Raw genomic sequence first — 288,358 nt, forward strand, 5'->3', positions numbered from 1 at the left:
TAAAGTACAAGACCAGCAAAGGAAGAGAACAAAAAAGGTGAAGTCAGAGAAGTAACCAAGAGTCAAACCATGTAGTGACTTGTCAGTCGTGGTTAGGACTGTAGCTTTCCCTCTGATTGATACAGGAGAGGGATTGCAAAGCTTTAATCAGAGGAGAGACATGATATGACATATTTTAACTAATCATTTTGGTTGCAATGTTGATAACAGGCAGTAGGTGAGAGAAAGACCAATTAGGAGGCAATTTTAATAAACAAGGCAAGGGATGGTACTCGCTTAGATCAGTGAAAAGAAGTGGTCATAGTCTGAATATGCAACTTTCTGATGTAATGGATGTGCAATATAAGAGAAAAAGAAGCCAAGAATGACTTCAGTGTTTTGGTGTAAGCAACTTGAAGATTAGAGTTGCTGTCAACTGAGATGGAAAAGACGGTGGCAACTGCAGAATGGGAGGTGGTCTCAGGGCTCCATGCTGGACGGGTTGAGTACAAGGTGCCTATTAAACATCTCCAGCAGAGAAGGTGAGTCTGGAGTTTGGGAGAGTGTTCTCCTGGAGGTACGTTGTGGGAGTTGTTTCACACATGCAGGTGCTATTTAAAGCTCTCAGACTGGAAACTTAACATGGCAGTGGGGGTAGACAGAGAAGAAATCAAGGTCTGAGCACAGGATACCCAACATGAAGAGGTGAAGAGGAGCAGGAAGAGGAACCAGGAGAGAAGATAGAGAAGTGTCAGGGAGGTAGCCAAGAAAAGTAAGAAATAGACCTTCTTAATTCTCTTACTTTCAGGTAAGTAAGAAGGTCATCTGCTGAAAATAGGGATGTTGAAGTTGAGGAGAGGGGAGAAGGTGGGAAACAGATACCTGGGGAAGTAGGAATGTGAATGAACTAGGGAAGCACAGCACAATTGCCAACAGCAGGGTTCCCATCATGGCCCAGCGGAAATGAATCTGACTGGTATCCATGAGGACGCAGGTTTGTTCCCTAGCCTCACTCAGTGTGTTAAGGATCTGGCATTGCCATGAGCTGTGGTGTAGTTCACAGACATGGTTCGGATCTGACGTTCCTGTGGCTGTGGTGTAGGCTGGCAACTGCAGCTCCGATTCAACCCCTAGCCTGGGAACCTCCATATGCCGCAGGTACAGCCCTAACAATTGCCAGCAGCTAAGGGCCTATCTGAGGTTCATGTTCATGGTTTTGATTTTTTTTAGTTTAAAATTTTTATTTTTACTTTTCTCTTTCTAGGGCCGCACCCACGGCATATGGAGGTTCCCAGGCTAGGTGACCAATGGGAGCTGTAGCCACTGGCCTATGCCATAGCCACAGCAATGCCAAATCCGAGGTGCATCTGTGACCTACACCACAGCTCACAGCAATGCCGGATCCTTAAGCTGCTGAGCAAGGCCAGGAATCAAACGCAGGTCTTCAAGGATGCTAGTCAGCTTCGTTTACCACTAAGCCTGGATGGTAACTCCACATTCATGGGCTTTTAAATGAAACCTTACAGCATGGTTTTGTGTTTTTCTCCAGGGATTTTCAGTTTTATGTACAGCCGATGTACATAAAATTGAGAGAATTGAATCTTTGCTCCTCTGGAAACTTTATATATTTTTTTATTACTCAATGAATTTATTACAATTATACTTGAACAATGATCATCACAATCCAATTTTATAGGCTTTCCATCCCACAACCCCAGCATATCCCCCCACCCCCCAAACTGTCTCCTTTGAAAACCACAAGTTTTTCAAAGTCTGTGAGTCAGTATTTGTTCTGCAAAGAAGTTCATTGTGTCCTTTTTTCAGATTCCACATGTCAGTGAAAGCATTTGATGTTGGTGTCTCATCGTCCAACTGACTTCACTCAGCATGATAACTTAAGTCCATCCTTGTTGCTAAAAATGCCGGTATTTCGTTTCTTTTAATGGCTGAGTAATATTCCATTGTGTATATGTACCACATCTTCTTTATCCTTTGGAAACTTTAAAAGTGCAACAGTTTATTATTTTCTCCTTTCATAATTTCTTTTCCCCACTTTCTCTATTTATTTTAAATTTATTTTTTATTAGGATATAGTTGATTTACAGTGTTGAGTCTGCTATACAGCATAGTGACCCAGTCATACACACACACACACATACACATTATTTTTCTCACATTATCTTCCACTATTGTCTATCCTTAGACTGGATATAGTTCCCTGTGCTATACAAAGTAGGACCTAATTGCTTATCCATTCTAAATGTAATAGTTAGCATCTACCAACCCCAAATTCCCCATACATCCCATTTCTTCCCTCCCCACCCCTTGGCCACCACAAGTCTGTTCTCTATGTCCATGAGTCTGTTTCTTTTTTTGTAGATAGGTTCATTTGTGAAATATTTTAGATTCCACATATAAGTGATATCATATGGTATTTGTCTTTCTCTTTCTGACTTCACTTAGTATTATAATTTCCAGTTGCATCCATGTTGCTGCAAATGGCATTATTTCATTCTTTTTTTTATGGTTGAGTAGTATTTCATTGCATATATGTACCACATCTTCTTTATCCATTCATCTGTTGATGGACATTTAGGTTGTTTCCATGTCTTGGATATTGTGAATAGTATTGCAATGAACGAAGGGGTGCATGTATCTTTTTGCATTATAGTTTTGTTTGGATAGATGCCTAGGAGTGAGATTGCTGGATCTTATGGTAGTCCTATACTTAGATTTCTGAGGAACCTCCATACTATTTTCCATAATGGTTGTACCATATTACATTTCCACCAACAGTGTAGGATGGTTCCTTTTTTTCCACACCCTCTTCAGCATTTGTTATTTGTAGACTTGTTAATAATGGCCATTCTGGCTGGTGTGAGGTAGTACCTCACTGTAGTTTTGATTTGCATTTCTTTAATAATTAGTGACATTGAGCTCTTTTTTTTAATATATATATTAATTAACATATTAATTAATATATATATATGCCAATTGGCCATTCATATGTCTTCTTTGGAGAAATGTCTACTTAGTTCTTCTGCCCTTTGTTTGATTGGGTTGTTTGTTTTTCTTGTTGAGTTGTATGAGTTGTTTTTATATTTTGGATATTAGGCCCTTGTAGGTTGCATCATTTGCAAAGATTTTCTCCCATTCTGTGGGTTGTCTTTTCATCTTGTTTATTGTTTCCTTGCTATGCAAAAGCTTTTTAGTTTAATCAGGTCCCATTGATTTATTTTTGCTTCTATTGTCATTATTCTAGGAGGTGAATCAAACAAGATGTTGATGTGATTAATGTCAAAGAGTGTTCTGCCTGTGTTTTCCTCTAGGGGTTTTATAGTATCTGGCCTTATATTTAGGTCTCTAATTCATTTTGAGTTTATTTTTGTATATGGTGTTAGAAAATGTTCTGACTTCATTCTTTTACATATAGCTGTCCAGCTTTCCCAGCACCACTATTGAAGAGACTATCTTTCCTTCACTGTGTATTCTTGCCTCCTTTGTCATAGATTAGTTGACTATAGGTACTTGGGCTTATTTCTGGGCTTTCTATCCTGTTCCATTGATCTGTATTTCTATTTGTTGGTTTGTTTGTTTTTTGGAAAGAAATCAAAGATGACACAAACAGCTGGAAAGATCGGTTTCTTTCTCTCCAAGAGCATGGTACTCTTGGATTAGAAGAATGAATATTGCCAAAATGACTGCACTGCCCAAAATAATCTATAGATTCAGTGCAGTCCCTTACCAATGACATTCTTTACAGTACTAGAACAAAGTATTTTAAAATTTGTGTAGAAACCCAAAAGATCCTGAATAGCCAAAGCAATATTGAAAAAGAAAAATGGAACTGGAGAAATCAGGCTCCCTGACTACAGACTATACTACAAAGCTACAGTCATCAAAAGTGCAACAGTTTAAATGCTTTGAGAATCAAAGAGCACTTCAAACATTTATGCCTATTCGCTTGCCTTCCACCTGCCTCATCTCCATCCTTCCTTCCCTTCCTTCCTTTTTCCTTCCTTTCTTCCAAAAGCGCTTGTGTCTCCTAAGTATATAATAATCATATCTGAAACTAATTCATAACAATCCGCATCTCTTTAATAAATTTTATTGTGGGTTTACTAAATGCCTGAAGCTCTGTTAAGTGATATGCAAAAAAGGAAAGAAGCAGTTCCTGTCGTGGCTCAGTGGCTAACAAATCTGACTAGGAACCATGAGGATTTGATCCCTGGGCTTGCTCAGTGGGTTAAGGATCCGGCATTGCCATGAGCTGTGGTGTATGTTGCAGATGTAGCTTGGATCTGGCATTGCCATGGCTGTGGTGTAGGCCAGTGGCTACAGTTCCAATTCGGCCCTAGCCTGGGAATCGCCATATGCTGCAGGTGTGGCCCTGAAAAGACAAAAAAGACAAAAAGAAAAAAAAAAAGAGAAGAAGACCCTAGATGCTCATATCAGAGAGGTTAAATGAAATATGTCTATAGTAGTTACAGTACAAGATGGAAATTGGTGAGCACCATTTTGAAAATAGAGCATGTGAGAATTTAGAAAAGGAACACTTATTTCTAGCTGGAAATGAAAGTTCCCTGAAAATGTTGTTGGTTGTATCTTCCAAGGGTGACCACACAGAATACCAATGCCATATGCTTCTCTGATGAGACATTGATACTCCTGCCATTCAGAGTTAGTGATGTTTTCTCTTGATTGAGCTGGTAACTCATTTGTATCCAGTACAGGACATAGCAGAAATGACTCCATATAAGTTTAGGTGAGGCCAAAACAGGAGATTTAGCTCCTACCATGTTTGCTGGGATATCATGTAGAAGTCCTGAGCCTCGGTGTCTCCACGTGAGAAGTCCAGTTCCCCTGAGGCCACCATGTGGTAAGGAAGTCCAGGCCACATGAGGAAGCTCCATGTAGGTGTTCAGGTTGACAGTGGCCAGCATCAGCAGCAGAATGTGAAGAAACATCCAACCAGCTCAGGCCTCAGACATCATGGGAGAGAGTCAAGCTATCCCTGCTACCCGCTCTTCAAATTCCTCACCCACAGAATCTGTGAGCATCATGCAATGGATGTTTTGTGCCATTGAGTCTGAGGGTGGTTTTTCAGGTAGCAATAGTTTTCACAACAGAAGATTTATTGAAAGAGGGAACATTTCACCCAAGTCAATGTTTAGATATGAAGAAAACATGATGCTAAATGAGGCTGGTGATTTTATTAATTGGAGAAAACTCCTTGACTTTACCTTTTCACATTTGATGTTCTGACTGTTGAACACTCTTTTGTAGAAATAGCTTTAGATATTTATCTGAATGCAGAATTTTTATGAAGACTTTGTAATGCAGTTGTTCCTTGTGATTTGATTTTGTGATGACATAATACCATCATATACATTTTAGCATAACCTAGGTCTTTATTTTTGTTTATTTTTTTTTTAGGGCCGTACCTGTGGCATATGGAAGTTCCCAGACTAAAGGTCATATTGGAGCCGGACCTGAGCCACGCGTGCAACCCACACCACAGCTTACGGCAATGTCAGATCTCCCTCTGATGTACTGAGCGAGGCTAGAGATTGAACCCACATCCCCATGGATACTTGTTGGATTCGTTTCCACAATGGGAACTCTTTATTTTTGCCACAATGGGAACTCTTTATTTTTGTTTCTTTAATTGCAATATAGTTGATTTATAATGTTGTGTTAATTTCTACCGTACAGCAAAAAGATTCAGTTATATATAACTGTGCTATACAGTAGGACCTTGTTTTTTTTTTACTTGCTCCATGTATAGTTGCTTTCATCTGCTAATCTCAACCTCCACTCCATCCTTTCCCAACCCCCTCCCCCTTGGCAACCATTAGTCTGTTCTCTGTGTCTGTGAATCTGTTTCTGTTTTGTAGATGTATTCAGTTGTGTCATATTTTAGATTCCACATATTAGTGATAACATATGGTATTTGTCTTTTTCTTTTTGACTTCACTTAGTACGAGAATCTCTAGGTCCATCCATGCTGCTGCAAATGGCATTATTATTATTTTTTTATGTCTGGTATATTCCATTCTTTATATGTACCACATCTTCTTAATTCATTCGTCTGTTGATGGGCAGGCATTTAGGTTGTTTCCATGTCTTGGCTATTGTGAATAATGCTGCTCTGAACATAAGGAATCGTGTATTTAAAAAAATATTTTTTAGGGTTGCACCTGTGGCATATGGCAGTTGCCAGGCTAAGGGTCGAATCAGAGCGGCAGCTGCCGGCCTATGCCACAGCCCCAGCAATGTGGCATCTGAGCCTCGTCTGTGACCTACACCACCGCTCACAGCAACATGGATCCCACTGAGTGGGGCCAGGGATACTAGTTGGGTTCATTACCGTTGAGCCAAAATGGGAACTCCTCATGTGACTTTATGAATTACAGTTTTACCTGGATATATGCCCAGAAATAGGTTTGTTGAATCATATATTAACTGTTAGTTTTCTGAGGAACCTCTGTACTATTTTCCATAGTGGCTGTACCAACTTACATTCCCATGAACAGTGTAGGAAGCATAACCTAAGTCTTGAAGAGAGTAATTTTCACACAGTTGACTCCTTCAATAACAGTTACTAGTATATTTCCTTTAAAACTAACACTACTAAACAGTGCTGTTCACATGGTCACATAGAAAATTTTGTAGAATATATATATATATATTTATATATGCATTATGTAATTTACTATTAAAATTAATTTTCACCACACCCATGGAAAATGGAAATTCCTGGTCCAGGGATCGAATCCAAGCTGCAACTGTGACCTGTGCTGCCTTTGAAGCAACACTGGATCCTTAACCATTTTGCCACAGTGGGAACTCCTAAAACTAATTTTTATTATAACACCATTGTTTTTATTTTTGTTTTGAACTTCTAAACTTTTATTGTCTTACCAAAAGAAGGAAAAAGGTAGATGCTTTAGATATGGTGGCTGTCTACTTGTCAGCTCATTTACCTGACTCGTATTCCCTGCCTTTTTTTAGTGCAGTGGATTAATAGGTGGTCAAATGGTTTGATTTTCTTGATTTCCTCTCCTCAGCCCCCCTTTCTCTGGCTGCACAGATCTATTAGTGTTGGCTTTTTTTACAGTTAAGGTGTTTTGTTTGCAAGCTGCTGGGACCAACACTAACCAAGTCAAGAAAAATAGTAAGAGGAAGGCATTGATGGAATTCAGTTCAGGGATGTGAAAGCATTTCCAGAATTAAAGAAAAGGCCGAGGAACCAGGCAGGGCAGCCTGAGGAGCAAGGAGCTCCAGGAATACAGGAGGTAAAAAGCCTTTTCCGAGGAGGCAAATGAGCTCTCGCTGTTCTTGGGTGGCATATTCTTCTGCTCGCATCTACAATTCTCCAGAAGTATGACTTGGCCCTATGGAGAGTAGGTCCCTTCATGCAGCTCCCTTCTTGTCTGTATCCAGTGGGAGGCATTTCCCTAAGTAAGTGTGTACCTTTTACCATCAGAGAGGCAGTGGAAGACAGGCATTACAGAGATCAGATGTCCCCTCATTGTTGATTCCTGGAGCCATCTAAGTGGCCAGTAGCAGATTGGATCTCATAGATTTTTGGTGTATTCATTCAGTCCAGGTGTTTCTCTTAACTAGCAGCATACCTTATTTTGAAATCATCTCTATTCCTTCATTTTGAAAAGACGTAATGTCTTTTAAATAGCTTCCTATTCATTAGCTCCTCCTTTACTTAAAAAGCTGATGAGGTAGAAAGAACTAGAATTAACATTCCCTCTGGAGAGAAGAACACTGGAGGTGCCGGACATTTATCTCCAGTCATCTTGATGTCTTAAAAGCATAGTCAAGGCTCCGACTGAGTTTGATTTTCATTCATCAGTTCTCTTTTTTTCAGAGACAGTTTCCTTAAGGACAGTTATTGTATCTCCTGCCCCCATCTACTGACATCCCCACATTCACTAGGAAAGAAATGTGCTTTGGAAGGGTAAGATTCAAGTCTTGACTTTATCACCTATAAGCTGATGGTCACAAGCATGGTGTCTCTTATAGGAACCCTACTGGCTGGTTCCCTCCACAGGCTAATGGATAGAACAGGGGGGTTATAAAGTGAAGTGTCATGCCATTGTGATGTGTTACCACTTTATTTATCCTTGCTCTTAATTCCCCTTCTATCTGTAGCCATGTAATATATCATCATTAACTATTGTGCCACGTACTACTTGAGTGTGTGAACAGTACTAATGCGAGGTGGGTTCCCTATTTTTTTCAGGGCAGGTGGAATCAGTGCATTCAGTCGTTTAAACTTGAATCCCACTTTCTGCAATTTGTTTTTCTTGCAACCTGTTAAGCATGCAGTAGTAAAGGTGTTCGATTTCCCAAGAATAATTAAGCCAAGGACACTGTGTCCCATCTTTGATGAAATGCAGCTTTCACTTTAAAATCAGATCCTTCATTTTTAAAGGGTGGATAGAATAGCATCTAAAAAAAGAATTCCCACTGGTTAAATTTAGGCTGCTGGAAAAAAAAAAAGAGTTTAATGTAAGATTATTCTTGGTACTGAAACATTTTCACTTGACTGTGAATTGGATACATTTAAAAATCATTTTAGGCTCTTGCCTAAAATTGTGCCTTTGAAATTGTGTGTGATAAGGGAGATTATCAAACAAATGTCAATAGGCATATTGGATTCAGTAATGCTGCCTTCCTCATTCTAATGAACCTTTTCACGTGTGAATGCCAGGTAAAGGTGGTCTTCTGCCTGCAGGAACACTCGTAGGAACTGATTGGTGGAGAAAGGGTGATGGTAATTTTACACGGGTTGTTCTATTCAGTCACTCTTGGCTGACCCAGTTCCTGGACAGGCAGGACCCTTGTTTTGTTTCTTTAATATGATTAGCCTTGGAGTTCTCTGTTGGTGCAGTGGGTTAAGCATATGGCATTTTCACTGCTGCGACCTGGGTTTGGTCCCTGGTCTGGGAACTTTTTGCCAAAGGTGTGGAATGGAATGGAATGGAATGGAATGGAATAGAGTAGAGTAGAGTAGAGTAGAGTAGAGTAGAGTAGAGTAGAATAGGATAGAATAGAATAGAATAGAATAGAATAGAATAGAATAGAATAGAATAGAATAGAATAGAATAGAATAGAAAATGACACAAAACTATTAGCCTTATCTATACAGGCCTGAGCACTTAAGGCAGATCTAGCCATTTCAAGAGACATATCAGTTTATACTCTCTGTTGCAGACCTTATGCTTGTAATTACAATAATAGATGACATTTAATGAACTTGTTCTTTGTCATAGGTGCTAGACTGATAACCCTATATATTGTTTTTAACCTCATACTGTGAACACAGAAATTACTGAGGAAGATAATATGACTCATCTGACCATGAAATAGTCCAGCCATTATAAATTTGACCATCACTGGCTGGGAGAGAAAAAAGAACACTGGGCATCTTTCTTGAAATTTAGAGATTTTTGTTTTTTGTTGCTTTACCAAAGAAAGAGCTGTAAGCAAGAAAGAGGGAAAATTCTGTCTCATTCTGTCCCCATTATATTATCATCTCCTAGATTGAATGAAGGGAGTCAAGACTCATGCTGGTCCACCTAAGGCCTCCAGCCTCGTGTACCCCCATAGACTCAAAAGGAGAAAGCGACCCAACAGGAGACCAGCTTACCCACTCCTGCCTGCCCAAGCTGAGCACACTGTCCTTTTCTCAGGACTCTGTGTGTCAGCCACTTGCAAAGCCTGGCCACACTGCCAGCCTTGGAGGACCTTTCTGAGAGGACCAGAAAGTGATGGGGCTGCTTTCCCTGCTGTGGGAAACAACAGTTTCAGTCATGACCTGTGACCTTTGACGGCAGAGTGGTAGAGTTACAATAACACCTGTCCTGCTACCTCGGGGGAATGTCATCAGCATGAGGTGGCCTCACGGATGCAGAAGTCCTTGGAAAAGTCTAAAAAGGTAGGTGAAAATATTAAAAGAACCAAGAGCATTGTGATTGCCATGACATCAGAGCATTGCAGTCCATGAGTGTCAGGGCTGTCAGTGACAAACCACGTTCTCTGCAGGCCCCAAGGTCTTCACTCGGGTTTCTAGCAAATTTATCTAAAAGTAGTCGCTCTCTTGGTCAGGGAAAAGGAAGAATGAGAAAGAGCAGTGAGCTCAGATTTGGGGCCACCCACTACCCCCAGATTTTTCTCTCACACCCATACAGGCATACATCTACACATACACAAGACATACAAGGAAGAAATACACAAATGCTGTGTAAGTGTTGAGAGAAGGAAAGAAGCACAATACAGATGTAGCTGGAACTTCTCTGCTCTTACAGATCTGGATCTGATTACCTTTGCCTCTAACTCCATATCAGGGGCAGCACCAGGCACCCTAAGTTTGCAAGATTTCTGCAGGATCCCCAGGTTTTCTTTTAGGTAACCAAGTTCTTATAGTTTCTCTATGCTTTTTTTTTTGTTTGTTTTGTTTTAAGGGCCGTACCTGTGGCATATGGAAGTTCCCAGGCTAGGGGTCCAGTCGGAGCTGTACCTGCTGGCCTATGCTACAATCACAGCAATACAGGATCCAAGCCGCATATGCGACTTATACCACAGCGCAGGGCAATGCCAGATCCTGAACCCACTGAGTGAGGCCAGGGATTGAACCCTCATCCTCATGGATCCTAGTTGGGTTGGTTAACCACTGGGACTTGAAGGGAGCTCCCGGGTTTCTCTATCTTATGGGCAGACTCTTTGCCTTTGAACCTGGCCAGCCCTGAGAAACTCAGCCCCTCGCTGATCTCGACATTCAACATCATGCATCTCAGACGTAGCGGAGGATGGTGCAGGCATGTGTGAGGGTGCAGAGGGTGTGCAGGTGGGGCTGAATTTACATGACCACACTGAGGGCAGCATGGATCCATTCAGTGGGTAAACAATAGTGACCACCCTGGGGAAACTCAGAGCCTGTTTCCAAAGGCCTGCGCTCTTCCTCCTTCTCACTTCTGTGTCTCCCGACAGCCCACTTCTCTAACCCCTGAGGGGAGCCTCCTAGCAGATTTTCTTTCCTTGCCTCCAGCAGGGTTCCCTCTAGCCCTGAAGGTGGGTGGGGCTTCCCCTCTCCCCCAAATCACTCTTTTGAACAATGAAGAATCTTCCTAAGTGAACCTAGAGAATGAATTGTCTTCATCTCCTTCCAGAAGTGTATTTACATGTTACCTAGGTCCTGGAGCTCATCAGGGGTGAACACTGATAGCAGACAGAGTCATGTCCAATATGTTTTGACTGTAACTCTAAATAGGTCACTTAGTGCAAGCTTTTGGCTGGACCCAATTTTCTTGAAGATCTAGCTGAGGTCTGACATCCTATGTTGCTCTGTTATTCTAGTGAGAGAAAGGGGAGGGAAAAAAAGCTTTATTTCTATCAGTTAAAAAAAAAATGATGCTCTGTCTAAAAATAATGAAAGGAGAGCAGCCACTATTCCTGTCCTTTCTCAGATGTCACATCCCATGCATCTAGTTGAGCCAGGAAGTCACTTAGTGCGTGCTTTAAAAAGTCGTGTTGTCCAGGGGATATAGGACACTTTCTTTCACTTCCAATCAGCCAACCCATTACTCCTTTTCTCCACCTGTAAGTTCGCAGTGTTACTTAAGTGGCATGAGTCATGTTCTGAAAATCAAAACGCACATGCAGAGCATATAAAATGAGCCACAAAGAGAGTAGGAACTGGAGAAACAATGTGGCCCTTTGTGAATAATGACCACATCCCTGCGGACCAAGGTTTGTGAGTGTTGTTGAACTAAGGAGGGTAATGATAGGGTTCAGGGTTTGCCAGAGAGTGTGTCATACCATGGAGATGTTAGGAAAGTGCAGGGTGCCTTTAATCAAGCCTAAGAGGAGCTTACTAATGGCATCCTGCTTTGTTTATGTGGTGGGTGGGTGGGCTGAAATCAGAATGGTACCATTTTTTATTATGAAAATTTATAGAGTGTTTATTCTTTTTTCTTCTCCAAGAAACATTTACAAAACATTAATTATAGGGATTCTAGGTTTACCTATCCTGAAAGACTCACTCTGGAATTTTACTTTTACTTGGGGGTCGCTTCTCCTAACTGGGAACTTGAATTTTAATGACTTGGCATGTCACCCTAAGGGGATCTCGTGTTTTCAAAGCAATCCCCTGGGATCCACCACTTGTTTAGGGGAAGGTATCATTTTGGCCTGTGGTTTCTGGCAACTGGACAACAGCTTGGGAGGATCCCAACCACACACAAATGGAGGAATTTTTACTTGTTAAGCCTTCCATTTTGCCAAGGTAGTTATTATTTTATTTCTGTGGTGATGGATGTTTGTTCACTCACACAGTGTTATGGTAGAGTCTTTGATCTCATGGCCTGAAGTTAATTGTAAAACTTTTGTGTGATCCCCCTGTATTCCTGGATTACAAAATGACACCATCCTGCAGCTCTTACTGTTGTGGAAAATTGCCTTGGAGAGGGGAAGCAGGATAGAGGGCTAGAATAAAGAACGAAAGTAAAACACCTATGCGGGAACATAATGCTTTAAAAAAAGGCATAATGATTCCAATCCCAGATTTACAGTCATTTAATGAAATAAGCAGCATGCATTGGCTCTAAACATATGTTGACAGAGGCAGATTGAATATCAGAGATTTCTGTGGTTAAGTAGTGATTTTTGTGTCCAAAATGTCATTCTCTTCAAAAGATATGTAGTCCTTTGAGGTCTGAAAATACTGAGAGTTTCCTTTTAATGCTTCTTGAGCTTCGCACGCATTGTTTTATCTTGGAAGATGCTTGCTATTTCCTTGTACAGGCGTTATAATAGGATTTACATTTCAGCAGTCAGCAGTCCCAAGATTGTTTGCTAGGAAGTCTCGGAGAGAATGAGAAGACTTCTTATTCTGGTTGTCATAGATGATGATTGGGTTTACAAAGGACTTCAGATATCATGACAGGGAGAATTCAGAACTCAGTGCTTTCAAGTCAGTTTCATGTCCTGCTTTTAATTAGAACCAACCCCCTTGTCTCTTTTTCATTTGCCAAGGTACATACTTTTCCTTAGTTTTGGGGGTGGGGGTGGGGAGGAAAAGTCTGCCAAAACAGGCCGAAAATATGTTGATTTGGAGTCACGTATAAAATAGAACTAAAGGAAAGGGTTGAACTGGCTGCTTTACCCTGAAAGAGCTGACCAGGGTTGTTTCCACTGAATGGACTGCTTTAGGCAGAGGAGGACAAAGCAAACACACAGATAAAGTGGCAACGTATGCAGTCCTGATGGTGAATATATGCCAAAGCTAGGATATAGGATTTCACATAACCCATCTAACATTTTATTCCACTGACATGACCTGAAATTTTGGAGCCCCTTTCCATAGAGACTGGGGATCCCTCTTTAGTTGATTTTAATATAATCATCATCTCATCACATATTGATCTATGGCTTCCTTCCTTGCAACTCCCATCTTTGGTCAGTAGCCTCCTCTTGTAGGGCCTTGGCTTTCATGCATTACAGGGTATTCAGTGTTTTATTTATTTGTTTGTTTGCTTGTCTTTTTAGGGCCTTACCCACAGCATATGGAGGTTCCCAGGCTAGGGGTCGAATTGGAGATGTAGCCGCCAGCCTTCACCACAGACACAGCAATACCAGATGTCTTCTGCATCTGCAGCCTATACCACAGCTCACGGCAATGCTGGATCCTTAACCCGCTGAGCGAGGTCAGGGATCGAACTTGCGTCCTCATGGATACTAGTCAGATTTGTTTCCACCGAGCCACAATGGGAAGTCCCCAGTGTTTTAAATTATAGGAGTACTTTGCATGTTTCTTTGAGTGCAGGCCTAGGATATTGTTACTGAATGAAGAGAGTCAATGGCTCTGTTTTAACATTTTCTTGTCCATAGGTCTTGAATGATTCTGCTTACTCCAGTCTTCATTTATCCCAGCACTAGGATACAAGATTTCAGAGGTCACTTTTCCCCTTGAAATTCTCCATGTTTTTTGACTTAAAGAAAAATGTTCATGTTTTAGTAAAATAACTCATCCAAATTTGAAGGCGATTAGACAGATCAGATGTCATTCCAAGCAGATGTTTTTCAAAAGCCAAATGGTCAAAAACGAAGGTAAAATAGAACTAAATAGAACATTAAATGCTTCCAATTTGAATAAACAAAATTCACTAGAGCATTTCCTTGGATATCAGCCATTTCAAGGTTTTCAGTGCCTAGTTATCAAAAAACGTTGCTCATTTGCTTTTCTTTTCTTTTTTCTTTTTTTTTAGGGCTGTACTCACGGCATATGGAGGTCCCAGGCTAGGGGTCTAATCTGAGCAGTAACTGCCGGCCTACACCACAGCAACTTGGGATCCAAGCCACGTCTTCGACTCACACCACAGCTCACAGCAGCGCTGGATCCTTAACCCACTGAGTGAGGCCAGGAATAGAACCTGCGTGCATCCTTATGGTACTAGTGAGATTCGGCCACCGCAGAGCCATGACGGGAGCCCCGCTCATTTTCTTTCATAGTAACATATATGGAGATTGCAGTATCTAATTGCTATTATTCACCCTAGACAAAGACCAAAAAAACGAGTTTTTCTTTTTTCAATTTCTTAGTTTGTGTGCAGAGTTGCCATCCCAGATGGAATCCATCATGCAATGTTATATTTCAAAGGAAAACATTTCTTAAAGCTGCTGAAAAAAATGTCTATTAAGGAAATAAGCGCTGCTGAAGGAGAGACACGTGTTATGTATTTCTTCAATTAGTGGTAAAATCCTGGTAGTATTGATAAAGAACTGAGGGGTTCTAATTGAAATATTTGAATTCTCTCTCCCCAACCCACCCAAAGCTATTGTAAAAAGGGAGAAAGAATCATAGGATTCAATTCTGGGGAAAGACCATTTCTGATTTTGTAGCTATGAGAACAGAATCGCAGTATTTTCTTAATGTGTCATTTATTAAAAGTTTTTCTCAGTAGGACAGCAAGCAATTATGTGAAGCAGCTGGGTTACAAGAAGGACTGATCACGTTATTACACGCAGAGGAATTATGGATTATGAAAAGATGAACAATGTAATTATGCTCACAGAGTGTCACTTATTAATTTTTAAGGTGAGATGTGTAATAATTTCATAATAGCTATAAAAATCAGAGCAAATGTCTGAATTTCTAAGGGTCTGCAAGGTTAAAATTGGTCCATGGCTTTAATTTTGTTAAAATGTGATCCAGTGGCTGACAGTGCTCATTGTTCAAGGGGAGTGAAATCCTGCAGATAATGAAGAGAGAATCTAAAACTTATGAAATTTCTTGTTTCATTCACTCTGATTTAGCACACCCTTGTTCCCTTGCTGGGTTACCGATGAGAGGGAGGGACTTGGACATAGGATAGCCTGCAACTGCCTTGCATTTCCTCCGAGTAATCATGCAAATGTGCAAAGAGGCTGTAATCCTGGAAGTCAATTAGCACCTTTCCTGGTTCCACCGTGGTAATTATTTGAGAAGCATCATCTTCTAGAAGCCAGACAATCACTCAAATATCAGGGCCATCTTTGCTTTTCTAGAGCCCCTCCCCTCAACTCTTTAAAACTGTTTCTCTTATTCCCATTGCCTCTTCCACCCTCTTCCTTCTCGTTTCTTGTTGGCATTATTACTAGTTATGTTGCTTTTTCAAACAGGATGAGGAGTCTGTTTTGCCAGGTAAGTGGGTGGCATTTGCAGTACATAATTAAAATGGATTTACTGGAATAAAAAAAAAAGACTAAGAAGTTCTCATGTCTTTGATGAGCAGGTTAATGATCTGGTGTCACTGCAGGAGCTTTGGTTACAGTTGTGGCACAGGTTTGATCCCTGGCCTGGAAATTTTTTTTTTTTTCTTCTCTTTTTAAGGGCCACGCCCATGGCATGTAGAAGTTCCCAGGCTAAGGGTCGAATTGGAGTTACACCTGCCAGCCTGCGCCGCAGTCACAGCAACATGGGATCCTAGCAGCGTCTTCAGCCTACACCACAGCCCACGGCAACGTCGGATCCTTAACCCACTGAGGGGGGCCAGGGATCAGCCCATATTCTTATGGATTCTAGTCAGATTCTTTTTTGCCAGATCCTTAACCCACCGAGGGAGACCAGGGATCAACCCATACCATCATGGATACTAGTCAGATTCATTCCTGTCCTGCCATAATGGGAACTCCTGGAAATTTCTGTGTGCCATGGGTGCAGCAGAAATAAACAAATAAAAACTAATGGTAACAGTAGCAAAACAATAGCAACAACAAATGAGGGCAAAAAAACTGAAGTGACCTAGAAATGAAATTGACATTAGTAAGCTATGAGGTGGACTGAAAATCCTGCCGGTGTAGATAAGAGAGTTGCCTGAGCAGTGCCTCTTTGGCCACCTAACATAAAATAAAAAATAAACACAGAAGCATCATTATCTCAAGTCTGTTTTATTTAAAAATTTCCCAGCTGCTCTATAGTTATAGAGCTTTAATTTTTATTCACGTTTCTTTTTTACCTTTAATTATTTTTTTTCAAATGGCAGTAACTTATTTTTTTAGCCTCTAAGTGCAATAGACCTGCTAAAATTCAAATTAAGTAAAAATTCTACAATATCCCCAGTGAAAAATTCTGCTAAAATTTAGTGTCTATTTTCCCAGCACTTTGTATATGACACATAAATAGATATCACAGGTACAAATATATGCAAATGCATTTTAATGAAAATTCATGTAGTTGGCATTATTTATTGAGCATCTATTTTGTTCTAGGCTATGGGATACCATAGTGAGTGAAAACAGACATAGTCCCTCCCCTTCTTCTGTTAGATTTTCCACACTTTTTCTTCTGGTCTATTCTTTGTCTTTTAATTTTATTTTACAGTATTTTAAAAACTTTTTTCTTTTTTTCTTTTTTCTTTTTTTTTTGCTTTTTAGGGCCGCACGTGTGGCATATGGAAGTTCCCAGGCTAGGGGTCTAATCTGACCTACAGCTGCCAGCCTATGCCACAGTAACAGCAACACAGGATCCAAGCTGCGTCTGTGACCTACACCACAGCTCACGGCAACACTGGATCCTTAACCCACTGAGCGAGGCCAGGAATCGAACCTGCAACCTCATGGTTCCTAGTCCAATTCATTTCTGCTGAGCCACGATGGGAACTCCCTCTCTTTTATATTTTGCATTTAGATTAGATAAGCAATGAGACCCTACTGTATAGCACAGGGAACTATGTACAGTCTCTTGGGATAGAACACGATGGAAGATAATATGCAAAAGAATGTATGTATGTGTTTGCCTGGGTCACTTTGCTGTGCAGCAGAAATTGGCACAACCTTGTAAATCAACTATTTTACAGTATTTTTCTGATAGTCAAGAGTTTGTTTTGAAGAGTTACATTTGTCAATCTATTTTTTTCTTCTCAATTTTGTGTCTTCTATGCTTTTATGATAATGTTCCATTGGTTTTTAAAATTCATTTGGAATATATTCCGGGGTATGTTATAAAGTAGGGATTGACCTTGCATTGTCTAGTTGGGTAAAAAGATTGCATTGATATCATTTATTCTTTCCCCACTAATTTAAAATAAAATCCCGTACACATAATCGATATGTCAGATATTCAGTAAATTATTCTGGTCTGTTGTTCTAGTTGACTTTTCCTGTGCTAATCATGCACTATTTTAATTAGCATAATTAATAATTTAATTATAATTTAAAAAGTTTGTATTCTTTTTGTACATTTTCTCTTTCACGGAAATCCAGAAAATCAGTCAGTTCCATGAAAGGAACTGCTGGGATTTCACTTGAGATCACACTGAACCCATAGATTAACTTAGAAATAATTGGCATTTTTTTATAGCATTGAGTCTTCCTACCTAGCAATGTGGTATATCTATTTATTCAGTGTGGTGTGTCTTCTTTTATGTCCTTGAGTACAATTTTATGTTTCTACTCATATAGATCTTAAGGTTAAAAATTATTTTGTTTGACTTGAATTATTGTTTCCTACTTTGTAACTTCAGTTAAGTGCGTATAAATCCATCTTCTCTGTGGAAAATATCTAGGCTGATAATTTTGAGAAGTTGGTATGATGAAGATGTGTCCTTTCTTGCTAAAAGGTTTGACATCTGTTCCAGGCAGGAGGATGTGGGGAAGGTACATTTTTCTTTGCCTGAAATAAATACCTTTATGGAGAATTTCAAATCAATCTCTCTGTGCAAGTGATGGCCTGCCTTCTCTAGGACAAGGTTTAATGCAAGCAGAGGATATATGTCTATGGCTGTATAACTACATCTTTAGAAACACATTCTATAATGACTTGGAAATAGTCCAGCATGATTCCTTTGCTGGTACATGTTCAAGGCCCAGGTGAAGAATCACTCATCCTTATGCTTGTTTGTTTATCTGTGCACTGATCTTTCTCTTGACTGCTACCCCTTAGAGTCATTGGAGAATCGAGGGAGTCTAGCCCTAAGCCCTCAAGGACTGACCCTAAAGTTCATCTGTGTTTTTGAAAGACTTTCTCTTCTTGCCCCTCCTGCTCCAGCAGAGAAGGGAGTTATCATTAGATGTTAGGGTTGATAACCCACACAGGGCAATGCACATACACAAAAAGATCAAAGACTTCAAACATAGCTATCCGTTGGATGGATCTAGCATTCCTTGTTCAGACAGCTTTGTTCAAAACTATTCTTTTGACGTCCAAGCTAAGCTGTGTGTAGTAACAGGCTTGATTGAAATGAGAGACGAGGTACATTCCTTGGGCGAGCCGGGGGGACAAAGCCCGGTTTCCTCACCCTCTTGGTCCCTCTTCTGTTTGCCCTCAGCATCTTTGGTTTTACTTGCTTGTGAAACTCTCTCAGTGATACTTGTGTCTTTGTTATGTAGGCATAGCCTGGGCTCTGCAAGGGTGACTGCTTCCAGCTTACTATGGATTTCATTTAGGGTTAATACTTTCCTATTATTCCTATTGTCCGACCCTCACTTTCCTGCCTGGTACTGTAATACACGGCTTTCAGTATTCTGATGGGATCGCATGGGTCTGCCATCACTAGCTTGATTTTTAACAGGAAACTAGGACAATCCAGGCCTTCAGAAAACAAATGTAAGAAATGCATGCTTCTGTCTAGGAACACTGGTGGACAATGAAAACAATACTGTCTTTTTTGCCTGCTTTTGCCACCCTATTTTCACAGTAAAGAATTAGAGCCCTTTCCTGAATCAGGGGCATGAACTAAGAAAATGGCTTCAGCTATGAGAGTCTGCATTTTGAGATATTAAAGATGTTTCCTTGTAAATATGTAATTATCACCTGTTATCTGTGTTCCTTCCTTCCTCTCAGTACCCTAAGCAAATTCCTTCTTGGTTTAAGGATTACATCTTAACGGTTTCTACTACTGCTTATAACAATTGCAATAAATGACATTTTATAAGAGAGATTCAGAAAACAGGTAACTATTAATAACTCCTTGTACATTAATTGAATCTTAGCAGATAACATAGTACAGCTTTTTTTTTGTATTGTTTTGTTTTTGTCTTTTTGTCTTTTCTAGGGCTGCTCCCACGGCATGTGGAGGTTCCCAGGCTAGGGGTCTAATCGGAGCTGTCGCCACCAGCCTACGCCAGAGCCATAGCAACGTGGGATCGGAGCTGTGTCTGCAACCTACACCACAGCTCACGGCAACGCAGGATCCTTAACCCACTGAGTGAGGCCAGGGATCGAACCTGCAACCTCATGGTTCCTAGTCAGATTCGTTAACCACTGAATCACGACGGGAACTCCACATAGTGCAGCTTTGTAGGGACCAGCTTCATGCAAAGCTGGACCTCGAGGAAGGGAGCTCTGTTTTTCTCCAGACTCAGTTAATGATGCTCTATTTAATAGTGATAAGTTAGTGAGACTCTAAACAGGATTTGGGGACTCCTAAGGAAGAACATTCAAGAAGGGATCATAAGTTTTCACTGTTTTAGAGGAAGAAAATATGCAAAGTCAGAATGGTGTCTATTTTAGCTTTTAGGCCATGTCAGATATCTGGTTTCTAGCTTTCTTTACAGGGGCCTTCTTAGCGTCCTTCGTTACAATTACCTGGTTGTTCTTGCTGACTCCTCTTTCATTCCTCTGGGTCTTTAGTGATACCATTCTCAGCCCTCATATGCCTTCTCCTCCCGTCTGGTACTGAAAGGGATAGACATTTAGTTGCTTCCAAAATTCTGTTTCTTCTTCTATAACTAGAGTTTTGGCTTGGCACATGGTTGCCTACTTAGAAACTACATTTCCTAGGCTCCCTTGCAGCTGAATCTACCTATAAAGTAGGTTCTGCTGATCAAAGTTCTCATGGGAGATTTAGAAGAAAACTGACAGGGGTTTCTTTTGGATTCTGACTGTCTTCATTGTCCAGCAAAACCGTGGGTCTCCTGCATTGGCTTTCTGTCTCTTCTAGCTTCCTGGGTGTCAAGAAACAGTGGTAGGTAATGGCCACCTCCTGATCTGGTCTCTATTCTCTGAGCACAGCCTCTCATGTCCATTTCCCTTCTTCCTCCTGAAGTTGGGGGCCTCAGACTAGACTGCGGGCCATGATCTAGTTGTGCACCTGATGTAGCAGCCCCTCTGCTAGGCCCGTTGTGGGTTGTTCTGAGAGTCACCCCATGAAGCTCATCTATCTTTCCTGTGATTTTGTAATCCCCTCCATCACTGTATTAAACTCATTTTGCTTAAAATACCTGGGGTGAGTTCTGGTTCCTGCACTGACCCTACCACAAATAACATTAATTATTTCCAGTCCCATAGAATCTGTGGGCAGGGATTGTCCCCATATAGTTGCCCTCACAGGGAATCAATGAATACCATGGGCCAGCCTCCTGGGGGGGGGGGAGGGGGCTTTAACATTCTCTTATTGACTTGTCCTGACCCCCTTGGGAGGCAGGCATCACTGCCATTTGATTGAGGTCCCCATATATAAAGAGGGTCTGGGAGGTTTATAACTTGCCTAAGGCCACAGGGCGAGAAGTGGAATCTCATTCTTCCTGTAAGTCTTCTTGGGGCTTCCTTAAGCCTCCTCTGTCACCCTAGCCATGAGCCGAAATGGTTAGGGTGTCAGAAATAAGTGCTGCCTACTACAATTTCAAGATAATGTTCTTCGTTTTCCAACGGGGGAACTGAGGCTGTGAGAGGGACTCGATCTCATCCCTTTGACTCTTCATTGTGAGCCGAGTGCCGTGCAGGGTGAATTAGGCTTGTTTGCTGAATCCCCTGTGGAATCTCAGGCCTCCCTGTGATTTGATGTGATGTGTTGCTCCTCACAGTCTCCCTCTCGCTACCCTACTTCTCCTCCAAAGAGGAGCAGGGGCTATAATCAGTCCCGTATAAGGGTGGCTCTGGCCAGTTGCTGAAGCTTTCATTATACTCTATTTTTTTAAAAAATAAATAAAAGCAGGAGTTCCTGCCGTGGGGCAGCAGGTTAAGGATCCGGTGTTGCCACAGCTGTGATGTAGGTCGCAGCTGCAGCTTGGATTTGATCCCTGGCCTGGGAACTTCCATATGCCACAGGTGCAGCCCAAAAAGAAAAAAGAGAAAGAAAGAAAAATAAATAAAAGCAGCAGTGCATGTATTGTGAACACTTCAAAGGATCCCATGAGGCAGGAGTGGAAATGAGAATGGAGGCCACTCCCTGCCACAGCCTCATTCTCTCCTCACTTTCCCTGCCTCCCCTTCCTTGGCTGCGGTTGCTTAAAGTCTGGGAGGATCCTGACTCCAGCTCTCTCACACGGCCCAGGTCGAGCGCCCCCTCTCTCTAACTGGCCTCTCTTACTAGGTCCTGTTCTCCAGAAGAGCTTTTCCTCAAACCAGAGTCAGGAGACCTACAACTCTGGGTTTGGGTTTTGGGTGACATAGAGCAAACCTATGCTGTTGGGATGTGGGGCATTTCAACGATCTTAACTTCGATAAAGGCATTTTTCTTGGGTCTCACTTAGCTTCTTGGACTTTGTATTAAGGGTTGGGGTGGGAGAGTGGGAAGCCAAAGAGAAAATACTGGCTGGCTAAAGCCAGCTTTTTCCCTTTGGGGGGCTCATAATTGCCCCCAGAGATCTTGCAGAAAAGGACTGGTGAGGCCAAAGCAGAAATTTTGGGACTACGACAGGAGCATTTTACTATCCCCCCTTATCAGCTCTCTACACAGCCACCTCTGCAAAGTCCTCTGTGCCATGCACCGCCCTCCCTGCCTGAGTGCAGCCTGTCTTCTGTGGAGGCTCGGCTCAGTGGTTACGCCTCTGTAAAAACTGGCAGACAGCATTAATCCCTTTGTCTTCAGCAGCCCACAAGCTTTGTTGACACAATAGAACTACTACTCTTGCACTAACCACAGTGCACAGTGCTGTTTGCTTATCTGTCTCCCACTACACATCAGCCTCCTTAAGGAGAGTGACTGCATCTTACTCATCCCTTAATCCTCTGCAGCTAAATAAATATTTGCTACATCAAACTGAATTCTCACCCCAATTCAATGGAATAGATCAGGTACAGAGGTATCATACAGCTTCCCTGAATTTTTGGGAGCCCTTGCTTTTAAGATGGACCTTTGATTTAATCAGTGTTTGGGAGTGGAGATGTTCAGTGGACACGTGTGCATGTTCCTTTCAATTTGTTTCTGCTGAACATGGATTCGGGAGCCCAGCTCCCTAGCAAGAACGCTGGCTCCACCACTGATGGACTCTGTGATCTTCGGAGGGCAAGTGCTTTAACTCTTCTTCACTTTCCTCACCTGTCAAGTGAGGCTAACAGCCTCTCTCTCATAGGGTGGTTGTGAAGAGTAAATGAATTAACATTTGAGGAGCATTTAGAATGTAACTTGGCACACGGAAAGTACTAAGTATTTGTTGTTATTATTGTCTTGATAACCAGGTACAGTTGAATGTAAAATAAAGAATGTACACCTTAAGCTCATTTTAAAAAGCTGGCCCGGGAGTTCCCATCATGGCTCAGTGGTTAACGAATCCGACTAGGAACCATGAGGTTCTGAGTTTGATCCCTGGCCTCGCTCAGTGGGTTAAGGATCAGGCATTACAGTGAGCTGTGGTGTAGTTGCAGACGCAGCTCAGATCCTGTGTTGCTGTGGCTCTGGTGTAGGCCAGCAGCTACAGCTCTGAATAGACACCTAGCCTAGGAAACTCCATATGCCACGGGAGCGGCCCTAGAAAGGCCAAGAGACAAAAAATGTTTATATGTAAATAAATAAATAAAATTAAAAAAAAATTAAAAAGCTGGCCCGAACAACTCTTAGTGTAGAGCAATTTCCAAAACACTTGCTGCCTCCAGAGTTGGCTCTTCCTTCTCTGGACACCGGAAGGGTTACTTTTGTCTCAGGGATTTGGGTACTTTTCTTTTTTTTTTTTTTTGGTCTGCACCTGCGGCATATGGAAATTCCCAGGCTAGGGGTGTAATTGGAACTGCAGCTGCGGGCCTACGCCACAGCCATAGCAATGTGGAATCCGAGCCATGTCTGTGACCTGCACCATAGCTCATGGCAACACCAGATCCTTAACCCACTGAGCGAGGCCAGGGATTGAACCCGCATCCTCATGAATCCTAGTTGGGTTCGTTACCGCTGAGCCATGATGGGAACTCCGGGTACTTCTTTTGCATTGCCATTTTTCTTCCTTTTCATCGGTCTTTTTTTCACCTGAAGGGCCAGCCTGATGTCTTGTATGCTTTAACCTCAGCTGGCAGGAAATCTAACAAATAGTAAGTACCTAATAGCAAATGAACCAATGAATCACCAAGAGAACCCACACTTAACACCTGGAATCAATGAATAGATTCTATAGATTCCATACTTGTTGGAGTCAGAATGAGCAAGTTCACAGACAAGCCCCTACTTTGCTCCTCCTCCTCTGGCAGGCACATAATTGTATTTTGAGGACAGATGTTAATGGCTACCAGGTTGCCTACACATATTACTCCTGTTTTCTCTGTTACTTTCCCCCTTCTCTTATCTGAGCTGAGATGTGGACAATTTTCTCAGTATTCATTATTAATCCAGTGGCACCGTTTGCTTTTCTACCTGCCATCTCACTGCCCTGAAGTCTGCTCTCCTGCTCGCGTGAGTCCTTGGCCTGTACGTGACAATGGTCTTATCATCTTCTACATACCCAGAAGTTTCAATCTACTGTTTAGACTTTTGATTCTTTCTGCCTGCCTGCCTGTCTTCCTCTCTCTCTTCCTCTATCTTTCTTTTTTACATTCTTCCTTCCTTCTTTCCTTTCTTCCTTTCTTCATTTCTTTCTTCAGGGCTGCACATGAGGCATATGGAAGTTCCCAGGCTAGGGGGTGAATTGGAGCTTCATGGATAATGGTTGGGTTTGTTTACCACTAAGCTGCCACGGGAAGTCCAGTGATGCTCTTTCTTAAGTGCAACTCTGAAGGCGTGAGTTTGCCTACATTACTAGCACTCCAGGACTCTTCCAGGTGCTACATTTGGAAACCATTTAATAAATGCTTTTGGATTAAACAGAGACACTGGCTTGGGTGACTTTTAATATGTGAGATAAATAATATAGGTGATAAGGCTGGTATGATCATTTATTCTTTTGTTTATTAAAAACCTATAGAGCCAGGTGTTGACAGTCTAACCAGAGAGACAACATTCGAAGACACTGAAATGCATCATTACTTGCAAAAGTGTTTGATACAGAATAGTAGTATTCAGTGAAGGGACCATCAACTTTGGAGGGGCAGTGGATTTTCGAGAAAAGAGTGAAACTAGAGTGACTTTGAAGGACTGCAAGATTCAAGCTGGCGATGGGAAGGTAGTCGATTATTCAAGAGGAGGGCTATGGCAGAGAGGCAGGAAGGAGCTTGCCGTGTGTGGGAGTGTGACCAGTTTGACTGGAATGGAGAACAGGAAGCTTTGGACACTAGTTCCAGATATGTGATGTAGACCGAAGCAGATTTCTGAGAGGAGAGGAATGGGAGGAAATCAATGGATCGAAGGGCAGGAAGCGTGGTCTTAGGGAGACCAGCTGGGATTCCCATTGAGAATAAGTCAAGAAGGCAGCATGGGGATGGAGAGAAAACCCAGACATGAGGACATTCAGAAAGAAAAGCAGAGTCTGGAGTTCCCGTCGTGGCTCAGTGGTTAACGAATCTGACTAGGAGCCATGAGATCGCAGGTTCGATCCCTGGCCTTGCTTAGTGGGTTAAGGATCTGGTGTTGCCATGAGCTGTGGTGTAGGTTGCAGACGAGGCTCAGATCCCATGTTGCTGTGGCTGTGGTGTAGGCCGGCAGCAACAGCTCCGATTAGACCCCTAGGCTGGGAAGCTCCATGTGCCGTGGGTGCTGCCCTACAAAAAGATAAAAAAGACAAAAAAATAAAGAAAAGCAGAGTCTGACCAGTCCTTCCCATTTCAGAGTCTTCCCATTATTTGATGAAACTTCTAGCACATTTTGTTGCCTTCGTGAATCCTATGGTTGCTTATACCTCATATTTCTCCAGTTATCCTGGGCCCTATCTCACCTTAGCCCTCCTTATAAACTCTTCACATAGATAATGGTGATGGTTAGTTTCATATGTTGATTTGCCGGGACCAGAGAGCATATTCGACCTTAGTTCTGGGTGTGTCTGTGGGGGTGTTTCTCGATGAGATTAGCATTTGAGTCACTGGACTCAGTAAAGAAGATTGTCCTCCTTAGAGTGGGTGGCTCTCAGCCAATCTGTCCAGGGCCCGAATAGAACAAAAGGCGGGGGAAGGAGGAATATGCCACTTTGTTCCTGTCTCCCTATTGAGCTGGGACGTCTCATCTCATCTTTGCCTGCCCTTGGACTGGGATTTACACCATTGGCTCCCATAGTTGCTTTGGACTCAGACGGAATTACCTCACTGGCTCACTGAAGTCTCAAGCTTGTACATGGCACATCATGAAACTTCTCAGCCTCAGTAATTGCTTAAGCTATGTCTTCAAAATGAATCAACCTCTCTTACTCCCTCTCTGAAAAAAAAATATTTTTGTTTCTTTGGAGAATTATGACTGATGCAGGTGGGGGAAAGTTCAGTCCTTTGAAACACAGGTTTCTGTGATTGGGTTGTGTGGTGGTGGTGATGGCGAGGCTGTTAATGAAATGACCAGGAAGACCCTGCACAGCTGGCCGGCTGGCCTGGGACTTCAGTGAATCGTCCTTCTTACAGCTTTGGTATCATGAATGACGGATGTCTGACACCCTTGCCCTCTCTGTCACACCCCTCCCTACTTCTAGCAAGAAAATAAGAACAGGGGTGCATGGAAGATAGGAACCAACCAATCATTGTTTGTCCCCCCCCTCCACCCCCCGGCTCAATTCTCTATGTGCAGGTTTGCACCAGAGCACTTTGTGACATTGCTAATTGTCTAGCAGACAGCTTAATGAAGGACTCAGTTTTCTCAGCCTCCTTTAGGAACTTGACAAATATCACTGATATTTTCTCCCATTACTCTGAACTTTAAAGGTATTTAAGCCTGACATACTGGTTAGCCCTCAATAGGAACTGCTGGTGTTCTTTGCTGTTGTTTTATGGTCAGTTTTCTTGAGGTTCAGCTTCTTTTGAGGGCCTGCCATGTTTGTCACTCTTCTTGATGTCTGGCAGAGGGGCTGGCTAAGCGATGGATGAAAGAATGAATGAATAATTTGAATCCCTTGGAGTGCTGGAACCAGTGAAGAGCTCATAAAGACAAACACAACTTTCTGATTGATGGTGATTTTTGAAGATCCAAAAAATAAGTGTATTCAGGAGTAGGCAGATAAAGTAATGGTAATATGAGGGTCCATGTAGCTTAAGCAGCAAGTATATTTATATAGACTTTCAATTATAATAAGTGGAGGAATGGCAAAACTGGTATAGTATCCTGGTCACAGGCCTTGTAGAATTTAGGGGTTGTCTTCTTTACTCAGGTCCTCCCACTTTTTTAACTGATGTTTGGCAGAAAGAAGTGACTTGTCCTTGACATGCATCTGTTGGTCATGCCTGAAATAGAAGCCAGAGTGGGCTCTCCCCAAATCTGCCCTTAGAAGGCTGCTTTTGGAGTCACACCCCTTAGGGACCCCTTCAGAAAGCCCCCAAATGCTGTTAGAGCTTTCACTGGAAGACGGAGAGGGCCAGGAAATATGGGGACACTGGTGATGGTGGTGGGGGAGTGTGCCTGAGAACCAGGGTGGTGGTGGCAGAGCTGTTAGGGACTGAGTATCTGTGGCCCCTAAATACCTATCTAAATGCCCTAACCCCCAATGTGATGGTGTCAGGAGATGGGACCTTTGGGAAGCAATTAGACTTACAGGAGGCAGTCATGAGAGTGGCCCCCCCAGGCTGGGATTTGTACCCTTAGAGAAACATGAAGAGACCAGAGCTCTCTCCCCTCCATCTGTGGACAAGATGAGAAGGTAGCTGGCCACAAGCTATCAAATCTAAGCTTAATCTTAGATTTTCCAGCCTCCTAAACCATGAGAAATAAAAATGTCTGTTGTTGGAGTTCCCATAGTGGTGCAGTGGAAATGAACCCAACCTAGTATCCATGAGGACGCGGGTTTGATCCCTGGCCTCTCTCAGTGTTAAGGACCCAGTGTTGTCGTCAGCTGTGGTGTAGGTTGCAGGTGCAGCTCGGATCTGGTGTTGCTGTGGCTGTGGTGTAGGCTGGCAGCTGCAGCTCTGATATGACCGCTAGCCTGGGAACTTCCATATGCCATGGGTGTGGGCCTAGGGAAAAAAAAAGAAAAGTCTGTTGTTTAAGGCACCCGGTCTCCAGGATTTTGTAATAGTAGCCTGAGCAGACTAAGACACATGTTGATGCTCTGAGCATTTGGCGAGCCCCTTTCTGCTACTGGAGCAGAAAATATATATAAGTTTCTAGTGAACCAGATATTCAAAAGAATATTTACACACCTGTTCATAGGTTGCTTTTTTCTTCACGAATGTGTTTGAACTGGGACATGGTATAAAGTGGGCCATTTTTTCCCCTGGGTTTGGAGAGGCAGAGATAATGACCCTCAGCGAGAGAAGAAAGAGGCAGCCTTACAGAGCAAAGCAGAGGCAAGAAGTAAACCCCCAGAGCCGGAGGGTAGCGTGCCTGTGCCTGCTAGCTTTCCCATCCGAGCCTCATTGCTCCAGTTCCTCCTACTTACATTAATTTAAATGAGTTTTTGTTTCTTGCAATCACATGGTCCCTGGTTAATATCTAGAGTGATGAATTGTGATTTTTCACTTCCCTACTCCTACCAACCTGAACACCTAATCCAAGAAAATAAAGAAAAACAAAATAACCAGCAGTTACGCAGCAGGGATTAAGCACTTAGGTGAAATTCGGATGTCATTTCTTGTTTGCAGACTGGTCTCAAGCCTGTCATTTATTTCTCTTTTATTGATTTATTTTTTATTTTTGGCCGTGCCCAAAGTGTGCAGAAGGTCCTGGGCTGGCGATCAAACCTATGCCACAGCAGTGACCCAAGCCACAGCCGTGACACCAGATCCTTTAACTGTGAGGCCACCAGGGAGCTCCAAGTCTGTCATTTATAATGATATTTCTGTATCACAGTACACTTTGAGTTCCCAGCACCCAAGTTAATAAAACTTGTTTTGGAGTTCATTTCTATGTGTATGTGTGAAATAACTCGGTCCCTTTGCAAGGTCATGGTATATTTAATGTAAAGAACACGGACAGTTTTGTTCCCTGGTGGCTGAATCTCTAGAAACTGTTGGACACTTGACAAGTCAGTTACATTCTTGATAGCGGTTTCTTCCATCATTCCTAAAATGGGAACAAAAATATTCTCACCATTGGAGTGTCGTGAGGGGTAAAGGACTTAGTCTGTATCAGTCACAATTCTTTGACCTATAATAGGTTCTAAATGAATTGTGATTCTCTACTTCTCTTTTTGGAAAACTGTGGCCAGATGAGTTCTACCTTTTGACATCAATGTTAGTCCTCTCTTTATGGAAGAACTTCAGACACAGCAATTATTTGGTTTATTTTTGCTAAGTTCCAGATAGATGAAAGTTGACTTTTGCATTACTAATAACCCTCTTTTGAAGTATATTGTCTCATGTTATTTCAAATGAATTAATTCACTAGTCCCTAACCAGACGATGAGAAGAGAGCTTTCTCCAAAAAGGCAGTTGGCTCTTTTGAGTAAATCCTGACTCAAGGGGTTGCCTGCAAATAATCTCTGTTTTCTAGAATGATGACTACAGCGCAAAAGAAGGAGTAAGATCTTTAGAAAAGCAACAGGGAGGGCACCTTCTTAGAGTCTTTCTATAGTCAGCTAGAGGGATCCTGACTTGATTTCGGTGTGATTTATTTTGTAACTGGATTAAACTTTGCACTCTATTAAAAACCAATCAACTGACTTGCCCTGCAGAAATTTTGCTTTTATGAAGAAGACTTCATTTCAGAGCACCGCCCCCCCCCCTTTTTCCTTCTAGAAGAGTTATTTAGCCTACAGCTTTCCTAGGTTTTCCTTTTTGGTGTCTCTATATCTTAATTGGAATACGGACTTGAGTAAATTATAGATTCCCTGCTGGCTATGGTTTTGTTCCTTAGAGTGGGGATGAATTTCTCAAATTCCTTTTCATCATATAGCCTGTGAATTCTATCACTGGAGAAGTTGAGAATTACTATGCAGAGTACAAGTCTGGGTTTAAGAAGAGATGGGAATATGTTTTAATAGCAGATGTAACATAATCATTATGCAGAATACTGGGACAACAGAGTACCCATGATTAATTCTGAGAGTGTAAAGCCCATATTTCTATTTCTTCTATATTTATCATAAGCCTATACACATGTGTGAGCTTTATCAATTTGCTTTCTGATAATGTTGCCTTTTAATGCATGGACAGTAGTCAAACTTTTACATGTGAATATGCCACTGGGCATTCATTTTAGGAAATCAGCTCTTACAGTTTTGCAGTTGTAATAATATTAACAATAGAAATAAGACTTTAAAATGAGGTCCCATTGTGGCTCAGTGATAATGAATCCTACCAGTATCCATGAGGATGCGGGTTTGATCCCTGGCCTTGCTCAGTGGGTTAAGGATCCAACCTTGCCATGATCTGTTGTGTAGGTCTCAGATATGGCTGGGATCCAGCATTGCTGTGGCTGTGATATAGGTCACAGATGCAGCTCTGGTTCAACCTCTACCTAGCCTGGGAACGTCCATACGCCACAGGTGTGGCCCTAAATTTTTTTTTTTTTAAAAGGCAAGAAATAAGACTGAAAAAACAATGACAAGAATAATGAGGATTAATACTTCCTGAGGACTTACTTTATGCACAGCATTGTGCCAAGCAAGTGACCTGCTCATGCCTTTTAATATTTAGAGCCACCTTTTGAAATAGGTTCTGTTGTTATCGCCTCTTTAGCATTGTTGAAATCAGATTAAGATGCTTGCCCAGCAGCACATTGCTAGTATGTGAGGTTCAAGCCTAGGCCGTCCATTCCGCTGGATAATTCCACCAATGCTTGGCATCTAATTCCTCCAAAGACTATTAGTTTAGCAAAATCAGTTTGAACTTATTAGTGATGTGGGAACAATTTAGCAGATAGGAAATGTAGACCAGTTGGAAATATCCCAGTTAGTGACAGATGTTGTTGAACACAAAAGTTCTTATAGACTCCTTGCTTCGTTGGTCAAATTCAGTTTTACAAAGGTGCTGATTCACTGACACAGTTGTTTTGCATTATGGCCAGCTGCTTATTCAATACTTGAGAATGTTTCCTTTCGAGTCAGTCTAATGGGAAATTAACAAGTGACTTTGGGGAGAAGCAAAATATATGAAAGGGCTGGGCTAGGGACCAGATAATAATCTTGTTCATAAAGGAGCTGCCAGCCCCCTACCCCCACCCTGCCCTCTGCTGAAGGCGTCCCAGTGATGGCCAGTTGCTTTGTCTTGGGTGACACAAAACTCTGTTGTTTGTCCAACCGTTGCCAAGTGACACTTTGACATTTGCATAGCCAGGAAGTGCTGTAAAATAGGGCTCTGACATTTCCCTGCATTATTTTTATAGTAATTAGGAGTAAAAAATTATTTTTAGATTCTTGGCAGGAATTATTTATTGCAGTTTCTATTTTAACTTTGTAAATAAAGTTCTATGTCCTGATTGCTTGGAATGAGAAGTGTATGACTTATACTGTCTCCTGGAGGATGAAGTGGATTTCTGTGAGGTTTTTATGAGACAACTTCCAGGATTGAGTAGCAATGAATACTTCATGGAAAAGCATTTTAAGTGAGAACATATATGGGAAGAATTATTCACTATCATTGACTATTGCATGCAAAAGTATAGCATTTTTCTTGTTTTAATTGTTTAAAATGTATGAAGATCAGCAATATCCCTGGAATCAGAAAAATCCCTACTTTGCTCTGATGGTTTAGTAGTATAAAGGAACATATGTTTCTTCGGCTTTAAATCTTACTTGGTTACATATCAGTTCTGTTTTTACTTCAGCATACTGAGTATATTTCATGTTGAAGTCAAGCAAGAATTCATGGGATGGTATTGGAATGTGCCTATATATTATTTCTCTTGCTTTCTTAAAATATTACTCTTTAAATTTTATTGTCTTTTGTTCTCTTTCATAGGATCTCATTAGGTTTTGCCTGGAAAGGAAGGGCTTGGTTTAGATCAAGCCATTGGACATGTCTAGTGTGTACTTGCAGTGTAGTGAGCAATGGGAGAGGGCTTCAGAAATGAACCAGACATAATCTCTTCCTCCAGAATCTAGTAGCAGAAACATCCCCAATGAGAGTCTTACATGGAAAGAAGAAGAAAGGAAAAGGAAAGGGCATCTTGAAATTTATGTTGTCATCACTTAGACATATACTCTGTTTCTCTTCAAAGTTTTGGGTTAGAAATACTGATTTCTTGTCCATAGAATCAGGAACAGAAATATTCGTGAATTAGCCGCTATTGACCCCTACCTTGGGAGCTTTCAGAATTGAATGTTTTATATTCTCTTCCCTTGGTAGATTAAAAAATGCATCTCTTACTTGACATATCACTTAAGTAAACAGTTTCTGAAAAGCACTAATTGACTTATCAGAAATAATGTCTAAGTGCACAGCAATGTGGAGTCATACTCAAGTAAATCTACTGTAAGAAATTCAGTGCCAAGTGATTTAAACATGTCTCTAAAATGTGGGGCTTGAGTTTATAGTTTTCCCCTAGATTAAGAAGACATGTGAGCTTGAAGCGGAAACAGATGGGAACCACTGTTGGTTTTGTTTGTGCTCTACCCCATTCTCATGGCCTCTAAGTGCACTTGTTTGGGTTTCAGTTGAGAAAGGGAGATGGTTATTCTTTAGCATGTGATTCTCTCAGTTTTAAGTTCATACCCAGGCTTTTCTCATCTCTGTGAGGTCATAGAGCCATGTCCTCTATCAGTAGTGACTTGGGGCATAGGATGTCCTAGTCAAGTCTCTAACAATGATGGTAGACAGTAGCATGCCTCAGTTCCTGGCTGGCTGTTGGTTGTGGGCTTCGGTTTCCCCACCACGTGCACCTCTCATAGCCCTGCTCACAATATGGCAGCTTGCTTCCTTCCAAGGAGATGAGGGGAAGGGAGAGAGGGAAGAGGAGAGAGGAAGATTGATTGAAAACCAAGCGGGTACCCAAGAAGTCACAGCTTTTTTATGACCTAATCTTAAAAGTAACATAACATCACTTCTGCCACCCCACACAGACCACACCTGATGCAATGTGGGCTGAGACTTCACAGGAGCATGAATCCCAGGAGGCCATGTGAAGACTGGCTACCATAGGATGCTGCTTATGAGTCGGCTAAAACTGCACTGTTTATATTGTGTCGGTAAAGGATAGAGTAAGAGGAAGATACTCAGTGGTGTCCCCATTTACTGTTGTCTCTATTTGGAACATTTGAAATAATGGGACTATGTTTATTATTATTCTGTATTATGCACTCAATCTGAGGCCTTTGAACATAGGATTAAATTTTCAAAAACTAAGAATTGACAACACATATCAGAGAATGTGGGTCTGTAACTGGTTGTTGACACACGCATAGCATTGACGGTGTAAAGCATCCGTATGATAATGTATACTTAAAAGTAGCTTCATATATCCAGAAATGTTTGATCAGTTTTAATATGTGGGATTTAAATGTCCCTTTTCTTCGCTGTTTTTGAGTTATTATATTTTTTTGTCTTGAATTGTATTCAGTTTGCTATAATTCTGTGTAAGAATATATATGCAAATAACCTACCTATACTGAAAACACCTTACTTTAACCCATTCGGTGGACTTAAACTCCTTGAGACCTCAGTGTCCCAGTTATCCCCTGTACAGCAGAAAGAAGTATGTGTGTTAATAGGTCTTGATGCCACAAGAGTATTCCATTAGATACTTTCTTTTATGAACTAACGTCCTTGGGAGTATGGTTTATAGATGAGCTATGGAAGAAGTATAGAGGTTGTGATAAAATAAAATCATGCTATTATAATGCTCATATAATCATACTATATCATGCTACAGTAAAGAAATCCTGGTGTTTGTGCAGAAGACTCCTTGAGGGCTTTATGGAATGGAAGAAAGAACACATTCTAGTGATTACGTAAATCATATTGAGCTTGTTTTTCATATCCTTATTTTATCCTGAAATGTATGAGGAGCTTGGCATCTGGAGGAGTACCAATAGGGATTTGAGGGGAGGGGTTCCTGGATTTGACATCTCATACTTGAGGTTCAGAGATTATAGGAATTTAACTAAGTGTATGTGATAGATGATCACAATTTCTTCAACAGCATACTCTGTCCAGCCCTTGGAGGATATCCTGGCCGCAGTGTGGGGAAGAATATGGCACATGACTTATGACCCTACCAGGAAATGGGTTCTCCTTCATGGGTACTTTGTTTTTCCTATGAAGAGGGCGTTTATGGGAAAAGATCTTGTTCAGAATTCAGTGAAGAACTGGTCAGGCAGAGTTAGGTAGAGCTACACCAGAATCTCTAGCAATGTTGACCTCGTTCAGCCTCTGGAATCTTAGGTCCCAGAAGTTTCACCACAATAACCCTTTGCCTCCCGTCTTTGATGCTATCTGGTGACATATCTTGGACATCACCTTGAATCATCAGCAGGGATGAATCCAGCCTTTTAGACCTCTGGAGGAAAAACACTACACAACTAAAAATAAGAATTTGATAAGAAAAGAAATATTTATGTAGAATGTGAAAAGAAAGCAACCAGTTACACCTTTTACAAGGCAATCAGATATCACAAACATCCAGAAATCCAGAGTAGATGCCAGGATGGCTTCTGGCTTCATGTATTGCAAAACTTCCTTCTCTTTTAGCCCCCACGAGCTTTGGTGCTGGGCACTGTGGGACAAAGTCCTATCACACTGTTACATGAGACCTTGCGCTTTTAGGTCCCAGCTGGGTGAATTGGCACTATGAAGGGTAAGTCTGTTACTGAAAGTCATTATTACTCTGTGGTGACTTGTGATAGTTATACACAGAAGTCCCTGAGAGTATATCATCCTAAACCCAAGCCAAGAGAAGTCCCCTTCCCATCATCAGATACTCAAATGCATGTGGCCACCCTGGGCCGCCCAATAAGAAGGAGATGTGATGGGGGGCAAGTCAGAGGGGAAAGAGACAGCAGCCTGTACCCATGGTCATTAATGTGTCTGTGTCTTATTTTTAAAGGTTTTAGAAAAACACATGGCCACAAAAACACATACTTAGGGCCCTTCTCAGAATCTGTGCAAAGTGAGGGAACCTGAAACTTGTGGCCTGAGCATCACTGGAAATCTATTTCTGATCTCAGACCTAAAACAATTATTCTGAAATGTGTTGACTGGCCCAGATAGTCTGATCACATTTGGCCTTGACCTTAGGTCTTAACCTTCATGACCTATGGCAATCTTCAGCTGTCCTCCTGTCCCTCGTCAGCTGATCCAGATTCAATATACTTTTCTTTATTGTATTCAGCATTTTGGTCCTGTGTGTTTTGGAAAATGAAATACTGGTATTTGTAGAGCATGGCCGGGATTGGCTGTAACATCATTTTATGCTTCCTTTCTTCCTCTTCTCCAGTGGCCATTGAGCCCCGAAAGGGGTGAGGAATGTTAATTTAGGGCTGGCTTGCTATCATTTTACACTCATGCAAATGACTTAAGGATATTTTAATTCTCTGGAGACAAGATTGAAACAACTTACATCTTTCCAGTGTAGATAGGAACTAACATGATCAGAAAGTGAAATCATGAACCCTGGACCTTGAGTAACAGGAGCATTAACCTTATGAATTTTAAAAAGCAGCCGTGACTCATCTCTGCCTCCCACCATAAACATTCTCTACCAACTCCGTGTTTATTAAGCGTGCATCTTGCACTGTAATGGATAGCCCAGGTTAGATTTTAGTTTAATCCATCAAACATGCCCATAAGCATATGGAATTCTGTTTTGCACTCACCCTGGGAAAAACTTTGCAAGATCAGGTAGTTATGATGGGACAAGTAGAGCTCTCAGGACTCTGGTTTTTCAGGCTATCACATACCTGTCTTGGTTTTCATTTTCCTGATTTCAAGTGATTATCATTCTCTCTAATCTAACACATAGCACAAAAGCTTAGCTGTTTCCCCAGACTTACAATTCAGATTTCCTCCTGGTTTTTATTTCAGTTCCCTCCTCATTAATCAATTCCTGGGTGAACAAAAGTCTCATCTTTTCTAGTCCAATCCTGCATTCTCACTCTTACATTGGCAAGATTTTCTTATCTATCCTGTTGGGAGGCTTGGGCAAAAGTCAGACCTCCTGCTGTATGGAACACCTGGCTGAACTTGGAAGGTAAACCATGTAACATGTGACTAATGTAACCAGTAGGCCAGGTGATGTTTTTGTTTTTCTTTCCTCTTCTCTTTTTTCAAGCTCTCATGTGCTAGATAACCCCAAATCAAATCATGTACAACTTATGTACATGTTTAATTCAAAACCATTCTGTGTAAAGATAAAACTGAAATTGCATCTTAGAGAGACCTCTTCATCCAGTGCCTTGGAGGCCAGCCAGGAATGAACTCCAAATGTGAGACTCGGCAGCAGCAACTGAAAGCACATGCTCCACGTGACCAAAACCTATATTTTCAAATGGCCAATAGAACAAGCTTCAAATGCTCTCAAGCTGTGACTCAGCTCATATGGAGAGATAAACAGAGGCCCCAAACTGTGCACTGAATATATAAGTCATCAAAGCAATTTTAAAGTCAATTCAGCATTTGACAAGGAGCCAATATGGGTCCCTTGTGATTAGAATGACATGCTTGGGCTACTGCTATGGGTAAAATTCTGATGGCAGTGTTTTGTACATGCTGGAACCTATGCAGGTCCTACCCCACTCCCTGGAAAACCATAACAAAGCATTACAATGGTAAATCTGTGAGATCACTGACACATGGGCACCACACAACTGTGAGGGCATTGATGAGGTGCTAGAGACTGGGCAGAGGAACCCAAGATCCCAGAGAGGATGGTATGGCCCTGGCCGCATTTATAACAGCCAAAAGGAACAATCATCTCTGAATCTACAGATAGTCGAAGACAGTCTGTTTCTAAGGATGGGCAGTTTTGTCTGTGCGAAGAAAATCAGGACAGAGGGAGAATGGCAGTGACTAAAACACCACTGCAGGTCCTCGTATATTTAATCTTTGTAAGAGAAAATGAAGCAGATCTTGCTCACCACAGGCCCATTTGCCATTGGTATTTTCCCTCTTTATATAAGTTCCATACTCTTTCTGTTATATAAAAAGTCCTACTTGCTCTTCAAGGTTTAGCAAAGAAGACCTGGTGTGAAAATGGGGTGGAAGAAAATGAGGGCATCATATATCCAGTTTGACTTTACCATTTAACTTCTTTCTTGGTTACTTCATTTTTTTCTCACTGGAACTTCAAATATGATTATTCATTTCTTCTTCGGGAAACTAGGAGAGACTGGTGATTGCCAGCTGAGCTGTGATTCTTTGAGCCTGACTGTAAGAGGCTCAAAGCCAAATTTTCTCCTTGGTCTTCATTTCCCCATCTTTGAACCCGACCCTCATCATCTACAACTGTTGCTTTTGCACCCTTGCTGCGAACTGGCATCTCTGGTGCTACAGCCTCCATCTCTCCTCTTGCATCTATACAGCACTCCAGTCACAATGGGCCTTGTTGCCTCTGTCCTGGTCCCCCACCATGTTCCTGGTCCCTGTGTTCCAGGGAGAGACAGGTGACAGAGGGAAGGGCTCCCTACCCAAGCAGGTACCCAACAGAGGCTTCGTTCTTTGTCAGGCTTAGCTTCCTTGGTTTGACCAAGTGTTGCCCATATTCCTGTTTCTGGATGAATAATACCTGAGATTGCTGAAGATGCTGGAGCAAAGCCCAGGTGAAATATTACTAAATGAAGGTCCCAGATGTGATTTGGCCTGCTTCCTGTGGAACCTTCCCAGGAAAGGCACAGTCATGGAAAACTGCTCTGCTTTCCTCCAAGAGTATGAGGAACAGGCTTGGGGAATCTCTAAGGGGAAAAACTCTTTGTAGTCAGATCATGCCAGTCTCCTGCTAGACATCCAAACTCTTTCATGACTGATGGGGCTCGACATGAGGTGCCCATCTTTTTTTTTTTTTTTTTGTCTTTTTGCCGTTTCTTAGGCCTATCCTGTGGCACATGGAGGTTCCCAGGCTAGGGGTCGAATCGGAGATGTCGCCACCGGCCTACACCAGAGCCACAGCAATGCGGGATCTGAGCTGCGTCTGCAACCTACACCACAGCTCACGGCAATGCCTGATTCTTAACCCACTGAGCAAGGGCAGGGACTGAACCCGCAACCTCATGGTTCCTAGTCGGATTCATTAACTACTGAGCCATGACGGGAACTCCAAGTTGCCCATCTTTCTGAACTCAACCCAGACTCCTTCCTCCCTTCTCATTTAAGTCCCAGTGATACAAGCTGTCCGAATTTGCTCTTTCCTCTGCCTAGAACAGTCTTCTCACATACATCTGCTGCCTATTATCACCTAGTTTTTAGCTTAAGTATTATCTCCTCGGTCAGTTGTTTTCACTTCTTATTCTATTTTTTTCCCATTGATAGTTATACTGATGTGCATTTATATGTTAATTTTACTTATTTACTTTTCTTTGTCTTCCCCTGGTAGAATAAGCTGTGCTTTCCTTGAGGTAGGAAGTTTGTTGTCCTGTTTGCTGCTGTATCCCCAACACCCCAAACAATGCCTGGCATGTGAGAGACACTCAGCTGTGAATGAAAGATGGATGGGTGAACATGGAATGACCCCAGAGTAGGATTTTCTTGAAGTGATTTCCTATAGAAGTATTCCTTTAAACAAATTGTGCCCTATTTGATATTATTGTAACTTGAATTTGCTTACCAAAATATAGGTGTTTGCGCTAATTTGGCAAAAGCTTATTTAGACTGTACTTAGGACCATAGATGGCAACATGAAGGGGTCTGTAGCTGATGGGAAGATTGCGCCTATTATCGGGGACTTTAAACTTTGCTGAGGGTAGTCCTACCTCTTTGGGAACAGTTTATATAAAAAAAAAATAAGGCAAATTAAAGTAAAAGCTAAATAAGGAGTTCCTATTGTGGCTCAGTGGAAGATGAATTTGACTAGTATCCATGAAGACACATGTTCAGTCCCTGGCTTTGATCAGTGGGTTAAAGATCCGGCATTCCTTTGAGCTGTGGTGTAGGTCGTAGATGTGGCTAGGATCCCACATTGCTGAGGCTGTGGTGTAGGCCAGTGGCTATGGCTTTGATTCGACCCCTAGCCTGGGAACCTCCATATGGCATGGGTGTGGCCCTAAAAAGACCAAAAAAAAAAAAAAAAAGTAAAAGCTACAGATCCCTAGCATTTATCCTTCCTCCTCTCTGTTTACATTCAAGTCCACTGTTGGAAGTTTCTACTTAGTGTTTTTTGAGTCTCTTCACCAATCTCTGGACTTACTGCCGTATCTGTAGTTTTCCTTTAGCCTCATAACATATCTCTCTGTCTCCACTTCAAGCTGGCTGTCATCTCTTCTCCAATCTGTTTGCCAAAATGGTATATTTCTAGGCTCAAAATCTCAGCAAATCTATTCCTTGTTTCAATGGTTCAATGACTCCCACACACTACTGCGTAACATGTAAGGTCCTATCTGAGCAAACCTCAGCTAGTTTCCTGGCTTTGTCCCCACCTCACCTCATCCTCATGTTACAAAGCAGCCACAAAGTTAAATATTCACTTCTCCAAATGGCTCCTGACCTCACTGGTCATGTGGCTTTCTCACAAATAACCCCCTCTGCCTGGAGCTCGCACTCTCGCGAGGACTCAGTTTTTATGTCCCCTTCTCTGTAAAGTGTTCCTTGATAGCAAATTCTTTCTGGTTAAATGCCTGCCTCTCACACCTCAGGTTCCCACACCATCTCCCTTTAGAGCACTCATGAGTCTATCTGCTCTTTGCTTTCTCCTTCTCTCATTAGATTGGAACCTTCATGAACACAAGGACAGTGGTTGAAAAGAGAAAAAAGACTTAGCGAAGAAGTAATACATAGATGACTCAATAAGGAGGTCCAATTACTACGCTGTAGGATTTCCAGGGAGGGGACCATTTGAGGGCATCATGGAGAAATGACGTTAACTCTGGGCTTTGAAGGATGATCTAAAACGTTTTACAACCAGGGAGGAAGTATGAAATATTTGAGGCTGAGGGAAAGGGAAAGGAATCTGGCATGGCTGGAAGGGTGTAGAGGAGGGTGAAACTGGCTTAAAGCTAAATCAGAGATCTGTGAAGGCTACACCATGAAGTTAAGACTTAGCCTGAAGGCAGGAAGGATCGCTTCTGTGTAAGAGTGTGTTGAGCACTGGTTTATGGATGAGAAAGGGTGAACAGGGTGAAAGATGGATTGCAGAGGTGAGAGGCTGAAGATAGGAAAGGCAGTGGAGACCCTTCAGCAGTCCAGGTGAGCTATAATGAGGCCCTGGGCTGAGGGAGGGGTGGGGAGGGGCAGGTGAGGTGAGGGAAGACATGAAAAACATCAAGGAAGGATAACTGACAGCGTTTACTGTGGAAGAAGAAGAGGGAGGTGGAACAGCCCACAGGGTGGTAAGTGGATGTGCAATGGGGCTGCTGAGCCGAGAGTCCTAAACACTAGTCCACGGTCCTGGATGCTGCTCAGCGCATGTTGGGAGGAGCATGCTCCATGCTACATGTCGCAATTTAAAAGGACATTAAAAATGCAGCAGATTCTGGGAAGGTCAGGAAGAGGCCTGGAGATCTTGACTAATGAGAAGTAGACTGAAGAAACCTGAGTTGTTCAGTGTGGCACCAAAATTTAAAAGGGGAGGGGGTGCCACGGGGGAGATGTGATGGCTGCTTGCATGGGTTTGAAGGCAGGCCTGTGGAGGAGAGATTCCATGTGTCCAAGGACAAACTGAGGCAGAGAGTGAGCTAGAACTTCAAGCAAAGGTGTCTTATGGCTCCATACAGGGCGGACCTTTCTAAACTGTGTAGTTGTAAGTGGCCTTGTCTTACTTGGACACACGGCCAAGCAGAGAGTAAAAGCTCCTCTTGGGACCCATACAAGGGAGCTTGGGGGATAAGATGGGAGAGGAAACTAAAGCCTTGCAACCTCAGAGACTTTTATGTTTCCCTCCTCTGATGTCCTAATGCACAGTATCTTTTTGTCATATCTTATGGAAAACAGAGACCACGACCCAGAAATCCAGACGGGGAAGAAGAAATGTGTTAGGAAGACCCCTCTGTTGCCCAATGAAGAAGGGTGTGGAAGTTCCCTTGAGAGTATTACAGACCTTGACTCTCCTAGCCCCGCCCTTCCTTCTCTTCTCCATAAACCAGGGGGTTGTGTTTTTGGTCCCCATGACCCAGTGTAGGGCAATCAGGAAATGCCCCCACTTTTTAAGCCCTGAGTTATTCTTTCTTCAGTGTTTTTAGACATAGGACAGGGCAAATCTAGTGTCTGGGACTCTGTCTACAGAGAATCCCTCTTTCCCTATGTTTCCTATTTGCACCTTCGCTTTCTCTGCTTGTCTAACTAACTAGCTCTCTATCTGTTTCTGTCTCTATCTCTGTCTGTCTCTGTCTCTCTCTCATCCTAGGGCTTTGTCAGCCATTGATAAATGATCTTTTCATTGGTCCTTTGCAGGGATCTGGAGATAAGAGAATATACCACATTGTTAAGAAAAATATCCATGATAATAAAGATTTTATAATTTATGTAATTAGGGCTAATGTTACTCTGTTGCTAATTACAAAGGCCAGTCCTCAGAATAACCCTATGAGGTGAACAAATAAGCTTGGAGAAGTGAGATAAATTGCCCCAAGTCGCATTCCTAGTAAGACTTCAGAACCTCGACCCTAAATCACTAGACTGTCCCACCTCTTTTTTCTGGAATAATCTTTTTGTTGTTGTTGTTGTTGTTGTTTTTTGCTTTTTAGGGATGCACCTGTGACATATGGAAGTTCCAAGACTAGAGGTCAAATTGGAGCTACAGCTGCCAGCCTACACCACAGCTCACAGCAACACTGGATCCTTAACCCACTGAGCAAGGCCAGGAATCCAACCCGCATCCTCACGGATACTAGTGCGGCTCATTACCACTGAGCCACAATGGGAACTTCCCAGACAGATGGTCTTTAGACTTTCACTGTCTCTTCAGACTGAAAACTCCCTAGGAACAGACTGGTCACCATGAAGCTAATAGCTTTAATAACTGCATTGTCCAATCCACAGTATGAAAAAATAATACATTTTAAAATAATACAACATGTTTAGAGCTTGAAATGACACTATTTTGGATATATTGGGTTACAGAGCTATCAAGTTTGATTTTACCTGGTTCTCTTTACTTTTAAAAATATGGCCATTAGAACACTTAAAATTATATTCTGTGGCTCTTATGCGTTCTTTTAAGAAGGACAGCACTGCTTTAGAAGGTGAAGTCCAGGACTTTTCCCTGAAACTGACTGAAGTGTTGAATTAGGGAGCTTGCAAAGGCAGGAAATTAGAGGCAAAACTGGCAACTTAAACTTTGTAAATTTTCTTAATGATATTTCATGACCAAGGCAGGCCCTTTAACATGATTCCACATTCTTGGCCCATTTCATCCCCTAGACTCTTAACATTTCTTATTTTGAAAAATGGCCTCAGGCTCACAGGGCAGGTCCCTCTATCCTGCCCTCCTTACCTGAGAGCCTGTGCTGAGACAGAGACAAAGCCATCTCCTTTCCACGTGGCTCCCTTTCTGTACTGCCTGGGGCTGAAGAGCTGTGTGGGGCATTGATACGGAAAAGACACACAAGCAACCCTGGAGATGCGATTTAGCTAGGGAAATTCATCTAGACCAGAATTCCTTTCTGGGTGACAACTGATTGGGCGGAATTGTTGTAAGCCTTTGATATAGTGCTCTGTGTGAGATCTATAAGGGATCTAAGGGCCTTAAGCAGGTACTAAAGTTACTAATTTGCTTCCAAAGAGCACAAATTTGGTTAATAGCTGGGCTTTCGTTCTGCTGGGTTGTGAGTGCAAGTTTGAGCAAGAGGTGAATTGCTTATGGCCAAGAGAGGTGTGTGTGTGTGGGGGGCAGGGCTTCTCCCCTCTTAATTCATCTAGCAGGTATTCTTCAATGAATGCTTCAATGAATATCCATTGCAAATTATTAGTCTCTGGGAGACTCACAGGTCTTAGATTGGTTCTGGCATGCTCTTAGGGAAAGCATTTTCCTTATAGCTGCTTTCACTGGCTGACCTCTGACCTGGTTTGGTTAGGACTGTGTGTGTCATGAATGAAAAAGTAACAGAACTGTGTACGTGCAGGAGGCATCCTCTTGCTTTGAGAGACCACCTCCAGGAAAGCAAGGCAGAGGCCATGTCTTCAAATGAGACTGTCAATTTCTAGGATTTAGTAAATAGAACTATTGCATTCATGAGAAATGCAAACAAATGCATCTTCATTTGAGCCTGTGAGGCTAAAGTAGCCATGGGAGATGTAGAAGGAAAGCCAAGGAAATATTTGCTCAAACTATAATCCATTCAGTCAATATGAAAAGAAAACAAAAGAACAGTTCATCAGACTTCTCTCTGTCCACTTTCACCCCAGGAACCATAAACAAGTTCTTTTCTTTCCCGTAACCCAAGGGCAACACCATCTTTAATTCCTTTCTAACAGCTTCTCCCCACCCTCCTCAAGCACTTAAGCTGGTGTTCTGCATCCAGGAGATACTGGCTACATAAAGATGAGGGCCTGAAAAGAGACTTCTTGCAGGGCTTGGCAGTGGAGGTGCCTCTATGGTCAATCCTAGTCAGTCTGACTGATTCGGAGATGTTCTCTGTCTAGAACCTGAGTGTGACTTGAACAGGCCTATGGCTGTTTGCCATTTGCTGAGCTGAAACTGCAGGACCCGATCCTACATATTGATCCAGGCAGAAGCAGGATGAACAGCGGGGCCTGGCTCACTGAGTTGTGCCTGGAGAGTGTGTGAGACACAGCAGCTCTGCACTTATGGGCTGCTTGGCTCCCAAAGCAGATGCAGGTTGATGAGTTTGCTGAGCTGCAGGGAATTGTTCTGGGCTTTCTCAAGAGCTCTGAAGGACACCGAGTCACACTTCTCCAGAGGGTGCCTGGGTACTGGCCCAGTAGTCTGACAGTGACTTGTCATCTTTGTGACCCTTGTGTGCTCTCTTCTGCGGAGATGCCCATTCCTATCATCTCTACATGGGAAATCAGAAAAGCACCAAGAGAGATGCTCTCCTTCCAAAAGTCAGAGTTGAGTTTATTCTGGTGAACATGGTAGCAGTAATTGCTGGTAATATTAGTCATGTTAGCAAATGCTTAAATGAGGCTTGCTGTGTGCCAAGTACTGTCCTTGCAAAATACATTCTTTGCATTCACCAAGAATCTGGTACTATTAGTGGCCCCATGTTAGAGATGTGGAAACCGAGGCATAGAGAGAGAAGTTAAGTAATTTGGCTAAAATCACACATTTGAAAAATAAGAATAATCCAAATTCATCCAGAGTCTGAGTTTTGTTTGCTCATTTGTTTTGTTTTTTTAGGGATGCACCCACAGCATATGAAAATTCCCAGGCTAGGGGTCATATCAGAGCTGCAGCTGCCAGCCTACACCACAGCCACAGCAATGCGGGATCCAAGCCACATCTGTGACCTATACCACAGCTCATGGCAACACCGGATCCTTAACCTGCTAAGCGAGGCCAAGGATCAAACCCGCATCCTCCTGGATAACTAGTTGGGTTACTGCTGAGCCACACCGGAAACTCCCAGAGTCTGGCTTTTTTAATTGCTACACTGGATTGCCTTTCACCATGTATTTACTCACTAAAACATTTTTGTTTTGTTTTCTTTTAACAAACACTCTCATATTACAGTTGAGGGAAATATGGGGCAGTATTTAGCAGTCGCAAGCAAATTTATCACAAGGACCAGTAACAGATTCAGCCCAAGGCATAGGCATTTCTATCTCTGCACAGAATTTGGGAATGCTTAGTAACTTAATGACTTAAGAGTTGTCCTTAGAGTGAAAGGTTGATGGATATGAAATGCACGTGCCTGTCTTGGTGGTGCACATGTGGTGGTAAATTGAGTGGACCTCACTTTTACAGTCAGGTCTCTTTGGCCTCTGACATGAGGTCTCTGTAGCCTCATCTAAATGTGAATTCCAGTTTGGATTTTGAGAAAAGAAAGGAGTCTTAAAACATACCTAACTCAAAATTTTGTGATCACCCTGTGCAGACTGCAGGCAGACTCAATAAGGCAGGTCAGGGATGGGGACTAGGGTGTTGGAGGGGGTTGGGGGAGAAAGACAATGATGTCACGAAAGGTCACCAAGTCAAGAAGCAGTGATTTCCTTATCAGGCAATCTAAATCTCCCTTCTAGGAGTTCCCATAGCAGCTCTGTGGTAATGAACCTGGCTAGTATCCATGAGGATGTGTGTTCTATCCCTGGCCTCACTCAGTGAGTTAAGGATCTGGTATTGCTGTGAGCTGTGGTGTAGGTTGCAGATGCTCTAGCTGTTATGATGTAGGGTGGCTGCTGTGATGTAGGGCAGCAGCTGCAGCTCCCATTTGACCCTTAGCCTGGGAACTTCCGTATGCTGTGGGTGGGGCCCTAAAAAGCAAGTAAACAAAGTAAATACATAAATAAATAAATCTCTCTTCTAAAAAGAGAAGAAAATAAATTCAGTTAACTATTTCTTTGGCAGAAAGATGAGGAAAATTTGCCCTAATGCAATGAAAGCATGTCACTGAATAGTGTGGCTTGATGTTTGTGAGAGTGTGCAGTGCAGACCTCATTCCTTTAGATTTCACATGAAAATATGGAGGTGGTGTGTGTGTGTGTCTGTGTGTATGTAACTTAAAAAAAGTGATAGGAGTTTCCGTCGTGGCTCAGTGGTTAACGAATCTGACTAGGAACCATGAGGTTGCGGGTTCTATCCCTGGCCTTGCTCATTGGGTTAAGGATCCAGCGTTGCCGTGAGCTGTGGTGTAGGTTGCACCTGCGGCTCGGGTCCCGCATTGCTGTGGCTCTGGTGCAGGCCGGCAGCTACAACTGCAATTCGACCCTTGGCCTGGGAACCTCCATGTGCCGCGGGAGCGGCCCTAGAAATGGCAAAAAAAGACAAAAAAAAAGTGATAGTGGGATTGGGATTGAGGCCAAAGGGACACATTGAGCAGACTCACATTCTCTCCCTTGCCACCCACTTTCCTTAGGTCCTTAGGATGAACAGATACAAATTTTAAATATATGGTAAAAAAAAAGAGGTAGCCTTAACAGATCTGGAATTATGAGGAATCTTTGAAAGTTAGAATTGAGATGAGATCAGATTGAAAGAGGAATTGACAGCCCAAAACTAGTGCAGGAGAGGGTGAGGAAGGAAGTGACAATGTCCCAGGGGAGCTGGAGTCAAAGGCAGTGTAGGGACTGGGGTTGGGGGGGACTTTGTGTGAGGGCTTCCTGAGGTGAGCATCTTTTTCTCTCTTTTAGGTAATAGCTGCAGATCTGGGAGGTGGGGTGATGCCTGATGGTTGATGAAGCCCACAAGGAGTGATGAGGCCCTGTGCCCAGGATTCCAGGTTGGTTATTGTTTGGAGTCAGGCTGTGGTCATAGACAGGCTAACGGGAAACAGCTAATAAAATGCTGATCTCACAGCCCCAAATTTTGGGACACATTTAAGGAGAACAATTGTCATGAAGAACAGGCATTGCATTTTACAAAAAAAAAAAAAAAAGACAGAGAGACATATCTGAAAACATGTAACTAATAATGCAACAAAGAAGAGTCTTTAGACTATGTATAATCTGTATTTTCAGAGAGCTGTGAGAAATAGTCTGCTGTACTCTTATCAATGTAGCGTTCAAGGATGAAGGTAAAATGGGCATTTTAAAAAACAAAACACTTAAAAATATGCCACTTGTGAACAGTGAATGCAATAATTGAGAATATACTTGAGCAATATTAAAAATAAATTAGAAAGGAAGATAAGGAAGCAGTACTGAGCAAAAATAAGTGTAATTTATAATTGAGTATTAATTATTTAAAATACAACAAAATTTAGAACTCAAATCCCATATGATTTCAACATGTGAGAGCTCAGGGGAAAAGAAAGAGGACAGAAGGTTACAAGTGTGGTTTAGAGGTAGGCTTCAATAGATAAACATAAGCTTGAGAATGTATGTTATAAATCTGAGTAAAACTAGAAGAATAGGAGTTCCCGTCCTGGCTCAGAGGAAAAGAATCTGATGAGAAACCATGAGGTTGCAGGTTTGATCCCTGGTCTCGCTCAGTGGATTAAGGATCTGGTGTTGCCATGAGCTATGGTGTAGGTCACAAATGGCTCAGATCCTGCATTGCTGTGGCTGTGGTGTAGGCCAGTAGCTGTAGCTCTGATTCAACCCCTAGCCTGAGAACCTCCATATGCTGTGGGTGAAGCCCTAAAAAGCAAAAACAAAAAAGAAAAGACAAAAAAAAACTAGTAGAATAGAAGAGGGAGACAGTATCACTTCTAGCAAATTAAAGGAAGAACATGGAATAAAAATAATATGTAAAAGAAATAATAATCTAATAAATTTATCAGAGTGAAATAAAAATAAATAATGCTTAGTAAATATTATACACATGAAAATAATAATAAAAACTATGAAATATAAGTGTAAATGGTTTAAAAACCCTGTTAAAAACAGAGAACTACAGCTAAGAACAATGAGTATCCAGCTTTATGTTTTTTATGAGACACATAAAATGAAATGACCCAAGAAAGATGAAAATATATGGATGTATAAAGATATGTGAAGCAGACACTCATAAAAACAATAATGATAACAAAAGCTATGGTAATGTATTAATATTAGATAAAATAGAATTCAAGGCTAATATTATTTAAAGAGAAAAGCAGTATACATCATCTTGAAAAAGGTTCAAACCACCAATAAGTATACTGGGGTCAAATTAAGGCAGAAATCACTAAAAGTAGGAGCAAATGTAGGTTAATATTTTTTTAGAAACTGACAGATTGAGTAAGCAAAGTGTAAAATAAAACTGTAGTGAACTTGAGTAGCAGTTATCAAGCCTGACATCCTTCAACTATTAGAAACATGAGTTGGTTACTTGTGGCTAAACGACACAGGATTATAAACACAATTCATACCGCCATAGATGCCATTCCTCCATTCCTCCATCCCTCCATTCTTCCATTTCGCTCTTTCTCTCTTCTACCTCCCTATCCCTTTTTAAATTTATTTGTGGTAGATTCTCCTACTTCTCCACTCCAGACTCAAGGACCATTTTCAGTTTATGTGTCATTCAGGATTATCTATGCATATTCAAGTGTTTACAAGTGTGTATACATCTCTGTAATTAGGTACATATTTCTGCCTTTTAAAAATGCATGCATTAGACATATATGCATTTCCCCATGTAATAAATATTTTTCTGTAGCATTATTTTTTTACCTTTTTTAAAAAATTTGAGTGTAGTTGACTTACAATGCTATGTTAATTTCAGGTGTACAGCAAAGTGAATCAGTTATATATATATATCTGTTCTTTTTTGATTTTTTCCCCGTGTAGATTATTACAATGTATGGAGTAGATTTCCCTGTGCTACACAGTAGGTCCTTGTTACTTATCTAGTTTATATATAGTAGTGTGTATATGTTAATCTCAACCTGCTAATTTATCCCTCCCCACAGTGTTCCCTTTTTGGTAGCTGTAAGTTTGGTCTCTATGCCTGTGAGTCTATTTCTGTTTTGTAACCATGTTCATTTCTATCAGCTCTTTTTTAGATTCTAGCTATAAGTGATATCATATGATATCTGTCTTTCCCTGACTGACTGACTTTAGTTTGATAATCTTTAGGTTCATCCATGATGTTGCAAATGGCATTATTTCATTCTTTTTTATGGCTGAGTAGTATTCAGTTGTACATACGTACCACATCTTCTTTATCCATTCATCTGTCAATGGACACTTAGGTTGCTTCATGTCCATGGAATCATTTTAACGTTCTATATAAGGTTCTCTTGTACAAGTGTATCATTTTTTGGTGACTATTATGAATAATATGCCTATGACCATCCTCCTATATATTTTGGTGATCAATTTCTAAAAGTGAAATCAAATATAGATCAATGGAAAGAAACATTTTTAAGGCTTTTCAATATGTGTTGCCAAGTTTTCTAGAATGTTTTCTTGTGTTTTAATTGTGAATTCAACAGATACTAATGTAAGTTTATATTTAACAAGTTAATAAAATCTTAGCTAAGAAGTTTGCTAGTGATAAACTGAGGTTTAAGGAATACTAAACCATTTTCAAGTTGAAGACTCAGACATGTTCTTGTGTATTCACATTTATTAACTCAAATTTGCTAATGCCAAGACCAAGCTTTTTTGCATGTACATTTTTCACATTAAACTTGAGGATGAAAAAACGGGAGGGAGGAATTCCCATTGTGGCTCACTGGGTTAAGAACCTGACATATAGCAGCATCTGTGAGGTTGCAGGTTCGATTCCTGGTGTCATTCTGTAGGTTAATGATCTGGTATTGCCACAAGCTGCAGCAGATATGGCTGTATTACTGTGGCTGTGGTGTAGGTCAGAAGCTGCAGCTTTGATTCTGTTCCTAGCCTGGGAACATTTATATGCCACAGGTACAGCCATAAAAAGAAAAAAAAAAAAAAAGGGTGGGAGATGAATAAAGAACTCAGTGTACCTTGGCTTCCTCTGAAGTTTAGCCTTAAATTTATTTTTCACCTTTCTAATAGGATGAAGAGGAATATTCTTTAGAGGGAGGGCAACATGCAAAGTTTTATTTTAGAGGGTTATACAACTCTTAAGTGAGTAGAGCAAGAAGACAACCAAACTTGTTGCACAGCATAAAACACTAAATTTATATTTGACCATGGGCCTATGCCATTGATTTTCAAAGAACAATTGTTCCTTAACATACCCCTGATATATTACTAAGGATTTCCTAGAAAGATGAATTTGAAATCACTACTTATTATATCAAAACATTGAAGATTCATTATTCTCATTAACATTTTAATGGCTCTGAGAAGCCCAATTAAAAACTCCATAACTGCATTTCATTCAGCATTTTTGAAGATAACCCATACACCTTTTAAAAACATGTGATACCCATTAAATGCCCTCAGAATCAGTGTTCTGGATAACGTATTTTTAATAGTGTCCATCTAAAATGTGCTAGATTCATTGAAATAATACTAAAATATTTTATTGGTACAACTTCTTAGTAGCTATCCTAAAACTGTCAAGTAACAAGACTGGTATTTTGGGATCCGTCATACAGCCAAGTCATAGAAATGAATCATGCTAAATTAAATGACTTTCACTTCTCTTGTCTCTGTTGACTACATCTTGATAGTAAGATATAATTAGCTATTCCCTCTAATTACACCAGATGTTAAAGAAGTCTCATGATTTTCTTTTGACACCTGTGACTAGGTATTGGAGCTATGACTTAGGCATACGGCTTTGTGCACTTGCCATTCCTACACTGGCTGATCAATGTTTGTCAATATCCATTTATCCTTGAGAAGACAGGTTGAAGCAGGTAAGAAGATTGCTGAGAGAAAGAGGAGGCCACGGTAGCATACCCCCCATCTCATCTATTAGTGTGATGTCGGGTGGTATTACCTGATCAATAATGGCTGGCAGATAGACCTTAGTTCTACCCATGAGTAACTAATAGGAAATACCTTAATTATGCGCCACTGTTTTAAAACTTGTAAATAGCATAGATCAATCTTTTCACCTCACTCACTCCCTATATCTTATTTCAATTCTTTATTATGCTGCAAATTAGTTCTGTGACAAAAATGTAAAGTAAAGCTTGTATTTTATTAATTTTTATGTCTTTATCACTTGCATTTGATTGGAAATTGACAGATGCTCATTATAATGAATTCAAACAGTCAGAAACATCTAAAGTAAAAAGTAAATGCTCCTTCTTCCCCTGACCCTACTATTCATGGAGTAAACAATGTTAACAGTTTGCTATGTATACTTTCAGATCTGGCTGAACAGACATCTATATTTTTATACATTGATCCACATATACTTTTTATTTTCACAAAAATCTTATTGCTAATTATATGTTCCTAGAGTTTATTTTTTCTCCCTGAATACTTTTTTTTTGGTCTTTTTTTGTCTTTTTAGGGCCACACCTGCGGCATATGGAGATTCCCAGGCTACAGGTCTAATCGGAGCTGCAGCCACTGGTCTACGCCACAGCCTCAGCAATGCCATATCCAAGCCATGTCTGCAACCTACGCCACAGCTCAAGGCAACGCCTGATCCTTAACCTGCTGAGCGAGGCCAGGGATCGGACATGCAACCTCATGGTTCCTAGTTGGATTTGTTTCCACTGCACCACAGTGGGAACTCCTCTTCCTTAATATTTTTAACGCTATTCCATTTTGGTCTGTATAGATCTACGTTATTCGTTTTATAGCTGCTTAATAATCATATATATATATATATATATGTAAAGTATTTTACCAAACCCCAATATATTAATTAATTATATATATTTTTTCTTTACAAACAATGTACAGTGAACATCATTTAACAATGCAGTTGCATCTTAATTCTAAAGTCATGTAAGCCGATGATCCCTAAAAATGAAAGTAACATACATTCATTAAATAATAATACTTGGATTACTTAGTTTTCTTCCCAGTTTCTGACAAAACTCCTAAAACTCTTGAAATTTTCTAAGCGAGGGGAAGCCATAAACATGTTTTTTTTTATTATGTTAATGACGACTTTTGGAAAGCACCTAAGGATAGGGGCTATGGCCAGGAGCGCCCACCCTGTGATAGAGGGTTGGAACTTTAAATCCCACTCCCCAGTCCCTGGAGAGTAAGAGGGGCTGTCGATTGAAATCAGTTGCTAATGGCTAGTGATTTAATCAATTATACCTATGTATTGAAATCTCCCTCCGTATAATCCCAAAAGGACAGAGTTCATAGAGTTTCTGGTTGGTGAGCATGTGGAGATGTTGGGAGAGTGGCGAGCTCTGAGGGAAAAGCGTGGACCACCATGTCCTTCCCCCTTACATTGCCCTGTGCGTCTCGTCCCTCTGGATGCTCCTGAATTACATCTTTCTATAATAAATGGGTCACCTATTAGGTAATATGTTTCTCTGAAGTCTGTGAGCTGCTCTATTAATTGAACCCAGGGGGAGGTATCATGGGAACTGCCAATCTGGTTGACCAGAAGCACAGGAGACAGCCTGGACTTGTGACCAGTGCCTGAAGTGGTGGAGGTGGGCACAGTCTTATAGGACTGAACTCTCAGGCTGTGGAGTCTGATGCCATCTCTGGGTAGGTAGTGTCACAGTTGAGCTGAATTACCGGATGCCCTGCTGGTGTCCATGTTCCCACTGTGGAGTTGGGTCCGGAACAGCTTTTGCCGTGTGTAGTACAAACCTGCACTGCCATACATATGTACGAATGTATAACATCTACAGGCATGTATCGTGTGTAATACATTCATACACAATATGTCATTTACAGCATTTTAATTATGTAAAGAAGAGAATGTGTGCTTGTATTCCTCCAAGGGTAGCGATGTTATTGTACATATGTTTGTGTGCACATGTAAAAAAACGCAACATAATTTTTCTACATGATTTAACAGCTAGGAGAATTTTTATTAAGATGTAAATTTGATCATGTCACTTCCCTGCTTAAAACGCTTCATGGCCTTCAGCTGAGCTTGGACAATGTCCCAGATCTCTAACATGGTCTGCATGGCTTTACCCTCTTCACCCTTGCCAACCTCTCCAGCTTCATCTTGTGATACTCTCCCCATCACTCCCTGGTCTTGGGCCACCCTGATCTTCACTTTATTGGACGTGCCTTTGCATATCCTCTTCACTTTGCCTGGAAGGTTATTCTTCCAACCACACTTGGATAATTCTTCATGACCGTCAACCCCTAGTGTACTTCTGGGACCTCTGTTATCAGTTCTCATATCAACCACAGTTTTTCTATTAGGATAGATATAATTTTAAGAATATGTGTGTATGTCGATTTAGTCAAGAGTCCATATGATTTCCTCCATGAGAATGTAAGCTTTATGAACTTTTTACCATCATATCCTTTTGCCCGAGCACATAGTGGCAGCTCAATAAATAGTGGTAAAAACCTCTTGCAAGGCACATCACAATACTGCTCCAGGTGGTTTGTTTACCTATGAACACATTGAATCCTCACTACAGTGCTCAGTTGGTACTACTATGATCCCCACTTTACAGATAAGAAAACTGAAGCCCTCTCACCTGCCCAGTCATGCAGCTGGTAAGTGGCAGAACTGGGACTGCAACATAAGTAGTTTGGCTTCAGTATCCATGCTCTTAACCACTGAACTAGTGTCTCAATATTTTTAATCTGAGAGCTTTAATACACATTAAAAAAAAAAAAAAAAGAAAACCCCTTGTACAAAAGTGCAGCAACTTTCCAACATTTTTCTTTAGTCCAAAGGATTACTTGTTACTATAAGACACACTTGCACTATTTGGGCTTATTTTTCAGGTATTTTACTGCTGATCATTAACTTTATCAAGTCCAATAAATGTGAAAACAGTATAAATGTTATAAAGCAATATGGGTCTTTTTATTGTGGAAAAGTCAGGGTTAAAAATTTTAAAAGATCTAAGAAAAAGATGACTATTTATAAAATCAATTTGGACTGCCAACTTTCCCTCCAAAAGATTTTACATATACATATATATAAAATCTATATATCTTTAGGTCTTCACAGCTTATGAAAGGGGCTTTCCCCACACTTTCCCAAACATCGAATATGATTTATCTTTTTGTCACTCTACTGTTTGTTTCAAGTGAAGATGTCTTTGGTTAAATGAAAATCGAACATGTGTGTGTGTGTGTGTGTGTGTGTGTGTGTACTTGGTAAGTGGTTTTGTTTGTTTTTTTGTGACGAGGTTGATATTTAACAAACTTTGCATAAGTCATTTTACTTAGGCTTCATATCTTTGTGTGTATAAGTATCACGTTGAACAATTCTAGGGTTTCGTTTACACAGCACTTAACTCTGTTCTTAGTTACGCATTATTTGCTCATCAAGATGTATAGCACTTGGTCTCTGACCTTCAGGAACATGTAGTTTAGTTAAATATGCCAACCTAACACTTAAGACTTAGAGGTGAACAATATAGGCAGCAAATGATTCCGTACTAAACTGTACTACAGACCACAAATGACGTAACGTTGACAATACTTTTTTATTTTTTTCTCCTTTTAGGGCCGCACCCGAGGCATATGGAAGTTTCCAGGCTAGGGGTTGAGTTGGAGCTGTAGCTGCCAGCCTAGGCCACAGCTGAAGCAACATGGGATCTGAGACCTACACCACAGCTCAAGATAACGCTGGATCTTTACCACACTGAGCAAGTCCAGGGATCGAACCCTCGTGCTCATGGGTGCTAGTCGGGTTTATCAACCGTTGAGCCATAAATACATTTTGAATGCCGTTGTATATGGGATACTAGGAGAGGCCTTGAGGGGAGCCAGGCAAGGAGAGTTAAGGTGTATGTGGTCAAGAAAGCAATACGCAGATAGAGGTCAGTGAAGGCTGCAAAGGCAAAAGCTGATTAGACCTTGAAGAATGAGCAGGATTTAAGTAGATTGGGATGTGCTTCTTCTAACAAGGTCCATAACAGGAGTGAGGGCCTAATGAGTGAAGAATTAATGTGACCTATTTTGGAGACTGACATTTTCTCCCTTTATGAAAAATGATCCCACAAATAACATCACCTTGCTCTATCAGAAAATTTAATAGATAGCTGGAAGTAATTAATGAAACACCAAGTAATCGCTACCTGGTAGAGCAATCAGGAATCATATAGCAGTATTCACTAATAGGGTAATTTAAACTCATTTTCAAGGATGAGGAGAACTGAACTCTGAAGGACTTGTTGATAGGATTCCACTTGGCCTTGAGCGCATCCTGAGTGTTCTGATACCCAAGGCATATGGTGCATATTTATAGGGCTCCATCTGAGGGCTTCCATAAATTAAGCCGACACAGTTATCCGTAAGAAAGTAAAATAAGCACTTTGCTCTAAAAACCAAAAGAAGTTTTCCAAACCCTACCTCTGTGCATCTAGCTAGCTACCACAAACACAGAATTCTGAAAGAGAAATTCTAGAAACAGCAAAAGTGCTAACCACTCACCTTTAGCAACCTGGCTTTTTCAGAACATATACGAAGCACATAGAGTGCACAGTTTAGAACCAGCAATCTTCATTCTCGCAGATTCATTTCACTGTGTCCACAGAAATTTCTGGATGTTCCCTTTGGACCAGTTTGAGAGACGAGGTAATGCTCTTTTGTGAAACTTGCTATCTAAATTGTGGGCAATTTCCTTAACCTCATAGGTAACACGAGGATTATAGTATGATCTCCCCCACAGAGTTGTTTTACAAATTAGAGCCTATTGACTGTAGAGTGGTTTCCACAATGACCACATATACTAGACACCAACTGAAAGCAGCATTTGTTCTTCCTGTTGTTGTTATTTTTCTTTTTCAAACTGGGGTAAATGAATTTGAGAGCACAAGGTAAACCCTTAGGGAAACCAACATTGTTGGAAATGTTAGAAAACTAACATTCATTGGTTGCATGTTATGTGCTTAGTGTTTTAAGTGGCTTACAGCTGTCATCTCACTTTTTGGCTGAAAATTGGTATTTCAGCCATATGCAGAGGCTGAGTCTACATATTATGAATGAAATATAAAGGATTTTTTTTTAACAAAATAAGATATATGGTTAATGTTAAAATATGCTTCACTTTCTGCTCTCATTTCAATCCTAATGGCTTTGACTTAATGTTACAGATTTAAGAGAGTGATAGAAAACTCCATTTTTTTCAGATCTCCTAGGCTGGTGACAGACTGTAAGATCAAGGTGTTATTATGACCTTTGCTTGGGTAAATATAGATAAGTTTTTCAGAAGTCTCTAAAATGGTATTATTTAAGCAAGTCTTTAGGCTGCTGTCCTTGAGGGAGGAATTTGCTTTTTGCTTGTATTAGAAATTGCAGTTCTCTGATAGCTTTATCTGATTAGCAATTGTTGGATACTTAAAGTATCTTGTATGGGGAAGATATAATTGGATCTCCTGCGTTGTGCGTCTTCAAGTGCATCTCTGAATGGCCACCTGAGAAGGCATTTAGCAGAAACACTTGTTAATGGATTTTGTCTTATCCTAGGTTTACTTCTAATGCAACAATAATCACATATATTTCCAAAGTGCCTTTTATCCCCACATACTGCAGAGCTCTTTCCAAACTAAATGTAATTCAGAAATCACCTGTCTCATCTCAACTGTGCAGCTCTCTGGTGTAGAATGAGGGCAGTGGCAAGGGGAAGGAGTGATTAGGAGAGGGCTCTGGGATGAGACAGGACTGGAGCAGAGGAGAGGAGAGGGGTGGCGTGGAATTGTTTTCTGGTGGAAATGTTGACTGCGTGGCCTTCAAGCTGAATGCAAATAAGTACTCCAGGAATGAACCATTCTCCTCTGGGCCTGAGTTCATGCTCTGCTCCCATTCTCTTTTGTTCCACATTCGTGGAAAGCCATTGGCAGTCCAGCCAGGAGACAGTTTTAGTTAGAGAGAAAAATAAAAATGGGGCCATAGAAAAATCAGTGGAATTAATTGCTTTGATATGAAAACATAAATATTATTTCATTGTTTTCCTCTTCCTCTCCTGATTACCAAAACCATAAAGAAACACTGTATGTTTTTAAAATTTTGTAAAAGGGAATCAAATACCATGGACTATTTTGTGTCAGTTTCTTTTGCCTAACATTATATTTGAGATTCGCCTAGGTTTTGGCTCTAGCCATAGTTCATTTATTTATACTTGTTAATAGTATTACATTGTGTAAATATACTACTCATTTATTTTACACACACACACCATCTCTATTCACCCAACATGTATGCAAAATATAATGCATTTCACTTAAATGCAAAAAAACAAAAACAACCAAATTCCATGTTAACCAAAAGAGGAGAAAGTTAACTTTATGCCACTTTTTAAAATGGATATGGTGAATTGCAAAGTATCTACAAAATTGGATATTTTGTAATCAGATTGGACAGGGATTCTATCAAAAAGCACTTTTTATTTCCATATTTGACTTGATAGTATAGAAGAAAAGATACAGAGGAGTTAGGCTGCTGACAGGAAAATCCAATCGTGCATGTGTTTCTTGGTAACTACTTCATGAAAGCTGGTCTCATTTTTCCTATACACCTTACCTGTATATGCAAGGTGTGTGAGATGTCTAATATATGTTAAAAATAGCAATAACGCACAAATGGGAAAATAATATCCCAAGCAACTATTTGCCTTGGGAACAAAGCAGTAAACAAGATACTAATATATCACTGATATGCTTCACAAAACACATTGAAACCACAACTAAATAGTAACAACATTTGACTGAGAAATGTCAGCTTACATAAAATCTAATTATATCTTGATGAGTAGTCAAGGTGTATTTCCAGTTTAGAAACATATATTTTTTTTCATATTCAGAGGAACTTTCTGTGCTGTAATCGAAAGGAGCTTGATTTTATTTTCCACACTGCTCCATAGCCACCATTTGTAAATTTTGCTTCTGCAGTTAATTGTCTAGTTCATTTGGATTAAGCCTGTCCTCATTCAGTCAGGAAAATGCATATGCTTAGCTTTACATAGGCTGATACCATGAGAGGATGTGCAGCTATTTTTGAACAAAATTTCTAAGTACATAGACACAAATATTTAGAAATGTATAAATTGTGAGTGTATAACAATGGATTATCACTAGAGAAACACATCTGTGTAATTATATTTGAAGTCAAGGTGTAGAATATTACTAGCACCCCCAGCAGCTTCTCTCATGCCCTTTGCTCTGAGTCTTTGCCTCTCCTGTACCTTCCCTGATAGCCAACAACAGGAATTGATTTTGCCTGTTTTAAAAATTTGATAAAAATAGAGTTATGTATTGTGTGTTATTTTGAATCAGAGTCCAGGTAGAGTAGAACAGAGCTGTAGTTAATTCAGTAAACTGGTGAATAGCCTTACATTGTATGACTATACCACAATTTATTTATCTCTTCTGCTGTTAATGGGTATTCGGTTTATTTCTAGTTTTTTGCTGTTACAAAATATTTTTCCTAGGAGTATTTCTAATGCCTATCTTTTGATACACACATATGTGCATTTCTCTTGGTTACATAACCTGGGATAGAATTGTTGGACCTAGGAGATATACCAACTGTAATAGATAGTGTTTAAAAGCAGTTTCCCATATTAATTGTAACAGTTTTTACTTCTATTTGCAGTGTCCGAGATTTCTCCTTGTTTTCCATCCTGGCAAATACTTGGTTTTGTGGGTCTTTTTAATTCTAGCCATTTTAACTGAGTGGCAGTATGTCCTTATAGTTTTATTTGCATTTCTAAGGTACTAAGGTGGTTGCATCTTTATTTATTGGCTATGTGGCTATTGAGAATGATAGATTTTTACTTATTTATCTTTTGGTTATTGGAATATATTTTACTGTATGCATTACTCAACTGTCCACTATGCTCTTGTTCGTGCAAAAGGTATATAATTAAAAGATAGCAGAAGACAGAGTACTGCTCAGCTTAGGAGGTGATTCCACCATACCTACCTTCTCAAATTACTACTTGCCCAAAGTCCCTCTCCTTTTGATAAAGAATTTTATATAAAGAATTTTATTGGGGAAATAACAATTAAAAATATAAAAAGAAAAAAATAAATAAAATTGTAATATTTATGCCCCCCACAAAAAAAGAATTTTCTGTAAAGAAAAATAAATTTGCTATTGAAGAAGATAGTGATGAGGTTGGGAGAAAGGGGGGGAAAGCTTTTTTATAGGTTTGCTGAGAAGGACCTAAGGTGGTATCATTTGACCAATAGATCTGAACACAGTGAGTGATAATGGATTAGTTTGGATTATATTCTGAATGATAGGATGACTTTAGAGCATTATGATTAGGAGAGCAATGGGAGGAGACTTACATTTTTAAAAGATGACTTACGTTGCTGGGTGAAGTACGACCTCAGGAGATGCAAGTGAAAACAAAGGGACCACTTAGGAAGGAGGGACAGGTGAGCAAGGATGGTGGCTTGACATGGGTTGTAGTAGCATAGGGGCCAAGTTCTAGATACATGATGCAGGTTGATTCCAAGGACTCTCTGAGGGATGGGTTCTAGGGTTTGAGGGATGAGAGTTACCAAGAGTGGCTTGTCTTTTAAGCACCCGAGTGACTGACTGTCATGTGAGGGAACTGAGGGAAGAGAAAATCTGGAGTGGGAGCACAGACTACAGAGTTTTCTTTTGAAAATGTTAGTCTTCGGAAATCTATTACACATCAAAGTAGAAATGTTGAGTAGGCAGTTATGTGTATGAATGTAGAGCACTGGTGAGAGGTCAGGGCTAAGCTGTAAATACAGGAATCATTTAAAATTTAATTAACATCATGGAGTTTGATACAAAGGACTTATGAGTGAGTAAACATAGAAAAGAGGGGAGGAGGAGACTACAGAGTGAACGCTGGAACACTCCCATATCTAAATGTTGGGAGGAGGAAACTACAGCAAAGGAAATGAAAATGTCGCAGCTCAGCAAATTGGAAGAAAACAAGAAGGGGTGTTTTCCTGGAAACCAACGAAGAACACATTTGAAAAGGAAGGGAGCGAGCAACTGTGTTAAATGTTGAGGAAAGGTCAAGGAAAATGAAACTGAGAGTTGGACACGGTGTTTGGCAAGATGCAGTGCCTTGGTGACATCCGCAGACCTGGTTTCTTGTAGTGGTGAGCTTCAAATCCTTCTTGGAGTGGGATGGGGAGAAAATGTGAGGTGAGGAAGCAGAGACTAGCATAGACAATTCTTTCTTGAAGTTTTGCAATAGAGAGAGGCAGAGAAATGAGTAATAGCTAGCAGGGTTCATGGGATCACTTTTTTTTTTTTTTTTTTTTTTAATGCCTGCACCCATGGCATATGGAAGGTCCCAGGCCAGGGACTGAATCTGAGCTGTAGTCGCAATCCAAGCTGCTGCAATTGGGGTGTTTTTTTTTATGATTTTTCTTTTTTCCCTTATAGTTGACTTACAGTACCTACTGCACCAGAGCAGGAACTCTGGGGTCATTGTTTTTTTTTTTTTTTTTTCCTTTTTTGGTCTCATCTGCAGCATATGGAAGTTCCAGGGCTGAGGGGCCCATTGGAGCTGGAGCTGCCAGCTTACACCACAGCCACAGCCTGTGGCAACTCTGGATCATTTACTCACTGAACAAGGCCAGGGATCGAACCTGCATCCTCATGGATACTATGTTGGGTTCTTAACCCACTGAGCCACAACAGGAGCTCCCCAAGGACACCTTTTTTAATGGAAGAAGTAGCAAAAAGTTTGTGTGCTGATAATGATGCAGTAGACAAGAAGATGATAATTCCAAGAAAGATAATGAAACACAATATAGATTTTTTAGGAGAAGCAGAATTTACAAAGTTTGTTCAACTACGGTGGACACTAGCCAAAAGGAACTTATGCATACAACTTCTACTGTTTGAAACTAAGAAAATACTTCTTGCCCTCTGAGAAACATTATTTCCCAAAACATAAATCGTGGATCTTGTGTTTTCTTAGTGCCCATGTTTGTACATGTATATAGAAATACAAAACATTTAGACATTCATGACAAGAGTGTCTGTCCTTGGTCTAAACATTTACTCACGTTGTTCATAGCTTATTTTCTCAATAGTTATCCATAAAACCAAAGATTTTTCTAAGTAGCAGAATCACCATAAAGAACATTCCATCAAACAGCCCAATGAAAGAAAGTGGTTTCCACTAGCACTTCACTGTCACCTCAGCCTCTTCACCAAGCAGTTGTGTCACTGGCTAACGATCCCAGCAGTTTAAACAACTATGAAAGTTGACTAAAATTCTTTCCTAGTTGCTTTTTCAGAGACATGCTAGAAGGAATTTTTGTGTTGTGTGTGTCCTTTTTTTCTTCCTCTTTACTTCTGTTTGTATGTAGAATAGTAGGAGATATGTCTCTTGAAATTCTTGAATTTTTTCATCAGCATATTTCATACATTGTCTGGGCTCTATTGACAAGATAGGAAAGGAACAGTGTAAGCAGTGGAGCTATTTCTTGTTCTATAAATAGAGACAATTAATAAGTTTGTACAAATATGAAGAGGCAAAGTATACAAAGCAAAATGGCTTTTCTCAGCAGTGATATAGCACATGTGATTAGATGTTCTTTTCAAATATCAAACAATGAACATCAACTGTCTAGACACCGATTTTGGATTTATAATTCATCTTATTTCTTATGTGCTTAGTACAATGAACGTAGCTCTTACACTTCACATTTTTAAACACTCATTTGTATTGTGCATATTGTGCAGTACTTTCTAAGTTTCAAACCTTTTTTTTTAAGGCTACATACATAGCATATGGAACTTCCCAGGCTAGGGATTGAATCAGAGCTGCAGCTGCTGGCCTACACCACAGCCACAGCAACGCAGGATCTGTTCTGCATCTGCGACCCACAGCTCATGGCACTGCCAGATCCTTTAACACAATGAGCAAGGCCAGGGATGAAACTCATGTCCTCATGGATGCTAGTGGGTTTTGTTACTTATGAGCCATGGTGGGAACTCCTCAAAGCCTTTTAATCCGTTCTTTCATTTAAATTTGTCTGAGACATATGCATGGCAACTACTGCTTTACAAACTAGAAGGCTGAGGCTTAGGGAGAGAAAGTGATAGCCAGTAGCGAGGCTGGGTCTGAAACCTGGTGTTCTCCTTCCAACCTTGTGGGCTTTCCAGCATGTCTCACTGCCCCTCTAGGCATGTTTGCCTCTTCGTCAAGCTCATCACTTTTTCTGTAAGTCAGACATGATATTCCCCTTTGTGATTGCTAGATTAACTTTGGCAGGTGATCTGAAAATTCTAATTCTTTGTAAACTTTGAAGAATTGAAAAATTAACTTTCTTTAATTTCACTATCAATTTTCGTTTCAATAATTTGTTTGAAAATATGTATTCATGATGGATATTAACAGGACTTACTGTGGTGATCATTTTGTAGTATATACAAGTATGAAATCGTTATGTTGTACACCTGCAACTAATATAATGTTATACGTCAATTATATTTCAATACAAATATATGTATATGAATGACATTTAGTTTGAGCCGGGCATTGTTTTAGCTTCTGGATACAGCATGGAGAAAAATATAGGATCCTGGCTCTCAGGGAGTCTTCCATGCAATTGCAGAGTTTTCCCTGTGTAAAGTGAGTTACCAAATTCTTCTTGGTTGGTTGGAGAGAGATTTTTGCCAGCCGTCTTATATGCAAGAGTCATTTGTATTATATGTGTGAGATCATTGAGTTGACTTTGTCAGTGCTTCAGGTGAAGACCTTTATCAGTTTTCTGAAGTGGTGTACAATGGTAATAGTTGGAACATGTCATCATTGATGATCTTTGTCATTAGTTTGAGTTGCTTGTTGTAAAAGGCATAAATAGTATTGCTCTTAAAAAGCTTGAGGACCAGGGCGTTGAAGGGCTTTAAAGAAACCATGTGAAAACCATTTCTGTTTATAGCTTGTGCCAGGTCAAGATATGAAGCTTATAAAATACTACCTAACAATATGAAATATTTATTATCAGGTTTGTGAGGAATAGTTTGAAAGAACTGTTTCATCAAATTCTTAGAGGGAAGCTTTCTCATTATCGTGCATCTTAAAATTGAGGAATGGAGACTTAGAGAGATTACTGTGTTTATCTAGGCAGTGTCAAAGATGGGGTTTGAGCCTAGGTTGTCTAATTCCTTAGCTTTTGCTCTAACCACTATGCTCTACATGCACTTCTTGGAGATTCTGCAAGTTTGGTTCCAGACTACTGCAATAAAGCAAATATTGCAATAAAGCCAATCACATGAAGTTTTTGGTCTCCCGGTGCCTGTAAAAGTTATGTTTACATGTGCTGTAATCTATTAAGTGTGCCATAGCATTATTTATTTAAAAAATGCACTTACCTTAATTTTAAAAACTTCATTGCCAAAATATGATAACCTTCATCTGAGCCTTCAGCAAGCTGTGGTATAACATCAAAGACACTGATCGCAAATCACCATTACAAATATAATAGTAATGAAAAAGTTCGAAATATTGTGAAATTACCAAAGTGTAACATAGAGACATGAAGTAAGCAAAAACTTTTGGAAAAATGACACTGATAGACTTGCTTGGCTCAGGGCTACCACAAACTTTCAATCTGTAAAAAACGCAGTACCTGTGAAGCACAGGAAAACAAAGCACAGTAAAAGCTGGTGTGCCTGTGCTCTTCATAGTGAAAGACACCTGAAACTTTGCATGGTCAAGTAGATGAAGGTTGGTGATGCATGGTAGGTTCGGCTTCCCTAAGAAACTTGGAAAAGTTAAGAAAGCACAGGCTCCATCAATGTATGATTTCCCTGCCTCTTTGTATTTTTATAATTATAATGCTGCTCCCAGGCCGAGGCAGTTCATCAAATATTCTAAAAGATTGTTGCAGTCCATTGAAAGGCTCAGAAAACAAAAAACAACTCTGCATTTTGAAATTTCAGTCTATTTCACAGAAATATGTAATTGACACATCTGAACACTGAAAACAACTCTAATTGGAAATTTTCATAATTACACAAAGATGTGGCCCTAACTGTTGCTTTTGTTTGGTGAATGACTAGTTGGCAATAGTCAAATCCAACCTCTGGTTTTCAGTTGTGGTTTTTTTCCCCCCTAATTTGTTAGAAGAAAGTAAAATTCTGATTTTGCCTTTCCAGGCTTGCACTTTTGAGCCAACCTTAAAATCTTTTTTTTTTGTTTGTTTTTTGTCCACCTCCACGGCATATGGAAATTGCCTAGCTAGGGATCAAATCTGAGCTGGAGCTGTGACCTACACCACAGCTGCAGCAGCACTGTATCCTTAAGCCACTGTGCTGCAAGGGATGGAACAGGGCCTCCAGAGGAACAAGCTGGAACATTAACCCACTGCACCTCAGCGCAAACTCCCAACTTAAAATCTTATAAAAGTCTTTGAAGCTTTTTTATATCCCTTCATGCAATCCATTGATTAAATTGGTGAATATCATGCTTTTTATGTGGAAGAATGGGCAGGTTTGGCTTTGGTAAATTGCATAAGACACTTTGTCTACATAATCTCACTCATGTTTTTGCCCTTTACTATCTCCTGTACAAAGGCTAATTGACTTTCAGTGATACATTATCTAATTAATCCCTGTAAAAAGACACTTTTTCAAAGAAAGCCATGTTTAAAAATGCTTAATAAATCATGGAGAATGGGACCTAATCAAACTGACAAGCTTTTGCACAACAAAGGAAACCATAAAAAAAACCCAAAAAGAAAACTTACAGAATAGGAGAAAATAGTTTCAAATGATGCAACTGACAAGGGCTTCATCTCTAAAATATACGAACAACTTATACAACGCAACAGCAAAAAAAGCCAATAACCCAATTGAAAAATGGGCAAAAGACCTAAAGAGACATTTCTCCAAAGATATAGAGATGGCCAACAAGCACATGAAACAATGCTCAACATCACTTATTATTAGAGAAATGCAAACCAAAACTGCTTTTGAGATACCACCTCACACCAGTCAGAATGGCCATCATTAATAAGTCCATAAATAACAAATGCTGGAGGGGGTGTGGAGAAAAGGGAACCCTCCTGCACTGTTGGTGGAAATGTAACCTGGTCCAACCACTATCGAAAACAGTATGGAGTTACCTTAGAAAACTATACATAGAACTACCATATGATCCAGCAATCCCACTGTTGGGCATATATCTGGACAAAACTTTTCTTGAAAAAGACACATGCACCTGCATGTTCATTGCAGCTCTATTCACAATAGCCAAGACATGGAAACAACCTAAGAGTCCATCAACAGATGATTGGATTAGGAAGATGTGGGATACATACACAATGGAATACCACTCAGCCATAAAAAAGAAAAACATAATGCCATTTGCAGCAACATGGATGAAACTAAGAGACTCTCATGCTAAATGAAGTAAATCAGAAAGAGGAAGACAAATATCATGTGACATCACTTATATCTGGAATCTAATGTATGGCACAAATGAACCTTTCCACAGAAAAGAAACACATGGACATGGAGAACAGACTTGTGGTTGCCAAGGGGAAGGGGGAGGGGGGAGAGGGAGGAAGTGGGATGGATTGGAAATTTGGGGTTAATAGATGCAAACTATTGCCTTTGGAGTGGATAAGCAATGAGATCCTAATGTATAGCACTGGGAACTATATCTAGTCACTTATGATTAAGCATGATAACGTAAGAAAAGAGAATGTACATATGTAAAAAATAAATAAATCATGGAGAGAAAAGCTTGTACTTGGAGGTGGTAAGCAAAAGTTTAGTGTGATTTCTATTTCAAGATCTTGTTCAGACATAGGTACATATATGAGATTTAAATGATATGATTAAACAACTCTGTTATATTTCTCTATTTGAACCCAGTACAAAGGATATATATATATTTTTTTCCTGATGCTTAAAAGCATTACAACATTTAATTATATAATTGACCTGTAAAAAGCTTTAATACTTTCTTCCCAGGCTAGAAGACATACTCTGACTAAAAAATCAAAATATTAGGTGTCAGTGATACAACAAAACAATAAAAACCTATTTAAAATTTGGAAAAAAAAATTCTAAATGACTCTTAAATCAAGAGGAAATAAAACACCGAGATTATAAATGCTTTAGCAATTATTGCAAATGAGCCCTCTTCATTGAGAAATTTCCATCATGTGAATAGAGTTGCACTCAGAGCAAAATTCACAGCTTTAAACTTTTTAATTGTTTTAATACAAATGAGTCAAGCACTTCACTTAAGAAACTAGAAAGAGAATAACAAAAAAACACAAGTGAAAGCAAAAGAGCAAGAAATGAACATATATCAGACAGAAATTTCTATATTTTTTTAAAAAAACCCTACCCCCAAAACTTCCAAAGCACTAGATTTAATTGATAAAACCAAAAAAACTTTTTAATAAAAATGCTTAATGAATAGTCCTGCCAGATTAAAGAAATATGTATATAATAACTTAATTAAAAATTTTTATTCCATCGCTTATCTGAAATTGAAGTTTGACTGTATTGTTGCTTGCTGATTCTTCTTTACTGTCAGTAGAAGAGAATAATTATTTGTTTGAGAATCTGTATGATTAGATCACTTTGTAGGAAAATTTTAAACAGTTTGCTTCAAGAGAAAATAACAGAAACAAAAATTAAACAAAGAATTAAGTGCTGAAGAAAAGAGGATTTTATTTATTTATTTATTGCTTTTAGGGCTGTACCCATGGCATATGGAGGTTCCCAGGTGAGGGCTCGAATTGGAGCTGTAGCCACTGACCTACGGCATAGGCCATAGCCACAGCAACGTGGGATCTGAGCCATGACTGTGACCTACACCACAGCTCACAGCAATGCTGGATCCTTAACCCACTGAGTGAGGCCAGGGATCAAACCTTCAACCTCATGGTTACTAGTCGGTTTAATTTCTGAGGTGCTACCAGGGGAACTCTGAAAAGAGGATTTTAAACATCTGTCATCAGAAAGGCATCAGGAATTCTGCTTTCATCCTTGGAAAAGTAACAATAATCAGATTTAATCTTCTACCGTGAAACTGGATAAACTATGTGGAATGACTGTTTCCAGATATTGGACCACAGGCAGTGTGCACCATGGTCTGTGAGAGAAGGGAACAGCTAAAGGAAGCTCTAAGATTTTCTTGGCTTAATACTTGGAGGCAATTTTCAGATATAGGTACAAGAAACCCATACAGAATCTTGCTGAGTTGTGGAGTTGGGTATGGAAGTGTGGGGAGGCAGGAACCACTGGAAGTTGCAAAGCAGAGTTCTAGAAATGAAGGCCCTGCAGGAAAAAAAACACAAAAAACCAAACCTCCAAAACCTATATGGGGTTCCTTAAGGCTTTGTTAAGCATGCATGGTGTGAAATTTCACCAAGAAGGGCAAAGTATGACTGGGGAGGTATAAATTGAATGATTCCCACAGTGCTGGTAGGACAGGAAACTTCTGAGCTCAACAAGGGCAGTACCCAAACTACAATTAGTCTTACCATGACTACAGATACAGGAAGCTTAAACTACTTTTGAAATTATGTACAGAATTCTTTCATGCTCAAGTGAGATTTTTTCCTAGGAGTGCAAGGTTGCTTTAAATTATTTTAGCAAATAGAGTGGGATCAAATGGATTTACTCAAGGAATGCAAGGATAGTCCAATATTCATGAATCATTATATCAACTTAGCATCTATTCTTGGTGGAAACTCAAAAACAAATACAAAGAGATCAAAAATTCCTGAATATGGAAAACACTACTAGATGTAAATAATAGTTATCATATTAAATACTAAATGTATTTTCATTAAATTGAGGGGGGAATGTAGATGTTACTGTTTCACAATTTTTGAAGATTCTAGTTAATGTAGTAATATAATAGATAAATATCATTTATATTAGAAAAGTCACACATCATTATATGCAGAAAACATGACCATATGCCTTGAAAATCAAATAGATCTAAATGAAATAGTATTCAAATGTATAATAAAATTCACATAAGTGTTTGGAAGCAAGGTGGATATATAATAGTTTAGTTAAATCAGCAATAAATTGTTGACATTAACTTTTTAAATCCTGTTAATGATAGCAACAACAATTGTGAAAGTCTCAGACTAAGTGTAATAAGAAATGCATAGGTCTCCACTAGCAATGGCATTTTGCCCAAAGAGCTAGGGACCCGAATAAATGTAGTCAAGCTGTTATCTTTTTCAAATCTCTATGTCAGTCTGCTGGAACTCCCATTGCAACTGTAATATGTTTTTGGTTGGAAGTTGGTAGAAGCAGGCTTGCCAACCTTTTTTAAAAAGATTATCTGAAAGATTATATCTGTGTAGATTTACTCAAAAATTTTTTGAAAGTGACTTAATTAAGATGAGACTTAGCTTACTAGGTTTTAAGGAATTCTATGTTAATATAATCGAAACATTGTTGCATTGGCCCATATTGGACAAATAAATCAATGAAGTAGTAAAGAGGGTCTGTTAAGATATGACAAAAAGATTGTATTTGAAGTCTGTGGATCAAACATGCATTTTATAATAAATGATGTTAGGACAATTGGATTTCTCTTTGAAAACAAAAACTTAAATATCTACATTCTATCAAGTATAAAATAAACTCTATTAAAGATATAACATAAAAATACAACAGTTATAGTACTACAGGCAATAGTTTTTCATCGTCAGTAACTAAGCCTTTTAAATATGACACAGAGCTAAGAAATCTTAAAGAAAAAGATTAAGATATATTAATAAAATTTTGTAATCTTGGTATGATAAAAACAAGTGATAGATCAAGGAATATATATTTCTGTATATACTAATATATATATATTGCTGTATTATATTACAATGTTTAATTTTATGTATATATATATCTCACAGCTTACTCTTTGATGCATATGGATAAAATGTTGTTGTATATAAAGTATCATAGCAATGATATATAAAGAGATTTTCCAAATCAATGAAGTAAAGACAATAACCACACAAAACCTATGAACTGGTGATTTGGAAGAGTAAATTTAGAGATTAGCAAGTAGATGAGAATATTCTAAACCTTGCCAATAGTTACAATCTGAATTCAAACGAGATAAGATTTTTCATGTTTCATCTATTGCATTTACAGTCATTTAATAACTTATACTATTCCAAGTTGGTAATTTCCATGTACTTTTATGCTTATCAACTATTAATTCTTGGAAGATAGTTCGATAGTATTTACCACATTTAAAAATATTTCTACCATTTGTAGAAAATTGCTAGTTCTGGGATTTATTACATTGAAGCTTCTTTACTAACAAGCTAGATATGTACAAAGGCCACCTGGATGTTTTGGTCACCTACTTCCAGGCCTTGGATTCTGCCTCCCTAGACTCAATCTAGGAGGTAGCTTCCCTCCTAGTTTTTGACTTCGGTAGGTCAGCACTACCTCATATCTCTTTAGATGAGCCCATATTCTATGGTAGCTAGAATAGTTTGCACTAGTAAATTTTTTTTCTCTTTTCTGATATTATCCATTTGTATAAGATTTTTCAGAACAAAACTCTCTGCCTTCTACCTCTAAAGATGCTATTTCTAACATAAAGCCAAGCCCCTCGACTCTGGTATCGTTATTACTGTGAGGGAGATCCTCTATTCATCTAAAATCCAGCGCAGAACAGATCACTATGATACCAAAGTTGATATAGCCCCTCAGTGCCTCCAGTTATTATTACCGTCCCCCCCATGCAATATATTTAATCAATGTCTTTCATATATTTTTAAATGCAGGAGTTCCCTGGTCACTCAGAAAGTTAAGGATTCGATCTTATCACTGCTGGGGTGCTGGTTGCTGCTATGGTATGGGCTTGTTCCATGGCCTGGGAACTTTTGCATGCTGTGGGCAAAACCAAAAAATTAATAAAATGGAGAATATTTTCCTCCAAATAGCATCCTTGTACTTGTGACATGTCTTAAAATCAGTGTCATATGGCAGTTTAATTGGCACTGCTTTTTCTTCCTTTCTTCCTTTCTTTTCTTTTCTTTTGGCTGCACCTACGGAAGTCAGAATTCTTGCGCCAGAGATGGAACCTGCACTACAGCAGTGACTGGAGCCATGACAGTGAAAAATGCCAGATTCTTAACCCACTAGGCCACCAGGGAACTCTGGCAGTGTTTTTTCTTTCATAGTAGGACAAGAGGTAATTTTGCAATCAATAGTATTTTAGTTTCAATAAAATACAAGTTGTTATACTTAGTTTCATGAAACTATCAACCCAGTGTTAATTTATTTTGCTGGTGAGATATGTCACATTGAACCACACCAGAGGTCTTGCTGTTATGATTATTTTATTATTATTATTAGCCTCTTCTCAATCTCTTAACTCATCATTATTTTAGGAGATTTTTCTTATTCTGAAGATGTTGTTTACCAAGAGTATTTGCAAGTTGATCATCTGCTTTGTTATTATTTATGACAAGAAAACTAAGTTCTGCTATTTACGCCTCAATTTATTTAGCATTATTTATTTAAACTGTTTCTTCATTTTCTCTCTGTTTCCTACCCCTCCAGACTGTTTTCCCATACTTTGGAAAGATTTATAGAACCTAAGGATTCACATAGAGTGGTGGGTTTGTGTGTGTGTGTGTGTGTCTGTCTGTCTGTCTTTTTAGGGCTGCACCTTAAGTATATGACATATCTCACCCTGCACCCAGGCTGGGGGTCAAATAAGAGCTATAGCTGCCAGCCACAGCCACAGCAACTTGAGATCTGAGCCGCATCTGTGACCTACACCATAGCTCATAGCAACACCAGATCCTTAACCCACCGAGCAAGGCCATGGATCAAACCCATGTCCTCATGGATACTACTTGAGTTTGTTATCACTGAGCCACAAGGGGAACTCCGAGATAACGTGGTTTTGAGAGAGTATTTCTGAAGTGATTAAATCCAGTTTGTGCTACTTAGTAGGGATATAGACTGGGCAGGTTATTGTAGTTCTCTCAGCCTCCATGTCCTCATTTGTGAAGCCTATTCACCTAAGTTTTCTTGGGAAGAGCAGCTGAAGTATTGCACATGGATGTACTTCCTTAACTCTAAAAAAATAAAAATTTCTGGGGAGTTATTAAAAGGCTTGGAGGGCACTTTTCATAAAAGCTAGTTTTCACTAAGTTCCTGAGCAGTGACACGAGACACACCCACATATTGAGTGTGTAAATCTAGGATGAGCTTTTTAAATTTCTCCTGTAAGTCTGTTGTTGTATCCTTCCATCCTTGCTGGTACCTCCTCCCATGTTCAGAGAAATGGAATTAGAGCAAGGTTAAATCATGAGCCTCTGAGACAGTAAGGGCAAAATTCACTTCTCTCACAAACCAAGTAGCTCTGTCTCTACCAGATCCATAGCATCCTGTGCCTATGGTGTTCACTTTGCATATTTTTCAAGTGCAGATTCTGCTTCTGTAATCTTGTAATCAATCTGCAAACATAGGCTCACACACAAATTGCTAGCCAAGGCAGAGCTCTAGTCGCTGCAATATTCTGTGAACAATGGAATTGTCAGTCTGCGAGTGACTTGGAGTCAATCCTCTTACCCTAACTGGTAATCACATCCCAAGCATCTACGACAAATTATAATTTAGTCTATTCTTAAAGACCTCCTGAGGTGGTTTCCCAACCTCTCTCAGCAACACATTCCAACATTTAGCAAATGTTACTATCGAAAAAACCTCCTTTGTACTTCAGTGAAGTTTCTCATGCCACAGAATCACCAAGATTTCCTTTTGTTTCTACCTCAGTGAGATGAGGTAACACGGAACGTATGATCTACTTCAGCTTAGCCTGAATGGTTTCAAACCCTTTAATAAAGAGCTCCCTCTTGCCTGTAAAGTAACATTCACATTCCTCAGTATGCCGTTCGATACCTATCAGAATCTGCCATTGGCTGTATTAACCGTATCTATCCCTGACATGCCCTTTCATGCATTTGTTGTTTTGCTTTGCCGAAGTACTTTCTGAATCCCAGGAGTACCACGTCTTGTTTTTGCACACGCCAAAATGTCTTCGAATGTCTTTCCCCTTCATCTACACAATTAACTCTTACCATTATTTTAACATGTAGTTGATCACATGGTACTCTTTCCAAACTTCGTTTACAGTATTTGATTATTGAGGATACCTACTTTAAAAATTTTTTATTATAGTTGATTTACAGTGTTGTGTCAATTTCTGCTGTATAGCATAGTGACCCAGTCACATATATACAGACACACACATTCTTTTTCCTCATACAGTCTTCCATCATGTTTTGTCCCAAGAGATTGGATATGGTTCCCTGTGCTATACAGTAGGACCTCATTGCTTATCCACTCCAAATGTAATAATTTGCATCTGCTAACCCCAAACTCCCAGTCCATCCCACTCCCTCTTCCTCCCCCTTGGCAACCACACGTCTGTTCTCCACGTCTGTGAGTCTGCTTTTGTTCTGTAAATAGGTTCATTTGTGCCATATTTTAGATTCCACTATGGAAAACAAATGAAGGTTCCTCATAGAACTAAATACTACTTTTTTATTTTTTGCCTGTTGTTCCTCACTGCTCACTAAACTGAAGATTGAAGCCTAGGGATGAGTTTTCTTCATGTATTCTCTGTGTGCAATAACTGGCATCCTGTAAGGAATCAATAAATGAATGGAAGGAAATAATGTCACCATACTCTCCTATTTTTCAGGCAACTTCAAGTCTTTCCTTGCCATAAATTAGGAGGACTGCGAATACAAAAACCCAAAAGACCTGCCAAAAGCATCAACATGCTAAGTCTCTGTAAAGTTACCCTAATTTATGTTACCAGTATCAGAAATTGTTGAAGGACAATTGTGATTATGTGTATCTCTGTGAGAGACCTCATGGTAGGTCCCCATTTGCCATCCCTAATGAGGAAAACTTTGCTAAGGCAGAAAGTCAAGCATTGATGTTTTATTATCAAAGAGTGATTTTTCCATTAGCTTTGCAGCACCCGTCAGCAGGACATTTTGCAAAAGCATATGGATGTTGGCAACCAGTGATGTATCAGATGCACACCATTAAAAATGCTCAGGCAGTCTACCAATCCCATTAGAGATTCTGATGGCCAGAGATGAAAGACTGAAGGTCTGCTCATGCAAAATGCACTGACACTGGCATAGAATTATGATATAAATAACCAATGTGACATCATGAGGTTTTCTTGATTTTATTAACACAACAAAAATATAACTTCCCAGGAAGCTTGTCCTGGGGAAGATGAAGTGAATCAAAATCCAGGAAGGGACCTAGGATTGTAGAGTCATTCTTGTTACTGATTTAGGGGAAAATTCCTTAAATTGCCCTTTACAAACACTTGTTATTTTCTCATTATAATCTTTTCTTCATAAGATAGAAATTTGCTATTAGTTCTAGATTTTAAAAAAATCTTTTTTGTACTCTGCTTCCAAAAGAATGTACTTTTGATATTGTTTAGTTGGAGTTAGTAGGAGCAGAAGAAAAACAAATGTTTTGAATAATTTACACACTGGAAAAATCTACTCCCTCTCTCTGCCCCATTACTGTGGCTGTTGGTGACTTCTATTAGGCACCTGCAGGTTTCCTTTCTCTGGGCCCATTCATTAGCATTTAGGGCATTTGTTGGAACTAGAATTAGCTATTAAAGGACGAGATTGAGATGTAAGTCTTTTTTTTTATTAATAAAGGATATAGAGTCTTTCATATGTAAACTTTTAAAATGAATAGGCAGCAGTTCTCTTTCTTTCTCTTTCCTCTAAAATTGGCTTCTGGGGGTTAAATAAAGACTACTTCTAGCTATGATACATGTTTTTATTTTAGGAATGCTCTTTCCATTGCCTAGTTTCCTTTTGAGAGCAGTATCATTCTATCCAATTCCCTAATGATGTTATTAATAAAGTTGAGTGATTGATTTTGTGCATCAGTCATGGCCTGGCTGTCATATCTTGGACAAAAGTCTTGGATGGTTTGGAGTCCTGGATTTGCCCTGCTGTATGACCTTAAGAAGAGTATTTAAACTCTTTAGACTTTATATTCTTTATCTGTAATAAGAGACATAGCAATTGTAACTGCTTCATCACATAGCAGTACCTACTCCATAGGGTTATTATGACGATTTAAGGACATAATGACACAAATTTCACATATATATGAAATTTAGCATTAGCATGTTAGCATTGTTTTTAGATCCTGAGGCTAGAAGGCAGATTGTAAGACTAGGACCTCACTTCATTTCTCCCAACTTGGCTCTCTTGACAGAAAACTATGCAGTCTCTCTCCACATGATTCTGATTTGTAAACATGTTTGAGAACCATTGGTCTAGAACATTTTCTTGCCTTAAAACATAATTGGTTTTAAAAAGTAAAGATCCCCATCCTGCATTTACCGTGTGTTAGAGAACTTGGGTCTGGACCTTTCCCAGTAATCTTTTCCAAATACTTGTCCCTAAATTCTTTCTTAAATTGTCTTTGTAAATCATCCATGGTTCATGTGAATGTAAATCCCATATTATAGCCTGTGTGAAGATGAGGCTATTGGACATAAAATTCTATCCTATGTGAATGTACTTGTATATCTTTGCGTCTCTTTCTTGACTGAATGACTTTCAATTTGAGTCACAGAGAATGCCTTATTATACATATTTATCTCTGTCAAGGTAAAATGAATGTACAAGAATCTTATTGAAACTTACAGGAAGGAAAAGCCAAAAAAAGTTTCCAGTGGGAGATGACAAATGGAAATTAATGGCAGTTTACTCATTATTGCAAAATTAGATTCTATAGAACATCACAGATATTCTTGGGCTTAATGTGTTGTTTTGATTGATGGGTGTGGGAACATATTTCTGAAGTCTTTTATAGATTCCCTCCTGAACAGAATTTCCCTCACCCAGTTCTTCCACTGTGCGAATTAGAACTCTGTTAGTTGCAATGGGTAGAACTCCAACTCAGAATTTAAAAGGGGGTGAATTTTTTGGTCCTTAACGATAGTTCAGGAATTAATCTGTTGACCTGACTCTGGCACAGCTAGATCCAGGGTTTCATACCATGCTTTTAGGACTCCATAATTCCCCTATATCACTCAGCCTTGCTCTCTTCTCTCAGTTTCATTCTCAAGAATGCCCTTGAGTCTGTTTCTCTCAGCTTTGTCATCCCAGCAGAACCATCCCAATGGTTCCAGTAAAAGTCTCAAGGCCAGGTCTCATTGGATGTAATTTGGATTACATATCTTCTTCTGACCTAACCACCAGGGCTAAGGAGTAGAGAACAGTGATTTCCTAGACTCAAATTACATGCCAATCCTTCAGGTATGGGATCAAGCACACTCTAAAAAAAATGCAGAAATTGGATATAGGTGATTCACTCAAGGACTGTTGAGAGGCAGCTATCAGAAGAAAATGCTGAGCAGCCGAGGATGACAAGTGCTATATCTCATGAGTTTCCAAGTCCCTTAAATATGAAACCACCCATCTTGGAAATTTTCACCACTGAGTCTTAGGAAGGGAAGACTAAGCTGTGCCCTTTTCCTTCTGGGAGAAACTTGGTAGTTTTAGAAAGATGTAAATATTATTTTACCCAGCTTTGTCTTCTATCTATTTATGCAAACCTTGTCTGCTTTTATTGCCAGTGTAATGGGAAAGAGTTGAAGTTATCAGAAGACTTTAACATTGTGTTAAAATGCCATATTTAATCATATTTTAACTATCTTCTTTAAAAAATTGAGCAGAGTAGATTGAGCTTACATATAAGCCTGGGGAGAGCAGACCACGAGAGAGAGATTTGTTTTCTGAGAGCGTCTCTGTACCATTAGGTCCATATTTAATTATATATTATGCCAGATATTCTATTATACAAAAATAGACATCCTATTTGGGTGTTAAACATGCTTTTAAGCAGGCAGTGGTCTCTCTCTCTGCTTTCTCTACCTTCATAGAAAGCAGTCTTGATAAACCAGTGCAATTCCTTGAGTTTCCTTATTTATGGTATTTTAGACTTGATAGAGTGGCTCCAATTTCATGCCTTTATATCCCTTCACAAAAGAGACTTGTGATACACAATTAAAAGTTTTTAAGTATCACACGTTGTGAATCTTTATGGATACATATATTTTCAAAATCCAAAAATAATTAGACCACGATTCTAATGTGCACTTAAAACACTGTGATCTTAGATATCCAGTGATCCATCTTCCCAGCACCACTTGCTGTGGATGAGGTGGTGAGCAGAGATGTGACTCACCATCCTTTCTTGGTCAGAAATTATTCCCAGTCAAAAAGAAAACCTTCTTGATGTGCACAGTCCTAAGCTTCGTAACATGATGCAGTAAACAGAAGAGAGCCTTTGCTCTCAAGGGTGCTCAGATTTAGGAGGGGATGGACAATTCGTAAAAGATAAACAACAGACACTTCAACAAGTAAACACACAGTGTCCCTGAGAGTACAGGCTTGTATAATCTCTTTGCAAGGTGATTCATCAATATCTATAAAAATTTTAAATGCAAAATCTATAAAAACTTAATACCAGAAAAAGATATTAAAAAATTAAAACAATAATCTCCAGGTGGGGAAGACATTTCAGACTATGACATAAAGCCCTTACCACCATAGACTGAAAGTAGACTGTATAAAAATCAATTTTTCTGCGTGACAAAAAAAATCAACAACAAATGTCAAATAGTAATGTATAATTCACATAAAGAGCTGCTTTCCTTAGTATATAAAAATCTGCTACAGATCAATAAGGACGAGATCACTAAGCCAATAGAAAAAATAGGTAAAGAATTTGAAAAGTCAGATCACAGAAGAGGAAGCATAAATGCTTTTTACACAAAGATGCTTATTTGTGAGAAGAGATACTCAGACTAATACCACAATGAAATACCATTTAATCTTGCAGTTTAGCAAAAGTCAAAAAGTTTCTTAATATATTATGTATGTTTTGGTGAGTTGAGAGTATAGGGAAACAGTCTCCTCTCTATATATCTTTTGGGAATATAAATTAGTACAAGTTCTAGAGAGTACAGCTTGGCAATTGCTACTATATTTTAAAATACAACTCCCTTTTGACCCAATGTTTTCATTTCTAGAAATGTATCTTCCTTTGGACATATTTATTCTTTTGCCAAATGATGTGTATAGAAGATTATTTACTACATACAAATCCATCAAAGGGGGACTGGCTAAATGCAAGTATGGCCCATCTCTCTATAGCTTGCTGCTCAGCTATAAAAAAGAATGGGAGCCTCTCTACATGCTCGTATATAGTCAGGGAGCCTAGATACATGGTTAACTGAGAAAAGGAAGGCACAGCACACTGCATTTCTCAGGACACTTAAGGGAAGCTGGTCAATGGGAACTGAGGGACTTTCACACAGTGGTACTCAGGAAGCTTACTTTTTTTCTAAATACATACATATATATTTTAAAATTTTTATTTATTTTTAATTGTTATTTCCCCAATACAATTATTTTTCTACTGTACAGCATGGTGACCACACACGTACATGTATACATTATTTTTTCTCACATTATCATGCTCCATCATAAGTATATATTTTACTTTTGTATTATGTGAATATATTCAATTTTTAGAATTAGATATAATTTTTAAATACAATATGCACATGTGAACTTATAAAATGACTCTACTGCTAGAAATTGATCTAGCAGCATCATTTATAATAGCAAAATTCAGTCCATCAGTAGCAGCTTTAACAAGGAATCCCATGAGTGATGGTATGGAATACTAAGACATAGTGTTCAGTTAAAAAAAAAGGCAAAAGCTATACAACTCAATAGCAAAAAAACCAACAACCCAATGGAAAAATGGGCAAAAGACCTGAAGAGACATTTTTCCAAGGAAGATGTTCAGATGGCCAAAAAGCACATGAAACAATGCTCAACATCACTGATTATTAGAGAAATGCAAACCAAAACTGCATTTGAGATACCACCTCACACTAGTCAGAATGGCCATCATTAATAAGTCCATAAATAACAATTGCTGGATGGGGTATGGAGAAAAGGGAACCCTCCTGCACTGTTGGTGGGAATGTAAGCTGGTACAACCACTATGGAGACACCTTAGAAATCTATACATAGAACTACCATATGATCCAGCAATCCTAGTCTTAGGCATATATCTGGACAAAACTTTCCTTAAAAAAGACACATGCACCCATGTGTTCATTGCAGCTCTATTCACAATAGCAAAGACATGGAAACAACCCAAATGTCCGTTGACAGATGATTGGATTAGGAAGATGTGGTATATATACACAATGGAATACTACTCAGCCATAAAAAGAAAAACATAATGCCATTTGCAGCAACATGGATGGAATCAGAGACTCTCATACTGAGTGAAATAAGTTCAGAAAGAGAAAGATAAATACCATCTGATATCACTTATATCTGGAATCTAATATAAGGCACAAATGAACCTTTCCACGGAAAAGAAAATCATGGACTTGGAGAATAGACTTGTGGTTGCCAAGGGGGAGGGGCAAGGGAAGGGAGTGGGATGGTTGGGGAGCTTAGGGTTAATAGATATAAACTATTGCCTTTGGAATGGATTAGCAATGAGATCCTGCTGTGTAGCACTGGGAACTATGTCTAGTCACTTATGATGGAGCATGATAATGTGCAAAAATAGAATGTGTAACTGTGTCACCATGCTGTACAGGAGAAAAAAAATTGTATCAGGGAAATAACTATTAAAAAATAATAAAAATAAAGTAAAAAATGAAAAAAAAGACAAAAGCGAGTAACAGATATACTACGCTATAGTATAAATACATGGTATACATCTTTTATAGAAAAATTATATGTGCATGTGTGTGTGTATACTGCTTGTATAGGTCTGGGGAATCCATGTGTGAAAAGACTGTATGTATTTAATGGTAACAGAGTCTGGGCAGGTGGCCTGTGGGTACTTTCTTTCCAAAGTATTTCTTTATATACACCATGAATTTTAAATTTCATGTCCAGATAATAATTAGCCAAAAAAAAAAGAAAATGTAAAGACAAGGAGAAACATGTAGCTTTATTGGTTTGTGAACAGCTGAGTTGACCTTCTGGATGAAGAGAACCATGCAGAGTTAAAATTAGTGTTCAAGGAAGAGCCAAGCTCATAATGAGCAGAGACAAAGCCCTGGAGATACGTTTTGGTTCTCTTTAACTCCAAAATGACCAGATAGACAGAAAAGGCAATCACAGATGATAGATGACTTTACATTTTGAGCAATAATAGGTTAGTTTTTAAAAATATTCTGCTTTAACAATTTCCTTTTCATGGACATGTTGCACTTTTTATATCCTCCCTGGAACTTGGCAGAGAAGAAAAGAAAAATGTTGACTTTTCCATGTTGCCCATTATGCAAAATTCTGAAATATTCAGAACACAAGAGATACACACAACAAGCACAGTGACCTTAAAAAATTTTCAGGCAGATGTATGAGAATCCATTTCACATTGCTGCTGTCCTTGGCCAGCGGGCCAGCGTACAGCTGGCTAAATGCCGCCTTCACAGCAGCCAGCCCAGGGATGTGCATTAGCTTTCCATTGAAAGGGAAGCAAAGGAACGTGATGTGATGGTGGAAAGTGAGCCATGTCATTCAGAGTCAGGTGGCAAACAGAGGGCCTGAAAAACACTGATGGTGGAGACAGCAGGAGCTTGCGGGGGGCAGAAGTACTCAAGGAGGTAGGGTGCCATCTCTGGGAGTGAAATCAAAGTTCTAGTAACCCTTCGCTGCACACTGGAAGTATCAATCAGTAGCTACTCTTGCTGCCTTTTCTGGAAGAGGACCGTCCGGTTCCAGAGTTTCACAGTGGTCCCAAATGAGAACATGTTTGCTCATCACTGTTTCCTCATGTTATCGGCTATTTTCAATTAGGTGTCTCTCTGATCGTGCCTCTCTCATCCTGACCTGGACCACTCTCCCTTTTTGCTCACCTGCTTACTCTTGCTCTAAGACTGTCTCACCACAAATTTCCTGTCTTCTGAGTAGGGGTGTGTGATCCTCCCGCCCAGCTTCCCTTCTTTCTTTCTCAGTCTGCTGGGGAGGCTTCCCCTTCTTGCTCAGTCTCTGCAGCTCAGATGGTGAGATTCTAACCAGAAACCAAGATCAGCACCAGGGAGGACTACAAACCCCCTTGTCCACCAAGATTGGTTTGTGGGTGCACACGTGATCCAACTGATCAAAGCAGAATGAGTCCTGGCCCTGGCGTGAGAGCTTCTGGGACCTGCTCCCTCCCACTGAATCTGAGCTGGGGAGGGAGCTACAGCAGTCTTGTGGTGCGGGCTGGAGCCTGGGCGTGAGGGCACACAGCTGCTGGTTGAGCCCTCAGCTGCCCAGAAAGTGAGTCTGAGGACGTGGTGTGATCCCTGAACCGGCCAGGCCTAAAGCTGCCCCTGTCCTGGTCATTTTAGCTACAAGAGTCCCCCAGACCCAATTCCACTTTTTAACCCCTCTCCTGAGGCTGGGTTGTGTATCTAGTCATCGGTAGGAGACCAAACCCTTGACTGAAATACCTCCTATGATGAGAATCATAGCAAAAAACATAGACCGGTCTTTACTCTTTCCAAAATTTTCACCTACATTAGCTAATTTGTTCTTCCAACATCCCTCTGCAAGAGTCAGGATGGTTTATAATAGTTTCCATTTATGTGTGGGAAAATTGAGGCTCATAAAAGTTAAATGACTTGGCTTAGGGTGATAACTAATAAGAAAGAGAGCCCTGGAGTTCCCTTTGTGGCTCAGCGGGTTAAGAACCCGACTAGTGTCCATGAGGAGGTGAGTTCCATCCCTGGTCTCGCTCAGTGGGCCTGGGATCCAGTGTTGCCATGAACTGTGGTGTAGGTCGCAGATGAAGCTCAGATCCCGAGTTGCTGTGGCTGTGTTGTAGGCCAAGAGCTGTAGCTCCTATTTGACCCCTAGCCTGGGATCTTCTTCAATGTATTACAGATGTAGCCTTAAAAAGGCAAAAAAAAAAAAGGAAAGAAAGAAAAAAGGGAGATCCTTCTGAAACCCAGAACTCTGGCTTTCATGCTCTTTTACTGTGCCTCCTGCTGCAGGTGAAGCATCACTCGGGGTCCTTTGGTCTCTCCCATCAGGTGCTCTGCTGGCCTGACTGACTCCTGGGGTCCTGCAGTCTCAACCAGGAGAGGGTATGGCGCCTCTGGAGCAGAAAAGGAGCCTTTTTTTGAATGAATAGGAAGTAACCAGTCCCCATCCCAAGGGGGTGCCAGCTGAGAGTTGGGTTAACTGTCCGAAATGTGCCACATATGGGTGAGGAGGGCCCCCAGGGGCAAAGCAAGGGAAGGGAGGCTGAGGGAAAGCGACTTCCTGGGCTGCAGAGTGGACTGGAGACAAGGAGACTAGGGGGAGAGCCTTGATGGCAGCGTTTCCATGTCTGTGCTGCCACACCTGCGGCCAGCTTCTTAGCAGGCTGGAGCCTGGTCCTGCTTCCCTCATCTTTTTCTGTTGCCATTTGTGTTCAAGAATGATATAAATATCAGCATGCTTGCTAGTTACAAAAGAGTAGAAAGTCTTTCTATTTTTTTTTTCTTCCAAATCCGAGGTTGGAAGCAATTTGGATATTACAGAAAAATTAAATTCCTGGATGAGGTTTGAAGTATTCTCTCCACATCTATCACCGTCTTTGAGGCAGGGGGATTCAAAGACCTCAGACACCAACCTAATTAAAACAGCTGGGTTGGAATGAAGAGGAAGCAATATCTCTTAGCATATTCTGTAATTAAGGTTTTTTGTTTTTTTTTTAAATCTTTTTCTTTTTTTTTCTTTTAAAGGATCACTTCCACTGCCTACGAAAGTGATTGCCATTGAATCAGGCTTGCGTGGGCCCCTGGGGAGCAGCAAGGTCATGGGTGAGATCATGCTCCCCCTGCCTCTCCTGCACCTAACCTCTACCGACCCCTCCACTGCTCATGGTTGCTCTCCTTCTGGTCTTGGCAGGTATTTTGTCACGCTGATCTTAATCAGATCACTGTGTAATTACAGAGGGACTGTCAGGATATTTTTGGTTGTCATCTCCTAACAAAATGCAGATTGCGTGGCATGTATACATAGAATTACTCTGTAATTCAAAGTAAATTGACATTTAATTTCAATTTAATTACACAGAAATTACAGACATGACAGATACAGTCTAATTAGGAAGCAAAGTATACGACTCTGTTTATGGAATGAAAATCCATATCATGTCACACTTTTCACAGAATCAAAATAATTTCTGCATTTTGCTAGAGGATACATACTGACAACAACAACAGTAACAATTGAAGTTGCACTGCTGCCTCATCTACCGTGTGCACATATTTTATCTCATTTAATACTAGAGATAACCGTGAGGTTGGTGTGTGGTCCTTCCTGCGGTGCCCATGAAACCGATGGTTGGAGAAGTTAGTATTCGTAAGTGGTCAAAGTGACATGGTCATTTCTCATGGACTCGAAGGCCTGAGCTTGGCAACACTGTGCTGCCTCCTCCCTGTCACTTCTGGGCAGAGGAGCAGGAGGCCTGCTATGAAATGCCACCCCAGCCTCTGCCACCTGAGCTCTTTGGGTCCTGGATCTTCTCTCCCTTCCTCTCTTGCCCTTCCCCTTATTTTCCTCTTCATTTCACTCGCTTAACACATGCTTCCTGGCACCCACTCTGTTGGGCACTGTTCCGGGCGCTGTGTGCTGAGCACCAAGGGAGCCAACGGCATCATTGCCTCCTGGGGTTCACTCAGCTCTCCTCTCCCCTTCCATCCAGGACAGCTGGAGCTGCCCACTCAGTGGCTGACTGTGTATTGGACTCACACTGCCTTGCTGCTGGTGCCAGGCCTTAGCAGGATGCAACCACGTGTGGATGGACAACAGTGCATGTGTGTGTGCAGTGGGGGCACAGAGCCCAATTTGTGGCGGTGTATTTACCCTTTTAGGATAGTTGCACCCAGACTGGGGGTCTAACCAGCCTTCTCTTCTCTCCTGGTGGGTCTTCTCATTGAAGCAGTTTGGGATCTTTCTACAGAAACCACTTTTGTTTGTTTGATTTTGACTTGTTTATTCCTCTGACCCCTACCTTCATAGAGAACAAATCACAACCGGGGCTGTTTCCTGCCTTTCTAAGACCCAGGCCCATGCAGTTCTAGTGACGGCAGAACTTTCGTTCTTGCTAATTAACCAGTTTCCTTTAACGTAACTTCCTTTTATCCTCTCTTATCCCTCTGTCATCACTCATTTATTATGATAATCCCTTAACAGGGGTATAATACTCTATAGTTTGTAACAGGCTTTCCCTTGCAATTTCTCATTTGCTTCTTAATCAAAATCTGTGAATTAATCGAGTTAGTTTTTTATCATATCCAGCTTAGCAGTGGGAAACCAGTCATCAGCCATTCCTCACCTCCTCTGGCCTTCCATTAAGAATATTAGTCTCGAGAGTGCCCATCATAGCGCAGTGGAAAGGAATCCAACTAGTATCCATGAGAACGCGGGTTCAATCCCTGGCCTTGCTCAGTGTGTAGGGGATCTGGCATTGCTGTGAACTGTGGTGTAGGTTGCAGACATGGCTCAGATCCTGTGTTGCTGTGACTGTGGTGTAGGCAGGGCAGCTGTAGATCCCATTCGACCTCTAGCCTGGGATCCTCCATATGCCTGACACAAGTATGGCCCTAAAAAGAAACAAAACAAAACAAAAAAACAAAGAAAATCAGTCTCATGGAATTCCCTGGTGGTTCAGCAGGTTAAGGATCTGGCTTTGTCACTGCTGTGGCTAGGGTCACTGCTATGGCACAGGTTTGATCCCTGAGCCAGGGAACTTCCACGTGCTGTGGGCTTGGCCAAAAAAAAAAAAAAAAAAAAAAAGAGTGTTAGTCTCCCCATTCTCTGGTTGGCGGACATTTGCATTGTTCCATTTTTGAAGTTTCTATAACAAAGTTGCAATGAATATTGTTCAAACTCCAGCTAGAAACTTGCAGTGGTTTTCTTAGATACAGCATGGATTTTACTAGATATGGACATGTTGCTCACTGTCCTATATGTAGCTGCTTACCACATAATGGCTCTTGAGTGCTTGAAATACGCTTAGTCTGAACTGCAGTGTCCTATAACTGTAAAATACTTAAAATACTGATAATATTTTAGGAATATTGGTCTAAATATAATATTTTATTAAAATTTAAAAAAGTATTAGTCTTAGACTCATTTCTTCAGGGGTTAATACCAGCTTTTTTCCTGTGGACAATAGCTGCTTTTTGTTCACTGAAGGTCCTATACCTTTTTCCTCCTGTTACCCCAAATGTCATCATTAATATATCAGCTACACGTTTATTTTTTTAAATCAATTAAAAATACTTGAACGCATTTTTTTTCCTTTTTAGGGGTGCCCCTGAGGCATATGGACGTTCCCAGGCTAGGGTTGAATCAGAGCTGCAGTTGCAGGCCTACACCACAGCCACAGCAACACTGGATCTGAGCTGCATCCGAGCCCTACACCATACCTTGTAGCAATGCTGAATCCTTAACCCACTGAGCGAGGCCAGGAATTGAACCCGCGTGCCATGGACACTATGTCAGGTTCTTAACTCGTTGAGCCACAATGGGAATTCCCTTGAAAACGTTTCTTTTTCAAGATAACTTTATATCACTACTTCGAATGGACAACTAGCATCACCTAATAGAAAGAGAAGTTAAAGGCAGAACCAAATACAGCAGCAGCAGAACATCTTGTTTAGATTGGAGCTGGCAGCCCTTGCTTGTCTGAGGTTCTTATCCTGAAGCTGACTCTTGGAGGACAGTGAAACTTAGCAGGAGTTGAGAAGGGTGTTAAATGCCTACTCACACCAAGCAGAAACTTTCCCCTCAGTGTAACTGGAAGCAATGAAAGAGAATCGAAAATGAAAGTGAAAGCAGAGAACAATTTTCTTATCGGTGTGAACTGGAGTTTGGCACTTGCCACCGCTTGCCATCCGCTGCCTCTACATGGATTAAATCATGAGCTATTACAGCGGCCTGCCCGCAGCACCCTCTGAGCAGAGCTCAGGGTGGAGACCAGGAGTGAGACACTCTGCTCTGGGGAAACTGGAAGAACAGGTCTTCAGATAGTTAGATATTTTTAGGAGAAGATTTTTATGAGCACAATTCTGGGTCTCATATCTGAAGTCCTTCATGAGGACTGATGTCTGTGACTGGTAATAACCTTCAGGAGACCAGCAGCAAACTTCTGCGAATTGGTTGCATGGTTGCATGCCCCTCCCCCTTCACCTTTATCCCAGCTATCCTGACATTCTCCCTTTCCTCTCTGGAGCGGTATTTCAGAGTTGTCTTAAATACCACTGCCCAGGCTGTAGTTAAGTGGACAAAACAAAGAATGTCAAGGTCATCTGCAAATGCAGTCACTTTCAAGGGTGAGTGCCAGTGAACCCCAAGGGCTGTGAAAACTCAGGATACTAGCCCCAGAGCAGAGGAGGAGATGCATATCAAAGGAATGATTTGAGTGAGCCCAGGCTTCTTTTGTTCCTGCTCCCTACCCTTTGTTGCAAAAACTCCTATGTATCCTAGCTTCCCCCTTCACCTCCTCTTAGATCAGTTTCTCAGGGCTACATGAGATGCTCTCTCCTGGGCTTAAGTCCTAATTTTGCCCCCAATAAAACTTCACTATCAACTTTCAGGTTGTGCATGTGTCAACACCATGCATTCCCAATTTTTTGATGTTCTGTGTCAAATAATCTCAAAAAATCTGCTCTGGCCTAACCACTCTGCTGTACATGAACTCAACTCAACTTGTCCCTACAAAGAATGCTCAGAAGGTCACATCCTGACTGTGAGGTTCAGAAGGTCACTCATGGGTTCAGCTTCTTCAGTGGGTGCCAAGCAGGCCCTGTGCCTTGGGCTTGAAGTTTTCGAAGCATTTTCTTAGTGTGCTAGGGGTAGGTGGCTACTGGTCACTAATATATACATATGTGTATATATATATATATGTAATATATATTAGTGTATATAGCAAATATATTTATATTCACTAATATGTGTGTGTGTATATATATACATGTATACTTATATATTTAGAAATGACATAGACTTATGTATCTTATGGAAATGTACCTAACGGAAAAGTTACAGATCTAAGAAGTGGGCTCCTCCAGAGTTTGCAAAAGGCTAGTGAGATTACTTAACCGCTCCACACTTAGATTTCAGCTTCCCATCAGTCAGTCAAGACTTCCAAGGTGCAGATTTCCTTTACTTAAGGAAAATAAAAGTTTCCCACGCTGAGAAACGGAGCATTTGGAGGACATCAAGTATCTCCTTGAAAACATGTCTTGACGAAATGTAAATGATGATGGAAATGAATCAAACCCCATGGATTAATCAAATCATTAACATATCAATCATTAACAAGTGGATTTGGTGAAGAAGAAATCCAGTGGAATTGCTCCTGCAGGCAGATCAGAAATTCATACATTATGCTCCCTTCACTCTTTCCTGGAAAAAAGCAGATATAAAAATAAACAAATATCAACTAATAACAAAATAACAACACTCCTGCTTCTCCTGGTAATTTCAGATTTAAAGTGAAGACAAGATGTGCACAGGAAAAGATACTTCTGTCCGTTGGACGTATCCATTCAGAACACAAGCCAGAGAGCAGCGCATATCTGATGCCTGGCTGCAATTGTAGTTTCTGCAAACCTCAGTCCTTGTTCGATTGCTTTCTTAGCCTCCTGAAAATGAAATCTAGGAGGAAATAAGTCCCTTCTAAAAAAACACACTTAGAATTCATCTTCCATCTGCAGGAGATGAAAATCAAAGAAGGCATTGCTTTACCTTTGCCTTTTCATCGGTTTAGAAAGAGTGTAGACAAACAGTTGATCTGAACATGCAAAGGGGTTAGCTAATCAAAAAGAGATCAAAAGCAATAAGAGACAGCACTTGGTGCAGGGAGGCTGTAGAGGGACAGGGACCCTGTAAAGAGACCGGTTGTCCCGAAGTAGGTAAAGGAGAGCACTTTTCCATAAAGGCGGAAGCTAGTCACCAGTCACACACTCTCTGCCTTCAGAATTAGGAGAGAAATCTTTCCTTCTGACTGGTGATGCTGCTGCCAATCCAGTTTGCCTTTATGCCTTTGTGCTGGGCCTGTGGGTGGTAGAAGGAAGAGGTGCAGGGACTTCCTCTTTCTGATGCTTTTTTTTTTTTTTTCTGGTCGTTTTGTCTTTTTAGGGCTACTCGTTGGCTTATGGAGGTTCCCAGGCTAGGGGTCCAATCAGAGCTGTAGCAGCTGGCCTACACCACAGCCACAGCAACACTGGATCCATGCCCTCTGCGACCTACACCACAGCTCATGGCAACGCCGGATTCTTAGCCCACTGAGAAAGGCCAGGGATTGAACCTGTGTCATGGATACTAGTCGGGTTTATCAACCACTGAGCCACAATGGGCACTCCCTGATGCTTTTTGATGCTTAAAGGGTCAGCTTGTTTGCACATAAGCCTTGGTGGGGAGGCTAAAAGCTCACTGTGGTGGTTCACTTATCAGCAAAACTGCCAAGTAACTTTTTTATTGAATCTCAGTAACCTCCCCTTTTCTGTCTTGCTCTGCTGCTGGGTTACCCCAGAGAAAAGTTGCCACATTCTGTCTGGATCTGAGCCTCTTGCCTCCCTGAGTTCCAACCCCCATCAGAAAATATCTACACCTGGTCCTGGGTGAGTAGGGGCATCCTCCGGTGGGAGCAGAGGTGCTGTCCTGTGCAGGGGAGCACATGCTCTGTCTGGAGCAGCCAAGCAGAAGGAGCTGCTAACTTGAGAGCTTGCCTAAAAAAACACTTCTGTGGGGAGGCTTCCATCAGCTGCAACGGCTCCCCGTTTGCAACCTCTGCCAGGCCTGATAAAGAATCTGATATGGGCAGTGGAGTTACAGTTTTAATGAGTATGATTTACAGTGTGCTACCTCTCTCCTACCCCGCCCTCTACCAAAGAAAAGAAAATAAAAAGGATCTGTGCTCTGAAAGGCGTCCCAATCATCTGAAGTCAGAAAAATGTGCAGTGTGAGTATTCATGACCAGAAGGCAGACTGGTCAGAAAATGTGCCCTTTCTGGTCACAAACACCCATGTAAAGCAAAGCCAGGGATTGATTCTCAAGTCCACTCCCACTTCCTGCACTTAAACACTGGCCCATACTTCTAACACGTCCGCTCACTGATGTAGAATAAATAATCAGCTGGGCCAAAGGCATCTTTTCCACAGGGCCCTTCTGGTGGCCGTACCACGCAGCTGGGAGTGACAGGGAAGAGGAAGAGGAGAGCCAGTTCCTGGGTACCTGGAGCAGGTGCTGTTTGAGGCTGGGTGAGGAAGGGGCTTGGAGGTACCCTCTAGAATCCCTCAGAAGACCTTTTTAACTCTCCGGGACCACCAGGAAAGTTCTTTGTTAAGCCATCTCTGACACAGACCAGTGGCTACCAGACTTCTTTGGAAAATTGGATTCAGTTGCTGAATGTGGTCAAAAGGACAGACCTGGGAGTTGGAAAGTATGAATTCTAGTTCCAGTTTATTCATTTATTTGTTACGAAACTTCAGTCAAATTGCTTAACTTTTCTAGACCCAGATTTTCTTACAGTTAAATGACTTTTCTAACTCCATCGTGGTGGAAGCATTAGGAAAGAGAGTAATTCAGTTTCTATCACAGAGTTGTGTGGGACTTCCAATGAGATTCGATGTGTAAATGTCTCAGGCAAATGCAGTAGCAGTTTACATGTGTACTGTGATTCCTTTCTGGATGTTTCCAGTTGTGAAATCAGATGCCATGGAAAATTGGAAAAGCCTATTCTTGTGAATTCCTAGTATCCTCCTGAATCCAATGGAAAAATGTCAGGCCAATTGTAAATCTCTGTATCTCATACAGTAGAGGTCTTCAGTGCTAATATAAAATTTTACTTACTCCAGAACTTGATGGAAATAAAATGAAGGCTGCAGGAACATTAAACATTTAACCTATCATTTTCTTGCTCTTGGGGAAAAAAAACAACAACAACAACAAAAAAAACCCTGATGTGTGCTGTTGTTCTGGGTCTATAGATAATTAAAGGTCTCTTTTACCATCCAAGATAATTTCAAGTTCAGGAAGAATAAATCTCACCACTCTTGCAAATATGCTAAATTGATGTTTTAATAAACTGAATTTTACGCTCCTGGTTCTTGCAAAATTAGGAATTATAAACATATGCTTTCCAGGAAAAGCAGTCATTTGCCTTGCTTTCATCTGGACCAGAATATGATCCTTTCCCCATCAAAGAGAAAAACAAAAAAGGCTGGCCTATATTTAGCACAGTTTGATGACCTTGGGGCCAGCTGGCAGCGCAAAAAGCACAAGAGCTTTGGATGCTGGGAGTGGAGGTAACCTCCAGACCGCAGCCCTTAGAAAAGGACCCCAGCGGCTGCCCTGCTTTTGGAGATCTGCAGACTCCATCTATTTTCTTTCCTTGAATTTGTCTTTAGAATTTCTGCATGTCTTCTGAAGCAGTTTTAACTTTCCTTTTTTTTTTGAGCAGTTAATGCCACTTAACACATTTATACTTGATTTCAAATCAAGCATTTCTTTGGCCATAATTTTTGTTTATTCACAAGAACCTTAAATTTTAATTATCTGTGGATTCAGCAATGACTATTCTCTAGAACATTATGTGAAAAGGATACTCCTGAAAAGCCAAGCATAGAGTTAAATTTTATCCACATAATCATGTTTTGTATGCACTGAGAAGACTTCTTTCAAAGCCTCGCGAATCCTTTATAAAGAAACTGTCACTTCCAAGTAATAATTAGTCTTGATTTTTATAATTGCACATCAAGATTAAAGCTAGAAACATGTCTGAAAAAAAGTTGACGACGGACAGAAAAAGTATTGCTCAACAAATAAAACTCTGTTTACAGTGTGGAGTCACATTGCTGTCATTGTTGGAAAGTGACTAGCCTTTGTTTTAATCAAATAACACCAGGTAAGTCCCTGAGGCAGGCTTCCAGCAAAGAGGGGGTGTGTCTGAGAGAAGAGGGCAGAGGTGGTTTCTCAGAACTGAATACTCTTTACCTGAATGACCTGCTTTCTAGGAACCCCTACATCCAGCCCGTGAGTCCCAGGGATTGAACAAATTGTGTGCGTGTGTGTGTGTATGAGTGTGCATGTACCTTTGTGTGCATGCATGTGCGAGCTTGCACACGTGTGTGCATGCAGATGTGTGTGCTTTGTGGGCTCGCCTATGTGATTGTTTGCATGTGATTGATGAGTGTGTGTGTGTACGTGTGTGCGTGTGCATGCCTTGGTGCTTGGCAACTGTGTGACGGTCGTGTGTAGACAGAAGGAGGGCGGAAAGCACTCTTTTATGCTTTCCTTCTGTTCAGGGTAACTTCTACAGATGCAAAGTTAAGGACATGTTGTGCGATGCTTATTCTAAGCTTAACTCAGTTCCCATATTCACAGACGTAAAAGGACAGCAAGAAAGAAAAAAGAAGATGAATAGTTTTGGTGGAAGGTAAGTTGCTCTGACTCTGTTCTGTAAACATAGAACTTTCCCTTTGAAGTGATTCTGCAATAGTATGATACAGTCCTAAAGAAAAAGATTTGTGAAGAACTTCTTCAGGGTCAAGAAAGCCTTCATGATTAGCTAGCATTGATTAGGAAACCATGGCTTAGAGGGTTGGGGTCTGGCTGTACATGGCCATGGGTGCACAGTTCATCCTGTGAGATAAGATGATAAACAGTTCTGTGTGGGAGGGTGGCTGCTGCTGGCTTCACAACACAGTCTTTGGAGAGACTGCACAGCTTGTGCATTGGAGCCTGGGTTTTACTTCAGGGGTCTAGGGTTTAAACCCCTAACCCTATCATTTACTTACAGTGGGACTTGGGTAAGTTACTAACCTTCCTGAACCTCTGTGTGCCCATCTGTAGAGTGGAGATAATGGTACTGACCTCTCAGTGGGGCTGCGAGAAATTAAGTGAGAAACATCAAGGTTCATGAGATGTCTTCTCCATTTACTTACGAATTCTCTCCTGAGGTGGGTGGTTTTACAAGAAATAAGTGTCGAGAAGTAGGTTCTCTTAGATTAACTGGTTATCATTCCCTATCGGTCCAGGTAGGAATCTCTGAAGAAGCTTAGTCTTGAATTATGTCTGTTTGTAATCTAATCAAGGTCAGTGATGAACCATTTAGTCCCTGGCTGGCTGTGCCGTGTGCCCAGGGGTCCCATTCCAGCCTGTTTGGTCAGTGCCATATGAGGAAAGGGAGGTCAGGAGAGAAAGGGAGTTGTGGTTCCAGGGTCTGGAGGTACCATGGCCCTTCCTCTCTTGATTATTAATTCTCTCTAGGTTTCTGTCCTCAGAACAATGTTTTTGACACTCAGCTTTCCTATAGTGTACAGATTAAGAGAATGCTTTTTGCCCTAGACTGCCTTGATTCAAATCCTTGTTCTGATATTTACCAGTTTAGTGGCCTTACCAAATTATTTCATCTTTCTTGGACTCAGTTTCGTCACTGTATTTATTTTTATTTATTTTTTTCTGTTTTTTTTTAGGGTCACACCTGTGGCATATGGAAGTTCTGAGGCTAGGGGTCGAAATGCAGCTGTAGCTACCATCCTACACCACAGCCACAACAACTCGGGATCTGAGCTGCATCTGTGACCTACACCACAGCTCATGGGAACGCCAGATCCCTGAACCACTGAGTAAGGCCAGGAATTGAACCTGCATCCTCGTAGATACTATTGGATTCATTTCTGATGCACCGTAACGGGAATTTCAGTTTCCTCACTTTTTAAAACTACTGGAATCGTGCTTGTCTTATGTGGTTGTTATGAAGATTAAGTAACTTTATATAGTAAACTGGTTGGCTGAGAGCAATAAATAAACATTGGCTTTGATTATTAGGTGATGACAGTTATTCTCATAAAAAAATTGCCTGATGTTGGATTCTGGACATATCCTTGGTTTGCTGAATGCACTTAAGTAGACATAGAACTGTGGGGTCTGGGAGCTACTTTGAGATCAGGAATCCAACAGTCCTAGAACCAAAGTGTTTACAGCTACCCAAGCTAAGAGCCCTAATGGTAATGCCTAGGCCTAAGTGAACAGGAAAAACATCACAAGAGAATCCTGTTTCTTTATGGCTCTCAGGCAATATCAGTTTATTTTCTCCCATGTATTCAGTGGGAAGAAAAAAGAATGTTTTCCATTCCTTTCTGCTTTCCATCCAGTCCTCATCTCCAAACTCACAATCAACACAGCCATCATGAATCTTACTGCCAGTGAAATGAACATATTTTCTTTTCATAATCAAGCTGTATGGTCTAGTGGTTAAAACTACATGTTGTGGAGTTAACTGCATCTGAGTTTGATTTGAGACAAATTACTTGAACTCTCTAAGAGTCCATTTCTTCATCTTTATTATTTTTGGCCATGCTTCTGGCATGTGAAGTTCCCGGGCCAGGGATCAAACCCAAGCCACAGCAGTGACCTGAGCCACAGCCACTGGATCCTTAACCCTCTAAGCAGACATGGTACTCCCATTTCTAATTCTTCAGAACGGGGTAATGTTGTTGTGAGGATTATATGATAAAATGCAGGGAAAGTGCTCAGGGCAGGGCTTGGAATATACTCACCATGCACTAAGTATTAATTTCTACAGTAATAGTTTCCAAATATTGCCAAAAGGGGCTTGACAATAAAGAAACGCACGGCCCTGAGTTTGTGAGAACCAGGCTGTCTCCCCAGAGCTCTGATCTCTGAAAACCACACCCAGGAGGTGTTTTAGCAGAGGTTGTCCTTCTCAGCCTGTTTTCTCTGGGTCATGCTCCGTAAAGGGAGGAGCAGGACTGGCTAAGTAATTTGCAGAGCCCAGTGCAAAAGGAAAATGCAGGGCTTCTTGTTCACCAAGTATTAAGTATTTCAATATGGCAGCAGTGAAGCATGAAACCACGTGTGTCGTCCTGCGCTGCTGGAGACCCTGTGCAGCTGAAGCGCCCTGGCTGGGAGTGAGGGGATGTGCTGAGGAGGGTGCTCTGCCTCAGGAAGAAAGTGTTGGTTTAGAGCACAAGAGCCACAAGTACACCTGCACCGGCATCCCAGGTCAGAACATGTTAAAGCTGCTTCATAGGAAGTGTGCCCCATGCTGTGTGGTGTGGGATCAGGGTAGGGGTGGCTCATTTGTTTAGCTCCGTGGTCGCCAAAAGCAAGGCCAGCTTTTTGGTGTAAGAATTTTCAGGCTCTTTCCGGTGCAGTGCGCTTGACTTAGGGTTAATCCCGGTTTATTAGAGGAGTAGCAAGGACATGTGAAAGACGCCTTGGAAGGGCTCCACGTTGCAGCCTTGACTCCTAATAAAACGGGCTGTCCCCACCAGTCCCTGGCACCGCTTCCCACAATACATCAGCCCAAGGAGGCAGAAGCAGGCTCTCTGCCAGCTGCTGGGCGCTCACTTCATTTGCTGTGGCTCAAGCACCAGCACTGCCTCCCCTTAGAGCTTCCAGGGTTTGCAGCACATTTGGGGCCTGGGATAAAAGGGAGCGAGGGCTTTGTGGGAAAATGTGCTGAGAGAAGGGGTGGAAGGGCACGGGAAGAGAATGAAGCTGGGCAGCAAGGTATTAATCAAAGCGCAGCTAAGAAAGTCCTCTTGCCAAGAACACTCATTCCTATGCTGCCAAAAGACCTGATTGGAGGCGTTGCTATCTGAACTCCAAGCAAGCCTTCTCTCATGCAGTTAGCTAGAGCAATTAACAGTATGCAGGTTATAACCCAGAAGAGAATAAAGGCATCACATGATCCTAAGTCCCTTCATATCCCAGTGATTGATGATGCAGTCGTTCATTTGTGCAATGTGAGAGGTGGTTTTTCAGTGCTCCAAAACTGGGTGTGGGGGTTCCTCTTCCATCTTATGGGGAGAGCTGCACAAATGAAGAAATAGTCCTGTGCCTTCTTATGTCACTTTGACACCTGAAATGAATTGACAAGGCCCAGTGCAATTCATCTCTTCCTCAGTCCTTTGTGGCAACATCCGAGTGATTCATCCGTTTAGCTCAGTCAGTGAACTGGCATGTGCTAATCTGGGTTTAGGGGAATCTGAAATCCGGGTGTGGGATGCTGAGTTTATGTGACTTGGAAATGTTTCTACCAAGTACTTCGCAGCCTGTGTAGCACAGAATTGGAAAAACGTGCCTGTGTAAATGACACCTGCCATGAAACAGACCAATTTGTGAGAAGGACAGCAGGCATTAGTGGATGGGCGATGGACAGCTGTGCTTATCTCTTCTTCCACCATTGTAACTTCATCTCTGAAAAACATCCAGGGGCTTTGAAAGAATTTTTACTCCTGCCAAGAAGAAGCAGGTGAACATTTCTGAGGCTTTTGACTTTTCAAGTTCTGGTTTGTTTCTCTGTTAATTTTTCAGGAATTAGTCTCTTGTGAAATATTTTAAGAGAGTTTTGCTTCAAAGACTCTTCCTCCCTAAACACAGAAATTTATGGCTGACATAGATTACATAAAACCCTTAGAACTCTTCTGAATAAAGATGCTCAAGACCATAACAAATAGGACGAACCTAGGGAAGATTGGCTTTTAAATCATTCTAGAACTGAAAGCTATTTAATAAACTCCCTGATGAAAGATTACTGAGAAAAAATTCCTTTGGATTGGTTTGAACATCCAAAAATTAAATATAATTTACACTTAACATTATAAACATTTTTTTTAAAGTGAGAGACTAATGTTAAGTCTGAACAACCGACTACATAATTTGTTAAAATATAAATGGTGATAAAATGTGTTTTTACATCCACTGTTTATCGTAAAGGAGCCGAGTGAATTGCAAAGAGTTTTTTAAATCCAGCTCTACTACCCAGAGGGATGGTGAAGTTGATCAAACCCAGGAAAGAAGTTGAGGGTGTGGGGAGGCACTGGGGTGGCCTGTGCCTAATTTCCAGCCTAGAGAGCCCAGTTCTTCTGACCTGAGTCGCTTGGTCCCTGGAACTGATATTTTCAAGATGAGCAGGGGAGAGCCAGTCTGAAGAGTATTTTAGGATGGGTTTACTATTCTATAAATTTGTTTACTTTAGCATGTAGTGATGCACACTTGGTAATTTCTGGTCTTTTGCTTCTGTAAACCATGTTAAAATGAAATAACTCCCATATGTATGCCTTTGCACAATCTTTGGATTTATAAATCCCTAGGAGAGCCAAATTCTTGTTGAGTCAATGGTTATGTGACTTTCATACTGCCAATTCGACTTCCAAATAAGTCGTACCATTTTATACACCTCCCAGAATTTTATGAGAATGCCTATTATTTCACACTCATGCCAACACAGCACGCTCTTCAACTTTTTGATCTTGATTCATCTGTTAGGTGAAAGTGACATCTCAGGTTAGAATTAATTTGCTTTTGTTTTCTTATGATTAAGGTTGGGTATCTTTTTTATATGTGAAAAGGCCATATTGTAATTAATTTTTCTGAAACTCAGTTCATACTCTTTGTCTTTTTGATTTTTTAGTTGCTGGTCTCTTTCATACTGATTTTCACTAGTTCTTTATATATTAAGAAAATTATCCTTTTGTCTGTCATCTATATTCCAAGTATTTTCCCCAGTTTCTCATTTTTCCTGATATCCTTTCTAGTGAGATTAATATGGGATAGGATATCCTTTCTGGGATATCTGTACTAGTTCTTAATTTTACAATGTAGAAATCTAATTTTTTTTTGTTTTCTAAATGAGTTTTATTTTTTCCATTATAGCTGGTTTATATTGTTCTGTACAGCAAAGTGACCCAGTTACACACACACACACACACACACACACACACACACATATATGTATATATACTTTCTTTTTCTCACATTATCCTCCATCATGCTCCATCGTAAGTGACCTAGATGTTTCCTGCTATACAGCAGGATCTCATTGCTTATCCATTCCAAAGACAATAGTTTGCATCTATTAACCCAGATTCCAAGTCCATTCCACTCCTTCCTCCTCCACTTTGGCAACCATAAGGCTGTTCTCCAAGTCCATGCATTTGTTTTCTGTGGAAAATTTCGTTTGTGCCATATATTAGATTCCAGATAGAAGTGATATCATATTTTATTTGTTAAAATTTTTTTATGCATTAACATTTTCATTTTTTTCTTTCTTTTTTTTTGCATTAACATTTTCAATCATACTGAATGTGCTCGTTGTTCAGGGTGCCATGAGATTAATATGGGATAAGTATAGGGAAATGCCAAGGACAAGGGTTCCCAGTCACTGTTAGAGTGTGTTTTCTGCCCTTAGCACATTTTCCTCAGTACAGTGCTTTTCAGAAGCACCTGGAGAGGGCTTCAGCACATCTGCTATTTCATTCCATATCCCTGGGATTCAGCTGCCTTGGGTTGAGTCCTCCTCCCCCTCCAGCAGACACAAAGACTCTGTAGCTGTGCCTTACACACAGGAAGTCCCCTGGGGTGTGTTCTCAGTGTTTGTTAGAGAGTCAGGGAAGTAGGGAAGAGGTTGAACTCTGCTGCAGTTGCACACAAGGCCCAGCTACGGAGAGCTTTGGAGTCAGGATGGTCCTTCAGAGATGCAAGGTGGAAGGGGCTTGTACCCCACACAGACCTGCTATTGGATGGAGGTTACTCTTAGTGTTACTGAACCAAACTTAGGTCTGCCTAGCCTGGGCAAAGTCAAGTCAGTCTACTGACACTGGGTCATGATGAAGGGAAGTACAGCGTTTATTTCAGGGCACCCATCAAGGAGTCCAGGCAGCTAGTGCTTAAAAGACCTGAAATCCCCAAAGATTTTCAGGGAAAATTTTTTTTTAAATAGACTGAGGGAATGCATAAGCAATGAGATCCTGCTGTATAGCCCTGGGAGCTATATCTAGGTCACTTATGATGGAGCATGATGGAGGATAATGTGAGAAAAAGAACATATATGTGTGTGTGTGTGTGTGTGTGTGTGTGTGTGAGAGAGAGAGAGAGAGAGAGAGAGAGCGAGCGAGAGAGAGACTGGATAACTTTGAAAATTGACAGAACAGTATAGAAAATTGACAGAACAGTATAAACCAGATATAATGGAAACAAATAAAACTCATTTAAAAAATAAAACAAAAAACTTCAGATTTCTACATTTGAACACAGAATTTTAGATTTCTACATGTATAACTGAGTCACTTTGCTGTGCAGCAGAAATTGGCAGAACACTATAAATTAAAAAAATAAAAACTTTATTACTAAAGATAGAAAAAACGGTGAGCAGGGGGAGTTGTGGGGTACAAGACCAGCTCATGGATGTTCTACTGATTGGTTAATGGTGAGGTAATCAGGTGTCAACATTATCAACCTTCTGGTTCCAACTGCTCTAGGGTCTCCATGCTGGTGGGCAGCACAGTTAATTTCTTCCACCTGGTAGGGGTTTCAGCCTCTGCAAAACAGTTCCAAGGGTATGGCTTAGAATATTGTCTCTAGCCCTTGAGAAAGAACTAAAAGTCCTTGACTCTGTTTAGTGGCTAAACTATTATTATTTTGTCTTGTTTGATCATTTTCCTTTCTGCATTTTCTCACTTCTCTGATTAAACGTACTTAAAATTTGGGGAAGGCCTAGGAAATTAAAGTTTTTTTGCAGACAGGAGGCAGAAGTAGCACATGTGTGGGGGTCTGTTCTAGGAAGCCCCTTTAGGATCCCGCTCTGTTATACTTGTTAGGGGGTGGGGAGGAGCCTTGGGCACAGATGCTCGCTTCAACTAAATCCCAAAGAAGAACCGGGCTATGGGCTGTCAGCCCACAATGCTCTTTGGAAAAGAAGCTTCTGGTTCTCATGGGAGGATCTGGTGACATACCCCAGGCCCCACTCCACACATCACTTTGGCTGTCCCTCTTTTAATTCAAATTTAGTCCTAAGGTCCCTCCAGCCTTAGTGCTCTGCTCACTTATGCTCCCTTCAGTTTTGAGTGGTTTAAATACCTTTTCAGTGACGAAGAGAAAGGCCAGTGAGCATTTTCCCTCCCCCTTCCTTGGGGTCTTTATATTTCTTTCACACCTTGCACCAAGATGTGAAAATGTTGTAAAAAACTCCCTGTGATTGCAAATAAAGTGAACCAGACACAGTAATTAAAGAGATGAATATAGCTGCAAAGTTAGGGCTTTTTAGAAGATTTTGGCTGATGTATTTCAGCAGTGAAGGAAGGAGAAAGAGGATTGCATTTAATTAGCTTGGGGTCCCAGGAGGCCTTTGCTTTTCCATGCCTGTTACCCATTGAACGCCATCACACCGCTGAGCTGGAAGCTCCTTTCTGGATGGTTTGATAGGCATTGCAAATCCTCTCAGAGGACCCTTTTCAGAGCCCACAATAGCGCTCCTCGCAAAACATCACCACATGTTCATGGTACCATTTCCTTTTTCAGGGATGCTGGCTCTTATTGGAATCGGGTTTTCCTGGTGCTTGCTTTGGCTCCTGGCCACCAGCTGCTTCTGGGCCTGGAACAGGGTATACCATAAAGAGGAGAGCTTGGAGCCAGTGCTGCTGGTGTCCTGGCTATACCTCCTCGGCAGCCACTGTCCTGCAGACTCCCACAGTCTGGCTTCCATCCTCAGAGTTAATGACCCTGGGAGCAGCTCTCATTCAGGAACTATGGGTAAATACCCCAGCTTTGATGCCTCCAGACTTGGGGCGACTCTGAGGCTTGCTAGAGTCTGGGGGTGTTCCAGAAGGACTGAGTCCCACTTACTCATGGTGAAACCCTGTGTATTAACTCACTATATTCTGGCTTCCTTCTTTCCTTTCCCCACCTGACTCCTACTCCCCTACCGCTATTTCCTGGGATCACTTCCCAGCTCAACTACTAGCATTCAAACCCTTATCTGCCAGAACCAGGCAAGCTTCACGGTGTTAAAGTTGCCAGGCAAAGGGTTCCATCTGGGAAATCACGCTCAAAAGTGTATGTCCTATTTTCTCTCTCCCCCCCGCCTTGTCCTTCCAAAGGAAAAACAAACCACTGGACAAAAGCAAATAAGGACAACAATAGCAACGGAAAATGAGTGACACCTGTTAGGTTGCCTACAGAGGACTTGTCCTAATTGTCTGGATTCATCTTTGCAAATGTATTAGTTTTTACATGGCTGCCTTCCAACACTATTTCCTAGGCAGGATTCCAGCCATTCTGCCTCCTGATTCTTAACTTGCGGTTTGCCCAATCTTCTTGATTCTTGACATTACACCCAGCACATTTCGGTCTAAACCCACTGGGATTGGACGAAAAGGGGGTCTTTGGTGAGGTGTCCAGAATTACTTCTAGCCATCCAGGACCTGGTTCTGATGAACTACATCTCGTTTTAGATGGGCACTTATTTTCTGTGTGCCTACATCAATAGTCTGATGTGGTAAAGATGAAAAGGGGGAAAAACAGGGCTTGAGAGCTTTACAACTCCTGCTGGAGTTGGAATGCATTTTCCTATCTGTCTGTTTGATTGGAAATTTAAATCATCGCACATTTCAGGAAATTGGTAGCCTCATAAGATACGAAATCTGACAGTTTATGGCTCAATCTGTGTCTTGCTGTCTTTAAAGGAAAGGTAGTAAAAATTGAAATTAAGGAAAACAAATAAATACCCTAGTTCTCTGATGGCGCATTTTATAATTATCACAGCTGCTGCAGAGCGCCTGAAAAATGGCCCTGGAAGGCTGCCGACGCTGCAGAATGGCTCACGCAGTGAAGAGGAGCTGGACAGGAGAGGATGTGGGGTAATGGGCTTCTTACACGAGAGTTTAACCTTGTATCCACAACTATTATGGTTTTTCTCCCTTCTGTTTTGTTTTCATTGTCGTTGCTCTGCATCTTTCAAAGCATGTGAGATCCTGTCTCTCCACACCCTTGCTCTGGGGTTCCTGTGTCACAGTTCAGGAAGGAAATGGACCAGAACAGTCAGCAGGGCTGGTGTGTGTGCACGCCGCTGAGTGAGGGGTGAGGAGAAGCCAGAGCAACAGAGCAGCAGCTCTGACCTGGCTTTGGGTCTTGCCTCCTTTGGCAGGTTAGGAGGACAAATCAAAAAAGGTGTGGGGAGTTCCCTTCATGGCTCAGTGGAAACAAATCTGACTGGCATGCATGAGGACGCAGGTTTGATCCCTGGCCTCACTCAATGGGTTAAAGGATCTGGTGTTGCCACGAGCTGTGATGTATGTTGCAGACGTGGCTCGGATCTGGCATTGTTGTGGCTGTGGTGTAGGCTGGCAGCACAGCTCCTTATTCGACCCCTACACTGGAAACCTCCATATGCTGTGGGTGTGGCCCTAAAAAGACAAAAAAACAAAAACAAAAACAAAAAAACAAGGTGTAAACCACACCGTTTTAAAATTATAAAGATAATTTATAATTATAATTTATCATGAGAAAGTGTTAATTCATGATAATGGTTAAACTTATTATGTACCAAGCACTGTGCTTAGTACCTTGCATGGAATATTTCATTTAATTCTAATAACTTTCTGAGGTAAATGGCATTATTATCATTATTAGTATTTTCATCTTTTTGGCCACGCCCATGGCATGTGGAAGTTCCCGCACATGGCATGTGGAAGTTCCCAAGCCGCTGCAGTGACAATGCCAGATCCTTAACCCACTGCAACAGGGGGAGGGCCAGTATTTCCATTTTAAAGATGAGGCTATGAAGGTTTAGGAGAGCTCGGCACTGGCTAGTGAAATCAAGGGGACTGGTCTCAGCTGCAGAATTCTGATTGGTGTTAGAGCCGCGCGCACCCTAGGACCACTTTTCCCAACCAAGGAGGAGAGTGGAGGGATGAGCACCCTCCTTCCTCTTTCCTGTGTGGCCCCCTCCACACCCTGCTCTTGGTGTTCTCTCATTCAGTCCCATCCACCCAGCTTGGGGTCACATCCTTTGTGCTCTCTAAGGTATGCATGGCCTACAGTGCTTGCTGGGGGGGAGCCTCTCTCAACGGATCCACATTTTCACCTGACCTCATCTTAAGACCAAGGAGCTTCAAGGACCAACCTAAGGTATTAGGGAAACACCTGTGTGTTGGAGGAAAAGGGATGGTTGAAAGGCTGGAGCTTTGTATTAGTTTGGGTCCCTCTATAAACCACCTCTGAGTCAGCAGTTGTTGGAGGTGAAGGGTCTCTGGCAATGGACTCGAGGGATAAAACAGGAAAGGAGAGAGCGCTGCTAAAGCTTGCTTTAGTAAGCAGTGACTGTGAGGGCTCTCCGAGCTCCCACCCGCTGTGGAAACCTGATAGACGTTTGTTCCTGTGGGTGAACATGTGCCCCAGAACTCTGCTGGTCAAAGGGCGAGGATAGCCTTCTCCCAAGGTTGTTGGTGGGTCGAGGCCACTTGGTGGGAGTGTTAGTTCGCTGCTGTTGCTGGCCTGCCGAGTAGGCAGGAAAGCAGGCTCCTGTGGTTACAGAAAGCCCGCAGGCAGAGAAATGCAGGTGCTGGCACTTGAAAATGAGGCCAGAAATTACTGGCAGGGAGATGGGGCAGGAGCTGGGGTCTTGCCCAACCTGTATATGCTTCCTTGGTCTTTGAAGTTAAGGGTTTCATCCTGAATGGGCATCACGCTGAGCCTCAGGTTCACCAGCATGTTTTTCCTTTCTAGAACCAGATAGATAAAAGGATGAAAAGTAGCATTGGATCCAAATTGGGGCACTCACTATTCAGTGTGTCTGTGTGTGTGTATGTGGTGGTGGTGGTTATATAACTGTCTTCTAAATGCTGGAGGAGATCATGAAAAATTATACCAATTTTTTATGGGTTAGGTATTTTCTGTAGCTTCTCTTTTCCTCTTAAGAAGCTTTGATTTAAAGGCCATGAGCTCCTATTATTGCTTCTAAGTCTCTAAGTAATACAACTGAAATTGTCTACTGCTCTGCATGGCAGGAACCAATTCTAGGTATTCTACTGTTTAATGCACACATTTATTCAAGTGACAGAAGTACAGGGTCTTTGTGTGTTATTCTTATGACTACTTTAAATGATAGTTACAGTGCATTTTTATCCACTCATTCTAATGATCCCTTTGTGAGACAAATAGCAAGTAAGCATTCTGTACACAGAGAACTTGGCCGCTTCTATATGCAATCCAAATGATTTTTTAAAAGAAACAAAATAAGTAATTCATTCACTAAACAGCTGTTTCTGGAAAGAGTAGTTATTTGGATGAATTCAAAGCTTCCCTCATCTGCCACTTAATATTTGTGTGTGTGTATGTGAGTGCAGTTCCAATAGGTATCAGCCATTGTTAACAATTAACAACAACAACAAAAATTCTTTGGGAAAGTTTCTAAAGCGTGTATCTGTACTTGGTGTCGATGGTGGTATTGGCAGGACTCGTGTCTCCAGAACCCATCTCCTTCTTTTTAAAAAATTTTACATTTTTTTTATCGACGTATAATTGCTGTATAATATTACATGTTGCAGATGTACAATATAGTGATTCACAATTTTTAAAGGTTATACTCCATGTATAGTTATTATAAAATATTGGCTATGTTCCTGGTGTTGTACACCATTTCCTTGTAGCTTTTCTTACCCCCAACCTCCAACTGCCCCCACCCCAGGTTGCTCCGCCCCTATGCCTTCTCCCCACTGGTAACCATGAGTTTGGTTAGACTCTATCTGTGAGTCTGCCGTCTTCTTATTGTGTGAGCATCTCCCCAGTGTGTGTGAGTATTTGTAGCCTCACCTCCTCTCCCCCACATGTGAGAGCTAGAGGAGTCACTTGAGTTAGGTGGCAAGTCAGAAGCTCTAGATCAGTTCCTGCCTTGAGCTAGCGGTGCAAAGAAAAACCTTTGAGGGTTTATCTTCTGCAGGAGTGGTGGGGCCAGGAATGCTGGTGGAATATAGTGGCGGTGGTCACAGCACCAGCATCCGCCTGTGATGATGTTCTGGCCAATTTTGTGTTTGCTGTTTCTTAGCCCGCTGGAGTTTCCTCTATTCTTTTAAGAAGGGTTTATTGACGCTGTTTTTGCTTGCAGAACAGCATCCTCCCTCCCCTCAAGCATGGCAACATACAACAACAAAAATCAAATAACCCAGGGCTATGGAGCACATGGAGGTTCCCAGACTAGGGGTCTAATTGGTGTTGTAGTTGCTGGCCTAGGCCACAGCCACAGCAACGCCAGATCCGAGCTGTGTCCACGACCTACATCACAGCTCACAGCAATGCCAGATCCTTAACCCACTGAGCCAGGCCAGGGGTCGAACTTGCAACCTCGTGGTTATTAGTTGGATTTGTTTCTGCTGCGCCACCATGGGAACTCCTATCTTATTTTTAATTTAGCTTTTATCGAGGTAACATTGGCTTATAACATTATATAAGTTTGATGCGGACATTATACTTCTTACACTACCAAAAAAAAAAAAAAAAAAAAAAAGAAGTGTTTATTGAGAGCCTGCTCTAAGCCAGCCACTGTTTGAGAGGCTAGAGGCTCAGAAATGAGTCCCTGAAAGAGTTTGTAAAAATAACCACAACTTCCTCTCCTTGCATTTAGGACCAAGTGATGTTGCAGGTCCTTCCAACTAAGAAGCAGAATCTATTTTCTACCCTTTGAATCTGGGTCGTTCAATGGTATTGTCACAAATGTGACTCATTCAGAGGTAGGAAAAGCACTTGTGCCTTCAAACCTTGACCAACACACGAATAAGCCCAAGCTAGGCAGCCAGAGGGTAAGATGTCACTTAGAAAAGTAACAAATGGGCCAGCCTCGAGCTGACCAGCCTTCTGCTGACCCAGTTAATGAATCCACATGTTTGAGTAAGCTTTAGTTAAGATCAACCAAACCTTCCCCAGACCAGAGGACCGCCCAGCTAAGCCCAGCCCAAAATGTCAAACCTAATTGCCAGAGTTAGGATCTAAATAAATGGCTGTTGTTCTTAGACTCTCAGTATGTGGGTGGTTTATTATTCAGTAAGAGTCAGCTGACATAGTCTCTAGCTTCATGGTATTTACATTCTAGTGGGAAGAGACAGTATATAAAAATACATGTCATAATCTCTGCTTTTGAAACTGCTGTAAAAGAGAGAGAAAGCAGGTAGAGCAGTCAACAATGAGTAATCTGAGAAAAATATTTGAAGTGAGGAAGCGAACATTGTGGAGACTTGGAGGACAGTTATTTCAGAGAGAGGGGACAGTAAGTGTCCGTGTTCTGGGCAGGAATGTGTTTGGTGTGTACAGGGGAGGTGAGAAGGCCAGTTGTGAATCAAGAGAAAGAGGGTAGGAAGTAAAGTGGGAGAGGCAGCCAGGGGCCAGGAATCTCTGCAGAAGATGCAACGGTGAATTCACGTTTTCAGAGTGAAAGGATACCTGAGCCAAGACCCACTGGATACCTGAGCTCATCTAGACCAGGCCAGCTCAAAGGAGGAAATGACCAGGGGGCCGAATGAGCAGGTCAAGCCATCTGGAGGATTATGGGAGTGGCATTTGGAAAAAGGGGAGAGGTAATCAAACAGGTGAGAGAAGAGAAATACCAAAAGATGATGGACAAGTAGGTTTAATTCTATACCATTAGCTTTTTGCTTCCTTTGTACAGATCATCAGTTTTGTGGATTTTTTCCCCTAGGAAACCTTAAAATTTCATACTTCCTGTTCTTTTCTGACATGCTTTTACATTCTTCCCCCCTTTCCTTTATGACAGTGATAGGTGCATAAAAAGGAACATTGTTTTTTCTTCTTCTTCTTCTTTTACTTTTAATTTAATTTCTTTTTCTTTTTATGGCTGTACCTTGGGCATATGGCAGTTCCTGGTCTAGGGATTGAATTGGAGCTTCAGCTGTGGCCTGTGCCACAGCCATGGCCATGGCCATGTCAGTTCCTTAACCCACTGAGCAAGGCCTGGGACCAAACCTGCATCCTCATGGAGAAAATATTGGGTCCTTAACCCTCTGAGCCACCATGGGAACCCCTTGTTTTACTTTTCAAGTTGAAGTCAATTTACAATGTTATGTTAGTTTCAAGTGTATAGCAAAGTATATACACATACACACACCCATAAATACATTTTCTTTTTCCATAGTCTTTTCCATTATAGGTTGTTTCAAGATACTGAGCATAATTTCCTGTGCTATACGCAGGTACTTGTTGGTTATATATTTTGTATTTAGCAGCGTCTGTATGTTAGTCCCTAACTCCTATTTTAGCTCCCCACCCCTGTGATCCCCCTTGGCAAGCACAAGTCTGTTTTCTATGTCTGCGAAACTGTTCCTGTTTTGTAGATTAGGTCATTTGCATCATATTTAAGATTCCACATATAAGTGATATTATATAATATTTGTCTTTCTCTGTCTGACTTCACTTAATATGATAATCTCTAGGTCTGCCATGTTGCTACAAATGGAATTATTTCATTCTTTTTTTATGGCAGGCGACATTGTTCTTAAATTTAGCCCAAGCATAAAGTAATTAGGAAGATAAATATGTTACATGAAGGAATCAATCCCTTTACTCATCCTTAAATCAAAGTCTTTTTGTTTTGCTTTTAATCCATGACATTGTACTCTTCCAATATGAGAGATTGTACTGAGTTTTCTGCTTTGTTGTCAAGTTATAAACAAATCGTAAACAGGAACAGTTCGTACAGTCTACACCACAGTGAGTTTACATTTATCCGAAGTTTGCTTCTGTGTGATTAGCCTCATCCAACCAAGAACATTTCCAACACAGATCCAGAGATCGTAGTTTTGTGACACAGAGATTTGCTAAAGAATATTCTAATCTAAAATGGTTGTGTGGTTTTAGCTGTTCCCTGATCGTATGAGACCTTCAGCATCAAGTGGACAGTGAGGGCTAGGGGTTTATACAAAGTGGTTTCTGTGCCAGCGTGCCAGTGTCAGAGCTGGTGATGTGTGTCCATACATAGTGGCAAAGCAGAAAGACCTGAAGAGGTTATCTGAAATTAAATATGAGAACAATGAGATTGGGGCTCTCTGGAAAAACCAACATGGCAGACCAACAGTGGGTTGAAGGGTATTCAGAGGAGGTTGTTCGATTCTTTGCTTGGTGCTTAGCGAGATAAGATCTAAAGAAGAAGCTGGAGGGGCTAGAAGGGATAAGGGATGCTTTTCCAAGGAAGAAAATGCAAATGTAGATGTAAATGAACCAAGGTCATCTTATTACATGAGGATTATTCCAGGAAGAGAGTTAGTGCAGAATGGGGCAGTATTCTGCATTAATGTCCAGCCCCACAGTTCTCAATGGAGAGTATGTTTTCGACAGGTCCAGCAGATGAGATGGTTGTGGACATGCTGTGACTGTACCCCAGATGCTGTAGGTCTGTGGTGTGTCTCTGGTTTTTTCAGGCTGCAAAGCTTCCAGAGACAACACTGTCCAGTAGAACTTTCTCTGATGATGGAAAAGTCCAAAATTTCTACTGTCCATGAGGGTAGCAACATGTGACCATTTCATCACCTGAAATGTGGCTAATATGACTGAGGAACTGCAATTTAAATTTTATTTAATTTTAATTAATTAAACATTTGAATAACCATCTGTAGCTATTGGTGACCGACGGTATTGGACAGCACCTTTCTAGAACATTTGCTTTCAGGGCCTCTGCCTTTGATACAGTGATGGAGATGTTATGAGAGATGAGGGGCACCATGAAAACAGAGACCTCTTTTACATTATTTGAATACCCAGAGCAAAGCCTGGCACAGGGTAGGTGCTCAGTAAACATTAGTTGAATATGATCATTAGTTAACAAGAGGGACAATCAGACTTAACATTCTTAGGTGAATATTCATTATTGGCAAATTGCTGTCATTTTGATTCCCCTACTGAGGGTGATTCCCAGTTTGGGATGATCTATGTCAAAACTTCTCTTTGAAAGTCCCTTGCTAAGGCCAGAAGCAAGACAGAATCTCTCCATCCAGACTGCCTTCAAATGGTTCTTTAATTTCGGGCTTAGTTACATATTTTATTTCATTTTTAAAATTAAAGTATGGTAGATTTACAGTGTTGTGCCAATTTCTGCTGTACAGGAAAGTGACTCAGTAACACACACACACACACACACACACACACGTATACATTCTTTTCGATCGTGGTCTAGCCCAGGAGACTGGATATTGTTGCCTGTGCTATAACAGAGGACCTCATTGCTTATCCATTTAAATGTAATACTTTCTATCTGCCAACCCCAAATCTCAGTCCATCCCAGTCCTTCCCTCCTTGTGAATTTGGGTTGAACTCATTTGGTCATGGTGTATGATCTTTTGTATGTGTTAGATTCGGTTGGCTAAAATTTTGTTGAGAATTTTTGCATCTATATTAATCAAAGATATTAGCCTATAATTTTTTGGTAGTATCTTTGTCTGGTTTTAGGTGTTTAGATTTTTGGCATTAGGGTTATGGTAGCTTCATAGACTGTCTCCTCCTTTTCAATCTTTTGGAAGAATTTAAGAGGGCTTGGTGCAAATTCTTTGTATGTTTGGCAGAATTTGCCTGTGAAGCCATCTGATCTTGGACTTCTATTTGTAGGGAGTTTTTTAAAGTACATATTCTATTTCATTTCTAGTAATCACTCTATTCAAATTGTCTATTTCTTCTTGATTCAGTGTAGGTGGGCTGTATGTTTCTAGAAAGTTGTCCACTTTTCTAGGTTGTCAAATTTGTTTGCATATGATTAATTGTTCGTAGTATTCTCTGTCAGTTTTTTTTTTAATTTTTATAGTATCAGTTGAAATTTCTCCTTTTTCATTTCTTACTTTGATTGTTTGGGTTCTCTCTCTTTTCTTCTTGGAAAGCCTGGTCAGAGGTTTGTCAATTTTGTTTGCCCTTTCAAGTAACCAGCTCTTGGTTTTATTGATTTTTTTCCTATTTTTTAAATCTCTATTTTATTATTTTCCTCTCTGGTCTATATGATTTCTTTCCTTCTGTTGACTTTATGTTTTGTTTGTTCTTCTTTTTCTAATTCTTTTGGTGGTAGGTTGTTCTGTTTATTTGAGATTTTTCTTCTTTTTTTGAGGAAGGGCTTTATCTCTATGAACTTCCATCTAAGAATTACTTTTGCAGCATCCCATAGATTTTGTATGGTTGTGTTTTAATTGTCATTTGTTTCAAGATTTAATTCCCTTTTCGATTTGCTCATTGACTCAATGGTGGTTTTGTCTATGAGTAGTTGATTTTTTTCTAATTTTTTTTTTCCTGTGGTTGATTTCTAGTTTCATGCCATTGTGGTCAGAGAAGATACTTGAAGATATTTCTATACTCTTAAATTTGTTGAGGTTATTATTGTTCCCTAGTATGTGGTTGATCCTAGAGAATGTTCTGTGTGTTCTTGAAAAGAATGTATACTCTGGGTTTTTTGGATGTAATGGCCTGAAAATAGCAATTAAGTCTAACTGTTTTATTGTGTCATTTAGGATCTCTATTGCATTGTTGATTTTCTGTCTAGAAGAGCTATCCATTGATGTTATTGGAGTATTAAAATTTCCTACTATTATTGTATTTACATCATTTTTTCCTTTTATGTCTGTTAGTATTTGTTTTGTTTATTCAACTGCTCATTAGGTTCATATATGTTGATGAGGACGGTATCCTCTTTTTGCATTGATCTTTTATCATTAAATAATGTCCTTCTTTATCTTTCTTCATGGAATTTGTTTTAAAGTATATTTTGTCTGATATGAGTATTGTGACTCCTGCTTTCTTGGCATTCCCATTCACAGGAAACAGCTCTTCCATGCCCTCACTTTAAGTCTATGTTTGTCTTTTGCCCTAAGGTGGTCTCTTGAAGGCAGAATATTACAGGCTTTCGTTTTCTTATCTAGTTTGCCACTCTGTGTCTTTGGATTGGAGCATTCAGTCCATTAACATTTAAGGTAATTATTGCTATGTATGTATTTATTGCCATTTAAAACCTTATTTTCCAGTTCACTTTATGTTTATTCTTTGTTTGTTTCTCTTTTTTTCGTGGTTTGATGATTTCTTTTTGTTTTATGCTTGTATAACCTCTTCTTTTTGGATTTTGTGAATCTACTCTTTGTTTTAGATTCGTGGTTGCCAAGTTTTTTCAAGAATGTTAATCCCTTCCTACATCTGCTTGTTGTAGACCCATAGTCACATAGGTTCAAACACATTCTGAAAAAAGAGTCTATATTTTCTTAGTCTTCTTTCCAACATTTTATGAATTTGAAGTCCTTTTTTACATCTTCATGTTTATCCTTTTATTGTTCCTTGTGTTTATCATTGCTTTCACAAATAGATTTTTAATTCCTTTTCTTTTTGATCTATGTACTGGCTTATTTAAATGATTACTTTTTTCATATTAATTTTTAAAACTTATATCATAGCTTATTTACAGTGTTCTGTTAATTTCTGCTCTACAGTGAAATGACCCTGTCATACACATATATGTTTTTTTCTCATATTATCTTCTATCATATCCTATCAGAAATGATTGGATATGGTTCCCTGTGTTATACAGCAGGACCTCATTGCTTATCCATTCTAAATGTAATAGTTTGTATCTACTAACCCCAAAATCAAGTTTTTCTCACTCCCGTTCTCTTCCCATTGGCAACCATAAGTCTGTTCTCTATGTCTGTGAGACTGTTTCAGGTCTATAGATAGGTTAATCTGTGCCATATTTTAGATTCCACACATGAATGATATCATATAGCATTTGTCTCTCTCTTTCTGACTTACTTCATTTAGTATGAGAATCTCCAGTTCCATCCATATTGCTGCAGATGTTATTATTTTGTTCTTTTTTATGGCTGACTGGTATTCCAGTGTGTGTATGTACCACATCTTCTTAATTCATTCATCTGTCAGTGGATATTTAGGTTGTTCCCATGTCTTGGCTATTATAAATAGTGCTGCAATGAACATAGGCGTGTATGTATCCTTTCGAATGAAAGTTTTGCCTGGGTGCATACCCAGGCGTGGGATTCCTGGATCATATGATAGTTCTATATCTAGTTTTCTGAGGAAACTTCATACTATTTTCCATAGTGGTTGTACCAATTTATATTCCCACCAACAGTGTAGGAGGGTACCCTTTTCTCCAAATCCTCTCTAGCAGTTGTTATTTATAGACTTGTTAATGATAACCATTCTGACTGGTGTGAGGTGGTACCTCATTGTAAGTTTGATTTGCTTTTCTCTAATAATTAATGATGTTGAGCATTTTTTTTCATGTACCTGGTGGCCGTCTGACTGTGTTCTTTGGAGAAATGTCTGTTTAGGTCTTCTGACCATTTTTTGATTGAGTAATAACTCAATTTTCTGTTATATGAATTGTTTGTATATTTTGGAGATTAAGCCCTTGTCAGTTGCATTGTTTGCAACTCTTTTATTCCATTCCATAGGTTATCTTTTTGGTTCCTTTATGGTTTCCTTTGCTGTGCAAATGCTTTATGTTTGATTAGGCCCCACTGGTTTATTTTTGTTTTTATTTCCTTGGGAGACTGACCTAAGAAAACATTTGTATGGCTAATGTCAGAGAATCTGTTGCCTATGTTCTCTTCTAGTTTTATGGTGTCTTGTTAAGTGATAACTTTCCAGTTTTGATTTCCTCCGTCCTATATCTTTTTACTTCTTTTATGTTTAGAGGAAGTCTTTCAATATTTCTTTTAGGACAGGTTTAAAATTGCTGTATTCTTTTAGTTTTTGTTTGAGAAATTCTTTATTTCTCCTTCTATTTTATTTTATTTTATTTGTCTTTTTAGGCCTGCACCCACAGCAAATGGAAGTTCCCAGGCTACAGGTCCAATTGGACCTACAGCTGCCGGCCTATACCACAGCCACAGCAATGCAGGACCGAGCCACATCTGAGACCTACACCACAGCTCATGGCAATGCCACTGAGTGAGTCCACAGATTGAGCCTCTGTTCTCATAGATGCTAGTCAGATTCGTTTCTGCTGAGCCATAATGGGAACTCCATCTCCTTCTACTGTAAATGATAATCCTGCTGGGTGGAGTATTCTTGGGTTGCAAAATTTTCTCATTCAGAATTTTGAATATATCTTGCCACTTCCTTGGGCCTGCAGTGTTAATGTGGAGAAACCAGTTGATACCTTATGGGGGTTTCTTTGTAATTAATTCTTTGTTTTTCTCTTGATGCCTTTGGTATCCTCTTCCTGACTTTAACTTCCGTCATTTTTTATTCTAAAATATCTCAGTGTAGGTCTGTTTGGGTTTATCTTGTTTGGGCCCTTCTCTGCTTCCTGGGTATGAATATCTCTTTCTTGTTTGGGAAGTTTTCAGATATAATTTCTTCAAATACATTTTCAATTCCCTTTTCTCTTTCTTCTCCCTCTGGAATCCCTGTTACATGTAGATTGGCATGCTTTATATTATCCCAAAGTTCTGTTATATTGCTTTCTTTTCTTTCTTTCTTTTTCTCCCAATTTGGCTTTCTATCTGGTCTCATGATTGGGTGATTTCTATTATTCTGTCTTCTAAGTCACTTATTTTTTCCTCTGCATTATCCATTGTGCTGTTCAATGGCTTTAACTCAACTTTCACCTCTGCAAATGAATTTTCTAATTTTTCTTGTATCCTTATAGTTTCTAGTTCCTTTTTAAAAATAATTTGCCTTACTGTTGATACCCATTTTAATTCCTTCATTATTTTCATTACCTCCTTTTTTAACTTGGTGTTAGACTGAAGAGGTCTCTTTTATTGTTGACTCCTTCAGGGGAATCCTCCTATTCTTTTAACAGGGAATAGTTCCCCTGCTTCTTCATTTTGCTTATATTATTCTTACTCTGTGAATTAAGGAAAAACAATTATCTACAGTATTTTTGGAGGGCCGTTTATATGCTGGTGCATCCCTGGGTAGCTTGTATGGGTTTACTGTTTTTTGGCATGAGGACTGCTTTTGGTTTGGATCATTGCAGTGTCTTTCCTCAGTGTGTGCAAGCCATTATCCCCTTGATAGAGGGTATGTAGGTACATGGCCCATGCATACTCTCTGGGAGGTGGTTGCAATGGGTGTTCCCAGGGAGGTGGGGGTGAGGGGTGGTGCTTGGTTGCAAGACCCTTGGCATTGGCAGTGGTGGCAGGTTGCTTTCTTCCCAGGAAGGTAAGGGCATGGGTGGCACCTGTTGACAGGGCTCTGCAGTAGTATTGATCCCTAGGGTGGTAGGGGCGGCAGGCAGTGGTGGGGGGCACCCACCTTTGGAATCAGAGATGGCTGTGGCTGCTTGCGCCTGCCCCTGTACCCTGCACCTGAGAGCCCCAAAGGCATGCACAGAGAAAGAAATTCCTATGGAAGTCCCACTCCCACCTGCTCTCACACTCCCCAACAATGGCACCTTGCTTCTCTGGCTTTCCCAGGTCTCCTTTTGCACTCCCTTGGCTGTGGTGCACCACTCACTAGCCCCTTCAGGCTGTTTCCACATAGCCAAGCCTAGTCCTCTCCCCAGGACCGACCTCAGAAGCCTGAGTCTCAGCATCCAGCCCCCAGTGAATGCTCTCAGGTTGGTGTGTGCCGTGTGGTGTTACTGATCCTGGACAGCTCTCTGTCTGCTTTGTGCTCCTCACAACAGCTACTGCACTTTGTTTTGAGGCTTTGAGGCTCCTCCTTCATCCTGGTTGATCTCCTTGCCAATCAGAGGGCCTTCCAGTATGCAGATTCCTTTCTTCTCCTACAGCTCCCTCCCAAGAGTGCTGGTCACATCCTGATTCTTTTTTCTCTCCTCTCTCTCTGTTTTTTTTTTTTTTAACTTTGTCCTACCCAGTTATGTGGAGGTTTTCCTGTCCCTTTGGAAGTCTGAGGTCTTCTGCCACTATTCAGTAGATGTTCTGTGAGAATCCTACCTATAGATTTTTTTTTTATGTATTTATTGGAGAAGGTGAGCTCCAAGTCCTTTTCATCCATCATCTTGATCTGAAGTCTGTTAAATAAATTAACAGGTGCATTATCCTTTGCAAAGTTTATAGAAAATAATATCATTGAAAAACTAAGCTAATGTATTGTAAATTCTTTCTCCTTCAGAGGACCATTTTCTTGTTTTTTTTTTTTTTTCCTCATGTAAAGACAGTAATAATAACGACTATTGGTTAGACGTATTATGTGCTAGGCATACTTTGTAGATAGTATTTCTAATCTTTTCAACAATCCCAACAGTAGGAATTTCCATCTTTGCATTACAAAGGAAGAAGCTAAAGATCAGTGATATTTAATTTAATTTATCCAAGGTTATACAACTTGCAAATGTCCCTCCAAAATCCACACACTTTTCATTTTTCAGTGTACCATAATGACTCAAAATACTGTACTTGCATCCTTCAAGAAGTCCAAGAGCATAGGAATGCTGTAAAGAAATAAAGTTCATTGCAAACTCTTTGGGGTTTTTTGAATATATAACCATGAAGAAAACAGCCTATTATCTTAACTAGCTCCTTCTTCCTGCAGCCCAAATTTAATTATGCATCCCATATAGAAATGACAGCCAGCTGAAGCAGAGGCCTGCCCTGTGGAAGAAGATGGTATTTAGCCTAGATGATGAATTGCCCCATATAGGTAATAAATCTAAGAGAGCTTTGCAAAGGATAACTACTCAAAAGAAAGAGAAGGGTTTCCATTGGGGAGCTGGAGAAGGGGGGTGTGGATAATTATTGTGGTAAGTTTATTTATGTTACCACTTTGGGCTGTTATGGGAAATCCTAAAAGCTGCATCTCTAGAGCTGGAAACTTGGCAGGAAGACAAAAGAAAATGTTGTCCCATTTCTGTCCAAGTGGTTACTAACATGATGGCCACGGGAGTCATTCTCTTTCCTGAAATGATTGAACTTAGTGTACAGTAATCAGAAGGGGAAAATGAGCTTAGAATCAAGTCAGGATGACTGTCTTGTCCTCACTTTCTGCCAGCTTGAAGCACCTGCTGGGAAGTGGTAGGACACGGCTTTAAGGAGAACAGTTAGTGCTTTGCCTCATTTTCATCAGCACTTAGCCAACAAAGACCAATGAACGATTCAAAGTCAGACTCTGATTGGCATTGTTGAAGAGGAATTGAGGATGGTTAAAAGAGAAAGAGGAGACCTTAAGGTTACAGGTCTAATTCTTCCTTTTGTATGAATTAAAAAAATTTCCACAGGGGCAGGATGAACTGTCAGAGGACCACAGGCCAGTCTCTAGAATCCAAGTCCAATCCATTATGAACACCACTCTTGTAAACTAGTATCACTGGGACTCTGCTACCCATGGCCTCATTTGCCACACCCTAACCATAATTTTTGTCATGGTCTGTATTTCTCTTAGTACTTTCCTGGAGACATAATTACCCATGGATTTAAGTACTGGAAAAATGCTTGCGTGCTATTTGTCTTCATCACTGCAAACCTCCTAACCACTGCCAACCCCTAGTACCTAGCCATTCTCAGTCATTGAGAAACTGAAATTGTATGATACACTTGCTGAGACGTATTTGGATAAGGTTGTGCCAGAGAACACCAGGAGGCTTCTGGAGCAGGAGCAACAAGAATAGATGTGATGGAGTGGTCAGAGCAGTTGTATCTGCATTTGAGCACTTAACATGCACTGTATCTGATGTTAAACATTTTATGTACATTGTTTCCTTTAATTCTCACATTATTCCTATAAGATGGCTATTGGTATTAACTGCCTTTTCTGAATAAGAAAACTTATGCTCAGGGAGCTTAACCATTTGTCAAAAGTAATGCTCTGCTGAGTCTCACTCCAAGTTTAGGTCTTCCCATGACTTTATTCAGAGAGTTGGGTACCAAGCATGAGAATATTTTTTGCACTTAAAGCTCCCCTGAAATGGGGGACTCTCTGCCCTTTCCCCCAGATCTTTCAAGATTCTGGCCAGCAGCTGGGGCCAGGGTGAGATGTCCAGATTCCATGTTCCTCCATGGGCCTGCTGGAGTCACATGGTGGGCCTCTCCTTGCTGCAGGCCCCTTATGATTCACTGTCTCACTGATTCCAAGGGAACATGGGACTTCAAGGAGTCTCCGTGGTCAAAATGATCAGCCTACCCTGTCTGGAGCTATGGCTTAGAGTCTACCATTAGCTTCACACCACAAGTTAAACACTGTTGTTTCTAAACACCCTCTTTAAAATGCCAGGACAAGTTCTCAGCTCAGAAATCAGCAGTTGTGGAAAGTTCACTCACTGTTTGGCATTTGAAGTGCACTTTCCTATCAAAGCCATGGTATAAACATTGGTTAGATTTCAACACTGGCCCACAAATCCTTCACTTTTGAGCCCTAATGTACATGTCCTTTTGTATTTGTATTATCATGATGTTATTTCAATGGGAAAACGAGGGAAGATTCTTTCTTTCTTTCTTTCTTTCTTTCTTTCTTTCTTTCTTTCTTTCTTTCTTTCTTTCTTTCTTTCTTTCTTTCTTTTTTTCTGTACTATATAGGCATGTACAGCACTGCTTTTGTTGTCTGGGTTTTTTTTATATGTTTAATTGAAGTGTAGTTGATTTATGTTTCAGGAATACATCAAAATAATTCAGTTATACATGCATGCATTCTTTTTCAGACTTTTGTCTATTATAGTTTATTATAAGATATCGAGTATAGTTCCTTGTGTTATACAGTAGGTCCTTGTTGTTCATCTATTTTATGTTGCAGTGTGTATATATATATATATTAATCCCAGATTCCCAGTTATTGCCCCCCTTTCCCCTTTGGTAACCATAAGTTTGTGTTTTGTAGCTGTGAGTCTATTTCTGTCTTAGAATAAGTTCATTTGTATCATTTTTTTTAGGTTTCACATATAAGTGATATATTTATCTTTCTCTGTCTGACTTACTTCACTTAGTATGACAATCTCTTGGTCTATGTTGCTGCAAATGACATTATTTCCTTTTGTAATGGTTGAGTTGTATTCTGTTGTATATAGGTACCACATCTTCTTTATCCATTCCTCTGTTTATAGACATTTAGGTTGTTTTCATGTCTTGGCTATTGTGAATAGTGCTGCTTTGAACATAGGGTTGCATGTATCTTTTCAAATTACAGTTTTCTCTGGATGTATGCCCAGGAGTGGGATCACTGGGTCATATGGTAACTCTATTTTTCGTTTTTTAAGGAAACTTAATATTGTTATCCATTAGTGGCTGCACCAGTTTATACTCCCACCGACAGAGTAGGAGAGTTCCCTTTTTCCACCCAAAATGAGGGGAGTTTCAGTGCAGTATACCAGACAATCATCTTTGTCCTTTCAACAGGAGTACTAAAGACTGGTCTTTCATAAGAGTGACAATAGGTGTTTCTTGCACAGGGGCCTGCCTGCACTGGGTTTTCAGCTTTGGAAATGGTAACCAAGTATAACCGCTGTAGGCTGCTGTGCATGGAGCTTTAGGAATATTTAGGAGGCAGGATCTTAGGAAAAACAACCTAAAGCCAAGCAGAATCCAACTATATAATCTGGCAAAACCACAAATTCAGTAACAAATCCTTTTGATTCCCTGCAGAAATTTAGACTTAGAAATGAATCTTTATATAAGAGGACATATACACACACAGTGGTATTTTTTTTAGCAGCAAAATTTAGAAAACAACATGTGTCCATCAATAGCCAAATAAAAGTATGGTACATGCTTAGCATGGAATATTATGTACCTATTTAAAATTCTCGTTAGATTTGGAAGGATGTTCAGGAGGTATTGTTAAAAGAGAAAGGAAATGTAAAGGCTTTGTATATTCTAGGTGAAGTTTTATTAAATGGCCTCAACGGCAACCAACAGCAAGCAGAAAGAATCTGCCCTCTCTGTGCATCTGATGAAAGTTGGTCTGAAAATGGAGAAACAGGTGGGGATACTCATCCTGGGGATCAACAGTGGGGGCATCAAGAAAGGAGGGGCATGAGAAGATTATAGATTGCTTTTTCTTTGTGTCTCTTTGGCTTGTTTCACTTGTTCTGGAAGCACATGTTGCTTTTCTAAGTATATAGATGGAGATAATAGTAGTTCTTAGAATAGCAGGAGCTCCAAAGATACCTCTAAAAGCAGAGGAAGTAGGAACAGAATGGGGGAAGGTGAGGCATTCCTGAGGAATAGCAACTTCTCCACTGTATGTATTCTTTAGGCAAAAAAAAAAAAAAAAAAGAGTTACTTTGTACCTACAGCTCCTAGGACTATACCTGGATCAGATATTTCCAAGGTGTTGTGATCTGGGGAGCAAAGGCCATTTCCAACTTCTGCCACCTCCTTCACCCTTCTGCCACCCCAACACATACATACAACACACCCACACATGCACGCATAGTAGGACAGGCCAGAGATTGAGAGCTCCAGGGGATTTTTTTAATATATGAGACTTTGAGAAGATGTGTATGGGGTCTTAAGCCAGGGATGACTTTTTGGTAGGGAGAGTCCATGAAGCCACTTGTACCTTAAATACAAATTAATTCATGGGGACATTCCCTTATACACTTATCTGTGCTTTGGCAGAGTGACTCAAGAAGTGTGCCAAATAAAGACTGAATACTTGTTCTATTAGATGATTTATATCTTGTTGAACAAACATTTCTCAGCCCTGTTGGAATATCAGAGTGTCATCTATCCATTTTGGGATTTTGGTCTCATGAATATCATCCTTCCCCTCTCCTCATCAACACTAATGCACCTTGAGTGCTAATGTTCCAGGCCCTCTGCAAAGGCTCTTTCTATATCCATTATCTCATTTCAACTGTGTAACAACCCTATGAGGTAGGATCTATTATTATCCTTATTTTATACAGAAAGGGAAAGTGAGCCGGGATTCAAACACATGATCTTTGACTCCAAACCCATGCTTCTGATAAACTTGGGAGGTCTATTGTTACCATGCTAGTTGATTTTAGATGGGCTGGTTTGAGCCCCCAAGTCTGTGGTCATAAGCTGAGTCAACAGTGTGTCATAGTTATTAAAACAACAATCCCACATGGCTTTAATAGGAACCCAGGGTTGTAATGTTATTAAGTCACAGGCCTGTCATACTCCGTTGTTCAAAAACCATCAGGAATAGCTTTTCCTTTGGACAGTACATTTTCAAAATAAGCATGCACAAACCAGAGTGTGTCAGGAGAAGCATGGCAAGGAATTTTCCAGCTACTCTTAGTGAGCACTTACTCTAGGCCAGGCTCTGTACTAAGCATTTTACAGGCATCCCAGGCATTGTGTTTTTCATCTTCATAAGGTTCTAAGAGCTGTACTCACGGCCTTTCAGAGAGGAGAAAAACAGGCTCAGAATGTTCAAGAATCTTATTCCTGGTCATGCATCTGATAAATTAGAGCTGGGATTTCATACCCAGTTTGTCAGAGACCACAGCCTAGGACACTTCCTCTAGCTGGAACCTAGGAAGACCGTGGCCTCCAAGAAACAGTAAAAGAAATTCAGGATGAGCCCAAAGAAAATGGGACTTTGGTGAAAACCCCAATAATTATCTTTCAGTGTCTGGGTATATGTCTTACAAAAATCTTTTTTGTTGTTATTTGTTTTCTTTTGAAGGAGAGTTTTATATAATGATGCTTATTGCCAAATTTTCTTGAAAAAATCAGAAGCAACATAAGACTTCAACGTTTTACTTCTGCAGCTGTAGGATACCTTTGCCCATGAGAAGGCACAGGCTTTCCAGGTCATTACAGTGCCCACAATACCTTATAGAATCCCCTACCTATTTAATTCCTTTAAGTGATCCACCTGGGTCTGGAGGAGAAGGAAGGAATATTTGTGTTCTGTCCAGCTCCTGAAGGGAGGACAGTCCTCTCAACAAAAGCCCTTTCTGTCAAGTAGAGTTAGTTGTGCATTTAAACCAAGAACCTTGAGAGGTTCTCATCTGTAGAAGCAATCAAGTGCCATTAGAATCTGTCAGACTCTGTGTCAGGTTAAGAGACCTCTACCATTCTATTGTTCTGGCTCTCACTTAATAGGTTCTTAATATCTGCCTTTTGCTTTCAAGTCCCAGCTAGAATGTTTTCTTGAAGAGCTATTTTTTAGGAAAACAAAACCTATCAATTAGAGAAGAAAATTGGTGCTGTGTTTGCATGTTCCCCCCCAAACAGGTATTATATTAATGATAAAATATTAGCTAGAAAGAGCAGATGACTATACCCAGATATGTTAGTCTGGATTTTGTTTGCCTACAAGTAGCTGGATATTTATTTTCTGACAGTTAATTTGCCTGTAAGCTGTTGCAAGAGTCTTGCTGGTGGACATTTTTGAATAATGTTTGAACTCGCAGGGAAAATAGGGCTTCTTGACATATCTAACACTAGCATTTTGGACCAGTTTAGAGAGAATGTTTATTAGGTAAGCTCATCAAATAAGAAAGACTAATTATAGGGATGATTGATGGAATTGCATGTTCATAAAGCTTCAATACATAAATGATGTGATGATGGTTTGAAAATTGTGACATGTAATATCTTTTACTTTATTTCACTAAATGTAAAATGTAAAGTCATCTGTAGTGTTAGTTAGGTGGGTTGATACATATGACAATGTAGGGACAGGATGTCTGTGATGCAACTAATGCTTCTTAATTTTTAATTGTCCTTTTCAAGGCCCTGTCCTACCATTGGATTTAATTAGCATTATAGTTTTGTGTGATAGTTGCTCAGTTAACATACATGACATTACAGTGTTCTATCTTGTGACAGAGTGATTTGTGTTCACACAATTTCCCACTAATTAGGATGGCAGTTGTTTCAAACAAATGAAGTATGGTTTTCATATTTCTTCCCTCTAGCCCGCAGCAGAGTGTTTTCAGCCTGGTACATTTCTTTGGATTGAATTTGTAAAATTATCATTAAAACTTTAATTGCTCCCTTTAACTTTAACTTTCCTGCAGCATGTATGGAATACCTTCTAAATTGCCCATGGTCCTTAAATTGGAATAGGAGTAGAGTATAAATTAGGGACATGGAGGAGGATGTAAGAACAATGTTAGCTTAGAGATAAATGTGTAGTCTGTACTGTGGATATGACTGTCTATGGTTTGTTCATTTTACAATCAGTCAGGTGTTAAGATAAATCAATCACTTAGAAGTCATGGTCATAGGTTCAGAAGAAATACAGTGATCCTGCATCCCCTCTCCTCCAAAAAAAGAAAGTCTACTCATAAACAAAAAGTCTAGGTAAAACAAAATTTGACTTGTAATAAAACCAGAATGTAGTAAGTGCCACAAGTGCATTTGTGAAATGGAGACAGGACACGATAAGAGCAAGCAGTGGTGATGTGGAGACCCAGGAGGGACTGACTGGTGGCCCCGGTGGGGAGTGAGAGAGTGCTGGCATCATCGAAGTGGTCTGACATGATTCTTATTTTGTGGGAAAGAGGGCTCAGTGCTGGCAGATCTGATTTTGAATAGAAACTCAGACATTTCCAAAAAAAGAAGCAAAGTATTTTGAGATTCAAACATCCTTTGGGTCAACAGTTTGAAACCTCTGCTGGGAAGGGTACTGCTGACCTACTTGCAGTAGAATATGGAAGTTTCTGGAGATCTTACCAAAACCAAGGGTTTTCCTGTGCTGGCATCTGCTACCTACTTGCATGGAAGACCTACTCCAGCCCCTTCTCATGATATTTTATCAACCCTGTCATTGGGAAAGCTGGAACCATAGAGTTTAAATAACAGTTTGGCCAGCAGATACTATGCTGCCTTGATCTGTTTCTTGCATTTTTTTTTAATTTGCTGAAAACATTCTCAACCATCACAACCTACATGAGGTGCTATGGGACTCAGGGTTGCTGTAAAATAATTGTCATTGCTCACTGAGACAGGCACTTAGAGAGTAGCTGGCTTTGTACATTTAGTGAGTAGAGCCTTGGAGTATAGAACCCACTTCTCCCGACTGATCCAGTGCCTGAGAGGCAGGCTCCCCAGACTTGTGTTCTGGGGCTTTTGGCCATCCATCCCTTCTGAGGTTGGCCTTGTCTTTTCTCTGAACAAAGAAAGCCTGGTTGACAGGCTCTGCCACTGGGTGATTGTGTGTGCCTCCACCTCTCTCACCCATGCTCCCAAAGCCCAGTAAAGCAGCCAGCCTGGAAGGAATCCCCTAGAAACCACCTGCCCTGCCATTTCAGGATTAATGGAATCAAGTGATGCAGCAAAAATGCCATGACAGAACCTTATGCTTCCCATCCTCTCAGTGTCATTTAGCTAAAGAAACCGTAAACAAAAACGAAGAAGAAGAAAACAGCTGGTGGTATAATCCTGTTCTGTTCTTGAAAGCAAAGGGGGAGAGGGAGTCCTTATTTTCACATCTTAGAGGACTCTTTTGGCAGAAACTTCTAGGGAACAGGCTGTGTGTGTATAGTTGTAACTCCATCTTTGTTGTGAAGTCCTAGAGCTGGGGTTTAGTTGTAGTCACCCCCCTCAACCCCCTCCAATGTGGACCTTGTGACCTCGAGAGAGTTTTACTTCAAACAACTCAATTTCAGGATTTCCTAGCTCTTTATAAAGCCAGCAGTGAGAAGCACATTTGATTTTGCCCGCTTTAGAAAAAGAAGAACCAAGGCACTGAGTGAACACAGGCTGACTGGTGTGGTCCAGGGCTGAGAGCGGGGCAAAGTCTGACATTTGAGTTACATCCACTGGCAAACAATACTATTTCTTGACAAATTTCACATTTTGCTCTTGAGGGAGAAACTGGAGCTGGTGACTTCGTTTATTCAAAGACATGGCATCAGGCAGTCCAATGTGCCCTCAATAGTGCAGGGGTTTGCAGAAGGTGACAGCAAATGGGAAAAGTCAAGGATGTTAATGGCTAAGGCAGATGAGCAGGTGACTCACTTTCTTTATGAACTTGAAACCTCTCCGCCTTCCGAGGATTATATTCCCTCTCCTGAGAAAGCAAATTGGCTGTGGTGGAGAGACCAGATGCTGGCTGAGGCCTCATTTGAGGAGTCTGCTTGTCCTGCTGTCACTTAGCACTAGGCTAATTTTTAAAAAGGATTTCTCAAGCTTGTGTTCAAAGCTAAATGGATCTGGGAAGGTGGCAAATACTGGAGAATTGGGGGCTGAACCCAGAGTGACACTATTATGATGTTAAAAAACTTTTTAGAAAGTCCTCAAATTTTAAAAATCTTGTTCTGGAGTTTCAGTTACAGAGTAATGAACAGTGACTGAGCCATGGTGTGGCAGGTTAGGGTCAGCCCTCTCCTTGTGTATGTTATCTAGCTCTTCTTCTATGTTAAAAAAAAGTCAGAAGTAATACTTACCTTAAAATCACTTGTACATTCAAGTATCAGGACTTCTGTGGCTTAATGCCAAGTGCTTTATTTAGATGAATTAAAGTGAATATTTATCAAATGTTTATTCTGTGCCAAGGACTGCAGTGAATTAGCACTTTACATAAATTACTGAATTTAATCTTTACAATCCAATAAAAAGTATGACCCTCTCTATTTTACAGAAGGATGAATTAAAACATGAAGAGGACAAATGATGTGCCCAAGAAGGCACAGCTAATGGGTAGTAGAGCTCTGAGTAGGCAGAGCTAGGACTCCAACTGAAACCGCCCTTCTTCTTGGGTGGGACTCCAACCAAGCAGCCCATCAGAAGGGACTTAGACCCACAATCCCTAGCTTAGGAGGGAGCTGGACCCCACTGTCTTGTCATTAAAACTGCTAACCTGGCATCAGAACTTACTGAAGCTCAGATTCTTCTGTCTCCATGCAGAAAGAATTCAGCAAGAGGCAGTGACAGGTAAGGAAAGAGATTATTAGTGTAGGATGCTTGTGGACAGGTGAGGGAGTATCGCCTGGAGAACTTAGTGGGCTTTAGTTTTATAATCAAAGAGGGAGAAGACCACCTTCTTCCTCAGTCTTGAGTAGACTCAAACTTGCATCATTGACTCCTCTGGGGCCTTTCTTATCCCTACATCGTCAAACTGGGGCTGTCATGGTGCTTATTCAAATTAGTAGAAGAGTGGGTAGCATATGCTAAAATATGCTAAATTGTCTCCAGTTTCAGTATAATGGGGGGTCTTTTGCTTGGAACATCACCTTTCTCTTGTGTTTTTGTTTTTCTTGTGTGCCAAGGACCATGTCACAGGGACCATTAATTGACCACACTGGGCAGGATATGGGTCTCATTCACCATTGTTTTATTGTTTGGGAGCATGTCTCCTGCTTTTCTTGCATGGTTTTGTTGCTAAGCAGGTCTGCTTGGGTTTTGTTGTTAAGCAAGTCTGATTTCTTGAGTGATCGTAAACCTATAAGGGCCTCCCATACTTTTCTCTTTGCTTAGGATCCTCTAGTGGGATTAACTGTTTAGTCACTTTGTCCCTTGACTCTGTCCCTATGAAAACTGAGGGATCTGAGCCAAAGGCTTAGGTGTTGACTTCCTGCCACCGCCAAGCCTGTTGATTGGAGTGTGACTTCTTCCCTACCCCCAAATTTCTATTACTCCATACTGTACCCTGTCTCTGGACTCCAACTCTGCTTTTTAGAATTTTAGGTTTCTTATTTGGGAGCCCTCAGAGGTAGGCAGCAGGAATCAGAGCATGTCCCCTTTGCAGTGTTGACACTCAAGGTGCCAGTACCAGCAGCACAAACTTGGCTGTGTAATTGCTGTACTACCTATGCATTTTTGTTAAAACACGGTCTAACACCAGTGAACTGAATTAATCCAGTTTAACACATACTAGACAAGCCAAAGGTCAGAGTAAGTTAAGGACGGGTTTATTCCATCAATTTATGTGAATGTTGGAAAAGTATCTTGGGAAATTCTTCTCTCAAAGGAGAAGTGAGGGTGGTACTAAAACAAAGCCCATAAAATCCCAGTGTGTAAATTTTTGCATGAGTATGCTCACTGATTTTAAATGGTGTTATGCCAGCCTCATTTTTCTCCACTCGCCAGCTCTCAGCAATTTATTTTTCTTTTAAAGATCTTTTTTTTTTTTTACAACCTCCTTTTGTAAATGCACATGGTGTCTCCACATTAGCTTTTAGCAACACATGGGAACAGAATGCTTTCTTGGTACTTCGCTGCTTTTTCAAAATATGACACTGGAAGTTTGGTCTTCTAATCTTATGATTCTAGGACATTAATTAGATTCTTCCTGTGCCATGATTTTGGCCAGGTGCCTAGATCTAAAAGAAAACTGAGAAAGGCACTCACCTGTAAAGAAAATTTTAGGTCCTTCAATAGGGAAGTGACAAAAACAAACTTTAGTGTATTTATCCTGTGTAAGTGATAGCATAGTTAAATGATGAGATACAAAGTAATTCTAGCACAGTAGAGCAAAATCACAGAATGAAATGTATGCAACTATTTTTCATTTCATTTATGTAAAAGTAGTCACCAAGCACTGGTACATCTTTCCTTGTATGCACACATAACGTGGATGCAAATGAATAGAACAAGGTCTTCAGATCTTGTAAGATGCATTACTAACCATCCTGGTACTCTCAGGAAGAACAGGACTGAGGATACCAGGAGTGAGCAATGTTAATGGGGATTTGAACCTTATCTACATTGCTTTAATGTGAAGAGAGTAGTGAATTCATGGATTTCATATGTAATTAAAACAATTTTTAAAAGGTCAAAGACTAAAGAATTCTTGTTGTGGCTTCATGGAAGCAACCCTGACTAGTGTCCAAGGATATGGGTTCAATCCTGGATCCACCTAACCTGGTGGGTTAAGGATCCGGTGTTGCCATGAGCTGCAGTGTAGGTCACGGTCAAGACTCAGATCTGGCTTTGCTGTGGCTGTGGTATAGGCTGGCAGTTGCAGCTCCAATTCAACCCCTAGCCTAGGAACTTCCATATGCCACACCTGGGGCCCTAAAAAAAAGTACAAGAAGAAAGAAAAGCTATAGTGCTTGCCAGATGGGAAATTTTTAGTTATTTCTTGGTGAACATAATCCCTTATTGCCTTTTATTAAAAACTACAGTTAAAATGTAAGCTGGGAGATTTTTAGTTATTTCTTGGTGAACATAATCCCTTATTGCCTTTTATTCAAAACTACAGTTAAAATATAAGCTCCCTTGGACTAGTCACAAGGAGGGCTCACCTTCCAGTAGAGTGTAAATGAGTGAGAGTTTCCTTGAGGTCATCTTTGATTTGGGAGATGGCAGGACTGCAAGCTTAGAGCTGAGGAAACCTTGATTGTCCTGGGGTGTGATATTCTTGACCAGCTTTCCAATCCTGAGGGTTGCCCTGGCTAGGGGGTCAGTCTCTCATGAGAGTTTTTTTCAGTTATTAAATTTTTATTTATTTATTGATGGAGTCTGCACCCAATGTCCTATCCCAGCAGCTCCCTGCTTTGGTAAACTTGTATGGAGTGCAGACTTTTGGGGAAGTCAAAGCAAAACCAAACATCGAGCCAAGAAACAACCCCACTGCAGTGGTGACAGTATGTCTCCTAATTAATGACCTCAACAATCTCTGAATTCTGATGACCAAGAACACGTCATCTCAGCTGAAATACAATCCAGAAAGTCCAAACCTGCATGCATTTGGCACCCAGTCTGCCAGGGAACTGGACCCCTCCTGGTGGCAATGACATGGCCATAAGTGAGTGGCACCACATGCTCGATGTACTTCAGTGCATCTGGCCTGACTCACCTCCTGGAGAGGATTTGCTGCAAAATCTCTGAGCTTGGGGAAATGAAGGAATTGCAAAATTGGGTAAAAATTGGGGTTGTGTGGTCTAAGGAAAAGCAGGGCAGGGGAGATGGTGGGAAAGTTAGATAAGATGATACAAGGAAGAAGGGTGAACAGCAGACCAGATGAAGGCAGAGACAGGAGGTGCAGAGGGCCTGGGGGGAAAGGAGAAGCGGTGGTGAGGGAGTAGGGTGTGTCCTACATGGGGAAGTTTGTTGAGATGGGGCCTCACTGTATCCCTGAGACTATTTCCAGTTTAGGTTCAGCTTTCCCTCTAACTCATCACCATCATGACGCAAAGTTATATAAACACTCTAAGTGGTTTGTGTATCTATCTATCTATCTATCTATCTATCTATCTATCTATCTATTTATACTCTTTTCCTTATATTATTTTCCATCATGTTCTATCCCAAGAAACTGGATATTAGTTTCCTCTGTTGTACAGTAGGACCTCATTGCTTATCCATTCTAAATGTAATAGTTTGCATCTACTAACCCCAATGTACCAGTCCATCCCTTTCCCTCTAGCCATAATAAAGAATGAAATAATGACATTTGCAGCAACAGGGATGCAACTGGAGAGTCTCATACTAAGTGAAGTACATCAGAAAAAGAAAGACAAATACCATGTGATATCACTTGTATGTGGAATCTAAAATAGAGCACAAATGAACCTATCTACAAAACAGAAACAGAGAGAACAGGTCATTCTTGATTACCTGACACAATGATGGTACCTGGTATTATATTTTTCATTATCTGGCGTGTTTTCTCTCTTTCTTTTCTTCTTGTATATGTGTTCATATTGCCTATCTGTCTGTCTGTTTCTCCCTATCTCTCACTCCCATCCAAGTCTATGAATTCTTTTTTTTCTTGCTTTTTGCTTTTTTATAGGGCTGCATATGGAATTTTCCAGGCTAGGGGTTGAATTGGCGCTGCAGCTGCTGGTCTACAGCACAGCCACTGCAACTCAGGATCCGAACCTCGTCTGTGACCTATGCCTTGGCTCACAGCAATGCAGATCCTTAACCCCCTGAGCAAGGCCAGGGATCGAACCCACATCCTCATGGATATTAGTCGGGTTCACTACTGCAGACAGTGGGAACTCCCAAGTCTATGAATTCTTTGACATCAAGGATCTTTTCTCTTTCCTCTACTCTCTGCCTGGCACACAGCAGGTTGAGTTGTTGATGAAATGACTCAGAATCCAAATCCTGTTTGCACATAACCAGCACGCTGCACTACCTCGTGGAAGGCTTTTTTTCTTTTACTTAAATTTGATACAACCAAGCAATTTTAAATTGAGTTAATGTGACTTAATGAACAGGAAGCACAGGCTATATGAATTTTGAGAAATTGTTTGACCTTCTTGTGTTATTATTTCTTAAAAAAAAAAGAAGAAGAGAACAATACCTCACGCTCTGCAGAGGAGGAGTTCCAGTCCTGGCTCAGCAGAAATGAATCTGAGTAGTAACCATGAGGACGCAGGTTCAGTCCCTGGCCTCGCTCAGTGGGTTAAGGATCCAGTGTTGCTGTGAGCTGTGGTGCAGGTCACAGACGTGCCTTGGATCCGATGTGGCTATGGCTGTGATGCAGGCCAGCGGCTATAGCTCAGATTCCACCCCTAGGCTGGGAACCACCATATGCCACAGGTGTGGCCCTAAAAAGACTATATATATATATATATATACATATGAATAATTGAAAAATGAAATGCACCATTTTAGTGTATAGATGATACCATTAATGAAGATGAAGGTAGCACAGTAAGTATTGTCATGGATACCTGAGACATTGCTCATCAGTGTTAGAGTAAGCACTGAGATTGTCCGTTATGAGGTGCTTTCTGGAGAGAGCTCTGAAAAGCCAGAAAAAAACAATGACTCAGCCAGCATTACTCACCTCTGATGCAAAGAACTGTGAGCTCAGGGCTGATTTCACATTTCATGTTGCCGTCACTTGACACTGCAGGAGGACTCCTGGGGCCTGAGAGTCCTATCCATTTGGGAGACAAGACTCTCTGAAGAATTGGATGAAATGAACACTTTGGGAGATCTGGAAGCTTCTCTGGCTCTGGCACATAATTTAACGAACTCTGATAACCAGAAACCAGAAGTTCTTCTGCTTCTTCTCTGTCAAAAGGGTAAAATGAGAATAGGAATCTGGGCAGACAGTAGCCTTTGGGATCCAGGTGGGAGCTCTGCGTGGCTGGGGCACATCCCGGCCTCCTGGCAATGATCCTCTCAGGGTAGAAACCATCTCTAGGGTCCAAAGCTGTACATCTTGACACGGATGGCCTAATGGCTGCTGAATTTTCATTTGCCTTATCATTGCTTTCTCAGCATCCAGCTCATTACATTACAGAGCACTTTGAGACAAGTAGGGTCTAATTCTGCCCCAGAATAACAGACTGATAAATATTTAAGGTTGTAGTTTTATCTTGCTTTGTGGGGGTTTACACAGATAACTTGTTTGCAGTTGTCCAACAGTATATTCAGAGCAGGTATTTACCAGTTAAACATGGGCATCTCTGTATGTTTGAATCTCCAAAACTGTCCTTTTGTAATTGCTGTCTTTAAAGAAGTCAGCCAGCATTACCCAGACAGAGATGTTGGCAGATGCCTTTGGATAGTCTAGTGAAAGGAACTGGGGAGGGAGGCTGAGTGACCCCACGTCCATGTCAGATTGGAAAGCCCCTCTTGACTGTGGTCTAGCAGTGCTCTGTTTGCCTTGCTTCTGGCATGGCGCACCCTTATGCTCTGAGAAGGCTCGTGAGATTGTCTGCATCTGTATGAATCCTAGCGCTCATTACTGTATCATCTTCAAACCTCAGCTTTTTTTTTTTTTTTTTTTTTATTTAGAATGGTTAGGGCATCGGCACACTTGGGTCCCATTGGTATATATTTTGCATAAGGAGCCTCGTATTTTATTAATTAATTCATCAGAAAAAAATGTGCTTTTGTGACTGATTCTTGGGGAGGAAATTTGCTGTCTCATTAGAGACCATCATGATAGCTTAATACAATTATGTATGTCAGACTGAATGACATTTGACGTTATGGTGTGAGAGGTTCTCTCTAAATGGGACATGGCTTAGGAGAATGCTAGACCCAGGATGGGCTTTGTTTCTTTTTTCTTCCCCCTTCTAAGAGTAATGTAGGTCAATGAGAAATGTGAAAGGAAAGAAATCTTGGGGCTTCCTGGTATCTCCTTAGTAGCAGACTTAAGTACAAGGCTCACTAAAATCTCCTTTGAAGGCTATGACTTAGTGGTGAAAAAAAGTGTTAGAAATTATGTTTTCTTCTATTTACATGTCCAGGGGTCCTAAGAAAATAATCTCAAGCAGACCTCAATGGTACACACAAAAAATCTGACCTAAAACCCAGACTCGACTGACAGACGGGCTAAAACAAACAAACGAACAGTGCTGTGTATGCATGTTAGTGCGGAAGAAGTGACATGCATATACATTAAAGGTATATCATTGTTTAAAAATTCCCCATTCATTCAAAAGAGGCCGCACAAATTGTTTCATACTTTGATTGAATTTTTGCTGGTCTGTCCCATGTACCAATTCCCTCACTTCACCTCTTACCAGAAATTTAGGCCTCTTCTCTTTCAGTTTTCCTTATATTTAGGTCACAGGTCTAAAGGTGTGCTATGGCTCAAGTTTTGTCACTGAATTGGTTGATCAGACCTGTGGAGGTATCCTAGCCTGGGCCTAGACCTCTTGTCTCTGCCAGGGTGGTTTTTTTTCCCATTGGTTTTGTGTAGTCGATAACAAAACATTCTGAGATTGGAAGAGCATGAGCTTTATTCAATGGCCAAAGAATGAAGTGGGAGCCCAGTTCATAAATAAACTTCTCAACCAAATTGAGGAGGAAACAACATATATATATAGAGAGAGAGTGGGGCCGAGATGAAAGGGAGGGAGGGCCCTGGAAAGAGTGGGAGGAATATTTGTGAGTTATCCAAAAGCTTGAGTGGAGTTTGGTTCTGAAACTGATGCAGTTCTCTTTTTCATTCCTTTTTTGGGCTTTTCTGGTTGTGGTCATGGCAATTGTCAACTGTCACGATGCTGGTGAGTGTGTCATTTAGAGGCTAATGTCTAATGAGGCTCAGGGTTTACTGGAAGTCACATCTTCTACTATCTTGAGCCTCATTGGTTCTTGATTTTTTTCTCTTTGCAACTTTATCCCGAAACTTAGATAAAGAGTAATCAGTTTCTCTTCAAGGGAGCAGCAGGGGGTTGATTGTAGGGCAACAGCCTTGGTAACAGTTTGAACAGAGACCAAAGCAAAGAAGACCAATGACAAAATTCAAGAAGTGTTTGAGAGGTGTTGTGGTACAGAGACTTTGACTTAAAAGCCATACAATCTTGGGGAAAAGCATTTGAACTTGATATCTTGAGTGTTACCTTCTGTCTATCCTTGTGTCTGCTCAGATGACCAAGGGCTCCTCCTGCACAACAGCTATGAATTACCTTTTCTCCCTTTCCCATGGGGTGCCAAGCACAGGCTCTGCATCTGGCAGGGGTCCTCCAACATATGACAGTATGCATGTTAATGCTTAAAAAATAAGTATTATTCTGTGCTCAAGGAATTTGCTTAGCTTTATTTCTAAGCATTAATAAGAGTAAAAGTATTTCTCCAAATAGGTAAATCCAGCTTGGGACACTAAAGAGTTCTGGAGAAATTTTGGCAACTTGAGCTAATATAATCAAATTTTAAATGAGAAAACTTTCACCTTTGGGAGTTCCATTATAAGTAAAAAGCTGTCAAGATCAATTTGCAAATGAATTCACACCATTTTTCATATCCACATGTATTTTCACAACCTACCTTTGCCTAAAATAGGATACACCCTTGTGAACCAATATCTTAGAGCCATCAATTTAGAATTCACCTAGAGATATCTATCGAAGAGAGAGGGAGACAAAAACCAAGGTATGTCTGGTTCAGAATTTCAATTCTCTGGATGCCAGGAAAGAGGACCCCCCTCCCTCAACCTTGCTAAGCCTTTCTAATTTGCATATGCTTTGTTTCATAGCAGATCAGACTGTCTGGAAAGTGGAGGGGAGAAGTGAGTGTGTTACATACAATCTCCTTGGATGGAGCTCTTTCTTAATGGTAGCAGAGCAGAGGCTAAGCTGTTTCTGACAAATGTGCTCAGTTGCTATGAAATTTTTTTTTTTTTTTTTTGAAAACATCCTATGCACCAACTCTCCAGGGATCTTGTTAGTTACGCCCTGAGGGAGCCAGTGACCAGTAACTCCTAGGGTGAATCTCTGTTCTAGCTTCCAGCCAAATTCCCTTTAAGGGTCCAGAGGAACTGTAGACAATGGCTTTGCTCAAAACACATCTGAGGCCTGGAGGTTTATCTTTTCAGGGGTGGATTCTCTTACTGAGCTCTCTGGCACAAGCTGTAAAGTTCTTTTATCTAAAAGATAGCACTCTTTGAACAAGAACAACATTCGGGTTTGCCGAGACTGAAGACCTTTGTGAAAAGCTAGCATTTAAGTAAATACCATAAAACATTTTTTAATGCCACTTGAGCACCCAAGAGGGTCCTCTTCCATGTGTGTGGTCAAACCACACTCGAGGACTTTTCCTCCCAGCTCTGACAAGGGGCATGTGGAAGTGATTGTCGGGACAAGGGAGCAGCTGCAGACATAGGGTGAAGATTCTGCAGCGACACCCCAAAGCTGTTCTTCCAGCCACGGAACAATGTAGGTTCTGTTGTCCAGGAATGCATTCTCAACACAGCGATTTCCTGAAGATGCCAAGAGATGGAGGCAGTAGAAGGCTGGAGGCCAGACTCCAGCGATACCTTTGCTGTTCTGCGCGGACAAGATTCATGACTCCCTAGTGATGTTTTAAATGAATGTGTGGCATGCATGCATGGACAACATCTTAGATGATGTGAACACGAGGGCCAGATTCTCCGTGTGAAAGGATGGGATATTTGCAGCTTGGCGTCATCAACATCACAAACTTAGAAAATAGGTTAGAACTGTAAAAAGGTTAAAACGGAGAAAGACAGTGAGTGAAATTGTGCTTCGGTGGTTATGAAACCCTGACATTTTCACTGAAAATGCACAAGGCAGTTCTGTTATGAGACGCAAACGAGGTCGAGCTCCTCTGACATCTGAATGATTTCCAGTGTTTGAAGTCTTGGTAACCAGTAAAAGGAGAAGATGGCAAACTGGACTTTGGGTAATGACAAAGTTACCAGCTCATCTTAGGGTTCTTTATTTTTATGTTCCCTTTTTAGGCTGTTTCGGGCCCTGGATAGACGGTTTGAACTCAGGCTATCTACTCATTCATGGTCATATATATATATATGGTGGTTGGTTTGTTTGTTTGTTTGTTTCCTTTCTCCAGGTCTAAAACTGTACTGGTTCTGAGAAAGGGGGCAATGGCCACTCCTGACATCCCTCTGGAGAGCTGAATTTGCAGATGGGATCTATTAGTTGCATTTCTTACCTTGAGAGATCATCTTCCCTTTACCTTGAAGGTAAAACTTTCCTCTCTAATAATCCACAGAGTGATTTTCTTATCTCCAATTTAGATTACTGGGGCCATCTGGGGACTTTTGCAAAGCCTATCGTGTTGTTTTAGAAATAAGTGTCTGGCTATACATCTACATATTTCTTCTCCTTCTTCTATTTTGTGGACCTTGCTTTCCGAGTCCAATTTTAGAACATGGAATCGGTTAACCCCAGTGTAAATCAGCAACAGATGATTGCTAAAAAGAGGCTCTTATTTAGCCCCGGATTTTAGTGTGGAACTTAAAATGGGGAGGTCTTTAGAAGTCTTTTAGGTGGAAGCATAAAAACAGACACACCAAAGGGAGCTTTGCCAACCATATAACTACATAGGCGTTAAGCCCCCGGTACAGAAACCAAATATAAATGGAAAGACAATGAGTAAACTGCACATATAAACAGACAAAACCCCAGTGGATAAGTCATAAAGATCTGACGGCAAGGACCATATGTCTTTAAAACTCTCAGCTTTTCTACTCAAGTAATGTGTTATTTGTCCCAGGTTCACAGTTCACTCCTTCCACTCAACATCCTCCTTGGCACTGTTCAGTTTGTCTGCTGTCTGCACGTTGGGGCTTTTGGCAAATGGAGATGCTCTCAACAAGCACAGCTTTTGAGTGTTATTCAGACCCCTGATGGGCCTCAGATTGTATAAAACAAGGATTTGTAGCTCTTTAGGGATATAGCTCTGTTTGAAGCAAAATATCTTCTCACTTCTTTCCAGCACTTACATGTGGGGAGCTAATCCCAGAGCAGAGACAGGAGGAAAACACTTTCTTTCATTTCTGGTTCTTTTTTTTTCCCCCTTTCTTTCTAAAAAGTCGAAGCATAGTTGGTTTACAATGTGTTAGTTTCAGATGTACAGCAAAGTGATTCAGTTAAACATATATATATATATTCTTTTTTTTTTTTTTGTCTTTTTGCTATTTCTTTGGGCCGCTCCCGCGGCATATGGAGGTTCCCAGGCTAGGGGTCGAATCGGAGCTGTAGCCACTGGCCTACGCCAGAGCCACAGCAACTCGGGATCCGAGCCGCCTCTGCAACCTACACCACAGCTCACGGCAACGCCGGATCGTTAATCCACTGAGCAAGGGCAGGGACCGAACCCGCAACCTCATGGTTCCTAGTCGGATTCGTTAACCACTGCGCCACGACGGGAACTCCTAAACATATATATATATTCTTTTTCAGATTCTTTGTCATTATAGGTTGCTATAAGATAAAGTGTATATCTCCCTGTGCTCTACAGTAGGTCTTTGTTGGTTATGGATCTTACGTTGAGTCGTGTGTACATGTTAATCCCAATCTCCTTGTAGATCATTCCATATTTGTACATAGCTTTCTCCCTGCCAATTTTACATCTGCATAGAATTCCATATATGTTTGAAACATTATTTAATCAAAGAAAAAAACCCAAACTACTAATTTATCCCTCCCTTCTTCTCCTTTGGTAACTCTAAGCTTTTCTTTGTGAGTCTGTTTCTGTTTTGTAAACAAGTTCATTTGTGTCATCTTTTAAACGAGATTCCATGTATACATGATGTCCTATGATGTTTGCCTTTCTCTGATTTACTTTCCTTAGTATGGTAATCTCTAGGTCCATCTGTGTTGCTGAAAATGGCATTATTTCAATTCTTTTTTTTTTATGGCTGAGTAATATTTCAATGCATATATGTACCACATCTTCTGTATCCATTCCTCTGTTGATGGACTTTTAGGTTGCTTCATGTCTTGGCTATTGTAAATAGTGCTGCAGTGAACATTGGGGTGCACCTGTATTTTCCAGTGAGTTTTCTCTGAGAATTTTCTTTTTTATAGTATGTTATAGTACCAGCACACAAGTCATTTTCCTAGAGTTTGAGGAGTAGTTGAGCAAATATTAGAAAGCTCACAAATGGTCTTGGGTCATCTACTTAAGCAAATCCTGAACTGTGTTTTCTAATATAAAATAGTCTGAGATAAATACGAGTTAGGAATCTTACAAACCACCTTTTTTAGTAACAAATGAAATGACATACGTGAAAGTGTTGTAAAACTCTAAATCACTCTACAAGATGATTATTGTTAGAGAGAAGAGAAGGCTATAACAACTCACTTCAGAAGTCATGACTTCAGGGTGACTGCAAGCTCAAAACCACTTAGATTCTTAGAAGACTTCGAAGACGTGTTTCCACAGCCCTGAGTAGACCTTTCTTCTTCACGTAATGGTCTAGTCACATAATGCCCAAATTATTCAATTTTTTTGTCAACATGTATTAAAGTATCATTCTATGTTATGATCTCTGGAGTTAAGTTTCCCATCCTGTCTTGGAAGGAGCTGTTACTTTGAAGAGCGCTCATACCTTGAGCACCCTAGGTGTTTGGACTTCCTTGGTGTGCAAGGACCAAGGCTGTGGAGAGTATGTTTAATTTGCATCGAATGGCAGGGAGCCCAGCAGGGGGCTGTGAATAGACGAGCCAGTGAAGATGATGGCAAATGCCAGTACAGCTGGCCATCCGGTGGTGTTCTTGGTGTGAGTAATTGCCAGACAAGTCTTCAAAAGTGGTAGCTGTTTGCAAGAGGGTGGACTATTCATCCAGAGCAGGGAGCGGCAGCCACACAATCCCTTACAAAAGGGTCAGGAGGCAGGGCGCTTTACCCTGCTTGGAATCATTCAAGAGGCTCAACAGCTTTGCATAGCAACGGAAGGCTTATTGACTGGAACTCCAGGCTCCAGGGAAGAGGGGACCATTCTCTGGGACAGCCACACACAAAGTCATTAACCCCCTGCGGGAAAGTGTGAAATTATCCTGTATGGGGGGCTGGGTTAACTTGTGTGGCCCTATTGAGGCCATTTCCCTCCTGGCTTGTTGAGAACCAATCTCCTCCCTCTTTCCATATGATTAGTGAGTTTGGGCCCCCAGTCTCCAAAACAGTTGTGGTCCCAGCCTTTTCTTTTTGACTTGGGGGCCCTCATTGCCCTGGATGCAATGAGTTGTGAAGTTAGCACCACAGTCTCTATGCCCTGCTGGGAGATGAGCTCTCACAAATGCTCCCACCTCGACTTTAGGAGGAAATGCCTGCTCCTCCCCTTCTTTCCATTCTTAGCCCCCCTCCCCTTGCCCGAAGGAGGTGCAAAACTCATATTTCTCCTTCTCCAGCAAGAACTTTTGTATTTGGAAGGGTCCATTTTTACTTGGGTATGAGAAAACGAGAGGCATCTTCCCTACATAACTGTCTCATAACCACGAGGGCCATTCTAATGGTAGAAATTTGGACAAGTCACTTAGCCTCTGAGTCACTTTCTCTGGATGCAATAGAAAGGGGAAAAAAAAAAAAATCCCAGGGGAAGGTATTAGGGGAACAATCAAAAGGCTCTCTCAACTCGTTGGCAAACTTTGTGCTGGACCTTAGCTGGGTAAATATCCAGTGTAATGGGAAAACCAGGGACTTAGAAATTATATGAAATTATGGGAGTTCCCTTTGTGGCTCAGCAGTTAATGAACCCGACTAGGATCCATGAGGATGCTGGTTTGATTCCTGGCCTCAATGGGTGAAGGATCCAGTGTTGCTGTGAGCTGTGGTGTAGGTCGAAAATGTGGCTCAGATCCTGTGTTGCTGTTGCTGTGCCTGTGGTGTAGTCTGGCAGCTATAGTTCCAATTGGACCCCTAGCATGGGAACTTCTATATGCCATGGGTGCGGCCCTAAAAAGCAGAAGAAAAAAAAAAGAAAAAAAATTATATGAAATTATATGAACATAGATATTCACATCCAGGTGCTGGCTCTGGTGCTTTTTTCAGCCAAGCAATATCAAGCAATGAATGTGTTTAAACCTTTTCAAGCCCTCGTCTCTCTCCGTGTAAAATGGAGTGCGTGATGTCTGCTTAATAAAAGAAAGTGGAGGCAACCTAAATACTGCAAATAGGGAAGCAGTCAAATTAGTCGTGGTACATGTACAGGAGGGAGTACTATACCAACTTTAAAAATAGGTAGAGACATACATACTGATGTAGAAGGGCGTCTAAAAATAAGAAGTGGATAAAAGCAAGATGGAGGGCAATGTGTCTATTAGAGTTGCTTTTCTGTAAATAAGTAAAGGAATTTGAGCTAGGGGATGTGCATCCTCGTATGTGCGTAACAAGGGTTAGGAATCATAAGAAACAGTTACAGGTTGGCTTGAGGGAGGAGAAGAAAGGAAAGTGAGGTGTCAGGAGGAAGGTTTAAAGCTTTCTATTGTATTTTTTCTCTGTTTAAGTTTTCTCTCCAGGTCGATGTATTACTGTTATTTTTTACACATTAGCAGGGTTTATTTGCATAGTAAATTTATGAAATCTTTCTTCCTTTTCATGCTTTCCTGTATTAAAAAATGAAACCCTTTGGAACTGATGTGGAAATTAAATTAACTTACACCTATCAAGTGCCTAAAGCACAGAAGGAGCTCCATGAATGTTAGTGCAAATAAAACAGGGGGAAAGACCTGAAAGTTTTTATCAATCTTTTAAAAAATAGATGCCATTTTAAATTTTTATTGATTTTTTTTTCTTTTTACGGCTATGTCTATGGCATGTGGAAGTTTCCAGGCTAGGGGTTCAGTTGGAGCTGCAGCTGCCACCCTAAGCCACAGCCATGGCAACTTAGGTTCCAAGCTGCATCTGTGACCTACACCACAGCTTGTGGCAACGCTGGATCCTTAACCCACTGAGTGAGGCCAGGGATGGAACCCGCGTCCTCGTGAAGACTATGTCAGGTTCTTAGCCCACTGAGCCACAACGGAAACTCCAATATTATTTTTTAGATAGTAATGATTATTATCTCTTAGATACTAGTTATTGTTTTTATTACTATTGTCTAAAGAGTGTTTGCTGTCTACCTATTTCTGTTACATATCCATTCGCCTATAAAGTTAATGTGGCTCAGAAGCAAGAATGTACAGTGGTGGACTCTCAAGGGTTCAAAGACCCGAGAGAGAAGAAATGTCATGAAGAGAAGCTTGAGGTTGGGAATGTTTCCTAAGATAGATCCAACCTGTTATAACCCGCACAGCCACCAGGTCACCCCTGCTAACTCATTCTGCTTCTCTATCAGAGATCTTGGGCGATTTCTGCCAATGAACCCATAGAAGCAGAGCTCTATCACTGCTATAAAAGGCAGCCAGGATAATTTTATATTTCCTCAGAGCAAGTTTTACTGGCCACTTTTTCTTTTTCTTTTTTCCTTTTTATGGCCATGTCCACAGCATGCGCGAGTTCCCAGGCCAGGGATCAAACCCATACCACCTCAGTGACCTGAGCCACAGCAGCAACAATGCCAGAAACTTAACTGTTAAGCCATCAGGGACCCCAGGCCATTTTAAATTTTTGATGATTTGTTTAAAATCAAAAAGACAAGGTAAACGGGTTGGGATGCACAGTTCATTTCTCCACCTCCCGTTTGCTGGAACAAAGTCCACACTCTTAGCCAGAGCAGTCCTTAGGAGGGAGCAGACCTGTCCAACTGAGGCTACCCTATCATGTATGGGGGACACGTATGTACCCAATCCATTTAAAATAGAATAAACCTATGGTATAGAGTATAGTGGGGCCCCCACCAAAAGCAGGGTATATGACAACTGTCTGACTTGCCCCATCCAAGGGAATGGCCAGCCTTCATCCTTCTCTTGAGCAGCCGAGCAATCAGTTAATCAACTGGCAGGCTTTTTATAAGCTCCTAAGTGTGCAGGGATTATGTTCTTCCTTCTAATCTTCATATTGTTCTGGCAGCCAAGGGGGCTTGTGTGTGTGGCTGCAGGAAGCTGGGAAAGACTTGGTTCCCCTCCCTGAGCCTGGCTTCCCTGGGGGGGCCAGAGAAGTGTAACAGCAAGTGGTGGGCCTGGGGGACGCTGGGCTCTGTTGCCATGGTCACCGGCCAGCGTGCCAAGGACAAGTCCCTGCATCCACTGGGAGCCTTCATTAGAGACAGAGCAGCGTGACACAAGCCTCGAACCGCTTCTTAAGGACGTGGGCCTGGCCTCTTTCCCTTCATGTCATTTTGCCTTATGAGTGGAATGGAGCTGAGCCGAGGCCAACAGACCAATGTGTTCTTAACACTGAGAAACAAACGCCCTTAGGTTTCAAACACTGTAGTTAGGACTAACAAGCAAAATTGTAACAACATGAAGGGCAACAGTGAGAATATTGTTTTATAAGCAAAACAATCATCTGAGCAAATCACTGACATGACGTTACCACTCATAATCAGCACATGCTTGTGATCATCTGATGTCCGGGATTTTTGTATTTCCTTTCACGGAACCTTTTTCCCATGTGACTTTGCAGCCTTCATAATTAGTTACACTGTGATTCAAGAGAATATCAACATGGTTGTTGGTAGGCCCCCCAGGAGCTAGCCTCTAGGACATAGGACACCTTAGAGAAAGAGTACCTGATCAGATCAAATATCTCTACTTCGGATTAGATGGTATTTCAGTTACCAGAGTTTGCCACTGCTTATGAGCAAGTCCCAGATTTTCTTTGCTTTTCCTTCAGGGCAAGTCCGTGCATTTCTTTGCTTGTCTCCATGAGACGTGCCGGAAGGGGCAGTTGTTTTTCTGTCTCTAGTCTGCAGCCCGTGGACTTGCTCCACATTAATAACGTCCTACCACCTGTCTCACCAGGCAGTGACCAGGGGCCTTGGAGAGGATTTCTCGACGTCCTGACCGCTTCCTTAAAGCCATTCTAAGAATTCCCGTCTCAGAGAGAGTGAAGCTACTTATTTTTTTAATTACTCAATGAATTGATTACATGTATAGTTGTACAATGATCATCACAATCCACTTTTATAGGATTTCCATCCCGCAACCCCAGCGCATCCCCCCACCCCCTGAACTGTCTCTTTTGGAAACCACAAGTTTTTCAAAGTCTGTGAAGCTACTTATTTTTAATTTCAGAGGTTCTCATAAGTATGCAGAATTCAGAAAGGGTACCCAGAATTCAGGCAGATGTACCGCTTGGCTCGTGGATGAAGGAAGTTCCCTTCCCCTGACACTGGCTCTCACTCCCTTTTGAGTGGTTCCGGAGGACGGGCAGGTCCTGACTGTGGCATAGACACAGGGAAATCTAGGTTTCCCTGAGCCGAGCTCTGATCCTCCCAGTCGTCAACTGGCTTGAACGTGTGAGGTCCTGGGCTGTTGGGGGAGAGATGTGCATCTGGGCAAAAGCTGTGCTGTGAGGGGAGAACTCCCACAGCCACACGGAGCCCTCCTTCCTCCCCTCTGGAGTGTTCCCACCAGCTCTCCAGATCCCAGAGGCACTGCTTGCCAGAGTAAGGACCCTCCTCAGCGCCCCTCGGGCACAACAGTGCAGGCTGTCTGTCTGTGTGGCTCCTGTCAGCCAGGCACAGTGGGGGCTGTTTGTCACTGCATGGAGCCCACACACTGCTCAGAGAGGGGGCTTCTGAGCACCAGGTAGCCTGTGTGAAAATTTAGACACGGCTGAGAGCATAGATTCCCAATGGGGGTCCTGGGCATCACCCGGGAGAACCCGTTTCTGGATTCCTAGGCACAAACAAAACCCTCTTGTAAGACCAACCACACCTACCAGAACTGGGAGCCCCACGTGGCTAGTACATGGAGATGTCAGAGAAGGGAAGCAGGGATTGCTGAAAACTCTGACAAAACTTTCAGCTTCAGTGGCCCTGAATTACATCTGACTAGAGCCAGTGGTAATGGCAGCAGCAGTTCTAATTAAGGGTCCACAATTTTATTCCTGTCAGCTTGGGTGGGGAGGCGGAGAAGGGTGATTTTTCTTGGTTTGATTGTTTTCAGCTTATAAAACAAATTCTCTTTTCCCCTCCAATTATGTTAAATTACTGTCTCCAAAGAAATATTTTACATGTGGACGCCCTCTGATCTGTCTTTCCAGCCCCGTCTTTCATGCAGCCTCGGAGGGTCATTCGTGGTACAGCAGGAGTCGGGAGGCGGGGGGTTGGCCCAGGCTCATCGACAACTAGCTGATTTAAAGAGTATAATGCATCCTGTAAGTAGTTACTTTGATCTTTTCTACCCATAATCATGCTTGTCAGAAAATAAGGGGGGAAATCACTGCAAGTCAAAACTTTTGCTGAAAGATAAGATGTTATGATCTGCTGCTAATTACATTCCTGCAATTAAGAAGTTGGGGCTGATCGCTCAAAGCTTCCAATACATAAAAATCAGCAGCCATTTTAGTTGAAATGCTACATCCTGTGACCTGTTTTTAATTGACTTCCCTCCTCCTCGCTCTTCAAAGCAGGACTCTGCCAAAGCCACCAGCTTCTGACTTTGAAGCTCCCTTGAAATAGAGAGAAAAAACAAAGGCCAAAAGTCAAGGGCTTTCAACTGCATATGGTTTAGGCCAAATTTACAAATGTCTTTTTTCTCCCCCCTGGTTTCTCAATAGGTTACTTTTAGTGAGTTCTTTGATCTAGAAAAACAAAAACAGAAACGACGACACTGCGTATTGATCATGTTTAAAATTTTTTTTTGATGATCAGTCTAGTCACAAGTGTCTGTTCTTTTAATTTTTTCCTAAAGTTTGAAATTTAACTTTTCTGATAGGCTCAGAATAACAAATCAGTTTTTTTCCTTGAAATACTTTTTCTCTAATGTCATTTTCACATCCTGGCCAATGGCTAGTTCTTTTAGACAAACTCTTTGTTGAACCCTATGGGCAGCCAGCTGTGGCTCAGTTCTAGTTTTGGGTTCATGGTCTCTGATCAGGGAAACATCATCATCTACAAGGACATTAAATTATAGTAGTTGTATTACAGAAGTAAAATCCCAATAATTTACCATTAAGTTATTTGCCAGGTTCAGACATATACTGAAAATGTTTTGCAAATTTATGGAAGAGAACAAGGTAGCCCGGCCCATTTTGTATGGAATATTTTGAAAACAGACTCAGATACATGCTCAAAACTTTAAAAAAGGGCCAACTTGGAAATCCAGTAAGACTTGCACAGTCTTTGCCTTTTAAGAGTAGAATATAGTGCAGCCCACTTAGTGTGGTGTCCATTCATGCGTCTTCAGGTCCAAACTAACACATGTTCTTATCCTGGCAACACTTTCTCATTCTGACAAATCAGAATGTCCTGGGTTGTGTATAGAGCAGTAACCCACATTTGGATCTCACTTTTCCGTTTTGGACAGCCCCTCTGCAATTTTTCTGACAACTTTAACACTTACCCCAACTCTGTGAGGTAAGTACTGCTGTTTTCTCTACTTTATAGATGGAGATGCTGAGGTTCACAGATTTTAGTAAGTTTAGTTAAGTAGATGAGCCAAGACCAGATCTGATCTCACATCTTTGTATATACTGTGTGCATCTCTTCTCCCACCGCATCCAGGCTTAGTGTTCCAAGGAGCAGAGCAGGGCAGTAGCATCCTGTGCCCCAATGCCGATACTGTAGTCAAAATCCCATACATTCTTTATTCCGGGAAACTTTAATGTCCCGTGTTACCAGAAGAGGATACTATGTGACGTTCAAAGTCATTCATTCAGCATTTTGGAGGCATCACCATGAGCCAAACTTGATTTTAGACGTGAGGATATAACAATGAACAGATAGAAAACGTCAGTCCTTCCCCTTAGAATCGGGGAAATAGAAAATAGAAGTGTGAAAACAAAACACTTCCTGATTGTTATAAGCACTATGAAGGAAGGAGAGCAAAGGAATGTCAGAGAGGAGCTGGGGAGGTGAGTTGGAGGTGGTGGGTAAGGTGTAGTGGAAGTGTTTTTTCGCAGGGTATTCATTGTCAGCCTGCCTGAAAATACTCACTCTTATGTTTGATAGGTTCTGTGCCAATGCGTCAATTCAGCTAGTGCGCTGCATGGGATCTGGCACAGGGTATGGCTTTTATTTTACAGATTAGAAAAAAACAAACCCTAAGAGGTAAGAAGCTTGGTCAGGATCATGCAGGTACTTTGTACAAGGTGAGGGCCAGGATCTATGTTTCTTGATTCCCGCAGTGGAGGTCCCTCCCTAATACTATAGAGCATTTATCTGTAAGAGCCACACACCCTCATCACAGCAGCCCAGGCAGTCCGTCCTGCCTTATGCAAAGGCCAGGGAAACCCAAGCAGGGAGACAAACAGCATGTTCTTAATACCTCAGAACCACGTTCCCTGATGGTGGGCGCACTCACTCTGAGTGTGCTTGTGCACATGCAGTTTATCACAAGTTTCCAGATGATTGGTTGTACAAACCGACCATGTATGTGGCAGTTGGGCATGGATTTTCCAGGATTCTCAGGACCTCTGGGCTGTGGCGTTTCTTAGTGGAGAATTAAAGACAAAGGGTTTGGCAAGGCTGATGGTTCTCAGGCCACATGTGCCATGGAAACCCAGCCAGGTCAGCTTAGATTGAAACAGTCATTTGGTGAGATTCCCAACCCCTCACCTCTCCATTTCTGCTGCGGGGACCTGGAAACACAAACTGGCCTCAAACAAAGGCCATCACCCACGTGGGCTAGTCCCTGTGTCTGTTGTTTCAGCTTGTTTCATCATTTTTGGCTCTACCCTCGGAAAAGTACTTTCATATAATTGCAGCAGCAATATGTTTTATTTTCTCACCATAGGGAAAATAAATGCATGCTCATTGCAGACAATTTAGAAATTATAGAAGAACACAGAGAAGACATTTAAATCACTCACTCTAATCTGATTACCTGACAATGATCATTAGTAAATGGAAAGTAAAGCTCCAGGTCTATTGGTCTTTTTTTCCATGAACTTAAGATACTTCTTAAAAACATTGAAAAAAAAAAAAAGGATCCTACTGTAAATTGCTTTGTAATTGGCTAATTTTAAATTTTCTTAATACCATCATCATCACAATTTAAGCTTAATTTTTATCCGCTGTCTACTACAACTCAGCTACACAAATTCTGTGCCACAGCTGCTACAGTCCCTATTTTACTGCCGAAGAAACAAGGGTTCTAAGATTGTTTATTCTTCCTCTCTATTGTCCCATTCGATAACCTCATTTGTGGCCAGGTCTCACAGTTCATTTGTAAGCTCTAGCTGGAAATTTTATTGTCAGCCCTGACCTTTCCTTTCAGCTTTAGACTTTTATATGCAATTGCCTACTTGACATCTCAATTTGGATTTCAAAGGTGCCTGGGACTGACCCCTCCAAAATCCTGCAGAGGTGCTCTGTGTTGTGCAGCACGAGGACCTGCACCTCTGTCACTGCAGCCTTGATCTGAGCTGCCATCTTAGCTGGTCTCCAGCAATACACTCCTGACCTTAAATTTATTCTCCACACAGCAGCCAAGGGATCTTTTCGAAATGTAAATCCGATGATGCCACCACCGACTTATGGCCCTTGAATGACTTTCCTCTCCTTTTCAGGTAAAGACCAGAATCCTTAACATGACCTGCAAAGCTGGCATGATCTTCCTCTCTCCCCATCCTTAGTTCATGCCATGCTGCCCACCCTCTCCATCCCAATCACATGGACATTCTTTGAGTTCATTTAATTAAACCTTGCCAGGATTTTTGCACTTGCTGTTCCTTCTAGCTGGAATGTGCTTCCCTCCCTCTTCTTTATTCTTTGCCTGGAGAAGTCCCACTTTCTCTTTATTTATTTATTATTTATTTATTTATTTATTTATTTATTTATTTATTTTGCCTTTGAGGGCCACACCTGCAGCATATGAAAGTTCCCAGGCTAGGGGTCGAATCAGAGTTGCAGCTGCTGGCCTACACCACAGCCATAGCCACAGCTATAGCCATGGCAACGCAGTATCCAAGCTGCGTCCGCAGCCTACTGCAATGCCAGATCGTTAACCTGCTGAGCGAGGCCAGGGATCGAATCCTCGTCATCATGGATCCTAGTCGGGTTCATCAGCTCCTAAGCCACGAAGGGAACTCCCCCACGTTCTCGTTAGATGTCAGCTGCATTACCACAGGCAATACAGGAGAAAAGATTGCATGATTTGCTCAAAGCCACAGAGCCACAGCAGCTCTTAGCCTTGAATTCACTTTTCCAGACTCCATGTTTGGTGATGTTTCCATTTCCTCTTGCCTCTGTGTTAAGTGTAAAAACTTAAGCTGTAGTTCTCTAAAATCTCTATGAAGTCTCCCACAGAGGCAGAGGCTCACCTTCTAAGCTTAAGAATATCCTAGGAATAATGCAGAACCTGATCTGAAGCAGCCATGACCTCTCCTAGGCTCAGCCCTTCCTTTTCTCAGCATCAGGCAGGATGCCAGATCTCTTGGAGCAGTGATTCTGTGCCAAGTTCAGCAGGGAGCTTTGGATTAAGATTCTCATGTCGACAGCAATTTTGTCTTGGGAAGATACACAGACCCTGCCTTATGCATTCCTTTCACACCTGGGAGGATTGAAATATATTTCTATTTGCAAAAACATATACCTTAATACATATATCATAAAACAGAAATCATTGAAAATAATTCAGAGTTACTCTTCCATTTCAACCATTTGGTGAGTTTTGAATGTATTTTTCTTTCCAGAGCCCATGAAAAGGTGCTTGTTTTCCCCCTCTTTTAACTAGCTGGGTGGGTGCCAACATTTTCTTTCCTTCTCTTGATCTGACGTAAGGTCAATGTTTTGCTTCTGTCTGCTATTCCAGCTGGTAACCTGCAGGTAGCTGGATAAAAGAAGCTTTCTCTCAAGTTAGGCAATGCATCAAGTCCCACCCCAAACACAGATACACATACACACACACAAACACTGTGGAGTACAATAGTTTGACGTACAGGATGCTCTGCAGAAAGAGGGCAGTTCATGTCCACCCACAGTCCTCAGCAGGCCAGCTCAGGGCAGTGAAATTGGCTGCTATCCGTGCAAATCAGCATCCTGGAAAAGGAAGGTCTGGGTCAAGAGGAAGGAATATCCCATCCTGAGGAAGAAAGATTAGGTTTGTTCTGTATGATTGCTTAGGGATAACTTCCAAATTTACAATGCCCTGCAGCTCTTAATTTAGCCTTCTCTTAGTCTAAGATGACTAAACTGTATTTAGAAGAAAGGCACATTCATTATTGTTATTAAGTAATCTAATTTTAGAGCTATTACTAGAATAAAATGCAGAAATATGGTAATATTTAGCTAGAAATGTGACTAATAAAGCTTCCCATGTTTCCACATTTAGGTATTAAAGACTAATGAAATGTAAATAGTAAAACAGGGAAACTTCTTTTGGGTAACTTAGTGGAGAGTGAAGTACTTTTAGCAAGCATTGTTTGGTTAAGTGAGTTACTCAAATGGCAGACTGCCTTTTCAGATTTGGCTACACTTCATTTAGATTAGAAACTGACTATATGGCATATTGTTTTCATTTACACTGGGTGGAGGCAAGGGATTACTTCTAGTTATCACAGGACGTGTACAGTTACTTTTCTACAGATCAACTGGGAACCATTTCAGACCTCCCGAATGTAGGTTCTGAGAGAAATGAGATGTTGAGACTGGAAACCTCAGGTGACTTGAGCCTTCCCTCAAATCTATTATAGAGTAATATTACTTGTTAACATGATAAATTTCTCTCCCGCCTTTCTTATATGCATACATCTGTCTTTTTTGTTGTTATTTTGTCTTCGTGCCTAATTGCTTTGGCCAAGACTTCTAAAACAGTGTTAATTAAGGATAATGATTGGGGAGTTCTCACTGTGGTGCTGTGGTGTAAGTCAAAGATGTGGCTCACATTCAACGTGGCTATGGCTATAGCATAGGTCAGCAGCTGCAGCTCTGATTTGACTCCCAGCTCAGGGACCTTCCATAAACCACATGTGTGACCCTAAAAAAGACAAAAAAAAAAGAAAAAAGGATAATGATTATAGTTGCTTTTGTCTTCTTAATTTTAATAAGAAAGCTTAGGGTTTGCTTTCAGTCATGTTGATGGCTTTTGGAAGTCTAAGCCCAACATGCTGGGGTGCAGCATTAAGTTATCATTGATAATGGTCTGTCATTGGACTTGTGCTGTTGTTCTGACATGTAGACTTTGGCCTTGTGTCAAAGTCTTTTGCCTTGCTACCAATTTTTTTTTTCTTTTTTCCTTTTTTCTTTTTACAGCCACACCTGCGGCATTTGGAAGTTCCTGGGCTAGGGGTCAAGTTGGAGCTGCAGCTGCTGGCCTATGCCACAGCCACAGCAACACAGGATGTGAGCCGCATCTGCAGCCTACTGTGCAGCTTGTGGCAATGCTGGATCCTTATCCACTGAGTGAGACCAAGGATTGAACCCATATCCTCATAGATACTAGTTGGGTTCTTAACCTGCTGAGCCACAACGGGAACTCTCAGCAAGTTTTGAAATGTGAATTTCAGTCCTGTGTTTCTGTTTCTATAATTTGCCTATGAAAGGTACTTGTTAGCATAGTGTTTCTGGACCTTAGGGCCTGGGTTGAAATCATGTTTCTTCTACTTATTAACTGTCTAACCCCACACAAGTTATTTAATGTTTTGTACTTTCTCAATTTGCCATATTGGGATAATAGCAGTACTTGTCTCACAAGGTTATTATGAGCTTTACATTAAATAATGCATTTAAAGACCTTAGAAAGTTGTCAGTGCCTTTAACCACACTACAGGCTTATGGTTATCATTATTGTTAGTGGAAAAAAAAGTGGCACTGTTATTCCTTTGAATGTCACCTGACTTCCTTCTGCCAACCCTTCTCTCAGGGTTAGATGCCTATGTCTTGAGTTTCCTCTTGGTGGTTAGGAATCTGCTGCCTACTATTAGACTTGCCATGTCAGGACACTCCATGACAACATATTCACCTTTGAAATAATAAGTGTTTTAAAGCAATCCTACTGCCTGACCTCAGGCTAAAGTATTCTATCTGGTGGGTGAAACTTTCTTAAGAGACTCCGTTCTGAGTTTATCTCTACTGCTCACCTTTCACACCATTGTTGTGAGCCTTCTCCATCTAAAGATTTTGATTAGCAAATACATGTCCCCCCCTTTTTAGCATCTGATACACTCGTATAACTTATGTTAACACTTTTCCAGAAGTGACGCTGATTTGTGATTAGAGATATTGTTCCAACTCTGCAAAATTCCTTCTATTTTTTCCTGAATCAGAGGTCATGAACTTAAAATCAAGCTGTTTATATAGAACATGTTTATTTAACCTATAATCTTGGGGTACACACTGTCAGGACATAAAGAAAATATGAAATAATGCAAGGCATGGCCACCACCCTTGAAGAACTTACAGTTTCATTGAATAAACAAAGACTGTGACTGTCTGAGGCCCAGTTGTGGAAGTGAAGGTGTGAATGGACAGCCCAGGAGAGAAGCGAGATCCTAGTTGAATCATTCAATTTCTGAATACAGAATTTGAAATTTTTTTCTAGAGTCCATGAAAAAGTATTTGTTCTTCCCTTCTTTTAACTAGCCGGGTGCTAACATTTTATTTCTGTTTCTTTTGATCTGAAGAAAGAGGAGGGCATTCCAATTGAAGTACTAAAATTCTCAGTAGATTCCATTTTGATGATGTTAATTACAACTGATGAAATGAACTCACTTGACTTAATTAGTTATCTCTTCTTGTAGTATTTTCATGGTTTTCTCTTATCTGTATATTATCTATACCACTCTTTACTTAATAGTTTTAAGTCCCTGATTTCTGTTTAAATAACTTGACTAAAATGTTGTCATCACAGTCTTAACTAGAAAAGCTGTATACCTTGCCATAACACAAAAGATAAACACCACCTAGTTAAACTCATAAACCACCTAAAATTGTCTCAGTACCACTCCTGGGACAGCCTGGGCTTGCCATTCTGGTGTTCCTTTGGGACAGAACCCTGGAGAATTAACTGAGGTTTCTGTTCAAACACTGCTTGGCAATTTCACTCCCCCAGTTCTAGTCACCTCCTGTTATCCTGTTCCTGCTTTGTTTTCTCTTTTTCACACCATGTAGTCTCTTCTAAAATTGTATTGTTTATTTCCTGGCTTATTATCTGTTCTTTCTGGCTAAAATATAAACTTAGGAGAACACAGACTTTGTCTTGCTCACTGATGTTCCCCAGGATTTGGTGTGCATTAAGCACCCAGTTGCCTGACTTTCACGGCAAAAATGGTAAGAAACTGCAAAAATCTGGGCTTAGATAAAGTAACATTGCTTGCTAGTTCAGCACGTTATTTTAGATTTTTTTTTTTCGGTTTTTTGAGGGCCGCACCCACAGCATATGAAGTTCCCAGGCTAGGGGTCGAATTGGAGCTATAGCCTCCAGCCTATACGACAGCCGTAGCATCATCAGATCTGAGCTCATCTTCCACCTACATCATAGCTCATGGCAATGCTGGATCCTTAAGCCACTGAGCGAGGTCAGGGATCGAACCTACATCCTCATGGTTACTACTCAGACTCATTTTCGCTGAGCCACAGCAGGAACTCCTCTTTCCTGTGTCTTTGGTGTCTGCTATAACTTTCCATTTTACTTATCCACCTGAGCTCATGGGACATTTTTACTTCTCTGAATCATTTTACATTCTTACACTCACATACTACTTCTTTTTAATGTTGACCTAAGGGCTCCAATTCCTTTCCAGCCTAAACTACCTAACAGGGTGCTAGCTGGATTTCTCTGTTCAGATAGCTTCCTGGACTGCCCAGTATTATGTATCTAAGTGGCCAAAAAAAGTGATATAGCATTTGTCCAGGAAAGGGCACCTGTAACAGTTCACTCATCCTGGATGATCTGCTCTAACGTTTAAAAAATAAACAATAGGACAGCTAGTACATTGTTTATCCATACCAAAAGTAGCCATATCTAAAGGCTTAGATACGCTCCTCAATTTTAGTTCTGAAGACTGTTTGGATTTTTCATTCTTAAGGCAATGGACTTATTATCAATAATGTTCTCCTGATAGATTAGGTGATTTTAAATAGATTTGGATACATTTTTATCCTTATGTTTTAAAATGTTTTGCTTGATACTCCTGTATCATTTGAAGAGATACTATGAGCTATGAGATGGAGAAGTGTTATTTAAAATACTTCCACCCAGATTTTCATTCTTCAAAGAATTTGTTTACTTTTTTTCCTGCCTAATTAGATAATGGTTAGTCAAGGGGATGAAAGTATGTACCTACTTCCTGTGACAAATCCAATGCCTGTTAAGGCTGGTTGATTAAAGAAGCCATACTTCTTGGTGATAAATGACTGAGAGTCGACAATAAGGCTCATGCACTTCCAATGAAATCTTTCATGTCGTAAAATAGGAAACAAGATTGCAAATTCAAGAGTGGATGATAATGATTAGTATTGGGTGCTATTTATAATCAGTGGTGCAGGAAGTTAATTAGTTGTTTTCAATACGGTGACTGGGCTGATCCCAGAAAAAGTGCCTATGATTTTGTAAATGAAAACGATTTTTAAAAGGGTCGAGGCATTTCATGATTTTGGTAAGGTAAGGAAGGAAGCATGCTGAGTGATTAAAGAAGACCTAACTGGCAATTTTTATTGTAGACAAAGATGATTACATTTATTTTGACAAGTAACATACAGTGTTCGAAGGAACATGGGTATGCTGTAGAAAATGGGACTTTTATTTTTTATTTTGGTACTGATTATCAGTGGCATAAAATAATGTGATATTCTCCAAATCTAGAAAGCATTGACTTTGTGGGAATAAGTATGAAATGTGATAGTAACTGACCTAAGCTACAAAGATACTCTTTAATGCACTGTGGGAATATTTATTAGTGAATACCCGTGTGGCCTGAAAGAGTTGATTGATGTCATTTGCTACAGGGCCTCACTTGTTCCCAGAGAGCCCTTCATAGACTGGCAGCTTTTGGCTGATTATGGAAAAGCATGGCCCTCACAACAAAAGTGAAACTCGAAAGTGCTGCTGATAAAGAAGCCCGAGGTCAGAAAAGGACCTGTCTGATTCTAAAACACATACTATCTGGACAGTAATCAGAGGGATCACCTAGACAGGGGGCCTGGCATCAGGACAGAACAACTTGCTTAGTGCTTCCTGTCCTTAGTCTTCCTTGATTCTTACACACCAACCATATTTGGTTTACAATATTTACACAATTTAACAAAGATGGCCAGTGACGACATTTATTTATTGACATCTTACCATATGCCACATATTCTGCTACATGCTTTATGTGCATTATCTGACTCAATTCTTGCAAGAGCCCTTAAGAAGTATGTCTGTTATCCCCATTTTGAAAGGGAGGACCCCAAAGCTGGGAGAAGGGTCCTGAAACTTGTCCCCAGGGGGGCAGTGGCAGAATCAGGACTGAAGCCTCAGTGTGGATCTCTGTTCTCCCTCTATCGCTAAGGTAGGTCTGGAAATTTAGTATTCAGCATCCAAGTCCACTGCTCTTTTTCTCTGCTTGTCACGCCCCCACCATTCCTTGCACATCTCTCATTTCCTCTAGCAGGTAAGCAGTTCTTCAGCATTTAAGGGTTCTCCTTTACTTTCTTATTTTAAAAAAATTGTCTTTGTGTTTAATAGATTTTTATCTCTTAGAGTAGTTTTAGGTTTACAGAAAAATTGGGTAGAAAGTATAGGGTTCCCAGTGACCTTTCCCCTCTGTGTATAGTTATGATTTGCCTCTTGGATTAATGTGGTGCTCTCTTTACAATTGATGGACCAGTATTGACACGTTATTATATTTATTATTTTATTGCAGTATAGTTGATTTGCAAGGTTGTGATAATTTCTGCTGTACAGGAAAGTGATTCAGTTACACATGTACACACATGCATTCTCTTTCAGATTCATTTCCCATATAGATTTTCACGGAATATTGGATAGCGTTCTCTGTGATACATTATTATTAACTGACATCCACAGTTCACATTAGGGTTCTCCATTTTTTAAAATTTAGTCTTTATTTTTCATTTTATTAGAGTACAGTTGCTTTTCAATGTTGTGTTAGTTTTAGGTGTACAGCAAAGAGATTCAGTTATACCTGTATATATATTCATTCTTTTTCAGATGCTTTCCCATATAGGTTTTTATAGAATAATATTGCAGTTTCTTGTTGGTTATCTTTTTTTGTTTTTTCTTTTTACTGCTATACCTGCAGCATATGGAAGATCCTGGGCTATGGATCAAATCAGAGCCTCAGCTGCAGGTCTATACCACAGCCATGGCAACACTGAATCTGAGCCACATCTGTTACCTATCTTAGGATTATGCTGGATCCTTAACCCACTGAGCGAGGCCAGGAATCAAACCCACATCCTCATGGACACTGTGTTGGGTTCTTAACCAGCTGAGCCACAATGGGAACTCTGGTTATCTATTTTATATATAATAGCGTATATGTGTTTATCCAAAACTCCTAATTTATGCTCCCTCCCAGAGTTTCCCCTTTGGTAGCCTTAAGTTTGTTTTTGAAATCTCTGAGTCTATTTCTGTTTTGTAAATAAGCTCATTTGTATCATTTTATAAATTAGATTGCACATATAAGTGATTTCATATGATAATTGTCTGACTTACTTCACCTAATATGATAATCTCTAGGTCTATCCATGTTGCTACAAGTGTTATTATTTCTTTATTTTTATGGCTGAGTAGTATTCCACTGCACATATGTACCACATCTTCTTTATCCATTCATCTGTCAATGGCAGATTAGGTTGCTTCCATGTCTTGGCTCTTATAAACAGTGCTACAGTGGTTACAGACTCTCTATGTTTTGACAAGTGCATAATATCACATACCCAGGACTGCAGTATCATACTGAACAGCTTCACTCTCCTGAAAATCCCCTGTGCTCCACCTGCTCATTTCTCCTCCCCTCCTCCCAGGCCCTGGCAACCACTGATCTTTTTACTGGCTCTGTAGTTTTGACTTTTCCAGAATGTCATCTGGTTGGAATTATGTAGTATGTAGCCTTTCTAGACTGGCTTTTTGGGACTTAGCAATGTGTATCTCTCCATGTTTTTTTTCTGGCTTGAAAGCATAATTCTTTATTTCTTTGCTGGCCTATGTGGTGGACTGAGTGGCATAAGCAGAGTCTTACTCAGAATTTTTTTTCCCTGTACCAGTGTCTGCCAGGTAGGAGTTCTTCAAGATGGCATTATTGAATATTGCCTCCCTCTTCTCATTGTTTGCTTTTACTCATGTGGCTTTGTTACTCATTTCCATTTGAAAAATAAAAGAGGACCAAGACCACAAGATGACAAAAAAGAACCCAAGTTAAAGGAATGCTGGGACATTTTCCCCTTTAGCTACAGCTGAGCATGGAGCTAAAGTGGACCATGCCCTGTCCATAAGGGCGCCTTAGTCACCTTAATGATCCATACAGTTAGTGGCATAATTGATCCAGCCACTGGGAACAGTATTGATTGTGTTGATATCCAGAATAATTAGAGCAGCCAGATTGTGGTTCAGTCCAATAAATATGGGCCTATTTGCTGAATGTTCTTGTAATTTGGTGATTTTTCTTTATTTGTTACAGAATTCTAGGATTGGAAAAGATCTCAAAAATCGTCTGGCATGACATTCTTATTTTATAGATTAAATCACTCAGTTCAGAGAGGTTCCAATCTTGACCCAGGGTCTGTGACTAGTGGTTGAAGCACTGGTCCCCAGACTCCTAACGCCTTTTCCTTTCAACAACACTCTAGTGCAGGTGCGTAGTGGAGTGAGAAGTAAGCTCCTGTTTTTATGTGCCACAGAGAGTTCTTTTTTCCTGTAACTGCAGTATAACCTAGCCCAGGCTGTCTGGGCCTCAAATGACTAATTTTATGAATAATAAGAGTTCTATGGACATGTAAGTTTTCTCTGAAAGGAAGAGGTGGAAGACTATACTTTCAGGGATCATTTCTATAGTTTGTGAAAGGAAGAGGTGGTCATAGCACCAAACTCAAACATCTATGTCCTTGTGTTGACTGTTTGTCTACTATTTCAGGGATTCTTAGGATGTGTGTGTGTGTGTGTGTGTGTGTGTGTGTGATTGTTGTTATTACGTTGTATTTAATTTTTTAAATGTTACACATCTTCCTTGAGATTTAGGGCACTTTTTGGGAGTTTGTCGATGGGAAGTTTATTTTCTTGGAGAGGAGTTAATAGAATCAAGGAAAATAAGGTAGACCTAGCATCTCCCCTCTCAGTCCTTAATTATGAACCATATATTGCAGTAGAGAAACCAAAGGAGAGAATAGATTGAATCATTCAACAACTTTTCATTTTCTTTTTAATATTCGATGGTAATATGTAAGAATCTCAGCCCATTGAAAGAAGTTAATGATAAGCTTAAATGGGGTTTTAGCAAAATAGACTGAACTCATAGTATCTAAAAGGTGTAAATTACCAGCCAGGCTGACCTATGTTACCCACAGCCCTGGAGATCCCAAAGCTTAGGTATAGACCTGGCTGTGCAAAGGAGGGGGGCAGGCAGCAGCAAAATGGCTTGGGTCCTAAAAGTGGTTGACATTGGGTCCCACCAGAGGAAGACCTATTCTAGTCTATATCCTCTTCTTAAGAAGCAGTGGAAATGATGCCTGGATGACAGTGCTTGAACCAACTCAACACCAGCTAGATACCTGTTGTACCAAATCAGCTCTACTGGAAACAGACATTTGAACAGGAGGTGAGATTTTTTTGTTGGTGTTGTTATGTTCTCTAGCTTCCCAGAAATAATGACATTTTCTGAAAAGCTTAGTAATACTTTGAGAAGTTCCAGTAATTATTTCAGACTCTGTAGACTCTAGTTATAATAACACAGACTTTGGAAACATCCCAGGAGCTGTTTGCCAGAAAGAACAACCTCCATGCTCCTTATGATTCACATCTAGCTGTTCACCTTTCCACATTCCACAGACACTTCCTTAACCACTGCTCTTGTTTGTCCTTCTCCCACAGCTTGGGTGACCCTCATTTCCTCTTCTATCTCATCCTTCACGGTAGAGTTTAAATGCCCTCACTTTCATAGTAAATACCCACTGAAACGTCGAAACTCTCACATCACTTTATAGCCCAGCAGTTAATTCCTAGTTATTTATGTGATAGAAATGAACACATGTATTCACAAAAGACTTGTATAAGAATGTTCATAATGGCTCTGTTCCAGTAGCTAAAAAGTGAAAACAATCCAAATGTCCATAACAGATCCTGGGAAAACAGATAGTGGTGTATTCATACAATGGAACACTACTCAGCAATAAAAATGAGGTGATTACTCTTTCTTTTTTTAGATTTATTTATTAAAGTATAGTTGATTTACAATGTTCTGTCAATTTCTGCTGTACAGCAAAGTGACCCAATGATATATAGACACTTCCTTTTTCTCATACTATCTTCTGTTATGTTCTATCACAAGTGAATGGTTATAGGTCCCTGTACTATGTAGTAGGACCTCATTGCTTATCCATTCTAAATGTAATAGTTGGCATCTACCAACTCTAGTCTCCCAGTCCATCCCCCTTCTCCCCCCTCCCCCCCCCGCCCCCCGGCAACCATAAGTCTTTTCTCCATGTCTGTGAGTCTGTTTTTGTTCTGTAGATAGGTTCATCATCAAGTTTACAAATTACAAATGATGGTGAAGGTATGGAGAAAAGGGAACTCTTCTACCCTGTTGGTGGGAATGTAAATTTGTATAACCGCTATGAAAAACAGTATGGAGATTCTTCAGAAAACTAAATATAGAACTACCATATGATCCAGCAATCCCACTCCTGGGCATGTATCTGGACAAAACATTAGTTCAAAAAGATACATGCACCCCTATGTTCATTGCAGTACTATTCATAATAGCCAAGACATGGAAACAACCTAAATGTCCATCAACAGATGAGTGGATAAAGAAGATGTGGTGTATGTATGCACTGAAATACTATGCAAACATAAAAAAATAATGAAATAATTCCATTTGCAGCAACATGGTGGCAACTAGAGATTCTCATACTAAGTGAAGTCAGAAAGAGAAAGATGAATGCCATATGATATCACTTATATGCGAAATCTAAAATATGGCACAAATGATTACTATTTTTCATAACACATGGATACATTTTGCTGCATGAAAGATGTAAGAAACAAGAGCACATACGGAGTATTTCCACTTATATAAAATTTAATTTATAGGCAATACTAATCTATGGTGAAAAAAAAATTAGAACAGTGATTGCCTTTGGTATGAGGGCCATGGAGACTGACTAAAAAGGGCTGGAGGAAACTGTGTAGGATGATGGAAATGTTCTGGGTCTTTTTCAGAGTGTGGGTTTCCCAGTGCTTGCATTCATGAAACATCAAACTGTAACATCTAAGATCTGTGCATTTCACTGTATATAAAATAAAACATGGAAGGAAGGCGCTTTCATTGTGGCACAATGGAAAAAAATCTGACTAGTATCCATGACGATGCAGGTTCAATCTTGGGCCTTGCTCAGTGAGTTAGGGATCTAGCATTGAAAAACATGGAAGGAAACATCATTTTTTTTCTAGCTCTTAATTTTGCTTATTTCTTCTTTTTTTAAGCATTAAGCTTCCCCAGCCTCCTCTCTGTAGACTTACTAACAGAAAGACAATACCGTATCAGTTAATTACATCTTAATGTTTATTTAAATCAATGTTTACATCTTCTAGTTTTCAAGTCTAGTGGTGAACTTAAAGTATTTGTGTTCAGGTGCAAGTATTTTAGGCATTACACAGAAGACGAGAAAGATATTTGGGAGTATTTCAAGGCTCTTTCTGGTGCTACTGCCCTCATAGCCAGGTAATTTATTCGCCTATGAAGGTTATTCCCGATGCTTATGTAGTTATTTGATAGTTTTCTTTTCTTTTCTTTTCTCTTCTTTTCTTTTTTCTTTTTCTTTTTTTTTGTCTTTTTAGGACCTCACCATGGCATATGGAGGTTCCCAGGCTAGGGGTAGAATTGTAGCTGTAGCCGCAGGCCTACGCCACAGCCACAGCTACACCAGATCTGAGCCGTGTCTTTGACCTACACTGCAGCTCATGGCAACACTGGATCCTTAACCCGATGAACGAGGACAGGGATTGAATCTGCATCCTCATGGATACTAGTCATATTTGTTTCCCCTGAGCCACAACAGGAGCTCCAAGGATTGTTGTCTGTTAGTCCTTTTCCCCTCTTCTCACTTACCCCTAATGGATGGTTGTGTAGGTATGCCTGAAAACACATGTAATCTTCCTATAAAGTCCACTCTCAGGGATCCGACTAGGAACCATGAGGTTGTGGGTTCGATCCCTGGCCTTGCTCAGAGGGTTAAGGATCCGGCGTTGCCATGAGCTGTGGTGTAGGTTGCAGACGTGGCTCCGATCCCACGCTGCTGTGACTCTGGTAGGCTGGCGGCTACAACTCCAAAAAGACCCCTAGCCTGGGAACCTCCATGTGCCTCAGGAGCAGCCCTAGAAATGGTAAAAAGACCAAAAAAAAAAAAAAAATCCACTCTCAGAAATTTCTGATGAATCTTTTTCTTTTATTAATCTTGCAAAGTATTGTATGGTTTCCCCTGACATGTCTCTCTCCCCCACTGAATTTGGAACTTTTTAAAACGTGGGAAATACCTTAAAAAATCTTTGCCCCAGCGCATAGCACAGGATCTGGAAAAAAATGTAGGCATTCTGTAACGTTTATTGAAAAAATTAATAAATGACAGGATTTTTCCCTTATGTGGCTGCTGAAATAAAAAAGAGCTACATTCAGAGGAAAGAACTTTTGGGTGGTTTGTGTTTTACAGTTCTATTATCTGTGCCCTCAAATTGGTCTACTTTTCTTCCTGCTCCTACCCTGCTTCCCCATGTGATTCTTCTATGACTGAGTCGGTGTAGCATAAGCATTCCTACCAACTTCATACTAGAGAATTCTTTGGAAAAAAAAAAAAAAAGATGTTATAAAATGAAAGCAATTTGAACCTAAAAAGGGATTGCTTTTCAAATGGTATTGTAGAGTCTTACACCTTGGCCTTTTTACTTTATTGAAGTCACTGTATTTTTTTTCTTCACCAGATTTCTCCAAACACAGTATGTTCAGGTTGGATTGCGCTTCAGATGTAATATTTAAAACAGCAACATGTCTGACAGATCCCAGAAATTAAATATGTCCATTTCTTTTAGCAAGGCACAGAAGGCACCATAAAGCAGCTGCAAGAATTAATTTACCGAGATAGTTGACATTTTCGAGCTGACTGCCTCTTAGAGAAAATGATGTCATCCTCCCCCAGCCTAATGACAGTCATCAGCCTGAGAGGACACATGCTAATAAGGTTCATTGCTCACCTACTTTTCTTTCTTCTTTAGCCACGATGTCCTTGGTTGCCCATAATTTGGCATTGTGTTCCTAGAATAATGTCCAAGAGGCACTGGGGCATGAAACACAGAAATTTTTTTTTTTGTCTGAAAATGGAATTAATAGGTTTCTTCATTTTTCCAGTGACTCAAAGTTCTTTTTCCAGTTTGCTCATAAATAACTTGAATAATTTGGGTCAACATGTTTTTCTAAGGTGTTGGAACCAGTGTTTAAAATGGGAAAAGACCACGGCTTCACGGCCCTGGGGTGGTTCTGACAACAAAGAAAATGTAGGCTAAAATCTAAAATTTCATTCCCAACCATAAAGAACATTACATTTGAAGCTTCTGGAATACCCAGAGTAGGCGTTCTGGGTTTGGCTTTACTCCTGGACAAAATCAGGGTTTTCAAAGGAGTTTTGAGGTGAGTTTCCAGGGCCCAGGCATGAACAAGGGAATAAGCAATACCAGCATAAGGGAAGAGCCATGCCAGCTTACCCACAGCTCTCTAACAAGGGTTCTCCACTCTAGTATCAGGACTCAGCTCGAACCAAAGCTTCGTTATGTTTCCAAGCCTTCTTTCTTTATCTCTTCTGCAGTGGACAGTCCAAACAGAACCTCAGTTATGCACTGGGGACATCCTGATGTATCCTGCCAATTTCCTTCCCTCACAAGGCCCACTGGAATCTATTAATTGAGAACTGTTCTAAATAGGTAAAATTCATTGGTCAGGAGCCACATAGGGAAGTGAGCCATGGGTTTTGGAGCAAATCAGTGAACTGCAAGTACCGAAGGACTGTAATCCAGAGTAGCATTTATTGCTAAGGAGGTATTACTGGGCCCTATCTTTGGCCATCCTAGTCTTGCTGGAGATGAACTTTTGGGAGAAGAAACTCATGCTTGAGAGTTAGTTTTTCTCCTGTCAACTGGGTCTAAATATCTATCTCCCTAGCGATTGCAGTGTTCCAGACCATTCCAAGAGCTCCCTACATGGAAGGGTAGGCTAGTCAATTACCAAATCAATGGTCAGTAGTGTTTTCTTGATAATGTAATGAGGAAGTTGGTCTTGGTTGAATCTGTGGAAGCGTAGATTCAGTAAATTTAATAAATTAGTTAATTTATGGCCTCTGGTTAAGATGTCTGACATCTGACCTCTTTATCTGATAGGTAGAATTAATTTGGTAGATGCTTATTTAACAGTGACTCTGAAGAAGTCTATGGAGGTGGGAAAAGCTAAAGGAGATACTTCTCTTGCCTTCAAGAGTATGCAATCCAAATGGTGTATTAGCATCCATACCTAAATAACTTACATTACATAAGGCATATGTCATGTATATTTAAGCGTCACAACAGTCCTATGAATTGGGTATTATTTACGCAGCTTTGCCTCAGTGGAAAGTTTTTCTTTTATCTATACCTCAGTTTGGTTTCTATAAAATGAAATGTTAGATTAATAATGATAATAACAATGGCTAATATTTATAGGGTAGGATTGTTTGTCAAGAGCTTTGGAACCATTAGCTAATTTAATCCTCACAGCAACTCTGTGAATTCTATTCCCCTTTACAGAAATGCAGTGGGCTTAAGTAACATGCCCACGGTCAGAGTTGGAACTCACATCATCTGGCCCCAAACCCAGTGCTCTTTCCAAGATGCCATGCAGCTTTTCCTTCTGGATGGTGAGCAATTTACCAATAGGTAAAGAACGAGTAAAATCTGTGGAGGAGGCATTACTTCTGGCTGCAGAATAGCTGAGACTCTATGACAGACTTGATATTTTAGCTGTGCAGCTGGAGGTTCAAGTTTGACCATGGACAGAGGAGAAGCACAGTGAGCCCCTTTTATTTAATTAAATAATTTATCTCTTTATTAGCTATGCCTATGGCATGTGGGAGTTCCTGGGTCAGGGATTGAACCCACACCACAGCTATGACAATGCTGGATCCTTAACCTGCTGAGCTGTGAGGGAACTCTCAGTGAGCCTCCTTTATAGATGACCTCTGGCACCTTGAAAATGTCATCTTTTTATTTTTTCTTAATTTCAACACTTATACTTGACAACTTTCCAAGTAGGAAGTTTGATTTCCTATTGACTAAATTGTTCTTGGAGCTTTGGTCAACACAAGGCTAACCTTTTTTTTTTTTTTTTAAAAATATGTATTTATTTTTATTGAAGTGTAGTTGATGTACAGTATTATATAATTTACAGCTATTTGATTTAGTGATTCACAGGAGTTCCCATTGTGGCTCGGCAGAAGTGATTCTGATTAGCATCCGTGAGGACTCAAGTTCAATTCCTGGCCTTGCTCAGTGGGTTAAGGATCCGGCATTGCCATGAGCTGTGGTGTAGGTTGCAGATGCAGCTTGGATCTGGCATTGCTGTGGCCGTGGTTTAGGCTGGAGGCTACAGCTCTGATTCAACCCCTAGCCTGGGAATCTCCATATCCTGTGGGTGTGGCCCTAAAAAGACAAAAAAAAAAGTAGTAATTCTCAATTTTTAAAGGTTATATTCCATTTATAATTATTATAGAACATTTGCTATATTACCCATGTTGTGCTGTACAGTATCTCCTTGTAGCTTATTTTATACCTACTAGTTTTCACCTCTTAATCCCCTTCCCCCATATTGTCCCTCCCCCTACCAGGAGAGAGGTCAAGGCAGCATTTGGGGCAGATTTTGGTGCCATGGTCATTCACAGAGAGCAGCAGATTGGTTTGGGATAAGGGGCCAGGGACAAAGGTTATGGTCTTGGCTTTTCTTGTTATGGTTTTTATGTCTTTGATGAGCACTCTCCTTTCTCTAGGCTCATCTCCTTCCTCATCTATAAAACCACTCTGTCTTCTGAACTTCAAACAGCTGTTGGTAGTCTCCAGTGAGACAAGGGACAAGAGAGTTCCTTGTGGATGACTCCACAGTGTAAGGTATGGCCACCACCATTCATGATTTTCTCTTAAAGAAATATTGATAAAAGTACCCTCTAGATTTTTCAGGCATCAAGGAAAGTTCTTTTTCTCCATGGAAAAGGAGAATCCTGAATTACCGATTAGAATCAAACTTTTGACAGCAAGGGAAATTTACATATTTAAGTATGTAATCCCTGTGTTTTAGAAATTCACTTAAGGAATTCTGAGCAACTAGATCTAGTTGCTGTCTCATCTTAGTTTCTTAAACAATGCATAAAAATACTTAGAAAGGAGCCTGTAGGTAAAATGCTTTCGGAGGAGGCACAGTGAGATTCCTTTCCTCATAGGCCAGGTCATTAACATTGGAAGGAGAGAATCAGGTACATATGACTCTGAGACAAAGAAAGAGGAAAGAAGTGGACTTGAATCTCCATGTTGACAGGTAAGAAGAGACACTTTATGGCCCAAATGATAAAGTAGAGTGTTCAAACTACTTTAGTTAAGTGGCCCATCCAGCGGAGTACCAAAGAAACACTCTTCTGAAGGCACCTGTTAAGTAATATTCCTGGTCATTGTCAACGTGGAAATCCCAGAGCAGGGCAGTAACATTCACTCTCTTCATTAACATTCCCCCCTGCTCTCAGTTTGCATCTCTCTATCCATTTTCTAACTCTGAATGGAAGTTTCCTGGGAAACCTTTTCTATGAATGGAATGTATGAGGTTTGTCCCATGAGAGAAAAATTAAAAAAAAAAAAACAACAACAACAAAAAAAAGAAAAACCAACACACAGGGAACTACGACACAAAACTTCTTCCCCTGAATTACTGCAGTCAGGAACAGACCACACCTATCTTTTTTTAAGGATGGGTGGAGATTCTGATCCTCTGGCATTCAGTAATACTAAGAATATTGCTCCCTTAATTTAACGGCAGAGCTTCCTTTCTACTGATGAAAAAAAATTAAAAGGGGTTTAAGATGACTTAGGTAAAAAGAACTGCGGTGGAGTGTTCTCAGTCTCAGATAAGCATCCGCTCTTTCTGATCTGCTCTATTGTCCGCAAGGTAATGGCTCAGTTTGTGCATTGTTCTCCCTGTGCCAGACAGGAGGGAGAGTAAACCTTATCCACAGGGTCCTATTACCAGCAGACACCCCCTCCAGTCAGTGGGAGCTCTGGGGACACAGTTCATTCACCAATTGAAGGGGAACAGCCAGCATTTGCAGAAGTTACTCAAATACCCTATCTCCAATAAACATTGAGCTTTTGTGTGTACATTGTTGTCTAATTAAAAAAAAAAAAAAGGCAATGAAAGAATATACAGTCTACTTTGCTGTATTGCTAACACAAGGAACACTTGAGGGGTTGGGTGTAGACCACCAGTAACTAAAATCATGCCTATTTGAAATCTTTTCCTGCTTTTCTATAACAGCTTCCTTGCTAACAGAAACGTTCTATTTCTGACCTGGGTGAAGCATGTCTTTAAAAACAAAAAAAGACAGCTTTATTAAGATATAATTTACATACCATTAAATTTACCTAAAGTGTATAATTCAATGGATTTTAGTTTATTTATGGATTTGTGCAGTCATCGTTATAATCTATCGTTAGAACATTTTTATAACTCCAAGCAAAAACCCAGTACCCACTTGTCATTCCTGTTACGCATGCCCCCCCCAGCCCTAAGTAACAACTTACCTACTTTCTGTCTGTATAGATTTGTCTACTGAATCTTTCATACAGAAACAATGCAATATGTGTTTTTTTGGTCACTAGTTTCTTTCACTCAGCATAATGCTCTCAAAGTTCATCCATGTTATAGCAATACTTCATTTCTTTTTTTTTTTTCAGTTTCAGATTGCTTTATTAGATATGTGTTTAATTTTACTACATGAAGTAATAATTTGCTAGAATGCTTCATTTCTTTTTAAATCATCACATACTATTCCACTCTGTGGAGAGAACACATTTTGTTTGTTCTTTCATCAATTGATTGACATTTGAATTGTTCCCACTCTGGGGCTATTAAGAATAACATAGCTCTGAACATACATATACATGGTTTTGTATTGACATATATTCTCATTTCTGCTGGGTATTTACCTAAGAGTGAAGTTGCTAGGTCACATGGTAAATTTATGTTTAATATTTTGAGGCACTCCCAAGCTGTTTTCCAAACTGGCTGGCCCATTTTACACCTCCATGAGCAATATATGAGAGTGAGACCTATCTTTTTGCAATTTCCTCCAGTTTCTAAAGCTCTGTGAAAGATGAGAAACGAAGCTGGCAGCTCATTTATTTTGACGCTTATTTAGGAAGTCTCCTTTCTTTTCCCAAACTATAAACATTTCTGTTATCTAATGAGGAGGTGCCTATAAAGCAAGAATACTAATTTTGTATTTCATCTATAATAATCTTCAGTACTTACAGAAGAATCTGTATGTGTTTAGCTTTCTATGTCTATATATTCTAAAGTACTAATGTTCCTTTCTTTTTTAACCAGCATTCAGTAGCTGTTCTGTGCGAATCGTTTTGCATGAGATGTGTTTTTTGAGTGTTTGTAGGAGAAGGTGAGCGCCGCGTCTTACTCCTTCGCCATCTTGATCCTTCCCCTGCCTTTCTTTTTTAAATGCACAGTCTGCAGTAATTTGTTATTTAATGATTTGTACTTTGATTACAGGTCATTAATGCCGCTTTAAAAAAATTCTTGTTTGCATTTTTAAGGCATATCATTTGTTTCCTACTGATTCCAAACAGTTCGATTCATCCACAGAAATATTTAGGCCAACTAAATAACCAGCTGTGATATTTACAGTTACTATAAACAGCCTAACATTGAGTCTTTGGAATTGAACGTGTCTTTTAGTCATACTTGATCTAAAAATCTTAGGTATGGGATGGATTTTCATGGCTCAAATATTAATCCATATGCAAAATTCTTATTAACATAGTTTGTAAGGCACATAGGATAAATCTGTTTTTAAGACAAAGAAATTTATTCATAAATTTAGATTTGTTTCTTTATTGTACTTCATGTGAAGAATGTTTTACGAACTAACTTTTTTCCTATTTCGGACATTGGTTGGCATTGAGTCTTTAATTTCAGCATTTGCAAGTGAGTTATGGGTCCAGCTAATCTGCATAGACCAGGTTGGAACAGCATCCTTAATGAGCAGTGAGCTTTCTTCTTCTCTAGATACTATCACTCCTGCAACTTGAAACCAAGGCTTCTAATGTCATGTGTTGAAGGACAAGGCTCAATTGCAGGCTTCCCTTTGGCTTGTTTCATCTCCATTTGCTGACCCCGGATTATGCAGATAATATCCTGCTTTTAGTAATCCAGCCCCCTGTGCCAGACCTTGGCTGTCATCCTACATTATAACCGATGGTTCAAACACTTCTTTTACATAAGGACTGTTTTCTTCCCAGCGATCCCTTTAAGATATTCATGCCTAGCTAAAAATCCTGCTGAATCCTGTTCTCGAGTTTCAAGGTTAACATGAAAACTGTTATCACTTGCTTATGCTGCATAAAAATCTGTTTTATCTTTGTAACAATCCTTATATTAAAAAAAAGCATCGTGATTCCTCTGCTACACTACTGTTTTCTCAGATACCAGACTATGGCTGGCTGGCAAGAAAACAAGTTATGATTATATTTATATGCCCATATGCATTTGTTTCCATTTAGAGTTATACACAATTAATTTATGATAATCAATTGTGACAGCAAAAAGAATTTCTACTTTGCTAGCTAATACTTCCAACAACAGAGGAGTGCAAGTGATTTCAATAATGTCTTATGTGTCCAGTGAAGTAATTTCCCTATTACTGGCTTTTTGTAAGAATTTATAATTAGATCAGAGTAAAAAAACACTGACAGCCAATATTGTGTCATATTTATTTCAAGTATAATGTCAAAAATTTTATGGATGGTCATTGAGGCATTGAAAAAGCACAAAGATTAGAGAACAGAAATGAGGCCATGAGGGTTTGGTTCATTTTCCTGTCTTCCCCAAACAAGAGGCAGAGACATAAATAAAACTATTAGATTAATATGGTGCTTGAGTTTCTTTGTAAATCAACAATGAATAAGATGAAAGTCTACCTTCAAATTTTTTCAACTAAATCTCTTAAATCTATTTTTAAAAGGAGTTGTTTATATATACAATATTGTCTATGTCTATATATATAAAATCCTCCTTAAAAACAGATTTAATAGAATTGCTTTACATATTCTATATATATATATATGTATATTTTTTGTGTGTATGTATATATCTATAAAGTATACACATAATATAAACATTTATGTGTCACTCATTCAGGATGTGAAAACATATTTATCCAGCTTTTTCTTTTCGATGTCTCCCTATGCACTTTTTAAAAAGGTTGCTGACAAAGGAAAATCATTACCAGCATTTCAAGATTAAAACTCTGTTTTATGACAAATGATTTAAAACTTTAGGAAACCATCTTTAAAGGCTGCAAATGCATGCCTGCTTTTCTCTTAGACCAGTGGTGACTGTGTGTCATGTAGAAATATGGAGACACTGTATAGAGCATGTGTACTAGTGTATGCTCCTGTCCTCATTATAACGTGGCCTGGGGCTTGGAGCTAAACATTTTTCTAGAACATAATGAGCTGTGTACTGTAATGAAGGTGTTTGAAATTGATCTGACTGTTATTTAGTATAAAAAGTCCCAGATCAAAGACTCTGGCAAGCCCACAGACCCATAGGCATCCACAGACAATGGTGTTGTATGATGGTTGAGGGGCCAGAGGAGAGGTGTGGTGGCTTAAGCTGAGCCAAGGAATCTATCAAGCACTTATCTGATCATTTTTATTTCAAGTTGCTGTATATCACTTGCATGTGGCACTAGATGATTTTGAGGATTAGTTTGAAGAATATTACAAAACCTACTTTAATTTCCCTCTTGTTTCCTAGTATTTTTACATTGCTCCTTCATTACAGTCATGGACACCCTCCCAAGCTAATTTGTAAAATGAATTTTACTGAATGCCATTTAATCTTATTGCCATAGTTACAAACCAAGAAATCGAAGAGTGCTAGGCTGAGCTGAAAATAGCTGACTTGATCCATGGAAGAGGACTAATTCTTATGCAAAGCTCTGTACTCACACACAATCTCTGATTCAAAGAACAATGGAAAGTTTGATCTTTGAAAACCCGACCTTCTGATGCCTTTTCACTCTTCAACACAGAACAACCATAGGTTGGAATGCGATGTATAAAACTATAGATGAGATTCTGCTTTGCATCTTGCTGCTTTAGCTTCTGTGTTATTATTGCAATGAGTTCACAGAGCATTTGTCTTGATATTTTCATAGGCAATACTGGGGATTTTTATAACCACTTGCAAATTATAAAGCTAGAAAGCCATGTAATGTTTGTAATTTAAGAAAGGCTTAAATTATCTCTAGCATTACTATTTATAAAGTTATATCTCTTTGCATATCTACCTGACAAATAAATCTTTTCATCTACCTATCTGTCTACCTATCTGTCTATCTACAATTATCATCATAAAGCAAACCCATAACCTGGGTCAATATTTGTACTCCATGGGAGAGACTCATAATTTGTTACATGAAAAGAAATTGAGGTGCTAAGCATCAAAGGCTCACCTTTGTAGGTATATGTATACCCCGACTATACATACCCTTATATATACATAGAATGTAAGGAAAAAAATATATCAATGGCATTAGAATAAATATATTTGAAGGAGAGCTATGTGATTATTTGATAAGCAATCTGTTTTTAAGATTTTTCTCAACACCAGGTCTCCTTTAATATTCAATTTACTAAAACCCCATTCTCTGTGTTAATGATCTGCTACTATCTAGTTTGCATTATTCTTGGTCCTTTAATACAATCAAATCAATTTCTTTGGGCATTTATTTCATTTCCTTGAGCCTCCATTCTCTCACCTGTAAAATGAGGGAGTTGACCTCTGAGATCTTTATTAGGCAGATAAAGATAAATTGTTCTTTAATTTCCACTAATGCAAGCTGCAGTTTATCCAATTTAATTTAGATTATTAAGGCTTTGGTGTATTTGAATATAATTTTATGGTGTTTGACCAACAATTCAAAAACAACCAGAGGCTCTTAAAGATTCCGAGTAAATAAGAAACGCAGCATATATTTAGGGAGTCAGCACAATGAGGTCCACTGCACTTGCCAGGGCAGGAAGCCAACAGACCAGAAGCTTTATAGCTATTACTGTATAGTGTTTGCTGACCGCCCTGGGGCTTCCGTACACTCCTTTTGATATGCAAAAATTCTGGGAGGACTTTGGGAGTCCTGGGGAGCTGCTTACTGAATGTGGGAGGCAGGGAGGCTATCATGACGTTTTATCTATAACCATCCCACTCAAGACACTGTGTGTGCGGACTGGCCTCACCCATCTAAGATAAGGAGATTCCAAGAGAGAATTTTGCAGTGTATGTTCTAAGGGACCTTCTGTTAGATTGAAGGTGTCGGAAATGCTGGATTAAGCAAAGGAACAGGCTTCCTTACTGTAGGACACCTTGTCTTTAAAATGCCTGTTTGCAAAAATTTAAGTTCCCAAAAGTGAGTTTGTGGATGCAAGACTGCTTACTTGTCTTGATCATAACACTTTTTCTTCTCTGCCCACCAGTTTTGTGTGGAATAATTATGCCATTAAATGCAACGCGGCGAAGTGGTGATTAGGTATTTTCTTGAGCAACACATTTGATCAATGGGAAGAGACTCTCTGCAGTCATTCTAAGGAGGACTTTAAGGGCTGGCGTTGGTTAAAAGGAAAGAGAAGGACATTGGGGATTGATATAACGTGGATTTACCATTCATGCTGTTATTCTCAGTCCTTCCTGAGTCTTTCAGACATCACTCATATATACATCCCTATCCTACCCTATTTGGAAATCCTGGAGATGCCAATAAAATTACTATTTGACTGAGTCTAAGATACTCTGGATTTTACATAAGTGGGAAGCTCAAAAACTACCATGGAAGCTCTCTTGTTGCTACAGGCACAGCGTCTGAGAACGTGCTCCGTGGAGGTGCTGCTTTAAGGGCAGGAGCCCAGGATAGACATTGACACGCACTTTTTAGGTCTCAACTTCATTCACCCAAGTACATTCACTGAACCGCTATACACATTAAAGGCATATTCATCTACTTGAAAGAGGAACTATGTTTTTGGCTTTTTCTGATAAATCTAATGAATAAAACCTTATTAACTATTGGCTTGGAGCAAAAGAAAAAATTATTAGGTACTGTGTTAGCTTGAAAACATTTATTAAACTTCACCAAAATTGTAGTTACCATTCCCTGCATTCTTGGGAATATACATCATCACATTATATTCAGACCAATTAGACCACAAGTGAAAATAATCCAATAAAGTTCCGATGATGTTAGTATCAGACATACTGAGTTATTGCTTCTACAGTTCAATATCAAAAATGTGGTAGACATGGTTTGTTAAAGACAACAAAGACAAATTTTATTATTTATTTATTTATTTTTTAACTTTATTTTTTTATTTATTTTTATTATTTATCTGTTTATTTATTTTTATTTCTCAAATGAATTTATCACATCTGTAGTTGTATAATGATCATAAAAATCTGATTTCACAGGATTTCCATCCCACAGCACAAGCACACCCCCCCACCCCCCATAAGTTTTTCAATGTCTGTGAGTCAGCATCTGTTCTGCAAAGAAGCTCAGTCTGTCCTTTTTTCCAGATTCCAATGTCAGTGAAAGCATTTGATGTTGGTGTCTCATTGTATGGCTGACTTCACTTAGCATGATAGTTTCTAGGTCTATCCATGTTGCTAAAAATGCTGGTATTTCATTCTTTTTAATGGCTGAGTAATATTCCATTGTGTATATGTACCCCATCTTCTTGATTCACTCCTCAGTCGATGGACATTTAGGTTGTTTCCATGTTTTGGCTATTATAAATAGTGCTGCAATGAACATTGGAATACATGTGTCTTTGTGAGTCGTGGTTTTCTCTGGGTAGATGCCCAGGAGTGGGATTGCTGGATCAAATGATAGTTCTATGTTTAGTTTTCTGAGGAATCTCCATACTGCTTTCCACAGTGGTTGCACCAATTTACAATCCCACCAACAGTGTACTAGGGTTCCTTTTTCTCCACACCTCTCCAGCACTTATTGTGTGTAGACTTTTGGATGATGGCCATTCTGGCTGGCGTCAGGTGGTGCCTCAGAGTGGTTTTGATTTGCATCTCTCTAATAATGAGTGATGCTGAACATCATTTAATTTTTTTTTTTTGGCCATCTCTATGTCTTCTTTGGAGAATTATCTGTTTAGATCCTCTGCCCATTTTTTGATGGGGTTGTTTGTTTTTTTGGTATGGAGCTGCAGAAGTTGTTTATAAATTTTGGAGATTAATCCCTTGTCAGTTGATTCACTTGCAAAGATTTTCTCCCATTCTGTGGGTTGCCTTTTCGTTTGGTTTAGGGTTTCCTTTGCTGTGCAGAAACGTTGAAGTTTGAGTAGGTCCCATTTGTTTATTTTTCTTTTTATTGTCAATTCTCTGAGAGGTGGATCCGAGAAGATATTGCTGTCATTTATGTCAGAGAGTGTTTGGCCTATGTTTTCCTCTAGGAGTTTGATAGTGTCTGGTCTTATATCTAGGTCTTTAATCCATTTTGAGTTTATTTTTGTGTATGGTGTCAGGGAGTGTTCTCATTTCATTCTTTTCCATGTGGCTTTGCAGTTTTTCCAGCACCACTTATTGAACAAGCTGTCCTTTCTCCATTGTATATCCTTGCCTCCTTTGTCATAGATTAGTTGGCTATAGGTGCGTGGGTTTAATTCTGGGCTTTCTATCCTGTTCCACTGATTCTGTTTCTGTCTTTGTGCCAGTACCATGCAGTTTTGATGATTGTTGCTTTGTAGTAAAGACAATGAAGACAAATTTTAAAGGTAAATGACCTGTGGTTATTAGTTAACCCTAACTAATAAAATGTTAGGGTTAAATTAGTCCCCAAAATGTCTATGAGAAGAACTGGATATGATAAGAGTAGTTTGAACCAGACAAAAAGACAAGAGGCAGTGCCCTTGAAATATCAAACTTTTGTCATACCCAAGGTCTTGCAGCCTCCACTGTATGCACTCCCCTTCAATTGATAGAGGGGAAGGCAAGAACCCTGGAATTGCTTTAGGATGCTTAGTACGACTGCAGGTATACCAGAAAAAAAAAATGCTAGCTCCTACACATGAGCTTCCAGAATTGTTTATGGAAATCATTTGCAAAATATTTTTATTTCAATTTCACATTCTTTGATCAACCTACTTTTGTTGGAGGAATTGGGTAATGTGGAAACTTTAACGATTTGAGGAAAACAATGTGTTAGAGTTTAAAAAGACAAAAAAGAAAGAAAAAAAAAGGAGTTCATGTCATGGCTTAGCTGAAATGAATCTGACTAGCATCCATGAGGACGAAGGTTTGAGCCCTGGCCTCACTCACTGAGTTAGGATCCGGTGCTGCCGTGAGCTGTGGTGTAGACTGCAGATGTGGCTTGGATCTGACATTGCTGTGGCTGTGGCATGGGCCAGTGGCTATGGCTCCAATTCCACCCCTAGCCTGGGAAACTCCATATGCTTTGGGTGTGGCCCTAAAAAGACAATAAATTAATAAATAAACAAATAAATGAATAAATAGCGAGCTATTGTCATCTATATCACTTATGTTTGGAATATACCCGTGGTTCAACTTCATACCTATAAACAAAAACAACCAATTACAGATCTCTATATTTCTAATTATCTATCTGTGTGTTTAATCATCTGTTTTGGTTTTTTTTTTGTCTTTTTGCTATTTCTTTATGCCGCTCCCTCGGCATATGGAGGTTCCCAGGCTAGGGGTCCAATCAGAGCTGTAGCCACTGGCCCACACCAGAGCCACAGCAACGCGGGATCCGAGCCGCGTCTGCAAACTACACCACAGCTCACAGCAACGCTGGATCATTAACCCACTGAGCAAGGGCAGGGACTGAACCCGCAACCTCATGGTTCCTAGTCGGATTCGTTAACCACTGCGCCACGACGGGAACTCCTAATCATCTGTTTTTTATCTATCATCTGTTTAACTGCTTCCCCAAATAGTGGAGTTGACCCACTTCCTAAGGATTGCTTAACTTTATACCCGCTCCACCCAAAGTAAAAGTCAAATATTTTTTAAGGAGGAAGAGGCATCATATTAAACAAAGTTACCTGCTTTTAAAAACGTGGAGTATAAAAACCCATCACAATCATGGTTGTGAATGGCTGTGGCCCTCTTTCCAAGCCCACTGTAAGGCAGGGATTGGTTTCACAGATGTAGTTTTGATAGATCCAGTTGTTTTTTTCCAGTTGTTGGTAAGACTTATGTGCATTTCCCAGGCATGTCCCATAGTAATTATTAAAGAAAACCTTTCTGAACAGTAAACAGAGAGAAGATGGGTGGAAGAGATACACATCTAGGATCTCTGAACTGTCGACTTTGAGGAGGTTTAAATCTCAGCTCTGAGCACTTATTAGGCATATGATAGATCCCAGTGTATTTTGGAAAAGTAAACTTTATAATGAGGTAAAAGTTCTTTTTAACTAATTCAGTTATTTAATCTTTATCAAAGCCTTTGTACTGCATTTTTCATTTTCTTAGAGAAAAACTTGGAAAGACACAATTTTACAAACAAGTTTTTGTATCATGCTCTGGTGGAATTTTCTAAAACATTTCCAGTTAAGAAATGTTGAAAGAATTACTTCTCATAAAAAAATCAATGTAAGTATATGGAACATTTTTTGAAAAGATGACTAATGAGCAAAACCAAATCTTTTCCTCTTAATAAGTAATATAAAATGTTAAAAATATACAGTCCTGTACCAAATGCTAGATCTAGACATGCCCCATATTGATATTTTGGCATATTTTGACATAAAGTAATATGACTAAGAAAAAATTTTAAATGCCTCTAAATGGCTCAAGCTAATGAACAAGTCATTTAAAATGAGGCCAGGATAAGTAATGCCCCAGGAGGAAGATGAGAGTGGAAGAAAATGATCTTTGATTTTTGTCCCTTGAAATGAGGCCAGCTGAGCACAGCAAAACCCTTAGCGCCAGGCATATGGAAAAGTCAAGGACTATGGCCGTGAATTCTTGGTGCCTTGTCTTGAGCATACAGCTATCCTACCACTCTTCCTTACTATGTCTATATGTTCTTTATGGTTTAGATTAATTTAACCAGAGGTCTTTCATTTAACATTTTTTTGAATACTGCCTACAGTAGAAGATTTTTATCTGAAGCAGTAGGAATGGTAGGAGGTCAGTTAATTAAATATCAAAGCCAGGAATCACACAAAAATATCTTTCTGAACTTAAATATTTTATTTTAGTCTGACATATATAAATATACATTTATTCACTGATTTTTGGTAGTGGCCCACTGGCTGCTGTTCGGAGTTTTCTGTAGCTCCTCTCATCTGAGCTATACCTTAATGTATTGTCATTGATTTCCATTAGGAGGGTTTGCTGAAAATGGACAAGAACTCACATATACATGCAAAGCACTTTGAATGCAGAAGTCTGTATTCTTCCTTGGTAATTTGTATTTCTCTGGCCCACAACTAACTTAACAGCATATTTTTTCTTAGTGACTCATCTTTATCAAGTTTTTCAAAGCAGACCTTTGATTTTTCATGAGAAAGACAAAGGATTTTTCTTGTCCTGCTGTAATTTTTTAGTTAATGCAGTAAAATGTGGAATGGGCACAAACAGGTGTAAAGGGGAAAAGTCTACTAAACTTAGGAGGGGCACCACTTGCCTGGAGCCCATATGTTCTGGCATGAGTCACTCAAAAGAGTTTTGACCATGGGTGTGACAGGTTTTAGAAGGTGAGACAACAAAAGCAAATATGATGCTTTTATGGTCTAGTGCTAGAGGCCAGTTAAACATCACATACCTCTTTGTGTGTATGTATACATATATATATATAGACATATTTTCTTAAAGGCACACAATCAGTACAGGAGAATAAAGGACTAATTTTGTCTGTTTGAAGATGTTCCCTAGTCAACACAGTTCACACTAATTTTTCTCTTCTTATATATGGTTATTTCAAATATGTTTCATACAAATGATGAGGCAGTAAGGACAAAGGAGAAATGAACTTCTATCAAATTGAAGACTATTAGAAAATGTTGTGAGTTAGAACTAGTTGTTGCAAACTGTGTGTCATTGAAATGCTCTGCTTTGGTGGTGCTTTTTCTGTGGGGGATGGATATGTGAATGGGGTCTAAAGGGATGGTAGGGTGGCAAAGGCATCTAGTATAAACTCCTTTACGGTTGAGCTGAGAATGTTCTTAAAAATCTTTGACAAAGTGGCAGCAACTTTTGGATGTTTCCAACTCCACTAAATTTCACCGGGCTAAACTTGGTTCCAGAATAGCTAATTCTGTCAGTGGTCTGCATGGTATGCTTGAACTGATGATGTTCTTTTGGATGACATTTCTAGGCCGTAATAATGACTAATCAGGGAGACAGTCAATGGAATGTGCATAGTGGATTTGATTCAGTGGGATTAGAGTAACCGCATAATGTGACAGGGTATTGTGACATTTAAAACATTTAATTGAATTAAGCAAGTGGTTATTCCATTTACTGGCTACTCTTATAACACAAACACCTACACTGACAAGCTAAAAATAGATTTTGTCCTAAAGACTGGGCGTCATCATTGAGAAACAAATCATGTTAATAGAAAAGTTTTAAATCATGACGGTGAAAATGTAAGGTATTTTTCCGAGTTAGTGTATGTTTGGAGAGCAAAAAAAAGTGAGAAAAATACAAAATCTCTTTATAGGACCTAACCTATAAAGCGTTTCAGTGACCATTATTCTTAATGTTTTCTTTGGCTGAGGTTACTGTGCAAGTTAAAGATTTGACAATAGCTCCTTAGATAAATGAGAAATGGGATGGAAATTCAAATGCTGCCAATATTAACACTTAGGAAAATAAGATGAAATGCAACTTTTAACTTACATCAGTAGCAGAAAAAAATAATCATTCATCACATACATGTTGTTTTATTGTGAAAAAAAAATGTTCTAAAATTATTCAGATTGTTCGCTGTTACCCTGGCCTTCAGACTGAAACTCTGTCCTTGGTTAAACAAAAGCCAGCAGCCAGTAATAAACAACAGCAAATGACTGGGGAGGCCTTTTTAGCTATAAGCTTATGATTAAAACTTGAATATATTGTTATTTGGGGGGCTACAGTTAGGTTGTTGTGCCTTGGAAAAATATAGTATCAACCTGCTGGAAGCCAGAGATTTAACAATTTTTATTTGTTTTTAGAGGCATGTTCTCATTTTGTACTTAGAAATCATTACTTCCACTTTTCACACTGATCCTCTATTGTTGCCAGTTGTAAAATTTCTGTTGCCATGTTTTGATTGCTGTGTGTTATGAGGAATATGCTCAGATGGGAAAAAAGCTCTAGTAAGGCATTATTCCATAAAATGTAGGCTGCTGGTCCTGAGTTTGTTTGCCAGGCTGGGAGCCAACATTATAAAGACTTTGTAGGAAAAGTCCATTTTCTCCCAGACAGATCTAGTTAGCAATTCCAACATGAGGTCTTTTATCTAAAGTTTTATTTAAATTAAAAAAGGACTGGTTGAAAACTGACTTTCTTTCCTTTTTAAATTTATTTTATTGAAGTATAGTTGATTTATAATGTTTTGTTAATTTCTGCTATACAGCAAAGTGATTCAGTTATGCATATCTATATATCTTTTCTATTATGGTTTATCACAGAATATTGAATATAGTTTCTCATAGTATACAACAGAACCTTGCTGTTTATCCGTTCTGTATATAGTAGATCGCATCTGCTAATCCCAGACTTCCGAACTACACCCTTCCCCTTGGCAACCACAAGTATGCTCTCCATGTCTGTGAGTCTGTTTCATAGATAGGTTGATTTGTGCCATCTTCCTGATCCCACATTAAAGTGATATCGATGGTATTTGCCTTTCTGTCTGACTTCACTTCGTATGATAATCTCTGGGTGCATCCATGTTGCTGCAAATGGCATTATTTCATTTTTCTATGGTTGAATAGTATTCCATTGTTTATATACTGCGCCTTCTTAATCTGTTCATCTGTTGAGGGACGTTTAAGTTGTTTCCATGTCTTGGCTATTGTGAATAGTGCTGTTATGAACATAGGGATGCATGTATCTTTGAATTATAATTGAAATAATAATTGATAACATTTATTGAGTATTTAGTGCATGCTAAGTTTTATAAGCATTACTTCAGTGACAGAGAGGCTGTAACACTCATATTTCCAAATATGTTAAAATCTTCCATTTAGTCCTCTGAGACAGGTAATCTTATTTCTGTTAAGAAACATTTTCAAAAAAAGGTAAAATCATGACCATCATGCAAATATAAAAAAGGACATATACTGAGAGTTCCTGTTGTGGCTTAGCTGAAATGAATTCGACTGGTATCCATGAGGCTGCAAGTTTGATCCCTGCCTTCTCTCAGTGGGCCAGGGATCCAGTGTTGTGATGAGCTGTGGTCACAGACATGGCTTGGATCCTGCATTGCTGTGGCCATGGTGTAGGCTGGGAGCTGTAAGTCCAATTCATCCCCTAGCCTGGGAACTTCCACATTCCATGGGTGCAGCCATAAAAAGCAAAAAAAAAAAAAAAAAAATCCCCAAAACCCCCAAAAGAACATGTATTAAAGATTTTATTCTGCTCATTAATCAACAAGAGAATCAAGCAGCTGTTACAACTAATCCAAAAGAGAATCCAAAGTATAAACATATTTGTAGATCAGAACCACTGAAGTCATTTTACAACCGTAGTCAGAACATTTTTTTTCAGCAGGGTAAAGGAAGTCAGTTGAACTACTTAATGAGACAGAACTTGCATGTCTACAGAAAAGGAATATTTTACATTGATGTCAGTTATTTCCAATATACAGAGTTGTATGTAGACTAGCTCTCTGTGGCGGGATACCCCCCCTAGATAGGGCACAGTTTTCCACTTGGGCACAAAATTTCCCCTTCGTTCCTATTTTATAGATGGTGATATCAAGGTTCAGAGGGGAGACGTTTTGGAATGGGTGATATTCATTAGTAGGGAAAGTCACTGTATTATGGGAAGGATCTGAGTTAGGTAGTGGACATGGAGTATGTGAGAAGAGTGAAGTCGCTGAAAGATGTCTGCACTTCCAGAAACTTGTGGAGAGACTAACAAAATAAGGAGTGGAAGAGGACTGGAGAGTGTTTACATTTGGCCCATTTTGAGCTCTGGGCAGATGAGGCAAAGGAGCCAAAGTGATTGTTCATGCCTTGCAATGGCTTCCAGACAATGGGAACTCCTCTCCAAATGCATGGCAGTCCAATGAAAACAAATGTGCAAACTACACTAATGTACGTGGTGCTCCATGAATTTTTTTTTTCTTTGTTGCACTCAATATGAAAGCTTAGGGAGGAGTTTTGGAAGGACTCGTGATGCAGATAAAGAATAAGGTTGCCTTGGGCATGTTCGCAAGACAACTGCTTGGTATAGTGCCGTTTGCTCTGGCACCACTGACTCTAATAGAGCTACAGTAGATAAACTGTGTAGTTGCTTATTGTTATGCCATCACTGTCTGGAAAGAAGCTTGGTAAGGTGGGTATAGGACAGAGGCTTATTTCCTTGGTGCTCTGGTAAGCTGTCTCAAGGCTATAGCTTTTGCTCAGATAGCTCTTATCTTTGCCATTTCCCAGAACCTGGGAGGGTTGAGACAACTCAGAGGAGGTCGTGAGAATCAAATAGAGAGCATAAGGGCCATGCTGCTGGACACAAAACTAATAAGCCCACCTTCAAACACCAAATTGTGTGACTCCAGATTGTATTTCTAACTTCTCTACTACACTGTTTACTCTGTTTCCTTTAAAAGGCTAGATGCTAGAGATCCTCAATGTCATCTGATTATGTTAGGTAATGAGCTGTGTATCAGTCTCCAGTGTCTTGTGACTGAGTCATTTGATGGGATCAGTCTTGACTATGATTGGTGACAGTCTCTGCTATTATTATGGGAGAGAGAGTTTTTAAACACCTCTAAAGTGAGTTCATTTAGGCTATAAACTGAAAGCCAGTTTCTGCTGTGTGAGGTCTGGAATTATCCATGATGGCATCATGCACCATCCACAGTGTCTTGGGTCTTAACCACGTATTCATTTTACCCTTAGCATCATGTGGGAAATGCATGGGCTCAAACAAGAGCAACCAGTTGGAAATCTTGGATATTGTCCTGCATCTTGAACATCATTACTTTTTCTGTGTCTCCATTTTCCTCATAAATGAAAACAAGGATAATAGCATTTGATCTATGTAGCTTCTGTGCAATTAATTCTATGCGAGAATATAAAATGGAGAAAAAGTTTCATGTATAAGTAATGAAGTCTGCTGCAGAAATGTAGGTTCAGGCAATGTCTCTAACAAGCAGAGAGCTGGAGTAAAGCTAAGGTAATCTGGATATTGGATAATTCAGAATGATCACCTAAAAATGCCTCTTTTCCAAGGGTTTTAGTTGGAATTCTCTCCATTGCAAGTGACCAAAAATCCTAATTTAAATAATCACAAGCAAAAAAGGGACTCTTATTTTATCTTTCATATAGGATACCTGAAAAGTTCAGGGATAGATGTGGCTTCAAGTTTGACTTGATCTTGTGGTTTAAATGTCTGATGGGACTTGGGTCTCCCCCGCCTCCCCTTCCCTCTCTCCCCTCTTCTACTTTCTCCTCTCTATATGGACTTGACTTTGCATTGGTTTCATTCTCTGGCAGGTTTTCAGACCAAATAGCCAAATGTCTGCTAGTCACTTTGAATTTACACAGAAGAAAGGGTACCTCTATTGTTCCTGCAAAAGTTCTGGGGTTAAGTATTGTTGGCTTTACTTAGCTACTCAAGGCCAGTTTTTTGGTTCTACACTCACCCTTAGGGCTGGGATTGGAGTCTGCCTCTTAGATGCCATGTGGATTGAGATGGGAGAGGAGGAGGGACACAAGGAAAATAAGGAGAGTCTTACCAGAAAAAAAGCAAATGTTCGTAATGCAGAAGTGGAAACATTCTGAGTTTTTTTTTGTGATGGACAGACACTTGAATTATCCTGATCGACTAGATATGGCAATCACTATTGTGAGATATGAAAAACATATCAATTAAAATATTATTCTTATTTTGATATGGAGACATTAAGGAACTTGAGGTTCAGAGAAAAAATCAGAGTTAGAGCAATAGTTTCCTCAGAAACACTTTTTGAAAGGGTAACAGAATAAATATTTGGTTGGATTTTAAAGTTTTATTTGTCTAATAGAATAATAGGAGTTCTAGAAGTAGCGGTATAAACTTACCATATATCTGTCCACCCCTGATACTCTGAAATATGGAACCTAGGTTAAAAATTATATGGACTCAATTCTTCTTTTTCGAGACAGAGATTTCCATGATGTTGGCTGTTTTATTCATTTGTTCAGTAAATTATTTATGGAGATCTACCTATAAGGCACTGTATATTCCAGGAAAAATAATTTAGCCCTGGTCTTCCTGTATTTTAGTGTGTGTTTTCCTGATTTTAAAAAATGATATGAATTATATAGGTAACTCACAAAAGTCAAAATTTAGCCAGCATATGGAAAATTGTTTAACATCATTAGTAAATAGAAAAATAAATATTTAAATAAGTTTTCTTCTTGGCTTATTGGTGTTGCTAATATCAGGGGAGAAATTATAAATATAAATTATATAATCATCTTAGAGGGGAATTTTGCAATCTGTTAAAGTTTAAAATGTACACAAGGACTCACATAAAAGAAGCTTATTATAGTGTTGTTTATAGTTGAAAAATTGTAAATAAATTAAAATTCTAGCAAGGGAAAAATGGTCAAAATGTTAAAAATAGGCTAAAAAAAAAAAAAGAATCCACACTTAGGAACGTTACACAGCCATGAAAAGGAATGAGGTATATATGAAAGTATGTTGAAAATGATAAAATATGTTCTATTTTAATCTAATAGATCTATAGATTGTATTGCATCTATATACCCATGTTTCTAAGTACATAGAAAAAATTCTGAAAATATATGTGCTGTTTCCCCTCTACATCCTCTGGGGGTGCTGGGGGAAGAACCCATGTAGTGCTTCCCAAGAACCCCCAGAGGATGTAGGGAATGGAACTGGCTGATGGATTGGGAGTAGGATGGCTTCATGTTACTCTGCATTATTTGGGGAGTTTAAAAGAATGCTCTCATCTGCACTTTTAAAAGTAAATCTGATTAATTTTTAAGTTGGAAAGATACATATTTCTGAGTATAAGACATACTGAGCTTCTATAGAAATCAATTTATTACTGACTCTATGTAAAAGAACTTTGTATTTTAATGTAATGTTATCCTTTTCATAAATGTGTTGGTTGTTACCTGTCCATTTTATATATAGCAGTGTGTATATGTTAATCCCAATCTTCTAATTTATCCTTCTCCACCTCCCCTGTTTGGTAACCATAAATTTGTTTTCTATTCTGTGAGTCTATTTCTGTTTCATAAATAAATTCATTCGTAGTCTTTTCTTTAGATTCCACATGTAAGTGATATCATGTGATATTTGTCATTCTCTGTCTGACTTACTTCACTTAGTGTGATAATCCTCTAGGTCCATCCATGTTGCTGCAAATGGTATTATTTCATTCTTTTTCATGGCTGAGAAATATTCCATTGTATATGTGTACCACATCTTCTGTATCCATTCATCTGTCAACTTTGTTTCCATGTCTTGGCTGTTTTAAGTAGTGCTGCTGTGAATATAGGGGTGCATATATCTTTTTGAGTTATACGTCTTTTTTTCTCCAGATATATTCCCAGGAGTGGAATTGCTGGATCATAGCATAGCTCAGTTTTTAGATTTTAAAGGAACCTCGACACTGTTTTCCATAGTGCCTGTACCAATTTACATTTCCACTAACAGTGTAGGAGGATTTCTTTTTCTCCACACCCTCTCCAGCATTTATTATGTGAAGATTTTTTTGATGATGGCCATTCTGACCATTGTGAGGAGATACCTCATTGTAATTTTGATTTGCATTTCTCTAATAATTGGCAATGTTGAACATCTTTCTATGTGCCTTTTGGCCATGTCTACATCTTTTTTGGAGAAATGTCTATTTAGATATTCTGTGCATTTTTTGATTGTTTTTTTTTTTTTTGAAATGAACTGTTTGTATATTTTGGAGATTAATCTTTTGTTGGTTGCATCATTTACAAATATCTATTCCATTTTGTGGGTTTTCTTTTCATTATGTTTATGGAAAGTTTTAAGTTTAGCCGAGTCCCTTTTGTTTATTTTTGCTTTTATTTCTGTTACTTTGGGAGATAGATCTGAAGAGATGTTTTTGTGATTTATGTCAAAGAGTGTTCTACCTATGTTTTCCTCTAGGAATTTAATAGTATCTGGTTGTACATTTAAGTCTTTCATTTATTTTGAGTTTATTTTTGTATATTAGAATGTTCTAATTTCTTTCTTTTACATGTCCAGTTTTCCCAACACCACTTTTTGAAGAGACTGTCTTTGGTTTGCTCCATTTTATATTCTTGCCTCGTTGGTTGTAGATTAATTGACCACAAGTGTGGGGGTTTATTTCTGGGCTTTCTATCCTGTTCCATTGATCTGTATTTGTGTTTTTGTCCCAATACCATACTATTTTGATAACTGTAGCTTTTTAGTATAGTCTGAAGCCAGGGTGCCTAATTCCTCCAAGTCTGTTTTTCTTTTCCAAGACTGTTTTGGCTGGGAGATTGCCTATTGTGGCACAGTGGAAACAAATCTGACTAATATCCATGAAGATGTGGGTTTGATCCCTGGCCTCACTTACGGGGTTGGGGATCTAGTGTTGCCATGAGCTGTGGTGTAGGTCATAGATGTGGCTCCAATCCTGTGTTGCTCTGGCTATGGCTAGGCCAGAAGCTATCAATCTGATTCGACCCCTAGTCTGAGAACTTATATATGTTGCTGGTGCAGCTCTAAAAACAAGAAGGAAAAAAAAAAAAAGATTGTTTTGGCTATTCAGGATCTTTTGTGTTTCCATACAAATTAAAAATTTTTTTCTTCTAATTATGTGAAAAATGCCATTGGTATTTAGAAAGTGCTCAAGGGTCCTTTAATTCATTGGGTCCCCAACCTTGCTGCTTATCAGTCTCACTGAGATGTATTCTAAATTCCTAATTCTTGAACCCTACCTCAGAGCTACTAAAGTGGGAACTTCATGGTGGAGGTTAGTGGTGGGAGTGGGAGGGATCACCAGTTAGTTATGGGTGGTGCTGACCAGGCATCAGTTGTCAAATTAGCATGCTGTAGACTGATTAATGTATTTTCCTCTGGTTTTCTGGAAAGCCATGCAAATTTTTTTAGAATGATGAGTATCTGCCCTCTAGTACTGCTGTAAATACTGGTTTTAGAATGGAAAAGGACAGTCAGGTGCTGGTACATAGTGGTATCCTTGGGGATCCGAGTTGCTCTTTATGAGGTCAAATTATCAACCTGAGCATGGTTCCTGAGATAATGAAGACACCCTCAGAAATGAATTTTCTTTTTTTTTGTCTTTTCTAGGGCTGTACTCGCGGCACATGGAGGTTCCCAGACTAGGGGTCTAATCGGAGCTGTAACCGCCAGCCTACACCACAGCCACGGCAATGCCAGATCCTTAACCCATTGAGCGAGGCCAGGGATCGAACCTGCAACCTCATGGTTCCTAGTCAGATTCGTTAACCACTGAGCCACAGTGGGAACTCCAGAAATGAAATGTTGATTAAACCTTAAGTGTTGGTAAAGTTTCATTTGTCACAGAGAGGGAAAGGGAAATGAAATATTTTGAAACTGCTTATATCGGTAATAAATATATGTTTTTTGCATTATAAAAAGGCCAACTGTAGATAAGTATTACTGCTGTCATTGCAAATAAGAGACACACAAAACACATACTAGACTGATTATATGATATTTTTTATTATAAAAATATATGTTAGGCTGTGACCAATTTTGAAATACAACTTGTGTCTGTGAAAAGTACTCAGGGAACTTAGGGGCAAGCAGGTGTTGGTTGCAAAGATATGGCAGGTACATTAAAATCTTTTTGTGTATATGATTAATTGGATGTTCTCTGAGAGGATGAAATATTAACTGATTTCCAGTGTTTGTAAGGGCTCTAGTTAATTTGTAGGGTGGCTGGAATATATGATTTGCAGTATTTTTTTAATAACTAAAGCAGGAGGAGGAGTTACTTGGTAAAGAAAACAAGAGATTGAGCTCTGTCATCTCCTGATTCACAACCTAAATAAATTTGCAGAGTAAATGTGTGCTAGCTGGGGTATCTTGCACTCTCATCTTTTGTTCCTTAGCTTTTTATTTTTTAAACAGCTTTATTAAAGTATAATTGATAGACCCAGAACTGCACATATTGAATATATACAATTTCTTGCACCCTCATCTTATGCCAAAATTTTAAAAAATGAATGTTTGCCAGAAGAATGAAATCATGTAAAAGTCATTCATCCAGGTAGATTCTGAAGTCAGACTTGCTGGCACAATAAACTTGATAAATGATGCTATTTACAACTGATGAAATTTCCTTTTATGAATCTGTGTTAAGAATGGAAAATCTGTGAACTTTAAACATACATGGAAATTGGCTGGCTTTGCAGCATGCACTTTGAGCATTTGACTTTGAGGGTTTAAAAACTACTAATTTCCTCCAGTGTCAAATAAAAGAAATTTCTAGACAGTGATGTAAATATGAGTATGTGGAAGGAAGAAATTGTAGACATGAACTGAGTTGCAACAACACAGAACATAGGAACAAGCACAGCGTTGGAAGATTCATCAAACTGGCAAAATGATGTTATTACACGTTTGAATTTCCAAATCACATCTACCAAATATCAAAGTTGGGTGTTCAGATTTTCATGCCTGTTTGAGGTGAGGAAGAAAGAAATTTTTGGCTAGCTGGTCAGAGAAAATGATTGAATTAACCAAGATACTCTTTATGACTATAGTAGCAAAAATGCAACATGACTTTTTAAAATCTTAGTATTAACTTTAAGAAGTGGTTCTTAATTTGGTGGAGAGTCAATAACAGAATCTGAAAATTCGATAAATCCTGTGAGCATTCTGTTCATAAAAATAAACACATATTAGAGTTCCCATTGTGGCATAGCGGAAATAAATCTTGTTAGGAACCATGAGGTTGTGGTTCGATCCCTGATCTCACTCAATGGGTTAAGGATCCGGTGTTGTGTTGCTGTGAGCTGCAGTGTAGGTTGCAGATGCAGCTCGGATCTGGCATTGCTGTGGCTTGGGCATAGGCCAGTGGCTGCAGCTCCAATTGGACCCCTAGCCTGGGAACCTCAGTATGCCGCAGGTGCATCCCTAAAAAAGACAAAAGACAAATAAATAAATAAGTAATCTTGCTCTACAGTAGAAAATTGACAGAACACTGTAAACCAGCTATAGGAGAAAAAATAAAAATAATTATAAAAAAATAATTATGTCATCATAAAAATTCACGTATGATTCAGGAAGCTCACAGAAGTGTCTTGTTGTAAATGATTAGAAAATAAACAATTTTAATAATGAAAATGAAATTTCATATTTGACATTGTCCAGCCAGGAAGTGCGATTTTCCCTCTGTAGTAATGACTCTCAAATATTCTTACATCTAGGGAGGGTAAAATATTTGTGTTATAGATTCATAACTTGTGGTACCTGAAAAATTAGAGTCTTCATCCCTATTCAAGATAGAAAACATTATGAAAACAATCAGAGCCTTGACTTTGGGCTTAGGAAACCTCTGAAGTTGCGTCTTGGACCATGGGTTCACCCCCATGGAGCTTCAAGGGGTGTTCCTAAGTGTTAGCAAGCCGGAGGACTAGCTGAGATTATCTCAGTTACAGATTTCTGGATCCAACAGTCTGGCTTTTAACAAGTCCTGCAGGCAATTTTCCTGCTTCTCTGAGCACATGTTGAATAACCTTGATTGGAAGAGATGAGTCTCTTAGTTCATCTTTTTAAAATTTTTTTTCCAGTATTCTCTTCTGTCTTTTAACTTGCCTCTAGCATTTGATCTCTCTTTATTTATTTTCCATTTTAATTTAGAGTTTTCCTAGTATCTATGATAGCATAATGTCCCTCATTTCTTTCTCTTAATGTAATCTTTCTTCTGTTGTTTTCTCTTTCTCCTCTCCTTTTCTCTTTTCTCTGATTTTGCCTTAGTAGATCTGTTCCACAGAATTTATTATGTACACAGATGGCCAACAAACACATGAAAATATGCTCAACATCGCTGGTTATAAGAGAAATGCAAATCAAAACTACCATGAGATACCACCTCACACCAGTCAGAATGGCCATCATTAATAAATCCACAAATAACAAGTGCTGGAGGGGCTCTGGAGAAAAGGGAACCCTCCTACACTGTTGGTGGGAATGTAAACTGGTACAGCCACTATGGAGAACAGTTTGGAGATACCTTAGAAATCTATACATAGAACTTCCATATGACCCCGCAATCCCACTCTTGGGCATCTATCCGGACAAAACTCTACTTAAAAGAGACACGTGCACCCACATGTTCATTGCAGCACTATTCACAATAGCCAAGACATGGAAACAACCCAAATGTCCATCGACAGATGATTGGATTTGGAAGAGGTGGTATATATACACAATGGAATACTACTCAGCCATAAAAAAGAATGACATAATGCCATTTGCAGCAACATGGATGGAGCTAGAGAACCTCATACTGAGTGAAATGAGCCAGAAAGACAAAGACAAATACCATATGATATCACTTATAACTGGAATCTAATATCCAGCACAAATGAACATCTCCTCAGAAAAGAAAATCATGGACTTGGAGAAGAGACTTGTGGCTGCCTGATGGGAGGGGGAGGGGGGAGGGAGTGGGAGGGATCGGGAGCTTGGGCTTATCAGACACAATTTAGAATAGATTTACAAGGAGATCCTGCTGAATAGCATTGAGAACTTTGTCTAGATACTCATGTTGCAACAGAAGAAAGGCTGGGGGAAAAATGTAATTGTAATGTATACATGCAAGGATAACCTGACCCCCTTGCTGTACAGTGGGAAAATAAAAAAAAAAAAAGAATTTATTATGAATAGCACTTCTTAAATACATGCCAGTTCAGTGATTTTTTTTCTTAGTTTAAAACAGAGGTGAAAAGTGGTATTTCTCTTTCTTTAAATGTGACCAAAGTTACATTAGGTTGTTTTTTTACCAATGTGTACATTTACTTGTTGTCTTCCTACTCTTTTGCTCATTTATATATCCCTAGTTTAGGTATTACTGAAGAAAAAAACCAGCTAGGTAAGAGTTCAAGATGCCTCTGAATGAGAACAAAGGCTGGGTTTATAGTCCTTTATAATTTGTTCCAGAGAAAGCTGAGCACATCTCCTGACAGCTGACAGACTTTCACTCCCTTTTCTTATCAGAGAAAAAGAAAAGAAAATAGATTTGTTTCCTTTGAAAGATCTGTTAATTTTTTTTTTCCCTAGGAAAGCAGATCGCTATCTTGTAAAAAATAATCAGTTGACTCTAGTCTGTCTACAAGAAATCAAAATATAAATTATCTAGCTCAGTATTTGGTACATAACAGACTGCCAATAAATATTGGATGAAAAACTTTTGGCAAATGTTATTTCTGGTGTTTTTGAATATATGCCAAATATTAGCTATAGATTTAATATATGCTATCATAAATGTCATATTTGTGTACAAGACATATGAAAGAGACAGATATAAAAGAAAATAAAATTTTAAATATATCTTTATTAGTGATCATTTCTATGTGCTCAAATTTCTTTATCATGCTCTTACTGGCCCAAGGCTGGGAAGCTGCAAAACCTAGTGATTAAGAGCTGTGGTGTCAATTGGATCTGAGTTCAAATACTAGCTTGGCCACCACATAATAGGAGACCTAAGTTACTTAGTCTGTCTCAAACCTTTGTTTTTATTTTATGCTTTTTTTTTTTTTTAGTCTTTTTGTCTTTTAGGGCTGCACCCGAGGCATATGGAGGTTCCCAGGCTAGGAGTCCAAATGGAGCTGTAGCTGCTGGCCTATGCCCCACCACAGCAATGAGGGATCCGAGCCACATCTTAGACCTACACTACAGCTCACAGGAATGCTGGATCCTTAACCCACTAAGCAAGGTCAGGGATCGAACCTGTGTCCTCATGGATGCTAATCAGGTTTGCTAACTGCTGAGCTACGATGGGAACTCCTTTTTTTTGTTTGTTTGTTTGGTTTTTTTTTTTTCAAACCTTAGTTTTTTCATCCAGTTAATGGGGATTATGATAACACCTCCATTATTGCCTTGTTGTACGGCCTCAGTGAGATGGGTTGGTAAAGCATTTAGCATTCTGCCTGCCACAGAGCAGTGTTAGATAACTGGACTACTATTATTATTCTTGAACATAGAATGTTTGTTAGTTTCCAAAAAGTCTATGCTAGGAAAAAGAAATTCCCAGCCTTTACAATAATATTCACCATTGTTTCTCATTTTTAAAAATTAATAATCAAGATATCATTTATGATGCCTAGAATGCTGAAACAGTACCCTCGGAAAACTATATTATTTCAGTCTTTGTGTCATTAACTAAAATATATGGCAGATAAAACCAATCTGTGTACTTCACCAAGGATGCCTGTCTTTCAGTGGAATGTACATGGGCTCCAACACTACCACATGCTGTAAATGAGCCTAAAATCCTGTGTTGTAAGGTTGTTGCAGAAATTGAGACAACATGTGAAAAGGCCTAGCAACCAGAAGTTGGAGCAGACACTTGGTAATTTCTGCCAAAGTATCTACAATTCACAGCCCTTGAGGTGGGACTGGGTCTCAGCCTCCCAGTCAGGACGATGGGACCCTTTCTTTCCCTTGGCCACTCAACCATAATTGGGTTGCTTATCCAAGCTAGACCAATCATACTCTCTCTAATGTCTCTTTGTAAATGATGCAAGGAGACTAATTAGTTGACCTTGGGCTCCGAAGGTGAGAGCCCGGGTCAGTGGTCAGCCAGGGATGTGGTGGCCAATTTTTCCAATTGAGGCCGCTTTTTACTAGTGCAAACAAACAACAACAACAAAAAACTGTATAGAGAAAGGACAAATAAAGCCAATACTCAGAGAAAAGTAAGACCAACAAGAGCCTCTGTGAGCTAGAAATTGATGGAAATCATTAGCTCTGGAATGCTCACTTCTTAGACCTAGTGCTGTGTCAGGTCCTATTCTAAATGTCTGCCTTGGAGTTTCTGCTGTGGTGCAGTGGGTTAAGGACCAGGCATTGTCTCTGCACAGTGTGGATTTGATCCCCAGCCAGGTGTAGTGGGTTAAGGATCTGGTTTGGTAAGTTGGAGCTGTGGTTCGGGTTCGATTCCTGTCCCAGGAAATTCCATATGCTGTGGGTGCAACCAAAAAAAAAAAAAACCAAAAACAAAAAAACCTGCCCTCAGGTATTACTTATACTTTCCAAATAGTTTATCTTTTGGTAAACTAGCTTAGGTTTCTTTGTTTGTTTGCTTTTTGCGATTGCCTGATTAGCAGTTGGTGAGGGCTTGCTTTCAGAAGTTAGTTTTTCTTTCATTTACTTTAAGAGTTTCTTAAAATCATAATCAGATCTTAAAGAGTATGAGTAACGTCATGCCCCTTCATTACACAGGTATGGAATTGAAGCCAGAAATGAGTTTGAATGGTATGTCCAACATTATATGAGAGCTAGCAGAAGAGTCAAATTTAGACCCAAATACTTCATCTACCAAACTGCATGACACAAATAAAAATTGAGGGGGGTGTGTGTGTGTGTGCATGCGTGTATGCACATAAAGGGCAACTGTTTACATATTTTACATAATTTTGTTTACATGACATGCTCAAGTGCATTTCAAGCTTTTGAACAGAGATATTCTTGCTGAGGTTGGCCAATCATTAGTTAAGCATATTATCTTACATGAAAATATTCTATAGAAATACATTTAGGATCTTTTGAATGTAAGTAAAATTTTGAGTGTTAGAATTTCTGATGAATTCATAAATATGGACACCTTACATTAAGTAATTTTAGTAACCAGAACTGAATAACTGAAGAGTCTCTTTCATCTTTATTTCAAGCTTCCCAAACATTGGAGGCAAATTCCATAAGAGATAATCCTGTTTACCATGAAACCCAAAACTAGAAACAATTTGAGAAGCATGTATGTTTTAGGCTTGAAGATGCTTAGCTTTCTTGCATTTAAAGAATGAAGCCTGATAGCATCCCTGGCTACATGAAACTTTTCCTTTCTTTAACATTTGTTGTATTATTTTACTTCCCATAGTTAGATTGAGATACAATAGTGATGTCCTGATGATGTGGCAATATGGGTATGCCCCACTTTGGAAATGATTTCTCCCATAATTTCCACAGGCCACATTGAACTTTTAAATTATACTTCTCAGAGTTCCCACTGTGGCTCAACAGTAATGAACCTGACTAGAATCCATGAGGACGTGAGTGTGATCCCTGGCCCCATTTAGTGGGTTAAGGATCTGGACCCCCTGCCTGAGAACTTCTGTATGCCATGGGTGTGGCCCCTAAAAAGCAAAAAAAAAAAAAAAAAAATTGTACTTCTCTGTTGAATTCAGTTGAATTCCAGAAATATTTTATTGAAGGGATAATATCAGTAAGGATGAGAGATTAGGTAATGTTCTATAGACATGAACAATGTTCATTCTCCACCCTCAAGAAATTTATAACTTAGAAATTTACTTAATGATATTTCTGATCCATATTTTTATGAATGGTGATCCTCACTCTTCAATACACATAAGAATCATTTGGAGAGCCTTAAAAACTCTACATGTCCCAAACTGTGCCCCCATACAATTTAAATCATAAATATAGGGGTGATAGCCAAATATTAGTAGTTTTTAATACCCTCCAAGTGATTTCAGTGGGCAGCCAATCCCCATTTCTTGAAGAGGTTATAGGTATGTCTTGGTCCTGATCTTAACTCTTGGATCTATTGGGCAAGCCCTGGGGTAGATGGAGCCCTCAGCCTTTTAGCTCTGGCCATAAGCATCCTCCACCAGTAAGCTTTTAAAATATATTTTCTATGTTCTATGACATAAAGTTGGGGAGCACAAAAGTGTCTCATTTAAACCTTCTAGTAGCACTGTAGAATAACCATTTATTTTTTCAAATTTTATAGATGAAATATTTCAGGCTTTGAGAACTGAAAATTGACTTACTAAAGTCACAAGGTAATTTATAGAACTGATATTTGGACCATACTTTTCTTACATTGAAACTTCTTGGAGTTCCCATCGTGGCGCAGTGGTTAACGAATCCGACTGGGAACCATGAGGTTGCGGGTTCGGTCCCTGCCCTTGCTCAGTGGGTTAACAATCTGGCGTTGCCGTGAGCTGTGGTGTAGCTTGCAGACGCGGCTTGGATCCCACGTTGCTGTGGCTCTGGCGTAGGCCAGTGGCTGCGGCCCCGAACCTCCATATGCCGCAGGAGCGGCCCAAAGAAATAGCAAAAAGACAAAAACAAAAAAACAAAACAAAACAAAAAAAAAGAAACTTCTTAAATGTAATGCAGTGTAGAATGCGAAAAGTACTATGGAGTCATCCAAATAAAACACAGTGGCGACTCAGAGAAATAGACATTGATTCAGGTGCAGTGTGCTCGAGGAAGTCTACCTGGAGAATTTGTCAGTTCAGCTGGACTTTCAAGAAGTTATGGACTTCCAGAGATAAATATGTGTTGTTTTCCTAGGTTTATATAATAAATAGTGATATTATTTGGCTATAAAATAAAACATTAAGAGGTTATCTATCCTGGATCCATAGTAAAATCATTTGGGAAGCTTTAAAAATATATTGATGCCAGAGCCCCACCATAAGCCATTAAATCAGAGTAGTGGGACAGGACCCTCTGGGATTGAGTGGAAGGAAGCAGCAGGGAGTAAAATTGGTTTGGGGTTAGATCACAGACAATACAGAAATTTGAAACTTACTAGATTTATTACTTAGGTAATGGCAGGCCAGGGAAAGCTTTTTAGCAGGACAGTGATAAAGCAATCAACTTACAAGGTCTGTCCAACTCCCTGCCATCTTCTGTTGTTGTTACTTATTTAGAAAATATCAAGAATTCCCAGGGGAAGTGGTTTTAAATCCAGGAGCATATCAGAATTCCGTGGGAAGGCTTTTCAATTGCACCCTCTTTCTCTGATTTTGGGACAATGCCAGAATCATGAGGATGCCTGGATAGTTTCACAAACTATATTCAAAGATAGTGCCTTCTCTGGCCTACCCTATTTGTAATATATCCAGTTAGGAGACAGAGAATATGAAGTTAGGAAACAATTAACAAACCACCCTCACTTCCAATACCAATTTCAGATTTAGGGATTCCATAAAACCGTCTTCCAATATGATAATTCACCAGAAGGACTCACAGGATTCACTGAACTCTGTTATAATCACAGTTCTGTTTTATTACAGGGGAAGATCAGAGTCAGGAGAGGGGAGATATGCATGAGAGAGTTCTGAATGTTCCAGTTGTCCTTTCTGGGTGGAGCTCTGAGGAAGGGGAATACTTATTTATTTATTTAGTCTCCTTAGGGCCGCACCCACAGCATATGGAGGTTCCCAGGCTAGGGGTCCAGTTGGAGCTGCAGCTCCTGGCCTATGCCATGGCCACAACAATGCCAGATCCAAGCCATGTCTGAGACCTACACCACAGCTCATGGCAATGCCAGATCCTTCACCCACTGAGCGAGTCCAGGGATGGAACCTGCATCCTCATGGATGCTAGTCAGATTCATTTCCGCTGAGCCATGATGGGAACTACTGATTTTCTGTCTTTCCCAGTCTTTCTATAGCCTGGCCCTGAAGTGACACAGTCTTAAGTGCAGAGCAGAGTAAATAAAGCCCTGGTTTTCTCATAAATGGATCCAAAAGGGGAGCTTCAGTGAACCAAAGAGAACTGAAGAGATCCATGGAGGATGGGATCCATAAATTTGTTTATGAACTCCAGGGATCACATCTAAGCCACACATGTGCATATCTGACTCTAAAACAGCAAAGTGTAGATTTCAAAAACTCAATTATCAGATAGCATACTGCCCAGATCCCATATTGGTCAATGGATAGCAGGCATATGACAAATCCAAATAGCATCACAAAGGCTTTGAAAATGGAACTGACCAGAACCACAACCATAATGGAAGGCTGGTCATAACTTGTGTCCAACCAAGTTGACTGTCTACTGAAACAAAAACTTCTAAATTTTCCGTTGAATTTAAGTCAGACCTAGGATCTTATAATATTCAAAATGTGTAGAATACAATACTTGGCAGAGAGACAGCTAGGAGAATCTCAACTCACATGGGTAAAAAACAATTGATGCCAATGACAAAGCAATACAGATGTTGGAAATGCCTGACATAGTCTTTGAAGCAGGTGTTATAAAAATATTCCAACAAGTGAGGGTGAACACTCTCAAAGAGAAATGAAATGTCAAAAGTCTAAGCAAACAGAAGAAACAAATAAGAAACAAATGAAAATTTCAAATTTGAAAATACAGTAACCAAAATTGAAAACTTACCCCTTGACAACAGTAGCAGAATGGACACTACAGAAAAATCAGTGAACTTGAAGACAAAATTATTCATCAGAACAATAGAGATAGTGTTAAAAACAGAAAATGAAAGCTTCAGAGAACTGTGGAAAAATCATACTAACCACTTTTAAGACTTACTCTAAGGCCTCAGTGTAAAGATATCATGGTTATGTGAAGGACTAGGCCAATGGAACAAGATAGAGAGTCTGGAAATAGATACCAGATCAAATATGGCTCATTTGTTTTTGACAGAGGTGCCAAGCAAATCGATAGAGAAGGTGTAGTCTCTTGGTGTTTGACAACTGTATGTAAAAACAAGATTTTTGATTCAAATCTCTTGCATTATTCAAAAATTGACACAAAATGGATCAAACCTCTAAATGTAAAATATAAAATTGTATAATGTTTATAAGAAAACAAAAATCTTTATGACCTGGAGTTAGACAAAAAGTTCTTAGACAGGATACCAAAAACAGATCCATAAAATAAGAACTCAAAAATTAAAAATTTTTCAAAAAATTTAAAATTGAAAAGTTTAAAAGAATGAAAAGACAGACTACAGACTGGAGAAGATCTTTGCAAATCTCATACACAACAAACAGCTTGTATCAAGAGTATGCAGAGAACTCTCAAAACTCAAAATTAAGAAAACCAACAAGCCAAGTTAAAGGTGGATTTGAAAATTGATCAGACACATCACTTGAAGAGGAAATATGGGTGATAAACATATGAAAAGATATCCAATGTCATTAGCCATTGGAGAAATGCAAATTAACATCATGGCATAGCTGTTACAATGACTAAAATAAAAACAAAACTGATAAAACTAAGTGCTGGTGAGGCTGTAAAGTAACTGGAATACAGAATGGTACAGCTATTCTAGAAAACTAGCAGTTCCTTATCAAGTTAAACATACACTTACTGTATGACCCAGCAGTCCTGTTCTTAGATAATTTTCCAAGTGAACTGAAAACTTAGGTTCACAAATCCTCTACATAATATTTACAGAAGCTCTGTTTGTAATTGGTAATACCTGGAAATAACTCAAATGTCCTTCAGTGAGTGAATGGATAAACAAACCGTAGCGCATTCATATAATGAAACACTAAACATCTCAGAGATTAAAAAGAAGAAACACTTGATATACATAAAACTTGGATGAATTTCAGAAGCATTTTTCTTGGTGAAAAAAAGTCAATCTCAAAAGGCTGAAACTCTATGATTCCATTTTTATGACATTCTCAAAAAGATAACTCTATAGTGATAAAATAGTAGTGGGGTGAGTGTGTGTGTGTGTGTGTGTGTGTGTGTGTGTGTGTGTGTGTGTGTGTGTGTTGGGGTGGAGAGGATATGGCTCTATAAAAGGATAGTGTGGAGAGGTTTTGGAGGGATTGTTTTGTAAACCGTAGTTTATATATACTTTCCCAACAGAGGTTAACCTAACTTCAGTGATGATTTGATGATTCTGTCATCAGAGCTTATAACAGAAGCAAGACATAGGTTTTCTTATCTTCTAAAAATTAATTAAATGGAGAGGAACCCACAAGCTTTAGGAAAAATGGTCTTTGTCATTTGGATAATACTGTCCATGTTATCTTAGACCAGAGGTTAACAGCCAATAGCCCTTAGGCCAAATCCTGCATGCTGCTTGTCTTAGTAAAGCAGTAGAGTTTAGAATGTTTTTTACATTTTAATGATAGGTAAAAATCAAAACAAGTATATTTCATAACTCATAGGAAGTCTATGACATTCAAATTCCAGTGCCTATAAATAAAATTCTGTCAGAACCTGGCCATGCTTGTTCATTTGCATATTGTCTATGGCTGCCTTTAAGCTATTATGGCAGAGTTTAGTAGTTGTGACAAAGATGGTATGGCCCCTAAAATCCTAGATTATTCTTTTGCAGCTCTTTGTGGAAAAAGTCTGCCAATTTTTGTTTTAGAATATTCCTTAGATAATATGTTTATTTAGAATCCTACATAGATTAAGATTTATTTACACTTTGGCTCCATGAATAACTTTTGATGATTGTTTTTCAAAAAAGTGGAAAATCTACTATCATTTTTATTATCTGTGGGTGGCTCATGGAATCTCTATATTAGAGGTTAATTATAGCAGCCCATTCTTGGGTGATAGGTTGTGAAACCAGAAAGTTACCAGAGATAAACACCATAGAATCTGATTTACTTTTTCATGAGTATACCATAAAATCCTCAGTTAAATCACATTTTATGACTCTGGCCTCCAAGTTTTTAAATATAGCTTTTTGATTACTTCATAGTTGTAAAGGCTGACTTTCTTTTTCCTACATGGCAGTGAGTAATTTATAACGTCTGTTAAGTGAACAATATTTACCAAGTGCCATCAAACAAGAAAGATATATTTCCCTGTGTCTTCACAGCAGTGTAGATGGCTAGGGAAAATATATTCACTACTTATGATTGCACTCCATGATATTAGAGTTCTATGATGTGCAAATCTGAAGCAGTTTTACTATTGTCCCACCTCTATTTATTCCTTGCTTAGAGTATTTTTGAAGGCCACTTTGGTTGTCTTCTTTGAAATGAAAAAAAAAATGATGCCTTAAAATATGACTTTCTTTAAGTGCATTTTAAATGACTGTATTCCATATGTTGGGGAAATTTATGTGCCAATCAAATGTGATGAATCATGTCATGACTTTTGTTCACAATGTGAACATCTATGTGAAATAATAACTTGTAATTTCCCAAACATGTGCCTATATATTATCTTAGTTGATTATAACAGTGCAATGTGAAATACACAAGGCAGGCATAGTAATCTTTAGTTTACAAAGGAAGGAAATGAGACTCAAATAGGCTGAGTGACCTCCCCAATGACACAGTTTATGAGTGGTGGATTGAGGATTAGACCAGAGATCTAATTCCCTGTCCAGAGAATGTTCTGCTACAGTATACTTGCTACCTTATTCCTTACTAAGAAAGATACTCTTTTGTCCCATAAATGGTCCTGTTCTTTTTAAACCTAGAAACTACTTCTGTATGTTAAAAGTCAGGAGTGCAATTATTTTGCATAAGTGTTGCTCTTCCCGTCACCATCTCCTACCAGATCTCTAGATCTCAGCTGTATAATGGAGTTGGTTTATAGATCATTTCCTGTCTGAATTTGGTAGTGAAAATGTTAAATGGAAGTGTTCTATGGGGAGTGGAAACATGCAACCCCCATTGTGGAGTTAGAACAAAGCGCTTTGGGGATTCATGTTCATGCAGAGTTGTTAGGACTGTTTCTATATTCATCTTTTTTTCAGTAGCGCTAAGCCTCAGACAGTATGAACACTGCTGAAGTTTTGCTTAACACCAGAGGCAAGATAGGTCTTCACAGGTGACTCATGCAATTAACCTCATAGAATATTCAGAAGTGGCAAATTATAATTTCTCACCCAACAGTTTGCAAATATTAGGTAAGTGGGGGTGGTGGTATCTACTACCTCAGATCTATATTATATTACCAGTTTATTTAAAAACAACAAATGGAGCTGTTGGTGTATGAAACTAACTACCTTCCTCCTTTACTATTTCACTGAGACCAAATTTCTCACCCTGGGTATCAGGCAGTGCCTATGGCCAGGGATATGTTAAGGAGACTCCTTGTTTTCAAACTTCATCAAAGTAGTGGTTTTCCAATTTCCTTTTTCTTATATGTGCTTTTTCACACTCTTCTGTGCTCCATATTTATGTCTTTGCTTTTTAGGGCCTTGACTACTCAGTGGATATACTTTTTTTTTTTTTTTTTTTTAACATCCAGCCTATCATATGCTTGTTGCACTGGGCCCCTGCTGGGTTTGCAAAGGGAAAAACAACAGACTTTTGTTTCCTTGAAATTCATCTTCAGTACTTTACCATGCTAGATGTATTCGTTTTCCATTTTGACCTTCACATTATTCCCTGTCTCTCTTTCTCTTTTTTTTCTTTTTAGGGCTACACTTGTAGCATATGGAAGTTCTCAGGCCAGGGGTCAGATTGGAGCTGCAGCCCCAGGCCTACACCACAGCCACAGCAATGCAGGATCCTAGCTGCATTTGTGAACTACTCCACAGCTTATATCAAAGCCACATCCTTAACATACTAAGTAAGGCCAGGGATCGAATATGCATCCTCATGGCACTGGTCAGGTTCTTAACCTGCTGAACCATAACAGAAACTCCCTATTCTCTTTTTTAAAATAAAAATTATATATATTTAAGGTGCACAGCAGGTTTTTTAAACTAAAAATTATATGTATTTAAGGTGCACAGCAGGATTGTTTTATAGATATACATAGTGAAAAGATTATTATAGTCAAGCCAGTTTACATAACATTTATCTGTTTTCTTTTGAGAAATGTCTATACAGGTTTTATTTTGTTTTGTTTGATTTGTTTGCTTATTTTTTAATCAGGTTATTTGTTTTCTTGTTATTGATTTGTTTGGATTCCTTATATATTTTGGATGTTATACTCTTATAAGACATATAGTTTGCAAATATTTACTCTCATTCATTCCATAAGGTGTCCCTTTGCTTTGTTGATTGTTTCCTCTGTTATGCAGAAGCCTTTTAGTTTGTTGAAATCCCATTTGCTATTGTTGCCTTTGCTTTTGCAGTCACACCAAAAAAAAAAAATCATTGCCTAGGCCAATGTCAGGAAGCCTTTCCTCTATGTTTTCTTCTAATAGTTTTATGCTTTAGAGTCTTACATTTAAGTCTTTAATCAATTTTGAGTTGATTTTTGTATATGAAGTGAAGTAAGAGTCAAATAGCATTCTTCTACTTGTGGAGAATCAATTTTCCCAGCACCATTATTCAAAGATATGGTCCTTTCCTTGTGGTATGCTTTCAACACCTTCATTGAAGATCTATTGATCATAGACTCTCCTATGGACTCTTCTTCTGGACTCTCCATTATTCTGTTCCATTGATTTATATCTCTCTTTTATGCCAGTGCCATGCTGTTTTGATTACTGTAGCTTTATAGTATATTTTGAAATCAAGTATTGCGATGCCTCCAATTTTGTCCTTTTTGCTCAAGATTTCCTTGGTTATTTGTAGTCTTCTGTGGTTCCATGTGAATTTTAGGATTTTTTTTCTGTTACAAATGCATGGGGATTTTGATAGGGATTGCATTGAATCCATAGATAAGTTTAGGCACTATGAACATATCAACAATATTAATTCTTCTAACCCATGACAATGAGATATCTTTCCATTTATTTGTGTCTTCTTCAATTTCTTTCATCTATATCTATATCTATATCTATATCTATATCTATATCTATATCCATATCTATATCTGCCTGTCTGTCTTTCGTCTTTTTAGAGCTGCACCCCCTGCATTTGGAGGTTCCCAGGCTAGGGGTCTAATCAGAACTGTTGCTGCCAGCCTATGCCAGAACCATAGCAACACCAGATTCGAGCTGCGTCTGTAGCCTATATACCACAGCTCATGGCAATGACAGATCCTTAACCCACTGAGGGATGCCAGGGATCAAACCCGCAACCTTATGGTTCCTGGTTGGTTTCATTTCCACTGTGCCAGGACAGGAACTCCTTTTTCATCAATATTTTATAGTTTTCAGTGGGCAGATTTTTTACCTCTTTGGTTAAATTTATTTATAAATATTTGATTTGATTTGATTTGATGCTGCTGTAAATGGGATTGATTTTCTTATTTTCTTTTTCAGATAGTACATTGTTAGGGTGAGGAAATGCAAATGATTTTTGAATGTTGACTTTGTATTCTGCAACTTTACTGAACTCATTTATTTGTTCTAACAGTTTTTTTTTTGGTGGAATTTTTAGAGTTTTCTGTATATAAGATTATGTCATCTGCAAACAGAGACAAATTTACTTCTTCCTTTCCAATCTGGATGCCCTTTATTTCTTCTTTTTGCCTAATTACTCTGGCTTGGATATCCAGTACTATATTGAATAGAAGTGGTGAGAGTAGACACCTTTGTCTTATTCCTGATCTCAGAGGAAAAGCTTCCACTTTTTCACTGATGAGTATGATATTAGCTGTGGGGTTGTCATATGTGGGAGTTATTATGTTAAAGCATATTCCTTGTATACTTAATTTGTTGAGTTTTTCTAATGAAAGGGTGCTGAAATTTGTCAGATGTTTTGTTTGACATCTGTTGAGATGATCGTATGATAATACATTAGGGCCACACCCACGGTATACGGAAGTTCCTGGGCTAGAGGTTGAGTCAGAGCTACAGCTTCTGACCTACACCACAGCCACAGTAATGCCACCTATACCACATCTCACCTCAACGCTGGATCCCTGACCCACTGAGTGAGGCAGGGATCAAACCCGCATCCTCAACAATACTAGTCAGGGAGTTCCCATCGTGGTGCAGTGGTTAACGAATCCAACTGGGAACCATGAGGTTGCCGGTTCGGTCCCTGCCCTTGCTCAGTGGGTTAACGATCCGGTGTTGCCATGAGCTATGGTGTAGGTTGCAGACATGGCTTGGATCCCGCGTTGCTGTGGCTATGGCGTAGGCCAGTGGCTACAGTTCGGATTGGACCCCTAGCCTGGGAACCTCCATATACTGCGGGAGCGGCCCAAAGAAATGGCCAAAAGACAACCAAAAAAAAAAAAAAGAATACTAGTCAGATTCATTTCTGCTACACCACAGTAGGAACTCCTGGAATGTTCTGTGCATGTCTGTTAGCTCCATTTGATCTGTGGTGTTTTTCTAATCTATGCTTTCCTCATGATTTTTGGGTCTGGATGATCTGTCCATTGTTGGGAGTGGTGTGTTAAAGTTCCCTCCAATTGTCTGTTGTACTACTATCTATTTCTCTGTTCTGTTAATATTTGCTCTGACACATTACTCTTTTATTTAATATATATATTAAGGCTCTTTTATTTAATATATGTATTAAGGCTCTCACATATCCGATATTATTTTAGATTCTTGGAATGCATCAATAAAACAAACATAAAAATTCATTCTTTAGCAGAGTTTATATACTAGAAGGGAATGGATTTGCAGGTGATTTGAGAAAGAGAAAGATGATAACTGCTAAATAAAATTAGTACCTTATGTAGTATATTAAAATGGAGAGAGAGGATTGTCATACAGATATCAGGGGGATGAACATTCTAGACACAGGTAGCAGCATCCAAGTTTGAGGTACGCCAGGCTAGCAGGAAGGCCAGTGTGGCGGAATGAGTAGATGAGGAGGAGACGTCTCCTCTAATGGGAGATGAGGCAGAGATGGGGGGTATGGGGGGGGAATAATCTCTGGCTTCCACTTTTATTCTTAGTAAGAAGGAGAATCACTGAATAATTTCAAGCTGAGAAGGACACGACTTGATTTATATCTCCTCAGCCATGTCAGGTCTACTGATGAGCCCATCAAGGGCATTCTTCATTTCTTTTACAGTATTTTTGATCTCTGGCATTTTCCTTTGATTTTCTCTTACACTTTCCATCTCCCTGCATCATTTTGCATGTTGTCCACTTTTTCCATTACAGCCCTTAATCAGTTATTTTAAATTCCTGGTCTGATAATTCTAATACCTCTACCATATCTAAGTCTAGTTCTGATGTGTGTTCTGACTCTTGATACTGTTTATTGCATTTTAGTGTGTCTTGTGATTTTTTTGTTGTTGTTGAAAGCCAGACATGATCTGGCTGGAAGTTAGGCTATGTTTATTGTTTGTTATAGTTGTGGAGTCAGAGGCTAAAATTTCTCCCAATGTCCTTGATTTTGTCTTCTTTCTTTCTCTTGGGTATCCATACTGATATCCTAAACAGAGTCTAGGTCTTGGCATACTTTTTTTTTTTTTTTTGGCCTTTTAGGGCTGTACCTGCAGCATATGGAAGTTCCCAGGCTAGGGGTCCCATCAGAGCTATAGCTTCTGGCCTACACCACAGCCACAGCAACACCAGATCCGAGCCGCGTCTGAGACCTACACCAGAGCTTATAGCAACACAGGATCCATGACCCACTGAGTGAGGCCAGGAATCAAACCCACATCATCATGGACACTATTCAGATTTGTTACTGCTGAGCCACAATGGGAGCTCCTCTTGGTGTATTTCAGCTGTAATCCCCTATTATGCTAATGAAACCCTCTTGATATGGTGGAAATATAGAGGTGAGAGAGAGAAAGCATTTATAGTCCCAGGACTCTCAGGCTCTTAGTGAGTCTGAATTGGGTCTTTCCCTCTCCTCATGTCAGCTAAGTTCTGGTAAAATAGTTTCCCTTGAAGGCAGGCCTCGTTAATAAAGGTGATGGAAGAGAAAGAAAATAGCTGAGAGGGAGCGAGAGCCATACCAGAGGAGGACTTGGGCACCTGTTGAGGAGAATATCACATATCCCTCACCCATCTGAGTTTGTCGAATGAAATTGCCTATCTCACTAAAAGACTGCTCCACTCTTCAAGTTGCTCTAGCCAAAAACAGAGCAGTTTCATGAATGCTTTTTTTCTCTCATACTTCACATCCAATCCACTAGGAAATCTAGACTGTTCCATCTTTGAAATGTTTCCGGAATTTCTTTCTGTCCCTGCTGCCCTAGAGCGGGTATCCATCCTCATGTACCTACACTATTGCCATGGCCTGCTGGCTGCCTCCTATTTTGTCTCCCTTCTAAATAGCTGTCTTAGACTCCAAACCCTCCCACAATAGCCTACAAGGGCCTGTGAAATATGGCCCTGTGCCATCAGTCTTATTTACCTCTTTTCACTCTCCTCTTCACTCTGTCTTCAGCCAGTCCCGCTAGATTTCTTTCTGTTCTTTTTCTTTCTATGGCACACATGCCTCTATCTCAGAACTTTTTCACTCACTGGTCCTTCTTCCTAGAATGTTTTTCACTTTTATGGATTTATGACAAGTTTTTTTCACCTTATTCACTTCTCTGCTCAAATGTAACCTTATTGAAGAGGAGTTCTTGATTATACTTAAAAAAAAAAATCAATCTCCCATCTGGAGCTCCCATTGTTTTGCAATGGGAATGAAGCTCCTCCACAGCAGCAGGGATGTGGGTTTGATCCCCAGTCCAGCACAGTGAGTTAAGGATCTGGTGTTGCCACAGCATAGGTCAAAACTTTGGCTCAGATTCAAGCCCTGGCCTGGGAACTCCATAAGCCACGAGGCAGCCAAAAAAAAAAAAAAAAATCAACTATTTTTCTCTTTCTCTTACTACTTTGCTTCATTTTTCTTCTTAGCATTTAGCACTACTTGGCATTGTGTGTGTGTGTGTGTGTGCATGTGTGCGTGCGTGCGTGTGTGTGGTGTTTATATATTCTTGGCCTTCTCCTGCTAGAATGTATGTTTAATAAAGGCAGTCTGTTTACTTTTGTGTCAGAGACACAGGAGCCTCTTTGTTGAGTGACTAAATGAATGAGTGAAAATACTTACTTGTTCTCAGAGTCTTTGGTAGTCTGGCCACTGGTACTACCTATTGTTAAATTGTGAAATAGTCTTAGTCTGGGTTTTCTCTAAAGCAGAGTCTCAGATAAAGGCTTTTCTAGACATTTTACTTGGAATGTGATCTTGGGAGCAGGAGTGAGTGATGGGGGCACTAAGCAGTGAAGGAGGAAGGCTGTTACAGGGATAATTTATCTGCCACTACCAGCATCTGATGGTGCAGTCCCAGAGGACCTTCTGAGTAAGGTATTTTCCCAGATGGTTTGGGGTGGTCTCTAGGGCATCAACTCCCCTGAACTTCTGGGTTGTTTTCATATGAGTGCCAAGTGAGTGACCACTAGGTTTTTACCTAATGACATCAGGGAAGCTCTGAGCTAAGAAGCCAGAAGTACATGTCAGAAGCCAAGGTGGGATGCTGTCAAGTTACTCATACACAAAGCTGGTCACATCCCAGAACTAGTTGCTATGGCACTTTCTGGAATAAGAGGTAAGGCCAGGAGGATTTGAAATGGTACACAAGAGGCATGCAATATAGTCCTTACCTGAAGATTTTCCGTGCTTTATAATAAATCCCTTTGAGTTGGTGACCAGCCACAATATCTGCAGGGACACAAGTGAAACAACTATAGTGTCTGCTCCTTCACCACTTCCTTTAATTTTAACCAGCAGTTTGGCTTGTCTAAGTTGCTTGTCTGTTGGATTGACCCAGAATTTCATCCCTGGGGGTGTTTCACTTTAGCTCCCTTAGTCTTGTCAGGCTGCAAGCACTAAAATGACCATGCACTGTTTTCACCAGTGTAGGCCCTATAACAGCATCTTTTTTTTTTTTTTTTGTCTTTTTGCCACTTCTTGGGCTGATCCCGCGGCATATGGAGGTTCCCAGGCTAGGGGTCGAATCGGAGCTGTTGCCACCGGCCTACGCCAGAGCCACAGCAACGCAGGATCCGAGCCGAGTCTGCAACCTACACCACAGCTCATGGCAATGCTGGATTTGTTAACCCACTGAGCAAGGCCGGAGATTGAACCTGCAACTTCATGGTTCCTAGTTGGATTCATTAACCACTGCGCCACGACAGGAACTCCCTATAACAGCATCTTTGTTGCCTTCTTGTTCCATCTTAAAATCAGTGCCGCATATTTTACGTTTTGCTTCAGCAGCCCCCGTTTCTAGATACCACTTTTTACATTCAGCATTTACAGCATTATATACAAGTACACATCTCCAGTGCTGTGTAGCAACCAACAGTTATTTTTGCTCACACCATGTTTGGATCAGTTGGGGCCAGTTGGGTCAGTTCTGCTCCACATGTCTCATTCTAGGCCTGAGTTGAAAAGGTAGCAGGTAAATGGGATATGCTGTTTCTCACGGGGATACTTGAAGCACAAAAGAGAATACCTCAAGCTTCCGCTTGTGTCATAATACTGGTGATATCCCATAGCCAAGCCAGGTCACATGGCCGAACTGAAAATCCAAGTCTGGAAATATATAGTCTATCTGCCATGAGTCCTGGCATGTATGTGGATGTACAAAACTACTGAACGGGAGTGAAGAAGTGAGACCAATAGCTCAATCTACCACAGAGAGTGAAACAGGAAGTGAGAGAAAGCCAAGGTAAAAAATCTATTCCTAAATTGGCCACTGCTCCAGGTAATTGTTGTGAAATTGTATAGGTCCTCCTGAGAAGTACTGTGAAAGATGCCTTTAGAACAATCTGCTCAGGGAAAATAAAGAGAAAAGGTACCTCCACAGTTCCTTCTGGGTTATGCATGTGCGTGCATGTTGAGAAGGCTCCTGGGGGTGTTCCCTGCTGTGGTATCATAGAAGCCCTTGAGTGGGAAGAGGGCAGTAGTATAGTTCCATGACAATACACTGACATTTTTCAACTGTGAAAAGGGGGAGACCGTGGAATGAGTCAAGTCAAGAAGATCTGAAGTGCAAAAGGAGTTTCTGGTATAGCCACTATCTCACCTCCCATTCCAGTATCACGTTTAATATTGGCGTTCATTTTTCCTGACCTTTGGACTCACACACCAGTGAATATTTAATTCTAGGTCTCATTTCAGCATAATCTTGTTCTTAACGATGCTTTAATCTAATATATTAAATGTCGGTTGATTAAGGCTTTAAATATTACCACACAGCTATTTTTATTTTAGGAAAGGGTACATTTTTATGTGTGCTTCTGACTAAGATGGAATAACAAGGGTTGAATTTATAATCCTGCCTAAAACATCTAAAAAAAATAGAGAAAATATATCAGACAACAGTTTACAAACATTGGATATTGAGCAATGAAGGACAGTGGTCCACTTAGAGAAGGCTTGTAATTGTGCCAGCTCACTGCTGGAGAGAGTTTACAGGACATAGCACAGCCAAGAGGAATACAGGTAGAGCTTGGAGGTGTTCTTGATTTGAGGAGAAAGAGCTAGAAGTCTAGGGAGCAGGCAGAGTTTGCAGGGAAGAGTACTTGGGAAGCGAACATTGCACAGAAAGAGATAACTTCAGAGAACTGTTGAAGGTCCAACCTGAGTCTTCAGTGGAGTATTAATCAGTGCATGCCAGGGAAAGAACCTTGTGGACGGAGTGAAGGGGAAAATCTCTCTGGTGCTCATCCAGGGCAGGGAGTGTGGGTGCTCTTATTGCAACCTAAAGCAGGAAATCTCATAATTCATGGGCCTTTGAGTTTAAGTATTTAGAAGGGTTTTGTGTTCGTAGGGGAACAAATACTACTTTATTCTGCACGCCGATCTCTCTGGTCCTTAAAAACAAGACCTGAAATGATCAAACTGTTTCCAATTATCTTAACTGTGTCCCAGAACAGAGCTCAAGAATATTTATGGAAAAATAAATATTTTCCAATACCTAAAAATGTAAAATTCACAGTTCATAATGTCCAATACAAAAATCACCAGGCAAGCAAAGCAGCAAGAACATACAACCCATAATGAAGAGAAAAATCAATCAAAACTGACTCAGACATGATACAGATGATAGACTTAATAGACAAGAATATTAAAGTCCTATAGTCCCTCTGTTCAAAAGTCATCAAGGCATGGAAGATGTTTAAAAAGACCAAAAAAGATCAAAATTGAACTTCTAAATGAAAAATAGAATGTGGAAGATGAAAAATATACTGGATGAGATTAATGGAAGATGAATATTGTAGAAGAAAGGATTAGCAAACTTGAACAAATAGCAATAGAGACTATTGAAAATGAAATGGAGAGAAAAGAGAATTAAAAAAAGAAAAAAACTGAGCTATGAAACAACTTCATGCACCTGGGGCCCACAGTGGGTACTTCTTCCCTGGTCCCTCGTGTAGGTGACTTCTCCTGCAGTAAGCTCCTAAGAAAGGCAGGCTTCTCTCGTAGCTTGCTCCTGCAGTGTACGGTGGTCAGCCGCACCCTATGGCCAGTAGATTCTTCCAATTCTGCCTCACCATTTTTAGAGTGAAATACCCCTAGACAAACACGTCTCCATGAACACCTTTCCCCGGAGGGTAGATTTCTGTCAACTTCTACTAGTGTGTCCCGTAGTGACTAGTCTACCATTGGTGAGGTACAGCCATGCCTTCTCCACCAAGCACTGGATTTCAGGCGTAGGGCAGGCATGTGTCTTCCTAGGGTGCTCTATGTCAGCCCTCGTGTTGTTGATTGCCCCTGTTAATGGCTATTCCTATTTAAGGGTTCTTTTACTTATTTACCAGTACTTCATTACTTTATTCCCCTGTTTCAGTTAAGTATTCTTTAAGCTTCCCTGTTTGAATTTCTCTGTGCCCTCATTTGACCTTGAGTAATACACTCTCCACGTTTTTCTGTGACACCATCATTGCTCTGATACTAAAAGCCAAATAAAGACATTAGGAATTCCCGTCATGGCACAGTGGAAGCGAATCTGACTGGAAACCATGAGGTTGCGGGTTCCATCCCTGGCCTCACTCAGCGGGTTAAGGATCCAGCACTGTCATGAGCTGTGCTGTAGGTCGCAGACACGGCTTGGATCTGGCAATGCTGTGGCTGTGGCATAGGCCGGCAGCTATAGCTCCGATTAGACCCCTAGCCTGGGAACCTCCATATGCTTGCAGGTGCAGCCCTAAAAAGACAAAAGAAAAAAAAAAACAAAAACAAACAAAAGTCATTATAAGAAAACTACAAAATAATATTCATGAACATAAAAAATTCTAAATAAGGAATTCCTGTCGTGGCGCAGTGGTTGACGAATCCGACTAGGAACCATGAGGTTGCGGGTTCGGTCCCTGCCCTTGCTTAGTGGGTTAACGATCCGGCGTTGCTGTGAGCTGTGGTGTAGGTTGCAGACGCGGCTCGGATCCCGCGTTGCTGTGGCTCTGGCGTAGGCCTGTGGCTACAGCTCCGATTCGACCCCTAGCCTGGGAACCTGCATATGCCGTGGAAGCAGCCCAAGAAATGGCAAAAAGACAAAAAAAAAAAAAATTCTAAATAAAATTCTAAATAAAATTCTAAGCAATTAAATACAGTATAGAAAAATGTGATATATTATGACTAGTAGTTTCTCCTAGGAATGCAAGGGTGGTTAAACATTTAAAAATGAACATTATTCACTATATTATCAAACTAAAAATGAAAAGTTATATGACAATTTTAATAAATGCAGAAAAGAAAATTGAGTAAATTTACCATCTACTCCTGAAAAATACTTTCAGCATACTAGAATCAGAAAATTATTCTGTGCTAAAACCATAAGTATTTATGACAAATCTGGTAAAGGGCAGCTATGAAAAATCTGTAGTTAACATCATACTTAATTATGAAAGACTAAATGATTCCCCCATAAGATCACTAAGAAGACAAATTCTACTCAATTTTGCACCAGAAACTGTGGTCAATGCACTCAGGTCAAAAAAAGAAATAAAAGGCATCTACATGGAAAAGGAAGAAGTAAAACTATCTTTATCTTCACATGACATGATAATCTATGGAAAATATGATGGTGTGTACAAAGCTACTGGAGCTAATAACTGAGTTTGGTAAATTTGCAGGATACAAAATCAATATAAAATTAATTACAGTTTTATATACTAGCCAAAAACACCCAGAAATTTAAATTTAAAATACCACTTATAGGAGTTGCCTGGTGACTCAGTGGGTTAAGGGTCTGTGTTGTCATTGCTGTGCCTTGGGTTGCTTCTGTGGCATGGGTATCCTTGACCTCAAAAAAACTTCTACATGCTGTGGGTGCAGCCAAAAAGCAAAACCCCAAAAATAAAAACCCCACTTAAAAATAGCATCGGTACATAAAGTGCTTAGGGACAAGTCCAGCAAAAGATATGAAAGATTTATACCCTAAAAATATAAAATATTGCTGAGATAAATTAAAGAAGACCCACACAAATGGGGAGATATACTATGTTCATTGGTTGGAAGACTCAGTATTGTCAAGATGTCTATCTAGCCAGATCTGTTGATTAAGTGAAATAGCAGTCAAAAATCCCAGCAGTCTTTTTTTGTAGAAATTGACCAAATGATTCAAAATTCACAAACGCAAAGGATCTAGAGTAACCAGAACAATATCATTATAGAAACGTGAATTGCTTTTTTTTCAAGAATGATTTCCAAAGGTCACAAGGTTATATATATTCATTAAAGTGTTAGAAATGTTTATTATCTTAATTATAGTTATGGTTTCACAGATGTAAAAATATATCAAAACTGACCAGTTTATACCCTGAAATATGTTTGGTTTTTTGGATTTCAATTAAACCTTAATAAATCTACATTTAAAAAGGAGGAGGTACCGTAAGAAATCTTTACTAAAAAATGCTTAAGGGGCAGAGTGATTTCTAAAGATAGAATTTAGACACTAGGGCTTATATGTGAAGATAAGTGGAGGATGGAGAGAGCTATTTCAGTCTCTTTGAATTATGTCCTTTTAATAGCAAACATCAGTGTGGCTGGTCCTTTCCTATCACCATGAATCTCTAGACTTTTTTTCCCCATCTCCTCAATCGAATGAAAGAAAACAGTGTTTCTGGACAGTCTTGCGATATGTCAAAGATTTGATAGTTGTCTTCTTGATGGGGATAGGTATACTACTTCTGTTCTTGTTCTTAAAAACTCACTGTGCACTTCAGTTATTTTGAACACAAAGCACTTGAGAGATTGACTCCAGGAGGAGAAAGCATGAATGAATGGGTCATAAATAGGCTTCATCAGAGGCTTTAAACTAATTTTTGTTTTTCTTTTTCTCTCCTTTTTATCCCTCCATCCCTAAGTTCTTCCCTTCCTTTTTCTTCTTTTCTCCTTTTCCCTGTGTTGGTTCTTTTCTTACTGTGGCTTTTTCATCTTTTCCTATTTAAACACTGAAAAATTGCTGACAGGATTGGGAAATGAGGTGGTGCAAAGTTGGATAACTGTTTTTTTAATGATTTCCTATACAGTATACTTTGTTCATGGATGGAGCATCTCATCCATTGCAAATTCAGTGATGAAGATGTTTTTGGTTGATAAAGATAAGCAATGTGAAAGGAAGATGTTATCTCTATGTAAAAAGACAAAGAACAATTATAATGGGGATTTGAGGTTTCAAGGTTCAGATTTTTGCTCTTCACGTTTGGTTTAAAAGAAAAACTAACCCCAACTAAAATCTTTTCTGAGTCTCTTCTTTTGCTTAGTTTGAGAACAAAACTTTACTAAGAACTAATCAGAAAGGGAATACTGCATATAGCCTGGACCAATTCTAGAAGATATGAACTTCAAAGTAACCTAAAATTCCATTATAGTATTAATGTTTAGTATCTATGTAGCACTGCATTGCCCAGAGCTTCCTAATCATCTGACTTATGGCCTTTCATCACTTTAAAAATTCCATTTATTCATTGTCAGATTCCATGAATTGTTTTTAGGGACTGATATTTCGTTTGACCGACAGTACTCTGATCCTTCGAAAAAAGAAATCTTAGCCTCTTGAGTTATTTCTTAATAGGAGCATGGACTCCACTCCTACAGTTGAAGAAGCTATATTTTTATGTTCATGCCACAGCTGTGCTAAGGCTTAAAATAAAAATTTAGCAACATGCTGACTCACCAAAGAGATTTTTACAGTAGATACCAAATTGTAAAGACGGGCGCTGTGGTAAAATTAAATAGTAAACGGTTGCTTAGCATTCTCAGGGCCCCTGCCACGGGGACCGTGCACCATATTCGGTGTTAAGAGCAGAGAAAGCGGGAAATTGTTTGAAAGCCCGAGAAGTTCCATGAAGATGAAAGACACCATCTCGAACATTATTCATGAAAAAATATGAAAGGGCCTCTATCCCTCTTAAGGCTCATTTGGTACACTTTTAATGAGTGATTGATGAACCACAGCGGTCTTGTAGCAGCGGGTCTGTGCCCTGAGTTTAGGTGACTGCTGTCCCTCTGACAGTTATCCAAATATTTTCCCCAGTCTTTCCCCACCATGGACTTTCCCAGTGATGATCTTCAGACCCTCACATCTCCATTTTTTCTTGGCATTTAGGAGTTTTTCTCTCAAGCCTCTCTCTGCTAAATTTTTTTGCTTCCACACTTTTTCCCCCCCTTAAGTGTTGAGGTAAACGACGGCGTCCCAGGGTTAAATCAAGTGACTGTTGCTTAGGCTGAGGTTTTGTTCCTGTCCCCTTTTGCGTAGTCTACCTTGGGGGTAGTGGGTTAACTCGTTTAGTTGATTATACTCTCCTGCTTTCTGTCATTCCTTTTTCCCCCTTGAGATGTCTGCTCTGTTCTTCTTAAGTTTGCCTCATTCCTCTCCATTTCCGCATAATCTTGTTTCAAATAATATCTCATGGGTAAATAATGTCTTGTGGCTAAAATGCAGACATGGAGACCTGATGTTCCGTTGCTTTGGGTTCTGGGAAGGCCTGTATAGTTCAGGCATGCAGCTAGTTGCTGATTGAGAATGGCTCCCCAGCTCGTGGGGGCAAGATCTATACTCTCAGGAGGGGTCTGTGAAGCCAGTGGGTCCTAGTTCAGAGTCTCTGGTTTCCCCACCTTGGCTCAAACTCTCACTTGGGTACTGGCAGGCCGATGTAGTGAGACCAAAGTAAACAGAGCTTGAATTGGCATTTGGCACCCCTTAACCATCAAGAAATCAAAGCCAGAGGCTGTGAAACCAACTGAGGGAAGTCAGATTTAAGAGGGGAAAGGAATCGCGGACACATGGAGATTAGATGTTTCCAGAAGTGATTTGGAACTCACCTTTTTTGGTTTTTGTCACTGTGTGTATTCTTTTGTTCTTTATAAGGAAAAGAGCCAACTGTTTGCACACATAGCTTTTCTTGCTCAAGACATTACCGTAAATATACGCATACATCTGTGTGCGTTCTTGTGAGTGCACTCATTTTTGTGTGGGCAGGGGGAAACATCCTATATGAAGGGCTGTGCCTATCATAGTCAGGAACAGCTGCTTTCCTGAGCTTTTCCTTTTTTGTTCCGTCACGCTGGTGACAGATTTCTGTGATCCTTCCTTAGAGAAACATTTGGCCCTGCCTCCCTGCCCTGCGGGGTTCCCAAACTGCTGTAGCTTTTCTTGTTCCCCAGGCAGGTTTACCTTCTTCTGCCTCGGTGTCTAGATGCTCATCTTTCTAGGGCCAAAGTCAAAGCAAGGACACAGCAGAACAGGGCAAGACTGTCCTAAGCAAAACCATAGTACAGCATGGAATAAGTTTGTCTTCTGTGTTGTATCCCTCTATCCACACACCCCACTCACTCATGCTCCTTATCAATATTCTTTTTCTTTCTCTTCCTCCCTCTCTCTTCATCTCCCCTTTGCCTGCCAACACACAGCCCTTCCTAGCTGAGTGCTCTCCAGCTGGCAGTTGGCTTTGACTTGTGCTGGGTAGTCTTAGGTAGCTTGTAGGCTAGATATTTCACCACCTCTGCAGAGGGACAGTAGATTCTAACACATTAAACATGGCCCTTTCCAGTTAATGTATTTGCATAATTATAGACACAATGTCGTAACCAAAGGCTGGTTGGAAGATGGACCTTTTAAAAAATCTGGTGTGGTAGTAGAATGGGGATTGGTGAGAACAGACAGTTGGGGGCACACAGACTTTCCAGGGCCTCTAATATTCCACCACGAAGTCTCAGTTGTCTGTGATTGAACTCAGCCCGGCAGATACTTGCCTGATCAAGTAGAGGATTATGCTGCTTTACGGGACTGACTGCCCTCATTGGATGAATCAGCATTGATGCTCAGAAACCTGTCAGGGTATCTCCTTGCAGGATAAATCGATAAAGGAAGATCCCGGAATTAAGCCATGTATGCCAACGAGTTCCACCTTCTTTCATGGGAGAGCCATTCGAGGTTGTGATCCTAATGGGGTATTAACTTGCTTTATGGTGTTTGCCGGGATATTTTTCATGCTCCTTGCCAGAGTAGGCAGCTGTCTTTACCAATAAATCTCGCAAAGTTTGCCACTTTTGAGGAGTCATCTGGTTCAAAGCAGAACTGTTCTCATAACCTCAGGAAAAATATTCAAAATCTCTGCTCTCTCTTAAACATTCTTAAAGCAACACATGTTAAAAGCTTATTTAGTATGCCGTGCCTCACTTTCTTGCGGTGAAAATGTCTCTCCTAAGAGCTAACTCTTTTTTTTTTTTTTTTTTGCCACAATTTCAGCCATTTTCTGAGCATGGCTAAAGTGAGAGTCCAGAACTTATTTTTTTCCCCCCAAGAGCTTGAGGGAGACCCAATGTCTGCAGAGACTCTAGCAGAATACGAAGTGTCTTTAGGACTTTGCAGGTCCTAACATCCATCCATTTGGATGACTTTTCCTTGTGTTCTTTCCAAATTCTGGGATTCCCCATCAATACCTTCTGATGAAGAGACAGATGGGAGTCTTAAATGTACTCAGTAGTCCTTTTGGCTTCTCTGGCCACTGTTTTGAGGATACCTTTTATAGAAAAGAAGGCAATAGAAGGTTCATCTCAGGGGGCCCTGTGTGATGAGCTGTGTGATGGGACAGGACAGAAGGAAAGAGCTGTGCTGAGGGACTGCTGAGGTTGGCTCAGCTTGGCTGCCATCCCTGGGCCCCCAGCCTCTGCCTGGCTTCCGTGTTCACCTCAGGGCTACTTTTTCTGTGGCTGCTTCCTCCACCCCGATTGATCCCCCAGTTGGCCCTGAGGTTGTGTGGAGGAGGCAGCCTGCCACTGAGAGCTGTGGCTGCCACTGCCCAAGTAGTAGAAGAGCTGATTAGCTTTTAAGAGCAGACCTCCACCAGACAGGCAGGAGTCTAAAGAGTAAATAGAGGTGCTGGCCCTGGAATTTTTTTTTTTTTTTACTGGCCTCAGAGGAGTTTGTTCACCGGCGTTTGAATGTCTATAGAAAAGCCCTGTGAAACTCTAAATTAAACCAAGCTGACCCCTTTCACAGCCTGAGTTATTTACAGTTCACAGGTCTTCGGGGAGTTCTAGTTTGCATGCAGTTGAAAATAGGTCCCTGGTTGGCCAAGGTAGCCTACTGCAGGGCTATTTGCATCACACTACCTTGCTTTCCTTTGGTGTGGGCGAAAGCTCTGAAATGGAAGCCAAACGATGTGGTCTAGCTGTAAACAGGCCTTTGTTTATCAGCAAAGGAAAGGCGCCATTAGGAAAATCCAAAAAAAGAGCTGGGCGACGAGAGAGCAAATAACCGAGTTCTCCCTATAATTAAATGCATTCCTCAGAACAACAACCAAGAGGTAGGAAGGAAACCCAGGAACACCCCCTCCGCCACCGTAACCGATTTCCCTCACAGTTTAACACTCAGATCCCGTCAAGAAGACTGGCCCTGATTACAGCACCCAGCTTCCCATTTTGTTCCATACTGGTAGAGTAATTAAGTTAAATGGCTCTCAGTGCCTGAGCTCTGGTTTGCATCAAACTCAAATCATCTGCTAGGTCAGGTTTGTTGATCCGTGCCTTGACCTTACCTCTGGCCCTTGCTTGTAGGTAACTATGGAGAGGTTTAGTCGAGGGGCAGATGTTGCATGAGGAGGTCCTGAAATGCCACATACATCTCCTATCCTGGGATTGAGAATGTGCCTCTCTTTCCCAAGAATGGTAAACTCGGTTTGGACCATATTTAGGAGAAACTTTTGGCAGCTTATCAAGTAAAGACATAAGAGCTTGTCAAGAGAATAGCCTGAATTTAATCACAATTGCTGAAAATGGGATTTCATGGTCAAGGTATAACAACAAAAGTTGTGGTCTGGAATCAGGAGAAAGGTGAAAGTAGAAAGCCTGATACTTCCCATTTAGGAAAAAAAAGTATAAGGTGATCTTATACTTTGCTCCTTTTCTCCTTTGTCTGAAATTCAGTTTAACACACATCATTTTCCCTTTTCTAAGTAGGAAAGCATATGAGGTGTGAGAGTTGTGGGCCCTGATGCTGTAACCGAGCAGGGCTCTGTGGGGCTCCTGGGCACAAAAGCCTTTCTGTGTCCCCCATTTCTTGTTTTTAGGAAATGGGCCTCATTCAGCCTCCAAGGCTTTCCCTGAGTTAAAAGGGGCAGGCTCAGACAGTTGGTGATCAGGGAAGGAAGGGGATGAAAAAGGAGGAATAGTCAAGAAACAATAGAACAGGTGTGGGGCAGGATCCCGGTTCCCTTTCAAGAGATACACATAATAATATCGGCATCTTAGACACCTAAGAGAAAAGTTATATTCCTTATGCTTCTTTTAGAAATGAATACTTTAAAATGGAACAGCTCAGAGTCCTTCCTTGTCCTTCTCCCTGGCTTAATTGCACCCTAAACACAATTACCCCTAAACTAAAGATTAGGCACCCTGAGCACAATTGCCTGTGCAGTTAAGGCTCAGGGTGCCTAATCTTTTGCTTAGGGGTGATTTTGTTTAGAAACTTTCCTAGTTTGTTCTAATCACTGATCAATACGCCCTTTTTGCAAGTACGGTTATTCTAGGCTAGAACCCAGAACACCACCCTCATGATCATGCTGAGATCTAATGTCAGCTTTGATGGCTAGGATTCCCCCAAAGAACGATGCATGTCTGCCCCAATCCTGATTTCTATCTGAAAACCTGTTTTTTTCCTTTTTGCTGTAAAACACCCTACAATTCTTCCCCAAAGGCGGGTACCGTCCTTCAGGCATTAGCCTGCTGTGGCCTCCTTTACCTGGCAAAGCAATAAAAGCTGTCTTTTTCTCCTTAATCCAAAACTCTGTCTCTGAGTTTCTGTTCTGCACCAGTGGACAGAGGCTGAGTTTCGGCAACAGTAGTGATGGTGGTTGGTTAGCATGAGGAATTATTAGAGGGGGAAAGAGGGCCCGCAAGTAAGATAATTGCAGAAGAGAGGAGCCAGCAATCAGGTCTTTAAGTTGTTTATACTGTATTTGGAAAATAGGACAAACACGTTGAAAAAGACATGAAAACACATTCAGGCGGAAGAGAGTGTCATAAGTCCTCCGTATATGACAGGCACTCAAACAACATTCATGAAGTACAAGAATGGAGGAATAGAATAAACTATGGATGGGTGGCTAGGAAGCCCAGTACTTGAGGAAAAGACACTGTCCTCTATGAGGTATTCTGCTGAAATGGAATTAATTGTCCATCTGCTGGGAAGAGCACCATGGGCCATATTTCTTATTCGTGTGCCTAAATTTGAACACATTTAAGTATTATGTGGATAGATTAGGCAGTGTATGATGACTAAGCCTCTTTATTCCTAGGCATTAAAATTATCTTTAAGCTCTAGGCAAAAAATAATTTCTGCATGTGATAGAGGAATTTAAATTAAAACTTGCGGAAGTGTTAGAGCACCAGTTTCGTATGTCTAAGGAGAGCAAGGTAGGTTGGCAGCGGAGAAAGCAGTGACCGAGAGGATGGGAACTGAGCTCTCAAGAGGGGAGGGAAAAAATAAGCTTTCATGATATGTTTATCGTTTAAGACTGGAGATTCGCATATGGGAGTCCACAGTGTTCCGGTCTGTGTGGGAGCCGCTACTGAATCTTAGAAGATCCAGGTCAGATGTTGTTTTCTCTGGGCAACCTTCCTGACTGTGTAGTCATTCCTTTCTCGGCAGTCCCTGGGGCTTCATACTGCATGGCAATCATTTTCCTTCTTTTGCAAGATCAAGAGTCTAGCATGTGTTAGCAGTCAGTAAATGCTTGTTCATTATAGGCCAGGAACTGTGCTAGTTTTTTTCAGATAAAACATCTTATGCAATCCTTGCAGTGATCCCGTTCTTCTCATTGTACATACGAGGAGAGCCTTGGGCTAAGTGTGATATGTGCGGTAGGGACACAGGCTTCAAACCAGAGGGCTCCAGACATCAGGTTCAGTGTTGTTTGCTACATAGCAACTCTCTTCTCTAGAGCAGGGCTTTATAATTGGATCACAATGTGAGCCACATGTGAAGTTGAAACATTTTTAGTAGCCGCAATTAAAAACTAAAAAGAAATGGATGAGATTAAATGTTTGTAATAATATTTTCATTTTAGAATAGTTTTAGATTTACAGGAAAGTTGTAAATATAGGGATTTCTGTATACTCCAGACCCAATTTCCTTTAGCACTAACATCTTATCTTGTTTATATTTGTATATATTTGTATATTTGTGGTAAGTAATAAATCCATATTAATACATCATTATTAACTAACATCCATGCTTTATTTAGATACCCTTCCTTTTTACCTAATGTCCTTTTTCTATTCCATGATCCTGCCCAGAATGTTCATCGTGTCTCTTTAGCTTCCTTTGACTATGACAGTTTTTCAGGCTTTCTTTGCTTTGATGATTTTAACAGTTTGGGGGATACTGGTCAGGTACTTTGTAGAGAGTTCCTGCATTGCAGTTTGTTTGATGTTTTTCTCATGATTATACTGGGGTTGTGATATTATGGTCGATAACACAAAAAATATATTCAATCTTTGTCCTGTTTCTGGCAGAATTCCTAAAACCCTTGGAATTTCCTAAGTGATGAGAGTGATGAAGATGTCTTGATATTCATAACAAACTGCTTTCAACTGCAGCTTAGTTTATGTTAATGTGGTAACTTTGGAAAACACCTAAGGGTAGAGGCTGGTTGCCAGGAGGACCAACCATGTGATTAGAAGGTTGGGACTTTTGTCCCACCCTCTGACCTCTAAAGAGGAGGGAGGGGCTGGAGGTTGATCTCCAGTGGGTAATGATTGACTCAATTGACACAATTGACTCAATTGTGCCTTAAAATGAGTATCTCTAAAAACCCAAAGGAGGTGGTTCAGAGAGCCTCTTGGCTGGTGAACCAGAATTCATCCACTTGCCCCAAACTCCAAGGGGAATGATGTGTCTGGTGGCTCATTCTTGTCCTTTAATTTACATTGTAATGAATTGGTAACCTGGTTAGTAAAATGTTTCTCTAAGTTTGGGGGGGCTCCTCTAGCAAAGTAATCAATCTCTTTAGAAGCAGGTAGTTGGAAACTCAGAGCTACAGCTGCCTGGTCAGAAGCACAGATAAAAATGGGAACTTGTGATTGGTGTCTGAAGTAGGGTGGGGGAGGAATCAACCTTATAAAATTGAGCCCTTAATCTGTGGGATCTGATGCCATCTCCAAATTGATAATATTAGAATTGAGTTAATGGCTTGATGGCAGTGTTGAAAAACACACATACCATAGAGGTTTGGGTGTTTGGGAGAAGACCCCTGAAGTACATTGCCATTTTCATGACATCATTTCAAAGGTAGATGCTATCGACTTGACCTACCACAGATGATGTTTCACCAATGTAAAGTTAATTCTCTAGCCCTTTCAATTTGTACTCTTTGGAAGGGAAACTTAAAGGGTGGGGAGTTATGTTCTATTTCCCTGAAGGGAGGTTATTTACATAAACCATTTGGAATGCTGTATGAGAGATTTATCAATTCTCCTTCATTTCTTTCTTTATGGAAAATAAGTAGGAGCTCTCTGGTGCCTGGTGGCTCAGCTGGTTAAGAATCTGGCATTGTCACTGCTGTGGCTCGAGTCGCAGCATCATTTATTTATACCAGTATAGATTCATGACTGTGTAATAAAGTTAATTTAAATATATCTGTTGTTTAACCCCATAGATAAACAATTATTTCAATTCATAATCAGTATAAAGCATTATTTATGAAATTTTTTCATTTTGTTTTCTTAAAGTTTTCAAATCTGGCATGTAATTTACACATATCACATCAAATTTGGATGTTAAATTTTCATCAGAAATACTTGATGTAGATTTAGATTTAATAAAATTTGCACTTAAAAGAGTTGATGTATACACCCAAGTATATAAACATGACTAATATTTTCCAGTCATTGAAGCAGGTGCCAAAAAGTCACTTTCCTCTAATATTGGCATCTATTTGACAAAGTTCATTCATTTTAAAAGAAGAATTGATTTGACATATTTTAATACTATGTCCAAGTTAATTACATCCACTAATTCTTCTGTCAGTTCAGTATTATCACCATCAAATTCGGCAGTATTGCATAAAATGACAAGCATCTTTAAATTTAACACAATTAATAAAGCATTTTTCAACTATCCAACTTTTGTTTTTGGCAGTAATTTACCTAACACTCTTAGTTATAATTAAAATCTTTGCTGTATTGATTCATATTAGAAATAACTGCAAAGTAACTTTTATTGAATTTTTAAACAAAAAATTTCTATTTCACCATAAATTCCCATACTGTATTCCTAGGTCATGAATTAGTTTTACTTTCTTTGGAGCATCAAATTTAGCTCATTTATATGCAGTGTCATACCAGTGAGAAAACATAAATCACACTGTTATTTTTTGTATCTTGAAACCTACTGCCGTTTTTTTTTTTTGTCTGACTATTGAATATTTCTTTTGCTTCAAAAAAATCTTGAATGACAATTAACATTACAGTAAATCTCTGTAAAACTACCAACTCAACTGACAAAACTTTGCAAAGAATAAAGATAGTTAAATTGTTTTCTATCTCTTTAACAGTTTCACAAATGGATGGTTTTTCATTTGCTACATACAGGATGAGTTTGAGAACCCTATCTATGACACTTTTAATGAAGTCACCCTCAGAAAACTTATCACAGGTACTTAAAATATGTATCAAACATTAATGTAAAATATTAAAGGAAACTAGCTACTTGTTTTAAAATTCCAATAAATCCAGACTTTTTTGACCTAATGTAGTTAGAACTATGTCTGTCATAACAGAAGCTAATTTTTTTCCTATCTGACTAAATGTCTTTGATAATTTTAAAAGATTATATAAAATACTTATGCCATGAACTGGATTTTTTTAGTCTGGGAATTAACAACATTTCTTTGTAATTTTGGAAGTCCTTGGAGATGAAATATAACAAAAATATTAGTCAGGCAGAGACATATTATGCAACTCAATAGGTAATAAAAATTGCAATTTAAAGCATTTTGAATCAATCTTTAATATTGTTAGTAAGATCTTGAATTCTCTGTGCAATTGTTTGGTGGCTTAACTTATCTTTCTCTTTTGGTAAAACACCTTTTAAACTTTTCCTTCATAAATTTCTAATAAAATTTTAATAACAATAATTTATTTTACTTTGTCTCCATCTAAAAAATGTGTTCCACTTTATGTAAGCATCCAAACAGATATATAGCTGGTCAGAATTATAAACCGAGATGCCATTGAAAATCAATTAAAATTTTATTGGACATTCAATCTGATGTCAGTAAACTAATCTTATTGAATATTTTTTGACAGTTTCAAATTTTTATCAAATTACATATGTATTTTCTGCAAATGTCTTTTAACATTGCCTAATTAATTTTCTGTAATTTACTACTAGAAAGAAGAAGCTTTTCCATTTTTTCTTCTGCAGCAAATTGTAATTGTCATTCTTTGCGAAAACACTGACATGTTCTTCCAGTCTTTCTTTTTTTCTTCCTGCTGTTATGGACACAATACTAGTTCCTAATTTCCACTTGATTTTCTGTGAGTAATATGTCTCCATTTTAAATTTAAAAAATATTTCCATAATTATGTTTTGTATTAGAAATATGGGTTAATTCTATTACACTTAAGTATTTTAACTATCAAGTAGAATTCCATAGATATCAATGTAATTTCTGCTCTCTATATAAAATATTCAAATAATATTTTACAGTGTTACACTAGTGCATAGAAAAAAAAATCATTCAAACTGACCCGAACCATTGATACCTAGGAGGCTGGTCATGCATTTATGTGTACGCTAGAAATGATGCATGGGCCAGAAACATGCACAATACAATAATTGTCTTACAAAATGCGGTGATTAAAGTAAAATATAATCTTTTTAAAGCAATTGTGTTTAATGGAAACAGTTTACACTGCTTTAATTTTTTAATTTAAGTGAATTATACATTAAATAAATTTTTTAAAAATTCAGTTCTCCAGGCACACTGACCATATTGTAAGTGTTCAATTGCCACAGAGGGCTGATGACTACCATATTAACAGAGCAGGTCTAAAAGCTGCAGTCTAAATGGACTGCCTTTTATTTCAAGGTCAAGGTCTAAAGAGAAGAAAGCTCTTAATCCCTTAACTAGGGGCTGAAAAAATGACTAGATATAATTTATAGAAGCTTACTGTCTCAAAAGGCTTTGTGTAGCTTTGTTACAAGGGAAAAGTAAGAGAAAAACAGAAAAAGACATAGAGGTTGGGAAATAAAGTAGTGGTAGTTAATAGCTGATAGCTCACTGGAGGTAAATTTCCCAGTTTTTCATGCCAGAACTCATCCAAAGGCAGGGAGATGTCATAGCAGATACACAGTGGATTTCAGGTTGTGAAAGAAATTTGACTTCCCCTGTGAATGGATGATAATGAAGGGAAGAAAGACCTCGTAAAGATGAGAGCCAGACAATGAAGGTAAGCACTGCCTTATTTGGGCTCAGGGTCTCACGGGGGATGTGTTCAACTCCAGACTGAGCATAGAACCTTGGGCATTCCAGCATCAGGTGGAAAAATAGACTTGGGTGACCCAGAAAGTCCACTCCAATTGTTAGATTTAGCGAGTCAAAATCAGAAAGGCACAATTTGCTTTTTCTGCTTTCAAATTAGGAAGCTACCAGGTGTTACAACTTATCTGTATTCTTTTTTCAGTCTGTGAAGTGGGTGGTACTTTGTATTTCATCTGAATCCTAATGAGCAGAACTGTTCTGGCCACATAGATAAGCACAATCCTTTGACAATTTCTCTATTGACTAATACCTGACTCATTTTGACTCTATTTCTGGACTCATTTTCTTTTTACTCCCAGAGAAGATTTCAAGTAGTTCACAGTAAAAACAATATACTTAGGCATTTTAGAGAAAGGCCTAACAAAAGATTGTACCAGGTCAGAAGAGTCATTATTTCCAGAGAGAAAAGAATCCAAACTCCTCTGTGTCTTTTTCATAAGACGCAGTGGTGACTTGAGCCCCAAGGTGTTTAAATTTAAATCAACAGTCTCTTAATGCCATGGATGAAATTATCTTACTTTGAAAACATAGTTGCAGATTAAATTATCTGAGCACTGGAAGAACTCACCCATCCTTGAAGCCTTGTTTCTAAATATAAATGAATAGCCAAAGTCAAAACAGAGGAAAGCAACATGACAAATTTCAAATTAATTTTTCCCAAATGCACAGTGTTTTCACATGTTTAATGGATTTAATGCACAGCCGCTCTGAGCAAGAATCTGCTTTATTGGAAAACCACATCAAATCTGGCCCAATATAATTAAAATTGTTTACTGCTACCATGTGAGTAATGTAAGATGTGTTTAATTCATTGATTTGCTCTGAGGTTCTCGAGCTATTACTTTAAAAATAACATTTCAAAGTGGTGTGTTACATTTAGAACTCACTCCCCTTTTATCCTTCCATAATCAATAAAATGAGGATGTTGGGCTAGATAACCTCTGATGCGATGCTCTTTGTCATTCATGATTTCTAATATTTCTTCTATCTTGGCTCCTTCAGAAAAATAATCTGCCTTATTTTCTATCTTGGAGAAGTCTTGCTGTGATTTCCCACCCGTCAACCTTCACCTCCTTCCCATCTTTTTGTCCTTTGTAGTTTATGCATGGAGGGACATATTCATCTCCATAGAGTGAGGCAAAAATAGAGAGAAACTGCAGACAGCAGAGAGAAAAGACAAGGCATAGCCCCAGAGTGGTTGAGTCCTAGAGGGAGAGATGAACAGCAAAGGCAGTGAGTAGTTAAACCTGACAAAATGATAAAAAGCTAGATTCCTGTCTACCTTTTCCTCCAATTATTTCAGGGTGTAGTTGTTGCAGGGATCACTCGGTGTCTTTGGTCCAGGAATTCTCTTCCTCTGAGTTCTTGTGCCCATGTGATTCTTCCCAACATCCAGATACTTCTTTGTTCTTTACCCCTTAGGCAACTACTGCTATCTACTCAACCAAGACTTCTTTCCATTCAAGAATTTCTGCCTTTGCTCTATCTTTCTAACAACCTTTAACGTGTTGAATGTGCTATTTTGACTTTTATTCTTAAGCCAGTGGGGCAGGTAGCTTAAAAATAAAGCAGGTGGTTCTCCATTCAGATTTCTCACTCATCCTGCACCCCTTTTGAAAAAAATGCTTCCAAGGCACATGATTCTTTGGTAATTGTAACTCTGTAGTGGTTTATTCTTTGGAGTTTCATGCACATTTATCAGGCTTTAGACCATCCTGAAGGTGGATAAGTTTGAGGGCAGGTCCAAAGAGTTCAGTGAAGTACATTTTAGTGTAGGCTGAGGGGTTGAAAATGATCAAATTGGAATAAATTGATTCATAGATAAAGAAATGGTATGCAGATTGTGGGAAGATATTATCAACAGAGAAAAAAAATCTTAAGGTGGAGCTAGGGCAGTGTTCATGTATCCATGGGGTGTTAGGGATTGAGTTGAGACAGAGAAGGTGAGATTTAGATTAACTTTTTTTAATTTTGTCTTTTGTGTTTTTAGTGCCACACCTGCAGCATATGGAGTTTCCCAGTCTAGGGGTCAAATTGGAGCTGTAGCTGCCAGCCTATGTCACAGCCACAGCAACGTGGGATCTGAGCTGCCTCTGCAACCTGCACCACAGCTCATGGGAACGCCAGATCCTTAACCCACTCAGTGAGGCTAGGGATCAAACCTGCATCCTCATGGATACTAGTCGGGTTTGTTAACCACTGAGCCACGACAGGAACTCCTAGGTGAAAATTTTAAGAACCTATCCATTTTGTTTTTATTCAACAAATATTCACTGAATTTTCATCTACATCAGTACTGTATTGGACAAAACCACAGTGTGTATGATAGACACAGCCCTGTCCTAGGAAGCTGACTCTTGGAAAAGGAACACAGACCTTAAATAAATGGGCTACAAATAAAGAATGTAATTGCAGACTTATTCCCTGCATACTTCAAAGTGATTCTGACCATTTGATAGGCTATGCACATCTCAAAGAAACTTCCTCTCTCCAAAGACAAGAAAAGTTGTCTCTTTGTTTCAATATTGTCATTAACATTACACAATATCTATCTATGTATCTGTGTATCTATGTATCTATCTATTAAATGTTACATTGTAATTTTTTGTTAATAATTTTGTTTGTTTGTTTCTTGGAAAATATACTAGTAGTTGAGGTGAGTTATTGGAATCAGGTGACCCTAGTATGAGTCCTAACTCTGGCTATTTTTCCTTGGGCATATTATCTAACCTTTCTGAATCCACTCACTAATTTGAAAGTGTCAACAATCTACCACATGATATTGTTCTAAATACTCAATGGAATCATTAATGAAAAATGTCCAGTGGAAAAGTGGCATTGAATATAATAAATGAATGGTGAAACAATAACAATGCTTAATCTTATAAGTAAATTTTTCATGTAGCAGAAACATTTAGAAGTGTCCTGCTCTAAAGTTTTGGGCCTGAAATGGATTTGCAGGGAAGAGAAAAATGTTAAACTGTGGGTCTTTGTTTAAGAAAATAGTTGTACTGATACTTGCACAAAAAATTTTAATAAAACCAAGTCAACAGAATTTTAAGTAGCTACTATTGATGTGTCAGAGATGAATAAAAAACTTTCCGACTGAAAAAGTTTAAAATTGGTTGCAGAGGTATAGGACAATATTCTTAAAATAATAATTGTTCACATTAACTTTATATAGGTTTTGATTTCTCTCTCTCTAGCCTCCTTTCCCCAGTAACCTCAGAGAATGGGGCTGTGACATAGTGTATTAGCTAGTTCTGTCTAACAAAATAGCCCCCAATTCAGTGACTTAATATAATAATTACTTCTTTCCACTCATGTGTTTGCTTTCAAACTGGAGATCTGGTGACAGAGGTTGAGCTAGCTAGGCGGCTCTGCTTTAAGCTGAGGTTCTAGGTGGACTTTTTTCAATATTGATTCCATTCAGTGTTGCTGCATGCATATTCATTTTGGGGCACGGCATCAAGGAACCTTAGCTATTCAGTGAGAGATTCTTTTCAAGACACTTGCAGAGACATGATAGTGCAAGCAGAAATCCAAGATTCTGGGAAAGCCTAGGTCAGCCCTAGTATGTCCTTACTTCTGCCCATAGGCCAATGGCCAAAACCAATCACATAACCAGATCCAGAGTTAAGAGGCAAGGAAATACACTGTACTTATAGAGACCATGAGATTGCATTCTCTCCTGGCAAAGATCAGGGATTCTGTTCTAAAATAGGGTGGGAGCTATGTGTAAGGCAAGTACATTTACACCTAATATTAAAGAATTCTCTCTATGTAGATCAATCAGGCAAAAAAAGAGAAGAAAATGGCAAGGAAATATGATTGAATCATGAATTTCTCCCTGAGAAATTCTAATATACCTTTCAGCATTTTGAAAGATTCCTTTGCTCAGTTGTTAAGCACCGCTGGATAGTATTTTGAACATTTCAAAATAAACTGTTTCAGTGGAGCTGAAATGTACTAATTTTGAATACTTAGCCATCTGGAGCATTAGATGTTTAATTACAGCTGAAAACTCATGAATGAACAGTATGAGGCAGTTTTTCTTTCCAGTGGATCCCAATTGTCTTTGTCTGTATTCTCAAGAGAGGAAAAAGAAGAAGAAGGAGAAGAAGGAGAAGGAGAAGGAGAAGGAGAAGGAGAAGGAGAAGGAGAAGGAGAAGGAGAAGGAGAAGGAGAAGGAGAAGGAGAAGGAGAAGGAGAAGGAGAAGGAGAAGGAGAAGGAGAAGGAGAAGGAGAAGGAGAAGGAGAAGGAGAAGGAGAAGGAGAAGGAGAAGGAGAAGGAGAAGAAATATGCCAGTGGTTATATTATGTTTTTTCTTGGGCTTTGTTCTTTTCTTCTCTTTGTATGTAAGCTCATCTAGGAAACACTGTGAAACCACGCCAGGATCCCTGTCTCATTTCATAAAACATCAACCATAAATGCAAGTCTCTCTGTTACATAAAATAGCAATAGTCCTAGAAAAAGTATTTTATTTTATTATGTCAACTGAATTTAAGGTCAGTTTCCTCAAAGCTTATAAGTTTCATATTTCTTTTGGAGCATATTCCTCCCTGTTCCATCTATTTAACACTCTTAATGGTTAACCACAATCATAAATACAAAAGAAATGAAGATTCTGTTTTCAGTATGAGAAGGAAAATGAGTCTATCACAATTCAGCTAAAAATTAAGAGGTTAAAAAATTAATCAGATGTGATACTATAACATTGTATAGCATTTATAAAGTTACAGATTTTCAGAATCGCTTTTTCCCATTCACTCCTGAATGTACTAAAGGTCAGTAAAAACCAACTTGGTAAACAGTATTTAATGAGCCTAAGGTGTGCGCACTCCTGGCCATAGAGAACACATAGATCTAGTTTAAGACCTTTCCTGCTACTGACAAGCTTTCAGTCTGGTTGTGGCACAGAATTTGAAAGAGTCAACTGGAATCTAGCAGTGTATCATATGCTACACTACTCAGTATTAAAGGGCACCTGCCTTTCTCCATCCTATTTTAATGAGGTCTGTCCTCACTGTCTATTATTATCTCTCAGCACACCTTGCTTAAATCTCTCAGAGCATCTATCATAGCTTGTGATTCTAGATTTGCATACTTGCTTATTGCCTGCTACCCCCACTAGATCAGAAGCTGTAATGGCGGGTGCCTCATCCTCTTATTCACTTATATTATACCCCATGTTTAGCATAAGGGTCAGCACCTATAAATATTATTGAATGGATGACTGAGTGAATGAATGAAATAAAAAATAAGTGAATACTTATCACTGCTTGAGTAAAATTAGAGAATTTTACTTTGATCTGGTGTGTCTGATAGAAGGCACATAATTTGGGGGCTTTTTTGTTGTTGAGAGGTAGAATGTTAGATGGAAGAAAAATGGGCAGTCAGAGAAGTAGATGTGAAAGAAATGTGTGAATACCATCCTTCTCTCCTACCCTAAAGGTGCAAGTCCCTGGTTCAAGGAGCAGAGAGTGAGACTGTGGCTACCTTGGATCTTGAAGGTAGTTCTTTAGGAGTCAAGTGTATTGTAATAAGGATCTCTCATTAGTGAGCATGCAATCATAACAGCAGCTCCTTTCTACAAAGCACTTTGAATGTGTCTGGTCCTGTGGTCAGGTGTTTCTATAGCATAATCTCTGAACAACAGCCCAAATTTAACCTTCTGAACAATAGCACTGAGAGGAAGGTAATATGACTGAATCCATTTTGCATTGATGTGATTAAGCAATAGGAAGGGCTAAACAGTACCAAGGTACTCTGCTGGGGTAAGAACCCAGTTCTCTCCACAAGAGCGCATGCTCTTGTCCCATGTGTCTTCCAAGAAAAAGAGACAGGAAATAAACTAGGGTCTAGTTCTTTTTCTGATTAAGTTCATTTGGTTTCCCTTTCTTTCTTGTGGATGGGAAAAACTATGGGATAGGCATTTATTCAGTCATATAATCCATCAATATTTATTGAACTTTTAGGCCCTTAAAAGTACAAAAAAATCACCCATTCACCTAGGTAAATAGCTCCTGCACACTCTTTATGTGCCGGTACAGTTCTAAGTGCTTTTAATTTATCAGTAAGTTACAGTTAAATAATCCTACTATCATGAAGTTTATAGTTTTGGATAAACAAACCATATTCATAAACAAAATAACTAATAAGTAAATTATATTGTGTTGTATGTATGTCTGTATGTATGTATTTGGCTGTTCCCTCGACATGTGGAAGTTCCCCAGCCAGGGATGGAACCCAAGCTACAGCAGTGATAGTGCCATACCCTTAACCACTGGGACAGCAGGGAATTCCAATTGTGTTTGAAAAGGTGTTCACTGAAATGGAAAAACAAAGGTTAAGGGGCCTGACCACGAGGTTCAAGGAAGGAGGAAAGTCAGGTGGTATGTGTTCATAGAAGGTTTAGATGAGGCTTCAGCAAACAGCTGACATTGGAGCAAAGATGTGGGGAACTAGGGAGAAAGCCTTGTGGATCCCTGGGGGAAGGATGTTTGGGGTTAAGGAACAGCGGGTGCAAAGGCCTTAGGTGGAGTGAAGACAAGACTTTCCAGTTCACACTCTTGTGGTGAAAAAGCTAAACAAACAAAGTAATTATAAATAATTGTAGTTGAGGATAGTAAGTCTTAAAGAGAAGGTGTGCCTAGTGTAATGAGAGAAATGAAGCCTAGGGGCCTGAGGAAGTGCTTGGCTGAGGAGGTGAGGTTTTCATTCCTTTCCTCAAACAAAGGAGGTCTTAAGGTTGATGCGCAGGACTGCCAGATGGCAGAGCAGCAGTTCCGGGCACTGCACATTCAGGAAGAAAGAAGAGAGCTTTGTCTGGTGCCCAAAGGGGACCAGGCGCTGATGGCTTAGAGAGGTAGACTGGGATCAAGTCATGATGAGACTTGCTTACTGCTAGAAGAACATTTCACGTCTTGAAGATGATGTGGAGGCCCTGAAAGACTTAAGGGGGGCTGTTTCAATTGATGAGAAAATGGAGGCTCCTAAGAAGGTAAGAAACTTCCAGGGCCACAGAGCTACCGAGTAGGGGAGCCAAGATTTAACCCTGAGCTTGTCTACCCTCTGAACCATGAAGATAACAGATTTCCCCCTGTATATGTAAGAGTGTGATATAGTTACTGCAGAGCAGTTAGTTCTCTGTGGGGACAGTGGTGGTGTTCTTGTTAGAGAAGACTGGTCAGTGGTTACCTGCCTTGTCTTTGTGAGATGCAGAATCCACTCTGCCCAGTGCTCTAATTTCTAAGGAACACAGTGCTTATGTCACCAGTTATTTTACTAATGTTTACATCATAGAAGTGGCCAATAGTATTTCTCCCTTTTAGTAGTTGAATACATGATGTCATAGGTATATGGAATGACTTCTCTGAATTCACCCAGAGAGTCATTCTCAGACCTGCATGGGAAGGAGGCTAAACAACCACAAATAAACATGCAACATGAATGTATCCAGTCAACAGGAATATGTTGGGCCCTGTTTTTAGGAGTTAGAGCTACGTGTAAAAAGAATTACATTAAACAAACAAGTTTGATGTTTTAAATTGGAGGTGCATTGAAATAAGATGAATAAATGTATCAATTAGGCAGGATAATTCTAGCTAGTTTTCTTTCTCTTTTTTGAAAAGGTAAATGTAGAAGCTACTGTTAGAAAACACTGTTCTTTGCAGGGATTTTTTTTTTTTTTTTTTTACAAATGATTGCAAAGGAAATGTGTTAGCCTGAATGTCTTGTTTTGTTGTTATATGAATATACATACATTTTAGGCAAGACCTGAAGGATTTACATCCTCCCTACTGATGTGTGTGTGTCTGTGTGTGTGTGTGCATGTGTGCTAGGAAAATATTTGTAAACATGTCAAACTTTCAGAATATAATTTAAAAGTTTTGTCTTTTTAGGGCTATACCCATGGTATATGGAGGTTCCCAGGCTAGGGGTTGAATTGGAGCTGTAGCTGCTGGCCTGTGCCACAGCCACAGCAACACCAGATCCAAGCCGTGTCTGTGAGCTTAACCCACTAAGTGAGGCCAGGGTAATACCAGATCCTTAATCCACTGAGTGAGGTAATACCAGATCCTTAACCTACTAAGTGAGGCCAGGGATTGAACCTAAGTCCTCATGGATGCTAGTCAGATTTGTTCCCTTTGAGCCATGATGGGAATGGAACTCCTTAAATGTGAAGATTATGATAATGTTTGGTGTGAGTTATGGGAAGGTTGATTGTGGATCTGACTACCAATATATGAGGTAGGGCAGGTAAATTTAGGTTAAAAAAAATTAGGCCTCTAAAATTCACTTAAAGAATAAAATGTTGATCTCTTTGTCATGTAAGGGTCAGGCTGGGAACTCAGGTCTTGGAAAGTTCTCCATGTTTGATTCAGAAACAAGACTGCTGGCTGCCTTGGCATCTTTAGTGTATGGCTTCCGGCTAGTCCTGAGTGTTGCCATTGTAACCACCTCAATGGGGAAAGAGCATGGCACTTGGATATTGTTAATGGGTCTGGTCTGGAATTGGCACACTCACTTCTGCTCATATGCCCAGGCAGACGGTCCCGCAAGTGCTACACCTAACTGCAAGGGAGGCTGGGATATGGAGTTGTGTGTACAAACAAGGGGAGAGTGTGTTTTGGTGGAGAGCTAGGAGTTCTGCTTTAACTGCATACACCTATCTATCTGTCTATGTATCTATTTATTTATTTTAACCTGCTGATGGGAGAATGATTCCAGGAGCAAAAAAGCATTAACCCTTTATTTGCTACAGATTCTGTGCACTAAACCCTGGTTCTTGTGAAAACTCAAGTCCCACCTGTCGGTATCACCTCGTTTGACTCACCTTTCTCACTTTATTCACTTTCCCTCGATTTAGCCCAATTGAATGATGTTGCTCATTCACATTCAGGGTGATACCAATTTGCAACGATTAACCACTGATTCTCAAACTTCATCAGGTTAGAATCAGAAGTTTTCTAACCTCAGAGCCAAATCACCTGCAGAGCTTGTTACTCCACAAATTGCCAGGCCTCTCCCCAGAGTTTCTCTTTTAGTAGGAGTGGACCTGCCTGATCATTTGCATTTCGAATATGTTTCAGGTGATATTGGTTTGTGATCTGGGCCCAGACACTTTAAAAACCACCATCTTGGGCTCCACGAAGGTGGCTGCATTTTTCTCTCCTGGCATCTTCCGCCATCTTACATCAAAACTAGTTTTCTCTTCCCCAGAAAGGGGTTGAAGGGATCTGCCTGTCTTCTGGAAGGTGAAACTGAAGTTCTTTCTGAGATGGTAAGTGTTTGGGGTTAAATGCTGTGTTCTCGAATTGTGCTTTTAACCACATTTAATTGGAGGGGCAACCATGATATTTCCTGAAGCTGGTACCCTTCCACCCCTCTAACTCAGAGTTCTTTTTCTTTTGTTTGAATTTTCTTGTACTGTTCAAATTCACGTTTTGCTTGTCTACTGGCTGACAAAGGATATTTAAACAGCTTTATTCAAAGGCTGAAATGTGTTGCTTTCATCTTAGAAAGTGGAATATAAGCCCGCGTTACTTGGGAAGGTGTGTTTGTTGTCTCAAATGTCTAGCTTGTCTGGAACTTCTAAGAAATGTTCGTTAAGGTAGCAACCTAACCATCACTGGGATAAATGTGAAAGACCATATTTTTTTATGGTTCGACATCTTGACTTCTATTTATTATTTGAAATAATAGGCTTATTATTGGCTTTTGCAAATTGCCTATGTAACCGCAACTGAATTACACATGACCAATGTGGGTTTTTTTTTTTTTTTTTTTTGGTCGTTGTTGTCGCTACTCAGAGTTATCTCAGGCAAACAGGAGTCTACATGAAGTACAATCATATCCTTTGACCCAATTTGTCTGCTTATTTCTCTTGGTGATTCACAGTAAGACACAACAGGTGCTAATCTGCCCAGGGCAGCAAAGTGCAAAATAGATTCGAGACAACAGTTTCAAGTCTTACAGGTAATTAACTCAGTATGATTTAGCTGGATTTGTACCAAATGTTTGTTTGCTCATGCTGAGAAAAAATAATACTTCGGCCCTTTCATCAGTGAATCTGAAAATGCTTCGCAAACATTAATTAATGCTTATCACACATCTCATCATGCCCATTTCCAGATGAGGAAACTGAATGATAGGCAGTAGCCCAGTCATTGCCTGCAGCTCTGAGGCTGGGTGCAGTCAAGTGTAAAGTGGGAGAATCATTTTGGTCCCCTGACCTTGGGGTTATTCTTTTTCCTGTTAATGGAGCTGCTGTCACCTCATACTGAAGTGGGACAACTAGCTCTTGGCATCCTATGTGTATTCAAAACACAACAAAAAAGTGGGAATTGAGGAAGGATACATGATTTTGTTTTAGATAGCAAAATCCTGCAAGGAGTGGGGGCGTGTAAGCACATGGTTGAATCTTCTAAATGTCTCTAACCTTGAGATAGAATTCTTTCACCACTGTATTCTCTAAGGTTATTGGACTTTGCCCTTTGGAGAGAGTGACCACTGTGTGACCTGGAATAGGAATGGTTACTTCTCCATGCGTCAGATCCTGAGGTAGCTGGGGTCAGAGGTTCAGCCCAACCCTCAGGGAGACATCACACCTCAATTCAGCTTTCCATAGAACAAGCAGCTGTTCTGGCACTGCCCAGGGATACAGCTAAACTCCACACCAAGCATTTGCTACATGCCAGCAGTTGGCATTTCCAAAAAACTCCTTGAAAGGCAAGTGGCTGGCCCAGGCTGCTGTCTGCCACCTGCAGACAGCAAGGTGTTCTGATGCTTCTTTTAGTGGGAGGAAGCGCAACAGGTGTTGGTGGGGGGGTTCCCTTTTGTGGACCATATCTCCAGCCTGGCCCAGTGCGAGCTCAACTCTCCTGGGCCAGACACACCTCTCTGCAGGGAGACATGAATACCCGCTTCCTTTGAGTTCTAGCCTGTACCAGGCGATGACATGGCTGGTGTTTGCCCAAGCCCTTTGCATAAGTCCATTTTTGGTGGTAGAATTTGATTTTTCAGTTGAGTCCTCAGTCCTGACGCTAACATAAAACAGTAGTGGAGATGTTTTTGTCTTTGAAGATGACAACAAAGGAATCAAGAGAGTCCAAACTCTGAATTGTGCATTTTATAGGGCATCAATATTAGCATAGTATCTATATAATTTACACTTTATGTATATGTCTATAAACACTCCAGGTTGTCCTTAGGAAAAGGCTTCAGGCACCTCCAGCTAAGGTGGCAAGAAACATAGTTGCTGCTTTGCTATAACATACCTGTTTGCTTTTTGTCTGAGGTGGGGGCTTCCTCTCCTGTGGTTGAGATAATTGTGCTTTATTGCTACTCCATAAGATGATGTGGGATTTTTTTTAGACGCCTCCTTGTTAAATTGCCTAGTTAGGTGATTCTGAAGTGACACTGTTCATTGGAATGATCTAGAGATCGTGCTTTAAAAAAAAAAAAAAAATTGTGCAGCTTCCTGGCTCTACCTGAAGAGCTGTAGGCTTAATAGGTCTGGGAGGGGGTGCCGAATAGCTGTGTTTTTAACAGATAGGCTTAGATCATTCAAATACATATAGTCCATGGACCACACTTGGAGAAACCTTAGTTGCTTTATTTTTTGCTTCTGTTTATTTGGGTACACTCTTGGCCAAAGCTTTCCTCTTACACAATGGTTGTTGCTTACTTGTTGGTTAAATCCCAAGAATAGCATTTGCTACTTAACTGGTCTCAAAGCCTCTTTTCTCACCTGAATGTCCTTTCCTGCCTATGATCTCTTTATCTTTGTGTATTCATTTGGGTACACAAAGACAAAAGAAAAATGTGTTAGGCAAGAAGTGTTAAGTTTTGGTAGGAATTCTAATTTGAAAACCTGCCTGTTAAACATGGTCATAACACCATTCAGCCCCCTTAGGTGGCAATTAATGAGGTTTTGTTTAAATAAATAGAATGGTATACTTTTGGGTGGCCTAGTTTTTAGGAAATGGTCATTATCAATCAAGAACAAGTTTTTTGTGTTTCTGGGTGTATGTATATACTTAAATACATAGGCACACATACATGTATGTATGTATCTACATACACAAACACATATAATGTATATACAATGTGTATGCATATATGTGTATGTACACACATATGTATATACACATACATACATATTTATACACATACGTAAATATACGTTATATTGTATAAATTTAATGAGAGCACACTCTAAGCTTACCAAGTTGAATGTAAAGCACAGCCAAGTCCATTTGCTGGCATATCGTCTATGACTGCTTCTGTATTAGAAAGGAAGACTAATGATCATAGAACCTCTAAGGTTCACCAAGCCTGAAATGCATACTGTCTAGTCCTCTGCAGGAGAGTTTGGCTGTCCTGGCTCCACACTGCATAGAATAAGCTATTGCTCTGGTCACTGCCCACGTGGAATAAACACAAGAGCATAAATTAAATTTGTCCCTGTGGGGCATTATATTTCCTATGAGCCTTTCTGAAACACTGGCATCACTTGCTGGTTGAGTATTTTACTGGATTTCCTTGGGCATAAGTGTGGGGGGCAGCATTTAAAATACATTGGAGATAGGTCAGAAAAGCTTGCTACTGTGAATACTCAAAAGGAGTCTTTATACCATGTTTTTTCAAACTATGAAATGAGAAATGCTCATATACCTTTAGGTATGACTATGTATTTATAAAGAGTTTGGTAAATAACAGCATAAACAGAGTTAGACTCTCAATTCTGTGTTATCCCTTAGATTTAAGGTGCTCCATCTCTAAAAGAAAGTATGACATGGAGTTTTTCTTCGAAGCTTTTTTTTAATCCAAGTGGTTTTGGAGAAGTAGTGTGGGGTTTATTATTTTTTTGTTGTTGGAGGGGATCATGAATTGGGACATACTGACTTAAGCCCCTGCTTTTTTCCCTCCTAAATTGTTCTGAATAATTCTAAATAAGCATTATTTGTCTTTTTGTGCCACTGGGTCAGGATATTTTATCCACTTAGTTGCAGCTCTGTGCACCTAGTTGAAACACTATTAATTTGTGACTTCAAAGTCTATATTCACACCATTCCAGCGACGAGCACTGATCATTGTAATGGTTTTAAACACTGTTGTTGTTAAAAAAAAAAAACAGCCTCCAAAGACTGCCTCCAGAGGTTGCTCAATTATTTAAGATGCTGATGCAGAAAAGCAATACATTCTGAGGAAGACATGCCATTAATTAACATGTCTTCTGGTTTATCTTGTCCTTCTTCCCTTCTTAGCCTATTGTCAAGTTTGTTTAGTTCATAATAACTAAGGAAGAATTTTGCTATAGTGTTTGTGGGCTTATAAAATTTTTTCATTACATACAAAAAGCTTAGTGTACTGGGGTGGGGGATCAAGGTGGTGGTGAGACGCATATGTGGAGAAAAAGGTTATGTTCTCTGCAGCGTTTTTTTGGCTCTACCAGGAGCTTTATCTTGAAATTAACCAGTAGGCTGAACTCAAGATAAATACACTTGAGCAGTGTTCTCTGACTCTCTGTGTGGGGGGGAAGGGGGCTTTTATTATTGATGTCTTAACCATTGGTCCTAGTCACAAATCACTTACTATGCTTAGAATTGTGATGGTAGCCCCCAGACCCATCCATCCAAAAACCACTGATTCAGTCAATGATTCAGGGATGTATTTGTTACCCTTCTGTTCTGAGTCAGCAGTTTCCCGCTCAGGTTTGATAGCTTCTGGAGACATCATGAGACTTGAAACAAATCCATTCTCTGATAATACATAGAAAAGATGTTACATGAGCATTTAAACTGCTTTCTCCAAGCTGGTTCAGATGGTAATCTGGAAGCCTAACCACCTGGAGCCATGAAACAAGCAGGTGTGGAAGAGGAAGCCTGAATCCTCTGGCTCAGGACATGAACCACGAGAGATAAACAAACAATAGATGTGATCTCCATCACGACATATGGAAGTCCCCAGGCTAGGGGTCGAATTGGAGCTGTTGATGCTGGCCCAGGCCACAGCCACAGCAACACAGGATCCAAGCTTCGTCTGTGACCTACACCACAGCTCACAGCAACGCCAGATCCTTAACCCACTGAGCAATCCCAGGGATCGAACCTGGAACCTCATGGTTCCTAGTCGGGTTCATTAACCACTGAGCCACGAGGGGAACTCCGAAAATGAATTTTGATGGCAGAACCCATTGGATTTTTTGGGTGGGTTGGCTAAAGCTTGGGAGGAAAAGAGGAGTTAAATAAGACGTATGTTTTAGCTTGAACAACTGAATGCATGATCTTATTTATTGGGATCAACAACATAGGAGTGAAACAGTTTGGGGGAATATAATAAAGTATACTGTTTGAAATGTCCATTTGACATCCAGGGGAGATTCAGAGGACATCATTGGATATAGAAGCCTATCGTTAAGGAGAGATCAAAGCTGGAGATGAACTACTGACTCCCAAATTTTATATTTGTCATTTAAGGTCTTGAGACTTCATAAGATTACATTTCTACAGAGCATAATTAGAAAATGAAGTCAGAATACTGAACCCTGGCATCCTTGTGACATTTGGAAGTCAGAAAGAAGAGGATTCAGCAAATAAGAGGAAAAACCAGGAGACAACTTGTCCTTAGAACTGGATAAATAAAGATAATGGGGATGGTGATAGGATGGCCTCAGAACTCAGTGGGGACCTGTACTTGCTTGGCAAAAACATACTTAAAAATAATTTTTAGGGAATTCCTTAGTGAATAAAGTAAACAATATCACTGCTAAGCTGCAGTTCATGGAAGTTAAGCTGGAACAGGTAAGGATGGGGAGAATTCTGGTGAAGGAAACTGGGAGTAAGGGGAGATGGGATGACTGGACAGCATGTGTGCCACACAAATGCTTTTAAGATTTCTGTGTGTATGCGACCTAAGGCAGTGCCCACATCTGATGTAGAGAGAAGGGGCAGAAGATGCCAAAGTCTTCCAGGGGATATAATATAGATGATCTTAGAAATAGTTACCTGAAGCCAGAAGGGATGAGGTTAGGGAAGTCATGGAAATGCAGAAAAATCCTGGTCAGAGGAGGGAGCTGGCAGCTAAGTTAGACCTATGTGACCTTGTAGCTGCCTGATTCTCCCTTGGTATTAACTGCTTTGGACCAGGACCTCTTGCTACTTAACTTTCAGTGTTGATGCTGATTTTCTTAATTGGTGGAACTCCCAGTCATGGCGGATGCTGGACAACACCATTGTGCTGTTATCCATGCTCTGTCCTTGCCCTTTGCTTCTGAGACAGGCCAAGTGAGACTGATGGGTATTTCATGCTTCTAAGTAAATACAAATAATTACACTGAATAAGGATGTAGCTTTCTCTGAAGCATGGAAGAATGTATCATTATGTTTTCAGTCCCAAGTTTTAAATACATCTCTGTACTTGTCCTCACTCCTGGGATCTTGGTGTTTCTGGTTTTTTTTTTTTTTAATTTTTTTTTTTTTTTGGAGCTAGTGGTAATTAAATTCTTGTCATGACTTACACAAATCAAGTTCACGTTTAGGAACAAACTTGTTCTTTGTAAAAGGAAGTTTTGACAAACTTTTTTTTGAGTTTTAGATAAGGGCTAATTGACATATTTTGACAGAATATGAATCCTGGTTTCAACGTTTGACCATTAGAGAACATAGAAATGAAAAACCAATTGTGTTGAAGTAACAGAAAAAAAAAAAGAGCTGGATTTATAAATGTAATCTTAGAAACTCCTGAGTAGTTGGTTAAATTATTGGATGAGATAGTGCTACTCCTGGTCTGCACTTGACCTTGCCCTTTCTCCCTAAGCCTCTTTCATCTCTCCCTCCCTTCTTTTCTCTTGTCTTTATGTTCTTTTTCTTTTTACATCTGCACCTGTGGCATGTGGAAGTTCCTGTGCTAGGGGTCGAATTGGAGCTGTAGCTGCAAGCCTGTGCCAAAGCCATGGCAACACCCAATCCAAGTCACGTCTGCTTGTGGCAACACCAGATCCTTAACCCACTGAAGGAGGCCAGGGATGGAACCCAAATCCCCACAGAGACATGGTCAGGTTCTCAACCTGCTGTGTCATAATGGGAGCTTCTCATCTTTTATTCTGCAATGGACTATATAAGCCCCAAAGTATGTAATAAGCATTCAGTAAAAGCTAACTTTGGTTATTTTTCAAATTGACTCATGTTTCAACAAGAAACAAGAAAATGTTTTGTAATGATGTTCTTTCTTAAGAAGCTGAGGCTGGGAGAAAGACTGATTGAGTTGGAAGGATAGAGAAAAAGGAGATCAAGTCCTATCTTCTCTGAGAAAAGATGGTACCAGATGGCTTCTGTCTCTATTGCCCCTCATCTATGTAGCTCTGCCATTTAGATGCTGCTGAAAAAGCATGTCCTTTGATGCCTACAGGGCTAATACTGGCCTTGAAAGTAACCAAAACAGTGACTTTGAGTCACTCGTTTAACTTCTGCAGTTCTGATTTCTTTTATCTAAAATGGGAATAGTATCTTTGAATTAAATGTACTAAGGAAGTATACTTTGAAAACATAACCAAGATTTGCTGTGGTTTGGAAGCTTTTGAAGATTGTCCTTTATGAAAATGAAAGCTAAGTATGGTTTTGACCAAGTTCATCTGGTCCTTGCAGACTGACTTAACCAAACAAGTTCTACTGTTTGTAGGGAAATCACTTCCAATTAATCCCTGAATGGCAGCACTCTCCCTTGGCCCAGCAGACAGCAGCTGTTCAATACCCTGAAATAGGAGACTGTCTTGGTTTGTCAAAATGACGACACATTTTTGTTCAACTGTAATTAGAGGAGTTGAGGGGTGGGTGGAAAGTTTTCCAGAGCATAATAATTTCCTCTGCTTTACTGAAAACCGAGAGCAGAAACAGATGAACAACTCCCCGTGTTGACAAAAGTAATCCAATTCAGTTGTGGTCTTTCTTTCCGGACTGCCCATCCTAGGGCTCAGGCACTCAAATCTCAGAATTATCAACAGACTAGAATATAATGGCCATTTTGGAGAAGTTATTGTCTATCTTGTCAGGCCTCTTGGGAACACTTAAATCTTTGTATTAATAACATGCTGTCCTGGAAATGGTTCTTGGGAAATCACCTGAATATGTTAAAAAACTCTATGGCTGAGAGCAATCCAACTCAGCTGACTCCTCTTTAGATTTTGGTAATTTTTCAGGGTAGAGAATAGTACAACACCTTGAAGGACTTTGTTTTTTTTCCCTCTGGAACTTGCAGGGAGCCATGCATTTCCATTAGAGACCATTTTTAAAGACTTTGTAATGTCTCTCAGAAAAGGTCAAAATGCTGTTTATTTAATTCTTACAAAAACAATTTGTCCTTGGGCAAGTCCCTGGTTTTCTCTGGGATTGTTGGTGTATTTTTTTCCCATTAACAGATTGAAGCATTTTGGCAATTTTGGTATTAAAGACAGATTAATGGAGGTTTAATTCAATAAACAGTACAGGATTTAACGCAGTACCTGAAGTGATGTGTTGTTTAGCTAGGGTCTTAGTTTTCCCTCTCTTCTCACAAGCCCCAGACTGGCTTGTACTTTGCCAAAACTATTTGTGTATTTCTTAGAGCAATTTTACTGATTGTACAGGGTTTGAATCCAAGGTGGCCTATTGGATCCATCTGTGTTTCTGTTGAAGTTGGTGCCTGGCTGTATGGTTTTCTGAAAAGCGTTAAGAAACGTTCTTTTTGAGTAACCATAGGGGCTGGGGGGGGCGGGGGATGGGGAGTGAGGAAAGCATTACCTATCCTAGCTGAAAGGACCAATTTTCTGTATTTAAATAAATTTAGTTCCACCTATATTCAACTAATTGTTTTCTAAGTCATGTTCTTTCTGCTGTATCTGGTTCCCTCCCCAACCCATCCCTCCAAGGAAATCTACTTTGATGAAATCCATACCTACCCACTCTGACATTAAATGGATTACTCTTATACATGAATGCTGATAGAACAACTCTAAATAGAAAATTTTCAGGTAGAATTTAAGAAAAAATATTATCCTATTCAAATAGGGTATATTAAAACTTTTGTGATTGCATGTGAATGATCCAATGAGACCCTTCTAGACTCCATATTGGTTGAATGTGGTTTATAAATAAGTGTCCATAAGCTCAAACAATGTGTTCTTTTATCAGTTCTGCTTTTCTCTGTGTGTTAAGTTACAGTAATTAAACAAGGAGTCAATTAGCCTGGGGTGACTTTAATGCCTTGGTAACGAATGTATATCAACCAAAATCTAAGCCAGATTGAGTCAACTTCAATTTGGAAAATGAAATTTAAGGACAAATAAGCAGAAACGGCCAACTTGGCTTTCCTAACTAAGCCAACTGCCTAAATGATAGACAATCAAATAGTTTATTTTGCTTCTAGCCACTCTTGGTATAAAAACTTCTTCCCTAGGTCCTACCAAATCAGAATTCACTCGGAGTTGAATTGGGGTATGCTTAAATACAATGCCTAAAAATCTTGATATGCTGCAGTTTTAACACTTACTGACACCTTCCTTTGTGGAGCAGTGAAGATAGCTGAAAGGAACTCGAGGTTCATATTTTCTAAACGATGCCAGTTGCATGAGACCTCTATAGCTATCACTGGAGAGACCTTTGACCTTTATGTTGCTTGCTCACCTCTCGGATTTGTCTTTGTGCCTTTCTATACTGGAAATGATTGAGGGGGCCACTAAAATAACATGGAATGGGGGAGAAGTAACCCCTTCAAGAAGGGGATGTTGGTATATCAATACATTGTCTGTTACCAAGAGATTCTTCTATGAATATTATAAATTTCTCAATTTTTACTGTACTATGTTCTTAGATCTTTAAATGCCAAAATGAATTTAATATAATTGAATGTCAAATTGGTGTTTTATTTATGTAGGAATTAAATTTATGTACATTTAACTAAAAGGGTAATTGAAAATTCGTGAGTGGAAAAATAGGCATGGCAAACTAACCAGTAATCTAGAGCTTAATGGTCAAATGCTCAAGGAATTGTCACTAGAGAGTTTGAAAAGAAAGTTTGTTAGCAGCTCTACCATTTACACTGTTGAGGGAATGCTTGCTAATACACTTCGATACTATAACAACAAAAGGGATGATAATACTAAAGAGTCAAATAGTTATTGCATGCTGATTAAATGAGCAAATAAGGATCTGTTGGATCCTATATTATGACACTACTAGCATTTCGTGTAAGTCTTATTCATTCCAAAGCCTTATATAAGCTAGTGAGTCTCAAGAGTTTGCCAAGGTACTTTTAGGGGATGAAAACAGTCTTTCTAGTAATAATAGTATCTTAATCACCTTTTGCTTTGCTCAGATATTTGCACTAGTAGTATAAAATCAATGATGGATAAAACTGTTGGCACCAGGCACAAATTCACTGTTTCTTACTGACTGCACAAGAAAGGGCTAGTTTGAACTAAGAATGTCCTGATAAAGCAGTGTAAATGAGTCTGTTAAAACTAGACATGTGAATAACATCTCTTTCATATTTTGTGTGATCAAAGTGGGAAGTACATGAACACTTGTACTGCAAATGAATGTTGATGGATATTCTGAGGAAAGATACTGTTAATATTTTTTTTTTCTTTGAGGTGTGCACTGAACAATCAGGTTATTTAGGCTTATTTTTTACAAAATTTCTGCAAACTACTTACAGGAAAACAACTAACAGTGTTTGATGCTGATGCTTGCAAACAAAATTTTTCTGAAAATTGAATCTGTAACTATGAGCTTAACATTTTTTAAATACTTCGAGCTTTTTCCCCATGACAATGATGTTAATATTAACAAATGTGATTTCTATAGGTAAGGTGTAATGCATGACTTCCAGCATCTATCATACGGATATAAAGGATCCATGCAAGGTACAAGATAGACCAATGGATTTCATTTATTCAAGCATGAGAAATTAATTGCTACCACTTCAAATTTCCAAAATTGCATCTACCACTTGCCAGGTTTTAATGGAGCATCAAAAAATAATATACAGTTATTTGGAAGAGCTATTAATACACTCGTTCTTTTGCAGTGGTGTTTTTGTAATAAGGCTGTATTTTCTTCATATATTTGCACCAAAACAACTTATTGCAATGGACCGAAGGCAGAAGCAAATACGAGAATGAACTTACTAAGACAGGAGTTAAATTTGCCAAAATGTAAACAGCTACGCAGTGCCACGTTTCTCACTAAATTTTTCATTATGAAATAGTATTTATAACATTCTTACTTGGGGTAACATGCTAAGCTTACTGCTAAAATTGATGAATAAAAATTTTAAAATATTTATAATTTCAAAGATGGTAAATACTGAGAACCCATGTAGAAGTCCTCTCTGAGGGGCCTTGATAATTTTTAAAAAGAAAGGCAGTTCTTGACGCCAAGGAGGTTGAGTGATTAGCACATATGAGCAATTCTGGTTGAAAATCTCCTCTCCCATTTAGGCTTCTATGAGCTCTGACTCAGTGTGTCGTTCTGAAATAAGGTACCCCACCTCCCAGGACAGAGTTTGGCTGCCTGACCAGGAGCTCCCATGAACCCCTGAGTTTCTCCTGTGTGTCACACTGACCTCCCTGCAGGCTGCATTCACTCCTACTGTCCTCACTAAGTTGAGGAGGTCCGTTTCTTGGGCTTCTCAGAGTGTTTGTGAGGGCATTCTACTGTTTGAAAATGAAGGCTGGGTATAATTTTACCAAATTTATCTGATCTTTGCAGACAGACTTATCCACACAAGTTCTATTGTTTGTAGGGAAATGACTTCCAGTTAATCCCTGAATGGCCGTACTCTACCTTGGCCCAGCAGACAGCAGCTGTTCAATACCCTGGAATAGGAGACAGTCTTGGTTTGTGAAAGGGGGGACTCTTTTTTGCTCAACTTTAATCAGAGGAATTGAGGGGTGGGTGGAAATTTTCCAGAGCAGAGTAAATTGTGAGGCTTGCTATTAAATTTTAGGTCCTCTCAGAATACAGTTCTGGAGTTGAATTCAAATGCCAAATTGTGGTGATAATAATTGGTATAATCTTATTGGGTATTTATTTCAACCTCACCTTATTCTATCATTGATCACAGGGCTCTTCCTTCCTTCCTTCCTCTACCCTCAGTAGTGGTGTGACCAAGTGTCTCAGAATATTACAGTGCAAAAAAATGAGGGTCAGACTCATGGCCCATTAGGTCAGGCCACTCTCTGTTTCTGAAATACAGGTTACTCAGCAACCTGGAATAGGTACTAATAGCCTAAGGAGAGAAGGGTAGAATTGGTTAGTAACTTACGATGATGCAATTATCATGAGTTGGAGAGGTCCTTAAAAGATCCTATACCATCATTTTTTTTTTCTTTTTATAGCTGCACCTGCAGCATATGGATATTCCCAGGCTAGGGGTTGAATTGGAGCTGCAGCTGCCAGCCTACACCACAGCCACGTCAGATCCCACCATGGCTCATGGCAACACCATCCTTTAACCCACTGAGCAAGGCCAGGGATTGAACCTGCATCCTCATGGATGCTAGTTGAATTCTTAACCTAGTGAGCTGCAGTGGGAACTCCCAACCATCATTTTTCTTAGTAAGCTTCTTGCATTTTTGACAAGAGGGCTCTCCCACTCTTAATGTACACTGATACATTAACTTGGGTAGATCTCTTTTTAGACTGGGTGAGCACATTTCCTTCTTCAAGAATGAAAGTCTCACTTAAAAGTGGAATGAAAACTAACCAATAACAAAGGCATCATTAATGTTAAGTAGAACAAATAATTCACAAAACTAAAGTCAGTCAAATCTCATGGGTAAAATATTTCCTTTTATATATTTTGGTCACCTTGGTATATATTAGTATACAGCAGCCAATCAAAATTTTATTCTCTTAGATTTTCAACACCACCCCATGAGCTGAAAATGTTGCACACTTCAGAGTATAACAATCGGTTCATTATTACTCTTCCACACCACACTTTCCCAGTAGCCAACAAACTTGCCACCCCTTGAGTAGGTGTGCGGCAATTACAGACAGCATATATAAGTTCTTGTACTCGTGGCAAGATGACACTTCCTGTGGTCGAAGGAAGAGGTATAAAAACTTGAACACTCCTGAAAATAAGGCACTTTAGTGTTTTCTTTTTTTTTTTTTAAGTTTTTTTATGGAAATGAAACATAGCATATAATGAGTGAATTTCCCCCAAAATGGAAACAATTTGAAATAAAGAGAATAGTAAATGGCACACATGTAAATTCCATATAATTTATCTTTCAATTCGTTTTTATGAGAGCACACCATTGTCTATTTTATTCACTTCCCAAGTATAAACTTAGAATATTTACAATTTTTAAAGTCAACTCATAAAATTACTTGTTTTTGTTCCTTAAAAAGTCAGATATGGAGTTTCCATTGTGTCATAGTGGAAACGAATCTAAGAACTCTGAGGTTGTGGGTTTGATCCCTGGCCTCACTCAGTGGGTTAAGGATACGGCATTGCTGTGAACTGTGGGGTAGGATGCAGACGCGGCTCAGATCTGGGGTTGCTTTGGCATAGGCTGACAGCTGTAGCTCTGATTAAACCCCAAGCCTGGGAACTTTCACATGCTGCAGGCGCAGCCCTAAAAATAGAAAAGACAAAAAAGGACAGATTTATTGGTATTTAATTAGTGAGTATCTTCACTGTTTTGTGATTTTTACTCTGCCTTTTCAAAGTGCAAGATTTAGTGGATTGCTGAAAGTTAGTTGAAACTTGATGTTGAAGTGCATTCCATGTGGAACTATGTTTTTGTGCATATGTTTGTGTCTATATTAAAAATACACATTATTGTATATAAAAGTCTACATACATATTTCTTTCTATCACTTATTTCAAAGGCTTAATAAATTTTTTAACTATTAACTTCTAAGCCTGAGCTTCCACAAAATTAAATGTCATCATAACTGAGATGATACACTCTCAGAGTTTCTGTTGTGGCACAGCAGAAATGAATCTGACTAGTATCCATGAAGATGCAGGGTTGATCCCTGGCCTTGCTCAGTGAGTTAAGGATCAGCATTGTTGTGAGCTGTGGTGTAGGTCACAGATGTGGCTCGGATCCTGTGTTGCTGTGGCTGTGGTGTAGCCCTGCAGCTACAGCTCTATTTCGACCCCTAGCCTGGGAACCTCCATATGCCATGGGTATGGCCCTAAAAAAAAAAGCGACCCCCCAACCCGAAAAGATTATATACTCTCAAGATTTGTTATAATCTTTTCCTGAGTGTTAAAAGCATTCTCTACAAGTAGAGTCTGTTTCCTATACGATTCTTGCAAAGATTGTAATTATATGGACTATAACACGTAGAGGATCTGAACCCCTATGATTATTAACACTCTAAAGGCTTGAAGATTTTCTCATACAGGTCAAGATAGACAACCTGGCAGATGGTATGTGACAGCTTTTGGTCTTGATGTGACTTTGCCATAATCATCAGATTTTGAGATGCCTTTGCAGGAATCCTGAATAGCTCTTTTTGTTTGAAAGGTATAAGCACCATATGGGGCAAGGGCTGGATGTGTGAGATCCATACTTGTCATCCCATTACATATACTGGGAGAAAGGGAAGTTCTGAGGTTGCCTTTTTCCAGATTAGAAAGAGCCCACACATCTACATCCCCATCATCTCTCTACTAGAACTTAGATGGCATCATGTCTTCATATTTTGACTTAAAACAGAAGTGTTTACTTGATGTGATTCAAACTGTGAATATATTGTTTGATGCCTTAATCATCTTAGAATGTTGAGATGATGTCTCTTGACTGAGTGTCTGAAATCCGCTCTCATTACTGAACACATAAGCCACTGAACACAGCTCCTGAGAAACATATGTATGAAAAGGAACTCATCCAAACACAAAAATAGCTCATGAGTTTTCCTGTGGCTACCATGGGTATCAGGTCTGAATATGGAGTCTGTAATGTGCAGTAGGAAATATCAGATCGACTCATAAGAATGTGGTCCTGGGAGCAATGGTTCTAAGGTACATTGCAGCAGACAGAGTTTGATGGGTATAATATGTTAACAATGTTGAAGAACTTGGTGTTGGGACTGTAACTATTAAAACCAAAATTTACTTGAAAGGAATCGATTTAGCACTGAAGAAAACAAACCAAAAAACTCCCCATACTGAAAAGACATCTCCCCTGTGACTGAAATGCTGTCCTTAAAAGATGGTCTGCTTCATGGTCCTTCAGGGCTGTTGTGAGTTTGACATAGTTCTGGCTAAAGACACTCTTGAAGGAATATATATTTGTTTGAAATTTCTCATCTACTCCATTTCTTTCCTGTTGCATAGTTGCTCTCTGCCCAGGAAAATGTACTATTTCCCAGCTGTGGCTGACAGCTCTCTGAAGTCTTAAAGGATGCTCCACTGCCTCCCTCAGGGCCTTGAGCCACTAACTCCATGCAGGAAGGGAAATGGGGGAGGAACAGTGATATGGGAGAAAAGAGATTATTTTAAAAGCAGCATACCAGTAAATTATAAAAGCTTCTTCAGCAGCCAGTTTTGTTCAGTGCCTCAAACACTCCCTTGAGTGAATGAAGAAGGCAGCGTTCATCTCTCAGCAGGAACGCAGAGCCATAGTTTGGAGCTTAGCTCTGATTTTGTGTAGATGGTTTCTTAGCCTGAAAGAGTTAAAGCTTTTGAGGAAAGAGGGCATGTGTGTGATCATATATGTTTTAATGATCTTAATTGACTGCATTAATCAAATATAATATTGTCTTCATTTTCATTTGACAACACAGATATAGTTTACTCGAACACACTGTTTATAAAAGGTTCACATCTTAGCAAGTATGATGGATCATGAAATGCAAGTTAGGAGATAGTTTTACCATTGCCCTAACGTCGATTGAAATAGAAGGAATGTGAACTGTCAGTCAGCCATGCTTCTCCATCATCTTCCTTTTCCAGTGTCCTTTATCTTCTAGTACTGTCCAGTAGAAGTCCTGTATGACTAGGAGCTGTCTACTGAAACAGTGCTGGCAGTGATGGTGAATTGTGGTGAGCCCAGTTGACAGGAACAAGTATAGAATGAACTCAGGTCTACAGTGTCGTAGTCTACACCTGAGAATATCCTTGTGAGTCCTGGTTATGGAAAAAAAAAAAATCTTCAGTGAACCTGTTTTAGGTTATTTAATGTTTTCATATTTGTGGGCCCCACCGTGCTAATGACTTTTCAACCCTAAAAATGATGTTCTCTTATGTATTAACTAAAGATAAGAGTATGGGCTGTGTAAGCCAGAGAAACTTTACGCATTAGCTGACTTTTATTTATTTATTTTTTTTCAGACTAGTAATTTTCTTCTGATTTGGGATCATTTTAGTCTGTATAAGTAGATCTTTCAGGGTCCAGTGACCTGAGAAGCACTGTTCACTCTGAGGTGGCATCTCAGTTCAGCCTTGTGGGCATGGAATGGATCGTCCTAGTGATGGCAGCTGTGCTTGTCTCCTTGCTTGGTTGGAATAGTTTCTGCATTTATCTGGTGATTTATTGCAAGCCCAGCTGCTTGGCTTATTTTTTCAGTACTTGAAATTAAAAAATTCATTTGTAATTGAAGCTCTGAGAGAAATAATATTAAATATGACTTTGCATCAGCCAAGGAGCAGAAGGTACAAGTTCATCTCATGATTTAAAGCCATCTGCAGACAGATGCATGGTTATTTAGAGTAGACCTCTGGATGCTGGTTGGAATGCATTTTTTAGCTGTAGGAGGTGCTTGTCTTTAAACCTAAAGCTTAAAAACAACTGTATGTTTTGCTGATGAGCATGACCAGCACGAGTAATCCAGAAATAAAATGAGACTTGAAAACACATGTCCAGACATTCACGCCTACACACATTCATTGCTGCCTTTACACACACACACACAAACACTTGTGGTATTGTGTGGATTCAGAACTAAAGAGAACCAAGTGGAAGTGTTTCTAATAGAGCTAAATGAATGGAGACAGTTGAGGCCCAAGAAGGGTGTCTAGTAAAGGTGGAGATCAGCTGCAGAAGCCTCTCTTAGCAGTTATCTGGACAATTACTGTGTCCCACACAGTAGAGGACTGGTGTCACAGTGAACTCCATTCAGGCCATTGTTTGAAAAAGCATCCTTCAGTATCTTCATTCATCCAGTTTTCATGGGTTTGCCTATTGATGCTACTTTAACAGGTCATTTTCGTGAGAGCCTTCGGTGTTCCTTCCTCTTGGCAGGCTCTGTGGTAGAAACTGGATGACACCAAATTATTACGACCAAATCCCTGCTTTGTGTGAGTGTTTGAGACATAGACTTAGAATACTCGAGTGACTTGAGTGACCAGCAATGCTACTGAAGAGAGCACTTGGTGTGGTTCTTTACACTGAATTTTCCTGATGATTCCTTTGCATTTTTAATATCATCCTAGACCTTCTTTCCAGTCGATCCTAAATCCCAGGTGAGTGTCTTCTATTTCTCTATAGCCACTCCTTTTCCTTCTTCCCTTCCTTTGTCTAAGCTCTTTCTTTTCTCATTCACTGAAGACTTAAAGACTTAAGAATTGACTTTTTCCCCCCTGGATGTTCTGAATATCAGCTTCCAATATGACCAACTTCTGACTATAAAAAAATCCTTTCAAACATCTTACCAAGTTTCAGCAGGACAAACAGTAAATACCCCTGGCAGTACTGAACAAACTCATGGACCCTAGAGTCCTCCTTAAAAAGGTACAAAAGACACTACCTCAAAGATCCAGAGCCACTCCTAAAGGTAAGCAGAAGAAAGGGAGTAACAGTCTTGAGAGTCAGCAACAGGCAGGAGGACACTTGTGCCAAATCAGATTTCTCAGGAGGGGAAGTGAGACAAGAAGGCAGTGCTTTCCCTGAAAGAGAAAAGATTGATAACCAGTGGATACCTGAAAGCAAATTCAAAAGTCAAAATTCAAAGATCCAATTCTTACAAATGGGTGTCTTCTTGTTTTTGTTTTTTTGCCTGACAATGTGAATTTGGAAAGGAAGGAACGAAGTGAAATTTTACCTTCCTCTTTCAACTAGTTTCTACAGATAAAGATCTGGAGAGCTGGCTTAAGTATTTCCATTATTTGATTGTTTCTGCAAGTTTTCTCAAGGTCTCATCTGCAAGCTCTTTTTAAAATTTATTTCATAATGATTTTTATTTTTTCCATTATAGCTGGTTTACAGTGTTCTTTCAATTTTGTACTTTATATCAAGGTGACCCAGTTACACATACATGTATACCTTCTTTTTTTCCTCATATTATCATGCTCCATCATAAGTGACTAGATAATAGTCCCCAATTTTGAGTAACTGGAGTGAGTTTTGTCCTTATCTCCAGAAACTGTAGAGGAGGAAAAATAATTTCCCTTCTGCTCTTTATGGTGAGGGCTTTGTTGTCATTTCTTTCTTCTCTAGAGCATCTCATAAATGGATCAATTACTAGGTTAAAAGTTCGTGATTGTGGCTGCTGCACTCCAAGATTATCTTTGGTGAGGTTCATCGGCTTGTTAAGCCTGGAAATTATGCCCCTCCTTGTGTCAGACTCCTTGTGTTACACCCCTTGTGTCAAAAGGAAATGCTCCAAATTGGAATGCTCAACACAAAAACCAAGACATTAAGGTGCCTTGGGACCTGGTCACCACCTCCAGAGGCAGTGAGCAAGCTGGGAGCTCAAGGGGCTCAGCATGTAGCTTCATCTGGTTGTTCATTTCTCCTGGAGGTCACTGGGGAACAGAGGTTTCTTCTTCTAACACTAGAACTGTTGCAAAAAACTGAGGCATGTTAAATGTCTTAAGAGTTTATGTGAGCGAAAATGGGTTCAATCAGGAAGCATCCCATTTAGCAGGTAGAAAGGAGCACTGATGGAAGAGCTGTATGAAAATGAAGACTTAGGCAGAAGGGAGGAGGAGCAAGGAAATTGTAATAATCAACCTGCTGTTAATGTCTTGTGTAAGGTTACTTTCCTTTAGGGGGTGGCAGGGGCAATAAAGCAGATCACCTAATTAGTGCTGATCAGGGGATTCCTTACGGACTCATTTGAAATTCAAATTCTGGGAGAGCCAAAACTGTAATTTAGTCTTGGTTTGGTGATGTGGGGGTCAGTGTGAGTCAACCTTGGGCCTATTGTTTTTTGTTTGTTTATTTTTTGTTTGTTTTTGCTTTTTTGGGCTGCACTCACAGTATATGGAGGTTCCCAGGCTAGGGGTCGAATCAGAGCTACAGCTGTCAGCCTACACACAGCAACCTCAGATCCAAGCCACGTCTGCAACCTACACCACAGCTCATAGCAATGCAGGATCCTTAACCCACTGACTGAGTCCAGGGATTGAACCTGCAACCATGGTTCCTAATTAGATTCATTTCCATTGTACCATGACAGGAACTTCTTGTTTTTAACAGTACATATTTTGGATGTTGTCAGATAAACGACTTGCAAATACTTTGTCACATTTTATAGGTTGCCTTTCCATTTTGTTGATTGTTTCTTCTGCTGTGCAGAAGGTTTTTATTTGATTTAGTCCAAATTTTTTTTCCATGTTATTTAATGACTTTATTTATTTTTATTTTTTATTTTCCCGCTGTACAGCAAGGGGATCAAGTTATCCTTACATGTATACATTACAATTACATTTCTTTTCCCCACCCTTTGTTCTGTTGCAACATGAGTATCTAGACAAAGTTCTCAATGCTATTCAGCAGGATCTCCTTGTAAATCTATTCTAAGTTGTGTCTGATAAGCCCAAGCTCCCGATCCCTCCCACTCCCTCCCCCTCCCATCAGGCAGCCACAAGTCTTTTCTCCAAGTCCATGATTTTCTTTTCTGAGGAGATGTTCATTTGTGCTGGATATTAGATTCCAGTTATAAGTGATATCATATGGTGTTTGTCATGTTCATTGCAGCACTCTTCACAATAGCCAGGACATGGAGACAACCCAAATGTCCATCAACAGATAATTGGATTCGGAAGGTGTGGTATACATACACAATGGAATACTACTCAGCCATAAAAAAGAATGACATCATGCCATTTGCAGCAACATGGATGGAACTAGAGAATCTCATACTGAGTGAAATGAGCCAATTTTTTTTTTCATTGTTCTTTGCTCGTTTGTTTGTGCTTTTGGCATCATACCCAGGAAATCATAGTAGAGCCCAGTGCCAAAGAACATTTTACCCTTTGTTTTATTCTAGAAGTTACATGATTTCAAGTCTCAAGTCTTTAATCCATCCTGGGTTCATTTTTATAAGTGGTGTAAGTAGGAGTCCAGTTTTTTTCTTGATGGGGTTTTCCAGTTTTCTCAACACCATTTATTGAAGAGACTGTCCTTTGCTCCACTGAATAATCTTGGCTCCCTTGTTAAATACTCCTTGACCTGAAAAAATTCTGGAAAGCTACCATCAAGAGACTGAAAGAAGAAAACATATAAAGCAATGATTTTCTATAATAAAAAAATAAGGAAAGATCTAGAGGTTCAAGGTTACATGAGGTACAAAGGCTGCATCTCTGTGGCTACATACTTATCCCTTATTACCTGGCTGCCTCCTGAGAATGAGGAAGGCATTTCTTGGGCCTCAGTTTCTAAATCTCTTAGCTGAGGATTTTGACTAGATCAGATGTTCAACTTAGCTCTCCAGTTACAAACAAGAAATGTAATGACCTGTCCAGTGCAAGTCTCAGGGCACCAACTTGTGCCTGAAGCTCTTTCTTGTCAATGTAAGAAATTGGAGTAGAAGGCAATGAGAGCCTATTATTTAGGATGGCCTTGAATTCTCATTAATTTATATTATTGAGTTTTGATATTTTAATGATCATTAGCAGTATGTTACATGGGCTCTTGCATTGTTATAGACCTCTCCTAAAAAGAGACTTGAAAGGAACATTCTAAATTTCAAGCTTTCTTGTTCTTTCTTTCTCTCTCTCTCTCTTTTTTGGTCTTTTTGCCTTTTCTAGGGCTGCTTGCTGCGGCATGTGGAGGTTCCCAGGCTAGGGGTCCAATTGGAGCTGTAGCCGCTGGCCTATGCCACAGCCACAGCAATGCGGGATCCGAGCCACCTTGTCTGCGACCTACACCACAACTCAGGGCAACGCCAGATCCTTAACCCACTGAGCAAGGGCAGGGACTGAACCCGCAACCTCATGGTTCCTAGTTGGATTCGTCAACCACTGTGCCACGACGAGAACTCCGTAGATTTCATGTTTTCTTGTGCTTGTGGAGAAAAAACATTAAAATAGCCAGGCCCAAGACTACTGCTATTGAAAGGTTTGGTTTGTAAGCTTCTCTCTTGGCTGGCATCTGGATACTTGATGGATAAACAGTTTCTTGCATTGATAGGAAGCTTTTCTACATCATAAGGTTGCTCAATGTGTCTAGATTTTGTACACAACATGGTTTATGAAGCATGTCTGCTTTCTTTCTTGGGAATCTGGAATTATGGTATATGCTAGATAGAGGATACCTGTGAAAAGCCTTCACCAAGCCTTGGGTGCTGAGTTTCTAAGCTTATGTGGTAGACTGTACTTGACAGCTATTGTCACGACTGGTTGCTGGTAGAAATAAGCCCATCTTCTGTGATCTTGTTCAGAGAGAATTCTTGGAAGCCTACACCTAGTTTCCTTTGGACTTGACCCCATGTGCCTCTTACCTTTGCAGATTTTGTTGTTGATCCTTTCACAGCTGTCTTTGTGCCAAGTCTATGAGTCAGCTGAACCTGGGGAGGTCTAGGGGATCCTTACACAGTACCACTTAAAGACTTCTTTAAAAAGTCATTTTTTGAGAGTTTCTGTTGTGGCTCAGCAGAAACAAACTTTACCAGTATCCATGAGGATGTGGATTTTTCTTGGTCCCACTCTGTGGGTTAAGGATATGGCATTGCCATGAGTTGTGTAGGTAGTAGATGGGGCTCAGCTCCCATGTTGCTGTGACTGTGGTGTAGGCTGGCAGCTGTACCTCCAATATAGCCCCTAGCCTAGGAACTTCGATATGCCATAGCTGTGGCCCTAAAAAGCAAAAAACACCACCAACAGAAAAGGCCAAACAAAAAAGAAAAAAATCACTTCTTGAACATATTCTACCTAGAGAGTATATTTTGGGGTGAGAAGACAAAGTAAGGGGAGGACAAAGATGAATAGTACATGACATGCCTCAGTTCAGTGGGTGAGATTGTTTCATTCAAGGAAACAAATGCAATGGGAGTGATGGGCAGATAGTCCTGGGGCACTGAATGTGGGCTTGGGAGCTAACTTGAGATGTAAAATGGAACCATGAAGGCTGTGATATGTGCTTCTCTTAAATGGCACTTCACTGTCTAGATGATTTAGAAGGCCAAATTTGGGTGGAGAGAGACGCCCCAGAAAATGTTAGAGAAGAGGAAGGTTATATTTACAAAGGCTGTCTGGTGACACACAGGCCCAGGATTAGATAGTTAGCCTCCTCTGAACCAGGGGAAAAGATGCCAGTATCGAGTGAGGAATATCTTTTGGAAGAATCTTGACATTGTGGCCCCTAGAATTACAAGTCATCTGAAAAGAATCTATATCCTTGAGTGGAATCGTCACTGATGATTGTAGAGAAAATGACTAAACTTACTGCATGCTTCCTGTGTGCATTTACTATTCTCAGTTTTAAAAGCCTTCACAGTTTTTTTAAGGGCTGCACCCACGACATAGGGAGGTTCCCAGAGTGGGGGTCAAATCGGAGCTGCAGCTGCCAACCTATGCCACAGCCACTGCAACACCAGATCCGAGTCACACTGGCAAGCTATACTACAGCTCACAGCAACAGTGGATCCTTAACTCACTGAGGGTGGCCAGGGATTGAACCTGCAGGTTCTCTAATGCTGAGCCACAATGGGAACTCCCAATCTTTTTAATCCTCTCAAGAACCCAAGGTGTACGTACTTTTGTCATGCCTGTTGTACAGGTGCAGAGTGGAGAACCATAAAATCCAACCCCTCCAGCAAGAGTTTAAAGCTTGTAGACTCAAATTTGTAACTTGTGTGCTCGACTGCTCTGCTGGAAGTTAGTAGAAGGTTCAGTCTTGCAAGCGAAACATTTTTTCTGTTAGCATATGCCTTTCCTAGAAATACTCCCCACCCCATCCCAGAGCAGTGGAGTCTAGAAGAGATAGAAGCAGCCTGTCCTCCTGCCTAACATCAGGGTGATGGGCTGTGGGGAAGCAGCCAGTGTAATGTATAAGGGCCTGGCTTAGAGCCAGAGGAACCTGGCCCACGTCTACTCTTCTGTTACTGTCTAGCTGATGGGGGACAAGTTACTGAGATTTCTCTGTGCCTCAATTTCTTTTCTAAAATGGGGAACCTAGTATTTAATATCATTGGGAGGACAAAATGCCATAAAATGATGCCTCTAAGTTCTTGGCAAACAGCCTGGTACATAGTAAGTGCTCAACAAATGGTAGCTCTTATTAATCTGTAGGGGATAGGTTATTCTCAGACCAATTTCAATTTCATGGCCACTTTTAATTTACTGCTAATTACATTTTAATGGCATTTGCATACAGTATTTAATTGACTGAAAAATCCCATTAATACTTCATAATGGAGTACACAAATTATATGGGGAAAATAGTGTTAGGATGTTATAAAGGAAGGCCCACTTTTCCCTGGTATTAAACACATCTATGTCTCCTGAGGATGCCTGTAACCTAATGGTAACTGGTCGATTTAATGGGACCATGAGGCTCCTCATGAAGGGAGGATGCAGTCACCTTATAGCCTTAATCCATTTTTGTGTGCCATCAGGGCAAGTGTGAACACCAGTTCAACCCTCTCTCCACCACCACCATTCCCATGTCAATCTGCTCGCTCCCCAAAGGTAAATTTTTGAGTCCTGTCATTGTTTATTTGCCAGGACTACTCTAAGGAAGAGAGTCTTAGCATTCTGGATATATCATCAGCTCCCAACTTCTGGGTCTGAGTCAATTGCTGATCATACCCAGGGATATGATGGCAACTATTAAGACTTTCTGGTTCTGGTTTTGTACCATTTTCATGCTGCTTCTACCAGTGTCTCTACCATATGTCTCTGGCTCCCTTCTCCTTCCCACTTCCAGCCTGTGTTGCAAAGGTGAGAGAAATTATGCCTTGAACCATCCGTGGGTGTTTTTTTTTTTGTTTTTTTGTTTTTTTTTTTTTTGCTATTTCTTGGGCCGCTCCTGTAGCATATGGAGGTTCCCAGGCTAGTGGTCCAATCGGAGCTGTAGCCTCTGGCCTACACCAGAGCCACAGCAATGCAGGATCCAAGCCGCGTCTGCAACCTACACCACAGCTCATAGCAACGCCGGATCGTCAACCCACTGAGCAAGGGCAGGGACTGAACCCGCAACCTCATGGTTCCTAGTCGGATTCGTTAACCACTGCGACATGACGGGAACTCCCATCCATGGATTTCTAATTCTTCATCTTCAGTGGCCTTTGGTGACCTAAAATCACGTGCCCAACCTTGAATCCTTGTCATGTGCATCAACATTGCTCCTCACAAGGCTGGATGGAAAGGGCTCTGAAGTGAACTTCCTATTACTTAAGTCCACTATGATACCAAGTCTTCTCCACCTGTACTTCTGTGTAGCTTTCTTTCGTAGTCTACTCTTTGCACTGCAGATGTTGGTCCTTGGGTATTACTTTGCAATCTGTCCTTAACAAAATTCTTCAACTGTTACTGATGTTTAAAATTTTTCTGTTCCAGAGTTATAACTATAGCAATTAATCAAATAGTATATGAAAAATTTACGGGAAATAGTATGAGAATTTTGTAGAAAGCATTGTGTGTATTTCTTTCATTCATATGGAGCATTTTCAAAACTTTTTGCTATATATACATATCTCCTGTACTATCACTTACTTAATATATGTAAAGTTGAATGTCCCCTGGTCGGCAGAATTGCTGATGTGATTCATGCATATGGGAGAGATCCATGTGGACTGGACCGTCCTTCCTTGTTCTGTGATTGAAAAGGTCACACAAGATGTAAAATCAGTCTGCATGTATTGTTTACAGTCGCTGTCATGGAAGGAAACGAGATAGGTTGCTAAGATTTATCCTCTCCTTGGTTGTGATGCAGTATGGAAATCAGGGCTATGTTATCTTAGAGGGGCTAAAAAGGAGCTATTCTTTTTCTCATTTGACTTATCACTAGCAGAATGGGACCCTGACACAGGGAGGTGCGGCTGATTGCCTGTGAAGTCATGGGGTGGCAGGAGAGGGGTGGGAGTGGGGTGGGGGGAGTAGATAGCTCACTGATCAGCCCATGGTCCTGCAGTCCTTACCTTGTTTCTAGGTTCTTCAGCTACTGACATGATAAGGCTTATGCAAGGATCAGAATGCTCTTTCCTTCTCTCTGGTTCTGTATTGGAATAAGTAATGCTAAATACCATAGGAAAGGAACATAGCTGCCCATACAATTTTTTTACATGATTTTTTTGCTTAAGTCACAGTTGGAAGTGGGTTTGGGAGGGCCTCTAAGGGATCTCTTCTCTAAATGCTAACTTGGGGATCTCAATGCTCTGGCCCCTTTGACCCTGTGGTGACAGCATCTTGAACCAAGGGCTACTAGAAGATCATTTGGGGTATTTTAGGGCCCGGGCTTTGGAAATGGCAAACTTCATTTCTCTCCATCTTGTATCTTCCAAAATAGTCTACAGCTTTATTCTATGCTGACTTTTAAGGCAATCAGTTCCAAACACAGAGGCAAGACTATATCTTTACATGGAGGTCAAGGAGTTTTGGTAGTGGAGTAGAGGCAATGCTATGTGTTGAAATGTTTTCCATTCTTTTCCTTTCTTTTTTTTTTTTTAAGGTCACACCTGTGGCATATGGAAATTCCCTGGCTAGGGATCAAATCTGAGCCACAGATGCAACCTATACCACAACTGTAGCAACACCAGATCCTTAACCCAATCCTGGAGCCAGGGATCAAATCTACACTGCCCTAAGAGACAATGGTGGATCCTTAACCCTCTGGGCCACAGTTGGACCTCCTGTTTAAACATTTTCTTTCCTCCTGAGCAAAAAGAAAAAAAAAATTTTTTTAACGTATATTACACCTTTGTAGACTATTTTGGAAGATACAAGATGGAGAGAAATGAAGGTTGCCATTTCCAAAGCCCGGGCCCTAAAGTGTGGATTGGGCATAATTATTGATGGTCCAAGGATGGGCACAGCCATAGAGGAGTTCCCCTTGCAGCTCAGCAGTAATGACCCCAACTAGTATCCGTGAGGACTCAGTTAAATCCCTGGACCCACTCAGTGGATTAAGGATCTGGTTTTTCTGTGAGCTGTAGTGTACACCACAGATGTGGCTCAGATCTGGTGTGGCTGTGGCATAGGCCAGCAGCTGTAGCTCCTATTATACCCCTAGCCTGGGAACTTCTAAATGCTGCAAGTATGGACCTAAATAGGGAAAAACAAACACACACACACAAAAAAAAAACCTTTTTTTTTTTTTTTTTTTTAATACAAATCCAGGAGAAAGTTTCAGCCTAGCTCATGTCCTTCACATTCCAAGACTCGCTGATCTCTCTTGTTCACAAAAAGAGCTGATTTCTTTTTTTAGAGGTCTCTAGAGCAGGCTGAAGGCCTTGTGTGGAAAAACAGTGTTGAGCAGCATTTAATACCACTGCTTAATTATTTTGGTCATCTTCTATTGATGGTAGCTAATCCTGTTATTTCATTTATAAACAAAGTTCTTTAGAATTTATTTGCTATTGAACTTTGTTACCAAAGGGGAAATCCCTGGGGGGGGGGGGGCAGGAATAAATTAGGAGGATGGGATTAACATGTAGACCCAGCTATATATAAAATGGATAACTGACAAGGACCTACTATATAACACAGTGAGATCTATTCAGTGTTCTATAATAACCTATGTGGGGGAAAAATAATGGATACATGTATATGTATAACTGATGAACTTTGCTGTAAACTGGAAAGTAGTATAACATGGTAAATCAACTGTAATAAAAATTTAAAAATTCATTTTTATTAAATATACCCACTTTAAGAAAATAACTACTTAAAAATGGGAAAATAGGCACATGATGATCAAAATTGTGAGGGAGGCATTTGGGCAGATGGCATTTTGTCAGATGAAGGGCCAGTTGCCTTCTTGCATCCTGGCTTGCTCCATGTGTCTAGATGACCATGGCTTGTGAGTTCTTCCTACCATTGCTATTTGGATCATGCTTTCTGGGTACCTGCCTGCCCGGACAGGATTCCCTGCCATGCCCTGTGTTGCTTTCCTGATGACTCTCCCACCTCAATTCCAAACCCCAGTCACACTGCCTCCCTCCCCCTTCCCCCCTCCCCCACCATCACTTAGTTACACAGTCCTCTGTGTGACGAGATAGGGCAGCTGTAAGGGCTCAAACTGTGCACTGGGATTACAGTCTGCGATCTCAGACAATGAACCATGACTCCCCAAAGTTACAAGGCCAGGCATTCCAATGAAAAAGAATGTTGGATAATACCTTCTCACGTCAGAGGAGATCTTGCAAATGAGAGCGTGTACTTTGAAAAAACGTGAGGTTTTATTTTTCATAATAGGCCTATTAGAAATAGAGTTCTGACCGTGGAAATTTTTTCCTCCACCAAACCCGAAACCAATCTTGGTATCCTGGACAAAGATGAAAACGTGAAGAACAGTTTTGACAGTTCACATTATAAAGTTTGTAGCCAGGTGTTAGCATATACATAGTGGACTTAAAAAAAAAAAAAAAAAAAAAAGCAAACTAAAGCCAACTAAAACAACAACAAAAACAAGTAAAACCCGCCACGATTGTTTGTATGAAGATAATGCAACAGAAAATATTAAACTGAAAAATTGTATTTTTAATGTCTTAGAAATATTTTTTCTTGATGAAAGGGGTGATATAGTTTTCCTAGATGTCTTAATACTCATCATACTAAGAAATACTGTTGTTGATGTTTTATATTTTGATTAATCAATACTTAATGTTGAGCAAAACTGTGAAAGAGGCAAAAATCTGTATTCTAGTTGTCCTATTCCTTTGTTTTAACTACACTTACAGGTTCATCTTTCCATCAGATACAAATATCCTTGAACCATTTTGTAGGATGGGGATGCTGTAGATAAAAGGTAATGGATGTGGTTCCTTTCTCCTTCGCCACTTGGCCACATAGGGATTTTTAAAGAGCAGAGGGCTAGCGATAAATGTTGGTCTCTCTGATGCCTGCTTAGCCCTTGCAATTCAGGGCAGAAACATTATCCAGTGGACTGAATGTACATGAAGGTGTTAAGGGACTAAGGTATTATTTCCCTTAAAAGAAAAATCTTACTTCTTTTACAGAGTTAGGTGATTATTTTTTGCTTTTTTTTAGGGCTGTGCCTGTGGCAAATGGGAGTTCCCAGACTAAGGGTCAAATGGGAGTTGCGGCTGCCGGCCTATGCCACAGCCACAGCAACACCACATCTGAGCTGTGTCTGTGACCTACTCCACAGCTCATGGCAGTTCTGGATCCTTAACCCACTGAGTGAGGCCAGGGACTGAACCTGCATCCTCATGGATACTGCTCGAGTTCATTAACTCTGAGCCACAGCAGGAACTCTCAAACTAGGGTGTTTTTGTTGCATATTAAGTTGTTTGGAAGAAAAATCAAATGAAAAATTTAATTTTATATAAGTACTTGGAACTAAGATGCACTCAAAGCATACCAGCCTGTGGAGGTTAAAAATAGATCATCAACAGTCATAAAAAACAATTTTTTTTTTTGTTGTTGGTTGGAAGGGCACTTGGTTCCCTCATTTTTATATTCTATAACTTTGGGGTTCCTCAGGGGAATCTTGCCTATCTTTGTCCTCATGGTCACCAGGCCTGCTGCTGCCCAGGGTGTTTCTGAAGCCAGTAAGGTCATCTAAGATCCTATACCCTTACCTTCATCTGATGTTAGAGGTATTCAGTCCATATTATCATGGGTTCCAAACACAATCCTCAAGCAAGAGAGTCCTCTTCTCCCTCCCATGGGCATTTATATTGTAAACTTAGGAGTGGGGCTCTTCAATGAAACAGATGGTGTAGTGAGTTGAATTGGTGGCTCCTTCAAAAGAAAAGCCCATGAACCCTGCCACCTGTGAATGTGACCTTATTTGGAAAAAAGCCTTTGTTAATAGTCTTGAGATGAGACCATTCTGAATTATCCAAATGGCCCCTAAATGCAACAGTAAGTGTCCTTCGGCAGAAGAAAAGACAGGAGGGGAAGGCCATGTGAAGATAGAGGCAGAGAGGGGAACTTGTCAAATCTGGAGCCATCGGAATCGGGAGGAGTGGAAAAACCCTCCCTTAGAGCTGTTGGAGGAACTGTGACCCTGTGGGCACTTTAATGTTGGGCTTCTTGCCCCCAGAACAAGATTGATTTCTGTTTGAAGCCACTGAATTTGTGGAAATGTGGTAAAGCAACCTTAGGAAAGTAATTACCTAGGAAAGTAATACAGATACTTTTTTTCAGACTTTGTTTCTTCCCCTTTGCTCAATTCCCAGGGGTTAGGTTTAGGATATTATGTATGAAGGATTCAAAAATTGGGCTTCAATCAGATACTGACTCCTGGACCCTTCACCATACTATATGCATCAGTTTTTCTCTTCCTTTAGATTCACGTTTTTGTGTTTTCCCTTCAGGAACTTCTCCTGAGCCTGTGAAGGACTGAGTGTCGGTTAGTGGGTGTGTTCCTAGCAGCCATGGTCACTTACTCACCTTTATAGAGATGGTCTGAGGTAGACCTGAGTCTCTGCCATCAGGCTGAGAGGGTGGAATTGGAACCCAGAGCAGTGGGCTGATGAAGTGGTTATAAATAGATTTAGAAGTGGGTAGGATCCTATTTCAGGGAATAAATGGAGGAGCAAAGGAAGTGTATCTGCAGAAGGAAGAATAAAGTCAACCCACAGCAGAAAGCATGTCCCCAAACCTGTCTCCTTTCTCGTCCTTCCTGAGGATTGCATGTGGGTTCTTTGTTCCTAGTCATGAGTGTAACATGTTTCTTTTCTTTTGCTTATTTAAGCATCAATTTGTTGCTACTTGTCATGAAGGAGTCCTGCAGCATTAACAGACCCAAACCTTGGGCTCCTCAGTCAAGCCTAGGAATAGTGAGGCTCATGCAGGGTCTCTGCTGGCTAGCATTTGTAGCCTGCAAGATATTTTTGTCACATGATCATTTCAACCTCTCATAGAAGGAGGACCTGTGAGATACTGGGGGTTGGACCCATAATTGACATACGAAGACACTGGCAGCTCTGGATTCCCAGTGACTTCTGCTCAGTACTGTTGTGTTGAGTAAAACACACACCCAAAGCAGAACTAAACAACCACAGTATGGTGTGGGTTATGAAAGCTGCTTCTCTATAGAAAGTTCTGAGCAGGAGGAATAATGGGACCAGTGCATTTGGTGACTAAGCTAAGGCCAGACAGTTGGGAAGAGGGAGTTGGAGCAGGACAGAGAACGGCTGAGGCTGAGAGCTATTAAGAGCCCTCAGTGCCTGAAAAGATGACAGGGAGCACTAAAGAGGTAATTGGGCCCCTGATGTGAGGAGCAGTAGCAAATAAGCCCAGAAAGCCATAAGTAAGCCTGAGGCATCCAGTGAGGATTAAGCGCCATTAGCTAACCTGTTAGCTTAGAAGTATTTGGTTTTTAGAAGATAGCTTTACTTTAACTCATGCACTGACCTAGAGCAGTTAATGCTAAGTGGAAAGCAGACTTTGTGGTTTTATGTTTTAGGTTTTTAAGATTTTTAAAAAGAGCACAAATGTTGAGTATCAGAAGGCTCCTGCTATTTCTGTCATCCTCATTTTCAAACCTAGCTCAAATTCTTTGGGGGTTTTTTAATGTATAATTATCAGTCACTACTCTTCCTGCTACCACCCTTTTTTTCCCCTCTCAAAGCTTTAGATTTGTAGCTGTATTCTCCCAGCAGCAAGAAGGCAAGTGCAAATAAGAGTCTTCCCAGTGGCTTGGTCATTCATTCAACTAATGATGTGCCAAGCATTGTTCTAGGAGCTCCAGGTCTATCAATGAATCAAGATTCTTGTTTTTTTTTTTTGTTTGTTTTTTACCTTTTAAAAGTATTTTAAAAAGGTGAAGTGCTCTAGAGCAGGAAAAGGCATCAGAGAATGCGTTGGAGTTTTTTGTAGGGTAGGTTATTTGTTGAACTACACGCATTCTGTTGATGTATCTTAAGATCTCAATTGGTTTGCCCTTTGATCTGTTCCTGTGCAATCCTTAATGCTCCTGATTTTAGGGTTCCTACCGAAGCTATTAGAATTGAGGTGACACTTGCTAAGGGCTCAGGATTTGGGATGTTTAGCATGTAAAGAAATTCTCAGCCGTAACAGTAAAATAACACTGTGTTTGTGTGTTACCTACCAGCTTTATGACAATTATTCCAAAAGGCTTATTGAAAAAAGACAGTCTTCTCTCTTCTTGATCATACTAGGATTTACATTGATCGTGCTGCCTACTTGTCCTCCATTCACCTTATTAGAAAAATAATTCAGAGTAGAGGAAAAGTCTGTCTTAAATAACCAATATGGCTATTTTGAACAATTTTAACAGAAACAAAATAACCTATATATTTTTCAGGAAAAAAAAGGATTTTCCATGTGTTCCGTTACCTTTCTTGCCTTCTCCAAGAAGGCAACAGTACTTCTGAAAAACTGGTACTAGCAATTGAATCCTTAAGATTTCAGAATCTGAATTACCTTTTTTATTTGTTTGCTTTGTTTTTTTAGGGCCTCACCTGATGCATATGAAGGTTCCCAGGATAGGCATTGAATTGGATCTATAACCACTGCCCTACGCCACAGCCACACTGGATCCAAGCTGTGTCCTTAACCTACACCACAGCTCATAGCAATGCTGGATCCTCAATCCACTGATCAAGGCAAGGGGTCAAACCTGCATCCTCTTGGATGCTAGTCAAATTCATATCTGCTGAGCCATGATGGGAACTCCAGAAACTGAATATTCTTAAACTTCATTACTGGGAAAGCATTTCTACCTTTGAGTTCTTATCTTATCCTGGAGAACTAGGTACATAATTTTTAGGGCCTAGTGCAAAATGACTATTTGGAGCTGGTGTTCAAAATGAAGAAATTCAAGATGGCAGTAGCAGGGGATTAAACCAAACGTAGGACCCTGCTGAGTTAGCCACAAAGTTGGCCCTGTCTCTTTCCATTGTTGTGTTTTGTTCAGGTGTTTACTTTGTTGAAAAGTCACAGGAAAAATCCAGAATAATAAAAATACATGGTAGTACTTTCCAGGCTTAACTTAATGAGACTTTGTGATTTTACATAACCTGAGAAAAAGAGCAAACAAAGAATTTGCAGAATATATGAGAGCGGGAAAACAAGTTTTATATGTTATGTAAATGTGCAATTAAAAGAGGATTCTTTAAAAAATCATCTGAGAAATGATATTTAGAGATGATAACACTTGCTTATTAAATACAATCATAGCTAAATTACAGTCTGTTTAAGCTTTCTTGGTTTGCATATGATGTCCACATTCTAGGAAGCATATGAAATAAGAAAATAGAGGTAGGAAAAAAAACAAGATTTTGAGGTATAGTTCTAGGAAGGAAAAAGGTGAGGAAAATACTTGCCATTATGGAAAACTGATACGGCAGTCACTTGGGTGAAGTCTGGGGCCTGAATTCCAACTGCCATATTATCATTCATCACTGCTACGCATTTATATTGCCACTCATTGTCTAATACTGGTTCTCAGAAAAGTGCAGAGGTAGATGCTACTGCAAGCATTTAGGTTTGATATATACATGAATGTGTCTTAATATGCACATGCCAAGTGCTGAGAATACAGGGTTTTTAGAACAGGGCTTGGCAAATGATGATGATTGTGCCAAGTGTGGCCCTCAGCCTGTTTTTGTAAATAAAGTATTACTGGAACATGAGCATATGTCCTTTCGTGTCTATGGCGACTTACCATCACAAAGGTACAGTTTGGCAGCAAAAGAGTTGAGTAGTTGCTTTATTTGTTTATTTTTTAATTTTCCTCATTCTTTGTTCGTTCTTTTTGTCTTTTTAGGGCCACACCCATGGCATATAGAGGTTCCCAGGGTAGGGGTCAAATCAGAGATATAGCTGCCGGTCTATGCCACAGCCACAGCAACACAGGATCCGAGCCACGTCTATGACCTACACCATAGCTCCCGGCAACACCAGATCGTTAACCCAATGAGCGAGGCCAGGGATCGAACCCACAACCTCGTGGTTCTTAGTTGGATTTGTTTTTGCTGTGCCACGATGGGAACTCAAGTAGTTGCTTTAAATATCCTTTTACCTTTTAGACTAATTTAACTGATGTAGTTTTTCTTTAGCAGATTAATGCTATGAAATAAATAATGTGTTTATTCACATACATTTATATTTATAAATGTATATAGCAAAGCAATAATTTTTCCAATTTGTCAAAAGCAGTGTTGAATTAAGTCCTTTTTCTTAAACTAATTGTAACAAACCTATTGCTTTGTATTCTAGACACAATTGATTTGATTCCCAGTTTGTCATCTTTAATATGCAAGGTGGCTGAGAGGTTAATTAAACAGTTACATATTTTCCATTTAAAATTTCCATAGCTATTTCTGTGTGTGTATAAAAACTAGAAATAGTGGTAATCTATCTAGAGACCTTTTGAGAACAATTTTGTTTTGAGTGTTCCAATCAGTCAGTCATAGTAAATCGGCTTCTGAATATATTTCCTCAATACAAATTTTCAAATGTTTCATAAACTCTATGTGATTTACTTACCATTAACAGAGAATGAACTCATAATCATAGTTTTAAAAAAATGAACAAAAATGCTATGTAGACTTTAATTTCTCAATAGACGTTATTTAACCAAGATAAAAATCACTGTACTTTCAGAGATCAAATTTAAGCATACAAACACGGAGAAAGGTGAACATATTTTCTCAAGAACAACATCAACAAAAGGCAACAATATGTGTATTTAAACTACGAGTACACTCATAAAGTCTGAGAAAATATTTGAATTTGGGACTTACAGAAAATATTGTATGTAGGCTCATGATTTAATATATTCTATATTTTTACAAGTGAATCGAAATCACTTTCCATTTTAAAGATTTTTATAAAGCAATAGTCATCAAAGACTATTGCTCACATAAACTGTGAAGAATGATTTCCACCATTCCATTTAAGAAAAAGACCCATCTTTATCTTCGATGTTTCCTGTGGGTCCCTACCCATTGGAAACTGTTTTTCCTTCCCTCTCAGAAACAATGGGTATCTTAAATTTTGTGTTTATCAGCCCCTTTCTGTCCTTTTTTAGTGACCTATAATTAACATATACCATTAAATTAATTTCAAAATGACTTGATAATTTGTATTATCAAATGATCACCGCAGTAAATCTAGGTAAAATCCACCACCATACATGGTTAAGATGTTTTTGTGTGTGTGTGTGATGAAAACTTTATAAGTTTATTTCTCTTAGCTACTTCCAAATATACAATACAATTTTATTTATTTATTTTTTTGCTTTATAGGGCTGCACCTGTGGCATACAGAAGTTCCCAGGCTTAGGGTTGAGGGATGAAGAGCTGCAGCTGTGGGCCTTCATCACGGCCATAGCCAACGCTGGATCCGAGCCATATCTGTGACCTAACCACAGCTCATGGCAACCCAGATCCTTAACCCACTAAGTGAGGCCAGGGATTAAACCCGCATCCTCATGGATATTAGTTGGGTTCATAACCCTCTGAGCCACAATGGAAACTCCTTATAATACAGTATTTTTAACTATAGTCATCACGCTCTATATTAGAACTCTGGAATTTATTCACTGTATAGTTGAAAATTTATACCCTTTGACTAATAGGGTGCAATTTCTCTCACTTCTCAGACACTGATAACCAACTTTATACCTTTTCTATGTGTTAGATGTTTTTAACTCTCATGCAAAAATGAAATGGTATTTCTTTTCAATTCATTTCACTTAGCATAATGCCATCAACGTCCATTTATATTGTCACAAAAGCAAGATCTTCTTTGTCATGATTAATAATGCATTGTGTATATGACAACTTTATCCATTCATCCATCAATAGATAATTTGTTTCCATATTTTGGCTATTGTAAATAATGTGGCAATGAACATTGGGGTTTCACTTTTTTTCGGATGCAAAAAAGTGCTTTTGCTCCCCTTGGAGAATGCCCAGAAATAGAATTAATGAGTAATATGGTGGTTGTATATTTTGAGGAATCTCCATGCAGTTCTCCATACTTGCTGTATCCATTTATGTTTCTACCAGTAGTACGCAATGGTTGGCTCTTCTCTACATCCTTCCTGACATTTGTTAGAATGGCTATTATTAAAAAGATAGGTAAGGAGTTCCCGTCATGGCACAGCAGAAATGAATCCGACTAGGAACCATGAGGTTGCAGGTTCGATCACTGGCCTCACTCTGTGGGTTAAGGATCCCGGGTTGCTTTGAGCTGTGGTGTAGGCCACAGACGTGGCTCAGATCTGGCGTTGCTGTGGTTCTGGTGTAGGCTGGTGGCTGCAGTTCCCTAGCCTGGGAACCTACATATGCCTTGGGTGCAGCCCTAAAAAGACAAAAAAAAAAAAAAAAAGAAAACCAAAAGCAAAAAAAAGCACAGATGAAATTTCCCATCATGGCTCAGCAGAAATGAGTCTGACTAACATCCATGATGATGCAGGTTGGATACCTGGCCTTGCTCAGTGGGTTAATGGTCTGGCGTTGCTGTGAGCTATCATGTAGGCCAGCAGCTACAGCTTTAATTCAGCTACTAGCCTGGAACCCCTATGTGCTGTGGGGGTGGCTCTAAAAAAAAAAAAAAAAGATAATGTGTGTGGGATAATACCTGTTTATTTTGTGATTTGTTTTTCTATGATGATTAATGATGTTGAATATATTTTCATGTGTCTGCTAGCCATTTATGTCATTTATGGAAAAATGTCTATACAAATCCTCTGATTTTTAAAATTTGATCATTTGGGGTTTTTTTTGTTGTTGCTGTTTTACTGTGTTTTTTGCTATTGAGTTGTAGGAGTTTTTAAATTTATTTTTTATTTTTTACAGAATAAAATACATATATTTAAACACAATTACATTCACACAGATTATTATATCATGGGTCTTAAATAGATTAAGTGACTCCCTCTGGAGAAGTGGAATGGAAAATATGCTGAGACAAATAGGAAATTTATTCTATACTTTATCCCATTTTGTATGGCTTTCATTTTTTACTATTTAGTATTATCTATTACATCAATTTTTCTTTAAAAATTAGCATTATATTAAGATCATGTATATTATGCAACTAAAATTTATAAAGAAGGCCTTATGTACCATTAAATATGTTATATAGCATAATAGAAAGAATAACAACTGCTAGGAATAAAAAAGATAATACACCCTCTGAAAATAAGTAAAGTATAAAATGGATAATTGGTTAAATATGTCCTCATGATTTGTTACATCTTATTGATTCTTCACTATAGGCATTACACCATTCTAGGTGATGTGATAAACAAGACATTATAGACCTTTCATTGTACCGTGGAGAGAAATGGTTATTAGTAATACAATTGTAGAACTGTATTTAATTGTACAGTTGCATTATTTAATTATAATTATCATAAATTCTTTGATGGAGAAGAAATCAGAATCAGATGTAGGAAGACGTCAGCATTCCAGGAATGATGTCAAATGACCCCCTTCATGGTGGATTATGCACTTAGTTACTATGAGATATATTTCTTCTCCAGAGATTCCTTGTTTGTGTATCAATTGTAGATTTTTGGTTTGCAGTTATTCTGAAGTTTTGATGTAAGAGTCTATATGTATATGAGATTGTTTTAAGTTGTTGTTCTCTTAATTGCAAGTTCATCTCCAGTGTCCTGCATTTTTATCCACCTCTTCTCATGATTTCTGACTTTGGTGGTATAATTTTGCTTGGATGATTTCATATCTTTACTATATATATATACCTTTACTGGTGAGCCTTGTCATTTGTGGAATTTTTGTTCCCTGTTGCTGTCTTGTCTTTTCTGCCTAGAGAAGTTCCTTTAGTATTTGTTGTAAGGCTGGTTTAGTGTTGCTGAATTCTCTCAGCTTTTGCTTATCTGTGAAGGTTTTGCTTTCTCCTTCAAATCTGAATGAGAACCTTGTTGGGTAAAGTAATCTTGGTTGGAGGTTTTTTCCTTTCATCACGTTAAGTATACCATGCCACTCCCTTCTGGCCTGCAGAGTTTCTGCTGAAAAATCTGCCGCTAACCTTATCAGGGATCCCTTGTATGTTATTTGTTTCTTTTCCCTAGATGCTTTCAAGATTTTCTCTTTGTCTTTAATTTTGGTCAGTTTGATTAATATGTGTCTCAGTGTATTCTTCCTGGTTTATTTTATATGGTACTCATTGTGCTTCCTGGGTTTGAGTGAGTGGTTCCTTTCCCATGTGAGGGAAGTTTTTGGCTATTATCTCTTGGAATATTTTTTCTGTCCCCTTCTCACTCTCTTCTCCTTCTGGCACCCCTATAATATGGATGTTGGTGTGTTTCATGTTGTCCCACAGTTCCCTGAGACTCTCTTCATTTGTTTTCAATCTTTTTTCTCTTTTCTGTTCTGCATCTGTAATTTCCACTAATCTGCCCTCCACCTCACTTATTCCTTCTTCTGCCTCCTGTATTCTGCTGTTAGCTTCTTCTAGTGCATTTTTTATTTCCGTTATTGTATTTTGAATCTCTTCTTAAGTTTTATATCTTGTATCTCGTTGGTCAGTGTTTCCTGTAAGTTATCCATCTTTGCCTCCAGTTTATTTCCAAAGTCTTGCATCATCTTGAGCATCAACAATCCAAAGTCTTTTTCTTGGATGCTGAGAATCTCCTCATGACTTAACTGATTTTCTGGGGTTTTTCCTTTCTCCCTCATCTGAATTATAGTTCTATGTCTTTTCATTTTTTGTAGGTTTTTGGTGTGGTGACCTTTTTATAGATAATAGAGCTGTAGCCTCTCACATCTGGTGTCTTCCCCCCTGTGGCTGAAGTCAGTATGGGGGCTTGGTGTACACGTCCTGAGGGGAGGGGCTGATGCCTGCCCCCGGTAGGTGGAGCTGATTCTACTCCCTCTGGTGGGTGGGGCTTAGTCTCTGAATGGGATTAAGGGCAGCTGTGTGCTTGAGGCTCTTTTTTTTTTCCTTTTTTATTATTTATTTATTTATTTATTTTTAAACATTTTTTTTATTTTCCCACTGTACAGCAAGGGGGCCAGGTTATCCTTACATGTATACATTACAATTACATTTTTCCCCCACCCTTTCTTCTGTTGCAACATGAGTATCTAGACAAAGTTCTCAATGCTATTCAGCAGGATCTCCTTGTAAATCTATTCTAAGTTGTGTCTGATAAGCCCAAGCTCCCGATCCCTCCCACTCCCTCCCCCTCCCATCAGGCAGCCACAAGTCTCTTCTCCAAGTCCATGATTTTCTTTTCTGAGGAGATGTTCATTTGTGCTGGATATTAGATTCCAGTTATAAGTGATATCATATGGTATTTGTCTTTGTCTTTCTGGCTCATTTCACTCAGGATGAGATTCTCTAGCTCCATCCATGTTGCTGCAAATGGCATTATGTCATTCTTTTTTATGGCTGCGTAGTATTCCATTGTGTATATATACCACCTCTTCCGAATCCAATCCTCTTTCGATGGACATTTGGGTTGTTTCCATGTCCTGGCTATTGTGAATAGTGCTTCAATGAACATGCGGGTGCACATGTCTCTTTTAAGTAGAGTTTTGTCCAGATAGATGCCCAAGAGTGGGATTGTGGGGTCATATGGAAGTTCTATGTATAGATTTCTAAGGTATCTCCAAACTGTTCTCCATAGTGGCTGTACCAGTTTACATTCCCACCAACAGTGTAGGAGGGTTCCCTTTTCTCCACACCCCCTCTAGCACTTGTTATTTGTGGATTTATTAATGATGGCCATTCTGACTGGTGTGAGGTGGTATCTCATGGTAGTTTTGATTTGCATTTCTCTTATAACCAGCGATGTTGAGCATTTTTTCATGTGTTTGTTGGCCATCTGTATATCTTCTTTGGAGAAATGTCTATTCAGGTCTTTTGCCCATTTTTCCATTGATTGATTGGCTTTTTTGTTGTTGGGTTGTATAAGTTGTTTATATATTCTAGCGATTAAGCCCTTGTCGGTTGCATCATTTGAAACTGTTTTCTCCCATTCTGTAAGTTGTCTTTCTGTTTTCTTTTGGGTTTCCTTTGCTGTGCAAAAGCTTTTCAGTTTGATGAGGTCCCATGGGTTTATTTTTGCTCTAATTTCTATTGCTTTGGGAGACTGACCTGAGAAAATATTCATGATGTTGATGTCCGAGAGTGTTTTGCCTATGTTTTCTTCTAGGAGTTTGATGGTGTCCTGTCGTATATTTAAGTCTTTCAGCCATTTGGAGTTTCTTTTTGTGCATGGTGTGAGGGTGTGTTCTCGTTTCATTGCTTTGCATGCAGCTGTCCAGGTTTCCCAGCAATGCTTGCTGAATAGACTTTCTTTTTCCCATTTGATGTTCTTGCCTCCCTTGTCAAAGATTAATTGACCATAGGTGTCAGGGTTTATTTCCGGATTCTCTATTCTGTTCCATTGGTCTGTCTGTCTGTTTTGATACCAGTACCACACTGTTTTGATGACTGTGGCTTTGTAGTATTTCTTGAAGTCTGGGAGAGTGATGCCTCCTGCTTGGTTTTTGTTTCTCAGGATTGCTTTGGCGATTCTGGGTCTTTTGTGGTTCCATATAAATGTTTGGATTGTTTGTTCTAGTTCTGTGAAAAATGTCCTGGGTAATTTGATAGGGATTGCATTGAATCTGTAGATTGCTTTGGGTAGTATGGCCATTTTTACAATATTGATTTTCCCAATCCAGGAACATGGAATAGCTTTCCATTTCTTTACATCTTCTTTGATTTCTTTGATTAAAGTTTTATAGTTCTCGGCATATAGGTCCTTGACCTCCTTGGTCAGGTGTATTCCGAGGTATTTGATTTTGTGAGGTGCAATTTTAAAAGGTATCGTATTTTTGTATTCCTTTTCTAATATTTCCTTGCTGGTATACAGAAATGCAACTGATTTCTGAATGTTAATCTTCTATCCTGCTACTTTGCTGAATTTATGAATCAGTTCAAGTAGTTTTGGGGTTGAGTCCTTAGGGTTTTCTATGTAGAGTATCAAGTCATCTGCATACAGTGACAGTTTGATCTCTTCTCTTCCTATATGGATGCCTTTTATTTCTTTTGTTTGTCTAATTGCTGTGGCTAGGACTTCCAAAACTATGTTGAAGAGCAGTGGTGAGAGTGAGCATCCCTGTCTTGTTCCAGATTTGAGTGAGAAGGCTTTCCATTTTTCCCCAATGAGTATTATATTTGCTGTGGGTTTATCATAAATGGCTTTGATTCTATTCAGGAATGTTCCCTCTATACCCACTTTGGCAAGGGTCTTGATCACGAATGGATGTTGAACTTTGTCAAATGCTTTTTCTGCATCTATTGAGATGATCATATGATTTTTGACTTTTTTTTTGTTAATGTGGTGTATGATGCTGATTGATTTGCGTATGTTGAACCATCCTTGTGAACCTGGGATGAACCCAACCTGGTCATGGTGTATAATTTTTTTGGTATGTTGTTGGATTCGGTTGGCTAAGATTTTGTTGGGAATTTTTGCATCTATATTCATCAATGATATTGGGCGATCATTTTCTTTTTTGGTGATATCTTTGTCTGGTTTTGGAATGAGGGTGATGGTGGCATCATAGAATGTCTTTGGGAGTATTCCTTCTTCTTCAACCTTTTGAAAGAGTTTAAGGAGGATGGGCAACAGATCCTCTTTATATGTTTGATAGTATTCACCTGTGAAGCCATCTGGTCCTGGACTTTTATTTGTAGGGAGTGATTTTATGACCTCTTCAATTTCCTTTCTAGTGATCAGTCTGTTCAGTTGGTCTGTTTCTACTTGATTCAGTTTTGGCAGGCTGTAAGATTCTAGAAAATTGTCCATTTCTTCCAGATTGTCAAACTTGTTGCCGTATAGTTGTTTATAGTATTCTCTTATGGTTTTTTGTATTTCTGCTGTATCTGTTGTGATTTCTCCTTTTTCATTTATAATTTTGGTTCTTTGGGTTCTTTCTCTCCTCTTTTTAGTGAGTCTGGCCAGGGGTTTGTCAATTTTGTTTGCCTTTTCAAAGAACCAGCTCTTGGTTTTATTAATTTTCTCTATTGTTTTTTGAGTCTCTATTTTATTGATTTCTTCTTTGATCTTTATAATTTCCTTCCTTCTGCTGACGTTAGGCCTTTTTTTTTCTTTTTCTAATTCATTTAGGTGGAGGGTTAAGTTGTCAATTTGGGATCTTTCTTCTTTTTTGAGAAAGGCCTGTATTGCTATAAATTTCCCTCTGAGCACTGCTTTCGCAGCATCCCATAGATTTTGAGAGGTTGTGTCTTCATTATCATTTGTTTCAAGGTAGTTTTTAATTTCCTTCTTGATTTCCTCATTGACCCATTGGTTTTTTAGTAGCATGTTGTTTAGTCTCCATGCAGTAGGTTTTTTCTCTTTCCTTTTCCCATGGTTGATTTCTAATTTCATGGCATTGTGGTCAGAGAAGATACTTGAGATAATTTCTATGCTCCTAAATTTATTGAGATTCGCTTTGTGTCCCAAGATGTGGTCGATGCTTGAGAATGTTCCATGAGCATTTGAGAAGAATGTGTATTCTGCTTTTTTTGGATATAGGGTCCTGAAGATATCAATGAAGTCTAACTTTTCTATTGTTTCCTTTAGGATCTCTGTTGCTTTATTGGTTTTCTGTCTAGAGGATCTGTCCATTGATGTGAGGGGGGTATTAAGGTCTCCTACTCTGATTGTATTCTCATCAATATCTCCCTTTATGTCTGTTAATATTTGTTGTATGTATCTGGGTGCTCCTGTATTTGGGGCATATATGTTGATGAAAGTAACATCCTCTCCTTGGATGGATCCCTTAATCACTAAGTAGTGTCCTTCTTTGTCTTTCTTTGTCTTTGTTTTAAATTTTATTTTGTCTGATATGAGTGTTGTGACTCCTGCTTTTCTGTCTTGTCTATTGGCGTGAAATATTTTTCCCCACCCTTTCACTTTCAGTCTATATGTATCTTTTGTCCTAAGGTGAGTTTCTTGTAGGCAGCATATTGAAGGTTTTTGCCTTTTTATCCAGTCAGCCACTCTGTGTCTTTTGATTGGGGCATTCAGTCCATTGACATTGAAGGTGATAATTGATAGATGATTATTTATTGCTATTTTGAACCTCGTGTTCCAGTTGATTCTATGGTTCTCCATTATTCCTTTCTTTTTTTCTTTTTCTTTTTTTTTTTTTGGTTGGATGGTCTCCTGTTATTATCTGCTTGAGTGTTTTTTTTTTTTTCCATTTTTTGCAAATGCAAAATTTGGTTTTGGCTTGTGGTTGCCCTGTTTTTTAAGTATGCTAACCCCTTCCCATAATTGTGTGTTTTAGCCTGATGGTCCTGTAAGTTCAAACACTTCATTACTATATTAAAATTAAGAAGAGAAACATACAAACAAACAAACAAAAAGGGTTATTTACTTCCTAACATCCCTTGCCCACATTTTATGGTTTTGATGACTTTTTTATTTTTTTCTTTTTAATTTTATTTTGTTTGAGGCCTGTTCATGATTAAATCTGTATGCTGGCTTATTTGAGTGACTGCTCTCTGATTGCGGTTTCCTCAGTCCTCTTCTTCTTCTTTTTTTTTTCTTTTTTCTTCCCTTTCCTTCCTTTCTTTTTGGTTTAGAGAAGCCCTTTCAGTATTTCCTTTAACCTGGGTTTTGTGTTGCTGTATTCTTTAAGTTTTTGTTTGTTGGAAAAAATTTTTATTTCCCCTTCTATTTTAAATGATATTCTTGCTGGATAGAGTATTCTAGGTTGCATATTTTTTCCTTTTAGCACTTTAAATATCTCTTGCCATTCCCTCCTGGCCTGTAGTGTTTCTGTAGAGAAATCAGCTGATGTTCTTATGGGGGTTCCCTTGTAGGTAACATTCTGTTTTTCTCTTGCTGCCTTTAGGATCCTCTCTTTATCACTAACTTTTGCCATTGTTATTATGATGTGTCTTGCTGTGGGTCTATTTGGGTTCAGTTTGTTTGGGGCCCTCTGTGCTTCTTGTATCTTGAACCCAGCATCCTTTAGATTTGGGAAGTTTCCAGCGATAATTTCTTCAAATGTATTTTCCATCCCCTTATCTTTTTCTACTCCTTCTTGAATTCCTATTATGCATAGATTGGCCCACTTTATATTACCCCATAGGTCTCTTATATTGCTTTCCAGTTTTTTGATTCGGTTTTCTGTCTGTTGACTGGATTGAGTGATTTCCATTATTCTATCTTCCATATCACTGATTCGTTCTTCTGCATTATTCATCCTGGTTTTTACTGCCCCTAGTTCAGTTTGCATCTCTGCAAATGAATGTTCTAGTTTTTCTTGGCTCCTCCTTATATTTTCTAGTTCCTTTCTGCGGGTATCTGCATTACTGTTCATATCTTCTCTTAATTCCTTCAGTATTTTCACTATTTCTCTTTTGAACTCCAGGTCTGTCAGACTGCAGAGATCTGTTTGATTGTTGACTGTTTTAGGTGAGTTCTCCTGTTGGTTTGACTGGGGGTGGTTTCTCAGCTTCTTCATCTTGCTTGTTGTTTTCTTTCTCCTGAGGGAGTTGTACTCTCCTTTACCGGGCACTGTTTGCCTTGTCACTGCCGTGGGATGTTTCCTGAGGGCTGGCATTGTTGGTCAATCTTTTTTGAGGTAGTGTGGCTTTTATGGAGTGTTGATGGAGGTAACAGTGTTTCTTTGAAGCAAAGGAGGACTTCCTGAGGGCAGACAGGACTGGGAGGTCCACACCACGATGGTAGTAGATTTCACTTGGTCATGCAGAGCTTGCTCTGGTGTTTTTAGGCTGTGGGGTTCTTTCAGGGGGTTGACGGTGTTGGGCAGCTGTTCCTCAGGAGTGCAGCACCCCCTGGGGGCTGGAGCAGCTATCTGGGTCACTGAGAACCTAAGAGGCTCTTCCCTAGGGCAGCCCAACTCAGAAGGATGGCCTGAGAATGTAGGCAGATCTTTTCACAGTCTGGCCAAGCTTGTTGCAGCTTTTCTGGGCTACAGGGGCTCTTCCAGGGGGCTGGTGGTGCTGAGCAGCTATTCCGTGGGAGTGGGGCACCCCCTGGGGGCTTGGGCAGGTAGCAGGGCCGTTGGAAACCCAAGAGGCTCCTTCCTGGGGCAGCCCGACTCAGAAGAACCGTCTGAGATCTTTTCCGGACTCTGCCAGGCTTGTTGCAGCTTTTCTGGGCTGCAGGGGGTCCTGCCTGGAGCTGGAAGTCCTATGCAGCTGATCCACTAGGGCACCCCCTGGGGGCTTGGGCGGGTAGCAGGACCGTTGGAGACCTAAGAGACTCCTCCCCGGGGCAGCCCGACTCAGAAAAACTGTCTGAGATCTTTTCCCGACTTGGCCAGGCTTGTTGCAGCTTTTCTGGGCTGCAGGCCTTTTCTCGGGGGCTGGTGGTGTTTGGTGCTGCTCTGCGGAAGTGTAGACCCTCCAGAGGGCAAGCAGGCCTGTGCAGGGACAGCCCCTGTGGTGGTAGGCTTCAGGCAATTGTTGAGGCCAGCCCTCCCGGATGGCAGGCAGCCCCAGGTCCAGTGAGAGCGTAGCGGGTGATGGGGATGGGGGGAGGGGATGCACTGGGAAGCACAGCTTTCTGCTAGCTAGCGGGCCTGTAAGCTTGCTGTGGCTTGGGGGGTATTCTATGGGGACCCACCCCTTCTTCTCTCCCCTTCCCAGCACGGGCACAGACCAGGCTCTTTTCCCAGGTTCCCTCTGATGCAGCTTTCCACTTCCCTGCCCCTAGAGTGTTGCTCCCTTCCTCTGTGACAGCTTTGTTTTCTAGTCTCCCAGGCAGTCTCTGCCCCATCAATTGGTTTCTAGACCTCCCAAGCAGTTTCCACTCCACCCGCCCCCCCCCAGCCCATTCTCAGGGTCTAACCTCTGGAGCCGAGATCTCTGTGCCCAGCCCCCATCCAGGCGTCCCCTGTCCCTTTCCCAGGGACTAACCTTCGGAGCCGAGGTCTCGGTGCCCAGCCCCCACCCAGGCGTCCCCCGGCCCTTTCCCAGGGACCAGGTCCCCACCCAGGCGTCTCAATTTTTGGTGACTGTGCCCGTAGTTCAGATGGTCCGTTGGGTTCTTGATCGGCTTTTCCGTACTCCAACTTACTGCTACACTCTTCTCTGCATCTGGAGATTCCTCCGGTTCATTTGATCTTTCCCCCGGTAGGTGACTTTCCAGGGTGCGGGATCCCTTTCTCCTCCGCAGTTCCCTTTTGGGAGCGCCCGTCCCGCTCGGATTCACCTTCTCTCACTCTCCTCTTTTCTCCCGTTCTGCCCCGTAATGTCACGAACTTCTTGCCATTATTGGAGTTTAGGTTCCTCTGCCAGCAATTGGTTGCTGTTCTGTGCGAGTCATTTATTCTGTAGATGTGCTTTTTTTTTGTTGTGTTTGTGGGAGAGGGTGAGTGTGTCCCCCTACTCCTCCGCCATCTTGTCCTCTCTCTGCTTGAGGCTCTTAAGGTAGCCTGTTTACTGAGGGGTGGGCTGCTGTTGTTTGCCCTGGGGCTTCTCAGAGCTGACTGATGGGTGGGGCCAGATTATCCCAAAATGGCCACCTCCAGAGAAAGGCAGGCTGCTGAATATTCTCAAGAGCTTTGCTTTCAATGTCCTTCCCTCACAAGAAGCCACATTCACCCCTGTTTTCCCAGGATGTCCTCCAAGAACTGCAGTCAGGTGTGACCCAGATTTCTATGGAGACCTTGCTCTGCCCTGGGACCCAGTGCATGTGAAAGTCTGTGTGTGCCTTTTAAGAATGGGGTCTCCATTTCCCCAAGTCCTGTGGAGCTCTTGTGCACAAGCCCCACTGGCCTTCAATGCCAGATGCTCTGGGGCTCTTTCTCCCAGTGCCAGATCCTGCATGTGAGGGTTTGATGTGGGGCTCAGAACTCTCAGTCCTATAGGTGAGTCTCTGTGAACCAGTTAGTTTTCAGTCTGTGGAGCTTATATTGTGAAATTGCCCCTCCTACTTCTTGATGTGGCCTCCTTTTTTTTCTTCTGGAGTAGGGTATCTTTTTTAAGGTTCCTGGTCCATTTGTGTGGAGACTGCTCAGCCTTTAGTTGGGAATTTTGTTGTTTTTAGGAGAGAAGTTGAGGTCCAGTCCTTCTATTCTACCATCTTAATCCTCTAGGAGTTCTTTTTGTATTTTGGATGTTAACTCTTTATCAGATAGGTGATTTGCAAATAATTTCTCCCACTCAATAGATTGCCTTTTCATTTTATTGATTAGTTCTTTTGTTGTGCAGAAGCCTTTTAGTTTGATGTAGTTCCACTTGTTGATTTTTGTGTTTGGTGTTGAATCCAAAAAAACCCCTGCCAAGACTGTTAGCTAGGAGTTTACCACCTGTTTCCTTCTAGAAGTTTTGTGGTATCAGGTCTTCAATTCAAATCTTTAATCCCATATTTATTTCATTTTTGTGGATGGTGTGAGATAGTGGTCCTGTTCACTTTTTCACTTGTGGCTGTCCAGTTTTCCCAACTTCATTTATTTAAGACATCCCTCATCATATTAATTACCCATATATGTATGAGTTTGTTTCTGGGCTTTCTATCCTCTTCCTTTGGTCTAGATACCTCTTTTCATGCCAGTATCAGGCTGTTTGGATTATTATACATTTTTAGTGAATTTTGAAATGACATATATGATGTCTCTTACTTTGTCCTTCTTTATCAAGGTCGCTTGGGCCTGTTTGCAGTTTTTTGGTTTCATGTGAATTTTCAGGTTTTTCCATATTTCTGTGAATAATGCATTGGAATTTTGACAGGGATTCCATTGAATTTCACAGTATTCTTTAGATCCATGCACTTTGGATATCTTTTCATTTATTTCTATAATTGAATGTTTTTACTATAGAGATCTCTCATCTATTTGGTTTATTCCTAAAAAATACTTTGATGCTATTGTAAATTGGTTTCTTACTGTTTTGTATAGTTCCTTGTTAGTGTATGAAATTTATGTTTTTTTGCATGTTGATTTTGTATCTTGCAACTTACTAAGTTTATTAGATCTAAGAGATTTTTGATGGAGTCTTTAGGATTTTGTATATGTAAGGTCACACCATTAGAAAATACAGTTTACTCCTTCCTTTCCAATTTGGATGTTTTTTACTTCCTGCCTGATACTTGTTAGGACTTGCAATAATACCATGGTAAGTAAAGGTGTGGCAGGAGTGGACATTCTTGTCTTACCTCTAATCTCAGAGGAAAGGTTCAGCTTCTCCCTTAGGGTATAACATAGCTGTGGACTTGTCATATAATGTTGTTTGTTAGGTTAAGAGATACATTTCTCTTTATACTTACTTTGAGAGTTTTTTTTTTTCATGAATGAATGTTGAATTCTGCCACATTTTTCCTGCATATTTGCTGAGATGATCATAAGATTTTTATCCTTCATTTTATTATTGTGATACAACTGATAAATGTGTCAGTGTTAAACCATTCTTGTATCCTTGGAATAAAGCCACCTAATCAAGGTGTGTGATTCTTTTAAAGTGTTGCGGAGTTGAGCATTCAACAACTAAGGAACTAACTGAACCTTTTGGTTTAACCCTGGTTAGTCATTGGTTGTCTCTCCAACATTTGTGATGGCCCAAGCAGCCAATTTTTTGTTACTGGTAGTTGAGGTTGTAAGAGGAATCTATCAAGTGTTCCTCAGAGGAGGATCTCAGTAAACATCTAGGTTCAGGGTAATTGGTTGGTTCCTTAGGGAGCAGCTTACAAAGATTTTGCAAATAGACCTATTTCGGAAGAAAACTGAGAGATGGGTCTTTCTGTCAGCACTGAACTGTGGACTGACAGCAGGTTAAGGATTGTTTGGTCTCATCCAGATGAACCCCTGAACACAAGCCCTGCTAACCACTAGAGCCACACTATTAAGAGATGTTTCCTTTGGATGGCAGCCACAAAAGCTAGGGTGTCAGACATGAACACAAGCTCCTTTCTTGGAAGTACTGGGGACCTGAGGTAGGGCAGAGGGAAAGTGTAAAGATGGCACCTGCTAATGTCTGGTAAAGCATATTTCAGTAGGCCCCTAGGTTTATGTTTAATTGGATGCCTGCCTCTGGGGCCAAGCTTTAAGATAATCAAATGAGCCTCTTTAACAGAAAGATTTGGCATGTTTCAGTTGACAGTCTCTGCTGGGCTCGGAGGGATAGCCCAGTGGGGCCATGCAAGTCCTTTAAAAACTGTTTGGAGACTTGTGGTTGCCAAGGGGGAGGAGGAGGGAGTGGAATAGATTGAGAATTTGGAGTTAATAGATACAAACTATTGCCGTTGGAATGGATAAGCAATGAGATCCTGCTGTATAGCACTGGGAACTGTATCTAGTCACTTACGATGGAGCATGATAGTGTGAGAAAAAAGAATGTATACATGTATGTGCAACGGGGTTACTTTGCTGTGCAGTAGAAAATTGGCAGAACACTATAAACCAGCTATAATGGAAAAAATAAAAATCATTATAAATGGAAAAACAAAACAAAAAAACCAAACCCTGTTCCTGGAGTTCCCACTGTGCCACAGTGGGATCAGCAGCATCTCCAGAGTGTTGTGATGCAGGTTCAACCCCCCAGCTCAGTGCAGTGGGTTAAGGGTCCTGCAATGCCCCAGCTGTGGTGTAGGTCACAGCTGTGGCCCAGATATGATCCCTGGTCTGGGAATTCCATGTGCTATTGGCAGCTAAACAAAGAAAAATTCCTCAGTTCACCTCACTTGCATGCGTCTTCTAAACACAAACCCTGTTGGCTTTCAAAGCCAGAAGTTTTGGCAGCTTGTTTCTGAGATGCAGGTCTTAAAAGCTGTGGTGCTAGATGTGGGGCTCAGATGCTTGGTTTCCCAGGGAGAGGCTGTTTGTTTTGAGCTCTCTGCTGATTAGGGGTCATTGTACTGGGGGTGAGATTTGTGGAAAGATTCTATTTCAGCTTCTCCAGTCCCTTTTGATGGGGATTTTTTTTTCTGGTTCTTCTGATGTGTAAGGGTTGCTCAGCTAGTTTGAATTTCTTTCAGAAGAAAGTCCTTCATATATTTAAGAAGAAATGTGCCAGCTGTAGATTTGATATGTCCATGGCAGAGGGTGATACATAGGTATGCTCCTGGGTCAACATCTTCTGACCATTTATTGTTTTGTTTTTTAGTTACACAAAATTTTTAATGTGGACAAATTCTTGTAAAAATCACCACAATCAGAATATAGTGTTTGTTTACTGTGAGAAATTTCTACATGTTATTACTTACTCGTTACACCTGCTGCAATCCTAACCCTTGGCAAACACTGATCTCTGACATCAGTATATTCTGTCACTTCAAGAATGTTATAAAGATGGACTTACATGATGTATAATCCTTTAGATTTGCTTTTTAACTAAACATAAGGCTTTGGGGTCCCAGAAAGTTGTTGAGAACATTAATAGTTGCTTTTTGTTGTTGTTGGATAGTGTTCCATAGTGTAAGTTACAGTTGTTGATCCATTCACCAATGAAAGACATTTGGTTATTTAAAAAAAATAGTAATGATCTATTACAAATAAAGGTACCGTAAAAATGTAAATACGTTTTCTCTAGGATACATACCTGGGAGATCAATTTCTACATCATATCAATTTTTGTGTTGTTCATAGAACTTGCCTTTGTTACACTTTTATGTAACTTTATTTTTAAGATCTAATTCATACTTACTAAAAATTTTAATTTGCTTGTAGTTTATAATTAAACATTTAACGTATTACTTAATTTTAAAACTTGAATAATAGACCTAGTGTATCATAAAATTATTGTAGTCTGTTCAAGCTAATTATGTCTGTGGACCTGCTAAAGATACTTTTCTATAATTTTTGATGGTAAACTATTCAGAATATGAATTTTTCATGGCTATTATATAATGCATATCTAATATAGCTAATGTATACATATATTTTACAAATCTTTGGACATTTTAGTCCTCCCAGAGAGTCCCTTTATTCCCTTCCACCTGATGTTCAACTTTCACAAACAACTACTTCTTAGTTCTATAATCATAAATTAGTATTTTTTTTTGAACCTCAAAAGTATAATCAGGTAGTATTCTTTTGGTTATAGCTTTTTTTACCTCAGTGTAACATCTTTAAGAACTACCTGTACTGTACTGTGTATCAGTAGTTTGTTTTTATTGCTGAGTAGTTTTCCTTTATATCTATATACTACAACGTGCTTCTGTAAAGTGCTTCTCTAATCTCCTGTTGATAGACATTTGGGTTATTTTCAGTTTTTTGCTATTGCAAAAAACAAAAAACTGCTGCAAACATTCCTGTGCAAGTCTTTTTACAGACATGAATTTTCATTGCTTGTGGGTCAATACCTAGGAGTGAAATTATGAGTCACAGAAAAATGTTTATTTTTTATTTTTATTTTTTATTTTTTTAGGGCTGTGCCCACAGCATACGGACCTTTCCAGGCTAGGGGTCAGATTGCAGCTACAGCTACCAGCCTACACCACAGCCACAATACCACACCCGAGCCACATCTTAGACCTACACCATAGCTCACTTCAATACTGAATCCTTAACCCACTGAGTGAGGCCAGGGATCAAACGCACATCCTAATGGATACTAGTTGGTTTCCTTACTGCTGAGCCACAGTAGGAACTCCCTCTTGGCAATTTTTTGACCATGCTATATAGGAATCAAACCTGCCCATGTAGAAGGGGACATGCCCCTTCCTCCCTTTTCTTCCTGTTTCATTATTAGGTGGTTGATGAAACTGTCCCATGACTATAAAAGATTTCTATAGATTATCCTCCACCCACCTCTTACCTGTGGGGCCCTGTCTAATCTGAGTGGTACAGGGCTGGCTTACTGAGTTAGGAGACTGGCAAAAGAATCTCCATGGTTTTTTTTTGACCTGGTAAATCAGTTTGCTTTCTGCTGGGGAAGCCTGTATCAGTTGCCAATATAGTTAATAGAAACCCACTCCATAGATTTTGTAGCTCGCTCTTCTAAATTTTTACCAGCTTTACTCCCAGTGTTAGGAATTTGATCTCTCTCAGTGATTTTTATAGGTATTAGGAAATTGGAAGGGGTATCAGTAACTGACACCCATTTTGGACTGAATATGCATTTATCAGAGATGGTATATGTGAAAGTAGATAGTATAATTAAACAGATCTGTTTTAAGAGTCTTATTTTCTGTACCAATGAGTGATAGCTTCAGGATTGGAAAGTAGGAAACTAAAATATTCCTACATGAGAAACTTCAAGAGTTTGTCTACTTGGCTGGATAATGCAGTCACCAAGCACTTACCCTCTGACAGGCTTGTGATCAGCTCCATCAAAGACAGGAACACCAACTATCCTGAACAAGATAATCAACTCCATCTGAAGTGAGAGATTCATTTTCTCAAGAATAACTATTTTAGGTTCACCCATACAATTACCTCAATCAAACTGCGTTTATACCATTGTCTTCCTTGTAATGATATTTGAATCTGTTCGATTTAATAATAGAAGTCTGATGATGCGTTTTTTCTCTTATACATACAAATTGCCATAGAGGTTTATCATAATAAGTAGGGCTGCTTATGAAATTGCTATAAAAAGGGCAAAAACCAGACTGATACACTCAAACCAGGATGAATGAGAGAGCAGCAAATGAGCCAAGTGAAAAGGCAGCTTTCTGTGTTTTCCCTGACTACTCATAAGTACCTACTATAATTTGTTCCAGGACTGAGGACAATCAGAATCTACATCTCTAAACTCTGACTGAAGTAAGCTCTAAGCTCAAAAAATAGACAAGATAAAACTCAGAAAAATTTAATCCGTTCATCAAAATTAATCCATATAAATAAGCTAGGCATAAAGAGAGAAAATGCATTTTATGTTTATCTTTTGCTCCAAGTTTGAAGTCAAATGCATGGGAAGAAATTTGGTGCATTTTATTGGTGATGCTTTTGAAGTCCGTTCTTGAAACTGCCAATTTTTGCTTTACTTTTTAACATCAAGCCCTTCGAAGTGATTATTTTGGAAATATTTATTTTCTCCTATGAAAGAGGAATAAATCCTGATAGGCAGATGAGAATTACTGCTTCTTCCTATAGAGATGGGTACAAAAATGCTCCTGAGAATCAAAATAACCTGCAAAGGAAAACACTCCCTTATGGCATCCAACATAGCACACTGCAGAGCTAGTTTGGCAGGAACCAAAATGAATATGTAGCATCTTTCTGTGTATGATACTAAATTAATGGAAAACATCTGATGTGTTTCCACTGGGAGAACTAGACCTGAAGGTTTTCCTGGGAGTTGAATGACATCTGACAGGGACTGCTTCATCCCTTCCTTCTAAATCACTTCTCCTGAATTGACCCTGCCATTTGTCTGCTTTGTGTGAGCTTCTGAACAGAAAGATGCTATCAGGTAAGTGTGTGAGACAGGATTTAGCTCAAACACAAGGTTGCACAGGATTTTTGTAGCCGTGTGTTTTCATAACCTTTAGACCTATAGTGCCCAGGTATAGAGATAAGGTTTATCTCTTTAAAAAGAACATCTCATTAATTACTGGGCACAAACTTTTGGGTATCTGAGTATTCAGGTCAAGTTATAGAAAGACTTTTTACTTGGGTTCTAATTTTTATGGCTTTTGAAAAACCCCCTTTTTCAGTTGAAAGGATTCCTTTGACCATGGTAGATGGGAGGAGGGTTAAATTCTATTCCAAAAGGGAATAAATTGGAAGTGCTTAATCCTAATTCATAAAACCTCAGACTAGAAGCAACCTTGGAGATCATGAATCTAATCTCTTTCTGAAGATAATCATTTGGCCTCATTTAAACATTTGCAGTGATGAGAAACTCATTATGTCGTAGACGATATTTCTCTATGGGGAAATTAATGGAAGTTCTTGGGATTAAATCTGCATACCTATAATTTCTACATCTCAGAGCAATGCTTATGAAATGATTAATCATCTTTTAAATCTGAAGTTATTTCAGGCTCATCAAATATTTGAAGAAAGTTTTTGTGTCCTCACATTTATGTGAGGACAGAACTAGCTATTAATAAATGCATGACCAGGCCTAGCTGAGTCTTGAGAAAGCATACTAAGCATTTCAGGAAAAGGTAGTATTTACCGTTTATCCAATGCTTATTCAGTGCCTGGCGTCAAGCTAATTATGAATTGCCTTAAATATAAAACTTACACGAACCTGAGGCTCCAAGTAACTGACACAATACTGTACACCATACTCTTGACCTAACCTCCCTCTTGATCACCCACCTGTGCTAGTGCACCTGGCCCTCATGGCATGAGGAATAGAAAAGCAGGAGTTCCCATCATGGTGCAGTGGAAAATGATCCAGCTAGGAACCATGAAGTTGCGAGTTTGATCCCTGGGCTCTCTCAGTGGGTTAAAAATCTGGCGTTGCTGTGAGCTGTGGTGTAGGTCACAGATGGGGCTTGGATCCTGTGTTGCTGTGGCTGAGGCGTAGGCTGGCAGGTACAGGTCTGATTCCACCCCTCACCTGGGAATCTCCATATGCCACGGATACAACCATAAAAAGACAAAAGACCAAAAAAGAACAGAAATGGTGGTAGTCAGTTTCTGAGGGTCAGCTCAGACTAGTGACAGGGTGGTGTGGATGAGAGTTAGGTTGAGGTCCTTTGCTACCCAGATCACTTGGGGCCCAAGGCTGGGTGTAGAGTGGTGTCTCCCACTGTTGCCCTTTCTCCTTATCCTTGCCCATGGAGCATCCTGAATTCAGGGAGTAAAGCTAGGGGTGGAAAACTGTTCCTTGAAGAGGCCATGTGGCCTGGCTACAGGGACATTTAGTGCAGGGGAAGCCAGTGGGCATAAAAGTCCCCATCCTGCCGCTCATGTTTATTTTCCCCCTATACTTGAAAACAGAAACCTCTCTCCAGAAAGTATGGGAGAAAAAAAAATGGGGGTGTCACATTGAACTGGCTAAAGAAACCGATCACTTCTGTCACACAGATTGCTCCATTCTGAATGTTAGTGGCTGGTACCCTTGCAGTCTGAGAACTTACTACTTGGTACACATAAATAAATGAGTTGAGTATTGTTCCTTAGTCTGACCATCTTTAGAGATAGCCTGATCGTCCGATACAAACACATTCTCTTGTGCAGTCACATGATATTATCTCATGAGAGACAGTAAGGAAAAAGCTTGCAGCCCCAGGCAGTTATTTTCTATTACTTGATTAATACTAAACAACAAAGAGTTTGGTTTCTTAGGTTCTTCTGTGTTGATTTCCAGGTGATGACTCCAGCCTAAGTACCTACAAGATTCAGTGACAGGGTACAAATCCTGCTTGTTGCGTCTAACTATTGACACTAAGAAGTGACAAGTAGTGACCTATTTATGGAACATTTTGTTTCTCAGTCTGACACAGGGATAGAATTAGGTCAGATGAAGTTTACATCTTACTGAAATTTCAATTGTAGATAATAAGTGTTGCTTTCTCAAGAGTTGCTCTGGTTATCTCAGTTTGTCTTCTCAGAGCAGACTTGCATCAATAACCTGAGTGCAATAAATGATTGGAGGTCAGAGATCACGGGCATGGGAAAGGGGAATTGCTATAGGGAAGGAAAGATAGAAAACACATGGGGGCTCTTAAACTGCCTCCCATAGTGAGGTAACTGCATGGAGAAACATTGAAAAATAGCATGAAACACAGGGCTTCGAATTACCCTGCCAAGAAGCAAAGGAACTGGGATATATATAGCACCATATTTGTCATTGGCTAGGTAAGACTACTTTTGGCAGTCCTGCAGATACCACCCTCCTTTAGAGATGCAGAGGCTGACTGTTGAAAGTCTGGTTAGCCAAACATTAAACTGTTACAAGGGTCAAAGGAATTTTGGGAGAAATGCACTGGACATGTTAAATGTGGTATCTTTTATAAATACTTAATATTTGTCTACATTATTGTCTTCAATAATGTAGTGTTACCAGAACTGCACAGAATTTTCTATAACTTAAAGTAAGTTTTGGTCTATGCTAATCTAAAGATTTTTGAATCCTGCATTGCTCATCCAAAAAAATGTATGTCCCCTGTTAGTTTAATTAACTTTATGTACTTGGTATCTAATTTGTATCTAGCACAGTGCCAGCCACTTAGAGTATAATATATAACATAAAGGATCTTAAAGTGAAAGATCTTAAGTATTTCAGTTATAGCATGATCTGTTTTAAAAGTAGGAATATGTGGGAGTTCCCCTTGTGGTGCAGTGGTTAACGAATCCGACTAGGAACCATGAGGTTGCGGGTTTGATCGCTGCCCTTGCTCAGTGGGTTAAGGACCTGGCGTTGCCATGAGCTGTGGTGTAGGTCGCAGATGTGGCTCGGATCCCATGTTGCTGTGGCTCTGGTGTAGGCCGGCGGCTACTGCTCCGATTAGACCCCTAGCCTGGGAACCTCCATATGCTGCGAGAGCGGCCCTAGAAAAGGCAAAAAGACAAAAAAAAAAAGTAGGAATATGTGTATATGTATCACATCTTCTTGATCCACTCCTCTGTCGAGGGACATATAGGTTGTTTCCATGTCTTGAGTATTGTATATAGTGCTGCAATGAACATTGGAGTACATGTATCTTTTCGAGTCATGGTTTTCTCTGGTTAGATGCCCAGGAGTGGGATTGCTGGATCAAATGGTAATTCTATTTTTAGTTTTCTGTGGAATCGCCATACTGTTTTCCACAGTGGATGCACCAATTTACATTCCCACCAACAGTGTAATAGTTCCCTTTTCTTCACACCCTCTCCAGCATTTATTGTTTGTAGACATTTTGATGATGGCCATTCTGGCTGGCGTAAGGTGGTAACTCAGAGTGGGTTTGATTTGCATCTCTCTAACAATTAGTGATGTTGAACACCTTTTCATGTGTTTTTTGGCCATCTACATGTCTTTGGAGAATTGTCTGTTTAGATCTTTTGCCCATTTTTTAATGTTTTTTTTTTTTTTTTGTATTGAGCTGCAGAAGGTGTTTATAAATGTTGTAGATTAATCCCTTGTTAGTAGATTGATTTGCAAATATTTCTCCCATTTTGGGGTTGTCTTTTCGTTTTGTTTAGGGTTTTCTTTGCTGTGCAGAAAGTTTTAAGTTTCATTAAGTCCCATTTGTTTATTTTTGATTGTCATTACTCTAGGAGGTGGATCTGAGAAGATACTGCTGTGATTTATGTTGGAGAGTCTTTGACCTATGTTTTCCTCTAAAGAGTTTTGTAGTATCTGGTCTTATAGCTAGGTCTTTAATCCATTTTGAGTTTATTTTTGTGTATGGTATTAGGAAGTGTTCTAATTTCATTCTTGTACATGTGGCTGTCCAGTTTTCCCAGCAGCCCTTGTTGAACAAGCTGTCTTTTCTCCATTGTATGTTCTTGCCTCCTTTGTCATAGATTAGTTGACCGTAGGTGCATGGATTTAATTTGGGGTTTTCTAACCTGTTCCATTGATTGATATTTCTGCCTTTGTGCCAGTACCATATGGCTTTGATGACTGTAGCTTTGTAGTATAGTCTAAAGTCAGGCAGCCTGATTCCTCTAGCTCCATTTTTCTTTTTCAGGATATCTTTTGTGCTTCCAAACAAACTGTAAAATATTTTGTTCTAGTTTTGTGAAAAATGCTTATTTGTAATTTGATAGGGATTGCATTGAATCTGTAGATTGCCTTGGGTACTAGAGTCATTTTGATAATACTCATTCTTCCAATCCTAGAGCTTGGTATGTCTTTCTATCTGTGTCTTCTTTGATTTCTTTGATCAGTGTCTTAGAGTTTTCAGAGCACAGGTATTTTGTCTCTTTAGGTAGGTTTATTCCTAAGTATTTTATTCTTTTTGATGCAATGGTGAATGGGGTTGTTTCCCTAATTTCTTTCTGATATTTAGTTGTTGGTATATAGAAATACAGTCAATTTCTGTGAATTAATTTTGTATCTTGTGACTTTGCCAAATTCATTGAGCTCTAATAGTTTTCTGGTAGCATATTTAGGATTTTCAAAATATAGTATCATGTCCTCTGCAAATAGTGATAGTTTTACTTCTTCCTTTCTGATAGGAATTCCTTTTATTTCTTTTTCTTCTCTGATTGCCATGGCTAGGACTTCCAAAACTATGTTGAGTAGTAGTGGTGAGAGCAGACATCCTTGTCTTGTTCCTATTTTCAGTGGGAATTCCTTCAGTTTATCACTATTGAGAATGACGTTAGCTCTGTGTTTGTCATATATGGGCTTTATTATGTTGAGATAGGTTCCCTATATGCCCACTTTCTGAAGGGTTTTTATCAGAAATGGGCGTTGGATTTTGTCAGAGGCTTTTTCTGCAACTATTAAGAGGATCATATGGTTTTTAATTTTCACTTTGTTAATGTGGTGTATCACACTGATTGATTCATAAATATTGAAGAATGCTTGGATCCCTGGGATAAATCCCACTTGATCATGATGTACAGTCCTTTTAATGGATTGTTGGATTTGGTTTACTAGTATTTTGTTGAGGATTTTTGGAATATTACTCAGCCATTAAAAGGAAAGAAATAATGGCATTTGCAGCAACATGGATGGACCTAGAAATTATCATGCTAAGTGAAGTTAGTGAGACAGTGAGACACCAACATCATAGGCTATTACTTATATTTGGAATCTAAAAAAAAAGGGCACAATGAACTTCGTTGCAAAGGAGATACTGACTCAGACTTTGAAATTATGGTTTCCAAAGGAGACAGGTTGGGGGGGGAGAATGCTCTGGGGGTTTGGGATGGAAATGCTATAAAACTGGGTTGTGATGTTGGTTGTCCAACTATAAATGTAATAAAATTCATGGAGTAATTAAAAAAGTAAAATAAGTGAAAATAGCTATATGTAGATTGTTAAAGGAGCACACATAAGCATTGTGGCTACAGGTTCTTTGAGTCTCCCTTCAAGAAATGGGGTCTTTATTTCCCGCTTTTGGTCCTGTTTGGGCACTGTGACTACAATAGTGGCAGCTTTTGTTTCCTGTCTATGGAATGCATACACTTGGAATATTCCCTCTGGTTAATCCATCTGCCATGATGTGAGTATCTGAGGCCACCTGGTGAGGCCACATGCAGGTGCTTCCATCACCAGCCACAGCTAAACTCCCATCAGACAGCCAGAATTAGTTGCTGGCCATGAGAAAGAGCTATTCTGAATGTGCAACCCATTTGGACCTTTCCATGACTGCTGTCCTATTGACATCTGACTGCAACCTTGCAGCACACCTTGCATGTGAAACATCTTAGCGCAGTCAACCTATGGAACCATGAGACATAATGAAAACAACCTTGTCTTAAAACCACTAAAAGCTTCAAGGGGGTTGTTTTGCTAAAATAGGTAACTGAACTACTTACTTGAGTTTCAGGGAAGGATTCTTACAGTTATAAGACGATTGTTTAATAAGACCTTCTTACATGTAAGTAGGTCACTTATTTCGAGTAAGAGGATGAGTTCTAGTTTTCCATAGAAGAAAGCCAAGGGAATTTGTAAGAGAGAGATAAACAGCTTGGTATGTTTAGGAAAGTAACAGCAATTCAGTCTCACTAACACTAAAATGGTAAAGCTAGAATGTAGAAAGCTGATCACTGAGGCAGTCCCTGTGAACCTGTCAAGGGCATGTGCCCTCTTAAGTGGTCTAAGTTGTCCTCAAGAAGCCAATAATGTTAGATTACCAATTAGGTGTATAATAACCTATGGGTTATTCAAATTACCTACAAATATAGTAGTTGGCAATAAATAAGTTTCATTCATCCAGTCGTTCAAAGATTTATAGAGCATTACTAGGTGCTAGAAGTTAAAGGGTTTAGAAAACCAAAAAGTCTTGCTTCCTTTGAACAAGCTTGGAGTGTGTTTGATATCTACATGTTGAGGAAAATCCAAAGAGAATAGCAAATTGTTGATGGAAAAAATAACACCTTCTAAATACTCTAGGAGTTGAGAGAAGAAAACCTGACTGTGGGCTCAAACCTAAGAGGGACTGTGGTTATTTACATCCTAGGGGGGAACTGCCACCACCCCCCAACCAAATACCATGGCAGTACTCAACCTCCTAAAAAGACTGTCTTTCTCTGTATTTTATGAAAGAACAATGAAAGCAACTACTTAAATAGCATCAATAAGCACCAGTCTCAGTGCTTCAAATATATTAACTCATTGAAAGATAATTTACTTAATGTCAGAACAATTCTGTGTGGTCATATTATTATCATTATCACAATTTTAGAGAGAAGCCTCAGAGTCATTATCCTGCCTCAGGTCACTTAACAGTAAGTGGGAGAGCTGGGATTTGAATGCAGGGCGCCATTACTAACCAGTGCACTCCTGCCTCTCATTAAAATGCAGTGGATTTATCCAAAAGTTTTATAAAAGATTATTTTTGAAGGAAAAGTTGGTGACCCACTTTTGCATCCTCTGTGTATTAGCTGTGAGTGCTCTGGAAAAACCAAAACAAAAATGATTCTTGGTCAAAACATTCATCAACCAGCCAGTTTAACGTTCCAGGCTAGGGGTCAAATGGGAGCTGTAGCTGCCAGCCTGGCATCATAATGCCACAGCCACAGCAATGTGGGATCTGAGCCGTGTCTGTGACCTATACCACAGCTTGTGGTAAAGCTGGATCCTTAACCCACTGAGCGAGGCCAGGGATCGAACCTGAGTCCTCATGGATCCTAGTTGGGTGTTACGCATGACAGGAACTCTCTCTGCTAAGCTATTTTATATCATTCTTGCCTCATACTTTAATGTAGCATTAAACTGATTTTTATTGCTATGCATGCTTTGATAAGCACAACAAAATTAGGACTTTATTTTATCACTGGGGGTGTTTGACTCAGCACCTGTGTCTATTTTTCCATCAAACTCTTCTTATAAAAAGCAAAACTCTGATTAAGTTTGCAAGGCTGAAATGTGTGAATGCTGCTGGTTGAAAGCAAATCTGTGCCATGGTCAAAACTTTCCTTGATGCCCTTGGTTAAACAGACCCATAAAGTTGGCTATGTAGGTGAGAGAAATTGGCTTGAAGTGGTAAGAATGTGGGTGAGGGAACGGCATGCACCCGTGGCAAGAGTGAGGAAAGCTTGAGATGGCTTTTGCTTGTGTAGGAACACACAGCAGAGGCTATTCCCAGAGACCTACACACACAGGGATGATTTTCTGATTTGTTTTATTTTGTTTCAATTTTTTTCCCACAAACAAAGCTACATTCACCTCACTGGTCTTAAAAAATTTGCTCCCTCATTAGCTCCCAAGGGTGATTGGGAATAAGTCGACCACTGGTACTTGAACTTGGACCCAGAGAGATGAATTATTTGGAATATACTGTTAGAAATAACAATACGCTATGATTTATGAAGAGTGCAGGATATGCCAGGCCCTATTCTAAGCATTATCTCATAGCTACCCTATGAGGTAGGAGCTATTACAACCCTATCTTAAAGGACCATTAGTAACATGTAAAGGCCCCATAATTTTTGTGTTGGAGGCAGGTCTTGAATTGCTGGGGTTCTGAGGAGAGTAATTTGTGACTCTATTAGGACAAAGTGCCCTAATTAGAGTTAGGTCAGCATGCCCACTCTCTTGCTTGATGCTGGGAACATTCCCCTCTTTTTGAATGAGGCAATGGCACACTCAACATTAACCTTACTCACAATTTTACCTCCCCACTCTGGAGGCTCCTGTTGGGAATTATCACTGTCTGGTGATAAGTGAAGAAATTTAGCAGGGGCTGGAAGAACCTAAAAAAATGGGCTCCTAAAAATCTGCATGGGTGGTATGCCTGTGCCCAGACGCTTAGGCAGGCAGGGATTAAAAGATACAGAATGGTGTGTTCTGCCCTGGAAGAGAATTGAAAAGCAGATCCAGCTGACCAAAAGAAAACGCAAATGCAAAAGCACAAGTGTAAAAAGATTGGCAGGGTTCCCTGAAACTAGTTGAAATTTAGGGGATTAAACAATTTAAGTATACTCACAGAATTCCATGAGAAATCTTAGAACTGTTGTTGAAAGGGGCAATAGGAGTGATGGAAGATGATACATAAAAATATACTGGATCTGTAACCCTAAATTAAGGAATTAGACTTGGAGAAAAGTGGAGGCTTCTTAATGCATGGTGATCAGAGTAGCTCAGGAGAACACCCAGGCTGAACTGGCAACCCTGTGCCTCCTGTTGGTAGAGGTGAAACCAGTGCAAAAGACAAAGCAATGGGATAAATGCCAATTTTATAGGATTGCCCACAATCCCAGTCTGAGATTCTCTGTGTCGTGATTAAAGCGTCATTTGGCCTTGATGGATACACAGAGACCATGCTTCAAAGGTGCTCATCTTCTCTGCCCTCCATCCTCCTCTTGACATAGAGCATCCAGTGGGTGCCCTTGTCATCTCAGACCCTGAATATGTTTGCTTGTGGCAGCTGTCAAGGGAATTAAAGAGGATGTAGCAGATGGGGCAACAGCTGGAGTGGACTGAGTCCATTTTGAAACTGTTTTTCAAGTGAGCCTCAGCCAAACAACTCCCAGACCTATGCATGTGTTTTCCTTCAGTTGGTT

At 39.9% G+C, this 288,358-nt stretch overlaps 1 pseudogene; it reads left to right on the forward strand.

Annotated features, from left to right (window-relative positions):
• The first annotated feature begins 152,122 nt into the window (after window positions 1-152,122).
• LOC125126626 (uncharacterized) lies at window positions 152,123-152,212 on the forward strand (annotated as a pseudogene).
• Window positions 152,213-288,358: the final 136,146 nt, after the last annotated feature.

This window comes from Phacochoerus africanus, chromosome 4, assembly GCF_016906955.1.
Source record: "Phacochoerus africanus isolate WHEZ1 chromosome 4, ROS_Pafr_v1, whole genome shotgun sequence".
NCBI classification, from domain to species: domain Eukaryota; kingdom Metazoa; phylum Chordata; class Mammalia; order Artiodactyla; family Suidae; genus Phacochoerus; species Phacochoerus africanus.